We start from the raw sequence: 265,801 nt of genomic DNA on the forward strand, positions 1-265,801 counted from the left end.
GGGATCTCATACAATTCTAAACAACCTAGAACATTCCACAATCAGCCCCCATATGAGCTCACCAAGAAGATGTATGTGGGTGTAACCTTGATCTAATAAAAAGCAGAAGTTAGGTTTGTGTATTTTGTCAGTTCTGGAAGGTACAGCTTTCTGTAGTTCTGTCCATTTTTTTTTTAACCCCTTAAGCCCTAAGGGTGGTTTGCATGTTCATGACCGGGCCAATTTTTACAATTCTTACCACTGTCGCTTTATGAGGTAATAACTCTGAAACGCTTCCATGGATCCCGGTGATTCTGACACTGTTTTCTCGTGACATATTGTACTTCATGTTAGTGGTAAAATTTCATTCAAATAACTTGCGTTTATTTGTGAAAAAAACGGAAATTTGTCGAAAATTTTGAAAATTTCGCAATTTTCCAACTTTGAATTTTTATGCCCTTAAATCACAGAGATACGGCACACAAAAAACTTGATAAATAACATTTCCCACATGTTTACTTTACATCAGCACAATTTTGGAACCAAAATTTTTTTTTGTTAGGAAGTTATAAGGGTTAAAAATTGACCAGCGATTTCTCATCTTTGCAACACCATTTTATTTTTACGGACCACATCATTTTTGAAGCCACTTTGAGGGGTCTATATGATAGAAAATACCCAAAAGTGACACCATTCTACAAACTGCACCCCTTAAGGTGCTCAAAACCACATTCAAGAAGTTTATTAACCCTTTAGGTGCGTCACAGGAATTTTTTGAATATTTAAAAAAAAATGAACATTTAACTTTTTTTCACAAAATAATACTTCAGGTTCAATTTTTTTTATTTTACCAAGGGTAACAGGAGAAATTGGACTGCAAAATGTATTGTGCAATTTGGCCTGAGTACGCTGATACCTGATATGTGGGGGGGAACCACTGTTTCGGCGCATGGCTGAGCTCAGAAGGGAAGGAGCGATGTTTGACTTTTTCAATGCAAAATTGGCTGGAATTCAGATCGGACGCCATGTCACGTTTGGAGAGCCCCTGATGTACCTAAACAGTGGAAACCCCCCACAAGTGACCCCATTTTGGAAACTAAACCCCCCCCAAGGAACTTATCTAGATATGTGGTGAGAGCTTTGAACCCACAAGGGCTTAACAGAAGCTTATAACGTACAGCGGTACAATTAAAAAATCATATTTTTTTCAACAAAAATGATCTTTTCACCCCCAATTTTTATTTTCCCAAAGGTAACAGGACCCTAAAAGTTATTGTGCAATTTGTCCTGAGTACGCTGTTATCCCATATGTGGGGGTAAACCACTATTTGGGCGTATGGCAGAGCTCGGAAGGGAAGCAGCGCCATTTTACGTTTTTGGCTGGAATTGAGATCGGACACCATGTCGCGATTGGAAAGCCCCTGATGTACCAAAACAGTGGAAACCCCCCACAAATGACACCATTTTGGAAACTAGACCCCCCCAAGGAACTTATCTAGATGTGTGGTGAGCACTTTGACCCCTCCAGTGCTTCACAGAAGTTTATAACGCCTGGGCGTGAAAATAAAAAAATATTTTTTCCACAAACATGATCTTTTAGTCCCCAATATTTTATTTTCCCAAGGGTAACAGGAGAAATTGGACCCCAAAAGTTTTTGTCCAATTTGTCCTGAGTACGCTGACACTCCATATGTGGGAGAAAACTACTGTATGGGCACACGTCGGGGCTCGGAAGGGAAGTAGTGACGTTTTGGAATGCAGACTGATGGAATGGTCTGTGGGTGTCATGTTGCCTTTGGAGAGCCCCTAATGTTATGATGAGTCACCGAAGGAGGAAAGAACAAAATACCAGCTAAGTCCAGAAAAACCAGAGAGGTTGGCAGCTATCAGATTGCAGACCCCTGGACCTATCCACAACAACTAGCAGTAGCCGTGGGGGGTTCCTACGGTGCCCTAGACCCCTCGATCACAGCCGGAGAACTACATAGCCTAAAGACAGAAAGGGGAAAAACTAAACTGCCCCAGAGCAGACCCCAAAGCAATAGGCAGCCCCCAACATATAATGACGGTGAAGCAAGATGAAAACACTAACACAGATAGAAAGATAGGTTGAGCAAATGATGGGGCCCAAGCTAACTACATAGGACAGGATAGGAAAGCTGCTGTCTGCCATCCGCAAAAACCCTATCAAAATGAGCCAACCGACTGATGGGAAAAACAGGCCCTGAAGTCGCTAGGCTTCAAAAGACTATATCAGCACTCGGGTATATTCTGAAGACAGAGCAAAAGATCAACAGATCAGAGACAAAAATGGAATTCAGCTCACCCCCGGCCGGGGATGGCAGAACTCCCAAAAAACAAGGCAAAACAAAAACAAAACTGAAGAGTACAAAGCAGAGCAGAAAAACTTAGCTTTGAGATGCAGGAATCAGACTGGTCTCCAAGAATCCAGCAGGAAAATCACCAGCCAGGAAGAAGGGCGTCGGCAGCCTTATATCCAGTCCTCAATTCCGGCCACCCAGTCATCATCTAGCTGCCCAGGTGTTTGGTAATCAGCCTCACTACCTTCCTTCACCAGAGGAGGGAGTTTATCAGACCTCAATGGTGAAGGGAAAAATGAACTCACAACACCCTAATGTACCTAAACAGTGGAAACCCCCACAAATAACCCCATTTTGGAAACTAGACCCCCTAAGGAACTTATCTAGATGTGTGGTGAGCACTTTGAACCCCCAAGGGCTTCACAGAAGTTTATAATGTCCGGGCATGAAAATAAAAAAATCGTATTTTTTCCACAAACATGATCAATTAGTCCCCAATTTTTTTATTTTCCCAAGGGTAACAGGAGAAAATGGACCCCAAAAGTTGTTGTCCAATTTGTCCTGAGTACGCTGATACCCCATATGTGGGAGAAAACTACTGTATGGGCACACGTCGGGTCTCGGAAGGGAAGTAGTGACGTTTTGGAATGCAGACTTTGATGGAATGGTCTGCGGGTGTCGTGCGTTTGGAGAGCCCCTGATGTACCTAAACTATTGAAACTCCCCACAAGTGTCCCCATTTTGGAAACTAGACCCCCCACGGAACTTATCTAGATGTGTGGTGAGCACTTTGAACCCCCAAGTGCTTCACAGAAGTTTATAACGCCCAGGCGTGAAAATAAAAAAATAATTTTTTCCACAAAAATGATATTTTTGCCTCCAATTTTTTATTTTCCTAAGGGTAACAGGAGAAATTGGACCCCAAAAGTTGTTTTGCAATTTGTCCTGAGTAGGCTGATACCCCATATGTGGGGGTAAAACACTGTTTGGGCACATGGCAGAGCTTGGAAGGGAAGGACCACCATTTGACTTTTTCAACTCAGAATTGGCTGGAAATGAGATCAGACGCCATGTTGCATTTGGAGAGCACCTGATGTGCCCAAACAGTGGAAGCCCCCAATTCTAACTCCAACCCAACCCCAACACACCCCTAACCCTAATCTCAGCCCTAGCCCTAGCCCTAACCCTAGCCCTGGCCCTAACCCTAATGGGAAAATGAAAATAAATACATTTTCTTTTAATTTTATTATTTTTCCCTAAGGGGGTGATAACGGGGGGTTTGATTTACTATTTATGGCGGGTTTTTATGTCTGGCGGCTGTCACATGCTAAAAGACGCTTTTTATTGTAAAAATAGTTTTTGCATCACCACATATTGAGAGCTATAATTTTTCCGTATTTTGACCCACCGAGTCATGTGAGGTCTTATTTTTTGCGGGACGAGTTGACATTTTTATTGGTACCATTTTCGGGCACGTGACATTTTTTGATCGCTTTTTATTCCGATTTTTGGGACGCAGAATGAACAAAATCCAGCGTTTCATGAATTTCTTTTGGGGGGGTGCGTTTACACCGTTCCGCGTGCGATAAAATTGATAAAGCGGTTTTATTCTTCGGTTCAGTACAGTTACAGTGATACCTCATTCAGGTCGTTTTTTTGTTTTGTCGGTTTTATGCAATGAAAACTATTTTATATAAAAAATAATTATTTTTGCATCGCTTTATTCTGCGAGCTATAACTTTTTTATTTTTTCGCTCATGATGCTGTATGGCAGCTCGTTTTTTGCGGGACAAGATGACGTTTCCAGCGGTACCATGGATATTTGTATGCGTCTTTTTGATTGCGTGTTATTGCACTTTTTGCTCGGCGGTATGATAATAAATCATTATTTTTTTGCTTCGTTTTTTATTTTATAAGGGGTTCGCTAAAGGGGTTAACTAATGGGACAGTTTTATAGGGCAGGTCGTTACGGACGCGGCGATACCAAATATGTGTACTTTTATTGTTTTGTTTTTTTATTTCCAAAAAATGAATTTATTGGGGGGATATTTTTTTATTTTTTTCTAATTTATTTGGCGATTTTTTTTTTTTTACTTTATTACATTGTCCCAGGTGGGACATCACTGTCCTGTGACAGATTGCTGATCTGTCACATCACAGATCACTGTGACAGATCAGCAGGCTTCCTCGTTCCTGCGCTTTGCAGGCACTGAGGAAGCCGGCTCCCTGCAGGCCCCCGAAGGTCCCCGTCGCCATCTTGGATTCGGGGGCCTGCAGGGAAGGAGCCCCCCGCAGCAGTGCTGCACATTGCGCTGCTGTGGGAGGCTCAGGGAAGCACGGAGGGAGCCCCCTCCCTGCCGATGCTTCACTTTAACCCCCGGTACACCGCGATCGTGTTTGATCGCGGTGTGCAAGGGTTTAACGTGTCGGGGGCGGTCCGTGACCGCCCCTGACACATTGTGCCGGGTGTCAGCTGTGATAATCAGCTGACACCCGGCCGCGATCAGCGGCGCTCACCACGTGGGCGCCGCTGATCACTATGACGTACTATCCCATCCCTGGGAATTAAGTCCCAGGGCACATGGACGGGATAGTACGTCATATGGGATTAACGGGTTAAGGAGTACCTCCCTCCGCTAAGCTCTGAGCCATTTCTGTGACATCACGTTTAGTACTTCTCTTTCGTTATTCCTTTTCACTTTATGTAATTGTATATACAGTATTGTTTTATTCCCGTCTTTATATTTTTATAAACCCTGCCTACCTTTTCAGATTAAATGTATAAAATGTAAACCGTGTTTCCCCGAATATAAGACAGTGTCTTACATTCTTTTGACCCCCAAAAGTCCCACTATGTCTTACTTTCGGGGTATGTCTTATATTAGAAAAAAATCCCACAGCCTGCCATTGTGCAGTATCCCACAGCCTGCCATTGTACAGTATCCCACAGCCTGCCATTATTGTACAGTATCCCACAGCCTGCCATTGTACAGTATCCCACAGCCTGCCATTACGGTATGGTACAGTATCCCACAGCCATTGCTTACCGGATGGCGATTCCTCTGCGGTGCGGGACTGGGCAGGGCAGGCTTCTTCTTCCTCGTGCAGGGGGACACTGGCCAATGAGCGGTGACGTCAGGGCGGCGGCCGGCGGGCGGGCTCACAGAAGCCGCTGGGCCAATCAGAGAGGCCCTGACTTCTGCCCGGGGGACACAGGGGGACACAGGCACCGGTACCGGTATGTTAAACCTAATGCATTATACCGGTACCGCACAACGTCTTACTTTCGGGGCACCGCTGATCCGCTATGTCTTATAAACGGGGGATGTCTTACATTAGGCATCCCCCATTATTCCCCTAGTACGTCTTACATTCGGGGGTGTCTTATATTCGGGGAAAGACGGTAGCTCTGTTCCTCTTGTTCTGTGGATGACACCACTGCAGCTATACACTACAGATGTCCAATCGGCTTGTATAAGCGATTGGTGGTGGTAGCTAGTAGTGGTTCCTTTTTTGTTATTGTTGAGTTCGCAGTACCGGGGTATATACAGTGGGGGAAATAAGTATTTGATCCCTTGCTGATTTTGTAAGTTTGCCCACTGACAAAGACATGAACAGTCTATAATTTTCAGGGTAGGTTAACTTTAACATTGAGAGATGTAATATCAAAAATTAACATCCAGACAATCACATTGTATAAATTTATTTGCTTTTTGCAGTATTTGATCCCCTAGCAACCATTAAGAGTGCTGACTCTTACAGACCTGTTAGACAATCCTAATCAACTCATTACCTTCATTAAAGATAGCTGTCTTACATAGTCACCTCTATAAAAAAGACTCCTGGCAACAGACTCAATCAGTTAGACTCTAACCTCTACAACATGGGCAAGACCAATGAGCCGTCTAAGGATGTCAAGGCAAAAAAAATCATAGACCTGCACAAAGCTGGAATGGGTGAGAAGGAGAAAACTGTTGGTTCAATAGTAAGAAAATGGAAGAAATACAAAACGACTGTCAATCGACATCATTCTGGGGCACCATGCTAAATCTCATCTCGTGGAGTGTCCTTGAACATGAGGAAGGTGAGAGATCAGCCTAAAACTACTCAGAAGGAACTTAATGATCTCAAGGCAGCTGGGACCACAGTCACCAAGAAAACCATTAACACATTATGCTGTAAAGGTTTAAAATCCTGCAGTGCTCACAAGGTCCCCCTGCTCAAGAAGGGACATGTGCAGGCCCATCTGAAGTTTGACAATGAAAACCTGGATGATTCTGTGAGTGATTGGGAGAAGGTGCTGTGATCAGATGAGACAAAAATTGAGCTCTTTGGCATTAACTGCAATCGCTGTGTTTGGAGGAAGAAAAATGCTGCCTGTGACCCAAATAACACTGTCACGTATGGAGGTGGAAACAATGTTTTTGGCGGTGTTTCTCTGCTAAGGGCATAGGATTACTTCACCGCATCAATGGGAGAATGGATAGAGCCATGTACAGTAAAATCCTGAGTGACAACCTCCTTCCCTCCACCATGACATTAAAAATGGTTAGTGACAATGACCCAAAACATACAGCAAAGGCAACAAAGGAGTGGCTCAAAAAGAATCACATTAAGGTCATGGAGTGGCCTAGCCAGTCTCCAGACCTTAATCCCATAGAAACCTTATGGAAGGAGTTGAAACTCCGAGTTGCCAAGCGATAGCCTCAAAATGTTATATACCATACGCTCACTGTGAGTTCCTCAATAACTGGAAGCGGCCTTGTCCATCACTCATCAGTCAAGTTTGTAATTGACCTGACGATTGGAGGCAGCGGAGATGTGTCCCCAGACAAATAGGTGGGATCTGTGGGTTCCCCCCTCCCCCTGGTGTCTCCGTGACCATATATAACTATAACCCTATAAAGCTGTACAATACAGGAATAAATACATATTGAAGTGCAATGCACTGTAAGAAACAATCAAAGGGTTGAAGTCTCCGTTGAGAAATTTAAAAATGAAAAAAAAATTGAGGGGAAAAAAATACCAGAATCTCACCTCCAAAAATAAGAAGCCTCATAAAGTACCGTCGATGGACAAATAAAGTTATGGGTCTCTGAAAATTAAACCTTTCTGTAACACAAAAAAAATGTAAACTTGACCGCTATAATTGCACTGATCTGCAAAATAAAATTTATCAGGTCATTTTTACTGTACAAGGCTCTATCAGATGTATGTGACAATCGTTCTGATGTCAGATTGCAATGTACATCTATCCTGAGCGTGACCGTCTCATAGAAATGTGTGAAGCTATCACGCTCGGGTCAGATGTGCGGCCAGTCCGTGCATTGCGATCTAACATCGGACCGATTATCACGAACATCTGAAAGAGCCCTAACGGCGAAACTCAAGTAACAATGGTGGAATGGCATTTTTTGCTATTATTTCACCTATCAAAGATTTTTTTTTTCTCCCCATTTCTCAGTAGAAAACATAGAAAATGTGAATGGTGTCATTAAAAAGCCTTCAAATGGCTATGGTGGTGCAAAAAATAATATACTGCTCAAAAAAAATAAAGGGAGCACTTAAACAACAGAATATAACTCCAAGTAAATCAAACTTCTGTGAAATCAAACTGCACTTAGGAAGCAACACTGACAATTAATTTCACATGCTGTTGTGCAAATGGAATAGACAACAGATGGAAATTATTGGCAGTTATCAAGACACCCTCAATAAAGGAGTGGTTCTGCAGGTGGGGACCACAGACCACATCTCAGTACCAATGCTTTCTGGCTGATGTTTTGGTCACTTTTGAATGGTGGTTGTGCTGTGTTAGGCTGTGAGCACAACCCCCATCTGTGGACATCGGGCATCCTCATGGAGTTGGTTTCTAACCGTTTGTGCAGACACATGCACATTTGTGGCCTACTGGAGGTCATTTTGCAGGGCTCTGGCAGCGCTCCGCCTATTCCTCCTTGGACAAAGGCTGAGGTAGCGGTCCTGCTGCTGGGTTGTTGCCCTACTACGGCCCCCTCCACGTCTCCTGGTGTACTGGTCTGTCTCCAGCCTCTGGACACTACGCTGACAGACACAGCAAACTTTGCCACAGTTCGCATTGATGTGCCATCCTGAATGAGCTGCGCTACCTGAGCCACTTGTGTGGGTTGTAGAGTCCGTCTCATGCTACCACGAGTGTGAAAGCACAACCATCATTAAAATGTGACCAAAACATCAGCCAGAAAGCATTGGTACTGAGATGTGGTCTGTGGTCCCCACCTGCAAAAACACTTCTTTCTTGAGGGTGTCTTGATAATTGCCATCTGTTGTCTATTCCATTTGCACACCAGCACGTGAAATTGACTGTCAATCAGTGTTGCTTACTAAGTGGACAGTTTGATTTACTTGGAGTTATATTGTTAGGCGTCGGTCTCCCATTCCTCTCCGGCCGCAGTGGAGCCTGCTCAGCAGACTCGTCGATCCCGGCGCTCTGCTCAGACTAGCACTGTGAGTTTGGTTGCTGCTGCTACCTCTGGTCCAGCTATAGCAATGCATGCTGGTCAGCAGCGAGCTACTCCAGGGACTAAGTCCTCCTTTCGATCCACTGAGCATGCCAGTGGGACGATCTCTCATTGGAGCTTGGAGGTCACATGCTCAGGTCCTTCTCCAGCTCGGATTGGACCATCAAGCCATGCGCTAGTATAGACTCATTATGTTATTGGTATGTGTGATGATGGATGCATGAATATGGTGAATGACTCATTGTATTACTCCCCTCCTTTGATATGCATGTGTTAGGGTACCTGAGTCAGCGCAATGGGTGGCTATCTCTCTGCCACTGTGCTTATAGCATTGTCACACACTAGCGTCCGGTGGTGTCATCCTGTACAAGGCACTGCCATTTCGCGCCAAGTCAGCACCCGCCAGTGCAGCGCCATGCGCAAGTTGTACGCGGTTTAGCCCAACCTTGTGCAATTAGTGGCGCATGCCAGTGAGGCGTCGTGAACACTTGCGCGTCTCGCTCTCAGCGCAATTGTGCCGAGCGCTGCTGGTCTAGAGGGACGCTTTCCCTTGTCTCTGGGGCAGGGTCTTGTGACTGTATAGCAGTGCTCCCCTAGTCGAGTCCTGTGAGGTTAACATGCTCCGGCTTTACTTACAGCGGCTCTGTGAAGAAATAGAGTTCGCTCCTATACACACCGGGCCAGCCGGTGCTCAGATAGAACTCCTCCATTACCTAGCAGCAGTATACCCTCTCTGCAAGGTGTACCCCAGGCTGCAAGCGCACCTCATTATCATTCTATTATTTGGTGCGTTCCGCCAGCCTAACATATATTCTGTTGTTTAAGTGTTCCCTTTATTTTTTTGAGCAGTGTGTGTGTGTATATATATGTATATATATATATATATATACAGTATATAAATAAAAAAAAATGGAGGCAGCACAACATATGAAATTATAGAAAGAAGTGTTATTTAATAGCCCATGGTCTTGAGTGCAGACCTTTCTCAAGCTTGAGAAAGGTCTGCACTCAAGACCGAAACATCGCCATATGGGCTATTAAATAACACTTCTTTCTAAAATTTCATATGGTGTGCTGCCTCCATTTTTTTTTATTTCTATTTACAAGGACTGGTACGTGCCTGGGAGGCTTTGCATCCTATTTTTGCCTGTGCTGTTGTTTCTTATATTTTATATATCTACAGTTGTGGCCAAAAGTATTGACACCCCTGCAATTTTTCTTCCTGAAAATGATTGCAAACACAAATTCTTTGGTATTATTATCTTCATTTAATTTGTCTTAAATGAAAAAACACAAAAAGAATTGTCCTAAATCCAAATTGGATATAATTCCACACCAAACATAAAAAAGAGGGTGGACAAAAGTATTGGCACTGTTCGAAAAATCATGTGATGCTTCTCTAATTTGTGTAATTAACAGCACCTGTAACTTACCTGTAGCACCTAACAGGTTTTGGCAATAGCTAAATCACACTTGCAGCCAGTTGACATGGATTAAAGCTGACTCAACCTCTGTCCTGTGTCCTTGTGTGTACCACATTGAGCATGGAGAAAAGAAAGAAGACCAAAGAACTGTCTGAGGACTTGAGAAACCAAATTGTGAGGAAGCATGAGCAATCTCAAGGCTACAAGTCCATCTCCAAAGACCTGAATGTTCCTGTGTCTACCGTGCGCAGTGTCATCAAGAAGTTTAATGCCCATGGCACTGTGGCTAACCTCCCTAGATGTGGACGGAAAAGAAAAATTGACAACACAAGATTGTGCTGATGTTGGATAAAGAACCTTGACTAACATCCAAACAAGTTCAAGCTGCCCTGCAGTCCGAGGGTACAACAGTGTCAACCCGTACTATCCGTCGGCGTCTGAATGAAAAGGGACTGTATGGTAGGAGACCCAGGAATACCCCACTTCTTACCCCGAGACATAAAAAAGCCAGGCTGGAGTTTGCCAAAACTTACCTAAAAAAGCCTAAAACGTTTTGAAAGAATGTTCTCTGGTCAGATGAGATAAAAGTAGAGCTTTTTGGGCAAAGGCATCAACAAAGTTTACAGGAGAAAAAGAGTCATTCAAAGAAAAGACCACGGTCCCTACAGTCAAACATGGCGGAGGTTCCCTGATGTTTTGGGGTTGCTTTGCTGCCTCTGGCACTGGACTGCTTGACTGTGTGCATGGCATTATGAAGTCAGAAGACTACCAACAAATTTTGCAGCATAATGTAGGGCCCAGTGTGAGAAATCTGGGTCTCCCTCAGAGGTCATGGGTCTTCCAGCAGGACAATGACCCAAAACACACTTCAAAAATCACTAGGAAATGGTTTGAGAGAAAGCACTGGAGACTTGTAAGGTGGCCAGTAATGAGTCCAGACCTGAATCCCATAGAACACCTGTGGAGAGATCTAAAAATGGCAGTTTGGAGAAGGCACCCTTCAAATATCAGGGACCTGGAGCAGTTTGCCAAAGAAGAATGGTCTAAAATTCCAGCAGAGCATTGTAAGAAACTCATTGATGGTTACCGGAAGCGGTTGGTCGCAGTTATTTTGGCTAAAGGTTGTGCAATCAAGTATTAGGCTGAGGGTGCCAATACTTTTGTCTGGCCCATTTTTGGAGTTTTCTGTGAAATGATCAATGTTTTGCTTTTTGCTTCATTCTCTTTTGTGATTTTTCATTTAAGACAAATTAAATGAAGATAATAATACCAAAGAATTTGTGTTTGCAATCATTTTCAGGAAGAAACTGAGTATTATCTGACAGAATTGCAGGGGTGTCAATACTTTTGGCCACAACTATCTATCTATATATATATATATGTGTATATATATATATATATGTGTGTGTATATATATGTATGTAGCTTTTGGAAGATCGGACTGGGATTGAAGGCAAAAAAAAGTAGAAAAAGATTAGTTATGGTTAATAATTTGCAAAATCCAGGTATGTCACTTGTTCTTCATAGTTGACACCTTAAAAACAAAACGAAAATCTTACCTATTGCTGATTACTACCCAAAAAGGTAAATAATACCTAAAGTCATGGCATTAAAAAAAAGTGTAAAAATAAGCCCTACATTAGGATAGATTTTGTGAAAATAAAAAAAATACTGTTAAAAAAAAACCATGGCTGCGTCCTTCCAGGTTATAGAGAAGCTGCTTCCGCATCTGATGGATCTAGTTTTCTTCCCTGCGCAGGTCAGTGTATAACCATACCCCCCCCAAGCCATAATATGACACCGTCGTCTCGCCAGCCTTCTGCACACGGCTCTACAGTCATTATACGGTATGTAGCTAGTGGTGCTAAAATGTTATTTTCTTGTGGATTCTTTTATCTTTCTTAGCTGATAATTGTATACATTTGTAGTTATAGTTTATAACTTTATATCTGTACATATTTATTGCCTGTCGGGCTCAGGTGCTATCCAATTGTCTTCAGTGTGCTCAAATAATATGTTCGAGTCCTCGCGGCTGCTTGTCCCGTGGCTGTTCGACATCCACAACACATGCAGGGATTCTCTAACGAACATTTATTAAACCCCATTAAATAAATTAAAAAAAATAATTCCATTGCTGCATTCCACATAGTCAACTATCACTGCTGCCCTCCACCAGTCGGGCCTTTATGGCAGAGTGGTCCGACGGAAGCCTCTCCTCAGTGCAAGACATATGAAAGCCCGCATAGAGTTTGCTAAAAAAACACATGAAGGACTCCCAGACTATGAGAAATAAGATTATCTGGTCTGATGAGACAAAGATAGTCCTTTTTCGTGATATTTGAAGGCGGTATGTGTGGAGAAAACCAGGCACTGCTCATCACCTGCCCAATACAATCCCAAAAGTGAAACATGGTGGTGGCAGCATCATGCTATGGGGGTGTTTTTCAGCTGCAGGGACAGGATGACTGGTTGCCATTGAAGGAAACCTGAATGCAGCCAAGTACAGAGATATCCTGGATGAAAACCCCTTCCAGAGTATTCTGGACAACCGAAATTTCCAAAGGTTCACCAAGACAATGACCCTAAGCACACAGTTAAAATAGCAAAGGACTGGCTTCGGAACAACTCTGTGACCATTCTTGAGTGGCCCAGCCAGAGCCTTAACCTAAACCCAATAGAGCATCTCTGGAGAGACCTGAAAATGGCTGTCCACCAACGTTCACGATCCAACCTGACGGAACTGGAGAGGATCTGCAAGAAAGAATGGCAGAGGATCCCCAAATCCAGGTGTGAAAAACTTGTTGCATTATTCCCAAGAAGACTCATGGCTGTACTAGCTAGCTGTACTTTAGAATAACCCCTCCCCCCCGACACTTTCCCTGGTTAGCCAATTTGTTAAAAAAAACCATGCAGGTCCAACGTCCTGGGAATCCAATGAAGTCCAGAAATGGAAGCTTGAAAGCATAATTTTTCACAGGTGATACTTTGAAAAACCCAAGTGGTGGTTTTCTAGTAGCGTGTGTTCACACTGAGTGCTTTTAAATGAGTTTTTGGAGAGTTCTGGAGTGAAACTCCAAATTTGTGAGAAGTTTTTGGAGAGTTTACATAAGAGCAATGAAAAATGGCTGCCATGAAAGTTTCAGAAGGAAGCATTGATACATGAGTAAGGCAAACTGGCCTTTCACGGGTGTGGAAAAAGCTGTCTGACAATCCCTGAGCAGTAATTACAGCAGCATTAGTTGTCAGACAGTTTTCTGAGAGCACATTGTCACCAAATTGTAGAGGGATGTAGATGAATCCAGGATGTTCAGAGCTGTCTGTGCAGTTGGTTGTGTTTGGCTTCGTCTCTAGGTCACTGGTTGGCACCCTGGTACATTTACATTGTATCACACCTAATCCTGATTCTCGCTCGACCACTTTTTTTTTTCCTCCATCTCCTCCAATAACTGTTAGTAAGTCTTCTCGGCAGTCCTGAGGATGTCACTCAGGGGCCAACCCTGTTTTATAAGCCTTATAAATACCAGCGATAAATCATTAACCCGCCACTTTCACTGAGGTGACACATTGACTCTGGTACAGCTTCCTTATTTGTGACTTTACTGAACTATACAAGGAACTGAAGGAATTGCCAGAATTTTCCTGACCCTATGGTCGCAGCTAGATATTTTCTGACCCTACGGCCACTGCTGGATATTTCCTGACCCTACGGCCACCGCTGGATATTTCCTTACCCTACGGCCACAGCTGGATATTTCCTTGCAAGATGGATCACATTGAAGCTGGGAATTTGGACTACAATTCACATCCATTTGGAACAGGTAGGAAACATTATTTGTCTGAGGATATAACTTTTTTCAGTCTGTAGTATTTTCTAGATCAGTGGTCTCCAACCTGTAGCTCTCTAGTAATGATGAGAGAACATGCTGGGACAAGGAGTTATCAGACATTACTCAGATAAGAAAAATGAAAAATCTTTATTAACACATCTTAAAACAATATCAGACTTTTATAAACACATAATAGAGGTAGATATACAAGGAATAATCCCAGTGTAGCGCACAGTAAACATCCCTATATATAAAGTGACAGCAGGCCAAAGCACCATATGTTACAAGTATGAAGCTTAGTCTAAGCACCAAAACGTATTGTGCAACTTATCCAGAGACAATGTCTCTATATACCTAAAAAGGACCGGGTGTTATATATAGCATGATGCTAAGATTTATATAAACAATTGCTGGCTCAAAAGAATATATCGATCAGTTCTGGGATCATACCAAATATCCTTATTGCTCATGCCACTTACCCATAAGGGAATATAAATGCAGGGAGGATACCGCGCTCAACCCCGACGCGCGTTTCGCCTCGGCTTTCTCAAGGGGAAGTGAGTATGAAAACCCAAAGTCATCTAAAAAAATCAGGAAAAATGCTGCAAAGAATGGTTTAAAAAATAGAAGGGTTAATAGTATATTTTTAGCAATTAACCAAATGCAAAGTGAATGACTGGAAGAGAAATTCAAATCACATCAATATTCACTGTGACCGTCTTTTCCCTTCAGAATAGCATCAATTCTTCTAGGTACACTTGCACAAAGTCTTGGATTTTGTAGGTTTATAGTCAGGTTCATGAGTAACCAATTATACCAAACGTGATAATGATCATCTTTTTCGCATGTTGTTAGCAGAAACAGCAGTGTAGTAGGCTTAAAACTGGGTAAGGAACAGTTATATTCTGCTATAAAGGTGAGGTTGTAGAAGACGATCTCAGGTCATACACCAGGGTATCACTGAGCGCAGCAATAAGACACAAGATAGTTGTACTGTATCAGCAAGGTCTCTCTAAGGCAAAGCTTTCAAAGCACTGGAGTTTCCAGCACCTTTTGTTGCCATATACTTAGGGGAATGCAGTACACTAAGCTGTATAAAGTCTCTGTAAAAATCTACACAGTCTATACAAATAGATTTGTCACATACAAGAGGCCTAATGTGTTCACTTCCTCAAAAGAGAGCAATCTGACAAAAAATTGTTTGAACGGACTTACCTGGTGACATGGATTCTGTAAGATGGAGGTCAGGGTGAGCAGTATGGACTGGAGGTGATGATGCAGCAGCAGTGAACTTGCCGGATAGCACATGGATTAGCAAAGACGAAGACAGCGAGGTATGCCGGACTGCAAATGGACAAGCAAACTAATGGCTGCCTGATATGACTTTAAAAAAGCTTTGGGTGATGACATCAAAGATACTTGTTGGGTTACCAGAGGGAGCTGGCCATAGGAGAAAGGAGCAAAGCCTGGCACTGGAGCCAGGACAGGTGAGCAACAGTTTGTATATTAGGCAATGCCTCGTAACTCCTTTCCTTCCCCCAAAAAATCTATTTTACCATTAACCCTGGATTCTAACATATGAAATGGTTATCATTAGTCCACTCAGTCCAGAAAATCTAAAGGGTCTCGAGCCGGACAGCCCAGGTTGGGTACCATTTTGGCTTGTGGACCAAAACAATCCTGGGCTTGCTGTGTAATATCCCTCAAATGTAGACAATATTTATGCAGATAGAGAATGGGGTACAAATTAGAACAAAGAAGGACATGAGATTCACAGTGGATGGATCCACTGATCAAAATTTGATGGGTCTCTTTTAACTGGGTCAGTAGACTTTGAAAGTCCAAATCATTCTTTATAATTCTTAATAATCCTTTTTGAAAGCCTTCCACAATCTTAAAAAGAGCATTTTACAAGAACAAATCCTCAGTTTAACATCCAGTCTGACAGATCTTCAACATAGAGCATGATATGTAGGCACACTGGGGTCAGCTCTGCCCTGCACATGAGGCTAGATACAATCCACTTTCTGGCAAAAGAACATTTTCAGGAAATGTAACAATTTTCATCGGTGTTCATGGGTTTTGCTGTAATATTTTTAGATTTTTTTATTATTAAAGATTTATTTTTGCGTTCAATCTTCAGGAGCACAGAACTCCCTAGCCTCCTGACTTCGTGCCTGGTGGGAGCGGTATGCTCCTGAAGATTAACAGTTCTGGCATGGCTGAGCAGCCGTCACAAGTTGTGTGTTCTGTAGTGGTCCTTACAGTGGCAGCTTTACCTCTGTAGCATCAGAGAAGAATAGTTACACTGAAGCTGGCTGGATGTAGAAATCTGTCCAGATCTGTCTATAGCAAAGAGCTTGTAAGCATTGCGCTCCTTGCCTGGAAAACCAGCCACCAATGATAGGAGAGGTGGACGATAATCTATGAGCAGTAAACAAAAGGATTAAAAATTCTTCTTTTCTTGATTTTCAATAAGAGGTAAATTGCAACGTTGCGAGTCTTTATAAGAACTTTGGAATGCTACTCATTGACCCACATTTCTAAAAAAAAAAATTAGAAATGGGCTTTAAAATAAAAGTAAACTTAAAAACCCACAGAACTGATTTGTCATCCGTTTTTTTTTCATTTTTGATGACTTTTTTTATTTTTATTCCGCTACTCACAGTTATGGGGTTAATTCTACAAGGGATAAAACATTATCCACAAATGTATGTATGTAATCGGCAGATGTGATGTGGAAGACAGATGAGTCGCCAGAGTCATCACTACGTTACCGGGGTCCTGAACAGCAAACATGGGATGAAACCTTTCCGCCAACAAGGGAGAATGTTCTAGAAGACAAGTGGGTGGATCTGTGGCTGGAGGATGAAAACAAGCCCATAAAAGACCTTTACTGCTCTATGCAGAAGAAGAGAGAAATAAGGTAACTTTTCTACTTGTGTTTTTATTAACATCATTGAGCCAATCATTTTGAATAATAATAATAAAAATATCTTCCGTTTTGTGTCTACAGTTCCTATTCATGCCTATGAGTCTTCATGGTAACTGACCCCAAACTCTTCATGGCCTGAATTTACACTCTCTATTGATGTTCTATATCTAATTTAGCAAAAAGTAAGATGAAAGGTGGAAGGAGGTAACACGTGACTTAACCATTAAAATGTACGACTTGTTCGTTTGTAACCATGGAGACACATAAATCTGCCTAGGAACTGCAGACTTCATTGGTAGGAGATTCATAATTAAGATTACTTCTAGTGTTGCTTTATTTTTATGCATTGGAGCATTAAAGGTAAGCCGTCAACAAAAATGAAAAATTGTTTAAAATCCAGTTTTTGTGTTTAATATATTTTTAAATATTTTTGGAAATTATTTATTTTTTTATTTTACATATCACAATCTGTGTTAAAAATAAAACATTAGAAAGCTTATAATTTCCTCAGTTGCCACTTAGGTTTTTTTTTTTTTTTTTTTTTTAGACTCAACTTTCTGTTGTTTCAGGAAACAACACATGTACATAGCTATAATGTTAAGATGTTGATCCTAGCTTTTGTATTGAAATGTCTAATGAGAATGGGAAAAGGCCATTATGAAGGAAGAGGGAGTAGGGTCAGATTTGACATCGCCTTTTGTGATTGGTGGATCCTGTGTGTAGAGGTGTTACTCGTCATTGTAATCCTGTCTCTGCTGATAAGGAGCCTGCTGAAAACTCTTACTGAAACAACAGGATGTAAAAGTCTAAAACAGCGACACCCGCAACCTCCGATGATCAGCTGTTCCCGGCAATCAGTAGAAAGAATAGTCCATCAGTGTTAAAGTCCCTGACACCCCCTTTATGGTTGGCTGCGGTGTTTAAGCACTAGCCCAATTGCAAGCTCACTAACCAGTGCACCTAAGGCTAAATTCACACATTCATTTGTCATGGTCCAATTTTTTTCCTTGCATATTTGATTTATACAGGAAGAAACAGGAAAGAAAAATTGTGAAGAAGGCAGGATGGGAGTCCTGGAGAGAAGAACACAGAAGATCCAGCAGAAAGTTCAAGAGTGTAACATCGGGTGGTCTACAGTACCTGGTTCTCTGGAAAGGCACCCTGCAAACTATAGGCGGTATGTGGATAATAAGAGGGTATAGCTAATCCAAATATTGCATCTGATGATGACTATAATAGCACTAACATCCTCCATTCATATTACCTGATCCACCCTCATTAATTACACCCTCTCTGCACAGTGACCTCTGTACAGGGCTCGGAGCATACACACAACACTCTTCTATAGTATGCAATGGACATCTCAGGACAATGGACTACTGTGGTCCTGGTCTCTGGGTCTCTGTTGTAAAGCTTATCTCTTAATGCTTAGACAAGGTAGACCGCCTTACATCTACCATGTATGATGATGAAAGCTGCTGTCCTCCTAGGTGACAGAAGGTCCTGGGTGTGACTGCTGCTTACATCACCGTATAGACTGCAAGTATATAAATTTATAAAAATAATGTCTTCATGAAAATATATTTCTCTGTCTTCTACAGGTCAATTTGGAACAGGGATCCAATCATACTTCAGCTTTCTAAGGTTCTTGGTGCTCATGAACTTTGTGACTTTCCTCCTGGTGGCCGGATTCATTGTGATTCCTAACATCATCTTTAATGAATCGGGTTTAGAACAGACTGTTATCTCTAACGGAAGCGGTGAGTTTCTGTAAAGTCTGTGAATGCACTGACATGATACTGTGAAGTCCTGGTTACATGCTATGTTATGAAGTAGAGGTTAGGCTGGGCAGTGTTATCCGTAACCACCAGAGTTCAACGTTCACTGTGGTTTATTGGTCATTGTGGTTTTATCAAATGTTAGATGTGATTTGTTGCTATTTGCAAAAGGCATTGGTGTAACATCTAGGGTAACATGGGTGGAAACTGCTAGCGTCCCACAACTCGGGGGGCTCATCTCCACTCAGACATAAGGTGCAGTCAGTAATAACTATAGATAAAAGAAGTGCCATCTCTGGATTTTCCTGACTGTGTACGGGGTCTTACAGGGGTCATCGGGCTGTCCGGGGGTCTGGCGGGGCTGTCCCGGGGTCTGCCACGGCTGTGCGGGGGATCTACGGGGCTGTGCGGGGGTCATCAGGCTGTCCAGAGGTCTGGCGGGGTTGTCCCGGTGTCTGCCGGGGCTGTGCGGGGGTCATCGAGCTGTCCGGGGGTCTGGTGGGGCTGTCCTGGGGTCTGCCGGGGCTGTGCGGGGAATCTGCGGGGCTGTGCGGGGGCGGGGTCTGCAGGGCTGCAGGCATTGTCCGATGGGATTATGGCTGCTGCACTGACAATGAGTGACACATTAGCCAATGATGGGACAGTAGTAGTCCCATTATCCGGCTAATGTGTTGAATGTAAAACAAAAACATACAGAACATACAACTTATAACATACAGAACATACATATAACATACAACACATAACATAGAGTACATACTTACCAATCACCTAATTCACCAAAGCCCTCATCTCCTTTAATAAAAATAAAATAATAAACCAACCTATACTTACCTTTCTGCCGTAGTCCAATTAATAAAGAGTGTCCCACGGCGATTTCTCCTATAGAACAGTGAGATCAGGTGATGTCACTGCTCTACAGGGGCTCCAGCGATGAAATGACAGGTGGAGGTAATCCTCCACTGTGTATCCCATCGCCACCGGGAAAGACGTCCCGTAACCCTAACCCTAATTCTTACGCAGCATTGCTGTAAAGTGAGACCCTGAACTCAGGTAACCTCAGTGATGCACTGCAGGAGGCATTATCTCCTGTCAGTTCATCACTGGGAGGCCCTATAGAGCAGTGGCATCACCTGATGTCACTGTTCTGTAGGGGAGAACGTCGTGGTATTAATTGGACTGCGTCGGACAGGGAGTATACGGTTGGTTTATTTTTTTACTTTTTATTATAGGAGACCGAGGGCGTCGCTTGGATCTGGGAGTGCAATAAAAATATGAAAACTGTGTTGTGTTTTATTTCATTAAAATACTTTATTCTTATGTGTGTGTGTTTTTTTAACCCTTTCAAAAGATTAATAATGGATAGGTGTCTTATTGACGACTCTCCATTATTAACTGGGCTTAATGTCACCTAACAATAGCAAGATGACATTAACCCCTTATTACCCCATATCCCACCGCTACACGGGAGTGGGAAGAAAGGGGCTAAGTGCCAGAATGGGCGCATCTTAAATATGTGCCATTCCTGGGGCGGCTGCAGGCTGGTATTTGTAGCTGGGGAGGGGACCAATATCCATTGCCCCTTCCTAGGCTATGAACATAAGGTCGCAGCTGTCTGCATAGCCTTTCCCCCTATTTTAGTAGCCAGTAAAGGCTATGCAGACAGCTGTGGGCTGATACTCATAGCCTGGGAAGAGGCCATGGGTATTACCCCCTTCCCAGGCTACAAATATTGACCCCCGGCCGTCTGCTTTCCCCCTCTAGCACAGAAAATTGCGCGGGAGCCCACGCCATTTTTTTTTTTATAATGAAACATATTGTTTATTAATAAACATGGATATGGATACACCTATGGAAATATCTATAGATATATCTATGGATACATCTATGGATATATGTATAGATATATCTATGGATATATCTATGGAAATATCTATAGATATATCTATGGAAATATCTATGGATATGTCTATGGATATACAGTATGTATAGATATATGTATATATATATCTATGGATATATCTCTGGAACTATCTATAGATATATCTATTGAAATATCTATGGATATGTCTATGGAAATATCTATGGATATAGCTATGGAAATATCTGTATACAGTATATCAATGGAAATATCCATAGATATATCTATGGATATATCTATGAAAATATCTATGGATATATCTATGGAAATAGCTATAGATCTATCTATGGAAATATCTATAGTTATATCTATGGAAATAGCTATGGATATATCTATGAAAATATCTATGGATATATCTATGGAAAAATCTATGGATATATCTATGGAAATATCTATGGATATACTGTATCTATGGATAGATAGATAGATATATCTTTCTATCCCATATCTATCTATCTACAGTATCTATCTACGGTATCTATCCAATATCTATCTATTATCTATCTATTATCGTCTATCTGTGTGTGTAATGGAGTGTGCGTTGGACAAATGTAAAAGAGGAGGTTGGACAGAAATGACATCACAAATCTTTTTTTTTTTGTTAAATAACGTATCTCTTTATTTAGCTTACAAAAACGCATACAAATCTGCAGACAAAACCGCACTGAAAAAAATGCATCAAATCCGCGGCAAAAAACGCACCTGCGGTTTCTGCCAAGAGATACGGATCTTGTGCGGAAAAATCCACTGGAGAATCTGCACTGTGTGCACAAACCCTAAATGCATTAATCAGTTTAATTTAGTGCAGACAATCCAAATAAATAAACGCCTCCCCCCCAGTGATCATTAGTTTACAACAGAGCTGCTGTGCACATTTAACCTCTTACAATCCGTGTTACTGACGAAGGTCAATATGACAGAAATTTGTACTGGTCCAGGACTGCACAAGGAAGGGGTGATGGCTGGTGTGCACCAATGCGGGAGCCTTATCTGACCTGGACCTTGCGGGCAACACCGCCTATACTTCCCTGATTGCAACTTTTATAGTTTTATATGCATTAATATTATTTCGCTTGCTGCAGGTACATAGTATTGTAGTTGCATAAAGGCTTGTACGTAACTGCTGGCACCAAATCAGGGCCGACACAAGGATCATTGTATCCAGGAACTAAACCATTTATTCTAGGCAAATACGATATTATGCAAATCTGTTTCCAATAAAGTCACAATAAGCCACAATATATGTAGCGGAAAAACAAAACTACTGTGTTATTTCTTGAGGTTTGAGGAAACCCTATGCAAAAACTGATAAGTTTTACATGAGTTTCCTTTAACAGCAAATCTGTCACAACATTTATCAATACAAACTGCACACATGATTAAAAAAAAAAATAGACCTGGTGAGAATGGTGTACTTCCTTTGGAAATTCTATCTCAGAATGACTTTAAAAATCATTTTATAATCCAGCCATAGAGTGAAAGAGCTCATGAGTCCAAGTGTATTCAATATCCTCCTACCTAGCCTGACTGACAGCTGCAGCTTGTACTTAGCGGTGTGAGATCTCAGCAGCAGGGAGGAGGGACGCTGAATAACCAGTTATGTCACGCGCTGCTCGTGCCCCAGCACAATGAAGTCTGCTGCAGACTTCTGTGCCAGCTATAGAGGAGGACTCCACATGTTGTGGGAGTGGGGTAAGATGTGAATAATTGTTTGTTTGATTTGAAAATGTGCTGGAAAAGGAAGGAAGGGACCCAGGATGGGGGCATTATACCAGGAAGGGGCCCAGGAAGGGGGCATTATACCAGGAAGGGGCCCAGGATGGGGGACATTATACCAGGAAGGGGCCCAGGATGGGGGACATTATACCAGGAAGGGGCCCAGGATGGGGGACATTATACCAGGAAGGGGCACAGGATGAGCAACATAATACCAGGAAGGGGCACAGGATGGGGGACATTATACCAGGAAGGGGGCCAAGATGGGGGACATTGTTATGGTATCTGGCCCAGGATGGGAGACAATATTACTGGAATGGAGCAAGAAGAGGGATATTATTACTAGGAGAGACAAGGATGGGGAACATTATTACTGGAGGGGGCCAGGATGGGGGACATTATTTACTGGAAGGAGCCAACATGCAGATGGTAGCCCAGGACCAAATTTTGTACCGGGGCCCATCGGACTCTTGTTACATCACTGTCTAAGTGATCTACAGTATTTAGTAATGCAGTGCAGTATGTATAGTGAAATCTAGATGCAGGCTCCTGTGCACATTATATTCATGTCTGATGTATTTACAAGCAAGTTTTTCTTTTTTCTTTTTAGATATTTGCTTTTACAAGTACAATCCAAATCCACAAGGACTAGAGAGATTTTACATCTTCATCATGGACACCCTAATGGGAACGGTGAGAGTAAAAACAGATGATATTTAAAGTGCTTCATGTGACATGGTGTCTATTTTTTTCTATGTCAATTTTTAACCCCTTCCTGACACAGTCAATTTTTATTTTTGCTTTTTCTTCCTCTTCTTCGAAGAGAGACAAATTGTATTTTTGAATGACACTATACATTTTACCCTACAATGTACTGAAGAACAGGAAAAACATTCCAAGCGCAGTGAAATTGCGAGAAAAAAAATGCAATTTCAACGTAGATTTTTGGGAGTGGCTTCTATTTTCAAAACACCGTTCACTATGTGGTAAATGTAACCTGGAATCATGATTCTCCAGGTCAGTGTGATTACGGTAATACCAGACATATTTAGAGTTTTTATTTTAGAATTTTAGTGAAATTTGTAAAAAGATTTTTTTTTTCTGTCGCCATTTTCTGAGACCCATTTTTTATTATTTTTACAATGAATGAGGTATTTGAAAACTTTTTTTTTTGGGTGGGGTGAGACAAGCTGACGTTTTATTGATATTGTCTTGGCTTACGTGCAATGTTTTGATAAGTTTATATTGTACATTCTGGCATTTTGAATTTTTTTTTTCACCAAAGTATTTATCATACAGCTTAAATTACTTTAGATTTTGATAGAGCCGACTTTCACAGATGCGTCGATGCTAAATCTGTTTATATTTTTAGCAGCCAATAAACAACAAAAAAGGGTAAAATGGGGAAGGTTTGTTCATGGATCTTTGTAAGCTCGGATATTCCAAGTCACTTTACGTGGGTTGACTTTGTAGATCTTCAAGTATTTCACGTGGGTTGACTGGGTAGATCTTCAAGTATTTCATGTGGGTTGACTGGGTAGATCTTCAAGTATTTCATGTGGGTTGACTGGGTAGATTTTTAAGTATTTCATGGGGGTTGACTTTGAAGATCTTCAAGTATTTCATGTGAGTTGACTGGGTAGGTCTTCAAGTATTTCACCTGTGTTGACTGGGTAGATCTTCAAGTATTTCCCTTTCCAAGTACCAAGTTGTGTTATGGAAGTGTTTTTTGATCTTCTTCTGGACTTTAGAGGGCAAGATGGCTGTAAGACTTTCCCATGTGCTGAAGAACTTTTCCCACTAGATGGGTCCTCCACTGAATCCATTTGAAAGCAAATAGAAAGTTTTCCTAGAAAAAATGTATAAGGTGGTCAATGGGGGGGTGGAGTATCCAAGTCTAGAGGAACCCTTATTTTGCAGCCACTGAGACTAAACCCCCCATACACTCGCAGTATTTCGGCCAGCAGCTGTCTCTCCCAACTCCTCCATACAAAGGGATGCTAACTCTGCTGTGCGCTCCTCCAGGGACGGCTTATCTCAGTGAGAACCAAAGGATAGTCAGTCCAAAATGTGGACGTGCCAGATCCTTATCTTCTCACTAAGCAATTTATCCAGGGTCACTATTTGCAATACTCTGTCAGCCAAACCCTCGATATCGGCGGGTTTGGTAGACATTAGTCTGAGTATACAGGGTTAAGTGCCAAAGTGTTCTAGAGCCTTTGTGGCATTTGTATTTCCTAGGGCCACTCATCTGAATAGGCCCAATAGCATATCAAAGGGCACAAAGGTGGGTAAGTTGTTTCAAGACTAAAGCCCCAATTCGTCAAAGCTTTTTCACCAGAAAACCGGTGTAAAAAACTTTGAAAAGTCGCAATTTTTTACACAACTTTTAACTCTTGGCATTTACAGGTCATTTTCGCCCAGTTTCAACAAAGTGAGTGAAGCGTGGAGACCCCCACTCATCAAATTTGTAACGAGTGCGGCACACTGACCAAGCTTTTGTGGAGTGGTGTCAGAGGAACCACCTTAGAATTAATTCCGGGAAGACCAAGGAATTGGTGGTGGACTTTCGCAAGGGAAAAAATCCACCAGTAGTGGTGAACATTCAGGGAAATTACATTGAGATAGTCGATACCTATAAGTACCTTGGTGTGATCCTCAATAATAAGCTTGACTGGGCCCATCACTTGGATGCAGTGTACAGGAAGGGCCACAGTAGGCTTTATCTGCTCAGAAGGCTGAGAGCCTTCGGAGTTAGGGGGGCACTCCATGCATCCTTCTTCAACTCTGTTGTGGCGTCAGTCATCTTCTTTGGTGTGGCGTGCTGGGGTAGTGGCATATCAACCAGGGACAGGAATAGGCTGGACAAACTGATTAGAAGGGCCAGCTCTGTCCTGGGATGCCCCCTTGATCCAGTTCAGGAAGTAGGCGACAGGAGGATACTGGCCAAGGTGAGCTACATGGTGCAGAATGATTCCCATCCCATGCATGAGACAGTGACAAAGATGTGCGGTACTGTCAGTGACCGGCTACTTCATCCTAAATGTGAGAGGGAGCGCTATCGAAAGTCCTTCCTTCCTGCTGCAGTTAGGCTGTATAACCAGCACTGTCCAAAACGGTGAACTGATAGATCCAAAGTTGTGATAATCCGATTATATCTTTTTTTTTTTTTTTTTCGTATATGTACCTACCTACTGTCAATGTAATGCCTTTATGCATCTGTATCTGTACTTGTTCCTGCCTTGCTGCTGTAATACTCTGAATTTCCCCATGGTGGGACGATTAAAGGATTATCTTATTACTTTATCATATATAGGCTTATACCGAAATGCAGTTGTTCTTCTCCACTGCTAAAAGTCCAAACTATATAATAAATGGAAAAAAAACATTCAGTCTGTTGTAATAGTTTCTTTTATGTTTATATTTTAATCTTTTACATTAACCTCAGAATATAGTCATAGAATCAATATTCATCATAGTCACCATAGTGAATAAAGGACTCCGACTTCTGTACATCCAGTCCTATTGCTCCAGGCAACAGCCACCAAGTGGAAGCAGGGACGCTGTCTGACGGACCGGACTCTGCTCCTGCGGCAATGTTTTGGGGCACGTTCCCTTCCTCAGGCGTCTTTGCCTTTCTTTTTGTGTCTTTTTGAGCATTATCTCAGCGTTTCTGCTTGAAAAATCCCTAGTGGTGTCTTCATTGTTGAATGGAGTTAAAAAAAAAATGTGGAAAAACCCAAGTAAAAGATAAAAAAAAAGTCAAGACTAGAGTTGAGTGAATTTTTCAAAATTCGGTTCCATTTACGATCGGCGGCGAATATTGTATTTGCCATTTTCGCCAAACGTCATTGGAGTCAATGGGAGTAGAAATGGCCAAATATTTTAGGAACGATCATCAAACATAAAATATGAAAGAGTTTTCTTCTTGAAAAACTTTATGGGCTCACCTACCTGGACATGACATTGCGTGCACCTACCATAAGGATAGGACAGGGTCTAGTTTTAGGTCTGCTGTTGGACAATTAACAAAGGACTCTTCTTTATGGATGGTGGAAGATCTCCCTAAGGAAAGAGCAAGAGATTGGGTAAAGAGAGTTAAGCAAGCGTCATACGACCGTAGATTCTGTCATCCGAGAGAATCGGGTCAATTATGCTAATCATACTCTGATCAGAGTGCGGTCAGAATGTTTTCAGCGTGTAATCGGCGTGTGATCAGAGTGTAATCAGCGTGAATATCAGATCAAATTGAGAAATTTTTTTTCCTCGCACAGGCTGTGCACAAGGAAAAAATGGACACGTGCACAGCCCCATAGAATAACGCTGGTCCAATTGTGACCCAATATTTTGTTGAATCGCGCTCGGACCAATAATACGGTCGTCTGCACCCGTGCTTAAGGTGAGTACATCTGATCGGGTAGTATGGATCCTGTTACCTGACAGTAAAATAATGCATATTGATGGAAGTTAAAAAAAACTAATAATTTGTGTCTTTTTGGAGTTTCCACACTAGTCACTCTCCTTTATTTTCCTTTCCTCCAGGGTTTTATGGAGTTCACGTACATGTTTTATGGATACTACAAGAACACATCTGTAAATCTGGTTGCTTTTTCCTATAACATTCCTCTGGCTTATCTCGTAACGACTCTGATTTACTTTCTTCTCAGTCTGTTGTGGATTGTGATCAGGTAAGAAAAGAAAAGGCGGCACAAAGAACACATTGTCAGGAACACCGCACTGAACTTGCTCACTGAGCCAGTGCGCGTGTCCTGAGTACAAAAACTATGCACAAAAATACCTGTGGAGCGGGGCAGCAGTGGTGATGATGCATGCTCCAGGCTCACAGGACCTGAAGCATGTGACTGCTGAGGGCGTGGTCTAAACTCCAGAGAGCTAGGAGCTGAGGAAAACTCCTAAAAGGGTAACTACTTGACAATGTTACCAAAGGGCATAGACAGAGACAGAAACCAGATCAAGCCGGGGTCAAAGCACGAGATAGCAATACAGTACCAAAGGGTTAGACAGAATGGATAGTCAGGACGTAGCAATAGATCAGAAAACCAGAACGGGCAATAGACGGTACAATAGGGACAAACTGTAACGGAGTAACGATAGCCAAGCCAGGAGGTCAGAACCAGAGACGACAATAGTATCAAAACGAGAGACGGAGTACAGTGTGAGGGGACAGACCGGATCATACACGGGAAGCAAACAAGCAATGCAGTATACACGCACACCAGGGGGTCAGACACACAGCCAGAATAACAGTATAGCTGACAGAGAACCCTGGTAAAGAGTGGCCCCCAGGCTTGTCTAGGTATCTGGCGTGGAAAGCACGCACCAGACGATCGGCATGCACCAAACTGGCCGGAACCCATGACCGATCCTCCAGAGAGTACCCCTTCCAGTGTATCAGATACTGGAGTCTCCGGCGCACCCACTGGGAGCCAACAATGCGCCCTACTTCATACTCCAGCTGCCCCTATACCAGCAATGGCGGAGTATTGGATGAGGAATCCTCTGTCACTGTCCCCACAGGCACAAGGACCTGTGGAAGACATCAGAAATTTTAAAGGAGGCGGGCAGCTGCAGTCGGTAGGCTACTGGGTTAACAACCTCCACAACTTTGTATGGGCCAATAAACTTGGGGCCCAGCTTTATAGATGGTATCTTAAGCTTGATATTGCGGGTGGATAGCCACACCTTCTCCCCTCCGGCAAATGCTCAACCTGGCCCCCTCCTCCTGTCAGCAAACCGCTTATAGCTTTCCTGGGTCTTGGAAATATTCCTCTGAACCTCCCTCCAAAGAATTCTAAGACGTTGTGTTGCACCCTCAGCTCCAGGACAACCTGAATCCATGCGGGAAAACTGTCCAAAATGTGGGTTAAACCCATAGTTGATCAGAAAGGGAGACTTCCCAGTAGATTGACTCACACGACTGTTGAATGCAAACTCTGCCATGGGCAATACCTCACACCAGTCCTCCTGCCTGGAAGAGGCCAAGCATCTCAGAATCTGCTCCAAAGATTGGTTCGTGCGCTCTGTCTGTCCATTAGACTGTGGGTGATAGGCAGAGGAGAAGGACAATGAAATCCCCAGCTTTTTGCAAAAAGCCCTCCAGAACCTGGCCACAAACTGTACCCTTCTGTCTGACACCACATTCATAGGCACTCCATGCAACCGAATTATATGCTGAATAAATAAACGGGCCAGGGTTTCAGCAGATGGTAACGCGGAGAGAGGTACAAAGTGGGCTTGTTTTGAAAACCTATCCACCACCACCCATATCACCGAGTTGCCCCTGGAAGGAGGAAGATTTGTGATAAAATCCATGGACAAATGTGTCCATGGTCTATCCGGAATTGGCAAAGGCATCAACTCCCCGGCCGGCCGGAACTGAGAACTTTTAGAACGAGCGCACACCCCACATACAGTCACAAACTTTTTAATATCTGTTACCATAGAGGGCCACCAGAAACCCCTCACAATTCCCCCCCCCCGGGTAGCTGCAATCCCAGGATGAGTACTCAACATAGAATCGTGAAATTCCTGCATAAGTCCGAGATGGAAACGTTCCGGTACAAACAATTTACCCAGGAGTTTACCACCTGGAGCCCGAGCCTGGGCCTCCAAAATCTCTCTCTGTAACTCAGATGAGATTCCGGCCACCACTACTCCTGGCTGAAGAATGGAGGAGGGAGGTTCTGGAGGCGACACCGAATCAAAGCTTTAGGATAAGGCATCAGCCTTGATGTTTTTAGATCCTGGGCGGAATGTGATGGTAAACTGAAATCGAGAAAAGAAAGCGCCCACCGAGCCTGTCTGGGGGTCAATCTCTTGGCAGACTCGATATAGGCCAAATTTTTGTGATCAGTGATGACTGTAATGGGATGAACGGCCCCCTCCTGTAAATGCCTCCATTGTTCAAAAGCCAACTTTACTGCCAACAACTCCCTATTACCGACATCGTAATTTCTCTCGGCAGAGGAAAATTTTTTAGAGAAGAAGGCGCAAGGCCTCAGATTAGTAAGGGTAGAAGGGCCCTGAGACAAAACTGCCCCCACCCCTTTTTCCGAGGCGCAAATCTCCACGACAAAAGGTCTTGACGGGTCGGGTTGTACCAATACAGGGGCTGAAGAAAAGCATTTTTTTAATGTCATGAAAGAATTTTTTGCAGCTACAGACCAATTCTTTACATCAGCTCCCTTGAGAGTGAGGTCCGTTAGAGGCTTTACCACCTGCGAGAAGCCCTTAATAAATTTCCTATAGAAGTTAGCAAGGCCCAAAAATCGCTGCAACCCTTTCAAGTCATGAGGCTGCATCCAATCCGTAACAGCCTGGACCTTCTTAGGATCCATGCGGAACCCCTCCCCTGACACAATCAAACCTAGAAAGGATAATTCTTGCATGAAGAATGAGCATTTTTCCAACTTGGCATACAAATGATTCTCCCTCAGTCTCATGAGAACCATCCGCAAATGGTGCAATTGAGATTGACTGTCCACCGAGTACACCAAAATGTCATCCAAATAGATAACCACAAAATGACCAATTAAATAAGAGAAAATTACATTAATAAAATTCTGAAAAACAGCAGGAGCATTGGTGAGACCAAAGGGCATAACCAAGTTTTCAAACAGCCCTTCAGTCGTCAGGAATGCTGTTTTCCATTCATCCCCTTCCCGGACTCTTAGAAGGTTATATGCCACACGTAAATCCAGTTTGGAGAACCACTTGGCCCCGGTGAGTTGGTTACATAGATCAGGAATTAGGGCGAGAGGGTATGTATTTTTCACAGTAATTTTGTTTAATTCCCGAAAGTCGAGGCACGGCCGCAAACCACCATCTTTTTTCTTAACAAAAAAGAAGCCCGCCGCCACAGGTGAAACAGAAGGCCTAATATGCCCTTTGCGGAGACTCTCGGTAATGTACTCCTTCATGGCTAGATGTTCGGGCCCGGACAAATTGAACAGGCGAGCCTTGGGTAACTTGGCTCCAGGGACTAGATTAATGGCACAATCAAAGGGTCTATGTGGTGGTAGCGCCTCAGCCTCACTTTCGGAAAATACGTCTTCAAAATCTTTCAAGTACTCCGGAATACCTTCCAGACCGACAGGCACTGACACAGATTTTACAGGGGTGACAAGAGTTGTCAAGTTACAACATAGACCGTTAGCCATACAACCCCACTGAATGTTCTCCCCCGTAACCCAGTCAATAGTAGGATTGAAGCCAAGGCATACTCAGTACCAGTCCAGCCGGCAGATTATTTAGAACAAAACACCTTAATTTTTCCACGTGAGTGGAACCCACTTTCAGAGGAAATGTATCAGTCATGAAACAAATTCACTCCCGGGTGATAGGAGAAGAATCAATTGCCACAATTTTAACAGGATCTTTTAAGCTGACTGTCCCTGTCTTATGAAAAGTCACAACTTTGGCATCGATCAGATTAATAGAAGAACCACAGTCAACAAAGGCGGTAGTCACAACCGGACCGCCTGTAAGATCTAGTTCCACTGGAAGCAGAATTTTGGTAAGCGAGGAAAAAGGTACCTGGGAGTCTGGGCAACCTTCCCGATTGTTAACCAGACTCAGTCGTTTTCCTGACGGCTTCACTGAAGAAGGGCAAGAAGGACAGTTCCTTCTCCAATGTCCAGAGGATCCACAGTAAAAGCACAGTTGGTTGTTTCTACGGCGTCTCCTCTCTTTTTCCTTCAATGGCGTGGCACCAACCTCCATGGGCTCGGGACTAGATGCAGAGTTTCTCAGGTTGGAGAATAAAGGGGTCTCCTGCAGCATGACCCCTCTCGCCCGCAGCCTACGGTCCATGCGGACAGCCTAGATCATAGCGTCCTCCAAAGAATCCGGTGGAGGATGAAGGGCCAGGGCATCTTTCAAACATTCGGACAGGCCTCTACAGAACAAACACCGGAGGGCAGCATCATCCCAGGAGACCTCTGAACTCAGAGCAGAACCACTCAGCTGAGTGTTTACCTTGGCACACATTCATCACCATACCCTCGGCTAGACTCACACGATCGGGTTCATCGTAGATGCACCTGAGTGCCTCGAAAAATGCATTCACTGACATTCTCTCAGGGGAGGTAGGGGGAAGGGAAAAAGCCCAAGCCTGAGGGGAGCCCCTTAACAAAGACATAATGACCCCAACCCTCTGACTCTCATCCCCAGAGGAGCGTGTCCTTAACGAAAAGAAGAGTTTGCACCCCTCCATAAAAACCTTAAATGTTTTTTTATCCCCAGAGAAAAAGTCAGGCAATTTAACAGGTGATTCAGGGGAGATTAAGAAAACATCTGTGGTACCCTCACCCCGGGCCCCAGAAGGAAAAGAACCCTGCATGGCATCAACAACCTCCCTCTGAACCTGTTGCTGTGACTGAGCCAGGGTTCACTGCTCCACAGACAGGTTTTGCATCATTTGAGTGAGGCTATTCACTTGCTCAGAGAGAGCATGCAGCGGATCCATGATTCAAGGAAAAAGAAGTGCAAACCTCGTTAAAATGTTTAGGGTCAGCTATAATGTCAGGAACACCGCACTGCACTTGCTTACTGAGCCAGTGCGCGTGTCCTGAGCACAAAAACTATGCACAAAAATACCTGTGGAGCGGGGCAGCAGTGGTGACGATGCATGCTCCAGGCTCACAGGACCTGAAGCATGTGACTGCTGAGGGCGTGGTCTAAACTCCAGAGAGCTAGGAGCTGAGGAAAACTTCCAAACGGGTAACTACTGGACAATGTTACCAAAGGGCTTAGACAGAGACAGAAACCAGATCAAGTCAGGGTCAAAGCACGAGATAGCAATACAGTACCAAAGGGTTAGACAGAATGGATAGTCAGGACGTAGCAATAGATCAGAAAACCAGAACGGGCAATAGACGGTACAATAGGGACAAACTGTAACAGAGTAACGATAGCCAAGCCAGGAGGTCAGAACCAGAGACGACAATAGTACCAAAACGAGAGACGGAGTACAGAGTAGGGGACAGACCGGGTCATACATGGGAAGCAAACAAGCAATGCAGTATACACCCACACCAGGGGGTCAGACACACAGCCAGAATAACAGTATAGCTGACAGAGAACCCTGGTAAAGAGTGAGTATAAATACCCCTCCCAGACCCAGAAAGAGGCCACGTACACTTAACCCTGTTAGTGCAGGGCAAGAACCCTGTCCAAACCATGACACACATTTAATTTCCACCCACTCAAGTATATGGGGTTAATCTGCCATACCAGACACAACCCATATACAAGGCACTGTGAGAAAAAAACAAGCCCCATCCTGTAATCCTGGACAACCTGTTTAATTACATATTTATAAGACACAAATTGTTTTATTACGCTCAATTGACAAAGGACAGGCTACCATTTACTGACTAAAGTCTACTGGTCGGTTTCTGGACCATTAGTGGCAGATTTTTACTGAATCACTGTATCCAGCGTATTGTGCTTGGTGGTGTATGGCTACCATGAAGCTCCCAGCGGGGGTGCAGTGTTTGTGCTGATGATATTATCAGAGGAGGTCTGGACTTTTGCAGTTATTGAGTCAGTAGAGCAGTGGTGACTTTTCTGCCCTCTGCTTCTCACCACTCAGCCCCCCCGCTCTGTAATATTACGGGGTTGCTGCAGTTCCTTCCACTTCTCAACAATTTCACTCACAGTTGATGGGGAAGATTTAGTAGAAAGAAATTTCATGAATGGACTTGTTACCCAGGTGGCTCCTATTACAGGACTGTAATGGTATCAGTGAGCTCTGCACCCCCAGCCATGGGAACACAAGGCCCACTTATTCCCTTTTAAATTAATTAAATTAATATAAAGAGTGCAAACTGACTCAGACTGATGTGGAATAAAATCTTGTGGCCGTGAGGCTTTATTAAGGTTTAAAACAGAATAAAATAATTAAATAAATACCATTTTATTTCAAATTCCTCCAAAATTACCATAACCACCATACTTTCCAAAATAAAGTCCTTTAATCCACCCTACTTTAATCCACAAGTCCTTTATTAAAACCGAAGACCAAAATCATCCCAATAAAATTGGGATATTTTTGCCCCAAAAGGCTGAGCATCAAAGATGAGAAGCCCCCCACAGCCGAGAAAGACAAGATTCCACAGCAGTCTAAAGACCAAGATTAAAAATATCCAGGCCAATATCTCCCAAAAGGACACCGTCCAGCCTATACAAACCCGGAAGATAACCCCCAAGATCGACATGGCGATAAGACATATCGCCTGTTGAATGTAAAAATCTTTCCAAACACCTGTTGACCCTTTTTCTGATGCTATCCATGAACTTTAACCTATCAGAAGCCCAAATAAGGCGAGGAGCGATCTCGGACAAGATCAACCAAGACCCAGGGAACATGGACTTGATCAAATGCAGGTCCCGCTTAAAATACGCTAAAAGGTCTAAGGTTGGGACCTTGCCAATATCGTTCCCGCCATCGTGCAATAAGATAACATCAGGAGGAGGGAAGACCCTTGAAAGTTGACTAAGGCATCGGCACACATGGGGCAAACGCATGCCTCTCATCCCAAGCCAATAGATTGCTACTTGCGAGGTGTCAAATGATAGATTCTCACCATAAGAGCGGACCAAAGCTCTCTATCGGGCCCAAAAGATGAATGAGTGGCCAACAATCCATATGATAATAGGACCTATAAAAGAATAAAACAGTTAAACCAACAGAGCAGGATGTATGTACAATTTAGCTCTATTAGAATTCCAACGCCCCAGTCGCTGAATTTGCATATCCCCTAAACCTGCTCTTGCTGCCTCAGTGGCAGCCCCAATTCGAAATGAATGTGGCAAAAAATACAAATGCCCTAAGTTCAGAAGACCCAGGCATTTTTAAGTACTGCAGAAAATTGAAAACAAGTAACAGGTTCCCCATTTTGATGAATAAACAAGGGGCCTGCCACGTGCGGCCGTATGGAACACCACTGATGAAGATTAGCTACCGGGCACACGGGAGAGCCCGGAATTTCCCGAAGCTTTATACTTACACCATATCCAAGTTGATCCGTCTTAGAACGGAGAACCAGCAAAGTCACTGCAGAAGACAAAAATGAGAGATCCTCCGCTTGCAAGCCAGAGGCCCTATTATGACTATAACAGATCAATTCCCCAATACGAAAATCCCCAAAGAATGCAGTGACAAAACAAGAATGAAACAGACAAACTTCAAATGGGGTAAAACAAACATCCTTTAATGAAAACCAAAGCTTAAGCGATAAGTCCAAAGAAATCGGCCGGCGCGCATCCGCCGTAAAATGCAGCTTTTTCACACCTTTTAGGAACTGCCTAACAGGAAAAAGGCTCATCAATGAAGTTCCTCCGTAAAGCTGAAGAAAAAAGGAAACTCCAAAGAGCAGCTTAGACAAACTCGAATGGCGTAAGCTTCGATTGGCTAACATCACAAAAAGATAGCACACAATCAGTTCTATTATTGAGGACATTAAAATCCCTAGAAACACAAAAAGTCCACCACTCCTGCCAAGCAGCTGCATAAGCAGCCCAAGTTGAAGGAGCTAACGAATTCCTGACATAACTTAGGGCTAATCTAGAATCAGAGACCACACCTCGGAAGGGACCACCATCCCGTTGCGGTTTACCGTAGGGTAAGCCTCCTGAAAACGATTCCATTGTTGGTGAGAGAGGAAAACCGCAGGATTGTCATGCAAATCAGTGGTCAAGGCTGATCTCAGCCATAAATTAAGACGTAAACATTTAAGAACAATATGTCGGAGAAGCTTGTTAGCTATATCCAATTTGGACTAAAGAGTGTTAATGACCATGACCGTCCCAGGGGAAGAAAAACGAAACAAAACCTGATGATTGGAAAAGCAAGAACCCCAAAGCTCCACCCAAATTAGGATTATCAGCAAATCCAAAACCACAGTGTTAGAACTCAAATGTACCGCTGCAAAGAAAAGAGGCCCCGAGGAAGCACACCATTCGTTCCCATACAGAATCCCAAAACCCCTTGAAGGAAGAACATGCCAAAATAAGTCTAAATCTTCCGCTGCCGAAAAAGGGGATTGGATACAGCAAATCCCATTAAAATCTTTTAAAAAATCTGACAAAACCAACAGGTCAGACTTTAAAGGAGCAGTAATCCGAATATGGTATCTCGGAGAAGACGCCCCTTTTGTAGCCTCATACATACGCTGAAGAAAAGGGCGGCCCATAGGCATTATACGAAGCGCGAAATTCAGGCTCCCCAATAAAGATTGGAAATTCCTCAAAGTCGCTTTATCCTTCCCCAGTATAGCAAAAACCTGACCCTTCAGCTTACAAATTTTCACGTCAGATAAGCTGAATTCCATTTTGGTAGTATCGATGGTAATGCCCAGATACTCAAGGCGGCGATGAGGCCGCACAGTTTTATCGGGTGGGACTCCAAATTGGCCCATAAGCTCCACAAAATGATTCAAAAGAGAATGACACTCAGAAGTGCCATCCCTACCAACAAACAAAAAGTCATCGAGGTAGTGAAGCACTCCGCCAACAGGGCAAATAGAGCTCACTGTCCACGCTAAAAAGGTCGAAAAAGCCTCAAAATAAAAACAAGATAACGAAAAGCCCATGGGCAAACAACGATCAAAATAAAAATGCCCATCAAAATAAAAACCGAGAGAATTAAAACCAGAAGGCCGTTGTCATGATCCAGGTTACCTTTTTTTTTCCCTCTCTCTAGCTTTGTCTTGAGAGATAGTTTTGCCCCCAGTGGCCAGTATGGTCATTGCACTGGTGTGTTTAGAGATAGTTTTGCCCCCGGTGGTGGTTAGTGTAATTGCACGGGAATCACTAACAGGTGTGTTTACTCAATAAAGGTGTGTCAGTTGTGCTCACTCACGTTGGTGATATTGTTGGTCTTTTCCAACCATCCTGGGTGAAGGAGGGAGCTGAGGGGAGTCCAGGGCGGCTCAGTCAGAGTCCTGGAGTGTCAGCTATGGTGTCAGCGAGAAGTTCGTGTAAAGCATGGTGGAGTGGCAGCTATGGTGTCAGTGAAGAATTCTTGCAAAGCTTGGTGGAGTGGCAGCTATGGTGTAGAGCTGCACTCAGTTGCTGGACTCTTTTCCTGGAAGCTGCACTCAGGTGCTGGACTCCGTTGCTGGACAGCTGCACTCAGGTGCTGGACTCTGTTGCTGTAAAGCTGCACCCAGGTGTTGGACATGGTGGGAGGAAGATGCACTCAGGTGTCGGATTCTGTTGCCGGGAGCAAGTGCATCAGAGCAAAGCTAAGTGTTTCCCTGTTTGTCACTTTTCCTCATGTTGGTGTTAGTACAGCGGTGGGGCCAGTGCCTGCATCACCCAGCTCGCTAGTAAGGAATAGGTGTAGGGTTTGCTAGGGTGACAGGTATCCTTATTGGCGACAGGTGAGGAGCCTGTATAGGGAACGTTAGGAGTGTGAGTGACACTGACTCAGGGAAGTGCAGGTCTCCACGTCCCCCGTTCCCTATCGCAGGGCCCACCATTGTAAATGTTTCCCTATCCCCTGTATCTTGTTGTATTAGTTACCGGCCTGTGGGTCGTGTCACTCTGGACAATTACACGTGCCGCGTACTGTTGTATTAGTTACTGGCCTGCTGGCTGTGTCACACAGGACGGGGCACATGACAGCCGTATTGGCAGTAAACGAAAAGCCGACTTAATGTCGGACTTAGCCAGCAAGCAGTTAGCGCCTTAATGTTGTAAAAAAGGAGCTATAATGAACCGATGAGGTAGAAGGATCAACCTCATCATTGAGAGAAACCCCTTTTGGAAATGACAAGTGATGAATGATGCAAAATGCACCAGGTTCCTTTTTAGGAACAACCCCTAAAGGGGATATTCTAAAATCCGGAAAGGGGGACTCAGAAAACTGCCCAGAAATATGGCCAAGCTGCAATTCTTTAGCAATGTGCAACGCTACTGCCGACATATGAGAAAACACGATGACAAATTTCTTACTAACGAACAACCGTGGCCCCGAAAACTAGGAACCTTAAAACCAAAACTAAAACCTTCAATGAGAAGGAGCGCCGTCTGTCTGTCTGGGAACCTGGCGAGCCACAGTAACATTTTTGCCAGATTCACTGGTGTCGTAGCTTTTAAGAAACTGCTCACGTCCCTGGACGGTTAACTGGCCCTGTTGCTGCTGTTTTTTTAAACATTTGAACGCAGCATGATTGCCCCCACAGAAAGAGCAATCATGGCGAAACCTGCAAGAATTCAACCACTTACAGGTAGATTTGTTAAATGCAAAACAAACTCCCTTACGAAGAGTCTGTTCAGCAGATGGTTTGGAAGATGTAGTACGCTGGGGTATCATCAGGTTAAGCCATAACCCGACGTCTTTCACACCCCAGTGTAATAGTGTAATGAAGGATGAACCGCCAGCTTCTTCCGGAACGATTCATCATATTGCAACCATGCGACACCGCCAAAATTGTGGTACGCCTCCATGATGATATCCAAATGCTGAAACAAACCACTACACAAAGAAGGAGACCGTTCTCCTTAAACCGAGGCGTAGATCACGAACGCCTGTAACCAAGAATGGAAAGACCGATAAGCCTTGCGCTTATCCGAATCTTGCTCAGATTTGTCATCCTTCTTGTCCCCTTTGTCCCTATTAACTGGCAATAGGGAAAAAATATCTATATATTCCCTATTCCAGATTTTCTCTTTCACGGATGTGGATAGATGGAAACCCAGAGGGGACAATTCACATGTTAACGCTCCTTTATAAATAGACTCAGAAACATTAGACTGAGCAATTGGTAATGAAGGAGAAATCCCTGAGCCAACCCCACCCTGCCTCCCAGCGAACACATTAGCCAAAGCTTGACTAACTAAAGATTGAACTAATTCCAAAGAAAGACCTTGAGTGGCAGAAAAATTAGAAACTGCAGAGTTCTCACGACTAGTCTGAAGGCCCTTTTACATTTAGCGATGCACCAGTGATCCCAACCACGATACGACCCGGTCAGGATCGCTGGTGCATTGCTAAATGATCGCTAGTGAGCTGCCACATTGGCAGATCTCACAGCAATGCAGCAGCGATACAGCGGACGATACATACCTTTCAGACGCGGCGATGAAGACGTCCTCCCGCCTGCATCCACACGTCGCTCGTCGGCGCCACAGGAAGCCCAGCAGGAAACACCAGACGAGAAATGGAGCTGGCCGAGATCGCGCTATCAGCGATGGACAGCGGGGGAGCCGGTCGGAGGTAAGTATCACACATAGCGATATCGCTAACGATATCGCTATAACGTCACAAAATCGGTGACGTTATAGCGATATTGCTAGCGATATCGCTATGTGTAAAAGGGTAGTGAGGCAAACGAGGACAGGCACCAGCATAGAGACCGACAGCAGGAGACGCCGACCTCACAGGAGCAACAGCCGGGGCACCAATGTCGTCACGACGATGAGGGAAGTCTTCATCAGAGGTATCAGAGTTCGACATCCAGGCTCTATGAGCGATGTCCATCCTTGAATCCGGCAGAAGTTGGTGTCCAGAGGAGGATCCAGGTAGCTGCAAGTTCATGGGAGAAGAAGCAGAGGCCGAGACAGAAATAGCAGGCCTCTGGGTGTCACAGGCTAAACCATCCAAGCCTGCAGATGGCGCTCCCACAGCAGAGGACAGAGGCCTATGAGTGTCCATAACAGGAACCGCAGCGAGACAGCAGGTGAGCTGGACACAACAGTCCTGGGGCCTCTGGGCTGGTCTCATGAGTTCCGACAAGACTCCCGTGGAGATGACCGGTGACGTGACGGTAAGACATCACGCTTATGCGGCCACTTACCCCGCGAGGAAGAAGCAGGGGAAGGAGACCTCCGGCGTCTAGAAGGGGGCTGGCGTCTCTTCCCTGGAGCTGGGGACGGTGAATAGCGTTCCCTGGGGGGCTTCTTCTTGCTCAGACTGCGCCCTGCAGCTTCAGGTAAATCACCGGTTACCGGCGGCTCCGGTGCTTGAAAAGGCATAACGGGGGCAGCAGGGCCCTGTGGTAAGGCCAAATAGGTCCGCAGCCAAACCTCACCCCCTGACTTACCGGCTCTGAGGAGAATGTCAGCCACCAGATGGTCCATTGTGTGATGGTCAGAGCTGATAATGAGCTCTGACAGGAATAGCTGGCTATAAATAGCCCGCACCTTGCCGCCAGAAATTCACCAGCCAATCAAAAAACACACCTGGACTTACACATGTGATTGGCTGGACATAAACCAATTGTTAAACATACCTGACAGAAGTTGGCTAGCAACAACAAAAAACATCCTATGCCTTTCAGCTGTAATAGATAAACCCATTAAAACAATAGGGGCCCATGTTACCATGCCCTCCCCCGTTAAACACTTAGGGGAGGTTTCATTCTGTCATGGTAGTAAAGGCACATGACATGGCGGGGGCCCGCAGGTTATACAGTGGGGTCAATGGGGCTGGATGTCATGCATCGGGGATACAAGGGGCCTGATGTTATACACTGGAGAATGCAAGGGGCTTGATGTTATACATTGGGGAGCATAGGGCTGGATATTAGGAGGGTGAGGGCGAGGGGCCAGATGTTATATACCTGGGGGGGTGAGGGGCCGGATGTGATACATTGGGGGAGGGACAGGTGCCGGATGTTATACACTTGGGGGCGAGGGGCAGGATGTTATACACGGGGGGGACGGGCGCGAGAGGCCAGATGTTATACAGCAGGGTGTGATGGGGCTGAATGTTATACACTGAGGAGGCAAGGAACCGAATGTTATACACTGGGGGGAGGGCAAGCAGCTGAATGTTATATGCAAGGAGCCATATGTTACACATCAAAGGTTTGGTGGGAGGGGGGGACGAAGGGCTGGTTGTTATACTCCTGGGGGGCCAAGCGGGGCCGGATGAGATAACTTGAGGGGGGCGAGAGGCTGGATGTTATACACTGGGGGAGTGACAGGCCGGTTGTTATACACCTTTGGGGTGAGGAGCCGAATGTGGTTCATTGGGGGAGTCAGGTGTCAGATGTTATACAATGAGGGGGCTTGGGGCCAGCTGTTATACACCTGGAGGGTGAGGGTCCGGATGTGATACATTAGGGATGGCAGGTGCCGCATGTTATACACTGGGAGGGTGAGGGGCTGGATGTGATACATTTGGGGTTGGCAGATGCCAGATGTTATACACTGGGGGGGCAGGTGCTGGATGTTATACACTAGAGGGGTGAGGGGCCGGAAGTTATACACTTGAGGTGTGAGGGGCCAGATGTGATACATTGGGGGAGGAAGGTGCTGAATGTTATACACTAGGGGGGAGAGGGGCTGGATATTATACACCTGGGGGCTGAGGGGCTGGATGTAATACACCAGGGGGCTGAGGGGCCGGATGTGATACATTGGGCGAGGCAGGTGCCAGATGTTATGCACTTGGGGACGAGGGGCCGGATGTTATACCGTGGAGGCATTGTGGCTGAATGTAAATCCTGAATTCCATGATTATGGGGTGTATAACAGAACTTTTCTCTTTGGTTCCAGAGATGTTCTACTTAACCCTTTGTGACTTCTGTAAGTCCATTATTTCATATCCTACATGATCACATGGATTTTGTGTGAATCTGTGTAATCATCATTTTTCCTGTGGCAGGATTTCTTCTGGGAATACAGTGTAACCTACAAAAGCACAATATGATGACACAAATTGCACACAAGCCGGTAATAAGGACCCATCGGGATCCCAAGTGCCATCTAGAAGGGTCCATACAGGAGGCAATGCCTGGAGCAAGTGCCCTTACGCTAATACTAAATATTATGTTTAATGTTCTTCTTTCTTCAGATCAGTGCAAGGTTTCAAGCAGAGTTTGGTAACAGAAGATTCATCCATGACTAATTACACACATAAGGTGCTGGCTGGTTGGGATTTCTGCCTTAAAGATGAGAAGATTATAAAGCTGAAGCAGAGAAGTATTCGATACGAGTTAAAGGTCAGCGCATCTTACTGCCGCCCCTGTGACTGATCTGTGCTGCATTTAAAAAAAAAGTTCTTTATTAACAGAAAAACTACATTAATAATCCTTCATTTTCACACTGTCTACTGCTGTAACTTTAAACTCATACATCCTGCCTTTTCAGGAAGAGTTTTCAGCAGTCTCCTTATCAGCAGAGACAGGATTGCAATGACAGGTAACATCTCTATTCACAGCTGATTGCCCAGGATCCACCAATCACAATAGATGATGTCACAGCTCAACTCCTCCTCCCTTGACAATGACCTTTGCACATGCTCATTAGATGCTTTAATACAAAAGCTAGGTTGAGAATCTGTTCATGGCTGCTAATGTACGTGTGTTGTTTCCTGAAATAACAGGAACTTGGAGTCTAAAAAAGCCCCGTTGGCCAGTGTAAGAATTGCAAAATTTCTATTTTTTTATTTTTAATACAGTTAACATTGCCAAAAATAAAAAAAAATACAATTTACACAAAAAAATCCTGATTAAAACAATAGGTCATTTTCTGATAACACATTTTCTTTAAAGGAGTAAAATAGGAAGAGTTGACGTCTGCCTCTGGATTTTATGTCGACGGTTGCTTCCATCCAATGGAAAGCATTTTATCAATGAGGTGACATAATATGTCCTCAGGTACACTGAATGCCCGGACTGACCGTGGGGGTCTGCCGATGTGAACTTACAGGTACATAGACACATATAAGGCTGTATGTTTGGGTCAGAAGACCCGCAGTCAGTCCAGGCACTGTGGCCTGTATATGTGTTGTGAAATAGGCTCATATGATCCTAAAAGGTGATATAGGTACGATTGTGGGGCTTCAATTGCTGAGAGTAAGTTTTATGTCTTTTAACATTTCTTTGATTCTTTTTCATTTTTTTTTGTCCCACTAGTGGAATTGACCACTGGCATAATATACCATAATAAAGCTGTCCTAACAGGAGTACAAAGATGACTTTAATAAGCCCCATCTTCTAGGGAAACCCATCGGCATCCTGCAATGGCATCACAGAGTACCGAATTAGAGAGTAAATGTCCATTGTATGACTTTAACTACATAGCAGCAGTGCTGAAAATATATCACAGATGACGCTTGGTGACTAAAGTTCACCTACGCTCAGTTATTCACATTTGTCAGGTTGTATAAAACTTTTGAGAGCCTCAGCCTCAATAAGATAGTCCAATTCTATTTTTATTATGAGGACATATGGAAGTCATAAGGGGTCTTCAGCTTTGGAAACGCCCTCCATGAGCCAGACTTTTGCCGGAACGGTTTGTCAGTGAATTGTCGGCCATGTAATTCTTCTTTACCTCTACAGCAGATGTTGATCAAAGCACCCCGGGGGTTGGATCATAGAAGCGCCTTTAAAAGCTAGACATTAATATATTTTCTGGGGTGTAATGAAAACAAAGCTTCTATATCATAACTTATACCATCGTGTCTTTAATTTGTGATACGCAGCCATGTGGTGCTTCTTTCTTCATTGACTATGGTTATGGTTATCCAGATTGATCTTGAAGAAGCGGAAATGAAACGTCTCCATGCCCAACGTACCATAAGACAAAGAATCAGGATTTACGCTCTCCGAGTTTTCATCAATTTCATTGTGATTGCCCTCATATGTGGTGCTTTCTATTGCATCTACCGCTCTACACAAGAATCTCAGAAACTTCTTGAATTGGTGAGAACTGACATATCATACTCGCTTCGCACTTATTGATGACCAGTATATATCCCATATAGAGGAACCAGTGTAACAATAGCGGACTCAGGCCATTGCCTTCCTATATTGTTAACCACTACAAAAACCGAAAAAGTATGCCGCCTGGTATGCTATTTTTTAATCCCCGTGGGAAGAGATAAGTCGCTGTATGGCAAATGTTTGGTGCATATGCACCTAGGCTTGAAATGAAAAGCGAACAACTGACCGTAACCTCATAGGCTCCCTATTCAGAGGAGGTGTCCCCTACGCCCCTGCAGCTGGTCTCTAGAGGACTTCTATGCATGCAACAATGGTAGCTACACCACTGTCACTCTAGTATTTATACAAATTTAGGTTTTCCTTTGTGACCCATTGACATCACTGCCCCAAATTTTCTCAGCTGGAGATTCAAACTAAGGATATGTTCACATGGAGATTTTTAACTTGGATTTTTCAGGTAAAAAAATCCCCTTTAAAAAAAAAATATATATATACATATATATATATATAAATCTCAGTGGACTGACAGGAACCCTTCTCTAAAGGAACTTAAGCCCAAATTCATAATTTGCTTTTTTGTCAAACACTTTTCTTTTTTTTTGTCTTGAGATGTTTTTTTCTTTTATTAAATTATTCAAAATGGTGCATGTGGTTAATGAATTTTCCACAAAATCAAAAATGCTCTTTAATTTTCTCTACTATATTTTTTTTTTGGTGATTATTTAGATATTCCTCTCAGGGTGAGTGCACACAGTGCGGATTGAGCTGTGGATTTTTCCGCGTGGATTTGCAGGTAAAACGACCTGCGGTTTACCTGTGTTAGGCGTCGGGTTCCTGCAGCGGTTCAACAGGAATCCAGAGCCTCACATTCTGCGGTCTCCCATTTTCTTTTGCCCGCAGAGGACATTGCTCAGCAGTCTTGGCTTCCCAGACGCTCTGCCCAGACCTGCTCTGTGGGGTTGGCTATTACTGCCACCTTTGGGTCAGCAATGGCAATGCAGGCTGCTCAGCAGCAAATCATTACAGAGGCTAAGTCCCTCCGTAGCTCTACTGAGCATGCTCACGAGACGATCTCCCATTGGAGATCGGGAGCCACATGTCCAGGTCCTTCTCCAGATCTGATTGGTCCATCTCAGGGATCTGGAAGCTTCCGGAGGGTCCTGGCTATAAAAGGCTCGCATGGCCGCTCGGCCATGCGCTAGTATAGTCTCTACTGTGTGAATGATGATGGATGCCTGAACCTGAGAATGAATGACTCATTAAGATCCCCTCCCTCTGATATTACGAGTGTGCATAGGGACTTAGCTTTAGATTCAGCGCCAGCCTGTGGCAAGCTATAGCCACAATAAGCATCTACACAGTACTAGCGTCTGACAGTGCGCCCCCTCTTGGGCATTGTCGACTAGCGGCAGTGTCTGTCGCTGTGCTGCAGTCTGCAGCTCCACTTGGCGTCCACAGTTGCGACGCCGCACGCACGGCAGGTCTAGACGGACGCTGACCCTCTGCCTAGGGCCCAGCTCCTGTGACCATATAACGTGCGTGCACTCCTCTGAGACCTGTGATGCTAACAGGCTCAGCCCTTTTGTGTTTTGCACTTAAGGCATCTCAGTGAGTAAAACCGAGATCGCTCAGCGCACCTGGGTGACATTCAACCCGCATGCGTTATACCGCCATATTGTACGTCCGCCATCAGCTAGCAGCAGTGTTAACACCTTCTGCACGGTGGACCCTGGGTGGCGAACGCACGTTACGTTATTTTATATTTAGTGCATTCCGCCGTCCCTAGCAACCTGCGGATTTGCCTGCGGTTTTCCCCTGCAATTTGACACCTGGACAATGGAACAGGTGTCACAGCTGCGGAATCCGCAGAATTGACATGCTTTGGATTTAAAACCGCAGCAAATCCGCGTGGAAAAATCCGCTGCACATGCACTGTGGTTTTGAAATCCCATTGGCTAACATGGTACGGTACATTGCTTGCGGAACTGCTGCGGATTCGCAGGGCCAAATCCGCTGCGGATTCGCAGCAGAATACGCAACGTGTGCACATACCCTAAAAGAAAAATCACAAAATTTGAGAACATTTTCAGGCATAAATAAAGTCTCCGAATTCCATGCCCAAAAAACTCTTGAGTTTTTGGTGAGTAGTTGAGGTTGCAGATTTTTTGCACCATTTCTGCACCCAATAAGTAAAATATTGAATTTTTTTAAATTAGGCAGCGTAAAAAACTCACCAATAACTCTTCCTGGGAACGTAACGTTAAGGTGTTTGGATAGCAGAGAACCTCTTTGATAAGGCCTCTTTCACACTTCAGTTTTTTGAATCAGTTCCAATCCGCCAAAAAGGGAGACAAGCGGATCCGATGTGAACGGATGGCACAGGATCCGTGAGAGAGAGAGAATTTTTTTTTGTCCGGCACCCAGAAAGAATTTCGGGTTAAATGGGTGTCTGGAGGATCTGCCAGAGAAAAAAACGTTACAAGCTCCGTTTTGAAATCTTTGAGGATGGTGACAGCAACTTTTGGCGGATCCTCAAAAAAAAATGGATGCAACGGACAGCAATCCGTCACAATCCGCCATTAATGCAAGTCAATGGGGAAAAAAACGGATCCTCAAAAAAAAAATTGAGGATCCGTTTTTTTTCAAAACCTGGCGGATTGTGACTGATTGTAAAAAACTGAAGTGTGAAAGGGGCCTAAGGAATATGTAGAAATGGTGGAGTAATGCGGACCTTGTATATTTTATAGAACACAGTGAAGGGTAACTTCATCCTGGAGCTGCTGACTGGCTATCTGCCTTCGATGGTCATCACCGCTGCCAACTTCCTTCTGCCATTGTTTTTCAATATCAGCATTAAGTGGGAGAAGTACATCCTCAGTGTGGAGATCAGACTGACGCTATTCAGGTCTGTACAGGACAGATGTCAAAGTCATAATCATCCATTGCTGTGATCAGTGGAGGAAAATCTTTACCAAGAATCATACTATCGTGTGGATAAATCGTAAAGTGGTTCAAGGGGTTGTCCCATTTCAGCTACCTTTTTACCCATAGTCATGTACTAAAAACAAAACAAGATGAGCTTTCCTTGTCCTTCCTCAGTCCAGCGCTGCCTCTTTCTGCTTGGTCTTTGTGATGATGTCACATAGACAGTGCTGCAGCCAATCACTGTGCAACCCCATTCGTTTCTGATCAGTTCCATTTCCAAATGGGGTTAAGGATTAAACAGCAGGGGGTAGCCAAAGATGCAGAATGTTTTGCCCCACTTCAGGTAGAGCAGAGGGGTGAGGCTCCTGCTGCAGCTGATTGTCTTTCCAAAGTCAGATTGTCTTACCAGACAGGACAGCATGGAGGAACATGAGAGATCTCATCTCGGAAAATGTTTTAATATATTTCTCAGTTTTAATTCTAATGTAAGAATCAGAGGAGAGGAGACAAAGGGTTTGTTCAGGTCACAAAAGACAGCTTCATATTACCTTTAATATTACTAGTAATAAATAGTAATTGTATTAAAGGGAATCTGTCACAAGGTTTTTGCTTGCAGCATTTTGTAGGGGAAGAGATCCTGATTTCAGCAATGTATCATCTACTGAGCTGCTTGCTGTACTTCTGATAAAATCACTGTTTTCTCTGCTGCAGATCTAGCAGTTTTCTGAATGCTGAGCTCTGTATAACCCTACTCACACCACTGATTGGCTACTTTCTGTGTTCACAGGCAAAAGGCTACCAATCCGTGTTGGTGGCGGAGTTGGACTACATGGCAACAGGTTTACTAGTCCTCTAGTGATAATTTCCTGCAGATAAAACAGTGATTTGATTAAAACTACAGCAAGCAGCCCAGTAAGTGATATAGCATTGAAATTCGGGGGTCAGTCTCTACATCATCCTGCTCACAGATAAGGGGGCAAAAACCTGGTGATGGATTTCCTTTAATTGGTAATAAATATTTATTATTGATCTAAATGTTGATATTTGAGAGTGGTCCTTCAGAGTGGGGAGCAGTTATAAAGAGCATCCATCACGTTGGGGTCCTATACTGTTTTCCCAGACAACCCATTAATCTAAATGAAGAGAATTTTGGAGAGGTTTCCTCTAAAAAAAAAAAAAAAAAAATCAGCAAAAAAAAAAAACCTTAGTGTGAACACACCCTTATAAATTGCACATGCACGGTCGGCAGCTCGCACCAGAATTCTCCTTGACTGTCCTTCTTTCCAGGTGTGTGTTTCTGCGGCTCGCCAGTCTGGGAATGTTACTATACTCTCTATGGAACAACATCACTTGTGGAGACACAGAAAATAAAACTCATTGTGACCTGTGCGGATACAACTATGTGGACAACAAAGTAAGTTATAAGGACAACTCACAAATTGTAAGGAATGGTTTTTTAGAGGAAACCACATAAGGAAATACTTTTTTAGGAGCTTTTGATGCAGTTCCCGCGTAAAACTAGCGTTTTGCAAGCGTAATTAATTAGCTTGCATAATGCTAGCGTTTTCCAAGTGATCTGTAGCATCGCTTGAAAAACTGATTGACAGGTTGGTCACACTCGTCAAACACAGTGTTTGACGAGTGTGACCAACTTTTTACTATTGAGGCTGCATGTGTGGCATCAATAGTAAAAGATATAATGTTAAAAATAATAAAAAAATAATAAAAAATAATGATATTCTCACCTTCCGGCGGCCCCCGCAGCCTTCCCAAGCCTTGCGATGCTCCCGACAAGTCCCGTTCCCAGCAATGACCTGAATATTCAGCAAAACCTGAATAATTTCCTATTACCAGCTAAGTGAATTAGATTCCTGTAGTCTCATGCACACGTTGGTCATTTTTCCTTGCAGATTTGCTGCATATTTCATTCATACTAATGTATGCGGAAAAATGTGCAACAAAAAAGCATGTAAAAAACACTGTAATAATGCAGCAAAAAAAATGCAGCGTGTATTTTACACAATAATTTCCTGCAAATACATCAGGATTTGAAGCAAAATTTTCTACGGCAATCCTGAACTTGCGTACATACCCCTAAGATTTCAAGGAGGATTTGAAGAGTTTCCACTGCTCCAAAAACTCTTCAAAAACTCTGTGTGCACATAGCCTAAGGAAGTTTTTCGAGCAATTTTTTAAGAGGATTTTGGAGCAGATCTGTTCCTAAAATCTCTGTGTAAACATAGTCATAGAAGAGAATAGAGCAGAATGTCCATTTAGTACTTTTTCCCCATGTGAATGTTTGGCGGTACCTGCCAATTGACATCACATTGCAAGGGAATCAACACTTTAAAAGCTACGTCATTCTTTGTTCTCCTGCATTTGTAGTGCTGGGAGACCCGGGTCGGTCAGGAGATGTATAAACTGTTGATCTTCGATTTCCTCACTGTCTTGGTGATGATACTACTAGTGGACTTCCCTCGGAGGTAAGAATAACCAAAACATAATTATTTATTATACGTGATGGTCTGCTCAGTTCCTGCCCTTCTTTAAATTCTTTTCCCAAATTCCATAATACTAATGTTCCATATTTTGCAAGTTTTCCCCAAAACATCATTACTATATTATCCAGAAAATGCAATGTTTTATCCTTCTACTTGGGTCTGAATCAGATGAGTTGTTTGGTGAGGTCTGTACATAACAGGTCTACCATAGCGGTGGCCTCGTAGGTCATTGTCCTTTTATTTCCCTAATTGATACAGTAATATTTCAGTAGAGATAGCAATGCAACATTTGTAAGAAAAGTATAGGAGATTGCTAAGTATTTATCCAAATTAAAAGACATAAACTGCACTCAATATCTTAGCTAACTGCAGCCATCATACGACCCTTGGAGATCCAAGGATTCATTTTATCTTAAAGGCCTTCAGCTCGATCTCAAGCCATGACGACTTGATGGATGAACGATCTGTAGAAAGGTTGATCATATGCAAGCCTAGATAGGTTCACCAGGGTCTTCCCACCGTTATCTTGATAGTATCAAGCCATCAGGTTGCTGGTCTTTACAGGGGTGGGATTCAAATTTTTAACCACAGGGTCTGTGTTTGTGTGTAGGAAAACCACACCCATTTTTTAAGCCACACCCATTTACACACACCTTTTTCTCAAACGTATCCAAGTAGGGGCGCAGTCAAACAGTTGAAAAAAAAATTGGAATGAGATCAGAACAGTACACATTCTGGTCAGTGGCTCTCCTGAGGACGCGGGCAATCTAACGGCGCACACTGATGATGTAACCGGTGAGTAGAGTTGAGCGAAACGGGTCGAACAATTTCAAAAGTCGCCGACTTTTGGCAAAGTCGGGTTTCATGAAACGAAACCCGACCCTAGGATGAGGTCGGCCACGAGGTCGGCGACTTACGCGCCAAAGTCGCGTTTCAAAAGTTTGTTTAGCGCTCTTTTTCAGCCAATCAGGATCCACGGACACTGTGGGCAACGTGATGACATAGGCAGGGGTCACCACCATCTTTCAGAAGGGCATGCAAGTGATTGGCTTGCTTTGGTGGGCGTCACAGGGGTTATAAAAGGGCGTGCACGCCGACCGCCATCTTACTTCTGCCGATCTTAGCATAGGGAGAGGTTGCTGATTCTGTAGGGAGAGCGTTAGGCAGGGAAGAAGACAAAATAACTGCTTCTGCTGCTAGCGATTTTGCCTGTGCAACACACCAGTCACTGTGTGTGCAGTGCAAGGGGAGGCTATATTGTGGTGGATCAGCGGTGTTGGTTGTTAGGCTGCCTTCTAAGGCTTCCTGACAGCTGCATTGCTGTTTCCCCACTGCTCTGCAAACTGCTTTTTTAAAAGCAATCCCAATTTTTTTTTTGTCCTGCTAAGGTACAGAGCGTGCATTTATTCACACCATACAGCGGTGTACGCTCCTCACACAGTACCGTGTAACGGCTGTTATCACAGCCACAGTGAAGCTATCTGTGTGTCACTGTGGAAGGATAAGTGGAGGACTTGTTCCGTTCTTACAGACCTACACTCTAGGGAGATTCCTATTCTGCCCAATTCTACAATTCACTTTTTTCACACCTGTGCCATCGAGCCTGTGACATAGCGCTCTGATATTCAGTGGGCCTCACACAATCCAAAAGTGTCCAGTGTCCACAAGTGTCTGCAGAAATTCAAAATCTCCCTTATCCTGTAGTCACTTTTTTCACACCTGTGCCATCGAGCCTGTGACATAGCGCTGTGATATTCAGTGGGCCTCACACAATCCAGAAGTGTCCAGTGTCCACAAGTGTCTGCAGAAATTCAAAATCTCCCTTATCCTGTAGTCACTTTTTTCACACCTGTGCCATCGAGCCTGTGACATAGCGCTGTGATATTCAGTGGGCCTCACACAATCCAAAAGTGTCCAGTGTCCACAAGTGTCTGCAGAAATTCAAAATCTCCCTTATCCTGTAGTCACTTTTTTCACACCTGTGCCATCGAGCCTGTGACATAGCGCTGTGATATTCAGTGGGCCTCACACAATCCAAAAGTGTCCAGTGTCCACAAGTGTCTGCAGAAATTCAAAATCTCCCTTATCCTGTAGTCACTTTTTTCACACCTGTGCCATCGAGCCTGTGACATAGCACTGTGATATTCAGTGGGCCTCACACAATCCAAAAGTGTCCAGTGTCCACAAGTGTCTGCAGAAATTCAAAATCTCCCTTATCCTGTAGTCACTTTTTTCACACCTGTGCCATCGAGCCTGTGACATAGCGCTCTGATATTCAGTGGGCCTGACACAATCCAAAAGTGTCCAGTGTCTGCAGAAATTCAAAATCTCCCTTATCCTGTAGTCACTTTTTTCACACCTGTGCCATCGAGCCTGTGACATAGCGCTGTGATATTCAGTGGGCCTCACACAATCCAAGTGTCCAGTGTCCACAAGTGTCTGCAGAAAATCTAAATCTCCCCTGTCCTATAGACACCTTGTACCTTGTTTTACATTACTATATAGTTTGTTGGATTTTGTCTACATTTCTACCAAAAATGAGGAAGGCTGGTGGAAGAGGCCGTGGAATTGGGCGGGGGTTGGCAGCTGGTAATGATGGTGTTGGTGGTGGATCTGATGGTAGTGGCAAAAGCAAAATAGGACCGAATGCAGGAGGTGTTGAGCCTGCGTCATCGTCTGGCTCCATAAGGCTTCGAAGGCTTAGTTTTCTAGGAGTTGGCAAACCGCTTTTAGCGCCAGAGCATCAGGAAAAAGTTTTGTCTTACATTGCTGACTCAGCCTCCAGCTCTATCGCCTCCTCTTCTGAAGTTGTAAAAAGTAAAAGCACTGAGTCGTCATTGGAGGCTCATGTTCATGAACCACACCTTTCCTTGTGTCCTTCACCCCAACCAAGATTGAAGGATGACGCAGGCCATACTACTGATTACTCCATGGAGCTGTTTTCACATACCATGCCTGGATTATCAAGTGAAATGGTGAATTACCCAGGCCAAGATGAATCTGACATGGAGTGCACTGATGCACAGCCGCTGATAGATGATTCTGCTGGTACATTCACTCAGAGCACTACATTGTCCTCGCAGTGTACAGAGCCAGGTTCTGACCCTGATGAGACTCAGGTGCCCCTTCCCGCACACTATACCACCATACACGGTGACACAGAGGAAGGTGCACATGACATTGAAGAGGAGGTGATGGATGACCCAGTTGTTGACCCAGATTGGCATCCATTGGGGGAAGAGGGTGCTGCTTCCAATAGCTCAGATGAGGAGCATCCACAGCAGACATCGACATCGCAACAGCTGTTATCTGGCAGGCCCGGAGCACTCCAAAGACAGGTTCCAAAAATCAAAAGAGTTGCTGGACAGCTTGTCCAGAGGGTCAAAACATCACAGCGTGCTAGGCCGCAAAATGTCTGCCAAAGTAGGAAGAGTGCAGTGTGGCACTTTTTTGAACAAAATCCTCATGATCAGGCCAAGGTTATCTGTAAGAAGTGCGCAAAGACCTTTAGCCGAGGGAAAAATCTGAAAAATTTGAATACCAGTTGCATGCTTAGACATTTAACCAGCATGCACTTGCAAGCGTGGACACAACACCAAACCTCAAGTGCCACATGTGCAACTGATCACAAAGAAGGTAGTCAGCAACGCTACATTGTTTCCCCCACTGTAAGCCCACCGGTTAGCACAGCAGCAAATGTTGAGGTGTCGTTGCAAGGCCACAGCAGTCAGGGAATCCCACTGTTATATCAACGAAATACTGAATCTAGGCCATCAGAAAGAACACCAACTCCATCACCATCATCAACCCTCTCTCAGTCCGCCCTGTCCACCGCTACTTCCACCATATGCAGCTCTCAAGTCCAGCTCACCCTCCCAGACACTATGAGTAGGTCAAGAAAGTACTCAGTCTCTCATCCGCGTACACTGGGTTTGAACGCCCACATTGCCAAACTAATCTCGTTTGAGATGATGCCCTATCGGTTGGTGGAAAGCGCAGCTTTCCGCGAACTCATGGCCTATGCAGTACCACGCTATGACCTACCCAGTCGCCACTTCTTCTCTCGCAAAGCCATCCCAGCCCTCCACCATCATGTGAAAGACCGCATTGTCCATGCACTCAAGCAGTCAGTGAGTGGAAAGGTGCACCTCACAACTGATGCATGGTCCAGTCGGCATGGCCAGGGCCGTTACGTGTCCATCACTGCGCACTGGGTTAATGTGGTGGATGCAGGGTCCACAGGGGACAGCGGTGGTGGGACAGTGCTGCCTAGCCCACGGTATAGGAAACAGTTGGCTGTAGGCGTTCCACCCTCCTCCTCCTCCTCTTCCTCCAGAAGCGAAAGCTCGTCCACAGAGCGCTGTCGTACGAGCACTCCATCTGCAGCTGCCACTGTTGCACACGAGGTTTCCCCCTATCGAGCAACTAGTGGAAAGCGTCAGCAGGCTGTGTTGCAGATGATGTGTTTGGGCGACAGACACACCGCCGAGGTGCTGGCCGAGTACTTGAAGCGACAAACTGAGTCATGGCTGGGCAGTGTACATCTTGAGGCAGGCAAGGTAGTTAGTGATAACGGCCGTAATTTTGTGCTAGCCATAGCCCTTTCAAAACTCAGCCACATACCTTGCTTGGCTCACACCTTGAACCTGGTGGTGCAGTGCTTCCTCAAAAATTATCCGGAGTTAACAGCCCTGCTCCATAAGGTGCGAAGACTGTGCGCGCACATCCGCCGGTCGCCTGTACACTCCGTTCGTATGCAGAAGCTGCAGCGATTGCTCCACCTTCCCAACCACCGCCTCATTATCGACATTGCAACAAGGTGGAACTCCACCCTGCACATGGTGGAGCGGCTGTGCGAGCAGAGGCAGGCCATAATGCATTTGTGGGAGGATACACGGCCAGGCACTTTGAGAGCAGACATGGAGTTGACAGGTGTGCAGTGGTCGAAGCTGAAAGACCTCTGTAAAGTCCTTCAGTGTTTTGAGGAATGCACACGGCTGGTAAGCGCAGATGACGCCATCCTAAGCATGAGCATCCCACTTATGCGTCTGCTCATGCAAACTTTGACGCACCTTAAGGAGCAGGCGTCTGCAGCCAATGTTGATGAGGAGGAAGAGGAGGAAGGAATCCTTGATGACATTCAGCCATTGTCTGCTCAGGGACCTCTCCTGGACGAGTTGGAGGAAGAAGAGGAGGAGGAGGATGATGATGGGGATGATTACTTAGGGGAGGAGGATGCATCTCGTGGGGCAAGTGAAAATGTTGGCGTGGCAAGGTCTGGTACAGGGTTTGTGCGTGACTGGAGGGATGTGGATTTGCCAGAAAGTGCTCCTCCAACCAGCACTCGCAGTGCATCATTGACACCGGGAACATTGGCCCACATGTCAGATTATGCCATGCGGATCCTAAAAAGAGACCCCCGCATTGCCAAAATGATGAACGATGACGACTACTGGTTGGCCAGCATCCTGGATCCATGCTATAAAGGCAAATTACAAAACATCATGCCACAGGAGAACCTTGACCTAATATTGGCTAATAAACAAGCAACTCTGGTAAATCGGTTGCTTGAGGCATTCCCAGCACACAGCAGCGGTGATGGTTCTCACACGAGCCGTACGGGCCGGGGGCATCTTGGCAGAGGTGTTCATGGTGCACACAGCAGAAGTGGCGTTGGAGACAGGGGTTTCATGACAATGTTGTGGACTGATTTTTCAAGTACCGCTCACACAACTGGTAATACAGCATCGATGGAAAGTGACAGGAGACAGCAATTGTCAACTATGGTTACAAACTACTTTTCCTCCCATATCGATGTTCTCCCACACAGGTCATTCCCCTTTGACTATTGGGCCGCTAAACTGGACACCTGGCCTGAATTGGCACAATATGCCTTACAGGAGCTCGCTTGCCCAGCTGCAAGTGTGCTATCGGAAAGAGTCTTCAGTGCAGCTGGATCAATCCTGACAGAAAAAAGGACCCGTCTGTCAACCCAAAATGTGGATGATCTAACCTTCATTAAAATGAACCATGCATGGGTTTCCAAGGATTTTGTCCCACCTTCCCCTGATGACACATAGGGTGACAGAAAAATGGCTTGCTTTGGTCCACCTCTTCCTGGGACTTGACCTATTTCGCCTTTTGCATCAGCTGAATGTCCAACATCAACATATGCCACTTTCTAAAACTCCCTAACTGTGCAGCCTTCCCCCCCCCCCCCATGGCCAGGGTCACCACCTAGCGCACGACACCGTGCGAGTGCCGTTGCCCTGGACAGGTGGGTAGGCCGACTCTTGGGCGCGGGCACTGGGTCCCTCATAGTGCAATCAAGTGTCTCTGACGGTGGTGGTGCACACCCGCCGTCAGACACACCGCCGTACTATGAGGGGCCCAGTGCCAGTACCGACGCCCACGAGTGGGCCCCCCTTGCTTGGGCAGGGCCCCAGCATTTGCAATCTTTACCTCTCCCTGCTCCTCCGCTGTGTAGTCTGGGCCGTCAAATCCATACTGTGCCTGACACCGTCTGAGCCTGCCTCCTGATGTATAGACATATCTTTTGAATGTGTACGCTATCCATACATGTTATCCGGGGATACAGTACCCTTTCTCACCTTTGTGCAATCACGTGCAAGCCATACTGGGCCTAACACCGTCTGAGCCTGCCTCTTGATGTATAGACATATCTTTTGAATGTGTACGCTATCCATACATGTTATCCGGGGATACGGTACCCTTTCTCACCTTTGTGCAATCACTTGCAAGCCATACTGGGCCTAACACCGTCTGAGCCTGCCTCCTGATGTATAGACATATCTTTTGAATGTGTACGCTATCCATACATGTTATCCGGGGATACGGTACCCTTTCTCACCTTTGTGCAATCACGTGCAAGCCATACTGGGCCTAACACCGTCTGAGCCTGCCTCCTGATGTATAGACATATCTTTTGAATGTGTACGCTATCCATACATGTTATCCGGGGATACGGTACCCTTTCTCACCTTTGTGCAATCACGTGTAATCCATACTGGGCGTGAGAACGGCTGGCGAGCTGTTAAGCAAGCTACAGCACCTGTGGTTTGCACACGTAAGTTTTTCATTTTTTCAGGAATGTCGCTTAGGCCTAATTCCGGAACTGCGGTTGACCTGCACTTACTGGGAAATCATCGTTCGCGAGTAATAATTGTAATCAGTGATCCCCATCACTAACGTTGTTCAGCGGGTTATCTGCACCTGTAAGCGACAAACGCTGGCCTTTTCAGTGTAGCGCACATGCAGGCACGGACATGTAAGGGCATGATACACCAGTTATTGGCCAATCTCATGTGCCAGAGCCTCACGTGTCCCTCTAGTAAGCCGGACTCGGACCGCGGGGCATGATGGAGTCTCGTTCGTTAACGGAATTAAGCTTGCAATGTGTGCATCTGTTCTGTAGCTGGCATGGTTGAGGTTGCCCGTGTTGAGTCAAATTACGCCGTAGGCTCCACTCCTGGTGGTGCCCTTCTGGACATTCCTTTAAGGTTCAGCTTTGCAACCATACTGCCCACGTAAAACAAACACTTTGCCTTCATGAACGCTATTTGGAGGGTCATGACTCGTGGGAATAACGCCGCCCAATCAGTTAACCTGCTAGAGAGATCCTTCGTTGCTCCCAAGCATGACATCACACTCCCTAGGAGGAAGGTAATGCCACTGTGGCGACCGTACTCCTGGGGGCGACACAAGTGCACTGATGCCCAGCCACTGCTCGATGAATCTGCTGGTACATTGACCCAGACCACTACATTCCCCTCGCACGCTACACGGCCTGAATCTGACCCTGATGAAACTCAGGTTACCCTTCCCATATACAGTTCCATCTTACACGGTGACAAAGAGGAAGCTGCAGATGAAAGTGCAGGTTCGGCCCACCCGCCATCAGACACACCACCGTACTATCAGGGGCCCTGTGCCAGTGCCGTCGCCAACGAGTGGGCCCCCCCTGCTTGCTCAGGATCACAGCACTTGCAAGGTTGAAATACTGTGCAGTGAGATGGAAGATGGGGACGACGAGGAGTCCAGACTAGTACAGGGATTCCCTAGCGAGGAGACTTATTTCATTGTTTTCAATGTTGGGACAGCAATTTTTGGGGAGCACTATACTCTGGAGAATGATAGATGGGGCCCACCATACACTGGAACATTCCAAAGGTGGACATCAGACACTGGAGCAGCATTTACAGGGCCCATTATACACTAGAGCATTAGAAATGGGGCCCATTATGTTTGGAGCATTATTTGGGCCCATAAGACTGTGGAGCTTCATCCATGGGGACCAACATATACTGTAGCATTATGTGGAGCGCATCATATACTGTTTCAAACATTATATGGGACCAATGATTCTGTATGGAGAAATAGATGGGCCTCATCATGAGATGTAAAAAGTGTAGTATTTTTCATTGTACTATACCGCTATTTCTCTGCCGTATCGGAGCATGATGAGTTGTGGTATGTGTTAAAGGGGCGCTCTTTCGCCCAGGGCACATGAAAACCTGGAGCCAGCCCTACCCCCCCACAACTTTAGCCAAATAACCCCCATTTTTCAGTGCGTAACTTGTATTATGAAGTTAATTAAGGTTGACCAGCTTAAGTAAGAAGAATTGATGCTTTTGGCATTCAAATGAGCACTGTAGGTGTGTTTCCTGTCCTCCTCTCACTGACGACTTTTATTCCCCATTGACTTACATTGGGTTTCGTGTTTCGGGACGACCCCGACTTTTCCCTATAATCGGTCGATCTTGCTCGACCCGACTTTTGGAAAAGTCGGGTTTCACAAAACGAAACTCGACCATAAAAAACCAAAAGTCGCTCAACTCTACCGGTGAGGTCTGTAACCATCCAGCTCTGCCAGACTAGAAGGCGTGGTTATGCTAGTTTAAGGGACATCACTGTCACATCCAGGCTTGTGTGTGGGCCGCGGGAGGAGTAGTCAGTACTGATGCGGCCAGCATGAGAGGAGACTGAGAGAAGTTAGTGGCAGTACACAGGGGCAGACACTGACAGACACTGACATTTCTGCTAGAAATGTGTCTGGGCCCCCCTAATTTTATGGCGTCAAAGCTACATGTGTATATATACAGTGTGTGTGTGTGTATATATATATATATATATATATATATAGCCACACACACATACATGTATATATATTTCATAGTCTCCTTTATTATGTATATTGGTGTCCCTTACACAGTGCCCTCTATTGTTATGTACAGCACCGTCTGTTGATGGAGCATGGGAAAGCTTCCTTTCTAATGGAGGAGCTGATGGACTGGTAGTTTGGTCACCGGCTCCTCGATCAGTAGTTATTTTATATCTAAAACGAGAGGGGACTATGTTATAAGAGGGCGCTGTGAATAACAAAATTAACAAGAATATACTATGTAAAAGACAGCACTATACATATCAGCAGAGGAAGCTATATAATAAGGGATGGCACCATATTTAACTAGAGAGGATGGTACATAATAAGGGGTTATACATAATAAAAGAGGAAACTATGTAACTAAGGATGGTGTTATACAGAATTAGTGAGTACACTATATACTAAGGGACTGTGTTAGACATAATAAGCGATAATGTCTTCCTCCACCTCCCCCTGTTCCTAAGGCCATCATAAGTCCCCCTTCCTCCCATCCCAATCCCACACACCCCTCATTGTCCTACTCCCCTCATATCCCATGATTGTCCTCTCCCCACCCCATCATTGGCATTTTCACCACCTCCATCATTTTCTTCTCCCCCAACACTATCTTTGCTTTCTCCACACCACTCCCATCATTGCCCATTCCACCACCCCCATTATTGCTCGTTCCACTACCACCATCATTGCATTCTCCCCCACCACCCCATCATTTCTTTTTCCCCCACCATTGCCCTCTCCATCACCCCCATCATTGCCTTCTTCATCACCCCATCACTGCCTTCTCCCCATCACTCCCATCATTGCCTTCTTCCCATCACTGCCTTCTCCCCATCACTCCCATCATTTCCTTCTCCTCATCACCCCCATCATGGCCTTCTCCCCATCACCCCATCATGGCCTTCTCCCCATCACCCCCATTATTGCCTTCTCCATCACCGCCTTCTCCCCATCACTCCCATCATTGCCTTCTCATCACTCCCATCATTGCCTTCTCCTCATCACTCCCATCATTGCCTTCTCCCCATCACTCCCATCATTGCCTTCTCACCATCACTCTCATCATGGCCTTCTCACCATCACTCCCATCATGGCCTTCTCCCCATCACCCCCGTCATGGCCTTCTCCCCATCACCCCCGTCATGGCCTTCTCCCCATCACCCCCATCATGGCCTTCTCCCCATCATTGCCTTCTCCCCATCACCCCCATCATTGCCTTCTTCACATCACCCCGATCATTGCCTTCTCCATCACCCCATCATGGCCTTCTCCATCACCCCATCACTGCCTTCTCAATCACCCCATCACTGACGTCTCACAATCACTCCCATCATGGCCTTCTCCCCATCACCCCATCATGGTCTTCTTCCCATCAACCCATAATGGTCTTCTCCCCATCATGGCCTCTCCCCCATCACTCCATCATGGCCTCTCCCCATTATGGCCTTCTCTCCCCATCACCCCCATCATGGCCTTCTCTCCTTATCACAGCCTTCTCCCCATGTCCCCTTCATATCATTGCCTTCTCCTCCAGAGCCAGGCTCCACCTACACACACACACACACACACACACAGCAGCACCTCTCACCTTTTCTCACACACACACACACACACACACACACACACACACACACACACACACACACACACAGCACCTCTCACCTGTCACACACACACAGCAGCACCTCTCACCTGTCACACACACACACAGCAGCACCTCTCACCTGTCACACACACACACACACACACACACAGCAGCACCTCTCACCTGTCACACACACAGCAGCACCTGTCTCACACACACACACACACACACAGCAGCACCTCTCACAAACAGCAGCACCTGTCACACACACACAGCACCTCTCACCTGTCCGGAGCAACGCCCACGCTTTCTCGCTCTGGCACAGCAGCAGCCGCTGAATGATGACGTCATTCAGCGGCGCTCCCCTCCGTGTCAGGGACATGAAGCGCGGGCGGCGGGCAGGACGGATCCTTGCAGCTCCACTGCTATTTTCTCTTGCAGGCAGAAGAGCTACTTGGATCGCTCTCTGCCCACCGCACATGAGGGCAATCTGGCCAGGGGCCCCCAGGGCCTCTGGCCCAGAGAAACCGGCCAGATTGCCCTCATCATTACCTGCCCTGCAGGGCCCCCATGGCAGTACCGGATTGCGCCTCTGAATCTCCCCGGTTTGGGGAACCAGATGCTTTTTTAACAAGCGGTTCCATCGAACCGGGGAGAACCGGACGAATCCCACCCCTGGGTCTTTCTCTTCACCTTGTTCCTTCTATTCTTAATACCATGGTGTCCTTCTCCAGTGATTACTCTCTTTGTATGATGTTTCCAAAGTAGTCAAGTCGTAGCTTGGTGATCCTTGCTTCGGGTGACAAGTCTGGCTTGATTTGACCAAGAATATTTAGATTGAAAAGGTTTTCTCCAGAATCTGGCTAACCATGGATACAAGGGTTTTAGCAAGGTTCCAGAACTTTGTGGCTCTACAACACCAAGCTAGAAGAAACTGTCTCCACCATTTTATTTTCCAGGGGAAATAGATTCCAAACTTGAGTTGCTTGGAATTTATTTCCTCTGGACAATACATGGTGGCACATGTTGGACATCTCCGAACCTCAACACTTTTTTAGATTTTGGATTTGAGATTTTATCTCATTGATCAGTGATTCGACCAAAGCTAAATAATTGATGTGGCACCACACCTATCTGGATTTTTACCAATGGTGCAAAGGCTTATCCTTACGGGGGCTGTACCTGGAACTGCAGCACAATCGCATTCACTCCTTCAGTTGTCTAATAGCGATAGACTATCCTAAAGAATACTTTACTTGCCAACTCTCCCAGAATATCCATAAAGCTCCTGGAAAAAGAAACCACCCAGATTCTGGAAGGGTTTGCAAATTTCTCTGCAATGGCGAATCTGCTTCTGAACAATTTGTGGGGAAAAAAATGAGAATGGACTGAAATATAGTGTTTGGTTAGACCATGTTTTGGAATGCGTCTCGTGCTAAGTACAAGCTGTTATTCTGGAGTCACTTTTCTGAAAGTCGACTAGATTGTCCTAAAGAAAAGGAACTAAATGTTTGGTCCTCAGAAAAATAAAAGAACCATCAAAGATTGACTGAAATCATATTTTGAGAACAGTTAGAGTACCTTGCGTATTCAGCCCCCTGGAACTTTTCAACCCTTTCCCACATATCATACTTCAAACATAAAGATACCAAATGTAAATTTTTGGTGAAGAATCAACAACAAGTGGAACACAGTTGTGAAGTTGAACAAAAATTTATTGGTAATTTTAAATTTTAGTGGAAAGTCAAAAACTGAAAAGTGGGGCGTGCAATATTATTCGGCCCCTTTACTTTCAGTGCAGCAAACTCACTCCAGAAGTTCATTGTGGATATCTGAATGATCCAATGTTGTCCTAAATGACTAATGATGATAAATATAATCCACCTGTGTGTAATCAAGTCTCCGTATAAATGCACTTGCTCTGTGATAGTCTCAGGGTTCTGTTTGAAGCACAGAGAGCATCATGAAGACCAAGGAACACAACAGGAAGGTCCGTGATACTGTTGTGGAGAAGTTTAAAGCTGGATTTGGATACAAAATGATTTCCAAAACTTTAAACATACCAAGGAGCACAGTGCAAGCGATCATATTGAAATGGAAGGAGTATCATACCACTGCAAATCTACCAAGACCCGGCGTCCGTCTAAACTCTCATATCAAACAAGGAGAAACCTGATCAGAGATGCAGCCAAGAGGCCCATATTCAGTCTGGATGAACTACAGAGATCTACAGCTGAGGTGGGACAGTCTGTCCATAGGACAACAATCAGTTGTACACTGCACAAATCTGGCCTTTATGGAAGAGTGGCAAGAAGAAAGCCATTTCTCAAAGATATCCATAAAGAGTGTTGTATAAAGTTTGCAACAAGCCACCTGGGAGACACACCAAACATGTGGAAGAAGGTGCTCTGGTCAGATGAAACCAAAATCAAACTTTTTGGCAACAATGCCAAACGATATGTTTGGCATAAAGGCAACACAGCTCATCACCCTGAACACACCATCCCCACTGTCAAACATGGTGGTGGCAGCATCATGGTTTGGGCCTGCTTTTCTTCAACAGGGACAGAGAAGATGGTTAAAATTGATGGGAAGATGGATGGAGCCAAATACAGGACCATTCTTGAAGAAAACCTGTTGGAGTCTGCAAAAGACCTGAGACTGGGATGGAGATTTTTTCTCAAACAAGACAATGATCCCAAACATAAAGCAAAATCTACAATGGAATGGTTCACAAATAAATGTATCCAGGTCTTAGAATGGCCAAGTCAAAGTCCAGACCTGAATCCAATCGAGAATCTGTGGAAAGAGCTGAAAACTGCTGTTCACAAACGATCTCCATCAACACTCACTGAGCTCAAGCTGTTTGCCAAGGAAGAATGGGCAAAAATTTTCAATCTCTCGATGTACAAAACTGATGGAGACATACCCCAAGTGATTTCAGCTATAATCGCAGCAAAAGGTGGCGCAACAAAGTATTAAGTTAAAGGGGACGAATAATATTGCACGCCACACTTTTCAGTTTTTGAATTTCCACAAAAATTTAAAATAACCAATAAATTTTGTTCAAATTCACAATTGTGTCCCACTTGTTGATGATTCTTCATCAAAAATTTACATTTGGTATCTTTATGTTTGAAGCATAAAATGTGGGAAAAGGTTGAAAAGTTCCAGGGGGCCGAATACTTTCGCAAGGCACTGTAGGTCTCCACGTGCACGTTGAGATTCTTCTGCAGCAAAAATATGGAATGTTGGCAGGAAAAAATGTTGCCCAAAATACGTTGTCTTCTCACCTGCTGTTGTTTCAGGATGATTGTTGACTGTTGCTCGTGTAAGCCTGTCCAGTTGTGGGGCCAGCAGGAATTTGTGGTCCCACAGTTTGTGCTGGACATTATCTATGGGCAGACAGTTTGCTGGATCGGGACTTTCTTCTGCCCTTTCCTTCCTCTGCTCAACACAATAAAATATTTCATCATATTCTACATGAAAAAGGTAAGAGAAATATTCTATTACTGGTATTACTGGAAGGAGGCAATAAAAAGTAGGCCAGGAAGCACTGGTGATACCTACAATATACCGTATGTCTTTACAGTTAACGCTATTCAGCAACTGCAAACCGGCCGAACGCACATTTCGTGCATCCAGTGCAAACTTCTTTTTCCTGCTGCTGCTGCTCCTTGGTCTTGCCATTTCTTGGGTGCCAGTCTTATATAGCATGTTTGGGTAAGTACAAGAAAAATAGACATGTACTTCTTTGAAGTTACAGGAGTCGATCCTGACATTCCGCTTTTTCTGTGTCCCTATGATAGGGTATGTTTCCACGTTCAGGAAACGTCAGCACTTTGGATGCAGCACATGCCCGCTCCATCCAATGCGCTGCCGGCTTTGTATGCACGGTGATTCCGCATGTGTTCATTAAACACATGCGGAATCACTGCATCCTATACAATAAACTGTTATTTATCTTGCGGAGACTAAGCGTCTCCGCAAGATAAATAGACATGCTGCGGTCTAGAAAGATGCACCGCATGTCCGGTTATGCAGGTCTGCCACCTGCATCTTTGAACGCATAGAGGAGATAGGATTTCTTAAAATCCCATCCACTATGCTGTAACATCTGGTAGCTGCGGATTGGACGCTGAGGATGTATGCAGCGTCCAATCCATAGCAAATATTGAACGTGGAAACATACACTTATTGTTCTGCGCTCTGACACCGTTATTACGGACATATTGTGAAGATCTAAACAATCATACAAAATGCACTCCCTGGATGTTACCAAATGGGAAAATTTCATCTTTCATGGTTTGTGATGAAAATATTTTTCTGTCGTTGTTTATTTAGCTTCCCAAATAAAAACAGGGGAAGGTTAAAGTGACCAGAGGATAATTAGGAGAGCAACTATTGGAGGGGCACAATGACCATATAGATTTAAATGGAGAGATAGTTAAGGGGCTAAAAATGTGGTCTAAAGGGGAAATTTAATAACTTTTGTCAAACTTTTGTTTTCTCCCAGAGATGGCACCACTCTTGTCCAATATCATCCACAATTCAAACCTACTGGCATTGAAAGTCAGCAAACATGAGCACAGCATAAGATTTTCTTAAATTATGAAATCCCCACAGTCAGGGCCGGCGTCAGTACCCGGGCAAGTGCCGGGGCCCTGGCGAGACAGGGGGGCCCAATCACACTGTCTGGGAAGGCGACCTTGAATCAGTGGCGGCGGCGGCAGCAGACGCGCTTCTATTGGACGCATTAGATTCTCATTCAGGCCAACGATTGTGCGCCTTCAGCAAATCAGAGTCCAGAGAGTCAGAAGTGTCTTCCTCTGATTGGTGGAGAGCTCCCCTCCCCTGTCGTTTCTCACGTGTGCCGCAGGGAGGAAGTAACGAGGTGGAGACAAGGAGGAGGCGGGCGGAGGACAGAAGCTTAGTTTGTGCGCATCTCTGAGGTAATGGAGCCTGGAGGGACTGTCCGGGGACACCAACACATCCCGGCACTCGCTGAGGCTCCTTGCTCCAAGTGGCGGCTCCTGCTCCTGCAGCTGGCACCGGACACCGACACATGATCCTGGCGCTCGCTGAGATGAGGCTCCTCGCTCCAAGTGGCGGCTCCTGCTCCTGCTGCGGCAGCTGGCACTGCAGTTACTTAGTAACACTTCTCAACCCCCAAAAAAGGTGATTTCTGGCTTTAGGGAGTGATAAAACAATGAAAGAATGATTAGGGGGGACCGGGGGGGGAGACTGATCACTTCCAATTCATCAGGAGCGCGCTGATAAATGACAAACCTCCAGGGGGAGGGTATGGTATGGAACTTATGGAGGCCACTAGTATCCATCTGTACCAAGTTCTGTATCTGTGAAACTTAAGTTTGGCAGAATTGAATGGTAGTTATTATGCCATGTTCCTACGTTCAAAAAACTGCTTTGTTCTGCTACATTTTTCAAAAGAAATCTGCTTTGATTACTGTATATTTCACTTATGTTTTGTGGCATTTTACCTATTTTTGCCTAAGTTTTCACTTTTTATGCACTTTTATACCAGATATGAAATATGTTATTTTTTGTAGTGCAAAACCACAAGGATTCTGCACTTAAAAAGCACTCACACTCCCATCTATGTTTTTTTTTTTAATTAAATGTGTGTTTAGTGCAGGAAATTACTGGCTAATGAATATTCTGTATTAGGCCGGTGTCACACTAGCGATAAAATCGGACGAATGCAATGCGATAAAAAATCGCATTGCATTCGTCCCAATGTTATTCTATGGTGCTGCTCCCATCATGCGTTTTTTTATCGGATCCGTTCCTCGGACCGAGACAATCGCAGCATGCTGCGATTGTCACCGATTTTCAGATCAGATTCGACAATGCAAGTCTATGGATGCGATTAAAAATCGCATTGAAAACGGACCACACGTGTGACTTGCGATTAAATCGCAAGACTTCTCCAGGTCAACAGGAAAGAGCATCAGGCATTGGCATTGGATGTCAATTTGATGCTTAGATGCGAATAAAATCGGTTCATCGCCAGAAAATCGGATGACAGACGGATCCCTGGACAAGAAACCTTTGTGCGATTTCATACCGTTAAAATCAGACCGATTTTTTATTCGTTTTGTGTGACTCCAGCCTTATAGTGCGGCCATAAAGGGCTGGAGAAATTAGATAACAGATATGATGGAATTTTTGTACCACTTTCAGTGGAAATATTGAACATGATTCCTATAAAAAATGAATCGCTTAGGCATTCAGAAGACAAATGAAAAACAGGCGAACCACAGGAGTTTTTGTTAAGTATAAAATTACAAAAAGTTTTATTAAATGTCAAAAAAGACCACAATAACCACACATAAGAATAAAACACACATGTGCTCAGTTAGACACCACCAAGGGACATTGGGCCTCCATATCAAATAACTTATATACATGTCATCCTGATACATATATAACCTGGTATCATATTCCCCCACATAAAGTATATAAATTACTACACCCTGTAACAAATCCCAAAAAGGCACCACAACTATAATCGGGCCACTCATTAAGTAACGGGGGATAAGATAACCCTCTCTTTTTCTCCAATGGTGCACAACCCATGCAATGCTAAAACACAATTTGCTCAGACTCAATAAAGAAAGTAAAGGAGGGGGGAGGAAAAAATTCCTCCTTACCAAGGGTAGTATCAGAGCCCAGTCCCTAATGCACCCCAATAAATATTGAACATGGTTCCTATAAAAAATGAATCGTATAGGCATTCAGAAGACAAATTAGCTAAAAGTCCAGAATTTGATGCAACTGTCCGAATTTTGGGGACAAAACAATGGCTGTCTATCAGTCCTAGGTAAGAAAGGGACGGAGAACGGAGTTTGTGTAAGTTGTTTGGAATCACCAAAGTTTTGGCGATGATCAGTATAGACTTGGGGGGCAGTCCAAGATGGGGCTGACACTAATTCTAGCCAAATTTGGCTTTGCTGCATTGCAGTAGATGTAATGCCAGTGGTATAACTAGAGTCTGATGGGCCCAGCTCCAATATTTGGATTGGGGCCCTCATCTGCAAGTTGTACAAATATATGGGCCATTGCAGCACCCTAGACCCTATAATGACATGATTGTTCACCTCCCATACAATAATGTCCCCTGTCCTGGCTGTTTCCTGTAATAATCTCCCTAATCTACCTACCTGTCCACGGTTCACCATCCGTGGGCCAAATCCTTCTGTAATGTCCCCCATCCTGAACCTCTCCTTTTGTATAATGACTCCATCCTGTGTACCTTAATTGTAGAAATTAGAATGACCACCACCCTGGGCCCCTTCTATGATGTTCCCCATCCTGCAACCCTACTTTGTATAATGCTCCCCATCCTGGGCTCCTTTCCTGTAAAATGCTCCCCATCCTTTGCTCCTTTCTTGTATAATGCTCCCCATCCTGGGCTCCTTTCTTGTATAATGCTCCCCATCCTGGGCTCCTTTCTTGTATAATGCTCCCCATCCTGGGCTCCTTTCTTGTATAATGCTCCCCATCCTGGGCTCCTTTCCTGTAAAATGCTCCCCATCCTTTGCTCCTTTCTTGTATAATGCTCCCCATCCTGGGCTCCTTTCTTGTATAATGCTCCCCATCCTGGGCTCCTTTCTTGTATAATGCTCCCCATCCTGGGCTCCTTTCTTGTATAATGCTCCCCATCCTGGGCTCCTTTCTTGTATAATGCTCCCCATCCTGGGCTCCTTTCTTGTATAATGCTCCCCATCCTGGGCTCCTTTCTTGTACAATGCTCCCCATCCCGGGCTCCTTTCTTGTACAATGCTCCCCATCCCGGGCTCCTTTCTTGTACAATGATCCCCATCCCGGGCTCCTTTCTTGTACAATGCTCCCCATCCCGGGCTCCTTTCTTGTACAATGCTCCCCATCCCGGGCTCCTTTCTTGTACAATGCTCCCCATCCCGGGCTCCTTTCTTGTACAATGCTCCCCATCCCGGGCTCCTTTCTTGTACAATGCTCCCCATCCCGGGCTCCTTTCTTGTACAATGCTCCCCATCCCGGGCTCCTTTCTTGTACAATGCTCCCCATCCCGGGCTCCTTTCTTGTACAATGCTCCCCATCCCGGGCTCCTTTCTTGTACAATGCTCCCCATCCCGGGCTCCTTTCTTGTACAATGCTCCCCATCCCGGGCTCCTTTCTTGTACAATGCTCCCCATCCCGGGCTCCTTTCTTGTACAATGCTCCCCATCCCGGGCTCCTTTCTTGTACAATGCTCCCCATCCCGGGCTCCTTTCTTGTACAATGCTCCCCATCCCGGGCTCCTTTCTTGTACAACGCTCCCCATCCCGGGCTCCTTTCTTGTACAACGCTCCCCATCCCGGGCTCCTTTCTTGTACAACGCTCCCCATCCCGGGCTCCTTTCTTGTACAACGCTCCCCATCCCGGGCTCCTTTCTTGTACAACGCTCCCCATCCCGGGCTCCTTTCTTGTACAACGCTCCCCATCCCGGGCTCCTTTCTTGTACAACGCTCCCCATCCCGGGCTCCTTTCTTGTACAACGCTCCCCATCCCGGGCTCCTTTCTTGTACAATGCTCCCCATCCCGGGCTCCTTTCTTGTACAATGCTCCCCATCCCGGGCTCCTTTCTTGTACAATGCTCCCCATCCCGGGCTCCTTTCTTGTACAATGCTCCCCATCCCGGGCTCCTTTCTTGTACAATGCTCCCCATCCCGGGCTCCTTTCTTGTACAATGCTCCCCATCCCGGGCTCCTTTCTTGTACAATGCTCCCCATCCCGGGCTCCTTTCTTGTACAATGCTCCCCATCCCGGGCTCCTTTCTTGTACAATGCTCCCCATCCCGGGCTCCTTTCTTGTACAATGCTCCCCATCCCGGGCTCCTTTCTTGTACAATGCTCCCCATCCCGGGCTCCTTTCTTGTACAATGCTCCCCATCCCGGGCTCCTTTCTTGTACAATGCTCCCCATCCCGGGCTCCTTTCTTGTACAATGCTCCCCATCCCGGGCTCCTTTCTTGTACAATGCTCCCCATCCCGGGCTCCTTTCTTGTACAATGCTCCCCATCCCGGGCTCCTTTCTTGTACAATGCTCCCCATCCCGGGCTCCTTTCTTGTACAATGCTCCCCATCCCGGGCTCCTTTCTTGTACAATGCTCCCCATCCCGGGCTCCTTTCTTGTACAATGCTCCCCATCCCGGGCTCCTTTCTTGTACAATGCTCCCCATCCCGGGCTCCTTTCTTGTACAATGCTCCCCATCCCGGGCTCCTTTCTTGTACAATGCTCCCCATCCCGGGCTCCTTTCTTGTACAATGCTCCCCATCCCGGGCTCCTTTCTTGTACAATGCTCCCCATCCCGGGCTACTTTCTTGTACAATGCTCCCCATCCCGGGCTACTTTCTTGTACAATGCTCCCCATCCCGGGCTCCTTTCTTGTACAATGCTCCCCATCCCGGGCTCCTTTCTTGTACAATGCTCCCCATCCCGGGCTCCTTTCTTGTACAATGCTCCCCATCCCGGGCTCCTTTCTTGTACAATGCTCCCCATCCCGGGCTCCTTTCTTGTACAATGCTCCCCATCCCGGGCTCCTTTCTTGTACAATGCTCCCCATCCCGGGCTCCTTTCTTGTACAATGCTCCCCATCCCGGGCTCCTTTCTTGTACAATGCTCCCCATCCCGGGCTCCTTTCTTGTATAATGCTCCCCATCCCGGGCTCCTTTCTTGTATAATGCTCCCCATCCCGGGCTCCTTTCTTGTATAATGCTCCCCATCCCGGGCTCCTTTCTTGTATAATGCTCCCCATCCCGGGCTCCTTTCTTGTATAATGCTCCCCATCCCGGGCTCCTTTCTTGTATAATGCTCCCCATCCCGGGCTCCTTTCTTGTATAATGCTCCCCATCCTGGGCTCCTTTCTTGTATAATGCTCCCCATCCTGGGCTCCTTTCTTGTATAATGCTCCCCATCCTGGGCTCCTTTCTTGTATAATGCTCCCCATCCTGGGCTCCTTTCTTGTATAATGCTCCCCATCCTGGGCTCCTTTCTTGTATAATGCTCCCCATCCTGGGCTCCTTTCTTGTATAATGCTCCCCATCCTGGGCTCCTTTCTTGTATAATGCTCCCCATCCTGGGCTCCTTTCTTGTATAATGCTCCCCATCCTGGGCTCCTTTCTTGTATAATGCTCCCCATCCTGGGCTCCTTTCTTGTATAATGCTCCCCATCCTGGGCTCCTTTCTTGTATAATGCTCCCCATCCTGGGCTCCTTTCTTGTATAATGCTCCCCATCCTGGGCTCCTTTCTTGTATAATGCTCCCCATCCTGGGCTCCTTTCTTGTATAATGCTCCCCATCCTGGGCTCCTTTCTTGTATAATGCTCCCCATCCTGGGCTCCTTTCTTGTATAATGCTCCCCATCCTGGGCTCCTTTCTTGTATAATGCTCCCCATCCTGGGCTCCTTTCTTGTACAATGCTCCCCATCCTGGGCTCCTTTCTTGTACAATGCTCCCCATCCTGGGCTCCTTTCTTGTACAATGCTCCCCATCCTGGGCTCCTTTCTTGTACAATGCTCCCCATCCTGGGCTCCTTTCTTGTACAATGCTCCCCATCCTGGGCTCCTTTCTTGTACAATGCTCCCCATCCTGAGCTCCATCTTGGTATAATGTTCTCCATCCTAGTACTATACCTATATACTTTGTACTGTATTGTACTATACAATTGGTATATTGGCATTGTACTATACCTATATTTCTCTGCTGCATCTGTGCATCATGAATCGTAGTATGTGTTAAAGGGGGGGTTGGGGGCCACTGAGACTTTTTCGCCCGGGGCCCTCAAAAACCTGGAGCCGGCCCTGCCCACAGTCCCCCACACAGTATGATACCTCCACAGTGCCCCCACACAGTATGATACCTCCACACAATATGATACCCCCATAGTGCCCCCACACAGTATAATACCTCCACAGTGCCCCCATACAGTATACCTCCACAGTGCCCTCACACAGTATGATACCTCCACAGTGCCCCTGCACAGTATGATACCTCCACACAGTATGATACCCCGATAGTGCCCTCACACAGTATACCTCCACAGTGCCCCCACATAGTATACCTCCACAGTGCCCCCACACAGTATGAAACCTCCACAGTGCCTTCACACAGTATGATACCCCCACAGTGCCCTCACACAGTATGATACCTTCACAGCGCACCTACACAGTATACCTCGACAGTGCTCCCACACAGTATAATATCTCCACAGTGCCCCCACACAGTATAAAACCACCACAGTGCCCCCACAGAGCCCTCACACAGTATGATACCTCCACAGTACCCCCACACAGTGTGAAACCTTGACAGTGCCCCAACACAGGATGAAACCTTCACAGTGCCCTCACACAGTATGATACCCCCACAGTGCCCTCACACAGTATGATACCTGCACAGTGCTCCCCACACAGTATGAAATCTCCACAGTGCCCTCACAGTATGAAACTTCCACTGTGCCCCCACACAGTATGATACCTCCACAGAGCCCTCACACAATATGATACCGCCAGTGTCCCCCACACAGTATAATGCCCCCACACAGTATGATGCCCCTACACAGTATGATACCTCCACACAATATGATACCCCCATAGTGCCCCCACACAGTATAATACCTCCACAGTGCCCCCATACAGTATACCTCCACAGTGCCCTCACACAGTATGATACCTTTACAGTGCCCATATACAGTTTGAAACCTCCACAGTGCCCTCATACAGTATACTACCTCCACAGTGCCCCCACAAAGTATAATACCTCCACAGTGCCCCCACACAGTATACCTCCACAGAGCCCTCATCAGTGCCCCCACACAGTATGAAACCTCCACTCTGCCCTCACACGGTATGATACCCCCACAGTGCCCTCACAGTATGATGCCCTCACACAGTATGATACCTCCACAGTGCCCTCACACAGTATGATACCTCCACAGTGCCCTCACACAGTATGATACCCCCACAGTGCCTTCACACAGTATGATACCTCCACAGCATGATACCTCCACAGTGCCCCCAAACAGTGTGATACCTCCACAGTGCCCCCACACAGTGTGATACCTCCACAGTGCCCCCACACAGTGTGATACCTCCACAGTGCCCTCACACAGTATGATACCTGCACAGTGCTCCCCACACAGTATGAAATCTCCACAGTGCCCTCACAGTATGAAACTTCCACTGTGCCCCCACACAGTATGATACCTCCACAGAGCCCTCACACAATATGATACCGCCAGTGTCCCCCACACAGTATAATGCCCCCACACAGTATGATGCCCCTACACAGTATGATGCCCCTACACAGTATGATACCTCCACACAATATGATGCCCCCACACAGTGTGATACCTCCACAGTGCCCCCACACAGTGTGATACCTCCACAGTGCCCCCACACAGTGTGATACCTCCACAGTGCCCCCACACAGTGTGATACCTCCACAGTGCCCTCACACAGTATGATACCTGCACAGTGCTCCCCACACAGTATGAAATCTCCACAGTGCCCTCACAGTATGAAACTTCCACTGTGCCCCCACACAGTATGATACCTCCACAGAGCCCTCACACAATATGATACCGCCAGTGTCCCCCACACAGTATAATGCCCCCACACAGTATGATGCCCCTACACAGTATGATACCTCCACACAATATGATACCCCCATAGTGCCCCCACACAGTATAATACCTCCACAGTGCCCCCATACAGTATACCTCCACAGTGCCCTCACACAGTATGATACCTTTACAGTGCCCATATACAGTTTGAAACCTCCACAGTGCCCTCATACAGTATACTACCTCCACAGTGCCCCCACAAAGTATAATACCTCCACAGTGCCCCCACACAGTATACCTCCACAGAGCCCTCATCAGTGCCCCCACACAGTATGAAACCTCCACTCTGCCCTCACACGGTATGATACCCCCACAGTGCCCTCACAGTATGATGCCCTCACACAGTATGATACCTCCACAGTGCCCTCACACAGTATGATACCCCCACAGTGCCTTCACACAGTATGATACCTCCACAGCATGATACCTCCACAGTGCCCCCACACAGTGTGATACCTCCACAGTGCCCCCACACAGTGTGATACCTCCACAGTGCCCCCACACAGTGTGATACCTCCACAGTGCCCCCACACAGTGTGATACCTCCACAGTGCCCCCACACAGTGTGATACCTCCACAGTGCCCCCACACAGTGTGATACCTCCACAGTGCCCCCACACAGTGTGATACCTCCACAGTGCCCCCACACAGTGTGATACCTCCACAGTGCCCCCACACAGTGTGATACCTCCACAGTGCCCCCACACAGTGTGATACCTCCACAGTGCCCCCACACAGTGTGATACCTCCACAGTGCCCCCACACAGTGTGATACCTCCACAGTGCCCCCACACAGTGTGATACCTCCACAGTGCCCCCACACAGTGTGATACCTCCACAGTGCCCCCACACAGTGTGATACCTCCACAGTGCCCCCACACAGTGTGATACCTCCACAGTGCCCCCACACAGTGTGATACCTCCAGAGTGCCCCCACACAGTGTGATACCTCCAGAGTGCCCCCACACAGTGTGATACCTCCACAGTGCCCCCACACAGTGTGATACCTCCACAGTGCCCCCACACAGTGTGATACCTCCACAGTGCCCCCACACAGTGTGATACCTCCACAGTGCCCCCACACAGTGTGATACCTCCACAGTGCCCCCACACAGTGTGAAACCTCCACAGTGCCCCCACACAGTGTGATACCTCCACAGTGCCCCCACACAGTGTGATACCTCCACAGTGCCCCCACACAGTGTGATACCTCCACAGTGCCCCCACACAGTGTGATACCTCCACAGTGCCCCCACACAGTGTGATACCTCCACAGTGCCCCCACACAGTGTGATACCTCCACAGTGCCCCCACACAGTGTGATACCTCCACAGTGCCCTCACACAGTGTGATACCTCCACAGTGCCCCCACACAATATACCTCCACAGTGCCCCCACAGAGTATGAAACCTACACAGTGCCTCCACAGTATGAAACCTCCACAGTGCCCCCACACAGTATACCTCCACTTAGCACTCACACAATATGATACCCCCACAGTGTACCCCACACAGTATACCTTCATAGTGCCCCCACACAATATACTTCCACAGTGCCCCCACAGTGTGATACCTCCATAGTGCCCCCACACAGTATGATACCTCCACAGTGCCCACACACAGTATACCTCCACAGTGCCCCCACACAGTGTGATACCCCCACAGTGTGATACCTCCACAGTGCCTCCACATAGTATGATACCTCCACAGTGCCTCCACACAGTATGATACCTCCACAGTGCCCACACACAGTATACCTCCACAGTGCCCCCACACAGTGTGATACCTCCACAGTGCCCCCACAGTGTGATACCTCTGCAGTGCCTCCACTCAGTATGATACCTCTGCAGTGCCCCCACACAGTATACCTCCACAGTGCCCCCACACAGTGTGATACCTCCACAGTGCCCCCACACAGTGTGAAACCTCCACAGTGCCCCCACACAGTGTGAAACCTCCACAGTGCCCCCACACAGTGTGAAACCTCCACAGTGCCCCCACACAGTGTGAAACCTCCACAGTGCCCCCACACAGTGTGAAACCTCCACAGTGCCCCCACACAGTGTGAAACCTCCACAGTGCCCCCACACAGTGTGAAACCTCCACAGTGCCCCCACACAGTGTGAAACCTCCACAGTGCCCCCACACAGTGTGAAACCTCCACAGTGCCCCCACACAGTGTGAAACCTCCACAGTGCCCCCACACAGTGTGAAACCTCCACAGTGCCCCCACACAGTGTGAAACCTCCACAGTGCCCCCACACAGTGTGAAACCTCCACAGTGCCCCCACACAGTGTGAAACCTCCACAGTGCCCCCACACAGTGTGAAACCTCCACAGTGCCCCCACACAGTGTGAAACCTCCACAGTGCCCCCACACAGTGTGAAACCTCCACAGTGCCCCCACACAGTGTGAAACCTCCACAGTGCCCCCACACAGTGTGAAACCTCCACAGTGCCCCCACACAGTGTGAAACCTCCACAGTGCCCCCACACAGTGTGAAACCTCCACAGTGCCCCCACACAGTGTGAAACCTCCACAGTGCCCCCACACAGTGTGAAACCTCCACAGTGCCCCCACACAGTGTGAAACCTCCACAGTGCCCCCACACAGTGTGAAACCTCCACAGTGCCCCCACACAGTGTGAAACCTCCACAGTGCCCCCACACAGTGTGAAACCTCCACAGTGCCCCCACACAGTGTGAAACCTCCACAGTGCCCCCACACAGTGTGAAACCTCCACAGTGCCCCCACACAGTGTGAAACCTCCACAGTGCCCCCACACAGTGTGAAACCTCCACAGTGCCCCCACACAGTGTGAAACCTCCACAGTGCCCCCACACAGTGTGAAACCTCCACAGTGCCCCCACACAGTGTGAAACCTCCACAGTGCCCCCACAGTGTGAAACCTCCACACATTATGATACCTCCACAGTGCCCCCACACAGTATGAAACGTCCACAGTGCCCCCACACAGTATGAAACGTCCACAGTGCCCCCACACAGTATGAAACCTCCACAGTGCCCCCACACAGTATGAAACCTCCACAGTGCCCCCACACAGTGTGATACGTCCACAGTGCCCCCACACAGTGTGATACCTCCACAGTGCCCCCACAGTGTGAAACCTCCACACATTATGATACCTCCACAGTGCCCCCACACAGTATGAAACGTCCAGAGTGCCCCCACACAGTATGAAACGTCCACAGTGCCCCCACACAGTATGAAACCTCCACAGTGCCCCCACACAGTATGAAACGTCCACAGTGCCCCCACACAGTGTGATACGTCCACAGTGCCCCCACACAGTATGATACCTCCACAGTGCCCCCACAGTATACCTCCACAGTGCCCCCACACAGTATGATACCTCCAGTGCCCCCACACAGTATACCTCCACAGAGCACTCACACAGTATGATATCCCCAGTGTCCCCCACACAGTATACCTTCATAGTGCCCCAACATTATGATAACTCCACAGTGCCGCACACAGTATGATACCCCACATGCTCCCACATACAGTAGTATGTCACCTCCACATTGCCCTCCACACAGTATGATACCTCCACAGTGCCCCCACACACTGTATGATACCTCTACTGTGCCCCCACACACTGTATGATACCTCTACTGTGCCCCCACACAGTATGATACCTCTGTTCCACCATCATATTCAGCTGTTTATGAATAGTTGAAAGTGAGACATGTCGCCTACCTCTTAGGACAACGCCACAAACCAGGGACTGTTTTGCTGGATCCAGGCTGGTTGGGAGGCATGACAATAGACAAGAGCGGTGCTATTTCTAGAAATAAAAGCAGACTTTTTCTTCTAATTCTGGACAATCTTTAGATCAGTCTTGCGAGTTATTAACCACAACAGTGAAATGAAAATATTATAATAAAACATTTCCTCTATTTATATCTAAATATTCAGGGAAATCCTTCCAGGTCAGCCACTACTTAACAAATATTTTTGGAAAAGCGATATTCACATTAATCTTCACCCGTTATGTAAAATGCCGGCATTATTACCTTTTCTTTTCCAGTATGACTCCATCAAAAGTCTGTGGTCCCTTTAGAAACCAGGTGCTCATCTGGGACACAATCTCGGCATCAGTGCAAACACTGCCAGAAGTGGCAAAGGAGTTCTTCCAGTTTATTGGCTCGCAGGCATTTGTGATACCATTGTTCTTCCTTTCGTGGTGAGATGAATAAAGTATTTGACGATTTTTACATTGGACATTCAAGCCGATAACAGATGTTACTGGTGTAACCTCTACCTAACAGAATTCAATTTTTTATGCCCTACAGCATTGTCTTGTTCTACCTCATGGCACTCGGGAGTTCATATGGGAAATTAGTGTACAGGCTCAAAGAACAACTGCAAATGGTGAGATGAGAGACACAACATATATGTTTATAGAGACTGCTGTATATACATCACATAGGATACACTGAGACAGCTGTATATACATCACATACGAGACACTGAGACTGGTATATGTGTATCATATAGGATACACTGAGACTGCTGTATACATAACAAAGAAGACACTGGGACTGCTGTCTATACATCACATAGGAGACACATAGGATAGACAGACTGCTGTTTAGGATACACTGAGACTGTTCAATATACATCACATAGGATACACTGAGACTGCTGAGTATACATCATATAGTATACAACGAGACTGCTGTGCACATCACATAAGAGACACTGGGACTGCTGTATAAACATCACATAGAATACCCTGGGACTGCTGCATATACATCACATACAAGACACTGAGACTGTTGTATACACATTACTTAGCGGTACACTGAGACTGCTGTGTACATCATATAGGCTACACTATTAATGCTATATAAACATCACATAGGAGACACTGAGACTGCAGTATATACATCAAATAGGATAGACAGGCTTCTGTATAAATATCACATGGGATACACAGGCTGCTGTATGCATAACATACAAGACACTGCGACCGCTGTTTTCATAATCGGAACAGGAGTGCAGAGTGCACTAACTCTGCCCACAAACAACGTAATAGTGAACATTTTATGCTTGCAGTATAGGGAGGAATTAAGGCCGGTTTCACATTTGCGCTTTATGGCGCTGCGACGGCCTGCGCACGGCCGCCCCTAAGCCCCGCCCCCTGCCGGCTCCCTGCCCGCCCCATCCGGTCATCGCCGCCTACTAGCGCACATGGACGCTTGCGATCTGCGCACCCCATCTTTAGCATAGGGTGCGCAGATCGTGCGCTGGCCGTACGCTAGCAGGATTTTGCCGTGCGCTTCGCACTTTTGAAGGTGCACCCGTGTGCGCCGAATGCAGCATGTTGCATTTCGGCGCGCACGACGCACCTTCAAAAGTGCGCAGCGCACGGCAAAATCCTGCTGGCGTACGGCCAGCGCACGATCTGCGCACCCTATGCTAAAGACAGGGTGCGCAGATCACAAGCGTCCATATGCGCTAGTAGGCGGCGATGGCAGGATGGGGCGGGCAGGGAGCCGGAAGGGGGCGGGGCTTAGCAGCGGCCGTGCGCAGGCCGTCGCAGCGCCATAAAGCGCAAATGTGAAACCGGCCTAAAGGGGCGGCAAAACATTCTGGATGCCCAATCACTGCGAGCCCCAGGAATCTGGCCAGGGCCTGAGGAAATGACATTTTCAGATGGAGATTCACCACCCCAGCTATAAGTGATAGTTGTCCAATTGTTGGCGCTATTTGTAGTGTATTGTTAAAAATAATTTAGTCCCATGAAAATCTTTTCTGACCTTTTGGAAGACATATTATTAAAGAAAATGAAGTTGAAAAAACATAAATAAAACCATAAGTAAACCCCTGAAAGTCTTATGTCTAGCTCGGCCCCTGATATGGGCACGTTATATTTAACATAAAACATTAACCCCTTCATGACATGGCAATTTTCCAATTTTTTTTTCCCTCCTCTTCGAACAAGAGCCATAACATTTTTATTTTTCTGCCAATAGGGCCATGTCAGGGCTTGTGGGCTTGTTTTTTGCAGGACGAATTGTACTTTTGAACAACACCATTTTTACCATATAGTGTACTGGAAAACGGGAAAAAAAAATTCTAATTGCGTTGAAAGTTTTAAAAAAGTGCAATCCCACAATAGTTAAAAATAATAAATTGCTTGTGTCACCATTTTTCAAAACCCATAGCATTTTCGTTTTCGGGATCTGGGGCTGGGTGTGGGCTTATATTTTGCGAACTGAGCTGATGTTTTTATTTTTACCATTTTGCAGTAGGCATGATCTTTTGATCGCCTCTTATTGCATTTTATTGCAATGTTGCATTGGTCAAACATAGTTTTAGCATTCTGATTGTTTTCTCGTTATGCCGCTTACCGATCGTATTAATTTACTTTATATTTTGATAGATTGGACATTTCTGAATGCATCGATACCAAATATGTGATTTTTTTTCTATTGTTTTACTTTTAATAAGGTAAAAGGGGAGAGATTTGAACTTTTGTTTTTTCAGATTTTAAAATACTTTTATTTTTCACTTTATACTGTTTCTGTTCGTTCCCTAATGAGACTTGAAGCTGCAATCATCCAATCGATTGTGATATACATTGCACTGTATCAGCACTTCTATGTATAGCAGAAAACACGATCGCATATGAACGCCGGCTACAGGCCAGCGTTCACATGAGAATCGTAATAACCGCTCATCAGCGATCCGCGATCACGGCGTGCTGATGTCAGAGATTGACAGCAGCATTTAACAGGTTAACGGCAGTGGGTGGACCTCTGCTACACATGATGAGTGTTAAGGAGCCTGCATCAAAGGCAGGGACACGACTTTTGACTAAAATGTACGTCAAAGGCCTTGAAGGGTTTCTGATTTTAACATGTTAGTGGTTACCTTTACGTAATAAAGTTGCACTAAGTTTTAGGCAGCAATCTTTATTTCTTCCTTCGTTCATTTCACTCCCCAGTATGCAGTTTACCGCTTGATCCAAGTTTCAGATTTTTCACTTGTGGGAGCGTCTCTCTCAGTAATACAGGCTGGATGTGAGCTCTGTGTGTATCCTGGATACTACTGTGCTTTCATGTCTAGAACGGCTCCAGAACTGAAGTAATAACTAGAGTTGAGCGACTTTGGTCGGATCGGGTTTCGTGAAACCCGAATGAAACAAAATAAGTTTCAGATGAAACTCGTCCGACTAGAGCAAAACAAAGTCGGAGTTTCGTCCGAAACCCGACCCCAATGCAAGTTAATGGGAAATAAAAATCGGACGAAACTCAGACTTTGTTTTGCTCTAGTCGGACGAGTTTCATCTGAAACTTATTTTGTTTCATTCGGGTTTCACGAAACCCGATCCGGCCAAAGTCGCTCAACTCTAGTAATAACCTTTCCACTTTGTCTATAGCCTGTTTTCTGCCCCTTTGAGATATTTTCTCTCCATCCATGGCATATCTGTGTACTACACCCTCCCTCCTGCTATCTTTTATCTCATTCAGGTATCTAATTTTTACTCTTTTTCAAGGACAGAACATATCCCCCTTATAGTCTATGGAGCTAGTCACACATCTGTTTCTTTACTGACAGAATGTCCCCCCCCCCCCCCCCAAAAAAAAAAAAAAAAAAAAAAAAAACTAAAAAAAAAAAAAAGAGACATGAATTAAACTCACCATTGCAAATCAATGGGTCAGTGAAAAATTCAGCTTCTACCCTGATGGCATCTTAGTGCTGTCCATTTCTTACTGACTGCTAGTTAAGATAAGTTTCAGAAAGCTCCATCAAATATGAAACACAAATATGGATGAGAAATTCTCGAGGTTTAATGTATGAAAAAAGTACAATTTTTCAGACACTCGTGCGAACATCGCCTTAGGCTATGTGCACACGTTGCGGATTCTGCTGTGGATCCACAGCTTGTCAGGCTCTGCGGGTCCACAGCAGTTTCTGCTGCGTTGCATAGTACCATTGTTTTCAATGGTAATCTGAAAAACGCTGTGCAATTTGCTGCGGGTTCAAATCCGCAGCATGTCATTTCTTTGTGCAGATTCCGCTGCGGTTTCACACCTTCTCCATTGTAGAGGTGTGAAACCACAGGGCTAAACCGCAGGCTAACCGCAGGTCTTTTGACCTGAGATTTTACCTGCGGATTTTTAGAAATCCGCGCGGAAAAATCCGCAGGAACAAAATCTACGTGTGCACATAGCCTTACGCTGAGCTCGGGGGAGGGGGAGCAGACAGCTGAAGATTTCTGCTAGATAAAGGACTTACAGCAGCAAAATGGCAGAAAAAAAAATAATGAAGACTATTTAGAAAGTCGCTTAGCTTTGCATTTCTGTAGAACATGAACAATAAAAATAATTCTGTCTAAAGGTGCAAATCAGCCCAGGTAATAAGGGGTTAATACACCTTCCCCACTTTTACAAAAATAATCTCATTATTGGCTTTCTTTTTTTTTCTTCTAGGAAAGAAGCAGAACGATATTTCTGAATCAGACGTACCAGTAAACACCCATTTAGGATCTTCAGTGAGGACATTTTACAACTTCCTGTAATTAGAAATGGATGTAATTTTCCTGCAAGCCTTCACATATAGAACAGAAATTAGAAGCTATATGTTTGACATTAGAATAACCACAATGTTATTTCCCACAGCGAATGAGAATGTAAGAGGGGTGATGGTCCCGCCTCTAAGGAACCAACCTTGGATCTTGTACAGTAAGCAACAACCACCGATCACAATGACAACTGAATTATCTATTCTCAGTGCCATTGCAAATAGTAATCTTCTACATGTTGATGCTGTGGTCTATGCCTATACACACAAAATCTCTAGACTTAAAGAGGGGGGCTGTGCTGTTCTAATTTCCTAAATAGGTGACACTTTCATGGACATGAATGAGGCAGTAATGCGCAGGACGGGGACGTGTCAGCCCCATAGACATGGAAATCTCGGAACCAATCCAGCATTCATTCTGTGAGGGTCCTCAGCATGTGGCCCCCAACATTATTATTTGTATGACTTGTGAGACTCTGAATCTTTACTTAATCTTGAGAATGAGATAATCCTTTCTAGTGTTACATTTTTTGTGACATCAAAGTGTGTTTGTAATTTCGATTGACTGATTCATACATTCATCGCTCATTTTTTGTAAAAATTTTTAAAATAAAAAAATAAAAGGAGTCGTAAAGTTTATTAAACAAAGCAAAGAAATCTTACTACTAGGGTTGGTGCGAATAGATTTGCAGGATCCATCAGTCACGTTGGTAATCTGTAGCCACTGGAAATGAGCTGGAGAACTGCCTTGTACCTGATGCCATCCGCAACTCCACAGTTGTTGTTTTTTTTTGTTTGTTTGGTTTTTACTAGCTTCACTAAATGCTAAAACTGACCTGCAATTATGATTCTTCAGGTCATTTCAAGTTCATAGACACCAACATATCTATAAGTGGTGAAAAAAAAATCCAAAGTTTGGTAAAAAAAAAAAAAAAAAAGGCATCATTTTCTGAGACCTGTAGCATCTCCATTTTTTGTGATCTTGGGCTAAGTGATGGTTATTTTTTTATTGCAATGTAGCGGCGACCAAAAAAATGTCATTCTGACGTTTTGAATTTTTTTTTCTTGTTACGTCGTTTAGCGATCGGGGTAATTCTTTTTTTATATTGATACCAAATATGTCTATGTTTCATTTTTTTATTGTTTTATTTTGAATAGGATGAAAAGGGGGGGTGATCTGAACTTTCATATTTTTTTTAATATTTAAAAAAAAAATTTTTCCTTACTTTTTGCATGCTTCAATAGTCTCCATGGGAAACTAGAAGCTGCAGTTGTCCGATCGGCTCTGCTACATACAGGCAATGATCAGATCGCCTGTGTGTAGCAGAATTGCTCACTTGCTATGAGCGCCGACCACTGGGCGGTGCTCATAGCAATTCGGCTATGACAACCATAGAGGTCTGCTGGAGACCTCTGGTTGTCATGCCGACCCATTGGTGATCCGCAATCATGTGATGGGGTCACCGAAGGGCGGGAGTTACGACACGCTTCCAGTAAGCGCGAGTTAAATGCCGCTGTCAGAAATTAACACCGGCATTTAACTAGTTACTGTAACTGCCGCGGGTGGATCTCAATTAGACCTGCGGCTGTTGCTGACACACGTCAGCTGTATGGATCAGCTGACGTGCTCGGAAAGGTGCTCAGCCCGCACCAAACAGGGGGAGTCCGATATTGGCATACTATTACGCAAGAAGTCGGAAAGGGCTTAAGAGAAGAGCCGCGGATGGCATCAGGTAAAAGATGCTTCCCAGAGTTTCTGTCCAATGGCTACAGACTACTGATGAGTCTGATGGAACGGGACCTGCAACTCTATTTGCACCATTTCTACCTACTAATTTACATCCAGTGCATCTACAGATGAATGCATATATGGAAATCTACTATTTAATGCGATAAGGTTCTCTTTTGGCCAACAGTTACCTCTCCTGACTTCCCATGCCCATGAAAGCTCAGACAGGTATTTGTGTTTTTGGTGGGGAGAATGAAGTGGCTTATCTACATTGAGGATGAAAGGATCAGGAGTAGTGACAAATGAACATGGTGGGATAAGGTGTTATTCAAGCATGCTTGGGTGCTAACCGAGTGTCTTCCGCATGCTTGAAAATATATTCCAGTCCCCGCGACTGCAGCTTCACGGTTGTTCAATCCCTGCATGTGTTGCCGCTGTCGAACAGCCACGAGACATGCAGCCGTGGGGACTCGAACATACTATTTGAGCACGCCGAAGACACTCGGGTAGCACATGAGCATGCTCAGATAACACCTTATCCCAGCACGCTCGCTCATCGCTAATAAGAAACTTTTTATGAACCATCACCCTGGGGCTGAAAAGTGACTATATACAGTTAGGGTCAAAAATATTTGGGCAGAGACACAAGTTTTGGCATTTTAACTGTTTACCAACACACATTCAAGATATAATCACTAGCTGAAGAGCCCGGCGTTGCCCGGGCATAGTAACTAACTGTGGTTAGTTATAACAAATTATAATGATTATCCTCCATCCCATAGTCCAGTGCCCATATACCCATCATACATATCTGCCATCCCATAGTCCCATGCCCATATACCCTTCATACATATCCTCCATCCCATAGTCCAGTGCCCATATCCATCACACATCCTCCATCCTATAGTTCCGTGCCCATATACCCATCATACATATTCTCCATCCCATAGTCCTGTGCCATGGGGACTATGATGTCATAATAGGTTGCAACCATTCTGACATCATCGTCACCATGGCAACCTATTATGACATCATCGTTGCCGTGGCAACCATTATGACATCATCGCCATGGCAACATTTATGACTTCATAGTCACCATGGCAACCTATTATGACATGATCGTCACCATGTCATCCATTATGACATACCGTCACCATGGCAACCTATTATGACATCATCGCCATGGCAACCATTATGACATCATCGTCGATACACACACACAGAATACACACACATTTACTCATTTATATATACTCTACATACTAGCTGAAGAGCCCGGCACTGCCCGGGCATAGTGACTAACTTCAGTTAGTTATAACAAATTATAATGATATCTATATATATATATATATATATATATATATAGTGTATAGCCCCGCCCACTCTGCATAGCCACATTCACTATAATATCCCACATCATCCCGTCAGCCAGAGCCACCGGACTACTACCACTAATATCCCACATCACCCTGTCACAGCCGCCAGACTACTACCCCAAATATCCCACATCATCCCATCAGCCAGAGCCACCGGACAACTACCACTAATATCCCACATCATCCCGTCACAGCCACCGGACTACTACCTCTAATATCCCACATCATCCCGTCAGCCAGAGCTACTGGACTACTACCCCTAATATCCCACATCATCCCGTCAGCCAGAGCCACCGGACTACTACCCCTAATATTCCACGTCATCCCATCAGCCAGAGCCACTGGACTACTATCCCTAATATCCCACGTCATCCCGTCAGCCAGAGCCACCGGACTACTACCCCTAATATCCCACATCAGCCTGGGGTCAGAACCAGAGCACTGAGTGGAACAGTCCTAACTTACATACTGGGGATCCCTTTAAGAGAGGCCTGGGTTGAGAATCAGAGCGCTGAGGGATTTACCCTAACTTCCATACCGGAGATCCCTTTAAGAGAGGCCTGGAGTCAGTACCAAAGCACAGAGTGGATTTGCCCTCACTTCCATACCGGGGATCCCTTTAAGAGGGGCCTTGGGTCAGAACCAGAGCGCTGAGTAGATTTGCCCTGACTTGCATACCAATGATCCCTTTAATAGAACCCTAGGGTCAGAATCAGAGCGCTGAGGGATTTGCCCTAACTTCTATACAGGAGATCCCTTTAAGAGAGCCTGGGGTCAGTACCAGAGCATTTGAAGGCAATTGCCCTGACTTCCATACTGGGGATCCCTTTAAGAGGGGCCTGGGGTCGGAACCAAAGCGCTGGATGGATTTGTCCAGACTTCCATACCGGAGATCCCTTTAAGAAAGGCCTCGGGTCAGTATCAAAGCACAGAGTAGATTTGCCCTAAATTCCATACCAATGATCCTTTTAAGAGACCCTGGGGTCAGAACCACAGAGCGGAGTGGAATGGTCCTAACTTCCATACCGTGGATCACTCAAAGCGCTGGATGGATTTGCTCTGACTTCCATACCAATGCTCCCTTTAAGAGGGAAGATGTGGCTATGAGATGGAGGATGTGTGATGGGTATACAGGCAAGGGAGGGGGGATTCATTTCTGTCATGTACTCACTGCTCCTTTCTGGGGGCAGACTGGCTGGGAGCTTATGTTCCTGGGGATGCCAGATTTCTCCCACCATGTCAGTGTCTGCTGAGGTGTTGTCAAGTCGTAAAACTTGCTCATAGCAACCAATCACAGCTCAGCCTCTTTTAACCAGCTCTGGTGAAATGAGAGATGCTTAGTGATTGGTTGCAAGGAAAACTGTTGCTCATAGCAACCAATCACAGCTCAGCTTCTTTTGAACAGCTCTGGTGAAATGAAAGATGCTTCGTGATTGGTTGGTGATACACACACACATACATACATTCAGTTTTATATATATATATATGTATATATATATAGATTATGGGTTTAAAGTGTAGACTCTCGGCTTTAATTTGAGGGTTTTCACATCCTAATTGAAGTAAGGGTTTAGGCATTACATCTCTTTAATATGTAGCCACCAATTTTTCAAGAGACCAAAGGTAATTGGATCTCAAAAGCTCTTTAGTGGGCTGCATGGGTTATTCCCTCATTATTCCAGCAAGTAAAAGGTCTGAAGCTGATTCCAGGTGTGGCATTTGAACTTGGAAGCTGCTGCTGTGAACCCACAACATGCAGTCAAAGGCGTTCTTAATGGAAGAGAATCAAATCCATATTAGGTTGAAAAAAATAAGAAATCCATCAGGGAAATAGCAGAAATGTCAGCAGTGGCCAAATCAACAGTTTAGTACATTCTGCAAAAAAAGCACACTTGGGAATTCAAAAAGGCCTGTATATACATGGAAGACACAGAAGTGAGGAAAATAAAGGCCACCAGGTAAGCTGACCATACTTGAGAAATGTGTAGTCACTTTTCAATCCTAGGTTCTGTTACTGTCCACAGCACAGATGCTATGTAGACAACGCTGCAATCAGTGAGCTCAGGGGCTCTGAGCGACTTGTGCTGTCAACTCTGGCCGAACCTCTGAGCTCAATTATTGCAGCCCTGACACCATGAGCAATAGCAGAGACCCAGTGCTGGACTGGGGAAGCGTGAGAAAAGCTCAGTTTGTTTATTAAAAATAACTGCATATGGGGAACCAAGATGCCAACTTCTGATGGGTTACATCTGGGAGCTGGGTGGTTTGTGATGTTAAGCAGACGGCTGCTGCAAAGTGTGACCAGAAGCCGCTTCCCCTGGTGTAACATCTGGGTCGCCCTCCCAGGGCTGTGGGGTACTCGGTACCGGGCCGGTCTCTCAGATGGGGAATGTCACAGCAGCGGTGACCCGGTCCGTGGCCCTGGACGCCCAAGTAAAAGGGAGATTGAATGGTGAAATGTAGTTGAAATGAATAGTTTGTGACGCCACCTGTGGTGTTCGGCAAGGGAGGTGTTAAGCCGATGCTTCATGCAGATCCTCTGGGACTGATGGTATGGCGCAGCACAGATGTTATAGCTCCCCACAGGTGGAGCTGTAGTCCCAGGGCAGTGTAGAGGCCAAGGGAAGGCGTAGGTGAGGCAATGTCGAGCACCAAGGTGTAGCAGTGCCGGGTGTGTTGGCGCAGGAATAAGTGGAGGACTCCAGGGCTTGTAGTTCCAAAGCTTTACTCACAGTCTGTTGTACAAACAGGTGCCTGCTTCCGGGCCGTGTCCTCCAGGTTAGGGACCCAGTCAACCTCCAGGCCAGATGGAATACTCCTTTCCAGCACTCCACCAACATGTGCCTTTCTGAACGTCTCCTCTTATAGCGCCTTTAAATGAAGTACTCCTAGTACTGAGTTACACTGGAGTTCCTCCTGTCCGATGTTCTTATGAACTATACTTGTACGGCAGACAGCTGTAGCCTGCTTCGGGGACTCTTTGCTACTAAGTCCCGGCTCACTATCCAGTTGCTGTTGCGCCCCCAAGTCTCGTGTGGGAATAAAGTGGTCATTACTTCTATTCCTCCGGTGTCTGCTGCAGGACCATTAGTATCCATACAACCTCGGGGACCGAGCCCTGGCCTTGCGCTTAGAACTTCTAGGAAAGGTTCTCCTCTAACCCACGTCCTCTGTTCTCTTTACTCCTCACGTTCCAAACTAATCCTTTCCTCCTATGGAGAATCAGGCTTTCAGTCTATGTTGCTCTCTCTCTTCCTTTCCCGTGACAGCAGACCCAGGTCACTGGGATCTGCTGCAGCACTTCCATCATCTATCCCTCTCTCCGGGGATCTTCTTCTCTCCAGCTCTCTAATCAACGGACCTCTAATTCTAAACTCTTCCCGCTCTTTGTAATGTAAACTAACTCCACCCACCTCCCAGCACGTTTCGTGTTCCAAGCAGGGAGCCGCCGAAGGTGCTTTGCTACACTACTTTGTGGTGTGGGGTGTAGGTGTTTTAGTGTGGTTGGGAGTCTCCACCTTACCTGGATGGTGGGGCACCACACCTCAGGAGGAGGTGCAGTACCTCTGTGGCGACTGAGCCTCTGTGGAGCTACACATCCTCTATATATAGTATAGTGTGGCAGGAAGAGACATATGTACTTATTTCTGTGCATATCTCTGATGGTTGCCATCATTCTATGAAAATCTTTGTGATCACGTCACGTTTTCCTCCTACTAACCTTTAATCAATGGCAAAATTCTGCTGTGCTTTTCCTTCCGTTGGACACATAACAGAACCCAGACGGAGCCCAGGTAGTCAATGTGGCCCCTCTGTATTGGTCATCTATAACAACGTTCTCTCCCCGTTCAGGGACTGTATGTATTCAGGGACATAAAAAGAAAAATGGCAAACAGCACTTGCAGGATCAGGGGGATGCACGCTCACCGTCCAGAGACCCAACAGGACCACATGAATACCAATAGAATGAAGAGGAGCAGCATCCAATCCAGGTGAGAAATATATAAATTTTTTCAGCCATGGTAAAATGCAACGTTTCAACCACCAAGTGGTCTTTTTCAAGCATGAAAAAGACCACTTGGTGGTTGAAACGTTGCATTTTACCATGGCTGAATAAATTTATATATTTCTCACCTGGATTGGATGCTGCTCCTCTTCATTCTATTGGTATGTATGTATTCAGGGATCTGCATTCTTTTAGGCAATATTTTTCCTGGGGTCTTTGTAAAGTGTTGGGGCATCACTATGCAAGTAATGATGGTGTGAGATCAGTGGCCCAGAGTCATTTAACTCTTTCAATAACATCCTTCAGTGGCCACTTTGATGCCCATTTTGATGCATCATTTTTCTAGCTGCTCTTTAGTGTATTCACATTAAGGCCCCTCACTGTATTGTCATTGTATTCTATTAGTGTGATTTTCACTATTAAACCTGTAAAAAAATAAAAAAAAATAAAATAGCTGAATACAAAAACTTCAGCCCTGAATAAGAAACTGAATGAATAAGAAACCACCCGCAGCAGAGTGCGAGGTTCTGTATACTAAGTGTCCTGCAATTTCTGCTATCGCTTCAACTCCAAAGGGCAACACTTACAATAAATGGAAGTGTTCCAGTCACGGCCACAGCATGTTGCTGTGCAATTCTACACAGCTTGCAGTACCACTCAAGGCCACAGCATGTTGCTGTGCAATTCTACACAGCATGCAGTACCAGTCACGGCCACAGCACGTTCCTGTGCAATTCTAGACAGCTTGCAGTAACACTCACGGCCACAGCACTTTGCTGTGCAATTCTACAAAGCTCTTGCAGTACCACGCACGGCCACAGCATGTTGCTGTGCAATTCTACACAGCTTACAGTAATGGTCATGGCCACAGCATGGCGCTGTGCAATACTTCAAAGCTTGCAGTACCACTGACAGCCACAGCACATTGCTGTGCAATTCTACACAGCTTGCAGCACCACTCACGGCCACAACACGGCGCTGTGCAATTCTACACAGCTGGCAGTACCAGTCACGGCCACAGCACGTTGCTGTGCAATTCTACACAGCTTGCAGGACCACTCACGGCCACAGCACGTTCCTGTGCAATTCTACACAGCTTGCAGTAGCACTCACGGCCACAGCTCGTTGCTGTGCAAATCTACACAGCTTGCAGTACCATTCACGGCCACAACACGGCGCTGTGCAATTCTACACAGCTTGCAGCAATGGTCATGGCCACAGCATGGCACTGTGCAAAGCTTGCAGTACCATTCACGGCCACAGGAAGGCGCTGTGGAATTCTACTCAGCTTGCAGTACCATTCACGGCCACAGCACGTTGCTGTGCAATGCTACACAGCTTGCAGTACCACACACGGCCACAGTAAGGCGCTGTGCAATGCTACACAGCTTGCAGTACCATTCACGGCCACAGGACGGTGCTGTGCAATTCTACAGAGCTTGCAGTACCACTCATGGCCACAACACGGCGCTGTGCAATTCTACACAGCTTGCAGAACCACTCACGGCCACAGCACGTCGCTGTGCAATTCTACACAGCTTGCAGTACCACTCACGGCCACAGCACGTTGCTGTGCAATGCTACACAGCTTGCAGTACCACTCATGGCCACAGTAAGGCACTGTGCAATGCTACACAGCTTGCAGTACCATTCACGGTCACAGCATTGTGCTGTCAGTGCTACACAGCTTGCAGTACCACTCATGGCCACAGCATGTTGCTGTGCAATTCTACACAGCTTGCAGTAATGGTCATGGCCACAGCATGGCGCTGTGCAATTCTACAAAGCTTGCAGTACCACTCACGGCCACAACACGGCGCTGTGCAATTCTACACAGCTTGCAGTACCATGCATAGCCACAGCACGGCGATGTGCAGTGCTACACAGCTTGCAGTACCACTCACGGCCACAACACGGCGCTGTGCAATTCTACACAGCTTGCAGTACCATGCATAGCCACAGCACGGCGATGTGCAGTGCTACACAGCTTGCAGTACCACTCACGGCCACAACACGGCGCTGTGCAATGCTACACAGCTTGCAGTACCACTCATGGCCACAACACGGCGCTGTGCAATTCTCCACAGCTTGCAGTACCACTCACGGCCACTGCACGTTGCTGTGCAATTCTACACAGCTTGCAGTACCAGTCACGGCCACAGCACGGCGCTGTGCAATGCTACACAGCTTGCAGTACCTGTCACGGTCACAGCACGTTGCTGTGCAATGCTACACAGCTTGCAGTACCTGTCACGGTCACAGCACGTTGCTGTGCAATTCTACACAGCTTGCAGTACCTGTCACGGTCACAGCACGCTACTGTGCAATTCTACACAACTTGCAATTCCTGTCACGGTCACAGCACGTTGCTGTGGAATTCTACACAGCTTGCAGTACCTGTCACGGTCACAGCACGCTGCTGTGCAATTCTACACAGTTTGCAGTAATGGTCATGGCCACAGCATGGCGCTGTGCAATGCTTCACAGCTTGCAGTACCATTCACGGCCACAGGACGGCGCTGTGCAATTCTACAAAGCTTGCAGTACCACTCACGGTGACAACACGGTGCTGTGGAATTCTACACAGCTTGCAGTACCACTCACGGCCACAGGACGGCGCTATGCAATTCTACACAGCTTGCAGTACCATTCACAGCCACAGCACGGCGATGTGCAATTCTACACAGCTTGCAGTACCACCTACGGCCACAGCACGTCGCTGTGCAATTCTACACAGCTTGCAGTACTGATCACGGCCACAGCACGGCGCTGTGCAATTCTACACAGCTTGCAGTACCACTCACGGCCACAGCACAGCGCTGTGCAATGCTACACAGCTTGTAGTACCTGTCACGGTCACAGCACGTTGCTGTGGAAGTCTACACAGCTTGCAGTACTGATCACGGCCACAGCACGGCGCTGTGCAATTCTACACAGCTTGCAGTACCACTCACGGCCACAGCACGGCGCTGTGCAATGTTACACAGCTTGCAGTACCTGTCACGGTCACAGCACGTTGCTGTGCAATTCTTCAAAGCTTGCAGTACCACTCACGGCCACAACACGGCGCTGTGGAATTCTACAGAGCTTGCAGTACCACTCACGGCCACAGGACGGCGCTGTGCAATTCTACACAGCTTGCAGTACCATTCATGGCCACAGCACGGCACTGCGCAATTCTACACAGCTTGCAGAACCATTCACAGCCACAGCACGGCGATGTGCAATTTGGCACAGCTTGCAGTACCACTCACGGCCACAGCACGTCGCTGTGCAATTCTACACAGCTTGCAGTACCTGTCACGGTCACAGCACTGCGCTGTGCAATGCTACACAGCTTGCAGTACCTGTCACGGTCACAGCACGTTGCTGTGCAATTCTACACAGCTTGCAGTACCTGTCACGGTCACAGCACGGCGCTGTGCAATTCTACACAACTTGCAGTACCTGTCACGGTCACAGCACGCTGCTGTGCAATTCTACACAGCTTGCAGTAATGGTCATGGCCACAGCATGGCGCTGTGCAATGCTTCACAGCTTGCAGTACCATTCACGGCCACAGGACGGTGCTGTGCAATTCTACAAAGCTTGCAGTACCACTCACGGCGACAACACGGCGCTGTGGAATTCTACACAGCTTGCAGTACCACTCACGGCCACAGGACGGCGCTATGCAATTCTACACAGCTTGCAGTACCATTCACAGCCACAGCACGGCGATGTGCAATTCTACACAGCTTGCAGTACCACTCACGGCCACAGCACGTCGCTGTGCAATTCTACACAGCTTGCAGGACTGATCACGGCGACAGCACGGCGCTGTGCAATTCTACACAGCTTGCAGTACCACTCACTGCCACAGCACGGCGCTGTGCAATGCTACACAGCTTGTAGTACCTGTCACGGTCACAGGATGTTGCTGTGGAATTCTACACAGCTTGCAGTACTGATCACGGCCACAGCACAGCGCTGTGCAATTCTACACAGCTTGCAGTACCACTCACGGCCACAGCACGTCGCTGTGCAATTCTACACAGCTTGCAGTACTGATCACGGCCACAGCACGGCGCTGTGCAATTCTACACAGCTTGCAGTACCTGTCACGGTCACAGCACGTTGCTGTGCAATTCTTCAAAGCTTGCAGTACCACTCACGGCCACAACACGGCGCTGTGGAATTCTACAGAGCTTGCAGTACCACTCACGTCCACAGGACGGCGCTGTGCAATTCTACACTGCTTGCAGTACCATTCATGGCCACAGCACGGCACTGCGCAATTCTACACAGCTTGCAGTACCATTCATAGCCACAGCACGGCGATGTGCAATTTGGCACAGCTTGCAGTACCACTCACGGCCACAGCACGTCGCTGTGCAATCCTACACAGCTTGCAGTACCACTCACGGCCACAGCACGGCGCTGTGCAATGCTACACAGCTTGCAGTACCTGTCACGGCCACAGCACGTCGCTGTGCAATCCTACACAGCTTGCAGTACCACTCACGGCCACAGCACGGCGCTGTGGAATTCTACACAGCTTGCAGTACTGATCACGGCCACAGCACGTTGCTGTGCAATTCTACACAGCTTGCAGTACCACTCACGGCCACAGCACGGCGCTGTGCAATGTTACACAGCTTGCAGTAGCTGTCACGGTCACAGCACGTTGCTGTGCAATTCTTCAAAGCTTGCAGTACCACTCACGGCCACAACACGGCGCTGTGGAATTCTACACAGCTTGCAGTACCATTCATGGCCACAGCACGGCACTGCGCAATTCTACACAGCTTGCAGTACCATTCACAGCCACAGCACGGCGATGTGCAATTTGGCACAGCTTGCAGTACCAGTCACGGCCACAGCACGTCGCTGTGCATTTCTACACAGTATGCAGTACTGATCATGGCCACAGCCCAGCGCTGTGCAATTCTACACAGCTTGCAGTACCATTCACAGCCACAGCACGGCGATATGCAATTTGGCACAGCTTGCAGTACCACTCACGGCCACAGCACGTCGCTGTGCAATTCTACACAGCTTGCAGTACTGATCACGGCCACAGCACGGCGCTGTGCAATTCTACGTAGCTTGCAATACCATTCACGGCCACAGCACGGCGCTGTGCAATTCTACACAGCTTGCAGTACCACTCACGGCCACAGCACGTCGCTGTGCATTTCTACACAGCATGCAGTACCATTCACGGCCACAGCATGGCGCTGTGCAATTGTACAGTTTGCAGTACCACTCATGGCCACAGCACGGCGTTGTGCAATGCTACACAGCTTGCAGTACCAATCACGGCCACAGCACGCTGCTGTGCAATTCTTCACAGCTTGCAGTACAATTCTTCACAGCTTGCAGTACCATTCACGGCCACAGCAATGGCGGTGTGCAATGCTTCACAGCTTGCAGTACCGGTTACGGCCTGTGTACCAGTCACGGCAACCGCACGACGCTGTGCCATTCTACACACCTTGCAGAACCAGTCACAGCCACAGCACGGCGCTGTGTAATTATACTGCACCGATGCTAGGAGTCAGAACCGCCCACTTAGCGCCCTGCTCTACTTCCCAGTACCCTCCATATGGCTCAGTCGCCATATCAGCGTGACGCCCAGTTCATGCTTTAGGTACCACGCTAAGGATTGTATTTATCGCCAAGCGCCCTCACAGACCATGACTTCAGACATCACTTCCCAAAACAAATATGGCCAACACAGGAAAACCGCTAAGAGTATTTCAACCACGTGACACACTGCCTCCACGTGACTTTCTTAATCGGCCAATGAAGAAGAGGCGCGTTGTTATGATGTAGCCTGCTGGTGAGCCTATCGTCGCTAAATCGCGCTGGTAAGCAAGCGACGAATCTGTAAACAAGAGTTGGATTTACTGCAGGAGCAGAACAGAGAGAAGCGTGAGAGTACGGAGGCCGGGACGAACACGTCCGTCACTGTGTGAGGAAGGAGGACAGAGGCGAGGCTTACAGGTCGGCACCCACGTGACTTCAGGATGAATATTCTGCCGAAAAAGAGCTGGCACGTGCGCAATAAGGACAACGTTGCGCGGGTGCGGAGGGATGAAGGCCAAGCCGCGGAGGAGGAGCGACAGCGCAGGAAGAGGGCGGAGCTAGCAGAGCAGGAGGTGCGCAAGAGTCAGACTAACTGGGTTTATCTAGTTTTCCTAATTGTCAGTATTGGCGCTGTTCACACGGCTAGGACCTGAGTGTTTTGTATTGCTAAATTTGGTGTCTTATCTAATATTAGACCTGCCCCAGAACAGTAGGATGGTTGAGCTCCATGCTGGCGGCTCTGAGGGCTGCGGGTCTGACTCTGTTGGGACCCCCGTTCTAGTGCTGGGTGCAGGCCTCTGCAGTCACACATGTAACACCCATCCAGCCTCTTGTGTCTTGCAGCGGTGGTCGGTGTCCATGGCAATAAGATGTCAATGTTTTAATATGTTGAGAAAAACTGAAAATTGTAATGCTTGTATTTCCACCCTCTATCCGACAGCCCCTAATTATGGGAGTAGGGATTAACCCTTTACGCCCGTTCCTCAGCTGTGAAATGTTTCACGCATGGTATTGGGGCCCCATTGCTGTGGGCTCAGTATCAGTGCGTCTTTCTTGACCACAGATGAACCCAGGTACTGAGCGCTGCCGCCATCATGCTCCACTGTGAGGATTCAGGGGTAATGGAAGTAGTATGGCGGCTTCCGGTGCACCGCCACTGCTGCTCTGTGCTCAGAAACCTGCATAGAATTAAGCTTTCCAGAATATTCGTCCCCTGATATTATACCATGAACATAATAACAGACGAAGATGATAAGGTGGAAGAGTCGCAATGTCCCATCATTTGTCTCCATCCTTTTTCCATTTTAGGCTCGTACTGATTTTCTTCGTAAAAAGTCCCGCCTGTCCTTACCAGAGGCGTCATCCACCGAGAGGTCAGCAGTGGTGGAGCTGAGCGAGGAGTCCGGCCACATCAATTTCTTTCAAGATGTGTTGGAGGGAAAGGGAACCACCCGCGGAAACAAGGAGTATGAGGAGGAGAAGCGTAAAGAGAAGGTAATGCATTCTGCTCCATTAGACAATGCTCATCATGGAAATTAACCCCTACATGGTCATTATTGATTGTCCTAGGAACGTCAAGAAAAAGCTTTGGGAATTCTGACCTATTTGGGACAAAGTGCGGCTGAAGCCCAGACGTCTCGTCCCTGGTACCAAGAGGTTCCTGCCCGTCAGAAGGAAAAAGAGGAACCAGCAAAGGATGAAAAGCTGAAGGGGATTCTGGACCCAATGAATGAAATGGAGAAATACCTTCGTAAGAAAACGGGAGAGAAAAAGAGGCACAAGGAGCAAAGAAATGAGAAGGGGTGAGTGTGGAGCCATAGTGCACCTTGTACGTGTACCCACTAAATAGCCAAGGAGTTACTGCTCCTCTCAGGTTAGTGATGAAGTCCTGTTACCTTTTTATTTTTCCTTCCCCAATTCACGTGTATAGAATAAGTAGTGACCAGAATTGGGTTTTATATTTCGCACTGATGACAGCTGAGAAGTCAGAATGTAAGCAGCTTTTCCCATTGTGTATGCCTAATGGGTTAATCCGCTGCCAAAGGTATAGCTAGAAATTTTTTTATGCAATTTCCTAAAAGGGGTCGTTCACTTTTACCTCCAGTGGTGTCTGTACTGCTCCCTGTGATCGCGTGACATTGGCAGCAGTGATCACGTGACATAATCAGCACTGGCTTCATTCTTCTCTTATGCATGTAATTGACATCTGGAGGGAGTTGTGGCTGCTCTCTCATTTCCTCCAGATACTTATATTTAGTCTGAAAGAGAAGAGTGAAGCCAACTATGACTGGCCTCAGAGATTGCATGACAATGTCATATGAGCCCTGGGAGAGCCAGTGCTGACACTGCTGGACAAACCCTTTAAAATAATAAAAAAAAGCTAGAAACCTTTTGTCAAGGAAGGTCCATTTCTTAAGAGTAATAAAGAAAGAACCATTCTGTGCAGGGAGAGTATTTGGTGGAGACCCCGGGTTATGTGCGAACCCTGGGACTATGTTCCCTGTGGATGTATTCAGCTTGGAACAAATATAGATAAATACCTGGCAGAAAAAAATGAAAATACGAATGTAGCAAAAGATGTTCTGAATAAGATGCACCCTTCTACCTACCAGTAACCCAACAACTAAGGAATAATCAGGAGTAATGCACCATTATCGCTCAGATGTCTAACGTCGCGTCTTCCTCCATGTAGGGCATCCAAGCCATCAATGGAGCAGCTGAGACAGGAGCGGCTGAAGAGAGAAGCTGCAGAGAGGGCACGTGCTGCCGCTCTGATGTCTGGTAAAAAGGAGCAGTCTGCTCCAGAACAGGAGATGGATGACAGAAAGAGACGATACAACTCTCAATTCAACCCTCAGTTGGCGCGAAAACCCAAAGTGCGGGAAGAACAATGGTAATATGTGAACAGAGGCCCAGCGATATAGAAACCAGGTTCTGTGTCAATCCTGCTGCTAATTAGGAGGGTCTGGATTAGCAGCTGGATCAACCACATGGATGAAATTTATATACTTGTGGTGAGATTAGCAGCTGGATCAACCACATGGATGAAATTTATATACTTGTGGTGACAAGGGATGTGTCCGGCTACTCTCAATCCACTTCTGTGTGTATTCAGCGCATGATTGGAAGTACGCAAATAGTATACAGGTGGTCACACTGGGGAATCATGTTGTGTGACAGTGTACGGTGTGCAGTTATGGGACACTTTTTCCCCGCCAAGCCTGGACAACCCCTTTTAATAATCAGCTGATAATTTGATACCCATAAATGAGAATTTACACATCCAAACATGGTCAGTTGGTTTACTTTTAGCCAGTAGTCGCCTTGTTTAAAAGGGACTTAGTCTGACCAGTCATTCTGTGCTGACAAAGTACAGGCGCTTGGTTCATAATGGCAGGGCCAAACATTTAAAGAGGTATTTCTATTCCAATATGTAGTAGGTGTAATATTAGCAAATACCTTCAAACAGAAATGTAGTATAGTACTTCTGATTTGCTATGTCAACTGCCCGGTCACGGTTTGCACTAGTTTAGGTAGCCATGGTTATGACCACTCTTATAGTGACAGCTGCCAGTGGACATAACCATGGAAATCTAAGCACTGCAATGCCCTGGACATGGGGTAAGCGACATGGTGAATCAGAAGAACACTATATGACATTTCCAATATTATTGCACCTACATATTGGGATAGGATCTTGGAGTACTTCTTTAACTGCACCTTCCCACCTGCTTGGTTTCCATCTTTCTCCTCCCTTCTCTGGCTGGCTCTATGAATATAGAGCTGTCAAAAGAAGAAGGGGGTGGAGATAGATGGTGCCCTTAAAATGTTTGCCCACGCCATGATGCACTGAGCACGTGTGCTTTGTTTGAACAGTTATGTGCTGACAAGAATCCCTGTAACATGTCTGCCAGGTTTGGTGGGGGTGGGGGGGGGACTTCTGCTCTGAAGATAGATAAGGGACCTGCACCAGGTCGGACATGTACAGCCTGTCCTTTTGCATATGCTGTAATTCTGGTGAGACAATGTTTTATAATAAATGAAGTTAAGTTTAAAACAGGACATTCATACAGCATATACATTGGCCAAACTATTAAAGTGTCTTTTCAAATCAATTTAGTCCAGGTCTTTTATGGTGGGAATCTTGGCGTATTAGAGGACCTTTCACCAAATGTGTCATGTTCAGCTAGACACTGAAGTAACAGCAAGCTGCAAAGCAGACCACTGTAATTTTTTGCCTCGAGAAATTAGCAATCAAATATTTGGCACCTAATGAGTTAAATAACGCTAAGTGCAATATTGTTCACTGTGGGCACGTACTTCTACCTCAAGGACACTGACCAATCATGAGCAGGAAGCAACAGAGGTGTAGAAGGACCAGCAATGAAGTCATTGTGGGTCACATAACCAGAGGCCACAGCTCATGCCAGACAGTGTGCAGCCTAAATAATAAGCACTGAAGAGATATTACACAGCACAGAGGTTCTGGAATATTAACTGTGCAGAGATCTTCTACCTTAGAAGCATTGCTCACACAAACCCCTGAATCGGAGACTGGAGAAGGGGTGAGATTTTTTTTTTTTTTTTTTTTTTTTTGTATCCTTTTCTAACAAAAGCAAATTTGCCGTTAGGTTGGGTTCAAAGATCTTGGGGTTAGTTCTCATCCATTCAACAGGCTGGACCCATTTTTGGTGCAAGTGTCAGCTTCTAAAATCTAGTTTTCTTGTAAAAAATAAAAATAAGGTGTCCTACCTCTTCATACCCATTAAACTGTTTAATGTATATTATGTAGTGCCTAAATGCACTGTTTGGTTTAGTATGATGGATTGTGCAGTTTTTTTTTTTTTTATCTTTTGGACACATGTTCCTTTGCATATAGCAGAGAAAGAACTTGAGCCACATTAACATTCTTGCATGAGAAGACATCATATAAAACTATTTATTCATAAATATTTTCCAAAATGAAAATAGGTTACGAAAAATATTTTAAACCAGCTTTCCATACCATTAATTCCATCGGTACAGATACGTGTATCGAGGATGGGAGGGGAGGGGAGGGTAAGTGGCAAAAGGGAGGGTGGAAAATAAAAAATAAAACACTTTAAATTTTGATGCACTTGTTATCAAAAACAAAGATCCAGTATCTGCCAAAAAAAAAAAAAAGGGACAAAATGATAGAAAAAGTTTTCTTGTTATTTAAAGAGAAAAAACAAAACGGATGGCAGCCAGTAGAAACCCGTCTGGGTCGAGAGACAAGAACTTCCCCCCTGCAGCAATAACCAGGAGGGGAAGAATAGCTTTTCCTTCCTCTTTTCAAAAGACTTATGCAATTTGTTCATTTAGTTTTTTTTTTTACATTTCAACCAAATACATTAAAAAAATTTTTTACTCTACTTCTTGTCCTTTAATTCTTCTGAAAAGTCAAGAGGGTGTTTGAGATGTTGGGTGTTGATCACGTTCTTCTCCTGTCTCCACCACCACGCACAATCTAATCCCATTTAATAGATTTTTCTTTTTGTAACTGCATGCATTAAAGTGTTTGTCCGAATTTCCCCTCCTCCCAACTCTTCTTGGGAATGAGACTTGAAGTCTTCTGCCCCTCCCCTCTTATTTCCCCGGTCACGGTTTGCCCATGTGAAACTGGAAGGTTGAGTGTGTTTGAGAGGTCACTGTAAGTCACGGTCTTCCAGGTAACGGTATTCAAACGTGAACCCTTCCTTCTTCCTCTGGCCCCATTTTTCATAGTCAAAGTAAATATACGTCCCCTGTAGGGAAGACAAAAAAAAAAAAAAAAAAAACACAAATCATTAGAGCAGTGATGTAGATAATTTCCACAGTAGGCCTTAGTCAGCATTTCTCAACTTTAGGCTGGGATCACACTACCGTGTGTGATGCGAGAAACTCGCACGAGTCTCTCGCATCAACACCCAGCACTGCCGCTGGCACTCAGGACCAGAGCTGCTGCTGCATGTATTTCTATGCAGCCGCAGCTCCGGTCCCGAGTGCCAGATGTTGATGCGAGAGACTCATGCGAGTTTCTCGCATCACAGACTTTAGTGTGATCCCAGCTTTAGTCTGAAAATATCCCAAAATGGGTCATGGTTTTACCCCTACATAGAGCATAAACTAAAAAAGGCACCAATGAGGGGGACACGTCCCCTGTTAAACTACTTCGATGCTATGGTCATCTCTGATCCCAGCCACTGCAACGGATCCTGACAGTCGGTTACAGCTGAACCTGCATGATCAGCAACAGTCACACTGGACATTTTGCAGCGAGCTGACCCTACTCCAGATAGAAGTCACTTAGTGTTCTCCAGTTTGAAAAATTATTCACGGCTTAGGGAATAACTTTTCGATCACCATGGCTCCTAGCAATCCCAAAAACTGGGTGCAAATTTCTCGCATAACAGACAGTAGTTTGGCGAGCGCTTGACAGTGCATGAAATGGACGTCAACTCTGGTTATCGTAGCGGTCAGAAAGTTACCCTCTTATTCATAGGATAGCAAGATGCCTTTCAAAATAACCCTTTAAGGGGTTAAGTTTTGTTTTCTTTTCCCCCTCCTCCCATGGGGCAGGAAAATCTAGCACTTAGGCTGTGTTCACACACAGCGTTTTTTTTAGCGGTTTTTACCGCGGTTTTCACTATAAAACCGCTAAAAATAAGCTGCAGTCATTTCTATGCATTTTGCACTTTGTGTGCACATTGATGCGTTTTTTACCACGAAAAAACTGCATCGCGGTAAAAATCGCAGCATGCACATTAATTTTGCGGTTTTTTTCCCCGCGGTTTAGGCTTCTCCCATGCTTTTAGAAACCGCTGCGGTAAAAAACGCATCAAAACCGCGCAAAAAACGCACAAAAACCGCCGCGGAAAAATAGGTGCGGTTTCTGGGAAGGGATTCAGGTTTTTGTGCAGAAATTTTCTGCAACGTGTGCACATACCCTTACTCAAACTGCAGCCTTTTTCCTCATTCTGAAAGGCTCATTCTTGTGAAGGAAAGCCTTCTGCAGAACAAGCGTTGTCATGAATGGTCATGTGAACGTACGACAGGGTATATGTGCAGTGAATTCTGGAGGGGCCACTGAAACTAGCACCATAAGGTCAACCTGGACAATCCTGGTCACATGCAGCACAAAAATCGGTGGGGAGAAGGCACAGGCCCATACTGCGCAATGCCAACACCAACTATAGTCCTGTGCTGGACTGTCAAGTACGATAATGTCACAAACCTGCTCAAATTCATCAGTTATCGTCTTGGGCTCCTCGTGTCTTTGGAACCACATCATGTATTTGGTGTGAAACCTCCACGACTGCTTTTTCAAAGCTTTAGCAGCTAAATACTGTGCTTTAGTGCCCTGGAAAAGAGGAAACATGGACTTGAGAATCTGCTGGATTTGTTGTACATGATCATATCTAAAATGGAGCCTACTGGTTGGCAAATCAGACAAAATGTGTAAATGAAAAAAAAAAAACAAACAAACAGAGGACTTTATTTTATGGCCTTTACTTTTTTCTTGTTCTTGGACTTTAGCATATAGGGAGCTAATGAACAAAAATTTTCAGTAAGCCATTCTAGCGCATTAATGCTTTTCACCATCCGGCCAGTGTTCAGACATCACATCCAAGCAACTTTGCATCAAAGCACAACATTGTGTCATTTATGTTTGTAACTTAAAATGTCTCTTTTCCTTTCTTACTTTGACCTCTAGCGATCGATTAAAATCTTTTCTAAAGCTCACGGTGCCGAAGACTTTTTACACCCACACACTGCTCTGCACACACAACTCTTTTGCCTTCAGAGCAGTTTTTAGCACTGATGGGTAAAAATGTGGGTAAAGGTACTGTCACACTTAGCGATGTACCAGCGATCCCGACCAGCGATATGACGCAGTCAGGATCGCTGGTACATCGCTAAGTGGTCGCTAGTGAGCTGCCACACAGGCAGATCTCACTAGTGACATCGCTGGGGTCAGGGATCGCTACTTACCTGTCACACTAGGCGATCCTGCGTCCTCCCGCCCGTGTCCACGCGTCGCTCGTCTCTCCACAGGAAGCAGACGACGAGAAGTGGTCCTGAACGTTCTCGCGTGATCAGCGATAAGCAGCGGGGGAGCGGGTCGTAGGTAAGTATCAGACAGCGATATCACTAGCAATATCACTTAGTATGACAGTACCTTAACCCTTTAAAATCTGGTCCAAACTGAACCCAAGAATTACAAAAAACGTTACAAAATTCTTAAGTGTCCAGAAATCATACAAAAGGTGCAAGGGGTGAACAGATCAGAAAGCGCTTATCAAAATAAGGGGTAAAAATAAATAAATAGCTTATATTCGGTAGGGGTCTGCCATCTGGCAGTCCCACCTATCAGCAGTCAACACATCTAGCAACAGAATAGAAGACACAGACAGCGCACTGATCATTTGACGTTTTAGCCCATGAAGTGAAAGTTGGGTAACACAGGCAAAGAATACCAGATGGATCATACCTCCAAATAGTAAAAGATAAAGAAGAGTGTCTCTGTGGAAAGTCGCTGGTAGAATTCTACTGTGTCCGAATGAGGCGGGGGCATCTGGTGGTGATACTGCGGCGTCGGGCACGGATTCCGGGGGAGGTATTGCCTTTTAAAGATTAGCAGACACAAAGTTCTAATACAATACTAAACAAATTGCCGCAGCTATAAGTAGAGATGTAAATACAGTCATTAATGCACATTTAATATTTATGGCATGGTCACAAAAATTCTTAAGCCAGTTACAAAATCCAGTATATGCTTTTTCAAAAAAAAAGGCAACTTTTTTTCCCACATAAAACTTTACGTCGCACCGTATCCTTTCTGAATCCGAGGGGTGAGGCATATGATGCCACGCTGCATCTTCCATTGCTTGCTGGTAAAGCTGATCTGTTGTAAGGGGAACAGGACCCAACGGGCACACACCCAGCGAAAGAGGGATGTTTACTTCTGAAAGCTGAGTTGAGGGCTGAGTTGCGGGAGGCTGTGTTGTGGTTGTAGTGAGAAGAATTTCTAGGAGGGTTTGGGGGGAGGGGAAAAAAAAAAAAAAAAAGTAAATGCATACACAAAATACTTAATAAAAACAAATACCTTTTTATTGGTTGTTATTTTGGATTGTATATATGTACATAAAATTAAATTATTAGCAGTAACTATCAGAAATTAACCTTTAGCTCGATCACCCATAAGAATAGTAGGCACTGGATCTTCCAAGTTCGTTCCAATAGCTGCACGTTCCGCCATGGATTTAAGTGTACTTAAAGGCTCAGGTGCCTAAAGGAAGGGAAAAAAATATATATTTTATTAAAATAAATATATCCACCGTCACAAAATGAACGAGGGTTTCACAAGTGTGAGTATACGTATGTTTATGGGTCACAGCTCAATGACAGTTAATGATATATAGTGTCATGGCAAACTGGGTTCGCAGGGACTAGTCTCTCGCAGCTAGCATGCTCCATCCGGCAACTGGAGTGTGTGCGCCAGCAGTGAGAAGACAGTGACTATTCTGTGGTGCAGCACAGCGATATGACTGGAAGGACAATGTAAAAGTCATTTCCTCTTTCATGCGAGTGCTTATTTTATCAAGGGTATGTTTAAAGGGAATGTCAGAATAATCCACCTTCCGGTGAGGCTTAGGAAGTACTTTGACACTCCCAGAGCACTTAAAGTTTTCCAACCATAAGCTACAAGTTTGTACCTACTATGTGACTGCAGATTTGTGAATCCTTACACTGCAAGGATTCTCCGGTGTCAAGTGCATAAATCGCAAGTATGTGATTTGCATACACGCGGTCATGTGCTGACTAGACTTGCTCAACGCAAGTGAACTGAGTGAGGCCAGACATGTCTAGTCAGAATATATCCGGAAGTATGCAAACAACATCAGCAGGACCTCAGATTTGAGGAGTCACAAGGCTGCAGTAAAATAGGGATGTTTTATTATTTGCATACAAATTGAGAACATTGATATTTTAGTCAAGGAGTAAAAGATTAGACAGCAAGGCTATGTGCCCACGTTAGTGTTTTTAATCGCTCAGAAAACCGGACTCCTCCCCAAAAACCGTGTTTTTTGCGCGATTTTTGTATAAAAACCATGTGTTTTTTTTCCCCGCGTGGTTTCTGGGAACATTGGAAATGGCTAAAAACGCAGAGCAATGAGGCAATTAATGAGCATGCTGCATTTTTAGCCGCTAAGCGTTTTCTGAGCGTTTGAAAACGCACGCATAGGCACAAAAAACAAAAATGCATGAAATTTAATGGGAAGCTTCTTTTAAGCGTTTCTGCAGCGTCTGATCCCACTCAAACGTTGCAGAAACGCTTACAAAAACGCAACATGCGCACACAGCCTAAAAGGTGTGAACATCTTTCATAGAGCAACATCACCATATAAACACGTTTTTCAGGAGTGCGAATTGTGCTACAAATTACCTCTAAGGATGTATTTAACGCTAATTAGTAGAAACATGTTCCCTTTAGTTTTGTTGGCTTGCCAGATGGTTTTACCTTGATTTCTGGTGTGGAGCTGAACTGAGGAGGCCCGTTTAGTAGTGGCTGGCTGGGTTTGGGGTCACTGAAGCTCGGTGTTGGCGAACTAGGAGGATTTACATTTAAGGGCAATAGTAAGCTGGGCCCAGTGCTGGTACTACTACTGCTGGCTGTCTGCGATACACTGTTTGTCTCTTTTCTAAAAGCAAAAGACAAACAAAAAAAAACAAACACAAACTTGAAAACAAAACAGTGACATCATTATCAGACACAGCGACTCATTTCCCATTCTGTGGTGTATCAATTTCTGCTCCACAGACCTCTGGAAGAGGAGATGAGCCAACTCTGACTTTATGACAGTCCGTTAAAACAATTAAGGCACTGTTCACACCATATCCATTGGGAAGATTCCTCAAGTGTTAACTTCTGATGCATACCGCTCAACAAGCATTCGCAATTCCTCCACCTGAAAACCTATGGATTCATTCAGCATTTGCACATACAAAAAAAAAAAAAAAAAAAAAAAGTAAAAAGTTCAGTGAACCAGGACTATATTCACACGTCCCGTGGATAAATACTAAAATCTGCATCAAAACACAGGCCAGTATTATACTAACATGCAGCAATTGCATAAAGGAGCCTTAATACTCAGCAGATCACTAGGACTGTGATTCCAGAGTGATTGTTCCAAGAGACCTGCTCAGTCCTCAGGATCTGAAGTCTAAAGCCGGGGCTTTTACAGGTCTTAAAAATCATGCAAGCATCACAAGCACATATACATACACACCAGAAATATAAGGGTCACAAGAACTTTTTGATACTCACGCAGTGCTGGTCGGTGGGTTGTGAATCACAGACTGGCTGGATTGTGACTGACTGCTATTACTTAGTGCAGTATCCGCTGAATTTTCTGCTACAACTGAGCTATAACCTGGAGGAAAAGAAATGGCAAACTTTGTAAGTGGCAAAACTATTTACTTCCACTTGTTAAGCCTGAAGGTTACATTTTTCCTCCTACACATGGACAGCCAGATACTGAACCAGGAACACTGACAATTTACAAGTCGCCTCTGTTCATTAGGCAGACTAGCTCAACCTGTGATTGATGGGCGGGACCCCTTAATCACAGGTCAGGCTGAGCTACATGGAGGCAGACCCTACACTGCACAGCTTCATGATTTACTTCCCATAGGGATAATCTCACACTGATACAACAGATTTTATCAGAACCACAGCAATCAGCCCAGTAAAGCTGGCCATATATGTTAGGCTTGCATCATCTGAACCAACTGATCACTACTACCAGTGTAAGGAGCGGCAAGTTTAGAAAACATTCTGAATTTTCAACAAAAATTTGCATCACATGTTGCAGATTTTTCTGGATTTGTAGAAAAAACCATTAATTCCTATTCAACAATCCATAATACTAGATACATATTTTAATTTTTTTGTTGTGTTAATACAGATTGTGGAGTAGGAGGAATGAGTTTTTTCCGATTTTCTGCACTTTCACATATACATAACGGCAGATCTACACCGCATACATGTGGGGGGACTAAGCCTTACTTGTTGCTCCATTTTGCTTGCTTGCGTTTTGCTGGGTGCTGGGGGGCCTCGGCTGGGATGTATTTGTACTAGATGGTGGAGGAGCCACTGCCTGCGCGTAAGGTGTCGGTGTACCAGCCGTGTGTCCGCTGGACGGGTTGTTTTTGCTGTTGGTGCTGCTGTTGCAGCTCGTACTGCTGCTGTTTGATACCGCTCCATTGCTGTTTGTACCCGGCCCGTTCCCCAGAGATGACGTGCTGGAGCTGCTTCCTATTTGGTAACTTGGCGTCACGGCAGGAGACTGCGGATGATGGTTATTATGGAGACTTTTAGAACCGTTCTTCGCTGGTGACTAAAAAAAAAATGTAAAAACCCTGCTACACTTTAAAAGGAAATACACATATACTCCATAATGCTAGGAGGATGCCAAAACTCCCTGCATGAACTGAAATGCAGTTCTGCAAAAGAAAAACAAGAGAATATAGACTTGGTGGCACAATATACCTTACAGATTAAAAAGGGTCCTGGAAGTAACCTACAAATGGAAATTATACAAAATGCAGCAATCGTGCAAAGATGTGAGAATCACTTCAGCAGAGTTCTGCCAGCAAACATGGCACATGTAGTTTATGAAGTGCTGTATGTAGACCCCTACCACACCGTAGACTCTTACTAGGGCATGTTCAGACAGTGTGGATATTCTGCAGATATCCGGATGGAAAGTCTACAGCAGCAGCAAAATGGACAGGATTATTGCAATCTATATATTTACTGGTTGCTTTGATTTTCAGTCTGGAAATTGACCTGTTTTACACAGCATGCACATTAGATATCACTATAGAAGCCTTCATAGGATATCAGGAATTGCCAGCAGAGGTGAGCATTATCTTTTCTTACATAAAATCTGCAAAACTGCGTGTGTGTCCTCATGCGGAAATATTAAAAAAGGTACCTCAACCCAGGACATGTACAGATATGTTATAAATGGCAAAGGTTAAACTTATGAGACATTTGTGTGGTGAGAAAAGCATTATTGAGATTTATTTTTTTATGCCACCAGTTTAACCAAATACAGGTGATAGTACAATAAATTGTACTAAAAGTAAAAAAAAAAAATGAAACCGCTCGTGGAAGTGCACAGCTATACGCTATGGTGATAGGCGGACTCTTCTATTTTTTAGAATAGCAATCTAAGTGTTGTTGGAGGAAAATATTAAATGAATGAATGTATTGATAATGTAAATAACGTCCTAAAAAGAATCGGAGGCAGTCAGGTACGTTTCCTTAACTGCTGTCCTATTGAAATGAAAGCTATGGAAAGAGAACAACAGTAAGGACCCCTGCACATTTTGCAAATATTTGCTCCTTTTTCTGGTTGAAAACGTCATAGGGTAAACATTCCCACAAAAAAGGTTTATTTTTTTAAGTCTTGATGTACCAGTAAAAGGTTAAAAAGCACAAAAAGGGTGGTGCTAAACCCCAATTTACACACTTGAAATGGAGAGGCCAAATCCAAAGGTCTGTGCATGGACCATGGTGCATGCACCGTCATCCGTCTCCTTACACTTACACCTGACAGCCGCTTAGGAGGCAGTCATGTTCGGGCCAGGAGACCCATGGCCAGTCTGTGCATCAGGGACGGTACTTCACCCAAGACAGTCAATAGAGATGGGAGATGAAATGAAGCGAGAAATGTGAGGCTTCCACTCACCTGGCTGACCTCGCTGTCTGTCGACCGGCCTCGGATTTTCTTGTCATCTTCAGAGTTTTCCTGCAAAAATGTACATGTTATAATAAAATGTCATAAAACAGAACGATTGGTGGTTGGTGAAGGAACTTACTGTGGTGCAATTGGCAGGACTGGGTGGAATAGGAGAACTTGATGTCGTGGAGGTGGGAGTGCTGCTAGATTGGTTGAAGATCTCATCCTCCATATGACTGTGGGTTGGTGGGGAAGTAGCTGCCAGCGCCTGTGCTGGAAGTGGAGAAAAACAAGTCACGTGAGAATGCGGCATGACCCATGTGTTCCTACAGGACGAAAACCTGCCTGGAGACTCCGGCTGCTCTGCACATGGCAATATGCTCAGGGATAAACGAGGATGCATGGTGTCCACCAACGAGCACAGCTGTGGAGAGCCAATTACAATCCTGCTCATCTACATTCAGTCAGTAATCAATTAGATTTTTTTTGTAAGTTTTCTACAAAAGACCTAAAGTGCTTTATGACCACTTTGAATTCATGCTGCTTTTTGTCTTTAAAAAAATTGCAGCAAAGCTTTAGGCCATGTACCCAGGCATGAAAATACTGCGCGCTTATCCTGCGGGTGTCCGCACTGGCTCTGATTATTGCGAAGTTTCATTTTTTATTATGCAGCTTTTTTACATACATTTTATCATATGCATTTTTTCAGGCTTCCCATAGAATCGTAGGAGACTGCACTAAAAAAAACGAAGTAAATCTCATCCACACTCAGTGCTAAAATATCTAAGCAGAAAATGACTCGTGGTGCAAATTTCAAATCTGCAACTGATTTTTTTTTTTTTCTATCTAAAATTTCCTACCAGTGTGAACAGAAGCCAAACGGCGTATCAGGTGAATTTGTGCCTCTGTTTAAAAGGAGCAGCTAAACTAGACAAGAGTACAAGTCCATCATCTACTCATGCCACTTACGAATGTCTTCTAAGTCAAGGTCGTCGTACAGGAACTCGTTCTCTTCAAAGTCTGGATCTTGCGAAGAGTCCACGTAGTATTCTACATCATCTTTAATCTTCCTGATGGCGTCCACATTGATCGAATCGTTGTCTAACATTCGCAGAATGGTTTCCAGCATTCGGATGTGGTACCGATGTTTCTCTATGTGCTTTTTCAGTCCCTCGATCCTGTCCTGCTTCTGCTGCCAGTCACAGACGATGCCGCAGAACAAGAAAAAAAAAAGTGCACACAACGGATGTAAATACCCTTCCTCTACTTTTCATGGTAGCGAGAATATTAGAGATATGTTATACATTTACCTTTAGTGTATGTATATATATATATATATATATATATATATACATACACACACACATAAATATATATACACATATATATATACATACATACACACACACACACACACTTATTGTTATGAAATATGAATAATAATAATCCCATGGAGATGATGTTCATTTCTGATCTGTGCTGCAGACTAAAATGTCCCATTACAGCTCTAGGACAGTCATCGAGAAGGCACGGGCACGGGTGGGCATCCGTGTACAGTCCGTATAATGTCAGTGATTAACATTGGAATTTATTTTTCAGTCTGTGAAAATCGCTGATGAAACAATGATGGTAAGGGCTGACACACTGATGAAAATCCGATCCACAACATCCATGTTTTTACATAGGAGAAAATCAAGCACGTCTGAATGAAGCCTAAGGCCACATCCACACGGTCAGTATTTTGCACTAGTATTTGTAAGCCAAAACCAGAGTGGATGATAAATACAGAGGTGGTGACGTGTTTCTATTACACTTTTCCTCTGATTGTTCGTCTCCTGGCTTTGCCTTACAAATACTGATGTAAAATACTGACCAAATACTGAACGTGTAAACAGAGTCACAGTACAAGAGGCTGCCGATAAGTTTTTGTGTTTTTCAGCTTATGGCAACAGTGTCCCTACGCACGCAGGAAAACAAAATGGCGGAGTCTAATGCGATATTCACAGCAAATGAGAGCAGAGGAGTGATAAAATTCTTGTTTCTTTAAGGAAAGTCCACGAAGGATATTCATGGTGATACGTCGCAGACATTGGGGGGGAATCAATGACCTTTATATTCTACAGCTTAGAACTCGGTTGCCAAATTTAAAATGGACCACTTCAGCAAGCACGTCCTGGACGACCGAGAGTGGTTGTTGCTCCGAAAATCGTCGATGCTGTACACAAACTCATACTGGAGATTCGGCAAATTTCAGCTAAAGCAAAGCCAAAAGGCGCGGCAAACTGTCCAAAGGAATCTTGTTCCTGCAAGACAACGCCTTCGCTCACACTGCACAAGCGACCAAGACTAAACTGGCGGAGCTAGGCTTCCAGCTGGTTGACAACCCACCTTATTCACCAGATCTAGCTCCCTCAGACTATCATCCGTTTCCAAACCTGACGAAATACCTCTAGGATACCAAATTTCACAACATTTCTGATGCCATGGCTGTTACGGATGCCAGGTTTGAGGCATAACCGAAATCCTTCTTTTTGCAAGGCTTACAGGACTTGAAATACTGATGTACGAAGTGTGCTGACATCAGTGGAGAGTATGTGGAATAAATGTTATAGGCCGGTTTCACATTTACGCTTTATAGCGCAGTGACGGCCTGCGCACGGCCGCCGCTAAGCCCCCCCCCAGCCCGCCCCTTCCGGTCATCGCCGCCTACTAGCGCACATGGACGTTTGCGATCTGCGCACCCTATCTTTAGCATAGGGTGCGCAGATCGTGCGCTAGCAGGATTTTGCCGTGCGCTGCGCACTTTTGAAGGTGCGCCCATGTGCACCGAACGCAGCATGTTACATTTCGGGGCGCACCTTCAAAAGTGCGCAGCGCACGGCAAAATCCTGCTAGCGCACGATCTGCGCACCCTATGCTAAAGATAGGGTGCGCAGATCGCAAGCGTCCATGTGCGCTAGTAGGCGGCGATGACCGGATGGGGCGGGGCTTAGCGGCGGCCGTGCGCAGGCCGTCGCTGCGCTATAAAGCGCAAATGTGAAACCGGCCTTAGCTTCACATCTCGTTTCTTTCTGGGTAAAGCCAAAGACTTATCAGCAGCCCCTCGTATCTGTAAAGAAACACGTTTTTTTGTTCCATGACGTGAACTCACATCTTTGTCCCCTTTCTTTTTCCGCGTTTGTACCGACAAAGACTCCACCTCGCTTTCGAACTGATCCACGCCCATGTTCAAGGTGTCTATCGTATTCTGTGAAGGACAGAAAAATAAAACGCAGCTTCAGACTATAACCACTCCCTTGTTATATATATGATTTTTTACATAATATATATTCTGTATGCAGGATATATACCCAAACTATGGGCCTGAATCATTATTTGTGTTTTTGATTTTTTTAACCCCTTAATGACCCCTGCTTTTTTCGGTTTTGCATTTTCATTTTTCGCTCCCTTCTTCCCAGAGCCATAACTTTTTTATTTTCCGTCAATATGGCCATGTGAGGGCTTATTTTTTGCGGGACGAGTTGTACTTTTCAACAACACCATTGGTTTTAGCATGTCGTGTACTCGAAAACGGGGAAAAAATTCCAAGTGCGGTGAAATTGCAAAAAAAGTGCAATGCCACACTTGGCTTTTTTTGCTAGGTCCACTAAAAGCTAAAACTGGCCTGCCATTATAATTCTCCAGGTCATTACGAGTTCATAGACACCAAACATGTCTAGGTTCATTTTTATCTAAGTGGTAAAAAAAATTGCGCCATTTTCCCATACCCGTAGCATTTCCATTTTTCGGGATCTCAGGTTGGGCAGATACAATCCTTTGAGCACCCATTATTGCATTTTAATGCAATGTCGCGGCGAAAAAAAAAAAGGAATTCTGACGTTTTGATTTTTTTCAGCATTTGATAGCGGCATTTAACTAGTTAATAAGCGCGGGTGGATCGCGATTCCACCTGCACCTATTGCGGGCACATGTCAGCTGTTCAAGACAGCCGACATGTTCTGGCTTTGAGGCGGTCTCACCGCCGGAGCCCTCAAAGCGGGGGATCTGACCTTGGACGTACTATTGCATCCCAAGGTCAGAAAGGGGTTAAAGTCACCTTTCATTTACTTTTTCTTGGTCCCAAATTCTTCAAAATGGCACATGTGGTTCATGAATTGTGCGCAATATAAAACTGCTTACTATTTCTGGCTTGGATCTTTTTTGCTACTATTCAGAGCAAAGAATTGCATGTTCTGCTAAAATAAAGCAGAACTTGAGAAAACAGGATTTTTAGTTGCTTACCGTAAAATCTGTTTCTCTGAGCCTTCATTGGGGGACAAAGAAACCATGGGTGTATGCTGCTGCCACTAGGAGGCTGACACTATGCAGAAAAAAAGTTAGCTCCTCCTCCGCAGTGTACACCCCACCGACAGGAAGTAGGATGTTCAGTTAGTGAGAAAGCAGTAGGAGAAGCAATCTATAAACGAGATAAAAACCACAGAAAACACATATCCATACTGTAACAATATTATACAGGAAACCGTGCTGTTTAACTTGGGAGGGTGCTGTGTCCCCCAATGAAGGCTCAGAGAAACAGATTTTACGGTAAGTAACTAAAAATCATGTTTTCTCTATCGCTTCATTGGGGGACACAGAAACCATGGGAGGTCCCAAAGCAGTCCCCAAGGGGAGGGAACAACCAACAACTCCAATCGGGACGAGGAAGTCACCCTTGTCACCTGCAAGGTCACCTGCGAGGTCTTTTCACCCCGACCGGCACTTGCCGAAGCTAGGCATAGGCTCTGAAAAACCTCATGGACCTGTGGAGGACATATGATCGCACTGCAGAGGTGCCAGAAGAAGGCCCAAAGAGTACCGCCAGGAGGACACACACTGCCCGGCCAGTGTGCGTCGTACTGAAAGGAACCAGTCGTTCCTGAGCCGGCAACCTTACTAATGTCGATCAGATTCCGCGAGCGGAGGCTGACCTGGAGGCCAGAGGACTTAAATACTTCAAGCCGGAGCTTGATAAGAACCGTTGCTGTGGCCAGGTAGCCTGATGAGAGAGCGCCACGAAGAAAAAGTTCGAGGCGGAAGAAAGAAAGGGAATTTAGAGTGATGTAGAGTGGACCTTTGATCCACAGGAAGTGTACCACAGCTGCTATAGAGTCTGTGAGGCCCTAGGAGTGGTGGAGAACCTGAAAGGGAAGGCTACCAACTGAATAGGAAAATGAACCTGTCCGTTGCAAAAGCAGATATCGGCAAAGTCCTGAAGAAATCAGGACCTGGATAAGAGCTCCATGGAAAAATCATGTGATTCACAGGAGGCAAATGCTGAACTAAGAATAATTTTTTCCTGAGAACAAGGATGGACTCAATCCTAGATCCCGAAAAGGCATGCTGAGGAAAAAGCGCTAAAGAACGACGAGGTTCAGCCTGAGGAAGGACAGCGCTTGTCCTTCCGGTGACCTCCAATAATTTAGCGTACTGGAGCCACACGGCAGGAACGGGAAGCTGGTGAGGGACTTCTTTGGAAAGAATTTCGCTCGTGAAACAGAAAACCAAATGAACCCCTAGATGGGAACGATGAGGCGAAAATTCAGGTTTCCTGCAAGAGAAAATTTTGGACAGTGAGGACGATCAAATTTTTCGACCGGTACCCAGCAAGAATGCTCTGATGAGCAAGCTAGACCACGTGGCTATACAACCTTGTAGCCCGGGTGGAGATTAAGGCAGGACACGATATAGCGGCGGATGGTTTCAAGGTTGACCTTGCCAACTACTGTGTGAATTTGCCGTTGGAATCTCTGAGGGATGCACTTCTGGGAGCGGAAGGACCGTAGAAGTGGGAGACTTGGAACCGGAGGGTTCGTAGTCGCAGAAGTAGTCTAATTTACGAAGGGCTCGGGAGGAAAGTGATATACTAAGGCGCCCTCTTGTTTGGAAACGGCTGAAGGCCGTTCTGTGAGAAAATGACAAGACCTGAGAACAGGCCACTGAGAACCTGCGAAAGAGCCGAACACTGAAAACGTACTGAATGGAACCAGGAGATAATCGATCTCATCGCCGCGATGTAGGCTCAGGATGGCTATGAAAGGACAACTGATTTGCTCGACTAAGGAGGTAGAACGTAGACTACTGGATGACTTTGAGATCAAAAGGAAGATAAACCCAGCATACCGGGATGAAGGTGGATATGGAAATAAATAGCGTAGCTGGACTTAGAAAAGTGATTAGTCGAGCAAGGAAAGTCCATGCAAAACATGGATTATGTAAGGAAAGTTGGGTCTAGGTAAATCAAATAGACACCAGAAGACAACTAGGCTGACGAAAGGCAGGTCAATCTGTATGACGATGTAAACGACCGAATCCATCCTGGACCCTCTGGAGCAGGGAGGAGATTACGGTGTGTAGACCCGCTAGCCTAAGTCTAAGACAACAGGATAACAGTGAAAAGATACAATACTAGCCGAAGGAAGAAACGCGTTATCACCACACTCATCCTTGGATCCAAGACTGGAGCAGCTTTCTACTCCGGTCGATGCTTGCGCAGAGTTAGATCCCACTCCTGTCTGAGGTGGGATACTTTTCCCGGTCACGGTCAGAAGTCACATGTCTGAGCTGCTGGAGGCTTTACTCGGCGTCTGTAAGAAAGAATAGGTAAGTTACGACAGATAAGGAGCTTAGGTATTGTGGTAGCTCGAAGGCCGTTAGGGCAGGCTAGAAGTTATAACCTACAGTTTGCCAAACATTAAAGATAGGCGGAAAACACCGACAGTAAAGATAGCTTCTGGACAGTACAGTAAACTGATCAGAAGATGGCAAAAAAACTCCTGTGGAGCAACTCACACTTAGGGTACAGAGCATGCCGCATTAAAACCGCGACCATCCGTACCTGACACGAGAGAGTCTGACCCACCTGAAGGTGGAGTATCCAGTTATGTTGCTACCAAGATCCGCTCTGTGGGACAGAGATCCGTTCTGTTTGGACATGGTAGTGCTTACGTTTAACTGTTAACAAGCCACAGATGTTATTGACAATGAAATATTTAGCTGAGAGGTGTCTTTGACTCACCTGAAAGTGGCTTCTAACCGCAGCTGTAGCCCGCCATGAGCAATAAATGCCGGGACCTCACCTCGAGTGGCGATTAGGCGGGAGCTTAGGCAAAGGCTAGAGTGTCTAACTCACCTGAATACGGTACAGAACACCAGTACCACTGAAGAAGTCAACCCCAGACACATCTCCACAGTAATACGGCCGTTTGAACTACTGTACCTGGTAGGTGATGCGTTTGCAGACTGGATAGCGGATATAGCCCAGCTGCAATCTGCTCTAAGTATCCTGTGAACAAATCAGCGTGTAGAAAACCCGGAGAAGAGTATAGGAGACCGCCATTTCTGAGCCGCGGAGCGGTCTAGGCCTGGATACCTGATGACATTAGGCAGAATAACGGCTTGTGTGTTGCGGTCTAGGTCTGAATACCTGACGGCATTAGGCCAAATAACTGCTTCTGTGCTGCGGTCTAGGTCTGGGTACCTGACGGCATTAGGCAGAATAACGGCTTCTGTTCTGCGGTCTAGGTCTGGGTACTTGACGGCATTAGGCAGAATAATGGCTTCTGTGTTGCGGTCTAGGTCTGAATACCTGACAGCATTAGGCAGAATAATGGCTTCTGTGTTGCGGTCTAGGTCTGGGTACCTGACGGCATTAGGCAGAATAATGGCTTCTGTGTTGCAGTCTAGGTCTGGGTACCTGACGGCATTAGGCAGAATAACGGCTTCTGCAATGCAGCCTAGGTCTGGGTACCTGACGGCATTAGGCAGAATAATGGCTTCTGTGTTGCGGTCTAGGTCTGAATACCTGACAGCATTAGGCAGAATAATGGCTTCTGTGTTTGCGGTCTAGGTCTGAATACCTGACAGCATTAGACAGAATAACGGCTTCTGTGTTTGCGGTCTAGGTCTGAATACCTGACAGCATTAGACAGAATAACGGCTTCTGTGTTGCGGTCTAGGTCTGGATACCTGGCGACGTCAGATAGAATAATGGCTTCATGTGTAGTAAGCTGTGCCACGAAGTCTGTAGTACAGTAGATTCTGACCAGTCAATTCTTCTGATCGTAGAACAGTAGGCCTTGGATCAGAAAGAGACTAAACACTACTCTCTGTTGTGCGCCATGGTTCCAACTTCTGGACCAGCGAGTTGTGGTCAGGTTCTTTATCCGCTGAGCCACAGCAGACAATTGCCAAGTAACACGGACTTCTATCTAGCTAGAAATCCGGCCCAACCTTGGAGACGTGAAGAGATAGAAGCAGCTCCTCATTCTGCTTATAACAGTATTAATCCAGCGTCCGGAGGGGACTGCAGAAAAATGAAGGGCGAGAGTCTGTGAGCAGTAGATATGGGAGCAGTTGCTATGCCAGGACCCCAACATCTTTATGTGAAGCAAAGGTTGAGACCTGCTCTGCTGAAAATCAAGGCACCTATCTGTAATGGCCGAAAACACAACAATCGTGTGAAAAATCAATTCTCCGCCAGACATACTGATGCACTAGAGACTGCGCGGCAGAAGATTACAATTACGCCAGTAAAATACACGACTCTAGAGTACTATTACGTCAGTGACTGTACGGCTCCAGAGACTGTACGACTGGGTCAACTGGGGGCTCCTGGACGATGGGAGAGGACCACAGTGGAGGAAGAGGAATTACACATGAGCACAATCCCTCTAAGCGCTGCCAGAAGGTTAGGGGACAGGAGAGCCGAGGAGGGAGTCAGTCTGCAGTGCAGCTACTTACGGCAGATGTCCTGTAGGAGACATCATGGCTGTAGAGAGAGACAGGCAGGTCCCATAGATGGATGTGGCTCCTCTGTACCCCAGCCGGAAAATGGTGTCTGTTAGAAGACGCAGGGCAGAACGTGCGCACTGTGAGGATGGCCAGAACACCGGGAAGCCCGCTCTCAGCTAAACGCGGGGCCCGGAGGAGCAATATGGCGGCGGCTCCAGCCCACAGAGGAGGCTGAGGGTAGTGGGTGGAGCCTGACGCCACACAGGAAGAGGAGACACAGGCGGGAAAAAAGCCCGCCCAGAGCCGAGAGGAAGGGGGGCGGAGTCAGCGCTGTAACTAGGCCCAAGATGAAGCCGGGACCTAGATTACATCCAGCGGCGCGGGAGGCGGGCCCGCGAGGGTCATAAAATAGCGCCAAACGGGTCCCCACAGTGGTGCCAGGGTGCTAAAAGTGGCGCAAACAAAGCGCCATGACGCCGCTTAGACAGGCTGCAAGGGGGCACAAAGAATAGGAAGCCTCTGTGTGCCAAAACCCCTCTCTTCCGCAAAGGATCTGCAAGGCAGTGCAAAGGCCCCAGGAACCAGCCGGAAGGTATGAACTGCGCTAGCCGCCCAAACCACCCTCTCTTTGAATAAAGGGTTTTTTTTTTTTTCCCTCTCTTTCTTCTTTTACCTTTCCTGTTTTCTTCTCCTCTTCAGCACCTGGGGGGAAAGAGGGAAAGTACCTCCTCAATCACGAAAATCGGACGTCTGGAATCCATGTTGCAGGACGTCCGTGTCTCCTTGACCGACAGGCTCTGGTGGGCGAGTGGGTAGGAGACGTAGGCAGGACCAGGTATTCTTTCTCTTGCGGATCCCCTAAACACGAGTCTGTGTTAGGAATTTTGGGGTCCTGCCGTCCAGACATATGAGGATACAGGGTGGCAGTACACGCCGTACTCATAGTCTCTGTGAGGGAGTACAGTAGTGACCATTCACACTGTATCCCTCCGTAAACCTGAAAAGAAATGACGCACATTAGGTAGATAAGGGTCTAGTGAAAGACCCGTGTCCACCTCCTACTGACACTAAGCTAAACTGAACATCCTACTTCCTGTCGGTGGGGTGTACACTGCGGAGGAGCTAACTTTTTTCTGCATAGTGTCAGCCTCCTAGTGGCAGCAGCATACACCCATGGTTTCTGTGTCCCCCAATGAAGCGATAGAGAAAAAAAAATTTCAGGTGTACAGTAAAATCACTCCAAAAAGGGGACTGGAGTATATTTGTGTAAAAATGTAATTACTTTTTAAAAAGGCCGCAATTAACTCATCAACTGAAGACATCTGAAAACCCCTAACCCTGCCCAAATAGCAAACAGTAGGATGAGAAAATAATTCTCATTAAAGGGGTACTCCCATCTCCAGGATCCTATCCCAATATGTAGTAGGTGTAATAATAATAATATTAGCAAATATCTCTAATTAGAAATGTAGTGTAGTCCTTCTGATTCACTACGTCGCTTACCCCATGTTCAGGGCATTGCAGTAGCTTAGGTATCCATGGTCCTGACCACTCATACCGACAGTTGCTATTGGTCATAACCATGGATACCTAAGCTACTCCAATGCCCTAGGGGCACATGGGGTAAACGACATAGCTATTCAGAAGAACTACCCTACATTTTTAACTGGAGGTATTTGCTAATATTATTATTACACCTACTACATATTGGGATAGAATCTTGGAGCAATGCATATGATCAATATCAGGAATAGTGGTAATGAAAAAAAAATCATGTCAAAAATTCACACTTGCATAAACATTTTACCAGTCTCTTCTTTTCACTCGTTCACGATCGGAGGCATTTTCGGTTTTGCGTCTTCGTTTTTTTTTGCTAACTTTCTTCTCAGAGCCATAACTTTTTATTTTTCGGTACAAATGGCATTGTGAGGGCTTATTTTTTGTGGGATGAGTTGTACTTTTGAACGACACCATTGGTTTTAACATATCATGTACTGGAAAACGGGAAGAAAATTCCAAGTGCGGTGAAATTGCAAAAAAAAAGTGCAATCCCACAGTTGTTTGTTTGGCTTTTTTACTAGGTTCACTAAATGCTAAAACCGATCTGCCATTATGATTCTTCAGGTAATTACGAGTTCATAGACACCAAACATGCCTAGGTTCTATTTCATTTAAGTGGTGAAGAAAAAAAATCCAAACTTTGTTTAAAAAACAAACAAGAAAAAAAACGACATTTTCCGATGCCTGTAGCGTCTTCATTTTTCGTGATCTCGGGTTGGGTGAGGGCTTTTTTTTTTGCGTGCAGAGTTGACGTTTTTAAGGATACCATTTTGGTGCAGATGTGATCTTTTGACCGCCAGTTATTGCATTTTTATTCAATGTTGTGGAGACCAAAAAAACGTAATTCTGACGTTTTGACTTTTTTTCCTCGCTACACCGTTTAGCAATCAGGTTAATCCATTTTTTATTAATAGATCGGGCGATTCTGAATGTGGCGATACCAAATATGTGTTTGATTTTTTTTTTTTTTTTACTTTTGGCATGCTTCAATAGTCTTCATAGGAGACTTTAAGCTGCCATAACAGGATCGTCTCAATTACATACCGGCGATGAGCAGATCGCCTCTATGTAGCAGAATTACTCACTTAGGCCTGTTTCACATTTCTGTTTTTTGACGTCAGTCAAAATCCGCCACTTTTAGAAAAAAACGGATCCGCCCCTTTTTTGGCGGATCCGATTTTTCCCCCCATAGACTTACATTAGCGGCGGATTTTGACTGACGGTCGTCCGTCTCACCTGTTTTTTTGACGGATCCGTCAGAATTTTAGCTGCTCCCAGGCGGAGGAGACGGACTCTTTTCAGAGCGACGGTCCGCTATTTTGTATTGCGCATGCCCGGCAGATTAGCTCTGGCAGGGATTTTAACCCTGAATAGCTCTCGCTCTCCTTCCAGGCCGCGGTTGCTTTAAATTTCACCCTCTTGCCGGCTGCAGCGGATCCGTATACATAACGGATTTCCGGCACGATTGCCGGAAGAGAACGTTAAATGCCGCTATCAGCGTTTTTGACAGCGGCATTTATCAGGTTAATAGTGTGAGTGGATCGCGATTCCACCCGCGGGTGTTCTAGGCACATGTCAGCTGTTCAAAACAGCTGACATGTGCTGGGAAAGATGTGGGCTCGCCGCCAGAGCTCACATCAAAAGGAGGGAGTCCGACATGGGCGTACTATTATGCCCAATGTTGGAAAAGGGTTAAAGAACCAAGAAAACAAGTTTTAGATTGCTGGTTGAATCCAGGATACATTAAAGTATGAACTGTTTGAAAGATTGCAAAATGTATCATCTCGCAATAATATGATTTGCTTGAACTATTCACAAGGAAAGGGGTTCAAGTTCATGCAAATTTATTGGGCCATATTGCCCTAATGATTTTTTTTTCTTTATGATGGCAACCAAGCCACGGCGCATCGGACCCATTTGGAATATGGCGCTGTACGACAACTCTATATACAGAAGCTTTGGGTGGCGCCATAGTTGGTCCATCACCCTGCAGAATCTTACCGTTAACCATTGTCCAACCTCCTCTTTCTCCTTCTGAGCTGGGTCAACCTTCTGTGCAAGGCCAAGACCTTCTTTAGAGTATGCCTTCGTCTTTGTTTCCCGTTCTACCACTTTGAACCTCTCCATTTGCTATAAATAAGAAGAGCGCCCATATCAGCCACGTAACAAAGTAATGAGGAATTTCAGAGCCTTTCAGGTTTTACTGTATCAGAAAAAAAAACACTGACAACCCAATATGTGTATTACTCATAAAGGAATAGCTCTGATGCACCCCATCTTAGAACTCTACACTCTACATTGTGCTTCAGTATTGTTATTTTATGGAAATAGAACACCTTTTGAAAAGCGCTAAGATTACAATGAAAAACTGGACCGACATGGGGCGGCGGACCGACATGCATGCCCTTAAATGAATTTGGCGCATAATACAACTGAGGCGCTTCTCTCATAAATGTTACTCCAATCAGAAGCAGTCAATACAATTTCTGTTGTAATTAGCGCCACTTTTAAAGTGCAAATTATGATACATTTGACAAGGGGGCTTCGCTATGCCCTAACCTATTAATCTTTTATTTTTTTTTATTTTTATATAGCGCCAACATATTCCGCAGCGCTTTACAGTTTGCACACATTATCATCACTGTCCCCGATGGGGCTCACAATCTAAATTCCCTATCAGTATGTCTTTTAGAATGTGGGAGGAAACCGGAGTACCCGGAGGAAACCCACGCAAACACAGGGAGAACATACAAACTCCTTGCAGATGTTGTCCTTGGTGGGATTGGAACCCAGGACCCCAGCGCTGCAAGGCTGTAATGCTAACCACTGAGCCACCATGCCGCCCACCTATTCCGTTTGATTTGATAGAAGTGGCTGTGTGAAAAAAAAAAAAAGCCAAAAGTTGTAACGTTTTTGTGGACGTTCAAGTTGTCAAATAATTTTGTGAATTTTTAAAGGGTAAAACTCCTTGATGAATGGGGGCCCATGTGAATATTTATTTGCAGCAAAGCTTTGAGCGCCACTCTAGTGTTTTTCGTTCTATTTTACCTCTGGAGTGGTGCTTCAAACCTTACATGCCACTGTCCTTCCCTTCTATCGCCGCTGCTCACGTTAGTCTCCTGCAGTTTGTGACCTGCTGGCAGATCGTGTGTTTCACAGAGCGTGCTGGGTCACAACGCATAACGAATCTACGACAGCCTCATTCTGCCATGTCAGCAGACCCCCTACATTTCACTATGGTGCAACATATGTTAAAATACATCAAGAGTAATGTATGACACAAGGCATCGGATATGTACACAGCTTGAGTCACATCACGGCATTTTTTTTTACCGTTTCTATTAATTTTCGATTTTCAATAAGCTGCCTCTTGTCTTTGATCTCGTTGGACGCCACCCAGGTCTTTATTTGGTCTCGCAATCTCTGCAATAAAGGATTGAAACATAAGCACAGTTTCATATTTTGGAAAGGAAATTTACAGTATGTAAGCAGCCATCTGACCAATACAGGGAACCTCACAGCTTTCAACTGGAATTACAAAAACAAAACATTTGATGGTCATTAACACAACACATGGTACATCTCTACTGCTGAACAGGAAACATGTGCAGCTCACTCCAAAATCTGCAGTCTGCTCAGTCGACTAAAACCAACCTGTAGCTTCTTAATCTCTTTCTTCAAGTCGGCTTCATACTTTTCTTTCTGATTGGCATTTGCAGCATTGTGTAACTACAGGAAAAAGGGTACAAAATTAAAATTCAATTTCCAAAGAGTTGACAAACCTGGCGTAAAAATTACTAGGAGCTGCACAAAACTCATGTGACATTTTAAGTCGTTTTACCCCTGAATGCTGGCAAAAACTGTTGAATGACTCGAGGCCTGGGTGACTGATGCATTATTGCCAAATTTCTACTAGCAAAATTTATTCCACCTTTTTCCACGGTGGCGTCGGTATGGGAAAAGTCTGAACTGTGACTCCCCTGCTGCGAGGCAGACACAGCACAGTTGTCATCGGCACTGGTCCATCCCAGACCGGTAGAATGTTGAGGCTCACCCCCGCCCACCATGAATCTGCCATGTCCAGTTTGGAGATGAAGACAGGATATCAATTCGGAGACAATGGCAGCATGACAGAGTGCATTAGGTATAGTCTGTACATTAGAAATGTATTATCTCATTTAATACAAGAGGTGGAGGGTCGATTTTAGCTAAGAGATTACATGTTTTGGCCGCTATAAAATGCTGCCGCTGCCTTTCAGGGCTTATCTACAGCATTCTATAATGCTGTAGATAGGCCCCCGGTCCGACCTGAAAGATAAGAGAAATAAATTAATTTCATTATACTCACCGCCCTCCTCCTTGCGTCCATCGCTCCCCTGGCATTGCGCTGCTGCACAGGCGTACTTCTCTGCCCTGTTGAGGGCAGCGCAAAATACTGCATCTGCGCAGGCGCCTAGAAAAGTCAGAGAGGCCCAGCGCCTGCGCACTGCAGTACTTTGCTCTGTCCTCAACAGGGCAGATAAGTACGCCTGCGTAGGAGCGTGATGCCAGAGAGCGATGAAGCAACAGGAGGGCGGCATCACAAGAAGATGGGAGGCGCCGGACCCTGACCTATGACACCCATAGGTGCGCCCCCCCACCCCCCACGGGTGAGTATAATAAAACTTATTTTTCTTATCTTTCAGGTCGGACCAGGGGCTTATCTACAGTATTATAGAATGCGGTAGATAAGCCCTGAAAGGTGGTGGCTGCATCTTATAGTGGCCCAAACAGGTGGCAGGTGCACTTTAATGGTTTGTTCACTTTTGGGAACCTATTTTTTTCCTTCAATAAATACTTTTTGCAATTGTTTTTAATTAAAAATGTTGCACGGTTTTGCTTCTATCACCTCTGTGTTGTACTGTTTATTACTGGCTGCAGAATGAGTTAACTAAGAATCCATTAATAAGCTTATGACTGTCTGATAGATCATTTTTACTGTAGGGGCCCAAAGACTAATTTGTGTCAATGTGGTTCAATGTATTTTTATTATGTTACTTTTAATATGTATCCAGCTATATATTTTTTTTTTTTTTAAGTTTCAAATGGAGATGTTTCATCTTAATATTGCCAGGATGCTGGCATACACACGTCATTGTGCCACGACTGACAAGCATCTGTGGCCTATATTTTTTATGGTGGGACTGGAAAGTGTTTATTATATAACAGTTACTGCAAAATGATCAGGAGATCTCCCATTCCTGGTCGTTAACACAGAAGTCAGTCAGAGCGGCTCTGCCATTGGTGATGCGGTGGGGCCTCAACTGCTATGTACGACCAAATACCAGGGGAGTATATATACTGTGGAAATGGGTAAAAATGAAACTCCGGTAAGAAAACTATTTCCACTTGCAGTTACGTGATTTAGTTCAGTGCTTTTCTGTTAAACAGCACCCTAATTACAGTCACAATAAAGGGAACAGGTCACCAGGATTTCCCCATATAAAGTATGGCTAACACCTTTAAACCCTCTTACAGCATACTAGTATATGTGTCCCCAATCCACTTTGCAGGGAGCAAAATAGCTTTTTCTCGTTCGCCTTATTGGGGGACACAGAGACCATGGGTGTATGCTGCTGCCACTAGGAGGCTGACACTATGCACAAAAAAAGGTTAGCCCCTCCTCCGCCGTATACACCCCACCGACCGGCAGGAAGTTCCCCAGTTTAGCTTAGTGTCAGTAGGAGGTGGACACGGGTCTTTGATTAGACCCATATCTACCTCGATGTGCGTCGTTTCTTTTCAGGTTTTTCCGGAGGGATACAGTGTGAATAGTCACATCTGTAGTCCCACAAAGAGACTATGAGTACGGCGTGTACTGCCACCCCGTATCCTCATAAGTCTACAGCAGGACCAAGACCCCTAACATGGATGTGGCGTTCCAGATGGTCCTCGCTCCCCGTCTCCCACCCACTCGCCTACCAGAGCCGGTCGGTCGGTTGAGGCGCAGGATACTCTCCTTGAAACAGTACGCTGGATGAAACGGATCAGGAGGGTAAGTATGAGACCTGAGTCCCATTCTCCCCTGCGGATTCCACGCCAGGCCATTCCATGGATTTTTCGGCAGCGGTCGCTGTGACAGTGCTGCGACGCCTCCGCGTCGTCTCCAGGCGGCCGCTGCAGCTATTTGGGCCCTGGCTGGTTATCGGACAGCTCTTTCCCCCCCCTCTGCCGGGCCCTAGCTGTCCTCAGTAGCGGCCACCGCGGCGGTTCTGCGACGCCTCCGCGCCGCCCTGTGCTGACAGGCGGCCGCCTCTTCTAATCCAGGCCCCGGCTTCATCTGGGGCCTTGTCCGGCGTCGCGGCCACGCCCCCCGCCTCCATCCTCGGGCGGGCTTCCCTCCCGCCCGCTCTAAGCCCGCCCACGGCCTTCTCCCCTCAGGTTGAGCGTCCCGGAGGCGGCGCCGTCCCTCCCACCTACCATCTTAGCGGGCGGCACCATTTTTATCATCGGCGCCTAGCCCCGCCTACCTCCCTCCTCTGCATCTGCAGGAAAGCGCGCGCTTCCTGCTCGGCTCCTCTCTGGCTGCCGCCATTTTCACAGCCTGTCAGCCGGACGCTGTTCCCTCAGCCGTGCCCCTGCAAGCCGGACGAACCGTGCATCTCCATTTATTGGAAGCTGCGATAGGACACCGGACCGTGAGTAGCTCTGCATACTGCAGACTGACACCCTCCTCTGCCTCCTGTCCCCCAACCTTCCGGCAAGGCTTCAGTGACTGTCCGTCAGTATGTCTAATTCTAAGTCTGACCGCGCTCGTCCCCCTGCCTCCTCTGGCACCTTAGTCAAGTACTTTGCGTGCTCTTCTTGCAATCGCAAACTTCCCTCAGGTCAGTCCACTCCCCTCTGCCTGGACTGTAGCAATCCAATCCAGCCCGACGCCGCTCAGGAGCCATCCATAGCCCCAGTGGTGAGTGAGCCCCCCATGCCGGGTTGGGCCTCCTCTCTATCACAGTCAGTGGCAGACCTCACCAAGGTGTCTCAGTCCCTAGTAGCCGTTCTGGACAAGTTGCCCTTGGGAGCTTCGGCGGGGACCAGCACGTCTCAGGACGTCCCATCTGAGCCAGCCAGCGGCAGTCGCAAGAGGCCCAGGCAGGACCTCCAGGCGGAGTCCTCCCCTCGTCCTACCTCACCCCATAGTCCCCAGCAGTCTCCCTCTCGGGCCTCCTCTCCCGAGTCAGGCGAAGCGCTTTCGGAATCGGAAGGGGTCTTAGAGCTGGATTCGGACCAGGATGCGAACATGAAGGTTACGGTGCAAAACCTCATTGCTGCGATTCACCATACCTTTGACATCGCTGACGCCCCTGCGAAATCCTCAGATCAGGAGGTTTCGTTCAGACGGGCGGAAACACCATCCAGGGTGTTTCCCTTCCATTCTGAGTTTGGAAAGATTTTTACAAGGGAGAGAGTAGATCCGACCAGACGCTTTCAAAGAGGAAAGCGTCTCGGCGTACTGTACCCGTTTGCTAAAGAGCTCACGGACAACTGGGCCGCTTCTCCCTCGGTGGACCCTCCCGTGTCCAGACTTTCTAATAATACGGTCCTTCCGCTGTCAGGTGTGGCGTCTCTAAAAGATTCTAATGATAGGATCATAGAATCTCTAGCAAAATCTGCCTTCGAAGCGGCATCGTCAGCGGTATGTCCAGTCTTTGCTTCTTCTTGGGCAGCAAAGGCCATATCCACTTGGGCAGACGACCTTCGGCAGGGCATTCTGGATAAGGCACGACCAGAGCATTTGGCCGATCTCGCCAATCAGATTTCCCATGCGGGGGATTATCTGCTTTCTGCCTCCCTGGATGCCGCATCTTGCGCAGTTCAGGCGTCAAGTAACATCGTGGCAATCCGACGTACAATTTGGCTCAAGGCCTGGCAGGCAGACTTGTCCTCTAAAAAGTCTCTGACCAATCTACCTTTTCAGGGAGTGCGTCTCTTCGGATCACAATTGGATCAGATTATTAAGGACGCTACCGGAGGTACGAGTTCTCTTCTCCCCTCCAAGCCTCGCAGACCTCCTCCAAGGCGTCAGTTTCGTTCCTTTCGGACTTTCCGCCGTTTCAATACGGCGGAAAACCCTTCCAACCAGCAAAGGCCACAGGCACGTCAGGAAAGAAAGAAGGTTTCCTTCAGGCCCACTCCGTCCTGGCGGTCCCACTCTTCCCAGGGAAGACCGCCCAGATCTAGATCTGGACGGTCTACATCCACATGACTACCATCGGTCTCTCGGGGGTCCCTTCCAATTGGGAGGTCGACTTCTTTTCTTCAGCGACGTCTGGCTCGCCTCAGTAGAGGACGCTTGGGTCAGAGAGGTTGTATCAACAGGATACAAAATAGAGTTCATTTCTCTTCCACGGGATCGCTTCTTCCAATCCCGTCCGCCGAGGGATCCGGCCTTGGTCCCGGGGTTCTGTTCGGCCATCGCCTCTCTTCTCAGTTCCGGGGTGATTGTGCCCGTTCCCGAATCGGAACGCTTCACAGGGTTTTATTCAAACCTGTTTGTGGTGCCGAAAAAGGACGGGGCAGTTCGGCCCATTTTGGATCTCAAGTTACTCAACAAGAGAGTTCGCCTTCGCCACTTCCGGATGGAGTCTGTACGCTCGGTAATTGCTTCCATGGAGGAGCAGGAATTCATGGGTTCCATAGACATCCAAGATGCCTATCTGCATGTGCCCATATTTCCCGGACATCAGAAGTTCCTGCGGTTTGCGATTCACCACGAACATTACCAGTTCGTCGCGCTTCCTTTCGGGCTCGCCACCGCTCCCAGAGTCTTCACGAAGATTATGGCGGCGTTGATGGCCTTGTTGAGGATCAGAGGTCTCGTTCTTTTTCCGTACCTCGACGATATCCTGATCAAGGCTCCCTCCTTTCAACAGGCCCGCCTAAGTGTGGCGATCGTTCTAGACACCCTGTCCAGTTTTGGGTGGATCGTCAACCGGAAAAAGTCCTGTCTGGTCCCTACTCAACGCCTTGTGTTTCTGGGCCTTCTGTTCGACACTCGTCGGTCAAGGGTATTTCTCCCACAAGACAAGATCCTTTCCCTGCAGCAGGGCGTGCAATCATTACAGATCACACGATTTCCATCCCTCAGGACAGCCATGAGGGTCCTGGGGAAGATGGTGGCGGCGATAGAGGCAGTTCCCTTTGCCCAATTTCACACCAGGCCACTCCAGCAGGCCATTTTGTCCAGGTGGAACAGGTCGGCTCTGTCTCTGGATCGTCCGGTTCGTCTTTCATGCCGGATCAAGCGGTCTCTCAACTGGTGGTTGACGTCTCCCCTCATTCTCTTGGGGCGGTCTTTTCTTCCCGTTCACTGGCAGATTGTCACTACGGACGCCAGCCTCATCGGCTGGGGTGCAGTGTTCCGCAATCACACTGTTCAGGGTCGATGGTCGACTCAGGAATCAGCTCTGCAGATCAATGTCCTAGAGATACGAGCGATCCATCTAGCTCTCGTCCACTGGGAAAGGGCCTCAAGGGCCTGCCTGTCAGGATTCAGACAGACAATGCCACAGCGGTGGCGTATATCAACCGCCAAGGGGGGACACGGAGTGTCTCAGCTCTGGCGGAAGTGTCCAGAATTCTTCAATGGGCAGAGACCTTTGTTCCAATGATTTCCGCGGTTCACATTCCCGGCGTGGACAACTGGGCCGCCGATTTCCTCAGCCGCGAGGGTCTCGCGGCAGGGGAATGGTCCCTACATCCGGAGGTGTTTCATCTGCTCTGCCGTCGGTGGGGAACTCCGGATGTAGACCTCATGGCATCTCGCCTCAACAGGAAAGTCCCACAATTCGTGTCCAGGTCTCGGGACCCTCTGGCAGTGGGCGCCGACGCTCTGGCCGTCCCTTGGTCACAGTTCGAGCTCCCCTACCTGCTCCCTCCTCTGCCTCTTCTTCCCAAGTTGTTGAAGAAAATCAAAGCAGAGGGGATTCCAGTCATCCTCATCGCCCCGAATTGGCCCAGAAGGTCTTGGTTCGCGGACATTGTCAACCTTCTCGCGGACGCTCCCTGGAAGCTTCCCGACAGGGCAGATCTGTTGTCTCAAGGCCCGATTTGCCACCCCAATTCTCGGTCGCTCAATTTAACGGCGTGGCTGTTGAGACCGAGGTTTTGAGACGGGCAGGATTCTCTGATCGGGTGATTCATACCATGATCCGCGCCAGAAAACCTTCTTCTTCGAAGATCTATTACCGTACTTGGAAAGCCTATTTCTCCTGGTGTGAGACCAATGACATCGCGCCCTTGGTTTTTTCGCTCCCTTCTATTCTGGCGTTTCTGCAGGCAGGGCTGGAGGCGGGGCTTGCTCTCAGTTCCTTGAAGGGTCAAGTTTCGGCACTGTCCATTTTATTTCAGAAAACGCTGGCCTCCCGGCCCCAGGTCAAAACCTTCCTCCAGGGTGTGGCTCACACGGTTCCTCCGTACCGAGCGCCCGTGGATCCTTGGGATCTTAATTTGGTTCTTCAGGTTCTGCAGGGTCCTCCTTTTGAACCTCTCAGGGACGTTTCCCTTTCCCTCCTTTCTTGGAAAGTGGCCTTTCTGGTGGCCATTACCTCCATCCGGCGCGTGTCGGAATTGGCAGCACTTTCTTGCCGCTCTCCTTTTTTGGTCCTTCATCAGGACAAGGTAGTTCTGCGGCCTCCGCCCTCTTTTCTTCCGAAGGTGGTATCTTCGTTTCACCTCAATGAGGACATTGTTCTGCCATCCTTCTGCCCGAGCCCAGCTCACCCTCGGGAGCGGTCCTTGAACAAGCTGGACCTAGTCAGGGCATTGAGAGTCTATCTAGCCCGGACGACTTCCTTGCGGAAGTCAGACTCTCTGTTCATCATTCCTGACGGGGCGAGGAAAGGTCACCCAGCCTCAAAGGCCATTATTGCGCGCTGGATCAGATCGGCAATTTTGGAGGCATACCGGGTCAAGCATCGAGTGGCCCCTCCAGGGGTCAGAGCGCACTCTACCCGGGCGGTGGGTGCCTCCTGGGCGGTGCGCCACAGAGCTTCCGCGCTGCAGCTTTGCAAGGCTGCAACGTGGTCATCGGTTCACACCTTTGTGAAATTCTACAGGGTCCACACCTACGCTTCGGCGGACGCCAGCCTAGGTAGAAGGATTCTGCAGGCTGCGGTGGCGAGTCCTCTGGCCTGATGGAAGTTTGTTTCCCACCCCAGGGACTGCTTTGGGACGTCCCATGGTCTCTGTGTCCCCCAATAAGGCGAACGAGAAAACAGGATTTTTTGGGTTGCTTACCGTAAAATCTGTTTCTCGGAGCCTTCATTGGGGGACACAGCACCCTCCCATGTTCTACAACTCCTGTTCTTATGTTTGTCGGTTTGTTACAGTTGAGTTGTTTGTTCTGTTCTCAATCTATTCTGGTACTTCTCCTACTGCTTTCTGACTAACTGAGGAACTTCCTGCCGGTCGGTGGAGTGTATACGGCGGAGGAGGGCCTAACCTTTTTTTGTGCATAGTGTCAGCCTCCTAGTGGCAGCAGCATACACCCATGGTCTCTGTGTCCCCCAATGAAGGCTCCGAGAAACAGATTTTACGGTAAGCAACCCAAAAAATCCTGTTTTTGTGCCTTGCAGAGGGGATAGGAGACATGCAGACAACATTCTAGTATGCTGTATATAACAGAGGGCTTAAAGATGCTGGTCGTACCTTATATTAGGAAAACCTAGTGACCACTTCCCTTTAAACATAACTGTCAGCTCTCCAATACATTACTATTTGTTATCCCGATCAGCAGCAGAAACGCTGTAAGGTGTTACTATATGGAGATTAGGAAGCATAAAACAAATACCTTTTGCCAAATGTCTTCAAACTGCTCCACCCCTTCTGACACTTTTTTCAAACATCGATCAATCTCGCCTAAAAATAAAAAATAAGTGTGATATAGGAGGAAGGTTTTCCCCTTCCATAGATTATATTTTTGATGAAAACCATTTTCGTGACTTCAAAGTCCGAAATTATATATCGCCGACAATCACACCATGGAAATTCACATTTCTTACAGTTGGATTTGCTATGGAATTTGCTGCAGATTTTACCTTTTACAACAGTTGAAATCCTCTGCATTTCTGTGGCAAATCTGCATATAAAATGTAGGAAATGCAGTTTTTATGGCAGATTTGTCAGTGCTGTAAGGGAGTATACATTGTCATGTGTAGTCACCCTAACTTTTTCCAAGATGGGCCATAGTTGCACAGGAAGTGCCTATAGAGGGAAAGGGGTTCCGATTCCATCTTTCGGTGGTATTTTGGTCCAGATCCCTATTGCAGGGGCCATAGTACATCAAAACCACAATTCCCCTGCTTGTCCTATCCCACAGCACAGGATAGCCCGGGAAGGTGTGGCTTTCCACTTACCACCGCACTCCCTATGCAACTTAGGTGGATATCTTGGAAAGCAGGAGGAAAGGAATAGCAAGCTGAGCAGAGGAGGCGCATGGAGGGCTCCAGGTAGGGGGGCTATACAGGACAAATTAAGTGTCACTTCTCTTTTCCAGGAAAAAATGTCACTTAAAGAACTTTTAAGGATAAGCCATCAATTTCAACCCTTTTAAATCTAGACAGCGGTGCATACAACCTGGTGCATACGACGTGGTGCATATGGCGGGGTACATACAGCCTGGTGTATACAACATAGTGCAAGTGCATGGTGCTGGACAGCCCTGGTCTAAGGCTAGTTTCACACAAGCGTTAGGAGGCGCAGCGCAGCCGTTAAGCTCCGCCCCGGCCGCGCCTCCTCCGGTCAGCACCTCCTATGGGCGCATGACGCTGCCTGCGACCAGCAAACCCTATATTTAGCGTTGGGTACGCTGGCCATGTACGCTAGTATGGTTTTGCCGGCGCATGCACCTTTTAGCGCTGCGCCGACCACACAAAAATGCAACATGGTGCGTTTGGCACACGTCAGAACAGAGCAAAAAGGGCACATGCGCCAGCAAAACCATACCAACGCACGGCCAGCGTACCCAACGCTAAATATAGGGTACGCTGGTCGCATGCAGTGTCATGCGCCCATACGAGGAGCTGACCGGAGGAGGCGCGCAGTGGGCGGAGCTAGTGTGATACCAGCCTAACAATGTATAAAGAGATCAGCCATGAATCTTCTGCTAATCCACCATCCATGAAACCAAGTGACTTACCCTGTAGTTTTCTCTTATCCGCCATGTTTCCTTCACTAGAGATGGGTTTTCTTCATACTTTATAAAGGCAGGATGCTGCAAAATAGAAGATAAGTCTGGCTTAAAAGACGGCATCCAAGAAATAAAAAATTAATGAAAAAAAAAATTGATCAGCAAACTTTTGAGTTATCTTTTGCACAGTCTTTGCAATGCTAATATTAATTATTATTATTTACAGCATTTGCTTCTATTCATTTTGCAAATCGCTGACAAGTGACCAAATCTGAACGCCGCCTCATACTTGGCTACTGGGCTTTTACCTTTCCACTTGCTCAGCAGAAGCCGAGTGACTTGATCACACAGACCTGAGAGATACCCGATGATGGCCTAACAAAAAGAGAGAGACAAGGATCCTACTTAGCTTTTCCTTTCATAATAAGTGGATAGTGTTCATTGTGCAGGGTCTGGGGAGTAGAAGCACCTGCGGAGACATACCTACCTACTTAGCAGGCAGATCCTACACTTGAGGCTGCAAGCAAGAGAAAATAGCCATCAGCTGCGGTCATTTCTTCTTACTAGGTTTCTGGAAAAGTACTGGTTAATTGGTAATAATTAATGATGAGTGAACGTGCTGGGATAAGGTGCTATCAGAGCATGCTCGAATGCTAATAGAGTATCTTCGGCGTGCTCGAATACTATGTTTGAGTCCCCGTGGCTGCATGTCTCGTGGCTATTCGAGAGCCGCAACACATACAGGTATTGTCTAGCAAACAGATAATCTCGGCATGTGTTGTGGCTGTCGAACTTCCGCGAGACATGCAGCCGCTGGGACTTGAACATATTATTCTATCACCCTGAAGATACTCGGTTAGCACTTGAGCATGCTCAGATAACACCTTATCCCAGCATGTTCGCTCATCACTACTAATGATGCTACTGCCACAGACGAGATGTAGGTACACCTATCGTGAGCTAGCTGAAAGTCGTGCAGAAGAAATTTAAAAAAGGGGGGAAAAAAAATATCTAAAGAATACTTTATCTTACAGAAGAGTTACAGATATTAACTGAAGGTTTACATAGAGTAAGTGAAACACTATAATAATCTGAGAAAAGGACAGTTTATGATGCGGTTTTAGATAGGAACTAAGAACCATGGATCGCAATACGGCGGGGACTGCATATAGGAAGCAGCTAATGGAAGTGAGGAGACACAGCGGTCGGAGAAGGGTCCATGTTTAATCTTCCTTTCTTGAGACCAGAGAAGTCATTTTAATAAGGGTATGTGCTCACAACGGCCTAGAGTCATCAAAGTCTTTATGCCAATAATCTGGCATGAAAAGCTCTGAAAAGTCGTAAATTGTTTGCGTTGCGCAGATAGAGACTTTTGACGTTTTTGTGCCACAATTCTTACTACAGACTAACTGGAGTACGATTTGTGATAAGGCGCCTTGCCTGATTCATTAATATTTCAACCTGCCCCCTCATCAAGAAGAATACCGGACTTGCTGAACTGGGGCTGATGGTTTTTCTCCTGAAGGGTCTCATTTGGTTGTTTTTGAGGCCGCTGTGCTGCCCACGTCAATTATCTTCGTAACTAATTTAACGCTGTTTCACTGCTTTCAAAGCTCAAAAAGACTGAACTTTTGCACAATGAGTTGTTTTTGCACTGCAGTGCACATCTACGTTATTTTTTATACATCTTGCATTTTCCACCAGTTTTTCCCTCTGCACGATCTATCTGTAATTTATAATCCACTGTTTGCTGGGGTGGGAGGAGAGGAGCTGCAGTGATTTCTCCCACAGACAGTATAGGGCGAGGAATGCCTGCTCTTCGATCACTTTTTAGCTCACAGACACAAGCATCAGGAACACGGAGGACGTTTTACAGCTGTCCTGATATGAATCAAACCCTAATGTGAGGTAAAGCACTTGCTACATCAGGGTCAATCCTTGTAGGTGGACACAAAATCATACTGCACCATGCTATCAAAACTAGAAAAGGTGGACTATGATCAAAGAGGCCAGGTGGAGCACAAAGTGATTCAGTCTCATTATCGTGAAAAGTTTTGGCAAAAATATGCAGCCTTGCATTTTTGGCAAATAAAACTAATCGTTATTTAACACATACTATAGACAAATTGCACATATAATCCACACTAAAAAACGGACAAAAAAAAAAAAGCAAAAAACTTAGCGACACTTGCTTTTTGTATTCAGCTTCTTAACTGCAATGAGATCAGGCTTTGCCTGCTGAAATAAAATCTGCAAGAACACATCGTGTAAACATAGCCTAAGGGTATGTGCACACAATGTCTTTTTCCTAGCAGATTCCACCTGGAACTTGCCTGAAAGAGCGCTTAAAAAAAAAATGCAACAGATAATGAACATAAAGCACAGCAATGTGAAAATGACTTGCTGTTCACGTTTAGTCTTTTGTAACTTTTTGGTAGAAAAGGTGAACGAAAAACAGCAATTTAGGCATTACTTTTCGCTATTTTTTTCCTCATGAGCAATTAGTGATAGTTTTATGGTATGGGTTGTTAAGGACAACACAATTAAACATGGATTTTTGTGATAACTCACCATAAAATCCCTTTCTCAGAGACGCTCATTGGGGGACACAGGACTGTGGGTGTATGCTACTGCTGCCAGGAGGCTGACACTAAGTAAATGAAAAAAAAAAGGTTAGCTCCTCCTCTGCCATATACACCCTCACCCCGATTGCAGGCTAAAAACAGTTTGGTGCAAAAGCAGTAGGAGATCAACAAGAAGACAAAATTACCCTTAATACAGGTAACAACATGTCTAGAAAACCCACCTAATATCAAAAATAAACATTAGTAAACAAACAAGAGCCAATTGGCTACCAGGGTGGGTGCTGTGTCCCCCAATGAGCGTCTCAGAGAAAGGGATTTTACGGTGAGTTATCACAAAAATCCATGTTTCTCTATCGCTTCATTGGGGGACACAGTAACCATGGGGTGTACGCTGCTGCCACTAGGAGGCTGACAATATGCAAATAAGAAAGTTAGCTCCTCCTCCACAGTATACACCCCACCGACTGGCGCTCAATTACTCAGTTTAGCTTAGTGTCAGTAGGAGGTGGACACGGGTCTTTCATTAGACCCTTATCTACCTCAGTGTGCGTCGTTTCTTTGCAGGTTCCGGAGGGATACAGAGTGAATAGTCACATCTGTATTCCCACAAAGAGACTATGAGTACGGCATGTACTGCCACCCCGTATCCTCATATGTTTACCGGACAGGAATACGTATGTGTGTTCGCCTTCTGTCTCTCACCCACTCGCCTACCAGAGCCTGTCAGTGGATGGAGACACTGTCTGCAACTGGAAATGGGGTAAGTCAGGACTGCAGGAGGTAAGTATCAGCAGGCTAAACCCCTCTCTCCTTCCCATGATAGTATTCCCCCTGGGCGATGGGGAACGGGCAAGCTTCCTTAGGCGGCATTACCTGTATTTAGCGTTCTCAGCGCCACGGAACTGCGGTTCTCTTTAGGCCTCCGTGCCACCCCGTGCCCTCCGGCGGCCGCCGTTTCTAATTTAGGCCCCGGCTTCAGTTCGGGCCTAGTTCTGAGGCGAGGCCACGCCCCCATTTTCAGTTGGGCTTTTTTCTTCTGTGGAACAGTCCCGCCCGCCGCTTCACTGAGGGCTAGAGGCGTCGCATGGGCCCGCCCACTCCCAGTCGTCCTATAGGAGTGGAGTTTTCTTATGCCCCTGACAGAGTGGTTAGCTCCGCCCCCTCTCTTGTGAGCCGATTTCCGCCCACAGCTTTCAGGAGCGCTTTTTTTTTTTTTTTTACCTCACAGCTTTTAGCTGTCAGCTGCTCGTCTTCGCTTCAGCGTGCTGTGTACACAGGTTCCGTGAGTAGCTCTGCGCTGCAGACTGACACCCTCCTCAGCTCTCCGTCCCCTAACCGTCTGGCACTGTTAGTGGGTTAGCTCATAATGTCGAATTCTAAACCAATTCGCTCTGCCTCTTCCTCTGTGGTAGTCAGTCATTTTGCATGTTCTTCTTGCAAACGCAAGTTTCCATCAGGTCAGTCCTCTCCCCTGTCAGGACTGCAGCAAGCCCACTGAACCCACCGCCCAGGAGCCCCCGGTTGTCCCGAGTGACGTTGAGGCCCCTATCCCAGGGTGGGTTTCCTCTCTGTCTCAATCTGTGGTGGAGCGCACCAAGGTGTCCTAGACCTTGGTGTCCATACTGGACAAGTTGCCACTACAGGCTTCTGCAGGACCCAGCAGGTCACAGGATGCTCCGGTCGAGCCTGTTAATATTAGCCAAAAAAGAGCCAGACGGGAGCACCGGTCCGGTTCCTCTTCCCGTTCCGCATCGCCCCATAGTCCGTCCAAACAACTTCCCTTATCAAGATCTTCCTCCCCTGAGCCAGGCGAGACTTTTTCGGATGGACCCTCCGAGGATGTTTTGGAGCTGGACTCGGGATATGATTCAGAACCTCATTGCAGCGATTAACCAGTCCTTCAATATCAAAGATTCTCCTGCGGAACCCGCGGACCAGGAGGTTTCTTTCAGACGGTCGAAACCACCTTCCAAGGTCTTCGCTCATCATTCGGAGTTCCAGAAAATTCTTGCCAGAGGGAGAGAAAATCCGACCAGGCGTTTTCAAAGAGGAAAACGCCTTGGGGTGTTATATCCTTTTTCGCCAGAACTCATTGCAGACTGGTCAGCTTCACCGGCCGTGGACCCTCCGGTTTCAAGACTATCTAACAGCACGGTCCTTCCGATTTCTGGGGGAGCATCTCTAGGAGACACTAATGACAGTCATAGAATCTTTTGCTAAGTCAGCCTTTGAAGCGGCGTCTTCTGTTCTAAGCCCGGTCTTCTCTTCTACGGCCATAGCGAAATGGGCTAAGGACCTCCGCCAAGGCATTTTAGCCGGAGACCAGCTAGAGCAGCTGGCAGATCTCGCCGACCAAATTTCGCATACAGGCGAATATTTGGTCTCGGCCTCCCTGGATGCCGCATCCTGCGCAGCTCAGGCATCAAGCAACTTGGTGGCTATTAGACGCACAGTTTGACTTAAGGCTTGGTAAGCGGACTTATCGTCAAAAAAGTCCCTCATCAGTTTACAGTTTCAGGGATCGCGTCTTTTCGGCGATAGGCTGGACCAGATCATTAAGGATGCCACTGGGGGCACAAGCTCCCTTCTTCCCCAGTCAAAATCTCGCCGTCCTCCCCCGAAACGTCAGTATCGACCCTTTCGGTCTTTTCGTCGCTTCACGACAGTAGATAAGTCTTCCCACCAGCAGAGGCCTCAACCGTGCCAAGATAGAAAAAGAGTCTCCTTTAGGTCCACTCCTTCCTGGCGATCTCATTCTTCCCAGGGTAGATCTACCAGAGCTAGACCTGGAAGATCTTCCTCCGCATAACTGGAAACAACACCGGAGGATACCCCCAGGTGGGCGGCCGTCTTCTTGCCTTCAGGGACGTCTGGCTTGCCTCGGTGGAAGACGCTTGGGTCAGGGAAGTTGTATCTTCAGGATACAAGATAGAATTTGTTTCTCGTCCTCGGTATCGATTCTTCGAATCCCGACCCCCAAAAGACCCCGCCTTGGTGCCGGGTTTCTTTACAGCCATCGCCTCTCTTTTTAAGTCAGGAGTCATTGTTCCAGTACCAGAAAAAGAGCGATTCACAGGTTTATATTCGAACCTGTTTGTAGTGCCGAAAAAAGGAGGCACGGTTCGGCCCATACTGGACTTAATACTACTGAACAAAAGGGTCCGTCTGCGACATTTCAGGATGGAGTCCCTTCGTTCAGTAATCGCTTCCAAGGAGGCACAAGAATTCCTGTGCTCCATAGACATTGAAGACGCCTATCTACATGTCCCAATCTTCCTGGGTCATCAAAAGTTCCTGCGTTTCGCTATACATCTAGATCACTTTCAGTTTGTCGCCCTGCCGTTCGGGCTCGCCACCGCTCCCAGGGTTTTTACAAAGATCATGGCAGCGTTGATGGCCATTTTGAGGATCAGAGGTCTTGTGCTCTTCCCGTACCTCGACGACATCCCCATCAAAGCTCCATCCTTGCCCCAGGCTCTCGAAAGTCTGACCATTGTCTGCGACACTCTTGCTCGATTCGGGTGGATCAACACAAAAAAGTCCTGCCTAGTTCCAACACAACGCCTTGTGTTTCTAGGCATACTTTTCGACACTTGTCAGGCAAAGGTCTTCCTTCCAGACGACAAGAGAGCAACTCTTCGGCGGGATGTTAGTTTGCTTCAGGGCCCCAGAATCATTTCCCTCCTATCGGCCATGAGAGTTCTAGGGAGGATGGTTGCAACGTCGGAGGCGATTCCCTTTGCCCAATTCCACTCAAGACCGCTTCAGCGGGCCATTCTGTCGCAGTGGAACAAGTCTGTCTCCTCACTGGATCATCCAATCCGACTCTCATTTCGGGTCAAGCTATCCCTCAATTGGTGGCTAACATCTCCTCTTATTGCCCAGGGCCGATCGTTCCTTCCGGTACATTGGCAAGTGGTGACGACAGACGCCAGTCTCCTGGGCTGGGGCGCAGTGTTTCGCCATCTCACAGTACAGGGCCGTTGGTCGAGGCAGAAAGCGTCTCTTCCGATCAACGTCCTAGAGATACGGGCTATTTTCCTGTCCCTGATTCATTGGGACAAGCTGCTCAGAGGTCTGCCAATCCGGATTCAGACGGACAATGCCACAGCGGTGGCATATATCAAAAACCAGGGAGGGACTCTGAGTTCCTCGGCACTGGCCGAGGTATCCAAGATACTTCATTGGGCAGAAATGTCAGTTCCAGCGATATCCGCCGTACACATTCCGGGTGTGGAAAACGAGGGCGCTGATTTTCTCAACCGCAAAGGCCTCGCGGCACGGGAATGGTCCTTGCATCAGGAAGTCTTCCATCAGATTTGCCTTCGTTGGGGTACTCCGGACGTGGATCTAATGGCGTCCCGCCTGAACAAGAAAGTTCCATGGTTCGTATCCAGGGCCCGCGATTCCCTCGCGGTGGGCGTCGATGCTCTGACCATTCCTTGGTCACAGTTCGCGCTCCCCTATCTGTTCCCTCCTCTTCCTCTTATTCCCAAGCTGTTGAAGATCAAGGCAGAAGGGGTACCAGTCATCCTCATCGCGCCGGATTGGCCCAGGTCTTGGTTCGCGGACATCGTCAACCTTCTCGCGGACGCTCCTTGGACACTTCCAGACAGACCAGATCTGCTGTCTCAGGGTCCGATTTACCACCCCAATTATCGGTCGCTCAATTTGACGGCGTGGCTATTGAGACCGCGGTACTGAAAAAGTCAGGGTTTTCAGATCAGGTAATTCACACAACGATCCGGGCTAGGAAGCCTTCGTCTTCCAAAATATACTATAGAACATGGAAGGCATATATTGGTGTGAGTCCAATCGCGTTTCGCCAATGTCTTTCTCGCTTCCTTCTATTCTAGCATTCCTCCAGGTAGGCCTGGACGGGGGTCTGGCCCTTAGTTCTCTAAAGGGGCAAATTTCGGCACTTTCAATTCTTTTCCAGTAAACGCTATCCTCTTGGCCGCAGGTAAAGACCTTTTTACAAGGGACGGCCCATGCAGTTCCTCCGTATCGGGCTGCAGTGGATCCCTGGGATCTCAATTTAGTCCTAGAGGCTCTACAAGGTTCCCCCTTTGAGCCTCTCAAGGAGGTTTCTCTCGCTCTTGGAAAGTGGCCTTTCTAGTGGCCATTACTTCCATCCGACGTGTTTTGGAGTTGGCAGCTCTTTCTTGTCAACCTCCTTTTTTAGTGATTCACCAAGATAAAGTTGTTCTACGGCCTCCACCGTCCTTTCTTCCCAAGGTGGTATCTGCTTTTCCACTTGAATGAAGACATCGTTCTACCTTCTTTCTGCCCGGCTCCAGTTCATCCCCGGGAACGCTCCTTGAACAGACTAGACCTGGTCAGGGCGACGAAGGTCTACTTGGCTAGAACCGATGCGTTCTAGAAGACAGACTCACTTCTCGTCATCCCAGATGGGGCTCGAAAAGGCTTGTCGGCCTCCAAGGCGACTATTGCGCGCTGGATCAGATCGGCTATCTTAGAGGCTTACCGGATAAAGAACAGAGTGCCCCCTTCTGGGATTGAGGCTCACTCCACTCGGGCAGTGGGCGCATCCTGGGCGGTGCACCACAGGGCTTCTGCAATGCAGCTCTGTAAAGCTGCAAACTGGTCCCCTGTTCACACTTTTGTAAAATTTTACAAGGTCCACACGTACGCTTCCGCAGATGTCAGCCTAGAAAGAAGGATCTTGCAGGCGGCGAGTCCGCTGACCTGATGGAAGTTTTGCTTCCCACCCCAGGGACCGCTTTGGGACGTCCCATGGTTCCTGTGTCCCCCAATGAAGCAATAGAGAATACAGGATTTTTGGTTGCTTACCGTAAAATCTGTTTCTTGTAGCCTTCATTGGGGGACACAGCGCCCTCACATGTTTTTAACTTCTGTACTTTGTTCTATGTAATACAGTTCTAGTTGAATTGTTGGTTTACTCGATATTCTATTGCTTCTCCTACTGCTTTCTCACTGAGTAATTGAGCGCCAGTCGGTGGGGTGTATACTGCGGAGGAGGAGCTAACTTTATTTGTAGTGTCAGCCTCCTAGTGGCAGCAGCGTACACCCCAGGGTTCCTCTGTGTCCCCCAATGAAGGCTCCGAGAAACAGATTTTACGGTAAGCAACCAAAACTCCTGTTTTCTCCTTCGCCTCACTGGGGGACACAGATCTGTGGGACGTCTTAAAGCAGTCCCTGGGCGCGACGTCGACTCATCGATCCAAGCTACATGCACCTCCTGTCTAAAGGTGCGCCACCGCTGCTTTGAGAATCCTTCTACCCAGGCTCACGTCCGCTGAAGCCTGAGTATGGATATTGTAGTGCTTGCTGAATGTGTGCAGGCTGGACCAGGTTGCCGCCTTGCAAACCTGTTCCGCCGATGCCTGGTGCCGAAGAGCCCAAGAGGCGCCTACCGCCCGAGTAGAGAGTGCTCTAATCCCTGCTGGAACTGCTGCGCCTCTGATGCAGTAAGACTCCTGAACAGTCAAACGAATCCACCTGGCTATGGTCGATCTTGAGGCAGCGAGTCCCTTCCTGCGACCCTCGGGGAGCACGAACAGCGTGTCTGACTGACGAAAGGGTGCTGTCCGTGACACGTACATCCTGAGAGCTCTCACCAGGTCCAACGTATGAAGAGCCATTTCCACACGGTGTACCGGTGCGGGACAAAAAGAGGGCAAAACAATATCCTCATTAATGTGAAACGAGGAAACGACCTTCGGCAGAAAAGGAAGAGCTGGTCTGAGAACCACCTCATCCCTGTGGAAAATCAGAAACGGGGCTTGACAGGATAGAGCTGCCAGCTCTGAAACCCGCCTAATTGAGCTTATAGCTACGTGGAACACTACCTTCCAGGAATGGTATGACAAAGACATCCTGTAGCAGTTCAAATGAAGCTTCCTGCAGAATGCTTAGGACCAGGTTAAGGTCCCAGGCGTCCAGGGGTGCCCTATAGGGAGGTACCAAGTGGGTGGCTCCCTGGATGAAGGTCTCTACATGCAGATTGGTAGCAATCCTGCGCTGAAACAGCACAGATAAGGCCGATATATGTCTCCTGAGGGAACTTGGGGCTAAACCTGAGTCTAGGCCAGACTGGAGAAAAGCCAAGATGTTGGGAATAGAGAATCTCAGTGGAGAACAACCGTGATCCTGACACCATGTGAAGAAAACCTTCCAGGTGTGGTGGTAAATACGTGCCGAGGCGGGCTTCCGGGCGCTAACCATTGTAGCAACCACACTGCGGCCCAACCCAGCTTGGATCAGAGTCCAAGATTCAACGGGCAAGCCGTCAAACACAGGGCCCCTGAGTTCGGGTGGTAGATCAGGCCCTGGGAAAGTAGGTCTGGGAGCTCTGGCAGCCGCTAGGGAACGTTGGCGAGTAGTTGCACCAGGTCTGCGTACCACGCCCAACGAGGCTAATCTGGGGCCAGCAGAATCACTGGAACCCCTTCTGCCTTGATCTTCTTGATGACCCTCGGAAGTAGTGGCAGCGGGGGAAATAGGTATGGGAGACGAAACTGGTTCCATGGCAGAGCCAACGCATCCACGGCGATTGCCTGCGGGTCCCGAGACCGAGCGACAAATTCGGGCACCTTGGCGTTCACCCTGGAGGTCATCAGGTCCACATCCTGCATTCCCCAACGTTGGCAGATTTGCTGGAAGGCCTCAGGGTGTAGTGACCATTCCCCGGACGCAAGACCCTGCCGGCTGAGGAAGTCTGCCGCCCAGTTCTCTACCCCCGGGATGTGGACTGCCGATATCACGGAGTGGATTCTCTCGGCCCAGTGAAGGACGTGCCCTACCTCGTGCATGGCTGCCCTACTGCGGGTGCCCCCCTGATGATTTATGTAAGCCACGGCCGTGGCGCTGAATCCGGACAGGGCGGTCTGCTAGAAGATGATGAAAACATTGCAGAGCCAGCCGGATCGCTCGCATCTCTAACAAGTTGAACGGGAGGTGCACCTCCTGCGGCGACCACCGTCCCAGGTGGTGTGATGGCAAAAAAACGCTCCCCAGCCGAGGAGGCTGGCGTCGGCTATGACCACCAGCAAATGGTCTGGGGGAACTGATTGTCCACCACCCAAGTGCCTGTCTGATCTGCGCAGACAACTGGCACCGGCGATCGAGAGTGAATGGGTTCTTGTCCCAGGATGACAAGAGGGCGTGCTGCAGGGGGCGAAGATGGAGCTGGGCATACGGAATCGCTTCCATTGCTGCCACCATTCTTCCTAGGATCCTCATGCAGAAACGGATGGTATGAGGGACTGGTATCCGGACTCCCTGCCGGAGAGCTACCTACAGCCTTGTCCTGAGGGAGAATTACCAACCCTCGGGAAGTGTCGAAGATCATCCCTAAAAAGGAAATCCTCTGAGTTGGAACAGGGGATGATTTCTTCAGGTTGACCAACCACCCTAAGCGGGAAAGAGTATCTAGCATGATGTTGACACTCTCCTCGCATGCCCGAAATGAAGGGCCCTTGACAAAAAAAGGTCGTCTAAGTAAGGTAAGAGGACTATGCCCCGGGAGTGCAGGATGGCCATGACGACCGCCATGACCTTTGTGAATACTCTGGGGGTGGTGGCTAGCCCGAAGGGCAGTGCTGCGAACTGGAAATGTAGGCCGTTGATGGCGAAGCGTAGAAATCTTTGATGCGGAGGGAAAATGGGGATGTGTAGGTAGGCGTCTTGGATGTCGATAGAGGTCAAATAATCTCCCCGCCCCATGGCAGATATGACTAAACTGAGAGACTCCATCCGGAAATGTCTGATCCTGACAAATCTGTTCAGGAGCTTCAGGTCCAGAATGGGCCTGACAGCTCCGTCTTTTTTGGGGACCGTGAACAGGTTGGAGTAGAACCCCTGAAATTTCTCGTTCTCCAGTACGGGAACAATTCGATGGCCTTGCCCAGGCAACTACTTTGGGAGGACGGGAAAGAAAAAACCGTATTGGGGTGTACTTGACAAATTCTACCTTGTACCCCGAGGACACCAGCTCTCTTACCCATGTGTCGTGTGTGACGGTGAGCCAGATGTGGCGAAACCAAAGTAGGCGACCGCCTACCTTGCTGGTGTCGCCTCGAAATTTCCTCGAGTCATTTGGCTGAAGATCTCTGGGACCTAAGTTCCCTTGACCTGGGCTGGTGGGTACGCATTCTCCCCAACCGGTTAGCTCTATATGAGACTTGCCGATCCCTGTCCTGGCTGGGACGACCTGAAGCAGCGGGATTGGTCGCTGCAGCCCACCTGGGGTTGCAAAAGCACAGGAAACGTGCCTGAAGCTGGTGACCAAATGGCTGTTTGACCCTTTGCTGAGGGAGAAAACTGCTCTTCCCCTCTGTGGAGTCAGAGATGAGCTGATCTACAGTAACTTCTCACCGAATAGGCAGCCGCTCTGATAAGGCAAAGAAGTCAAGATTTCTTGGAGGCCGAGTCTGCTTGCCATGTCCTCAACCATAGAGCCCTCCTAACGGAGATTGCATTGCGGCAGCGAGTGCCACGCAGTTGGACGCATCCAAAAATGCATTTATTAAGTAGTCTCCAGCCAAAGTAATCTGATTTGCGATCTCTGATACCTCTTCTGGTAGGTCCATACCCTGCAAGGCTCTGTTCAATGATTCTGACCAAGAAACCATGGCCTTAGCTACCCAAGTTGCCGCGAACGAGGGAGAGAGTGCTGAACCTGATGCTTCAAACACTGAGCGAGCCAAGCTCTCTATGAGATAGTCAGTGGAATCTTTGATAGAGGAACCACTAGGTATGGATAACAGGGATTTAGAGGCCAAGCGTGACACGGGTGGATATACCGTTGGGGATTCCGCCCATTTTTTACGGAGATCAGGGAGTGAACGGGTATCTCGCCTCGAGCGCCTTCTGGCCTGAGAAACGCTTGTCTGGCCTATCCCTGTTCGTTGCACTATGTCCGCAAAATCTGGGTGAGAGCTAAATACTCTGAGGCCGCTTGACTCGCTTAAATGACACCTTGTACCCTGGAGTATCTAAATCAAGCGGCTCGTCCGAGTCGTAATCTGAGCTTTGCTAGTTATCGACTACTGGGGAAGGTGAGCGAGAGGCAGAGCTCATGGATGCCGAGGCACCGGATAGACCGGGAGACGCTGTGTGAGTTTGTTTCCCCTGCGTCTGCCTTGAGTGAGAGCGGCCCCTGCAGGCCGGAGGCTCCTGTGAGGTGGAGGACCCCTCTAAGACAGGCGAGCCACTGTCCCTGCCCCTATCTGGGGCCCGAAGGGACTCGATTGCTCTAGTAAGTGACGCCATAGACTGCAACAGAGATAGAGACCATTCCGGGGGACTTGGTACACTGGGCTCGGTCGAAGGGGAGGGCTCCTGGGCGCGTTCGGAATCGCAGGCTTCGCATAATCGCTTCCTCTGCGCCTGCGGAAAAGCGGACAGAAAGGAGATGCATGCAGCGTATAGAAACGTGGACATGCTGTATCTGCCAGGCTATAGCGCTGCAGACTGCAGGAGCTTAGTATGCACGCCCCGCTTTCGCCTAGAGTGGCCTCTGGAAAAAAAAGGACCGGGCCTATAGGCAATCGGGAGTTTGGGGGTAGCACCTACCCCAGTCCTGTGTCCTCTCACCGTCCTGGAGCGCTGCTCCCAATTCAAAGTGCGCGCCTCAGCTGCGGGCGGACCGCCACGGGGGGGCAGGTTCACCATCCACAGAGGCCTAGGCCAGGGACTCGTATCTAGGATCCAGCATTGCCACACGCCCGGAAGCGCTCGACGACGCCCTACTTGCAGCGGAGGCTGCACTGCTCTGGCCCCAGGGAAATGGTGCAATGGATCAGAACGCTGCTACAGGAGCTCTCCCAGGCCACCCTCCTCCGTGATCCCTCATGACGCTTCAGCTCAGGTTAGAGGGGAGGGGGGCTGCATAAAAAGGACAGTGCAGGCATCCTAGCTCCATCTTCCCTATAGGGTATGAGGAGAGGGACCGTCCGCCACCTTCCATCACCGCAGTCTGGCATTGGTGATGCAGTGGGGGCAGCACGGACTATTCCTAGGTCTCTGTACAGCCTAGAGTTTCAATACCTTAGGGTGGTCAGGGCCGAGTCCGGAATCATGTCCCATGTTGCGGGAGAGGATACGTGGAGGCAACACTCGCACGCACTCGCCCGTTGTTGGTTTGGGGAGATCGGACCCTTTCAATAGGGTCCGTCGCCCCTGTCTCATTCATCTTCATGGCAAAAAAAAGTCTGGGAAAAAAAAAAAACCAGACGTGTGCCTCCAATGGACACTAAGCGTGAACTGGTTTTCGCCTGGAATCGGGGCGAGGGTGTATACGGCAGAGGAGCTAACCTTTTTTTCATTTACTTAGTGTCAGCCTCCTGGCGGCAGTAGCATACACCCACAGTCATGTGTCCCGCAATGAGGCAAAGGAGAAATACATGTCTAATGGCTCATACTTAATTGCGAGAAAAACGGACGAGTGCAATACGATAAAAAAATCAGATTGCATTCAGACCAATGTTATTCAATGGGTTACATCTCATCTGCGATTTTTTTTTTCAGGTGAAATCAGACTGAGAAAAAAAAAAAAAAAAAAAAAAAAAAAAAAAAAATCGCAGCATGCTGCGTATCTCGGAAGAGATTCGCCAATGGATGCAAGGGGGAAAAATAAATAAATAAATAAATAAATAAAAAAATAAAAAAAATAATAAAAAAAAAAAAAATCGCACAGCACTCAAGACAATGCAAGTGCTGTCCAATTTTTACACACTGGTGTGCTTTGTAAATCTGTCAATTCATGTGTGGTGTACAGTAAAATTACACTGACAGGTTAGAATAGAGATTATATATATTATATATACACATACACACAAGTACAGACCAAATGTTTGCACACCTTCTCATTCAAAGAGTTTTCTTTATTTTCAAGACTATGAAGATTGTAGATCACTCTGAAGGCATCAAAACTTTGAATTAACACATGTGGCATTATATAATTAACAAAAAAGTGTGAAACAACTGAAAATATGTCTTATATTCTAGATTCTTCAAAGTAGCCACCTTTTGCTTTGATTACTGTTTTGCACACTCTTGGCATTCTCTTGATGAGCTTCTAGAGGTAGTCACCGGAAATGGTCTTCCAACAGTCTTGAAGGAGTTCCCAAAGATGCTTAGCACTTGTTGGCCCTTTTGCCTTCACTCTGCGATCCAGCTCACGCCAAACCATTTCGATTGGGTTTAGGTCTGGTGACTGTGGAGGCCAAGTCATCTGGCGTAGCACCCCATCACTCTCCCTCTTGGTCAAATAGCCCTTACACAGCCTGGAGGTGTGTTTGGGGTCATTGTCCTGTTGAAAAATAAATGATGGTCCAACTAAACGCAAACCGGATGGAATAGCATGCCTCTGCAAGATGCTGTGGTAGCCATGCTAGTTCATTATGCCTTCAATTTTGAATACATCCCCAACAGTCACCAGCAAAGACCCCCACACCATCACACCTCCTCCTCCATGCTTCACGGTGGGAACCAGGCATGTAGAGTCCATCCGTTCACCTTTTCTGCCTCGCACAAAGACACGGTTGGTTAGAACCAAAGATCTCAAATTTGGACTCATCAGACCAAAGCACAGATTTCCATTGGTCTAATGTCCATTCCTTGTGTTCTTTAGCCCAAACAAGTCTCTTCTGCTTGTTGCCTGTCCTTAGCAGTGGTTTCCTAGCAGCTATTTTACCATGAAGGCCTGCTGCACAGTCTCCTCTTAACAGTTGTTGTAGAGATGTGTCTGCTGCTAGAACTCTGTGTGGCATTGACCTGGTCTCTAATCTGAGCTGCTGTTAACCTGCGATTTCTGAAGCTGGTGACTCGGATGAACTTATCCTCCGCAGCAGAGGTGACTCTTGGTCTTCCTTTCCTGGGCTGGTCCTCATGTGAGCCAGTTTCTTTGTAGAGTTTGATGGTTTTTGTCACTAAACTTGGGGACCCTTTCAAAGTTTTCCCAATATTTTGGACAGACTGACCTTCATCTCTTACTCGTTTTTTTTCTTGCCATAATACAAATTCTAACACAGTCTATTCAGTAGGATTATCAGCTGTGTATCCACCAGACTTCTGCACAACACAACTAACGGTCCCAACCCCATTTATAAGGCAAGAAATCCCACTTGTTAAACCTGACAGGGCACACCTGTGAAGTGAAAACCATTTCCGGTGACTACCTCTTGAAGCTCATCAAGAGAATGCCAAGAGTGTGCAACGCAGTAATCACAGCAAAAGGTGGCTAATTTGAAGAACCTAGAATATAAGACACACAGTATTTACAGTATTTTCAGTTGTTTAACACTTTTGTTAATTATGTAATTCCACATGTGTTAAGTCATAGTTTTGATGCCTTCAGAGTGAATCTACAATTTTCATCGTCATGAAAATAAAGAAAACTCTTTGAATGAGAAGGTGTGTCCAAACTTTGTCTGTACTGTATGTATATATATATATATATATATATATATATATATATATATATATATATATATATATATATATATATATATATATATATACATATACACACACACACACACACACACACATACACAGTGCCTTGCGAAAGTATTTGGCCCTCGGAACTTTTCAACCTTTTCTCACATATCATGCTTCAAACATAAAGATACCAAAATGTAAATTTTTGGTGAAGAATCAACAAGTGGGACACAATTGTGAAGTTGAACAAAATTTATTGGTTATTTTAAATTTTTGTGGAAATTCAGAAACTGAAAAGTGGGGCGTGCAATATTATTTGGCCCCTTTACTTTCAGTGCTGCAAACTCACCCCAGATGTTCATTGTGGATCTCTGAATGATCCAATGTTATCCTAAATAACTAATGATGATAAATGATGATAATGATGATAAATATGTATTCTATGTGGTGTGTGTGTATACACACACACGTATATATAAAATACGTGACACACACATGTATCTATATTGCATAGAGAGATAGAAGAAAAGCCGGTAATACATCTGTCGGGTTCTGTAAAATCATTGCAGGAGCCGACAGGATAGAAGAGATGGATTACATACAGTAAATACAAATGGAATAGGTAGATATATAGATGACAGTGACAAATACAATTAGTACAGTGTGTGTGCAAATTACTGGACATGCATTTCATTAATAAAGGTTATTTTTCCGAAAAAATGGCGTGGGCTCCCGCGCAATTTTTGTAATCAGCAGAGGGCAAGCCGACGGCTGGGGGCCAATGTTTATAGCCTGGGAAGGGGGCAATACCCATGGAGTTTTCCAGGCTATTAATGTCAGCTTACATCTGTATACCTAGCCTTTACTGGCTATTAAAATGGCGGACCTGCCAAAAAATGACGTGGGGTACCCCTACAATCACTGACATTATATAAATATATATACAGCTCAGGCAAAAATTAAGAGACCGCTGCAAAATTTTCAGTTTGTCTGATTTTTCTATTTATATATTTTTGAGTAAAATTTAAATTGCTCTTTTATTCTATAGAAGTACTGACAACAGATCATCGAATTTCCAAGCACTAAATTTTGTATTTATTTTCAGAAAATGAGAAATGGTCAAAATAACAAAAACAGGAAGAGCAGAAACCATGGGTGTATGCTGCTGCCACTAGGAGGCTAACACTATGCACATAAAAAAAGATAGCTCCTTCTCTGCAGTATACACACCAACGACTGGCACTACGTTAATTAGTTATTGAGAAAGCAGTAAGAGAAGCAACAAGTTCGAAAGAACAAACAGAAAACTCAGAAGAAAGAGCCAGAGTTGTAAAACATGGGAGGGTGCGGTGTCCCCCAATGAAGGCTCCAAGAAACAGATTTTACGGTAAGCAACCAAAAATCCTGTTTTCTCTATCTCTTCATTGGGGGACACAGGTACCATGGGACGTCTCAAAGCAGTCTCTGGGGAAGGAAACAGCAGAAAACTCCATTCAGATCAGAGAACTCACCACTGCCGCCTGCAAGATCATTCCGCCTAGGCTGGCATTTGGACCTTGTAAAATTTGGCAAATGTGTGAATTGAAGACCAGGTTGCCGCTTTGCAAATTGTAGGACTGATGCCCCATGGTGTACCTCCCAGGAGGCAATCACTGTCCTGTTAGAGTGAGCCTTAATCCCAGGGGGAGGCACTCTGCTCTTAAACCGGTAAGCCTCCAAAATTGCAATGCTGATCCAGTAAGCAATCTTGGCCTTGGAGACAGGTAGGTCTCTTCGCGCACCATCTGGATTGACAAATAGGAGGACCGACTTCCTAAAGGGGGCAGTCCCAGACAGATAGATCCTCACATCTTTGACCAGGTCTAGCCTGTTCAGTGAACGCCCCAGAGAATGAGCCGGAGCAGGACAAAAGGAAGGGAGGACAATATCCTCATTCAAGTGAAAGGTGGACACCACCTTGGGAAGGAAATAAGGCAGAGGCCGCAACACCACCTTATTCTGGTGAAGAACCAAGAGGGGGGGGGAGGGGGAAGACAGGAAAGAGCCGAGCCTAATGGAGGTGATGGCCACAAGAAACGCCACATTCCAGGACAGAACGGACAGGGAGACCTCTCGGAGAGGTTCCAGGGGAGAACCCCTCAGGGCCTCCAGAGCAAGATTGAGGTCTCAGGGTCCACGGGAGTCCGGTACAGGGGATCCGCATGCACCACTCCTTGAAGGAAAGTTATGACTTGAGAATGGGAGTCTAACGACTTCTGAAAGAGAATGGAGAGGGCTGATACTTGACCCTTTAGAGAACTATGGGCAAGGCCAGCATCAAGTCCCACCTAGAGAAAAGCCAAAATGGAAGGAAGAGACAAGGTCATTGGCGGAATGTCATTAGATTCACACCAGTGGAAACAGGCTTTCCAGATCTGAGAACAGACCCTGAAAGACAACTGCTTCCTAGCCTGGAACATGGTGCGCATCACCCAATCAGAAAAAACAGACACTCTCAGAACCGCGGTTTCAACAGCCACGCCGTCAAATTGAACTCTAGTGGCAGTTCGGCCCTGATCTGGCCAGTCTGGGAGCCTCCAGGGGGTGTCCGCGAGAAGATTAACGATGTCTTCGAACCAGGACCTTCTGGGCCAATCCGATGCGATCAGAATGACCGGCACCCCCTCCGCTTTGATATTATGCAACAACCTGGGAAGAAGGGGAAGGGGAGGAAACAGGTAGGAAAGCACGAATTGCGACCAGGCAATGGCCAGAGCATCAGCGCCCACGGTGAGAAGGTCGCAGGACCAGGAGATGAACAGTGGAACCTTCCTGTTCAGCCAGGACGCCATGAGGTCTACATCCGGAAATCCCCATCGAAGGCAAATCTGACGGAAGACCTCCTGATGCAGGGACCACTCTCGGCTGAGAAAATTGGGCGCCCAGTTGTCCACGCTGGGAATATGCACTGTGGATATTACCGGAACTGTCGCCTATGCCCAGAGGAGGATCTTGGATACCTTGGCCATCGCCAGGGGACTCCGGGTCCCTCCCTGGTAATTGACATATGCCACTGCTGTGGCATTGTTCGTTTGAATTCTGACTGGCAGACCCGAGAAGCCTTTTCCAGTGACTGAGGGACAGAAGAATGGCCCTTATCTCGAGGATGTTGATCGGTAGAGAGAACTCCTGCGCCGACCAACGCCCTTGGACCATGAGATGGCGAAAAACCGCCCCCCAGCCGAGAAGGCTGGCATCCGTCTTCACCACCTGCCGATGGGAAGAAAGGACTGGACCTGAGGATGAGGGGGATGACAGCCACCAGTTGAGAGACCGCTTGACTCGGGGAGAGAGACGAAGCGGACGATCCAGCGACAGGACAGACCTGTCCCACTGCAAAAGGATGGCCTGCTGAAGTGGTCTCGAGTGGAATTGCACAAAAGGGATTGCTTCCGATGCTGCCACCAATCTGCCCAGGACCTTCATTGCTGAATGGAAGGAAGGAAGCTGAAGGCCTTGCAAAGAGTGAACTCCCTGCTGGAGGATTGCTCTCTTCTCTTAGGGGAGAAAAACCTTCGCCTGACGGGTGTCGAACAGCATGCCTAAGAACATAAGGCACAGAGTCGGAACAAGGCAGGACTTTGTTCTGTTGACTAGCCACCCGAACCGGGACAGGGAGTCGAGGACGATGGTCAGACCTTTCCTGGGCCTGAGAGAGAGAGATGGAGCCTTAATGAGGATGTTGTCGAGGTTCGGGGTAAGCACTAGGCCCCTGATCCTCAAAATGGCCATCAATGCCGCCGTGATCTTTGTGAAAACCTTGGGAGCGGTCGCGAGTCCTAACGGCAGGGCGACAAACTTGAAATGGTTCTGCTGTACGGCGTAACGCATAAACCTCTATGAGCTGGGAAAATCGGAACATGGAGGTAGGAGTCTTAGATGTCTATGGAGCACAGGAATTCCTGCGCCTCCATTTAAGCAATTACTGAGCGGAGGGACTCCATCCTGTAATGTCGCAGGCGGAACCTTCTGTTCAGTAACTTCAGATCCAGAATGGGCAGAACCGCGCCGCCCTTCTTCGGCACTACAAACAGGTTTGAATAGAAACCTGTGAAGCGTTCTCGTTTTGGGACGGGAGCAATAACCCCCGTACTGATAAGGGAGGCGATGGACGCAAAGAAACCCAGAACCAGAACATGATCTCTTGGAAGACGGGATTTGAAGAACCGATCTCGGGGCCGCAAAGCGAACTCTATTTTGTATCTTGAGGATACCACCTCCCTGACCTATGCGTCCTCCACCGAGGCGAGCCAAACGTCCCTGAAAAACAGGAGACGACCGCCTGGCCTAGGAGATATGCTCTAGACACGAGTCATGCCGAGGAAGATCTCCCAGGTCTGGGCCTGGTGGACCTGCCGTGGGAGCTTTGAGAATGTCAGGGAGGAGTGGGCTTGAAGGAAGCCTTCTTTCTGAACTGTCGAGTATGCAGCCTGTGCTGGACAGAAGAATCCTCTGCCGCCGCGAAACGGTCGAAAGGAACGGAACTGCCGCTTCAAGGAAGGCCGGCGAGGTTTGGACTGGGGAATGAGGGAACTCGTGCCCCCCGTGGCCTCTTTAATAATTTGGTCCAACATGGAGCCAAACAGGCTGGCCCCCTGGAAGGGGAGGCTGGTAAGCTACTTCTTTGACAAGTCCGTCTGCCACGCTTTGAGCCAAATATTCTGCCGGATGGGCACCATATTGCTGGACTCCTGAGCTGTGCAGGATGCAGCATCCAGGGAGGCAAATACCAAATATTTCCCTGCATAGGAAATCTGGTCCACAAGGTTGGCTAGCTCCCCGGACGAGCTCACGCAAGGATGCCCTTATGAAGCTGTTTGGCCCATCTAGCTATGGCCTTTGAGAGAGTAGAGGCAAAGGCCGGACCTAACGTAGAAGCAGCCGCTTCAAAGGCGGACTTTGCCAGCGATTCTATAATCCTATCCTTGGAATCCTTGAGGGATGCTGCATTAGAAAGCGGGAAGACCTTGTTGGAGGACAGTCTCTAGACTGGCGGGACCACAGCCAGGGAAGAAGTCCAGTTAGCAGTGAGCTCAGGGAAGAAGGGATGCCGAGGCGCTTCCCTCTTTGAAAACGTCTGGTAGGGTTCTCCCTTTTCCTGGCGAGTACTTCCACAAATTCACTGTGTGGGGTGAAGACCTTGAAAGGTGGTTTTGACTGTCTAAACCAGGGGTCTCAAACTCGGCAGAGTAAATGGGCGGCACATAAAAAAAAAAAAAAAAAATTGAGCTGGCGGGCCGCATTCCTTTCAAACTTAATACGCCTCGTGCACACACCCGGCTTTGCTCCGTACGCCTCGTGCACACACCCGGCTCTGCTCCGTACGCCTCGTGCACACACCCGGCTCTGCTCCGTACGCCTCGTGCACACACACAGCTCTGCACACCCATGGCTCTGCTACATCCACCCTGTAAACCCCTCCTGACCCCACACATTAGCTTACCTTCATCCAGCACCATGACAACCAGCACAGACAGCAACGTCCTGCATACACTGAGGCCCCTGATCATGTGACCCCTGACTCCTACCCCTCCTGTGACCTCATCCCAGGTCCTACGCAGTGTGAGCACACAGAACAGCCATAGCGCGCTCCTGAATGTGCGCCCTTCCCCCTGCCTCAGGGAGTGAAACGTTGTGCACCGTGGGCCGTCAGGGGCCGCATGCGGCCCGCGTGTTTGAGGCCTGATCTGCGGGTTCTGTAGAGGTATCCATGATGCCTAAGATCTGGTTGACCGTGACAATAAGGCTCTGGACCACATTCCGAGGAGGATCTGGAAGAGGGTTCTCGCCGTGAAAGACCAGAGGGTGAGATGGAGAGGGAAGAGGACCTAGAACGGTGCTCCTGTCTGGGCCTCTAGCGGCCTGTGTTGGAAGGGCCGGAAAGACAATCCTGTCACCCACTGGCAACTGCGGGAGCCGGAAGGGGCAATCTGTCTAGCTCGGACACCAGGGTATGCGACACCCTGGTGAGGTCCTTCACAGACTGTGACAGAGAGGAAGCCCACCATGGGATAGGGGTCTCGGTCTTGCCTGGGGTAGAAAAGGACTCCTGGGCAGTGGGTACAGTGGTGTTGCAGCAGCCCTGACAGAGGGGAGTGGACTGACCTGAAGGGAGTTTGCATTTGAATGAAGAGCACTCAAAGTGTCTGACCAGAGTAGAGGAAGAAGGAGGACGAGAACGCTCTCCTTTGTGATTAGGCAGGATGAGCAGACCCACTAACTGATGCCAGAAGGTTAGAGAACAGTAAGAGATGCAGAGGAGAGTGTCAGTCTGCAGAGCAGAGCTACTCCCAATCAGCGTAGCTGTCCTATAGACTGCTTCCAGGCAGTAGAGGCTGCCGTAGAAACAGGTCTTGCAGGGAAAAGTCACCGTCCGGATCCACAAGCCAGAAAATGGCGACCGCAAGAAGGATGCAGGGGATACTGTTGTGAGTTCATTCTCTGGTTCACCAGTTGTGAATTCTCCTTCCAGACTCCCTTTGGTGGTAACAGGAGGTAGTGAGGCTGATTTGATCGGTGGAGATCTGCCACCTGAGAATGAGGATGACGATTGGACCTCAGGATTCTCAGATTGGATTTAAGACAGCCGACGCCCTATTCAGTTGCTGGTGATTCCTTCTGGCTTGTCAGCTCTTGGTTTTCGAGAGAAACGTTTTGCACACACATTTGCTGTGGGCAGTATACAACCTAAGTTTCTTTTGGCAATTACTCTGATCTGCTCCTTATCCACGTTTTCCACGAAGGCTTTTGTGGATTCAGGAGCAGCGTTGAATCTGATGGATTTGGACTTTGCTAAACGTTGTGGTTTTTCCATGACGCCTCTGTGGACGCCTATTCCTTTGAGGGGTATTGATGCTACTCCTTTGGCGGAGAATAAACCTCAGTTTTGGACCCAGGTGACAATGCGAGTTGCCCCAGACCACCAAGAAAATTGTAAATTTTTGGTGCTGCATAATTTGCATGATACTATTGTTCTGGGTTTTCTTTGGTTGCAAACTCATAATCCAGTTTTGGATTGGAAATCTGGGTCTGTGGTGAGTTGGGGTTGTCAGTGTGTTCTTAGGGACGCTCTTGTTTTCTCCACCTCTCCTCAGTCTCATGATATTCCTTACTATCTAGCCAATTTTTCTGATGTATTTAGTGAGAGCAAGTCTGCGTCTTTGCCTCCTCATAGGAGTTATGACTGTGCAATTGAGTTGATGCCTGGGTGTAAATTTCCCAAGGATCGGCTTTTCAACTTATCAGTACCCGAACATGATGCTATGCGATCCTATATTAAGGAGTCATTGGAGAAGGGTCATATTAGACCATCCTCATCACCTTTAGGTGCTGGTTTTTTTTTTTGTGGCCAAGAAAGATGGTTCATTAAGACCGTGTATTGATTATCGTTCCCTTAACAAGATGACGGTTAATATCAGTACCCGTTACCTCTTATGTCTGATTTATTCTCCAGAGTTAAGAGTGCCTGCTGGTTTACTAAGCTTGACCTCAGGGGGGCGTATAATCTTATTCGCATCAACCACGGGGATGAATGGAAGATGGCGTTTAATACTCCGGAGGGACATTTTGAGTACCTGGAGATGCCTTTTGGGGCTCACTAATGCCCCTTCTGTCTTCCAGTCATTTATGAATGATATTTTCCATGACTTTGTGGATAAGTTTTTGATCATCTATCTGGATGATATTTTGATCTTTTCTAGTGATTGGGATTCTCATGTGGAACACGTCCGGACTGTGTTCCGGATTTTGAGGGAGAATTCTCTGTTTGTTAAGGGATTGAAATGCCTCTTTGGTGTACAGAGGATTTCATTTTTGGGATTTATCTCATCTCCGTCGACTATTCAAATGGACCCGGCAAAGGTACAGGCCATTTATGATTGGGTTCAGCCTACTTCTTTGAAGGCCCTCCAGAAGTTTTTGGGTTTTGCTAATTTCTATCATAAATTTATAGGTAGTTTTTCTGGTATTGTCAAACCACTGACTGATCTGACCAAGAAGGGCGCTGATGTGCTGAATTGGTCTCCTGAGGCTATCTCAGCATTTCAGGAGCTTAAGCAGAGATTTACTTCAGCTCCAGTTTTACGGCGACCTGATGTCTCACTTCCATTTCAGGTGTTGGTAGATGCTTCTGAGATTGGTGCAGGAGCTGTTTTGTCCCAAAAAGACCCTGTGACTTCTATGATGAATCCCTGTGCCTTCTTTTCTCGAAAGTTCTCCCCATCTGAACGCAACTATGACGTGGGGAATTGGGAATTGTTGGCCACGAAGTGGGCATTTGAGGAGTGGAGACATTGATTGGAGGGAGCTAGACATCAAGTTGTGGGCCTCACCGATCACAAAAATTTGATTTATCTGGAGTCGGCAAAACGCTTGAATCCTAGACAGGCTAGATGGGCCTTGTTTTTCACGCGTTTTAATTTTGTGGTCTCTTTTCTTCCGGGCACTAAGAATGTTAAGGCAGATGCTCTTTCTAGGAGTTTCTTTGCTGATTCTCTTAATGTGACCGAGCCTACTACCATCTTAGGTGAGGGGGTAGTTCTTTCTGCCATTTCGCCCGATTTGAGATGCGCCCTGGAGGAATTCCAGGAGGACAAACCTGAGCGTTGCCCTAGGGGAAAATTGTATGTTCCTGACCAGTGGAGAAAGAGTGATGTCTGAAATTCATTGCTCCGCATTGGCTGGTCATCCAGGTATTTCTGGTACCAGAGATTTGGTGAGTCGGTCCTTTTGGTGGCCTGCCTTATCTCGTGACGTCAGGAATTTTGTACAGTCCTGTGGAACTTGTTCTCGGTCTAAACCCTGTTCTCGTTCTAGTGAGTTGCTGATGCCCTTGCCGGTGCCCAAGAGGCCATGGACCCATATGTCAATGGATTTTATTTCTACCAAAGCACCTCCTCAGGGTGGGATCACCGCCTGGAGAACTTTTCTCCCAAATGCGGTATGTTGGCCTGATAGCACGTCAAGTTTGTAGTGCTTGCAAAATGTATTCAGGCTGGCCCAGGTTGCCGCTCTACAAATCTGCTCGACTGAGGCGCCTGCGCGCTCGGCCCAGGAGGCTGAACCTGCCCTAGTAGAGTGGGCCCTTAAGGTATCTGGTGGGTTGGCGCCTTACGACTGGTAGGCGTCTGAAATTACTGATGTGATCCATCTTGCGATGGACGCCTTAGAGGCTTTTCTCCCCCTATTTTTACCCCCGAAGAGGATGAACAAGTTTGAGTCAATACGCCAGTCATTGGTGGCCTCTAGATAGCTTATAACTGCCCGTCTTACGTCTAGGGAGTGGAGACGCTGTTCTCTCTCATTGCGGGGATTGCTGAAGAAGGATGGTAGCACTATCTCCTGATTTATATTCTGGTAAGAGGCTACCTTGGGGATAAAAGCCGGATCTAATCTTAAGGTTATATGATCGTCTCTGATCTGGAGATATGGATCCTTGGTGGACAGGGCCTGGATCTCCCCTATTCTTTTGGCCGTGGTGATGGCTACGAGGAAAGCCGTCATTCGAGAGAGAGTCAAAATGGACATTCTATCACTGGGCATGTAGGGGTCCCTACCAGGGCTGTGGAGTCGGAGTCGGAGTCGTGGAGTCGGAGTCGGTGCTCATTTTGGTGGAGTCGGAGTCGGTATAAAATGGACCGACTCCGACTCCTAAAATATATAATAAATTGGGTACAGTAATTCAATGCAGGATGTGCTGAATATTTTTTCATAGGAGTTTGGGAAAGTTATGAAATGTCCTATAAATGGCTGTTATATTCCTGATCTAAGGCTACATTCACACACAGCGTTTTTCCTGTGTTTTTTGAGGATACGTTTTTCAGCTGCAAAAGCTGATCATCTTTTTAAAAAACTGCATCACCTGAAAGGTTTTTGAGCTCATAGATAATGTTTTCAATAGCAAAAGCAGATTAGAAATCTGCTCTATCTATCCATTTATCCATATCTGTCTATCCATATCGTATCTGTACCAAAAAGAATGAAAACCGGGTAGTACACCAATATATATTCTGTTCTATCTAAATATCTTGATTATTGGATCATAAAAATGATTAAATGTCTGAGATTCACATTGTACTACAATAAATTTTTCACTTAAATATAAGCAATATGTGTGGGAGTCGGAGTCGTGGAGTCGGAGTTGGAGTCGGTGTAAGGGAAATTGAGGAGTCGGAGTCGCAGGTTTGGCTTACCGACTCCACAGCCCTGGTCCCTACATAAAGATCTGAGTACCAGGCCGAGGTCCCAGGGCGGGGTGAGCTGCCTAATTGTGGGGCGAAGACGCTGCGTGGCCTTTATGAATCTTACCGCCCAAGGATGGGAGGCTAAAGGGTAGTTGAAGACAGGGTGGATTGATTTAAATCACGCCGATTTAAATCATGATTTAAATCACGATTTAAATCAAAAGATTTTTTTCTATTTAAATCGGATCGATTTAAATCATGATTTTAATCATGATTTAAATCACTGATTTAAATCAAAAGGTTTTTTTTTTAATATAAATCACGATTAAAATGAGAAGTGAGAGCAGTGTGCATGTGCGCCCATAGTTACACGGATGAAACTAGGGGCAACGATCTAACGCCAGGGTGAGGGGGGGGACCCCAAAGTAAGTAAAAATCTTTTTTGTTTTACTATATGGCAATAGGTAGGTGTTTAAAAGCAGCATGTCTTAATTGTATAAACTATTAATAGCCTCCACATTTTGTTCATACTGCCCCTTTAATTCCACACTTCTAGCTTGGTTTCAGTTTTGGTTTAGTTTCTTTTTCCCTGCATTCAGTTGACATGCCCAAACTTGTTGGATAGTCAGCAGTACTTGGCTCAGGCTGTAGTAACATCAGCAGTGCTTGGCTCAGGCTGTAGTAACAATCAAACTTCATAAGTGATCTGTGTGAGCCATGGCAGCAGGTCGTAAGAGAGACCCTATTTGGGTTCATTTTGTTGAGATGCCAGCAGCAGATCTTGGAAAGAAAGGTGCAAGAGCAAAGTGCAAATACTGTCAAAAGGATATCCAAGGACTTGTTTGCCGTTTGAAATCACATTATGAAAACTGCAACCAGAAGGGAAATGAAGATGTTGATAGTGATACAACTAATGTCAATGAACCCCCACAGCTTCTTATGCACCAGGAGCCTAGTACTAGTGGTAAGTCTGGCAATTAATTTACAACCTATTTTTTTAACAGACATTTTACTGGGATGGTTAAAGTCTATGAAAAGAAAAATGATTTAAATCAAAAAAATCTGATTTAAATCAAAAAAATCTGATTTTTTTAAAAAAATCAAGATTTTTATCCACCCTGGTTGAAGAAGGCGCTCAAAGCCGAGATCTGGACCTTTAACGTGCTGGGTTAAAGCCCCTTATTATATCCCAACTGCAGAAAGTCTAGGACACTAGGGAGGTCAGGGGTACCTGCCGAGAGGTCGGACCTGCCACCTTCCAGGCAGAATTTCTTCCATATTTTTCTGTAGATTGCGGATGTTACTGGTTTCCTGCTGGCCAGTAGAGTGGATATGACCTGCTCAGATAAGCCCTTTGCTCTCAGGATGTCCCTTTCAGGATCCATGCAGAGAGGCGTAGCCTTGCTGGGTCTGGATGGCGTATCGGCCCCTGGTGGATAACATCTCCCTTCAGGGGTAGCTCGACTGGGTTTCCTACTGCCATGGCTCCTAGCAGCGGAAACCAGCTTCTCTTTGGCCAGTATGGCACTATTAATATCACCGACGCACGGTCCTCGCAGATCTTCCTGAGTACCGCCGGTATCAGCGCCAGTGGCGGGAATGCATACAAGAGGGGTTCCGTCCAGGCCTGGCTCAGGGCATCTACTCCGTCCGGGTGATCTGCTGGGTTCAAGGAGTAGAATCTGGCGACCTTTGAGTTCTTCCGGTTTGCAAACAGGTCTATACTGGGGGTTCCCCAACACTGACAAAGCTGATGGAAGATTTCTTCGTTTAGCTCCAACTCTGTCGGGCTGACCCGCTGTCTGCTTAGATAGTCTGCTACTACGTTCTGAGAACCCTCTAGGTGGATTGCTGTTATGGAGAGGACCACCTCTTCTGCCCAGGCGAATATTCGACCTGCGAGTGCCTGGAGTGGTCGATGTCTCGGACCTCCCTGGTGTTTCAGGAATGAGACTGCCGTTGTGTTGTCGGACAATATCCGGACATGTCGATTTCTCACTACCGACCGGTTCTGACGCAGGGCTTCCCAGACCGCATAGAGCTCCCTGAAGTTGGAGGATCTGCTTCTGATGCTGACCGGCCATCTTCCATGAAAAATTTTCCCTTCTATGTGGGCTCCCCATCCCCACGTACTGGCGTCTGTGGTGATTACCACGTACGGCGAGGTTGTCCATAGCACGCCCACCTGTAAGTTCTGGGGCTGTATCCACCACCGCAGGGATCTTCTTACCGTGTCTGGTAAGGATATGGGCCCGTCGAGAGAATCCTGACGCCTGTTCCATCCTGCGAGGATTTCCTTTTGCAGGGGCCTCGAATGGGACTGGGCCCATCTGACGCATGGAATGCAAGCCGTCATCAGACCCAGAACTTCCATTGCACCTCTTATGGAGGAGCGGTGTCTCAGTAGTCCCTTGACTGTCTTGAATTGTCTGCTGCTTTTTTCTCGGTAGCCAGGATATTCTGTCTCTTGAATCCAGAAGGACTCCCAGGAAGATCTTCCTGCTGCCTGGTTTTAGGTCTGACTTCTGGTCGTTGATCAGCCAGCCGAGATACTCCAGTGTTCTGATCGTTCGGCTTCTGTCCTGGATGAGCCTTTCTTCTGATCCTGCGACTAGGAGAAAGTCGTCTAGATACGGTATTATAATGACTCCCTGCTTTCTCAGGTAGGCTACCACCTCCGCTACCAGCTTTGTAAATATTCGGGGGGCCGAAGCCAGCCCAAACGGAAGGCACTGGAACTGGAAGTGGCAGGTCCGGGATGGTAGACTGATTGCGAATCTTAATAGGATTTGAGATGCGGGATGGATGGGGACCTGATAGTATGCACTCTTCAGGTCCAGAGTACACATGACAGCATCCCTGTCTATAAGTTGAATCGCTGAGCGTATTGATTCCATTTGAAACCTTTTGTATACCACCCAGGCATTTAGGGGTTTTAAGTTTAGAATTGTTCTGGCCTCGCCAGATGGTTTTGTAATGGAGAATAGGGAAGAGTAATGACCTTTTCCCCTCTCCTGCTGCGGAACTGGCACTATGACCTCTGACCGGAGCAGGTCCTGTAGGTCTGCCCACATGGTAGAGTCTTCCGGGACTATGGTGGGGGCGATGTATCTGTCGGGGGGAGGGGAATAACATTCTATGCTGTACCCTTCTGTGATGGTTCTGAGGACCCACCGGTTCTGGGTTACCTGGCGCCACCTTGCTGCGAATCGTCGCAGTCTTCCCCCGACACCTATGGCGTCATTGCCTTCTAGACCTGGAGGATGACGCGAAAAGAGGGGCCTTGCTTCTCCCCCCTTGGCTCTGAGTGTTTCTAAAGGAGCCCCTGTTGGATCTACCCTGGCTCCTAAAATCGGTCTGTCTTCTGAAAAAGGACCCTCTACGAAAGGACTGGGGACGCTTGGGTTTTTCTTCTGGAAACCCCTTGTTTTTGTCAGACACCTGCTCTAGGATGCTATCTACAGCTGGCCCGAACACCCTTGAGCCTGAAAAGGGGATGGAGCAAAGCTTTGCCTTTGAAGCGTTATCCCCAGACCAAGACTTCAGCCAAACCGCTCGCCTAGCTGCGTTGGAAAGGGAGCTGTTTCTGGCTGCGAATCTTACTGATTCGGCCGATGTATCTGAAAGGAACGCAGTGGCTGATTTCATCAGAGGGAGGGAAGCTAGGATCTCAGATCTAGGGGTCTTGTTGGATAAATGCTCTTCCAATTGCCCCACCCATAGGAACATGGACCTGGCCACTGAGGTGGCTGCTATGTTAACCTTAGTAAGGGCAGCTGCCGATTCCCATGTTCTCTTTAACAGAATATCCGCCTTCCGGTCCATCGGGTCTCTGAGACTTGATGAGTCCTCGAAGGGGATGGCGGTTTTTTTTTGGACACCCTAGCTACAGGAACATCGATTTTTGGAATTTCCTCCCACAATCTTGTTTCCTCTGGGTCAAAGGGCAGTCGGCTCTTAAAGTCCCGAGACAGTACAAGTCGCCGTTCTGCCTCTTTCCATTCTTCTAGGACCATTGTCTTAATGTGTTCGCTTACGGGGAACACAGTTTGTTTCTGAGCGACCAGTCCCCCAAACATCAGGTCCTGTCGGGACTGCGGTTTTGGAACAACCTCTATCTGCATGGTGTTCCTTACCGCCTGCACCAAGTCCTCGGTGTCCTCTAACTTAAACAGGTATTTCCTGCCTTGGTCCCTCCTGTCAGTCGGGATCTCCCCCTCCTCGGGATCCGAGTCCCGGGGGTCTGACCCTTCAGGCGACCTTGTCTCCGAGGCTAGCTCCATCTCCCACCTTGGCCGCTTCCGGCTTGGCCCCGGACTAGGGGACTGCTGCCGTGAGAGACTGGATCTGGAGGCCTGTACTTCCTCCCGAATCAAGGATCGCATCTCGGCCAGGAGGGATGGCTGCTCGTCTCTTACGACATTTGAAGTGCAGGGTCCGCAGAGAGTCTTGGTATAGTTGTCTGGCAGCTTTACCCTGCAAACCGGGCATCTGACAGACTTAGATGTGGCCTTTACCGAGTCCTTAACCTCTGTCGGGGGGGCTGGGGTACCCTTCTCCTGTACGATACAGAACAGGGATAGTCGGGTCAGATGTCCTGGGCTGCGGTGAAGGCAGTGTGGGGGTTGGATTGCGCCAGGCGCACTTACCCCTGTCGGCTGGCGCCTCTGGGTCCATACCAGTGAAGCAGCTGTTGCCTGCGGTGAGCTGCTAGCGTGCGGTGAACTCCTGGTCTGCGGTGAGCTGCTGATGCGGCGAGCTGCTGGCGTGCCCAGGCTGCTGGCGCGCTGTTTTCAAATCGGCGCGTGACGTCATCGCCGCGCGCCGGCCACTTCCGCTTCCTGTTCTGAAGCACCACCCACCGAGCGTCTTGCAATGGCAGCGCCCATTGCGGGGACCCGGCTCCAGCTGCCCCGGCATCTCTCTCGCTGGCGCCCACACCGCCGGCGTGTGGGGCAAGCGCTTCCAGCCGCAACCGCCGCGCGGTCTGTATGTCGCGCCGGCATCGCTCGCTGCCTGTGGGGACCCGGGCGACTGCCGCGCGGCCTGGAGCCGAGAGCCTCCCACCGGGAGGAGCGGCTTCCTCCAGGAGCGACGTCCTGCTCCTGGCTTTGGGGCAGAGGGACTCCCCACTGGGAAGTGTCGGCACTGGGCATCCTGACAGGGGGAAGGATTGGACCGGCCGCCCGATCCCCCTGCGCCCTCAGGTAATCTTCCTGCTCCTCTCGTATGTCCCTCCGTGCAGGGACAGGAAAAACACTGAGGGAAAGGGGTGGGACGGGGCCTTTTAACCTCTCGTGTGCTTTCCCTGTAAGGAGGAGGACGACGTCCTCCATGGTGCTGTCAGGTGGACGTCCTGGAAATATTGGATTCTCGCTTGGTTAGACGGACACTCCAGTATTTGGTCAAATGGAAGGGTTATGGTCAGGAGGATAATTCTTGGGTCTCTGCCTCCGATATTCATACCAATAGATTGATTCGTGCTTTTCACCGGGCCCATCCTGAACGGCCTGGATGAGGGTTCGGTGACCAAACCTCAAGGGGGGGGTACTGTTGTGAGTTCATTCTCTGGTTCACTAGTTGTGAGTTCTCCTTCCAGACTCCCTCTGGTGGTAACAGGAGGTAGTGAGGCTGATTTGATCGGTGGAGACCTGTCAACTGAGAATGATGATGACGATTGGACCTCAGGAGTCTCAGATTGGATTTAAGACAGCCGACGCCCTATTCATTTGCTGGTGATTCCTTCTGGCTTGTCAGCTCTTGGTTTTCAGCTCTGTTCCAGTCATCTAAAGCTAAGTTTTTCTGCTAATGTTCACACTTGATTTTGTTGGTCTATTCAGTTTTTTGTGTGGTCAGCCAGCCCCGGCTGGGGGCTGTGCTGAATTTCCACTCTTATTTATCAGTATTTTGCCAATTTGCTTTTTGTTCCTTACTAGTTTGGTCTCTTTTGGCTCTGTCTGAGAATATTTCAGAGTGCTGATAATAGTGGGAGAAGTCTAGTGACTTCATGGTTAATTTTGCTATCAGAAGTGTTGGACATTATTTTTGTAGGGTTTTTTGCAGGTTGCAGACAGTGTCTTTCCTTTCCTTTTTCTAGTTAGTTTGGGCCCCATCGTTTGCTGAGCCTATTTTCCTGCCTGTGTTTGTGCCTTCATCTTGTTTCACCGTCAATACTTGTGTGGGGGCTATCCATTCCTTTGGGGTCTGCTCTGGGGCAGTTAGTTTTCCCCTTTTCATGCTTCAGGCTTATTTAGTCCTCCGGCTGTGACGAAGCGTCTAGGAACATCGTAGGTACGCTCCACGGCTGCTGCTAGTTGTGTGGAAGGATCAGGGATCTGTTATGAATGAGTCACCGTAGTAGGCAAAAACAGAAATACTAGCTAAGTCCAGAAAACCAGAGAAGTTGGCAGCTATCGGATTGCAGACCCCTGAACCTAACAACAACAACTAGCAGTAGCCGTGGGGGGTTCCTACGGTGCCCTAGACCCCTCGATCACAGCCGAAGAACTACAAAGCCTAAAGACAGAAAGGGAAATCTAAACTGCCCCAGAGCAGACCCCAAAGCAATAGGCATCCCCCAACATATAATGACGGTGAAGCAAGATGAAAAAACACTCACACAGATAGAAAGGTAGGCTGAGCAAATGATGGGGCCCAAGCTAACTAAATAGGACAGAATAGAAAAGCTGCTGTCTGCAATCCGCCAAATCCCTCTCAAAAACAAGAGCCAACAGACTGATAGGGAAAAAAGCCCTGAAGACGCTAGGCTTCAAAACATGGATTTTTGTGAGTACTCACCGTAAAATCCTTTTCTCCAAGACGCTCATTGGGGGACACAGAGACTGTGGGTGTGTGCTACTGCCGTCTGGAGGCTGACACTAGGCATACAAAAAACAAGTTAGCTCCTCCTCCACCGCATACACCCTCGCCCCTATAGCGGGCGGAAACCAGTTTAGTGCAAAAGCAGTAGGAGGACATACAAAAATTAGCCTTAATGCAATAAATCATATGTCTGAAAAAAGGATCACCCTGTCTTAAACAAGAAAATATGTTAAATAATAAGTATGAGCCAACCGGCTATCAGGGTGGGTGCTGTGTCCCCCAATGAGCGTCTCGGAGAAAAGGATTTTACGGTGAGTACTCACAAAAATCCATGTTTCTCCTTCGTCTCATTGGGGGACACAGAGACTGTGGGACGTCCTAAAGCAGTCCCTAGGTGGGATAACACTCACCGATCCAAGCCGCATGCTTTCCTGTTTAAAGGTGTGCCACTGCTGCTTGGAGAATTTTTCTGCCCAGGCTCGCATCTGACGAAGCCTAAGTATGCACACTGTAATGTTTACAAAAAGTGCGCAGGCTGGCCCAGGTTGCTGCCTTGCATACCTGTTCTGCCGAAGCGCCCACGAGGCGCCCGCTGCCCGAGTAGAATGCGCCCTTACTCCAGCTGGAACTGGCGTGCCTCTAATACGGTAAGCCTCCTGAATGGTTAGGCGAATCCATCTGGCTATGGTTGACCGTGAGGCTGCGAGGCCCTTCCTGCGCCCTTCGGGGATCACAAACAACGAATCCGTCTGGCGGAAAGGTGCTGTCCTCAACACGTATCTCCTGAGAGCTCTTACCAGATCCAATGTGTGGAGCGCCTTTTCCACCCTGTGAACTGGCGCTGGACAGAAAGAAGGCAGCACAATGTCCTCATTAATATGGAACGAGGACACCACCTTTGGTAAAAAAGGTGGCGGAGGCCTAAGGACTACCTTGTCCTTAAAAAAGGTCAGGAAAGGGGCTCTACAAGATAACGCTCCCAACTCCGATACTCGCCTAATGGATGTTATGGCTACCAGGAACACAACCTTTCTGGATAGATATGCCAATGAAACATCCTGTAGTGGCTCAAACGGAGCCTCCTGTAGTACCGACAGGACCAGATTAAGATCCCAGGCCTCCAATGGTGCTCTGAAGGGAGGTACTAAATGAACGACCCCCTGCAGGAACGTTCTGACCTGCAAATTGGTAGCGATCTTTCGCTGAAACAGGACCGACAGGGCCGATATCTGTCTTCTAAGGGAACTTGGCGCCAAACCTGCGTCTAGGCCAGACTGAAGGAAAGCCAGTATGTTGGGCACAGAGAAGGACAATGGCGGAACCCCGTGTTCCCGACACCACTGGAAGAAAACCTTCCAAGTGTTATAATAGATCCTTGCCGAGGCTGGCTTTCGGGCCCTTACCATTGTCGCGACTACCTCGCGCCCAAACCCCGCCTGGGTCAGCACCCAAGATTCAATGGCCACGCCGTCAAACGCAGGGTCCCTAAGTTCGGGTGGCAGATCGGTCCCTGGGACAGTAAATCTGGTCGTTCCGGTAGCCGCCATGGTACGTCTGCGATGAGCTGTACCAGATCCGCGTACCATGCCCGTCGGGGCCAATCCGGGGCCAGCAGAATTGCCGGAACCCCCTCTGTCTTGATCTTCCTGATAACCCTGGGGAGAAGTGGCAGCGGCGGGAACAAGTATGGGAGCCGAAATTGGTTCCAGGGTATCACCAATGCGTCCGCTGCGATTGCTTGCGGATCCTGAGACCGGGCGACAAACACGCCCACTTTGGCGTTCTTCCTGGAGGCCATCAAGTCCACGTCTGGTGTTCCCCAGCGCTGGCAAATCTGCTGGAACACCTCGGGATGTAGTGACCACTCCCCGGCCGTGATGTCCTGGCGGCTTAGGAAATCCGCTGCCCAATTCTCGACGCCTGGAATGTGAACCGCTGAGATCATCAAGTGGGTCCTCTCGGCCCAGCGGAGCACATGTCCCACCTCGCGCATGGTTGCCCTGCTGCGTGTGCCCCCCTGGTGATTCACGTACGCCACTGCCGTGGCGTTGTCCGACTGAATCCGAATCGGGTGTCCTGCTAGCACGTGTTGGAACTGCTGCAAGGACAACCGTATTGCTCGAATCTCCAACAGATTGATAGGGAGACGAGCTTCCTGAGGCGACCACTGCCCCTGTGCCGTGTGGTGGCAGAAGATTGCTCCCCAACCGGAGAGACTCGCATCGGTCGTGATCACTAACCAATGATCCGGAGGAAAGAGCTTTCCCTGCAGAAGCGACCGATCGCGTGTCCACCATCGAAGGGTCTGTCGGACCTGAGAGGACAACCTGCACGGGTGATCGAGTGAGAACGGGCTCCTGTCCCAAGCCGCTAACAGGGCATGCTGCAGGGGGCGGAGATGAAACTGAGCAAACGGGATTGCTTCCATCGCTGCCACCATCCTGCCCAGGACCCCCATCCCGAATCGGATAGTATGGAGGCCTGGCTGTTGAAGTCTTTGAGCTCCCTGTCGGAGTGCCCGAGCCTTGTCCTGAGGGAGAATTACCAATCCCTGGGAGGTATCGAATATCATCCCTAGGAAAACAATCCTCTGGGCCGGCGTGAGGAATGATTTCTTCCTGTTGATCATCCATCCTAGACGAGACAAGGTATCCAGTGTGATGGTGACACTCTCCTCGCACGCTGGACGGGACGGGCCCTTTACCAGAAGGTCGTCCAGGTATGGCAACACCACAATGCCCCGGGAGTGAAGAGTGGCCATGGCGACCGCCATCACCTTCGTGAATATTCTGGGGGCCGTGGCCAAACCGAAAGGCAGCGCCACAAACTGGAAGTGCCGTCCCTCGACCTCAAACCGTAGGAATCTCTGATGCGGGGGAAAAATAGGGATGTGTAAATATGCATCCTGAACATCGATTGAGGCCAGGTATTCTCCCTTCTCCATGGAGGATATAACCGACCGGAGGGACTCCATGCGAAAATGCTTGACCCTGATGAACCTGTTTAGTAGCTTTAGGTCCAGAACCGGCCTTACCGCTCCATCCTTTTTGGGCACTGCGAACAGGTTGGAATAAAACCCTTGGGTTCTTTCGCTCCTTGGCACCGGAACGATGACCCCTTTGTGCTGCAGCACTTCGATGGCACCCCGTAATGCCTCTGCCCGAGACCTTGACTTGGGAAGCCGGGAGGGAAAAAATCGTGTTGGCAGACTTTTTATAAACTCTATCTTGTACCCGGAAGATATCAGCTCCGTCACCCATGCGTCGCGTGCCACCGCAGCCCATATGTGACAGAACCGTTGCAGACGACCGCCAATCCTGCTGTCCTCGGGTACCGCACTTCTCGAGTCATTTTGTAGAGGGCCTCTGGGACCTGGCCCCCCTTGATCTGGGCGGACGCCCTCGCATCCTACCCAGCGGGTTGGTCCTGTAGGTGACCTGACGCTCTTTGTCATGGTTATAGCGCGCAGGAGCGGGGGTACTGGCCGTTGCCGTCCACGCGGGTGCGCGAAATGCCCGAAAACGCGCCTGAGGCTGACGAAATGGCGTCCTTGTCTTCTGTTGTGGGAGAAAACTACTTTTACCCCTGTTGCGTCCGAAATGAGTCTATCCAATTCTTCCCCAAATAGTCGGTTACCCTGAAAGGGCAGGGAAGTCAAGGATTTTTTAGACACCGAATCAGCCCGCCACAGCCTTAACCACAAGGCTCTCCTAATGGCGATTGCGTTTGCTGCTGCAAGTGCTGCGCTATTAGCTGCATCCAAGGATGCATTAATTAGATAGTCACCCGCCATTGCGATCTGACTTGTTATCTCAGCCACCTCTGCTGGCAACTCCCTATCCTGCAGGATCTCATTTAAAGAGTCCGACCAGGACATCATGGCTTTGGCTACCCATGTTGCCGCAAAGGAAGGGAAGAGTGCTGATCCTGATGCTTCGTATACCGAGCGCGCTAATCCCTCTATGAGCCGATCCGTGGGGTCCTTGATGGCCGAACCACTAGGCACTGATAACAGGGATCTCGAGGCCAGGCGGGATACCGGGGGATCCACCGCCGGAGACTCAGCCCATTTTTTACAGAGCTCTGGCGCAAATGGATATCTTGATCCTAGCGTCTTCTGTCCTGAAAAACGCTTGTCTGGCCGTTCCCGGTGCCGCTGCACTATATCCTCGAACTCAGGATGAGTGCTGAACACTCTCCGCGGCTTCCGGGCCTTTTTAAAAGACACCTTATGCCCTGTGGTTAGGGTGACCTCATCATCAATACCCAGAGTCTGGTTGACAGCCTCAATGAGACTGTCCACCGTCTCCCGGCACCCTGGGGTGTCCAGGTCCAAGGATTCTTCCACATCCTCTACTGAGCTCTGCTCGCTCCCTGAAAGGGGTGACGGCGAGCGTGATGCCACACTCGCAGATGCTGAAGCACCGGAGGGGCCTGGCGACACAGTATGGGTTCCCTTCCTATGTGCCTGCCTAGAGACAGTGCGGCCCCTGCAGGCCGGCGGCTCATGTGAGGAGGCAGAACCCTCCCAACCAGGCGAGCCGTCATCTCTACCCCTATCCGGGGCCTGAAGGGTCTCAATTGCCTTTGTTAATGATACCATAGACCGAGAGAGGGATACCGCCCACTCTGGGGGTTCCGGACCCCTGGGCTCTGGTGCGGGGGAGGGCTCCTCGGAGCGTTCGGTGACACAGGTTTCACATAATTTACTGGTCTGCGCTCGTGGGAATCTAACCCCACAGGAAACGCATGCGGCATAGAAGGATGCGTGCGCTTTTCCAGACATACTGCTGGAAAAAGGCCAGAAAAATAAATAGATAAATAGATTCTCATATACATATATATACATATATATATACACATATATATATATATATATTTTTTTTTTTTCCCCTTTTTCAAGGAGGGCGAATGCGGAGGAGAGGGGAGCCCTATATGCCCTAGCGTGGCCTTCAGGCCGGGGTCACACTTACCCCTCTGTAGTCCTTTTCCCGGCTCCTGCCGTGGGAGGCCCCTCCAGCTGCGTTGGTGGCGGTCTCCGGGGACTGCCGCGCTTTGCGGTAAGCTCCTGCGGCCTACCCCGGACTGCCGTCGGGGACTCCATTTTATCCGGCGCCCGCCCTGCCAGGAAGGGGGCGGCGCCGGAAGTGACGCCGACGGACGCCGCACTGAGGGCGGGACTTCCGCCCGCGGATCAGGCCGGAGCCGCGGCCTAAATTACGATACCCCCCGCCCCGGATCCTGTAACGCCGATACCGGGGACGGGGGGCGCCGAAGAGACGCCGCCTAAGACGCGGCCGGAGCGCTGCCGCCCACTTCCGCCCGCGGCCTAGGCCGAAGCCGCGGGCTAAATTAATGGCGCTACCCACCTGGGGTCCAAACGCCGGGCCCCAGCGACGTCCTCTCCTCCACCTCCTGTGCAGCCACTGCCCGCTCTGCCCCAGGTATTGGGGGGGGGGGGGTGGTCCACCTGACTCTGCGCCCAGGGCCCTCCGCACCTGCTAGTCTCCTTCTTGGACGGTGCAGGCACCCTAACTCCGTCTGCCCTGTAGGGGCGAGGAGAGGGACCGTCCGCCGCCGTGCAGCACCGCCGTCAAGCGTTGGTGGAGCAGTGGGGGCGCACAGACTAGTCTTGTGCCCGTGTGCAAGCCCATGGTTTCCATACCTAGGGGTGGACAGGGCTAAGTCTGGCATAGTGTCCCACGTCGCGGGAGAGGAGACGTGGAGGGACTCTCGCACGTAGTCGCCCGTTGCTGGTTTGGGGAAATCGGATCCTTTCTATAGGATGCGTTGCCCCTTCTCGTCTTCAAAAAATAACAAACACGAAAAATATATGTCTGGGGAAAAGTCCCAGAGGTGTCCCTCGGTGCGGGAAAGGATACGCGGAGCGATGCTCAACGCGTGCTCGCCCGTTGATGGTTTGGGGAGATCAAACCCTTTCTATAGGATCCGTCGCCCCTATCTCCTCTTCATAGTGAGAACCGAAAAAGAAACCTAGTCTGGAGAAACCAGACTGCGTGTGCCTCCAAAGACACTAAGCAAAAAACTGGTTTCCGCCCGCTATAGGGGCGAGGGTGTATGCGGTGGAGGAGGAGCTAACTTGTTTTTTGTATGCCTAGTGTCAGCCTCCAGACGGCAGTAGCACACACCCACAGTCTCTGTGTCCCCCAATGAGACGAAGGAGAAAAGACTATATCAGTACTCAGGTATTATCTGAAGACAGAGCAAAAAGGAATTCAGCTCACCCAGCAGGGAAAGGCAGAAATCCAGAAAAACAAGGCAAAACAAAACCAAAACACAAATGCAAAAAGTAGAGCAGAAAACTTAGCTTTTGAGGAGCAGGAATCAGACTGGTCTCCAAGAATCCCTCAGAGTAATCACCCGCAAGGCAGAAGGGCGTCGGCTGCCTTATATCCAATCAGCAATTCCAGTCACCCAGTCATCATCATTCTGCTCAGGTGCTTTGTAATCAGCCTCACTACCTTCCTTCACCAGAAGAGGGAGTTCATCAGACCTCAATGGTGAAGGGGAAAATGAACCCACAACAGTACCTCCCCCTTGAGGAGGGGTCACCGAACCCTCATCCACGCCACCAGGGCGATCAGGGTGAGCCCGATGAAAGGCACGCACCAATCTTTTGGCATGAATATCAGAGGCAGAGACCCAGGAATTATCCTCCTGACCATAACCCTTCCACTTAACCAAATACTGGAGTCTCCGTCTAGCCAGACGGGAATCCAGTATCTTCTCTACCTCATATTCCATGTTACCTTCAACTAATACAGGGTCCGGAGGTGCCACCCCAGGAACAACTGGTTCAACAAACCTCTTCAAAAAGGACTTATGAAACACATTATGAATTTTAAATGTGACAGGAAGAGCCAAACGAAGAGACCGGATTAATAATCTCCAAAATCTGGTAAGGTCCAATAAATCTAGGCTTAAACTTAGGAGAAGCCACCTTCATAGCGATATTTTTTGATGATACTTAAACTGGGGACCAATGGTCCTATGTCAGTTGGAAAACCGCTGGGCCTTTTCCTGGGAGAGAGATAACTTATCCACCACTTGGTCCCAGATCTGGTGCATTCTCTCCACCACAGTGTCAACACCTGGGCAGGCAGAAGGCTCCACCTGCCCTGAAGAAAATCGAGGATGAAACCCAAAGTTACAAAAAAAAGGTGACATCAAAGTGGCAGAGCTAGCTCTATTATTTAAAGCAAATTCGGCCAAGGGCAAAAATGAAACCCAATCATCCTGATCGGCGGAAATAAAACATCTCAAATACGACTCCAAGGTCTGGTTTGTTCTCTCCGTCTGCCCATTGGTCTGAGGGTGAAAAGCAGAGGAGAAGGACAACTGAATTCCCAGCTTGGAACAGAAATTCCTCCAAAATCTAGACACAAACTGAACTCCTCTGTCAGATACAATGTTCTCAGGAATCCCGTGCAAGCGAACCACCTGTTGCAAAAACAGGGGCACCAACTCAGAGGAAGATGGCAACTTAGGGAGTGGTACAAGATGAACCATCTTAGAGAACCTATCACAAATCACCCAAATAACAGTCATTCTCTGAGAGACAGGCATATCAGAGATGAAATCCATTGTAATATGGGTCCATGGCCTCCTGGGGACCGGCAAAGGAATCAACAACCCACTAGAGTGAGAACAAGGTTTAGACCGGGAGCAAGTCCCACAGGACTGCACAAAATTCCTGACATCACGAGACACGGCGGGCCACCAAAAAGACCGACTCACCAGATCTCTAGTACCAAAAATACCTGGATGACCAGCTAATGCAGAGCAATGAACTTCAGACATCACTCTCTTCTTCCACTGGTCAGGAACATACAACTTTCCACTGGGACAACGCTCAGGTTTGTCCTGCTGGAACTCTTCCAGAGCACGTCTCAAATCGGGCGAGATGGCAGAAAGAACTACCCCTTCGCCTAAGATGGTAGCAGACTTGGTCACCACAGGAGAATCAGCAAAGAAGCTCCTAGAGAGGGCGTCTGCCTTGACATTCTTAGTGCCAGGAAGAAAAGAGACCACAAAATCAAAACGTGTAAAAAACAAGGCCCACCTAGCCTGTCTAGGTTTCAAGCGTTTGGCCGACTCCAGGTAAATCTAATTCTTGTGGTCAGTGAGGACCACGACTTGGTGTTTAGCTCCCTCCAAGCAATGTCTCCACTCCTCAAATGCCTATTTCATGGCTAACAGTTCCCGATTCCCCACATCATAGTTACGTTCAGATGGAGAGAACTTTCGGGAAAAGAAAGCACAGGGATTCATTTTAGATGTTACAGGATCCTTTTGGGACAAAACAGCTCTTGCACCAATCTCAGAAGCGTCCACCTCTACCTGGAACGGGAGTGAGACATCAGGTTGCAGCAAAACCGGGGCAGAAGTGAATCTTCGCTTCAGCTCCTGAAAGGAAGAAACAGCCTCCGGAGACCAATTCAACACATCAGCACCCTTTTTAGTCAGATCGGTCAATGGTTTGGCAATACTAGAAAATTTTGCTATAAATTTCCGATAAAAATTAGCAAAACCCAAAAACTTCTGGAGGGCCTTCAAAGAAGTGGGCTGAACCCAATCATAAATGGCCTGTACCTTGGCCGGGTCCATTTCAGTAGTTGACGGAGACAAAATAAATCCCAAAAATGAAATCCTCTGTACCCCAAAAAGGCATTTCGATCCTTTGAGATACAGGGAATTCTCCCTCAAGATCCAGAACACAGTCCGAACATGTTCCACATGAGAATCCCAATCCTTGGAGAAGATCAAAATATCATCCAGATATATAATCAAAAATTTATACACAAAGTCTCGGAAAATGTCGTTCATGAAGCACTGGAAGACAGAAAGGGCATTAGTGAGCCCAAAAGGCATGACCAGGTACTCAAAATGTCCCTCCGGAGTATTAAACGCCGTCTTCCATTCATCCCCATGCTTAATGCGGATAAGATTATACGCCCCCCTGAGGTCAAGCTTGGTAAACCAGCAAGCACCTTTAACTCTGGAGAATAGATCCGAAATCAGGGGTAACGGAAACTGATATTTAATAGTAATTTTGTTGAGGGCACGATAATCAATACAAGGCCTTAATGAACCATCCTTTTTGGCCACGAAAAAAAAAACCGGCACCTAAGGGTGAAGAGGATGGTCTAATATGACCCTTCTCCAACGCCTCCTTAATATAGGATCGCATAGCCTCGTGCTTGGGTACAGATAAATTGAAGAGCCGACCCTTGGGAAATTTACACCCCGGGCTCAGTTCAATTGCACAGTCATAACTCCTATGAGGAGGCAAAGACACAGACTCATTCTCACTAAATACATCATAAAAGTCCGCCAAATAGTCAGGAAAATCATGCGAATGAGGAGAGGTGGAAAAAATGGAGCCTCACTAAGGGCACACCGACAACCCCAACTCACCACAGACACAGATTTCCAATCCAAAACTGGATTATGACTTTCAACCAGGGAAACCCCAGAACAATGGTATCATGCAAATTATGCAACACCAAAAATCTGCAATTTTCTTGATGGTCTGGGGCGACCTGCATTACCACCTGGGTCCAAAACTGAGGTTAATTTTTCACCAAAGGAGTAGCATCAATCCCCCTCAAAGGGATAGGCGTCCGCAGAGGTGTCATCGGAAATCCACAACGTTTAGCAAAATCCAAGTCCATTAGATTCAGGGCTGCTCCCGAATCCACAAAAGCCTTGGCGGAAAATGTGGACAGGGAGTAATTGCCAGAAGAAACTTAGGTTGAACACCACCCACAGAAAACGTGTGTGCAAAAAAACGTTTCTCTCGTTTAGGACAGACAGAAATAATATGCGAGGCATCTCCACAAAAAAAAAAACACAGCTTATTACGCCTTCTGAATTCCTGACGTTGCTCCCTGGACAAAACTCTATCACATTGCATAGGTTCAGACACTTGTTCAACAGGTGGCAACACCTCTCGTGCAGTCCTGCGTTCACGTAAACGCCGATCAACCTGAATGGCTAATGACATAGAATCGTCAAGACCAGAGGGAACAGGAAATCCCACCATAGTATCTTTTACGGCTTCTGACAAACCCTTCCGAAAGAGAGCTGCCAAGGCATTATCATTCCAGGTAGTAAGGACCGCCCACTTTCGTAATTTTTGACAGTACAATTCTGCAGAATCTCAACCCTGGCTCAATGCCAACAGGGTCTTTTCAGCCTGGTCAATAGCATTAGGTTCATCATAGAACAACCCCAAGGCTTGAAAAAATGCGTTCACATTAGTCAGAATAGGATCATCTGGTTTCAAAGAAAACGCCCAATCCTGGGGATCGCCACGCAGCAAAGAGATGACAATTTTAACCTGCTGCGCGAAGCTCCCTGACGAGTTAGGCTTCAAGGCAAAAAATAATTTATAATTATTTTTGAAATTCAAAAATTTGGACCGATCCCCAAAAAAACACATCAGGAGTAGGGATCTTTGGTTCAGCAGCATGTGAATGAGCAAGGTAGGCGGAAATTCCCCGCACTTCCGCAGCGAGCTGCTCCACACGATCAGATAATTGCTTTATCTCCATTGAGAGAAAAAAAAAATTCCCCCTACAGCCTCAGAGATATAGAGGAAAAAAATATACACACACCTTTTTTTTTCTTTTACAATTCTTTCCTGTTCCTGCTATTGAGTACCTTAGGATCTGCGGTATGGCGGGTGATTGTTATGAATGAGTCACCGTAGGAGGCAAAAACAGAAATACTAGCTAAGTCCAGAAAACCAGAGAAGTTGGCAGCTATCGGATTGCAGTCCCCTGAACCTAACAACAACAACTAGCAGTAGCCGTGGGGGGTTCCTACGGTGCCCTAGACCCCTCGATCACAGCCGGAGAACTACAAAGCCTAAAGACAGAAAGGGAAATCTTAACTGCCCCAGAGCAGACCCCAAAGCAATAGGCAGCCCCCAACATATAATGACGGTGAAGCAAGATGAAAAAACACTCACACAGATAGAAAGATAGGCTGAGCAAATGATGGGGCCCAAGCTAACTAAATAGGACAGACTAGAAAAGCTGCTGTCTGCAATCCGCCAAAACCCTCTCAAAAACAAGAGCCAACAGACTGATAGGGAAAAAAGCCCTGAAGACGCTAGGCTTCAAAAAGACTATATCAGTACTCAGGTATTATCTGAAGACAGAACAAAAAGGAATTCAGCTCACCCAGCAGGGAAAGGCAGAAATCCAGAAAAACAAGGCAAAACAAAACCAAAACACAAATGCAAAAAGTAGAGCAGAAAACTTAGCTTTTGAGGAGCAGGAATCAGACGGGTCTCCAAGAATCCTTCAGAGTAATCACCCGCAAGGCAGAAGGGCGTCGGCTGCCTTATATCCAGTCAGCAATCCCAGTCACCCAGTCATCATCATTCTGCTCAGGTGCTTTGTAATCAGCCTCACTACCTTCCTTCACCAGAAGAGGGAGTTCATCAGACCTCAATGGTGAAGGGGAAAATGAACTCACAACAGGGATCTGCAATCTGCATAGTTACCAACCTCTCTGGTTTTCTGTGACTTAGCTTGTTGCTATGCTTTTTTCTTCTCGGCGACCCATTCATAACAGGATACGTGTGGAAAATCGGGTGCCTCAGAAGAGTGGGCGAATGCTAAGAAGAGCCTGCTCTCTGAGGCCGGAAGAGGGGGCGGAGCTAGCCGCAGGACCTGGGGGGAGAAAGATGGCGACGATCGCAGCCTGAGGAGGCCAGAAGAAGCGGGCGGAGCTAGGCGCCGAGTGCAGGAAGAGGAGGTGAGGGAGTGACGGGCAGGAGAAAAGCCCGCCCAAAGTACTCAGAAGACGGGGGGGGGGATGAGCCCGAATGGAAGCCAGGGACTAGATTAGAACTGGTGACCGCCGCTGAACCAGGGGGGTGGCGGAGGCCCTAAAATCACCCAAAACGGTAACGCAGTGCCCCCAAAGCATAGGGGAATAAGGGGAAAATGGTCACCCCATTGCTCAAAGAACCCCAATGCACTAAAGCCCTAAAATAAAGTGGGGGTTTGGGAAAATACTCATCCTCTTCCTTTGTCTAAATCCTTATCTCCGGATCTTCTTCTTTATGCCTCGTCGCCTCTGGGAGGAACCTAGTAAAAAGGAGGGAAGAGGTACCTCTCCATCCAGGGAATGTCAGATGTCCAGAATTCCTATTGAGGGATGTCCACGCCAACAGGCTCTGGAGGGCGAGTGGGTGGGAGCGGAGGGGGGCGGGCCAGGACCGGATCCGCATTGCCTAAGCACGCTTCTGTGCTAGGGTTTGGGGTCCTGCCGATAAGACGTATGGGGATACGGGGTGGCAGTACACGCCGTACTCATTCTATCCGTGGGATTACAGTTGTTACCGTTCACACTGTATCCTTCCGAGTACCTGAAAAGGTACGACGCACCCTGAGGTAGATGTGGGTCTAATGAAAGACCTGTGTTCACCTCCTACTGACACTAAGCTAAACTGATTAACAGTCCCAGTCGGTGGGGTGTATACTGCAGAGGAGGAGCTAAGTTTTTTTAATGTGCATAGTGTCAGCCTCCTAGTGGCAGCAGTATACACCCATGGTTCCTGTGTCCCCCAGTGAAGCGATAGAGAAAATGCAATGCTTGCAGACCTCAAATAATGTTAAGAAAACAAGTTCACAATCATTTAGAAACAACAATATTAATGTTTTAACTCAGAAAGAGCTCAGAAATCAATATTTTGTGGAATAACCATGATTTTTAATCACAGCTTCATGCGTCTTGGCATGCTTTCACACTGCTTTTGGGTGACCTTATGCCACTCCTGGTACAAAATTTAAGCAGTTTTTCTTTGATGGTTTGTGACTATCCATCTTCCTCTTGATTACATTCCAGAGGTTTTCAATGGGGTTCGGGTCTGAAGATTGGGCTGCCATGACAGCGATTTGATGTGGTGGTCCTTCATCCACACATTGATTGACCTAGCTGTGTGGTATGGCGCATTGTCCTGCTGGAAAAACCAGTCCTCAGAGTTGGGGAACATTGACTGAGCAGAAGGAATTAACTATTTTTCCAGGATAACCTTGTATGCGGCTTGATTCATACGTCCTTCGCAAAGATCAACCTGCCCAATTTCAGCCTTGCTGAAGCATCCCCAGATCATCACCAATCCTCCACCAAATTTCATAGTGGGTGCACGATACTGTGGCTTGTACGCCTCTCCAGGTCTCAGTCTAACCATTAGATGACCGGGTGTTGGGAAAAGCTGAAAATTAGACTTATCAGATTAGATTACCTTACTCCAGTCCTCAATGGTCCAATCCTTATGGTCTTTGACAAACTTCAGCCTGGCTCTCCTTTGCTTCTCACTGATGAAAGGCTTTTTTCAAGCTTTACATGACTTGAGCCCTGCTTCTAGGAGCCTGCTACGATCTCTTGCAGTGCACTTCACCCCAGCTGCCATTCCTGATGACTGTCATCCCGGTCAGTGGAGAGTCGTTTTCGCCCTCTGCCGGTCTGTAGCTTTGTTGTTCCCAATGTCTGCTGCTTGACTTCGTTGTAATGGTCTACCGTCTTAGAAATTTTAAGGATGGAGGCAACATGACGCTCACTGTATCCCTCTGCTAGTAAAGCCAGAGTTGAGCCCTTCTTTTCCTCACTCAAGACTTTTCTTTTCAACTCCTTTGGCATGTTTAAAAGTTATTTTTTCATTCCTGTTACTTTTGGGATATTACTAGCACTTGTTTTGCCATCCAGCTTGTCCTATTGCAAAAAGATTGTAAACATCACAGCAAGGTTTTTTTATCCTTTCCTTCGTTAAATAAGATTTGACTCAGGTGATCACCTATTCAGAAGCACATTAAGTAGAATGAGGTGTACTCTGGTTGGAATTCAACCGACACTGCAATAAAATGGCTGTCAGACATGTAGAGAAGCTGATTTTTATAAAACTGTGCAGTGGTCTCTTAATTTTTGCCAGCTTTTCATATATTGAAAACGATGTTAAATGACAGAACTGCTGCATGCTAAAGCTCATGTTAAAATCGCATTGTAGTCGAATGTAAATCGGATGCTAGGTGTGAAAATCGCACTGTACTCGCATGACAATTGTCCGTTTTCCGGTCCTGGTATCAGAACGTTTTTTTCTCACGTATGGGTATGAGCCCTTACTTTGAGGCATGCCTTCTTTTTTAGATTTTCATTGTGAAAACTGGCCGTTTTTCTATTGGGTTGGGGGTCAGCTTATATATGCTAAATACTTTATTATTTCTTATTTTACAATATTTTGTTATTTTCCGCTCCCTGTGCTCTATGCTTTTTCCTTCTAGTTTACATTTTGATATAGTAAAGCTTGTGTGACCGCCTCCATAAAACTTGAATGCTTTTTTCCTCTCCACACGCTTATCTATCTTATACAAACTCACCCCTCCTCCCATCTGACACCTGTGAGGCCAGGAACAGATGACAGTATGGAAAATAGTTCCTTTTTCATTCAGAAAACCAGACTATTTTTCTTCCATATTGTCATATAAAATCCTTAAGTTTTTTTTTTACACATCCGTACGCCATTTGATTTTCACTTAATTAAAATAATAAGGTAAAATACAGTTGCTTAATAAGGTGTTAGCAGAGCATGCTCGGGTGCTAATGGAGTATCTTTTGGAGTCCTTGAATATATTCAAGTCCCCACGCCTGGATGTCTTGCGGATGTGCGACAGCTGCAACACATGCAGGGATTGCCTAACAAACAGGCAATCCTTGCATGTGTTTACGGCTGTCGAACATCCATGAGACATGCAGCCGTGGGGACTCGAATATACTTTAAGCATGTCGAAGCCACTCGGTTAGCCCCCCCAAGCATGTTCAGAAAACCGAGCAAGTTCCCTCATCACTATAAATAACTGCAATGGATCCATAAAAAAAACAAAAAAAAAAAAAACACAGAATGTGATCTGTTTTTTTACGCACCCATTGACTTACAAAAGAGCGAGTCTGATCCTCGAAACAAATTAGTTCAGGCCGTGATTTTTGGCAGACTATCTGTCCATGTGTAAACAAGCCACATCAACAAAAATTGGTTAGTGCGCTGTCTGTACGCTTGCAATTTTGCATACAGATAGCACAAGGTCTGAACGAGCCCCAATACTGACAGAAGGGAGATGGAGGGCAAGAAGGAGCTAGGAGCAGTGTACTGTGAGAAGTAATAGGACAGCCAGCTATGTGAAGTAGATACACAGACTATACAGCAGAAAAAAAGTAAGAATTTTTAATGCAGAGTATTCAAAAATTTGCTTTCAGGAAACAAAAACAACTAAAAGAAAACAGGTTACTAGGATTGAAGTCACTAAACAAAATATGTTGCTATACAGCTGAGGTTTAGCTTTCCAAACACAATGGCTCTGAAACTGGCAGTTAATGTATTAGGGTGTAAAAGATCTCAATCACCTACAATGAGTCCAAGGCTATAGTCGAGTGCCATCGAGGGGTGGGAGGGGGTAGTGCACAAACGTTGCTCAAATCAAGCAGAAGACGATATGCCCAACCAACTGCATTGGCCATTGGCTACTTGAATTTATTACAACAAAGTTCTCATTTATTAAAACAAAAATGGCAAGCAGAGCAAAAATGATACCACAAACTCACCGTTTGTTGTGATTTCAGGCTCATGGACAACAGTTCTCCCAAGTGCATTGGTACACCACCTGCCTACAGAAAAGAAACAGCATTATTAGATTTAACTTAGAAAGCATCATATAACGTACCGTAGTTAAAAGAGGGTAGTAATCCAAGTAAACTAACCCCAAATCTAGTCTAAAGCAACTTACAGTCTTCCAATTGCAGCCAGCAATGGATATGATGACATTTCTATCCCAATTTCTATGGGTACAACCAGGAACATGTAGCATCATCATATTTTTTCTGGCAATACTGTGAATCGATTTGCAGGACCCAGTCCATGTCCAGTGGCCAGGTCGATAACCTGTGTCCGGACAGCGGCCCTCTGAACCGCCTCTCACCAGACTTAATCCTCGGCTCTTCTATTGATTAGATGGCCTGGTGGGATGTCACACAGCAACACTGGCCAACCAATCAAAAGCAGAGCTGCGGGTGATGGGAGGTAGTTCTCAGGGGTCTTGTCTGGCAGCCAAAGACTATTGATGCACCATACAAGTGCAAGCAGAAAGTCTACACTAAATACATAACTAATGAACAAAACACCTTAGAAAGTAACTAAGCAAAATAGTAACTTATGAGGTGAAAAAAAGTCAGCAGAAAAACTCCTTCAGCTGACAACCCCTTCAAATTGTCACAATGTTGGCGCGTAGAAGTGAGGATGGTGGGGCAAGTTGCACTCCCAACGACTATGATGGGACAGCGCTTTTAATGGTTGACTATGGACAGAAACAAGATGCCTTTTTGTTTCCTTCTGGACCACAAAAAAAAAAAGAAAAAGATAGAATATAGAATATAGCATAGTAAAATATGCTTTTGCATCCTGCAGGATCCAGTAAAAAACATTAAATTAAACAGTATCTTTTTACATGAAAGTTTATGGGTGACCAATGCCATTGTCATAAGTCAGAGCCTTAATTTACCATGCAAGTCTGGAGCTTTTCCCTGCATATACCGGTACGTTAAAATGAAACCTTAAATTGTGATGTAAACATAGCCTTAAAAGGGATTCTCCAGGCTATATAAAACTGTAAGCAAGAGACTGGATATGTAAAAAAATAAAAACTCCCAATTATATCCAGTGCAAGCGGCTCCATTTCCTGCACAGAGACAGCAAGTGGTGATATGATTGTGCCACCAACCGCCGAAGTGCTGCGGTCTGTGAATCAGGTGATTGGATGTTTTATGATTATGTTCTGTTCAAAGTCACCTGACCACTGCAGACAATCACAAGATACAATTTTCAGGTGAAATCATGGTTTCCAATCTCTGCACAGGCCACAGAGCAGTTTGCGCTGCATCTAGGTGGGTGCTGATAGATAAACTAAAACTCTGCCCATATGTAAAAGCTTAGTATGGCCGAGTTTACAAGCACAGATCCTTTAACCTCCATGTGCAATGGGTTGTCATAGCGGGAGTCCTGTGGATTATTTAAATACCAGACAGCAGAGCCAAATGAAAGACCAAAATGACAGAGAAACAACTCCTAATATATATTTCTGTATTTAACACATCACTAAAAATTATTACGATTATAAGATTCTCTCTCAAAATAATTATTTCACCCTCGTCTTTATGGTTTAAATATGCAAATTGAGCATGCATGACTAATAAGTATCCTCACTCTGACATGCCTGGCCTGGCTTGTCACTCTCCACAAGGAGAAAGTTACCCCTTATAAGATAAGATAATCCTTTTATACCCCATGGTCCAGCTTCAATAGTCATTCACCATGAACAGGAGAAGTCCCAGAAGACTGGAGAAGAGCAAATGTTGCTCCTATCTTCAAAAACGGGAAGAAGGTGGACCCAGGCAACTATAGGCCAGTGAGTCTGACTTCTATACCAGGAAAGATCTTTGAACAAATTAAACAACATGTATGTATGTACCTGGATAAGAATGAAGTGATTAAACAGAGTCAGCATGGGTTTGTAACTAATAAGTCATGTCAGACTAACTTAATTTCCTTATATGACGGAATCACTGATTGGGTGGATCAAGGAAATGCTGTAGATATAGTATATCTTGACTTCAGCAAAGCATTTGACAAAGTATCTCATACAATCCTTATTGAAAAAATGACTAAGTATGGAATGGACAAGGCAACTGTTAGGTGGATTCATAACTGGCTTAGTGATATGACCCAAAGAGTGGTCGTAAATGGCTGCACATCCAGTTGGAAGAATGTCTCAAGTGGGGTACCACAGGGCTCTGTCCTGGGCCCTGTATTGTTCAACATCTTTATCAACGATTTAGATGAAGGAATTGAGGGTAAACTGATTAAATTTGCTGATGACACAAAGCTAGGAGGGATAGCTAATACTAGAGAAGAGAGAGGATTCAAAAAGATATAAATAAACTGGAGAAGTGGGCAGCAACTAACAGAATGGTTTTTAACAGGGAAAAATGCAAAGTACTACATCAGGACAATAAAAATGAAAAAAGCATGTACAGAATGGGAGGAATAGGGCTAAGCAACAGCACATGTGAAAAAGACTCGGGTATACTAATAGATCACAGACTGAATATGAGTCAACAGTGTGATGCAGCAGCAAAAAAGGCAAATGCAATTCTAGGATGTATTAACAGAAGCATACAGTCTAGATCATGTGAAGTCATTATTTCCCTCTACTCCTCTTTGGTCAGACCTCATCTGGAATATTGTGTCCAGTTTTGGGCACCACATTTTAAAAAAGACATCAACAAACTGGAGCAAGTTCAGAAAAGAGCAACCAGAATGGTGACCGGTCTACAAACCCTGTCTTATGAGGAAAGATTGCAGGATTTGGGATTGTTTAGTTTGCAAAAGAGAAGATTGAGAGGAGACTTAATAGCTGTCTACAAATATCTAAAGGGCTGTCACATTATAGAAGGATCAACTTTATTCTCATTTGCACAAGGAAAGACTAGAAGCAATGGGATGAAACTGAATGGGAGGAGACACAGATTAGATATTAGAAAAAACTTTTTGACAGAGTGATCAATGAGTGGAACAAGCTGCCACGAGAAGTGGTGAGTTCTCCTTCAATGGAAGTCTTCAAACAGAGACTGGACAGACATCTGACTGGGATGATTTAGCGAATCCTGCTTTGAGCAGGGGGTTGGACCAGATGGCCCAGGAGGTCCCTTCCAACTCTACGATTCTATGATTCTATGTCAGTCCATCTTTCATTCAGCTAAATTGTCAAAGGCTTTCTTTCCTTACTCCCCGAAACTTGCCAAAACCGATACTTGTCGGTGATCATATAAGATGCAATACAGACTTACAGACTGTGCCCTGATCCATTGCTCATTGTGGTACTTCTATTGGACTTGTTTGGCCTCAGCCCATTTCCCTCTCCATGCTCACTCATTTATAGTATACAAAAGTGTGGCAGCAAAATATTGTATAAACCACAAAGAAGGGAACCAATTTAATACATAAAAATATTATTTTTATTAGAAAATAAACATATATTTAAAATGACCACTCGTTCACAATTCCATAAAAGAATACTCCATAAGGGGACAGCAACAGTTCACTTAAAAATAATTTATCATACAGAGGTTTGAATCAGACACAGCGATCCTTATAGGTCCATAAAAATAATCTTATATTATGTGCAAAATACGCATCATCTTTATAAAGACCTAAAAAAAAACTATAATATTTGGTAGAAAATAACTATCACTAAATATACTCTGATAAATGATCAACACCCTTTGAGAAGATATATTAATGGCCAAATGCTTGTTATTTTAATAAATCAACAGAATGCCTATGCAAAAATAGGAAGGTAGAGATAGATAAACAATCCTGCTACCAACTAAGTCGCAGCATTCTAACAAAGACCATGCAAACTATCAAACTGAAGGCATATAATATTTACCCAGCTTGGTGCTAATAACCAGTGCGCCGTTGCTGACCCCTGCGCCCCGACGCACGTTTCGCCCTACTGCTTCTTCAAGGGGCGTGGCTAAAAGAGGTTAGAGACTTTTTTTTTTATATATATCTACTGGACCAATCAATGTCCATGCACAAAACATATGACTTAGAACTCCTTGTGACCCGGAGAGTTTATCGCCATGGATACTGAATGCTTTACCCAGTCACATGACTTAAAATTTCCAGGTCACAAAAGGTTTATCACCATGGATACCAAATGCTCTGCATAAACAGGAGAAAACGCTGGTATTCCAATGGAGCTTTACGACGCATGCGCCTGTCACGTCACTCCGTTATGATAAAAAAATACTTCCCGGACAGAGCTCAGTGAACAGCACCGTGAAGTGCATGCTGCTCACAAATAGCGCGACAAGGAATTAACTGAAGTCCTGACAAGTACCGCATGCGTACCGCTCCCTGGAATTAAATAGACAGCGTAATGAAAGCCGCAAACTGCAAATAGTAAATTAGCAATATCCTGTGCTAAATAAAGTGCAAAAGTGCTAAAAATCCTTCTTGCCTCTTAAAAGGACAATATTTAGAGAAAACGGCATAATCATTATAATATTATACATATATATATATATATATATATATATATATTTCATGAGCAAAATGGTGCAAAGAAAATACGTACTAAATATATAATATCAAAATATACACATACAGTATTGTCAGTGCAAAAAATAATTTTTGTACAGTAATATACAAGTAATTACTTGTATATATATTACCCACCCATGAGGCCCAAACTAGGTTTCCCTCAGCCAACAATGACCCTGCAGGTTCTCTGGTTATTGTTGCAATCCCACGCTGAATTTAATCTGCATTTGTATGGCTTTCTGAAAACAACAAGATTAAGAAACAACAACAAAAAAAACCCCACAAATGGCAGCATCCACCTCCATTTTCTAGCTAATAAAAAAAAAAAAAAAATCAAACCCGAGGGCATACAGAAATATGAAAGTGTTCTGCAAGACAGGCGACCTGTTCAGAATTCTGTCATTGAAAGGAAACAGCTTAATAGGGGCTATTCACACATCAATGCTTTTGGTCAGTTTTTTTTGTCTTTAAAACCAGGAGTGGTGTGAATCTTTTAGGCCTTATTCAGATGTCAGTGTTGCACATACTTGTTGTATCAGAGTTTTTTTCATGGATACACTTACCTATTATAATTTGTGGTACTGTTCACATGTCCATTTTTTTATAGTATCATGGATGACAAGTTCTAAGATAAGTCTGTGGGTCCGTGAAAAACAAGTATAGAAAACGGACGGCATCTGTATGATGTCCGTATTTAACAAAATATAAGAAAAGCTTGTAATTTATTCGTAAAAAACGCTGACACACTGGTGGCAAAAACTGACACACCAAGACACGGATGGAAAAACGGACACACATGACACGGGTGTTAAAGACCGACACGGATACTGATGGTAAAGACAGACACACTGACACGCTGGTTGTAAAAACGGACACACTGAAACACGGATTGGAAAAACAGACACAGATGACACACTGATGATAAAAACGGACACATGGATGATACCCTGAAGGTAAAAAATGACACACAGATGACACTCTGAAAGTACAAACGGACACATGGGAGAAACACAGGTGGTAAAAATGTACACACTGATGATACACTGGTAGTAAAAATGAACACGGGGGTGACACACTGAAGGTAAAATCAGACGCACAGAAGACACACTGACAGTAAAAACTGACACACAAATGACATTCTGGTGGTAAAAACAGATACGGATGTAAAAACAGACACACTGATGACACTGGTTGTAAAAACGAACACCCAGAGACACGGATGGAAAAAAACGGACATGAATGACATACTGATGGTAAAAATGGACACGGAGCTGACACACTGAAAATAAAAAACAACACACTTAAGGAAAAAACATACACCTGATGAGACACTAGTGGTAAAAACATACACACGGATGACACATATTAAAAACAGACACGGATGACACAGGTGTTAAATGGACACACAGATGATGGTAAAACCAGAAACAAGAATGGCACACTGATGGTAAAAACGGACACACTGATGGTAATTGTGGGAATATAGTCTTAAAAAATTCACCAGGACACCTTTATCTGGCAGAGAGTTTGTACCGTCTCCGCTCTTAGGGTATGTGCACACGATCAGTAAACGCTGTGGGTTTGACGCTGTGTATTTATGCAATGTCAAACCTGCAGTGGCCAGATGTGACAGCATAAACGATGGGATTTCAAGAAATCCCATGTCTACTGTGTGTCCACAGATGTATGTGGATCACCTGCGGAGACAGACGGCACACATCACTCCAGACCGCAGCATGTCAATGTCTCCATATGAGAAATTTCACCAATAGAATGTATTGGAAGCAGTGAATACGCACGGTTCCGTAAGCACATGCGGATTCATCTGCATTCAATAGACGGCAGCGCTTTGGATGCAGCGAACATGCACTGCTAGTTCTGGATCGTGGCCACCCGGCCTTGATGTAAAGAATTTCATTTTGTGTGGGTGAAGAAGCTGCTTTCCTCTTGATGTAGAAGAAGCCTCTGTTATAATTGAAGTCCTGGGTATAAGAAGGTGATGAGAGAAATGTGTGTACTAACCCTTGGTGTAATTATACTTACTAGGGTCACTTCCTAGTCATCTTTGTCCAAGCTCTCCCCAATATTGCAGCCCCCATTCTATATCTCTCTTTAGTTGCCCACCTTTGAACTCACCACTCTCTTCTAAGAAAAATCCTACATGAAACAACCGGATCAGTCTCGGCCAATACTAGACAGGACAAATATGAACACACCCAGAGAATAAAGACTATCAGGAAGGTCCAAGTTATTTATCAACTATGTCAAGACACATTCACTATTTCCCCCAGATCCTTCATCCATATTTTAAGAAATAAAAAGGGATCACTTGTCCATTGCTTTACAATAGCAAAGCAAAAAAACACACTGCATGGAGTCAGTTTTTCCTAGAAGCGTTTCAGCAGTTTTTCCCGGGTGAGAAACAAACTATGGCCACGTTCACATGTTCAGTATTTTACATCAGTATTTGTAAGCCTAAACCAGGAGTTGGTGATAAATACAGAAGTTTATACAAGTTTCTATTAGACTCTTCCACTCCATGTTTTGACTTGCAGATACTGATATAAAATACTAATTACTGAATGTGGCCTTCAAGGGAGGAGTGCCATCCGTGAAAATCACATGGCACTTATACGAGAAATATTGATGTGTAAATGAGCCCTGAGTATTAAATAATGATTACTGTGAAATCCAACATGGCTGATAAATTTGGCATAAACACTTTTTGAGGAGTAGATAATGGAAAGTAGACAACGCAACGAGAAAACTGGACATTGCAATCCAAACCAACCAATATTTATCTCCCCAATATTATCATGGGGCCCCCTGCTCATAAAATCAGCTAGTACCACTAAAATGGGGGTCTTAACTATCAGTGGAGGTCATTGGGGGACTAAAAAAAAAAACAAAAAAAACTGTGCACATCTCAGGGAGTTTTTGATGACAGGGTTTTAGGACCGGGAACATCACAGATATGCTTGCAATTAATAAAACGAAAGACATTTAGTTTACAATTTTCTCCCAATTTTAGAAAACTAGTGGCAAAAGAAATCTTATTACGTGCCTCTTTGCATCCAGCTCCAGCACATGTCATCATGTGGAAAAGAAGCAAAATTGTCTATTTCGCCTGCCAGTCATAAGTCTGGTATTAACAAGGGTCCGTGCTAGAAAATACTGACATGGGGTTTAGTACTAGTGTGATGGTACTTTACAATGTGTCACTTTCCAATAATCATGTTGGAGCTGCTCCTCCAGAGGCCAAGTTGTCACACAAAGTATTAGCACTTAATGATACTTTGTGACACATTTACACAGTAAACAACTGTTGCATTAAAGTTACAGAATCGGAGTAAAAATATGAACAATATGTACAAATAAAAATGTTATAGAAGTAACAGCGAGCAAGCAATGCCAATTAAATGGTCGTCAGAACATGACCCTGCTTAAATCAGGTTATGTTGCCAAACACATTTTGGTGATAATTTTCTATATCACTAAAATAATAATAAAAGTTTTTGTTTTTTTTCTTTTTAACACCATCATCACACCACCGTATTTTAGAGTCTGTATTCGGACTGCAATGCCCGACCCATGAGTCTCCTGAACGAATATATACCTCCTGACCATCAGTATATGGCCCAATATGTATCAATGAAGCAGTTAAGTCAGGAGACCCCTGTTCGGACTTGGAAACGCAGCCTGAAATTACTGTAAAATACAAGGGTGCATTCACATGACATTAAAGCAATCACTTCTCAGCAGTCATTATCAAAGACAAGATTATAGTGACAGAATCCATCATAGTTTACAATAGGTGGTCACAGCTCACCTTCTCTCCCTCTCTGCACAATGACCTCTGCACAGGCCGTGGAGCATGCCTAGAAAACTCTGCCATAGACATCAATCAACATCTCCAGTCTAAGTCTACATGGCAACTAAAATCCACATTTCAATGAAGTTAACACAAGGCCAGGCAAGAATATGGCTTCACAATAATAACAAACAGATTATAGAATGAAAAAAATTTACTATGAGAACACAAACACATTAGAAAAAAGTCCCTGACCTGACATCAGCAATGTTCATTAATTCAGCACGGACGCCTGTGTTTGTGGTTTAATGATGACTCCTCTCAAAATGTTTACCTACCCATTCCATCAGAAGACATCATCCGGGTACAGGGAGGGGTGAACTATCAGGTTGTTTTCTAACCTCATCCAAATAAACCCACAGCAGTGTTATTTAGGGACAGACATTGTGAGATAGTTAAAAGGAAGATTATGCAGATATTCCGTGAATCGTTGCAGTTTTGCTCTGTACTTGTCTGTTTTTACAGGTGAGACATGTATGATAAAGGTGTCTCACCCACATGACCATCAGCCGTATCACAAAAAGTGGCAAATTGTAGTTTGTTACGTACTGTGTAAAATGTGCAAGGCCTGTAAAATACAGACCGATCTACCATGGCCTCATCTGGTCAGACTGCCTAATCCAAGCTACCTATTATGGGGGTTGTCTAGGCTGGGGGCTCAAGTCTGCAGTCATTCTATGTTACTGTAGACTTGTGAATCATCACAGAGAGCGCTGTCAGGATTCTCCAGTGCCGAGAGCAAATTGTCATGTTACCATTGCACACTTCCAGCCCCATCCCAACTCACTTGCATTGAGCAAGGACGCGTACGTCTAGTTGGCAGGTGACTGCATGAATGCCAACCGCATACTCGAAGTCATGCGCCCCTCCCACTCCCAGCGCCGCAGACTCCTGACAGCGTGAACACTTGAGGATTCACAAATCTGAGGTCACATAGGGTGACTGGATAACCCCTTTAAGCATGTGTCTACGATGAGTTTTTGATGCTGCGTATGCTACACTTACACCTCCAGCAAAGTGGATGGGAATTATAGAAATCTCCTGCCCACTGTGCTTTTTTTAAGTTTTTACGCAGCGTAAACTGACTTCCAGTGTGTGTTTCAAATCCGCCACATGTCAATTTCTTTTGTGGATACGTTGAGTTTTATGTGCAGAAACACATCAAAAACTCATGTAATCAGTACATCACTATACTAATAAAGTTTTGTCAAAAACAAATACCAGGAAGTATCAAAAACAAAGCAGCTTTGTTTAAAACATGACACACCAACAATAAACGATAAGAACGACAAAAATAAAATAGCACTGCAAAACACAATGAAAAAACACAAGTGACCTAACTTACATAATAGGTGCAGAAATTCTGCCTCATCAAAAGCTCATCGTGGGAACGTAGACTAAGGCAATTAGGTCGGAAACCCGGCTTTCAGGCTCGGTGTTGTACGTTTCCTGAACATATGAAACCAGCCTGATGTATAAATTTGGGGCTAAAAAAAACATTTTTGCAATTGGGTTTCATTAAAAATTGTGTACCGTTTGGCTTTTACAGTCTCTTATTTTCCAGTTTAGACAGGCCGACGTTGCTTCCAGAAAGATTTGTAGTAGTCATTGCTCTCACAAGCACATGTGTTTGCACAGGACTATGTGCTGCAGAGATCGATGATTAAAAAAAAAAAAAATAATAATTTCACCCGACGACAAGCTTCATTCGTTGCTTGATCAGCAGCCAATTTACACTGGCCAATTACCACAAAACCAGCGTTTCTGACAATCGTGGGGTGTAAATGCACACTTAATCTTAATGAGAAGAGATGGAGTGGGAAATCGGGGTGAACTACACCCACTCAGACCTGCATGTTGAAGTTTCCTCTATGTCACACACCAATAGATTCTGAGTGGTAATAATAAATACATGTTAGTCTATATAAACTGTAGACTCCCCTCTAATATTGCAGTTGAGGACCAAATTGCATCTGGCACTGCTCTTGCTTTGGAGTTTACGGTAGGGTCACTAACATTCTGGTGTAGTACAGCACAATTAAAGGACAAGGAACCTCTAAAGGCCTGAAACGCGTAAGCATGGTTTTGTGGACAAGTGATTTTCAACAAATTAATTCTCCAGTCTTCATTCAAATATATTAGTCCACGACCAAATTATTACCCAGACACCTGCAGTACTCCAGCAGCTGGGAAACTACACAAAAGGAGCATGCTGAGAGTTGCGATTCCTCAGCAGCTGGTGCACCGCAGGATGCTCTACTCTGTCTGTGGGTTCCACAGTGCAAGATACTGGTGGCTTTTTTTGGGCCGAATTTGCAAATTTACGACAATAAGAGTATGTGTAATTTAAGAAGCCCTGTTCTAAAATTAGTAGAGCACATCATAAGGATTCCTACTAGTGATACAAGTGACGTACCCAATTACAATACCACTGGCGTATAAAGAGCGATCATATGGCGCCTGCGGATGAGGTAGCAAAGATTAATTAGACTAATTGCACAGGTGGTGATAATGGCCTGGGAGGAGTCAACCTGGTCTTGTGGGAGGAGTCAGAAAGGTATAAAGGGCTGCCCATCAGTGATCTGGTGGCTTTCCGCCCGGACAATAATGTAAGTGGAGCTATCATGGCTATGCAAGAAGAAATAGATCCTGGAAAGAAGGTCTTCCTGCCATACCGAGTGGTCCGGCACATTTGAGGACTGTAAGACTTGGGGATTTTCTTTTTGGATTGGGGTAAAAAAAAAAAAAATACAAACTATGAATAACTAACCAATATGAACTAAAATGCAAAAAGTCCCAGGATCAGGATGGGCAACCTCTGGCTCTCCCAGCTGCTGCAAATCCCCAACATTACCTGACTGCTTGTGTTTCGTGTTGGATGATGGGAGATGTAGTTTCACAGCAGCTCAGAGCGCCAGAGGTCGCTGATCCCTACTTATGAGCCTTGCTTTCCTTCTCATCTCCAGTCTTGCTAATGGGCAAAAAGAAAACAGAACAAAATGTGATGTTAGACTTTTTTTTTTTTTTCCACAACCAATGACCGATGCAGCAAATCCCCTATGTGGACAAATAAATTGGAACATAAGAAAGATGGCTCCTGGGAATGGTGGGAACTTTCCAGCTGTTGCATCAACTTAGTCCTTCTGCTGCTGCACCAGGAGGGCAATTCTCCATGTAGGTATCAAAGCGATATGTAGACACAGGTAGGACTGCAACGGCCACCATGTGTAAGTGGGGGGTTCTTAATATCATATATACGTATGGCAATAGGCTGGATATCACCCAGCATCTGTGTCCTCTCTCTGACCCTATGTGTTGCAATTTCTTAGATCCCACGTTGGGGATGATGGTCCTATGGACTAACATTATCAATAAACCATGGTGGCCTATAGGGCTCAATATCTGATTCATAAGTACAATACGGTGGTCCATAGGGCTTTATCCCTCATAACTATACTACGCCCCCCACAGGGTTCAATATCCGATCAATAACTGTACTACAGTGGCCTATAGGACTAGCAGATTATTAACTACACTACGGTGGCCTTAAGGCTAAACATCTGATTTTTACTATTCAACAGGCCTTACAGAATACGTCGACAGATACAATTGCTGTACCAACAAGTATTTTCCCCCATTATTAAGCAAGCAGAAATACAGACAGCAATCACACACATCCCAGGCATTACCTGCCCGTTAAAGGCCTGAGTGCAGAGGAGGCAGCGATTTCAGACTTTTTGGTATTTTTCACCTTGCGTTGGCCCGTAGGTGGCGATACTTCATACAAGTGACGGATCTACATAGGAAATGGAAGGCCAGCGACAAGGGGAAGCGCGAAGAGAGCGCTCTATCGCCATGTCTGCCATATTGGAGCACGCACAGCTCTAACCCTTTGCCCCCCTCGGCCACAGCTCTGACCCCTGCCCTGTACCCCCCTCGGCCACAGCTCAGGCCTAAGGAGTGAGCAGCAGCCAACACATACACACCACACACAAGCAAAGTGCTGAAGGAGAAGCTCTCACCGCCCCCGGGAGGATGCAGAAAGGTGGGGGCCGCCGCTTCCGGTTTGAGGGTTGTTTGGGGTCTATTTTTTATCCAACGTTACAGGTTTTGAACCAAGGCTATTGTAAAAAAATATAAATAAATAAAAAAAAAATAAAAAACAAAACCCCAAAGCGCTCGTCACCCGAAAGCCGGGCCGAGAACTCGGCTTATTTTCGTCACACAGCCTTCCGGAGCTTATTTATTGCCTCTTTCGCTCTCCGTCCACAGCTCGGTGGGACCCAAAATGGCGGCGACGGGCTCGGCCTCCCCCCTTCTCTCGCTCGTTTGCTCTCTTCCCCTGTCTTTCACTCTCCTCCGCGGTGGAACCCAACGATACGCCCCCTCCACACGTGTTTTGAGATGCTATTAGACAGTACGAGTGCCAGTCAAGGAAATACAGCGCTTTGATTGGACGGCTTTAACGTCAGTTAAAAAGGCCCGCCCTATGCATGGCTTCTATTGGACCAGAGGGAAAGCGAGGGAGGCGGTGACTGTGATTCTGTTGGGCATTGATTTGTCAATCACGATGACGCTAGAATGAAGGGCTAGTTGGGAGGCGGGAGTTGTGAGGGAGAATGTGATTGGATATTGGGAGGAGGGGACGTCAGTGTGTGCCAGGACTGACAGGACGAGCAGCTGGTTTGTACACTCGGCTGTCAATCGCGGCCAGCAGAAAAAGGAAGAGGAGTGTGATTGGCGAGAGCTGCGAGCACCGGGCACACCGAACAAGGTGCAGGCAGGCGGTACGAAAGCAAAGGCGGGAATGCTCAGCGATCAGATCGGCGCGATGATATCTTGTGCGATATTGTTGCAGAAATTAATGTGCAGGACTTCTTCTCCTTGAAGAAGTGAAAACTGTGCTGTCAACTACACCTCCCAGCATGCCCTGTCTCCATTCAGTGGTAGACCAGTTCTGCAGACCAATATCACTGCCATATAGTGGTAGACCAGCTCTGCAGACCAATATCACTGCCATATAGTGGTAGACCAGCTCTGCAGACCAATATTACCGCCATATGGTGGTAGACACCAGCTCTGCAGACCAATATCACCGCCATATAGTGGTAGACCAGCTCTGCAGACCAATATTACCGCCATATGGTGGTAGACACCAGCTCTGCAGACCAATATCACCGCCATATAGTGGTAGACCAGCTCTGCAGACCAATATCTGTGTCATATAGTGGTAGACCAGCTCTGCAGGCCAATATTACTGCCATATAGTGGTAGACCAGCTCTGCAGACCAATATCACTGCCATATAGTGGTAGACCAGCTCTGCAGACCAATATTACCGCCATATGGTGGTAGACACCAGCTCTGCAGACCAATATCACCGCCATATAGTGGTAGACCAGCTCTGCAGACCAATATTACCGCCATATGGTGGTAGACACCAGCTCTGCAGACCAATATCACCGCCATATAGTGGTAGACCAGCTCTGCAGACCAATATCTGTGTCATATAGTGGTAGACCAGCTCTGCAGGCCAATATTACTGCCATACAGTGGTAGACCAGTTCTGCAGACCAATATCTCTGCCATATAGTGGTAGACCAGCTCCGCAGACCAATATCACTGCCATATAGTGGTAGACACCAGCTCTGCAGACCAATATCACTGCCATATAGTGGTAGACCAGCTCTGCAGACCAATATTACCGCCATATAGTGGTAGACCAGCTCTGCAGACCAATATCTCTGTCATATAGTGGTAGACCAGCTCTGCAGACCAATATTACCGCCATATGGTGGTAGACCAGCTCTGCAGACCAATATCACTGCCATATAGTGGTAGACCAGCTCTGCAGACCAATATCACTGCCATAACATTAGATATTTATATATATATATATATATATATATATATATATACATAAGATATTATACAGGGCTTTGCGTGTGGAGTGAGTGTGGCTATGCGAAGTGGGCGGGGCTTGATACATACATACTCATTTATATTTATATAGATAAATACATTTCTTCTATATTTTTCTTTTTTCTTCTATTCCTCTTTAGAAAAGGAGAAGGAGCTTTCAGGTTTCGAAGTCCACAGCCTTCTGAATCTACCTCATCAGAAAAATACCAGCTCAGAGAGACGGATGGACTTCTGCACAGGCTGATACGTCAGTGACAAACAAAAGCAGAAGTGTTCCTAGAAGAAAAAACGTATTTCGGGTAAGAAGGAGGTTTTTTTTTTTCTTTGTACAGTAAGCTTGCTGTTACAGCTTTCTCAACCTGACATTTATTCTGAAAGTTTTTCTGTTTTTGTTGAAAAATCCCATAATAATTTTCAAGATATGAGGGCTTATTTTTTTTACAACCTGTGTGGACATTTTTACTAATACTATTTTGGAGGTAGATACAATGTTTTAATCACCCCTCACTGTATTTTATTTAAATGTGCATATATTTGTGTGTGATTATTATATATATATATATATATATATATATATATATATATATATATATATATATATATATATATATATATATATATTATACATTATACAGCTCTGGCAAAAATTAGGAGACCACTGCACAGTTTTATAAAAATCAGCTTCTCTACATGTCTGACAGCCATTCCATTCCAGTATCAGCTGAATATTCCAACCAGAGTACACCTCATTCTACTTAATGTGCTTCTGATTAGATCAGGGGTGGGAACCTCAGGCCCCTGGGCCATTTATGGCCCTCGATGACCTTTTATCAGGCCCCCGGGCAGATTCTCAGGGAACGCATTCTTGAGCAGGGAGTTGTATATTGATTGCCACCAGCTCAATAATTTATTCTTGTTCTGTTAGCACACACATGCAGTGTTCACTACTGAACACTGAAGGGCATGCATTGAAAGATTACGCTCTGACACCAGTGCCAGAGTCAGGACATACTTTGTGGGCGGAGTTTGTATGAAGGATGGTATAAACATCCAAATGGCCCTTGGCAGAAAAAAGATTCCCCACCCCTGGATTAGGTGATCACCTGAACCAAATCTTATTTAACGAAGGAAAGTATAAAAAAAACCCTGCTGTGATGTTCACAATCCTCTTGCAATAGGACAAGCTGGATGGCAAAACAAGTGCTAGTAATATCCCAAAAGTAAGGCTATGTGCACACACAGTTTTTTGGGTGTGCGGATTTTGTAGAGAAAACCACAAGTAAATCCGCAGGACAAAAGTCCTGCGGCTTATCTGCGGTTTTGCCTGCGGTTTTACACCTCATAATGGATGAGGTGTAAAACTGCAGCGTTTCTGCACCAAACAATTGACATGCTGTGGTTTGTACACCGCAGCAAAACCGCAGCATGTGCACAGCTTTTTTTTATTTCCATAGGAAATAAAGGTACTGTACAACGCAGCAGAATCTGCTGCGGACCCGCAGGTGCAGAAACGCTGCGGAACCACAGCAGAATCCGCACCGTGTGCACATACCCTTATAGGAATGAAAAAATAACTTTTAAGCATGCCAAAGGAGTTGAAAAGAAAAGTCTTGAGTGAGGAAAAGAAGGGCTCAATTCTGGCTTTACTAGCAGAGGGATACAACGAGCGTCATGTTGCCTCAATCCCTAAAATTTCTAAGACAGCAGTCCATTGCATGAAGGTCAAGCAGCAGACATTGGGAACAACAAAGCTACAGACCGGCAGAGGGCGAAAACAACTCACCATTGACCGGGATGATCGTCCTCTTATTCGAATGTCACTCAGCAACCGCAGGATGATATAAAGTGACCTACAAAAGGAATGGGAAATGGCAGCTGGGGTGAAGTGTATGACAAGAACAGTTTGTAATAGGTTCCTAGAGGCAGGGCTCAAGTCATGTAAAGCTAGAAAAAAAGCATTTCATCAATGAGAAACAAAGGAGAGCCAGGCTGTAGTTTGCCAAAGACCATAAGGATAGGTCCATAAAAAACTGGAGTAAGGTAATCTTCCCTGAGTCTAATTTTCAGCTTTTCCCAACATCTGGTTGTCTAATGGTTAGACAGACCTGGAAAGGCGTACAAGCTACAGTGTCTTGCACCCACTGTGAAATTTGGTGTAGGATCGGTGATGATCTGAGGATGCTTCAGCAAGGCTGGATTTGGGCAGGTTAACCCCTTCACGACCTTTGACGCCACGTAGGCGTCATGAAAAGTCGTGACAATACGACCCATGACGCCTATGTGGCGTCATGAATTGATTGCCCCCCTGCGGGTAGGGTGACCGGGGTCACTGAAAGGTCACCCGACCCGCACACAAAGGACCCTTCAGAGTTAACACCTGGGGGTGTGGCTTAGCCCCCACGTGCCTACGATCGCTCTGATTGGCTGTTAAAAGTGAAACTGCCAATCAGAGCGATTGTAATATTTCACCAATGAAAATTGGTGAAATATTACAATCCAGCCATGGCCGATGCTGAAATAGCATCGGACATGGCTGGACACCGAGACCCGACCCCCCCCCCCCACACCGACTGACGGCACCGATTGGCTGCCGCCACTGTCTGACGGCACCGATCGGCAGCCGCCGTCATAATCTGCCCCCCCAGCCCTCCGATCATCCCCTCTCACCCTCCGATCACCCCCTCACCCTCCTTTGTGCCTCCGATCTCCCGCTATCCGTCCCGGTGTCCCGCCATCCAGCGTCATGGGCGGGACACCGGGCGCCGAATCGAATCTGCAATGCTGCAGATTCATTCATTTATTTTGATCACTATAATAAACTTTCATAGTGATCAAAATAAAAAAAAAAGTAAATCACCGCCCCCCTTATCACCCCCATAGGTAGGGACAAATAATAAAAAAAACAAAATATTTTTTTTTTATTTTTCCGTTAGGGCTAGGGTTGGACTAAGGGCTAGGGTTGGACTAAGGGCTAGGGTTGGACTAAGGGCTAGGGTTGGACTTGGGTTGGGATTACGGTTACGCTTGTGGTTAGGGTTAGAGTTGGGATTTCGTTAGGGGTGTGTTGGGATTAGTGTTGTGGTTAGGGTTATGATTAGGGTTGGGATTAGGGTTAGGGGTGTGTTGGGGTTGGAGATAGAATTGAGGGGTTTCCACTGTTTAGGCACATCACGGGGTCTCCAAACGTGACATGGAGCCACCATTTATTCCAGCCAATTTTGCGTTCAAAAAGTCAAACGGTGCTCCCTCCATTTCGAGCCCCGACATGTGCCCAAACAGTGGTGTACTCCCACTTATGGGGTATCAGGGTACTCAGGAAAAATTGCACAACAACTTTGGGGGTCTAATTTCTCCTGTTACCCTTGGGAAAATAAAAACATGGGGGCTAAAATAATTATTTTTGTGGAAAAAAAAAATGATTTTTTATTTTCACGGTTCTGCGCTATAAACTTCTGTGAAGCACTTGGGGGTTCAATGTGCTCACCACACATCTAGATAAGTTCCTTGGGGGGTCTAGTTTCCAAAATGGGGTCATTTGTGGGGGGTTTGCACTGTTTATGTACATCAGGGGCTCTGCAAATGTAACATGACGCCCACAGACCATTCCATCAAGTCTTCATTTCAAAGCGTCACTACTTCCCTTCCGAGCCCCAACGTGTGCCCAAACAGTGGTCCCCCCCCAGTTATGGGGTACCAGCGTACTCAGTACACACTGGACAACAACTTCTGGGGTCCCAAATATCCTGTTACCCTTGTGAAAATAAAAATATAGTGGACTAAAAATCATTTTTTGAGGAAAAAAAATATTTTTTATTTTCAAGGCTCTGCGTTATAAACTTCTGTGAAGCACTTGGGGGTTCAAAGTGCTCACCTCACATCTAGATTAGTTCCTTGAGTGATCTAGTTTCCAAAATGGGGTCATTTGTGGGGGATTTCCACTGTTTAGGTACATCAGGGGCTCTGCAAATGTAACATGACGCCCACAGACCATTCCATCAAGTCTTCATTTCAAAGCGTCACTACTTCCCTTCCGAGCCCCAAAGTGTGCCCAAACAGTGGTCCCCCCCACATATGGGGTACCAGCGTACTCAGGACAAGCTGGACAACAACTTTTGGGGTCCAATTTATCCTGTTACCCTTGTGAAAATAAAAAATAGCAGGCTAAAAATTTATTTTTTGAGGAAAAAAATTTTTTTTATTTTAACGGCTCTGCGTTATAAACTTCTGTGTAGCACCTGGGGGTTCAAAATGCTCACTATGCATCTAGATAAGTTCCTTAGGGGGTCTAGTTTCCAAAATGGGGTCATTTGTGGGGGAGCTCCAAAGTTTACGCACACAGGGGCTCTGGAAACACGACATGGTGTCCGCTAACGATTGGAGCTAATTTTCCATTCAAAAAGTCAAATGACGCTCCTTCCCTTCTGAGCCATGCCGTGCGCTCAAACAGTGGTTTCTCCCCACATATGGGGTACCAGTGTACTCAGGACAAACTGGACAACAACTTTTGGGGTCCAATTTATCCTGTTACCCTTGGGAAAATAAAAAATAGCGGGCTAAAAAATCATTTTTGAGGGAAAAAAAAATATTTTTTTATTTTCATGGCTCTGCATTTATAAACTTCTGAGAAGCACTTGGGGATTCAGAGTGCTCACTACACATCTAGATAAGCTCCTTGGGGGTTCTAGTTTCCAAAATGGGGTCACTTGTGTGAGTTTCTACTGTTTAGGCACACAGGGGCTCTGCAAACGCAACATGACGCCCGCAGAACATTCCATCAAAGTCTGCATTCCAAAATGGCGCTCCTTCCCTTCTGAGCTCTCCCGTGCTCCCAAACAGTGGTTCCCCACCACATATGGGGTATCGGTGTACTCAGGACAAATTGCACAACAACTTTTGTGGTTCAATTTCTCCTGTTAGCCTTGTGAAAATAAAAAATAGCGGGCTAAAAAATCATTTTTGAGCAAAAAAAAATTATTTTTAATTTTCACTGCTCTGCGTTATAAACTTCTGTGAAGCACTTGGGGGTTCAAAGTGCTCACCACACATCTAGATAAGTTCCTTCGAGGGTCTAGTTTCCAAAACGGGGTCACTTGTGGGGGAGCTCCAATGTTTGGGCACACAGGGGCTCTCCAAATGCGACATGGTGTCCGCTAACGATTGGAGCTAATTTTCCAATCAAAAAGTCACATGGCGCTCCTTCCCTTCCGGGCCCTGCCGTGCGCCCAAACAGTGGTTTATGACCACATATGAGGTATCGATGTACTCAGCAGAATTGCCCAACAAATTTTAGGATCCATTTTATCCTGTTGCCCATGTGAAAATGAAAAAACTGAGGCTAAATAACATTTTTGTGAAAAAAAAAAAAAAAAAAAAAGTACTTTTTTTTTTTTTTTTTTACGGATCAATTTGTGAAGCACCTGGGGGTTCAAAGTGCTCACTATGCATCTTGATAAGTTCCTTGGAGGGTCTAGTTTCCAAAATGGGGTCACTTGTGGGGGAGCTCCAATGTTTAGGCACACAGGGGCTCTCCAAACGCGACATGGCAACCGCTAAATATTCAAGCATATTTTCCATTCAAAAAGTAAAATGGCGCTCCTTGCCTTCTGAGCTCTGCCGTGCGCCCAAACAGTGGTTTATGACCACATATGAGGTATCGGTGTACTCAGAAGAAATTGCCCAACAAATTTTAGGATACATTTTATCCTGTTACCCATGTGAAAATGAAAAAACTGATGCTAAAAGAAAATTTTGGTTGGAAAAATTAAAATGTCCATTTTTTCATTCCATGTTGCTTTAGTTCCTGTGAAGCACCTGAAGGGTTAATAATCTTCTTGAATGTAGTTTTGAGTAGCTTGATGGGTGCAGTTTTTAGAATGGTGTCACTTTTGGGTATTTTCTGCTATATAGACCCCTCAAAGTGACTTCAAATGTGAGGTGGTCCCTAAAAAAAAATGGTTTTGTAAATTTTGTTGTAAAAATGAGAAATTGCTGGTCAACTTTTAACCCTTATAACTTCCTAACGAAAAAAAATGTTGTTTCCAAAATTGTGCTGATGTAAAGTAAACATGTGGGAAATGTTATTTATTAACTATTTTGCGTCACATAACTCTCTGGTTTAACAGAATAAAAATTCAAAATTTGGAAATTGCAAAATTTTCAAAATTTTCACCAAATTTCCATTTTTTTCACAAATAAACACAAAAATTATCGACCTAAATTTACCACTAACATGAAGCCCAATATGTCACGAAAAAACAATCTCTGAATCGCTAGGATGCGTTGAAGCGTTCCTGAGTTATTACCTCATAAAGGGACATTGGTCAGAATTGCAAAAAATGGCCAGGTCGTTAAGGTCAAAATAGGCTGGGTCATGAAGGGGTTAATATTTGCGATGGACATATGAATCAAGCCACATACAAGGTTATCCTGGAAAAATAGTTAATTCCTTCTGCTCAGTCAATGTTCACCAACTTTGAGGACTGGTTTTTCCAGCAGGACAATGCGCCATGCCACAAAGCTAGGTCAATCAATGTATGGATGAAGGACCACCACATCAAATCGCTGTCATGGCCAGCCCAATCTTCAGACCCGAACCCCAGTTATTCCACAAACTATTGATTTCTGAACTCTTCCTGAGTTAAAAGATTAGTATTGTTTCTAAATGATTATGAACTTGTTTTCTTAGCATTATTTGAGGTCTGCAAGCACTGCATTTTCTTTGTTATTTTGACCATTTCTCATTTTCTGAAAATAAATAAAAAATTTGTTGCTTGAAAATTCAGAGACGTTGTCAGTAGTTTATAGAATAAAAGAGCAATTTACATTTTACTGAAAAATCAGACAAACAGTGGTTACAGTGCACAAACACCAATGGGGGAGAATGGGGGTTCAAATCCTGGCTTAGCCCTGTTGGAAATAATATACCAGTAGTGGGCCAGACTACTAACGCTATAGTGCCTACCTCAATAAACATGAGTGTCATGAGCAAAGAGACTTATGCCAGCTCGGATACATCAGATGTCGAGGAACCAGGACAATCTGATGATAAATGGGGTACATGGACAAGGCAAGAGAACCTGGATCTGATTAAATGCTACTATAACAGCAGACCAAATGAGAGGGGATATATGAAGCGTATGAGGAAACTCAATGGATACAAGACCTGCATGTCCACTGACTGAGAAACAACTAGTCACCCAACGTTTCAGTGTCATAAAGAGAAAGCTATTATCACAACTTGAGATGGATCAACTGCACTGCAGATCCACCCCATATGAAGACGTGGAAGCACAACATGTGCAACCCCCTGAAGAGCCTGATCCAAACCTGCAACTAGACAGAACTGCAGCTGATCTGAAACAGAAGATTATAGATAAACTAAATACCATCAATACCAGAGATCGACTGACAAGGCTCAGCACAGAAACACCACCAGATTGTATGCTGGAAAATGCCAATAAAGCAATTGCATCAATACCTACCACCTCCATAACGCAAACTAATAAACAGATCTAGGCTAATGCCTCAGCAATCATGGAAATGCTTGGCTATACAACCAGCAAGAACAACAGAAGTATGTGCACCCATTGGAAAAGAAGACTGGGAACAAAGATCAAGGTGACACGAAGGGAAGTCAACCAACTAATAGAAATACAGAAGGGTGTAAAGATCAATAATAAGATCAAGCTGGACAAGTACAATGGTCTGACCCCAACTGAGGCCATAGAGACTGCTAAACAAAGGCTCACAGCACTAAATACTCTAGAGAAGCTGATGCCAAGAAGATAAATGCCCTGTTCTCCAAAGAACCATCCAAAGTTTACTCCCAACTACAGAGTAACAGCACAAAGGCAGCAACTCCACCAATAGCAGAGACTGAACAATACTGGAGGAACATATGGGAGCAGTGCAGTGTGGCTGCAAGATCTGAGAATGAAGCACAGCAACCACCTAGAACAAGAACCAGTCACCATTACAGAAGCAGACATCCAACAGGGGGTCAAGAACATGAAGAGCTGGACAGCACCTGGCCCAGACATGATCCACACCTACTGGCTAAAGAAATTAACAGCGGTACATGAACGCATGGGAAAGCAGATGAACCAACGTCTAGAAGCAGGCCACCACCCAGCTTGGCTAACACAAGGTAGAACAGTTCTGATCATGAATGATCCTCACAAAGGAACAGTTCCATCCAACTACCGCCCAATAACCTGCCCTACAGCAACATGGAAACTCCTGTCAGGCATCATTGCCACCAAGCTGCAGAACCATATGAACTAGTACATGAATCCGGATCCGGCATTGGGACTGACACATGAATCAGGCATTGGGACTGACACCAGAGGCTCTAAGCACCATTCTGCTAGTAGAAAGAGCAGTCGCTCAAGACTCCAAGATCCAGACAGACCAATCTCCCCACAGCCTGGATTGACTACAGGAAAACCTGTCACACACAAAGATCTGTGAATGCTTGGCTCTCTACAATGTCAACAGGAAATTAAGAACCTTCCTCAGGAACTCAGCAACGTGGAACAACATTGGAAGTCAACTCAAGACAACTAGCACAAGTAACCATCAAATGTGGCAATGAAAAAATACAAAAGCAGCACAGATGAAAAAAGAGAAAAGAGGGTGCACGCTCCCAGGTATATACCAAACCTTTGAAATAGCCATCAAAAAAAATGGAAAACAGCACACCTTAGAAGATATGAAGGTGTTTTATTCAGCCCATAGGGCTATGTGCCCATTCTTTGCAACGTTTTGGTCCAAAAAGGGTGCGGACCTTTTTCAAGCAGTACTATACAGCAAATAAGTGCCTTTTTATAGCACACCAATTCTACAGGAATTTTATGATGATAATAATACAATATATGTTTTATAAAACCAGATCTACAACATTGTGATATGTAGTCATGAAGTGCTTGCTTAACCCCTTCACCCCCAAGGGTGGTTTGCACGTTCATGACCGGGCCAATTTTTACAATTCTGACCACTGTACCTTTATGAGGTCATAACTCTGGAACGCTTCCATGGATCCCGGTGATTCTGACATTGTTTTCTCGTGACATATTGTACTTCATGCTAGTGGTAAAATTTCATTCAAATAACATGCGTTTATTTGTGAGAAAAACGGAAATTTGGCGAAAATTTTGAAAATTTCGCATTTTTCCAACTTTTGAATTTTTATGCCCTTAAATCACAGAGATATCGCACCCAAAAAACTTGATAACTAACATTTCCCACATGTTTACTTTACATCAGCACAATTTTGGAACCAAAATTTTTTTTTGTTAGGAAGTTATAAGGGTTAAAAGTTGACCAGCGATTTCTCATTTTTACAACACCATTTTATTTTTACGGACCACATCACATTTGAAGCCACTTTGAGGGGTCTATATGATAGAAAATACCCAAAAGTGACACCTTAAGGTGCTCAAAACCACATTCAAGAAGTTTATTAACCCTTTAGGTGCGTCACAGGAATTTTTTTGCATATTTAAAAAAAAAAATGAACATCTAACTTTTTTTCACAAAAAAAATACTTCAGGTTCAATTCTTTTTATTTTACCAAGGGTAACAGGAGAAATTGGACTGCAAAAGTTATTGTGCAATTTGTACTGAGTACGCTGATACCTGATATGTGGGGGGGGGAACGACTGTTTCGGCGCATGGCAGAGCTCAGAATGGAAGGAGCGCCGTTTGACTTTTTCAATGCAAAATTGGCTGGAATTCAGATCGGACGCCATGTCACGTTTGGAGAGTCCCTGATGTACCTAAACAGTGGAAACCCCCTACAAGTGAACCCATTTTGGAAACTAGACCCCCAAAGGAACTTATCTAGATGTGTGGTGAGAACTTTGAACCCACAAGGGCTTTACAGAAGTTTATAACGTACAGCAGTACAATTAAAAAATCATATTTTTTCCACAAAAATGATCTTTTCACCCCAATTTTTATTTTCCCATGGGTAACAGGACCCTAAAAGTTATTGTGCAATTTGTCCTGAGTACGCTGATACCCCACATGTGGGGGTAAACCACTATTTGGGCGCATGGCAGAGCTCGGAAGGGAAGCAGTGCCATTTGACGTTTTTGGCTGGAATTGAGATCGGACATCATGTCGCGATTGGAAAACCCCTGATGTACCAAAACAGTGGAAACCCCCCACAAATGACACCATTTTGGAAACTAGACCCCCTAAGGAACTTATCTAGATGTGTGGTGAGAACTTTGAACCCCCCAGTGCTTCACAGAAGTTTATAACGCCCGGGCGTGAAAATAAAAAATTCGTATTTTTTCCACAAACATGATCTTTTAGTCACCATTTTTTTTATTTTCCCAAGGGTACCAGGAGAAATTGGACCCCAAAAGTTGTTGTCCAATTTGTCCTGAGTATGCTGATACCCCATATGTGGGAGAAAACTACTGTATGGACACACGTCGGGGCTCGGAAGGGAAGTAGTGACGTTTTGGAATGCAGACTTTGATGGAATGGTCTGCGGGTGTCATGTGCGTTTGGAGAGCCCCTGATGTACCTAAACTATTGAAACTCCCCACAAGTGACCCCATTTTGGACACTAGACCCCCCCACGGAACTTATCTAGATGTGTGGTGAGCACTTTGAACCCCCAAGTGCTTCACAGAATTTTATAACGCTCGGACGTGAAAATAAAAAAATCATTTTTTTTCCACAAAAATGATATTTTTGCCCCCAATTTTTTATTTTCCTAAGGGTAACAGGAGAAATTGGACTCCAAAAATTGTTTTGCAATTTGTCCTGAGTAGGCTGATACCCTACTTGTGGGGGTAAAACACTGTTTGGGCGCATGTCAGAGCTTGGAAGGGAAGGAGCACCATTTGACTTTTTCAACTCAGAATTGGCTGGAATTGAAATCAGACGCCATGTTGCATTTGGAGAGCCCCTGATGTCCCCAAACAGTGGAAACCCCCAATTCTAACTCCAACCCGAACCCCAACACACCCCTAACCCTAATCTCAGCCCTAGCCCTAACCCTAACCCTAACCGTAATGGAAAAATGGAAATAAATACATTTTTTTTATTTTATTATTTTTCCCTAACTAAGGGGGTGATAACGGGGGGTTTGATTTACTATTTATGGAGGTTTTTATGTTTGGTGGCTGTCGCATGCTAAAAGACGCTTTTTATTGTAAAAATAGTTTTTGCATCACCACATATTGAGAGCTATAACACTGGTCAACAGCATTTTTGGTGCCAAAGATATTTCATCGAATTTAGGGTATTTTTGGGGTGCTGATTCTGAATATGTCATCAGTTTTGCCAGATTGGCTCAAGTTTTTGAGATTTTTGGTATCTTATTTATAGCACTTGTTGGTAAATGCGACGCATCATCTCATTAATTTCTTTGGATTAGTACTTGAACTGAGCAGTTCTCAATATAGTTTTGTGTTAATTAGTGTTCTAAAAGTTTGTTCATAGCTTGATTTTTGCACTAACTTTATGTTGTTGTCTGTTTTCCAGTGAAAAGCATGAACTCATCAAGAAGAAGTTGTCTTAACGATCCAGACTCATTCTGTTACATTTGTGGTGAATACACACTGCCAAAACATAGAAGAAACATAACAGACTTCGTAAAAAAAGTGTATTTTGCCTATTTTGGGGTTATGCTTGGGGACCAAGACAAGTTTTGGGCACCACACATAGTGTGCAAAGCATGTATCGAATTATTACGAAAATGGAGCAAAGGACAAAGAAAAAGCTTCAAATTTGGTGTTCCAATGGTGTGGAGAGAGCCAAAAAATCATCATGATGACTGTTATTTATGGTAAACACAGGTACAGGCACATCTTCACAATGAGGGACAGGCCTTCTTGCAGATTCCATGTTACTCCCATTTTCGTTTCTTATGCTTATTGAATCCTTGCACTTGCACTGCACAGAAATAACAGTCATCATGATGATTTTTTGGCTCTCTCCACACCATTGGAACACCAAATTTGAAGCTTTTTCTTTGTCCTTTGCTCCATTTTCGTAATAATTCGATACATGCTTTGCACACTATGTGTGGTGCCCAAAACTTGTCTTGGTCCCCAAGCATAACCCCAAAATAGGCAAAATACACTTTTTTTACGAAGTCTGTTATGTTTCTTCTATGTTTTGGCAGTGTATATTCACCACAAATGTAACAGAATGAGTCTGGATCGTTAAGACAACTTCTTCATGATGAGTTCATGCTTTTCACTGGAAAACAGACAACAACATAAAGTTAGTGCAAAAATCAAGCTATGAACAAACTTTTAGAACACTAATTAACACAAAACTATATTGAGAACTGCTCAGTTCAAGTACTAATCCAAAGAAATTAATGAGATGATGCGTCGCATTTACCAACAAGTGCTATAAATAAGATACCAAAAATCTCAAAAACTTGAGCCAATCTGGCAAAACTGATGACATATTCAGAATCAGCACCCCAAAAATACCCCAAATTCATTAAAATATTTTGGACACCAGAAAAAAAATTTTTTTTCGTTGACCTGTGTAATTTTTCCGTATTTTGATCCACCGAGTCATGTGAGGTCTTATTTTTTGCGGGACGAGTTGACGTTTTTATTGGTACCATTTTCGGGCACGTGACATTTTTTGATCGCTTTTTATTCCGATTTTTGGGACGCAGAATGAACAAAAACCAGCGTTTCATGAATTTCTTTTGGGGGGTGTGCGTTTACACCGTTCCGCTTGCGGTAAAATTGATATAGCGGTTTTATTCTTCGGGTCAGTACAGTTACAGCGATACCTCATTTAGGTCGTTTTTTTATGTTTTGTCGGTTTTATGCAATGAAAACTATTTTATATAAAAAATAATTATTTTTGCATCGCTTTATTCTGCGAGCTATAACTTTTTTTATTTTTTCGCTGATGATGCTGTGTGGTGGCTCGTTTTTTGCAGGACAAGATGACGTTTCCAGCGGTACCATGGATATTTATACGCGTTTTTTTGATCGCGCGTTATTACACTTTTTGTTTGGCGGTATGATAATAAATCATTATTTTTTGCTTTGTTTTTTATTTTTATTTTTTAAGGGGTTCGCTAAAGGGGTTAACTAATGGGACAGTTTTATAGGGCGGGTCGTTACGGACGCGGCGATACCTAATATGTGTACTTTTTTTTTTTTTTTTTTTTTTTTTTTTTTTTTTCAAAAAATGGATTTATTTGGGGGAATATTTTTAATTTTTTTTTTTTTTTGTAATTTATTTGGCGATTTTAATTATTTTAACACTTTATTTTTATTTTTATTTTTTTACTTTATTAAATAGTCCCAGGTGGAACATCACTGTTCTGTGACAGATCGCTGATCTGTCACATCACAGATCACTGTGACAGATCAGCGATCTGTCACAGGCCGTGCACAAGGCTTCCTCATGCCTGCGCTTTGCAGGCACTGAGGAAGCCAGCTTCCTGCAGGCCCCCGAAGGCCCCCGTCGCCATCTTGGATTCAGGGGCCTGCAGGAAAGGAGCCCCCGGCAGCAACGCTGCACATTGCGCTGCCGTGGGGGGCTCAGGGAAGCACGGAGGGAGCCCCCTCCCTGCCGATGCTTCCCTTTAACCCCCGGTACACCGCGATCATGTTTGATCGCGGTGTGCAAGGGGTTAATGTGTCGGGGGCGGTCCGTGACCGCCCCTGACACATTATCACAGCTGACACCCGGCACAATCAGCTGACACCCGGCCGCGATCAGCGGCGCTCACCACGTGGGCGCCGCTGATCGCGGTAGACGTACTATCCCATCCATGGGCATAGGGGCCCGGGTCCCATGGACGGGATAGTACGTCGGATGTCAGGAAGGGGTTAATATAAAGTACATAGTGCTCGACATTCAGTGAAAACATCCACAATTACATAAAAATCATATATAAAAGATAATTACATATCAGCGGCAGCTGGTATTTCATATTTAGATAGATATGACTCACCCCATTGCCATCAAACGCCAAGCCCCAGCGTTCACAAAAACACAGTGCACAGGACCGGAAACTGGCTGCGGTGTATAATTTACTACCGCACATGCGCAATAGCGCATCATGATAAGCAGTGCCATGTCAATAGATGGAAAACATAAACAGACATGCGCAGTAACGCATCCTGTCTGTCGGCACCATCTTAAAATGGGGAAGATTTTGCCCAGTCATATTGCAAAAAAGTGTATATGCACTTATAAAAAAAGGAACATTCCATCTTTTAGTATAATTCCCATATAGGGAGTGAATGCTACGTCACATAAATTTGCTTGAAGCAAAGGGACAAGAACGGTAAAGGGGGAAAAAAAATCCTAAGGAAACACGAACACCTCCCATTAGCTGGGATTGGTAACCCATGACCGATTAGTATGGAGAGTGGTGAACCCTATAAAGGCTCAACACTCAACCCACAAAAGTCCGGACCATCCCTCAAAACACCACAAGTTCAAGCCCAAAAAATGGCACATTCACTATAAAAGTCCACAAAAATTAGGACACACAGAACAACTACAGCATATACTATGCATTTATAGATTTATTTATTATAAAGATTTTTTTTATGATTTTTTAATTATATCATGAAAAATACAAAAGGTCATGGGGGAGTCATATTTTCATAATATACTGCCGCTGAAAAATCTGAAAAATATAAAAAACAGAAAAATAATTAATACCTAAAATATTTCCATACCCTAGAACATAGAAACAGAGAACAGCCGCAGCAATATACATGGATTGTAGCAAAAACATTATAACGTAATATGTAGCTTATAATCAACATTTAAGCCAAAAGGCTTCAAAGTATTTAACCTCTATCCACTGTAGTTCTCTAATCTTGAGAAGTTTAACCCTGTCACCTCCTCTCCTCAATGGAGGAATATGATCAATTATTCTAAATGATAGATCTTTTTCCGTATGTTTAAGATCCAAAAAATGTTTAGATACTGGTAAATCCTGTCTTTTTTTTCTGATTGTATACCTATGTTGATTTAGCCTAATTTTCAACTCGCATGTTGTTTCACCTACATAATATAGATTACAAGGGCACCTCAGTAGATAAATAACAAAATCAGAAGAGCATGTTAAAAAATGATTACCGTATTTTTCGCTTTATAAGACGCTTCAGATTATAAGACGCACCACAAATTTTGAGGAGAAAAATAGGAAAAAACGTTTTTTAATAAAATGGTGGTGCCTCTTACAATCCAGGTGTCTTATTGCTTACCGGGGGTGGTGGCTGCGGTGAAGTGGGGTCCCAGGGTCGCTGCTGGAGGAGGCAGGAGTGGGGTGATACTCCAGGCCGCAGGAAGGGATGAGAGGGTGCTCCGATGTGCTGCTGCCAGGGGGGCTCGCGCTGCTGCCAGAGGGGGTCTGTGCTGCTGCCAGGGGGGGCTCGCTCTGCTACCAGGGGGGGCTCGCTCTGCTACCAGGGGGTGTTTGTGCTGCTGCCGGGGGGGGTTTGTGCTGCTGCCGGGGGGTGCTTGCGCTGCTGCCAGGGGGCTGTACTGCTACCGGGGGGGGGCGTGCACTTCTGCCAGGGGGGCTGTACTTCTGCCAGGGGGGGCTCATGCTGCTACCAGGTGGGCTTGCGCTGCTGCCAGGGGGACTGTACTGCTGCCAGGGGGGGTCTGTGCAGCAGCCCGGGGCTCTGCCTACATTTACCGGGTGTCCGTCGGCGCTGTGGGTGTCTCCGGGTGCCCAGCCGTGTCTCCACGTGCCCAGCGGTGTCTCTGGTTCCAGTCCCGGGGCTCTGGCGACATTTTGCGACAGGCCAGAGCACCTGGGCTCCCTCTCGGTTCCCTCTGTTTTGGGCTCCGGCAATATGGCAGCCGCCGCCGGGGGCGGCGCATGCGCTGATGGTGATCTCGAGAGATGAGATTTCAGCAAGATCAGTCCCGAGATCACCATCAGCGCATGCGCCGGTGGCGGCCGCCATATTGCCAGAGCCAAAAACAGAGTGAACCGAGAGGGAGCCACTGGGCTTTGGCCTGTCGCAAAATGTCGCCAGAGCCCCGGGATTGGAACCGGAGACACCGCTGGGCACGTGGAGACACGGCTGGGCACCCGGAGACACCCACAGCGCCGACGGACAGCCGGACACCCCTGCGGCCTGCATCCGGTAATGTATATCCTCTTCCGCACCCCCATTTTCCCCCCAAATTTGGGGGGGGAAAAAGTGCGTCTTACAAAGTGGAAAATACGGTAATTTTATACGATTTCTCTATACTATGTGGATCTTGAAAGGTGTTGCCTTTCTCCATATAAGAACAATTGACACCGTTTAGGCAAGGGAATGAACCTACTCTTGGTTTCCCTGTCAGTGTGATCTGTACATTTTTCTTGTGCGTGCCTATATCCGAATGAACAATTATGTCTTTAATATTTTTGGCACGTTTATATGAAATTAGTGGAGGGGACTTAAATTCTATAGTTTCTGTGTGACATTTACCCAACATTGGCCAATGTTTTTTTTATTATCCCGACAATTGAGGCACTTTCTTCACAAAACCTGGTTACAAACGGAATTCTACGCTCTATATTTCTACTTCGTTTTTTCTGGAGGAGTAGATCTCTAAGTGATGTATTTTCAACCTTTAACTTACAACCATCCAATAATCTAACAGGATAATTCCTTTGTCTAAATTTAGTAATCATTTTGTCCAATGAAGTATTCATAGTCTCCTGTTCACTTACAATGCGTTTAACGCGTAACAATTAACTAAAAGGAAGAGACTCAATCATCCTTCTCGGATGGTGCCGACAGACACGATGCGTTACTGCGCATGAGCGGTGAGATTGCGCATGTCTGTTTGTTTTCCATCTATTAAGATGGCGCTGCTTTTCATGATGCGCTATTGCGTATGCGCGGTAGTAAATTATACACCGCAGCCAGTTTCCGGTCCTGTGCACTGTGTTTTTGTGAACGCTGGGGCTTGGCGTTTTTTGATGGCAATGGGGTGAGTCATATCTATCTAAATATGAAATACCAGCTGCCGCTGATATGTAATTGTCTTTTATATATGATTTTTATGTAATTGTGGATGTTTTCACTGAATGTCGAGCACTATGCACTTTATATTAAGCAAGCACTTCATGACTACATATCACAATGTTGGAGATCTGGTTTTATAAAACATATATTGTATTATTATCATAAAATACCTGTATAATTGGTGTGCTATAAAAAGGCACTTATTTGCTGTATAGTACTGCTTGAAAAAGGTCCGAAACGTTGCACTGAATGGGCACATAGCCCTATGGGCTGAATAAAACACCTTCATATCTTCTAAGGCGTGCTGTTTTCCATTTTTTTGATGGATACATCAAATGTGGCATATACCAAGGTGATGCACTGTCCCCATGGTTGTTCTACATAGGCTTGAACCCCTTCAGTCAGATAATTAGTCTGGCTATGGATACAAGTTCAAGAGTGGAAGCACCATCAGCCATCTCCTCTACATTGATGACATCAAGCTGTATGCGAAAAACGAACGAGACACCACTTCACTGATCCACTTGACAAGGATCAGCAGCGAAGACATCGGGATGTCCTTTGGACTGGAGAAGTTGGTAATAAATAGAGGCAAGGTAGTCAAGACTGATGGAGTGGAATTACCAGCAGGGCATAGAGCAGATGTACAAACATGCTACAAGTACCTTGGCATCCCACAGGGATATGGTAACCATGATGAGGAGGCAAGGAAAGCCGCAAAATCCAAATACCATCAAAGGGTAAGACAGGTCCTGAAGAGCCGGATCAATGGGAAGAATAAAATCCGCACCATCGATGCATATGCCCTGTCAGTTATCAGATACCCTGCTGGCATAGTGTGCTGGCCCAAGGAAGGGATGGAAGCTGCAGATGTGAAGACACGAAAGCTCCTCACAATGCATGGAGGTCTCCACCCTAAGTCTAGCACCCAAACACTATATACCAACAGAAAGGAGGGTGGTCGAGGCTTGATAAGCATCCAAGCCACCATCAAGGATGAAACAAGGAGTATCCAGGAATACATCAGAAAAAGGGGAACCAAAAGATGAGCTACTGAGAGAGAGCCTAAGGCAGATACAACACCAGATCTGGAAGAAAGAACAGGAACGTGAAGTGCAATGGCAAGACAAGCCGCTGCATGGTATGTACCATCAACAGATAATGGAGGTGACTGACATGGAGAAATCCTACCAATGGCTGGAGAAAGCTGGACTCTGAGACTGCACAGAGGCACTAATCATAGCAGCACAAGAGCAAGCATTAATCACCAGATCCATTAAAGCAGGAATCTACCAGACAAGACTCAAGGTGCAGACTATGTAAAGAAACCTCAGAAACCGTCCAATACATAGTGGCAGGATCCAAAATGCAAGCAGGAACCGCGCATACTGAACGCCACAACCAAGTAGCGGGAGTTGTATACAGGAACATCTGCACAGCATATGGACTTAAGTACACTAGATGGGAGACCCCAGAAAATGTGGTGGAGAATGAAAGGGTTAAAATCCTGTGGGACTTCAAGATCCAGACAGATGAGCAGGTGTTGGCCAGCCAACCAGACATTGTCATAGTAGACAAGGATCACAAGACGGCAATGATAATAGATCAGAAAGAAGGAATATGAGAAGCTTAAGTAATACCAGGGCCTCAAAGGAGAACTGGAGAAGATGTGGAAGGTGAAGGCAACAGTGATTCCATTGGTGATAGGAGCACTTGGAGCGGTGACCCTTAAGTTGGAAGAATGGCTACAACAGATCCCAGGAGCTACATCTGAGCTCTCTGTCCAGAGAAGCGCAATGCTGGGAACAACTAAGATCCTGCGCAGAACATGGATGGATATGACCGCCAATTGGTCAATTTTTACTGCTAGGCAGTCACTTAAGTGTCTGGCAAGCAGACCAAAGTAAGCTATGCGCACTGAGCCATCTACACGTTCAGTTTACATACATAGGCTGCCATCGTTCTCTGCAGTTATATCCCAGTCTACACAGGACAATTCACTGCAGAGAATGATGATCTTTTGTGCTTCATAAAAGATCATTTTATCTGATGAACTGAGCATTTTGCTTGTTCATTGTATGATTGACAGCTTGTTTACACGGCCGGATAATTGTGAAACGGAATGGTATTGGCAATGCTCATTCATGATTATCTTGCAGTGTAAATGCCCCTTTGCCTCTCATCTGTATTGTGAGCTACTTTATGCTGATTTATCACCAGATTTCAGCTCAACTTTGATGTGGTCATAAATCTGAAGAGAAAATTACAAACTCCCCATATTCTGCAACTGGCAATACATTGCAATTCTGTGGCTATTGAAGGAAAATGATGCAAAACTTTTAATGAAACCCAATTGCAAAAAAATGATTGTTTAGGTGAAAAGAACTTCATTTAAAGCGAACCTGTCACCAGGTTTGGCCGATATAAGAAACGGCCAGCGCCTTTCAAGGCTTATCTACAGCATTCTATAATGTTGTAGATAAGCCCCCGATCCGACCTGCAAGAGAAGAAAAATCAGTTTTATTATACTCACCCGGGGAGCTGTCCGGTGCCTCCCATCTTATGATCGCTGTCCTCCAGCTTACTTCATGGTCACCGGCATCGCGCTCCTGCCCAGGCGTACTTATCTGCCCTGTTGAGGGCCGTGCACAGGCGCCTGGAAATGTCAGAGAGGCCCTGCACACTTCAGGGAAGATAAGTACGCCTGACAGGAGCGCGATGCTGGGGAGCCTGTGAACCAAGCAGAAGGGCAGTATTGCAAGAAGATGGGAGGCGCCGGACCGCCCTGCAGCTGACTATAATAAAACATATTTTTCTTACCTTTCAGGTCGGATCGGGGGCTTATCTACAGCATTATAGAACGCTATAGATAAGCCCTGAAGTATACTACTTACCAAAAGTTAAGGGTATTTGGCTTTTGGATGAAATTTTAGGATGATCCTAGAATTTCCCTCTAAGCTTTTCAGGTGAACTTAAAGGGAATCTGTCACCTCATTTTTGGCCTATGAGATGCGGTCACCATTGTCGACTTTTGTTTCAATAAATTGTTTGAGATGAGGAAATCGCCACTGCTGCTTCTGCTTAACCCCTTTGAGACAAAGCCTGTTTTTGACCAGGACAAGTTTTACAATCCTGACCACTGTCACTTTATGAGGTCATAACTCTGAAACGTATCCTGGTGATTTTGAGATTGTTTTCTTGTGACATATTGTACTTCATGATAGTGGTAAAATTTATTCTATAAGACTTGCGCTTGTGAAGGAAAAAAACCCCCAGAAATTTGGCAAAATTGTGATAAGTTTGCAATTTTCAAACTTTTAGTTTTTATGCCCTTAAATTAGCCATATCACACAAAAATAGTTAATAAATAACATCTCCCACATGTCTGCTTTACATTAGCACAATTTTGGAAACATAACTTTCTCTAGTAACCCCCCTCGACAGCCCACCTGGAGGATGTTCCCTTTTCCTAATAGGGACAGGAAATGGCAAAGAGGTTAAATTACCCCTCCCACATCCTCCCCCCTCAGTGTTCTCTCCTGTCCCTACTAGGGATGACTGTATCATCTTCAGTGTCCTGTGCCGGCAGCGGTCACCGGGGGGCAGAGAAGTGACCGTTCAGCAGGGAGGCAGACTTACCTCTCCTCCCCGAGCACTGCTCCCATCTCCACTTGGACTTGTGGACCCCCCCCTCCATTCCACAACTTTGGGCAAGGTCTGGGGGGATTCTTCGACTGGAGGTCTCTCGGAGCTCTCCAGCCTGTCTCCTACGGTGTTGGGCAGCAGGTTGCGCTGGGCGCAAATGCGAGATGACTTCCGGCCTGAAGCTGGCGGCAGGATATGACGTCACGCCGGCCGACTTCACCATGAGGGAGAGGATCTTTTGCGCTGGAACGCATGACGGCATTACAGCGCAGATGGTGTCGGCGCCCCCCCCCCCCCCCCCCCACACACACACACACACACACACACACACACACACACACACACACACACACACACACACACACACACACACACACACACACCTGGACATCGGAAGGAGGAGGTCCTCTAATCAGAGGACAGGTGCTGTGTCCGGTGGCCCACATAAGAGCCCCGGACAAGGAAGACATCTAAGGTAGGACCACTGTGTGGTGAAACAGATGTCAGGTTCCTCTCGCTCTGAATCTGCAGATCCCAGCACTCTCCCGGGCCCAGTAAGTACTCTGACACTGGGTGTCCATTCCCCGTTTGCAGGTTTTGAATCTTACGGTTCCTCCTCCCCTTTCTTGTAGTGGGACAAGGAACCTGCACCAGGAAGCAAGTCTAAGTTCGCTCAGTGTGAACGCACTCCAATATGTTGGGATAGAAACCAGCCGTGTAGACTGGGGTGCACCTTCAAGAGGTATAGTTAATTGATCCTCTAATAGGATAATGGAAAAGTGTTTAAATCTCTCATATAGGGAAAAGCCTTTACTTATGTATAGTCTCACTGTGTCCCCAGGCAGTATTAGCGTCAGCCCAGTGGTGGTTCAGTGGACACCGTGCTGATGAGCCTGACACACTGCCCACTGAACCACCACTGGGCTGACGCTAATACTGCCTGGGGACACAGTGAGACTATACAGAAGTAAAGGCTTTTCCCTATATGAGAGATTTAAACACTTTTCCATTATCCTATTAGAGGACGTTTTCCTCCTGAATACATCTGGCCATATTTAAGTGCCTTATGCCATCCATGAAATTTTTTGATACTCATGGTAGTGGATGCTCATTAGATGCAATTTGGGTCAATTTACCCACTGATCAATTAACTATACCTCTTGAAGGTGCACCCCAGTCTACACGGCTGGTTTCTATCCCAACATATTGGAGTGTGTTCACACTGAGCAGTCGGTACTTGATGAAGCTCCACTCTGGGACTGAAACGTTGTTGATTTTGGACTGCATTAAAATTTTCATAATCAAAAGTTGAGTGCCAAGTTTTCTCTTGATATTACTCACGGGTTGGGATCCTACTTAGGCACCACTCACAGCAGTGCCACGTTATATTTTCTATCCATGGCTTACATCATATGCATAGTCCCATACCTCGACGACCTCTTATTGGTGGATCCTTCAGTACCCATGCTACAAGAACACCTACAAATGACAACCCAAATCTTATTGTCTCTGGGCTGAATAGTGAACCTCAAGAAATCGGACATGGTTCCTGCAATAACAAAGACCTTCCTAGGAGTCCTATAAGACTCACACAACCAGATGTCTTTCCTGCCCAAACAGAAACAAATCTTACTAAAAGCAAAGATAAAGATACTACATAGCAAGGGGATGGTATCATTAAGAAGGGCCATGTCCGTTCTTGGATCACTGACATCCTGTATCCAGATTATAGAAAACTGACGGCACATCTAGAACTAATCTGAACAGGTGCATACCAAAAAACATCCTGTATCCAGATGTTGGCATGGGTGCAAGCGCACACCAGGACACTTCAGACCCATATCCTGGCAACCTGGGACGGATCCCCAGAATCCTTGGACTGGACAGGAAGATCCGGATACCACCTCGTGTAAAATCCTCACTGACATGGTGGCTAAAGAGAGAATTTAAGCAGAGGGGTTCCCTGAACACAAGACCCAGCAGTCACTATAAAAGTAGACGCCAGCGGAAAGGATGGGTAGCCATGGTATCCCAACACGTATTACAGGGGTCCTGCTCGAACGAGATAAGCCAACGGTCCTCAAACTTCAGGGAACTAAAGACTGCAGTAACCTTAGTCCTGGGTGCCCACGTGAAAATATATTCAGACAACATGACAACAGTTGCCCACCTTCGCCATCAGGGAAGTACAATACACGAGGATTTGAAGGCAATATCAACCAGAATATTTTCGTGGGCAGGAGAACATCTTCTCTCCTTGTCCGCTCTGCACATAAAGGGTTGGGTAAACATACAGGCCGACTATCTGAGCAGAACAAGGAGCCATCCTGGGGAATGGAGTCTAGACGCCGAGGTCTTTCAGATATTGACCAGAAGGTGAGGCCATCCAGAGGTTAACCTATTTGCAAACGCTCAGAATGCAAAAGTGGATCAATATTATTCACTAAACCCATCCGATCCCTGCCTAGGGGTAGATGCGTTAGCCCACTCATGGACATTCAGACTGGCTTATGCCTTCCCTCCACTACTAATTCTTCCAAGAGTTCTACAAAAAATAAGGAGGGAAAGGGTCAAGGTAATCTTGGTGGCTCCCTTCTGGCCCAAAAGAAGCTGGTTCCGGACCCTTGCCAACCTAAGGGTAGAAGGACCCCGATAGAACTACCCTCAGGAACCTTCTCTATCAGGGACCAATATTTCATCCGCATCCCGAGAGGTTGCACTTGAAGGCCTGGCTTCTGAATTCTCAATCCTGAAGACTAGAGGATTGTCAGAGAGTCATTAAGACACTGCAGAAAAGCCGAAAAGGCAGTGACCAACTCCATTTACCAAAAAATATGGAAAACCTTTATCGCATGGAGTGCACCAGAAAGAACTTGGCCCAGATTCTGGATTTTCTGCAGGAAGGGCTAGAGAAAGGTATCAGACCTAACACCCTCAAAGTCCAGGTGGCAGCCCTAAACTCATACTTTGACCAAGCATTAGCCAATCACCGATGGATTGGATTAGAAGGTTTATGACAGCAGCATTCCTACAGAGAATCTGACCCCCCTTAGACTAGCATTTCTTCTCTGATGTTGCTATCAGTGTGTCAAGAGTGGGAGAAGAGAGTTGCATTCACAATCCAACACAATGGGCAGCACTTTGAACACATTTTATAAGTGGTCATAAACTTGTACTGTAAGTAACTCAAGAAAGAATAAAGTTACCTTAAAACCAAGCACACCATTGTTTTTCTTGTTTAATTCTCAATAAGTTTGATGTGTCACATGACCCTCTTCTCTTTGGAAAAAAAAAAAAGTTGGATCCAAAATGGCTGACTTCAAAATGGCCTCCATGGTCACCACCCATCTTGAAAAGTTTTCCCCCTCCCATATATTAATGTGCCACAAACAGGAAGTTGATATCACCAACAATTCCCATTTTATTTAGGTGTATCCATATAAATGACCCGCCCTGTACAGGCTCTCTTATCAGTGAACCCTACATAAAAATCTTACAGGACAGTCTTATTCTTCAATTGGATCCGTCATTTCTTCCTAAATTGTCTCAAGAGTTTCACAAGTCTCAAGAGATTAATCTTCCCTCCTTTCGAAAGCCGAGAAATAAAGAGGAAGAGCAATTCGACACCTTGGATGTTCAAAGAACTGTACTCCAGGTGATGGAGAAAATTAGGAAGGACCAAAACCGGTTCATTCACCTTCGAGGTCCAAATAAGGGGAAGAATACTTCCAGATCCACAATCATCAACTGGATCAAGCGAGCAATCTTGGAGGCATATCATGTACAGGGCCTTCCGCCGCCAGAGAAATTTACAGCTCACTCTACGAGAGCAACATCTGTCTCCAGGGCTGAGAAAGCCAGTGCTTCCATCGAGCAGATATGCAGAGCCACTATCTGGTCCTCGGTCCATAATTTTCTAAACATTACAGGCTAGACCTGATGTCAAAAGAGGACTTGGCCTTCGGGAGAAAAGTCCTTGAGCTATAGTCCCTCCCTAAATATGACTCTTGGGTATTGCTCCAGGTGTTCTGTCGTGGGGGGGTTACTAGAGAAAATAGAACTAAACTTACCTGTAATTCGGTTTCTAGTAACCCACCTCGACAGCAGGAGTAATCCCTCCCTTTGCTTAATTTAAGTTCTTTAAACAGAATAAATATAATTTGAAGCATTCCATTTTCTGTGGTCCTTTATAATAACACCTCTTTGTCATTTCCTGTCCCTATTAGGAAAGGGGAACATCCTCCAGGTGTGCTGTCGTGGTAGGTTACTAGAAACCAAATTGCCAAATTACCGGTAAGTCTAATTCTATTTTTTTTTTCTTTGTTAGGAAGTTATAAGGGTTAAAGGTCGACCAGTGATTTCTCATTTTTAGAACAAAATTTGAAAAAAAATTTTTTTTTTTTTGGGACCACCTCACAGTTGAGGTGACTTTGAGGGGTCTGTATGACACAAAATTCCCAAAAGTGACACCATTCTAAAAACTGCACCCCTCAAGGTACTGGTGCTTCACAGGAATTTTTGGAATGTTTAAAAAATGAACATTTAACTTTTTTCACAAAAAATTTACTTCAGATCCAATTTTTTTTTATTTTACTAAGGGTAACAGGAGAAATTGGACCCCAAAAGTTGTTGTACAATTTGTCCCGAGTACGCTGATACCCCATATTTGCACGTAAACCACTGTTTGGGCGCATGGCAGAGCTCGGAAGGGAACGAGCGCCGTTGGACTTTACTGTGCAAAATTGACTGGAATTGAGATCGGACGCCATGTCGCGTTTTGGAGATCCCCTGATGTGCCTAAACAGTGGAAACCCCTGACAAGTGACCCCCTAAGGAACTGTGTGTGGTGAGCACTTTGAACCCCAAAGTGCTTCACAGAAGTTTATAATGTAGAGCCGTAAAAATAAATAAATATTTTTTTTTCACAAAAATATTTTCGCCCCCAGTTTTTTATTTTCCCAAGGGTAACAGGAGAAATTAGACTCCAAAAGTTGTTGTGCAATTTGTCCTGAGTATGCGGATACCCCATATGTGGGGGTAAACCACTGTTTGGGCGCATGGCAGAACTCTGAAGGAAAGGAGCGCCGTTTGACTTTTCAATGCTAAATTGGCTGGAATTGAGATCAGACGCCATGTCGCGTTTGGAGAGCCCCTGATGTGCCTAAACAGTGGAAACCCCCCAATTCTAACTCCAACCTTAACCCCAACACAACCCTAATTCCATCCCTAACCACAGGCTTAACCCCTAACACACCCCTAACCCTAATTCCAACCCTAAGTTTAGCCCCAACCCTAACGGGAAAATGTAAATACATTTTTTTTATTTTATTATTTTTCCCCTAACTAAGGGAGTGATAAAGGGGGGTTTGATTTACTATTTATAGTGGGTTTTTATGTTTGGCAGCTGTCACACACTAAGGCTATGTGCCCACGTAGCGTTTTAAAACGCACAGTGAAAACCAGACTCCTTCCCAGAAATCGCGTGGGTTTTTTTTCCCGCGCGATTTCACCGCGATTTTCTTCGCAATTTTGCCGCAATTTTCTCAAGCACTTTCCAAGCGATTTGAAGCATCGCTTGGAAAGTGATTGACAGGTTGGTCACACTTGTCAAACATAGTGTTTGACAAGTGTAAGCAGCTTTTTACTATTGAGGCTGCCTATGCGGCATCAATAGTAAAAGATAGAATGATAAAAAGATTAAAAAAATTGGGGTATATTTACCTTCCGACGTCATGCGCTGCATTCCCGGGCCTCAGCGTTCCCAGCGATGCCTTGCGAGACCTGTGATGACGTTGGTCTCGCGTTACTATAGCGATCTCGCGAGACCACGTCATCACAGGACCTTGCCGCAAGGCATTACTGGGAACGCTGTGGCCCGGGAATGCAGCGCGGGACGTCGAAAGGTAACTATACCCCGATTTTTTTACAGGGGTATGGTACCCAGGGCCTGGAGGACAGTCTCCTCTCCTGCACACCGTGGGTACCAACCGCACATGAGACGCTTAACTTTCCACATGGTGGGCATAGTCACATGCGGGAAGTAAGCGATTCTCATGCATTCCTACGGGTGCGGAATTGCGGCAATTCTTTGCGATTCCGCACAAAAGAATGATCATGCTGCGATTTTTTTTCCGCGATGCGATTCCGCCGTAGAAAAAAGCGCAGCATTAGCACAGCATGTGCGGAATGCATGGGGGGCGTTCTGAACACGATTTTTAAACGTTTTCACGGCAAAAACGCTTAAAAATCGCATCGTGGGCACACAGCCTAAAAGACGCTTTTTATTGCAAAAAATAGTTTTTGCGTCATCACATTTTGATGCAGATTTTGGCCCACAGAGTCATGTGAGGTCTTGTTTTTTGCGGGGCGAATTGACGTTTTCAGCAGTACCATTTTTGTTTACATCCATCTTTTAGATCGCGTTTTATTGCACTTTTTTCGGCGGTATGATAATTCATTGTTTTTTGCCTCATTTTTTATTTTTTTTTACAGTGTTCACTGAAGGGGTTAACTAGTGGGACAGTTTTAGAGCGGGTTGGTACGGACGCGGCGATACCAAATACGTGTACTTTTTATTTTTGTATTATTTACATAAATGGATTTATTTATATTTTTCCTTTGGGGATTTTTTTTTTTTAAATATTTTTACACATTATATACATATTTTTGTAAATATATCACGTCAGATCACTGATCTATGAACATAAGGATGAGTGACCTCATGGAGATCAACATCCAACACTGCGGAGACACCATCACATGTTTCTCAACGCAGTGATCTAGAGCAATGCCCCCATCCCTTATGGGAAATATGCAAAAGCATGTAAATCAACAGCCGCGGAGACACCATCACTGATCTGACACTTTGCTGATCTGACACTGTGCTATGCAAAGTGACAGGCGGTGAAGGAGGCTTGCCGGCGCCTGCTCTCAGCAGGCGCTCGCAAGCCACCTCCCTGCAGGACCCGGAAGGACCCCGTGGCCATCTTGGAAACCACCAGAACAACGCGATCGCATTGCGTTGTTCCGGTGGGAGAGTGTAGGGAGCCCTCTTCTTGCACGATTCTTCTCTATGCCGCTGTCAGCACTGACGGCGGCATCAGATGGGTTAAATGCCAAATGAAGTCCCATATTTCATGTAAAAGAAGCCAAATTTACTTTACTATACAAAATAAAACTGTTTTTTTTTTTTTTTTTTTTATAGCTCTTTTAAGTGCATGTTTGAAAGAACAAAATAAAAATGTGCCTGGTCAGGAACAGAGGTAGGTAGCCTCATTCTGAACTGGTTGATTGTAATGACAACATACATGGACAGCGCTGTTTGGACTAATAAGAATAAATCAAAATGCAGACTTAATGTTACGAGCCGATTTGCATTCCTGTGGGTTCAGTTCACCATCCCCTTATGGCTCCCTGACAGATAGCGATGTCTTATGCTAATACACAACCCCTCGATCACTGAGCGGAGCATGTCACTCACCATTTCAGCAGACTTGTAGCTTAGTCTATGGTACACTTTGGCTCTTATTGGGGTGAAGTTGATTTTGGGGTGCGTTCAGGTAAAGGTTAACTACTGTACTGATTTGTTGTTGTTCAGTATAAGAGCTCATGCACACGTCTGTGATTTTTTTTTTTAATGCAAGAAAATCTGTCTGAAAATTCACCACTATTTTTTGATCAGTTTGTCTGAATTTGGTCTGAGCTTCATCAGTTTTTCTGAGGGGAAAGTCTGTCGGTATCCAAGTGCTCGGTGTTCTCCCTCCACCCCCAAACAGACTCGTAAACTTGCATTGCCGATTTTGATCTGACTGGTCTCCGATTTTGCAGGGACCTGTAAACGGGTCATAAAACTGTCATGTGTATGAGTGCCATCTGTGAAGAATGTGGATGGCACTCTGGCGTGAAAAACTGACAAGTGAATGAGCTCTAAGTGTAAAATTTCTCAGCCTATTTTAAATGATTTTTACATATTTCTTTGCAGGTTCTAAGAGATCAAACAGCCTCAGAAAAAACCCGAATTTTGGCAAAAATAGCACTTTTTCCTCAAATCTCAGGTCTCCTTATTCATCTCCATATTCCTGCTCTAGTTGTAGTAAATTAAAACCTCATAAAAGAATGAAGCTACCAGTGTCTGTGAAGTCTTCGTTGCCACCTGGGACCATCCTGAAGGAAGTGCGTATTGTCATGCATAACTTTAGAAATTGTCGTCCTGTTTCCCGGAGAGCAACGCACAACTTGTGTTGTAAACTTGGAAAGGAAGTTGTAGTAAGACTCCAAAGGCAAACTATCATGCCGGGCCAGCTGAGACTAGGTTTAGGCTTTAACACAGCCCAGCAACCAGAGCCTCCTTCATGTGAATTATCTCCGCCACCTAGAACAGTGGCTTTAGTTGAAAATGCAAAACGTCCCTGTTTAATAAACCTTCCGTCTTGTAATGAAGAAGGTACACATGAAAAAGTTCTAGTGGAACAGCGTGAGAGTTTCTCAGACTGCAGTGATCCACAATCGAGAGGTCTGATCACCAATTCTGTTGACAGTGAAATGGTGGAAACTCTTACGCAAAGTCCCATAGAGGAGTCAGATTGGCAAAACTTTGATGTTGATCTCTCTATGGAGCATCCACAACCACATGCTCTGGTGTCCCCCGTAGACTCTAGTAGATCACATTCAGAAATGCTATTACAAATTCAGGAGGCAGAGGACCAATCTCCAGCTGGTTCTGTACCTGAAAACACAGCTAGCGTTAATGACGCCGACTCCCTCATACTGCAGTCTGACCTTTTTTCAGCCAAAAAGCATGGACTGACTCGTTATCTCACTGTAAATCTGAGCAAATCTAAAGTGGAGTTGCCCATCAACACAAGCGCTCAAAATCCACACCAGTCCATGGGTAAATGTAGTCTGCGTCCTGGAAAAGCGCACGAGCCGCTAAAAACTAAGGTGTCCACGTTGTTTGCTGCTGTATGTGATCCCATCGAGCAAGAGAGTAAAAGGGGCCCCTCAATACCACAAACTAGGTCATATGAAAGTAAGGCGCGCCCAAGAAAACAAAGATCCGTGCATTTTGAGGATAAGGCTTCATTGGTACAAAAAGAAAGTCCTCTCAAACCACCTGAGGGTCACTTTAATGGTCATGTAATAGCCATCGGTGGAGCTGCAAGTGCTCAAGCTCAAAAACGTCGTTCTGCACCACCCAAGCTATTCACTGAAATGCAGTTGGATCCCAAGTTGTCCTTAAAGCCATATGTAGAACTGGGGTTTAACAATAATCTTAAAAGGAGGCATTCTGTTACAGGAGCACACGAGTGCCTGGCACCCATGCGAGAGGAGGCGGTGAATGCTCTATACACCTCACAGGAATCTGAATTTTTGACTGCAGAGGGCAAGAAGAGAAAAGTGGCTTTTTAATCCCTTCACACCCTCCAAGAGACTCCGGCTTGTGGTTACCAATGGCTCCTCGATCTGTACATTGCGTCCACATCTATTGACGAACCGAACTGAGCATTCTCCCATCTACATCATTCCCTTGTTATGTTAATGATTCCAAAGCATTGTGTAGAGGGTGGAGTAGAAGTTTTAGGGTACCATGGGCTCCGTTTTGGTTATTTTTTTTTTACTAGTAGCTACTATTAGGATTATTTACACACCAGTTTGCCTTAGTCTCCAAAGCAGATGGAAATCTACAATTCTGTGAGATCTGGCTTTACCCCACTTCTAAGATAGATATTTTTTTTTTTTCTTTTTTTATAAAAGTGTTTCCTTCCAGCTCCATTTAATTAGTAATGCATTATGCACCCCACCAGTTACTGTATTTGTTTTACCTTGTGTTATTAATATTTAAAGTACTAAGTTATTATCGCAGAAGTATTTTTTTTTTCTTTTCTTGGATTGAATTTTTTATTTTTTTTTAATATATACCACTAAAAGATTTTGTATGTCATTACTGAACCATTTCTGTACTGTATAAAGCATCATTTGCTGTACAACATGAGCAGAATACACCGAGAACGCCGCTGCTTATTGTCCGGTGCATCGTACGGCCCTGACCGAGGAGAGGAAGGTGTATAGCTACTACAAGAATATGTCCATATGGCACAGCGAATAGTGCGAACTTACCACAGATACAAAAATTTGTCTGGTAAGAGTTGAAATCCACGCTGAAAACATGCAGCAAAAATTGACCTATTGTGGTCGTCACATCTGCAAAACTACTCAATTTATGCTGTGGATTTTCTTTTTGGTATAAAAGTGAGATTTAGTAAAATTGTGTCCACATTATACTATTCGGTTGATGGAAAGTCCGCTGGACATATGCCTCCTGTGCACATAGTGCAGTGCTGCAGTCACTAGCTGTTTCACCGGCGAGACCATGACCGGTTTTTTTTTTTTGCAAGATTGAGTGATTGTGCAGGACAACAGTGGGAAGATCACTGCGCCACCAGGCAGCTGTGGTATAAATCTGCAGCATGATTGTGCCATGTGAACATAGCCTAAAGCTGTCGCTCTCATGTTCTACCTCGATTCTCCATATTCAGACCTCCACCACAGTCTTTTCAAGCTCCAGACTTTATTTTACAAGAATAAAGTTTTACAAACACTTTTTTCACAAAACGTGCTTTTTGTAATCTGTCCCTGGCTGAAATCTTAGGCCAGGATAATGTTTCTAGGGTCTTTCTTGCATTTCTGTTGGAAGCAGTGATGTAGCATCCTATTACATTAGGTAACGGCAGCGCGTAGGACTAACAAAATGTCATCGCAACAACCAGCACTTGCCCACCAGACCATGTTGTATTGGAGGGCAGCAAGGAGCATTCTGGAATAGAAGGTGAGAAGGACTAGTTAAAGAGAACCTATCACTTGCTGAAAATAGCTTTTCTGGTGCAAATGCAGAATTCTTTTTCTTTTGTTCATGCTCTCCATTCATGAGATGTGGTCCTCTCTTCTGTGTCTATAAATAAATAGTCATAATATGCAAGTGGGTGTGGTTCAAAACTCCTCCCACGAGGATCGTCCCAGGTTGCACTAACAAGTCCGATTTTATATAGAGAGGAGAGGAGGCTCAGGAGTGGAGAGGTGCATTAACAAGTGAAAAACGCCAGATGCTGGAGAACAGTGATGTATACACCAGGTAAGAAATTAAAATAGTTTACGGTAAATGATGGGTTCTTTTTAAAGAGAACCATTGTGAAAAAAATGGCTTGTCAGGTTTCTACAAAGTTATGTTTTTTTCTTAGCCAATAAAATATATATTTACAAAAAAAAAAAACAACCTTAGGTTTAGTATTGCCACAATTGTACCAACTTGGAGAATTATTTTTGCCAAGTCATATTTACTGCACAAAAAAAACACAATTTCTCACTTGAAACTTTATTTTTCATTTTTTCCTTTACCAAATAATGTACTGCAAACTGGGAATGATACCGTATTTTGTGGATTATAAAACGCACCCCAAAATTTGAGTAGAAAAGTAGGAAAAGAAACTTTTTTTAATAAAATGGTGATGCCTCCTATAATCCAATCTTATTGCTTACCAGGGGTGGTAGCTGCTGTGAAGCGGGGTCGCTGCTGAATGACACAAGAGCGGCGCTTTGCTGCAGGCTGGGATGAGGGGGTGTTTTGATGTGCGCCGCTGTGGTGTGAGTGGCTTTGCTGTCATTTGGTGAAAGCCTGGAGCCCCCCGCCCATCCATTAATGCGATGCGATGGCCTCTGAGAAAATGGCCGCCAGGGGCAGCGCATGCACATATTGAAATCTCAGCAATGAGATCTCGGGTGCCGAGATCTCAATCTGAGCATGTCGTCCCCAGCTGCCATTTTCCTGGAGACCACCGCATCACAGTAATGGATGTGCAGGGGGCTCCAGGCCTTCATAAAATGCCGGTGAAGCCCCTTGCACCACAGAGCAAAGCAGCCATTTTCACCCGCAGCGACGCACATCGGAATACCCCCTCATCCTGGCCTGCAGAAACGCGCCACTCTTACCTCCTCCAGCAGCGACCCTGGGACCCTTCTCCACCGCGCCTGGTAAGATATATCCGCATTATAAGATGCACCCCCAAATTTGGGGGGGGGAAAAAGTGCGTCTTATACCGTATTCTTCAGATTATATTTCAAAATTACAACTCGTCATATCTAAAACAAGCCCTCATATGGCTGTGTAATGAAAAAAAAAAATATAAACAACATTAGGTCAAATGGGGTCAAATAATCTGTCACATTGGTAGAGTTCTCACAAGTCTACTACTTTGACAAAATATACAGTTTCAGACTCTATGGTTAGCTAAAGAAAACAATTTGAGCTGCACCATAGAAGTCCGTTGCTTCAAATCTGATGTTGGATCCAAGGAGTATCGTTTCTCCTTGTGGAAAGTGACATGTCTGGCATGCTAGTGTGAGGAGACCAAGCAATGCTCCTCTGGGTAATTAATAATGCATATTACCACTTCAGAGAGGAACAGCACTAGAACTCTAGTGTCACCTATTGGAAGGAGCAATCCCAAAAGTCATTATCGACCCTTTAACGAGCCTTGCCACATGACTTAGGATGAAAGCCAAACTATATATATATATATATATATAATGTATATAAATTTTTGTAATGCATTTATACTTTGGGCTTTAAAAGTTGCCTAAAAATGAATGGTCACCACAATTTAAAAAAAATACAATACTCCCGCAGTGAGCGTTCTGAAGCGCTGCACATCTCGGCACAGCAGGCGCCATCTAGTGACATTATTGCACCCACAATGTTGAGACGTCAAGGGAGAAGGAAGATGCGTAAAGTGATGCTCCCTATTTCAATATTACTTTCAATTTTATCAGCCTCCAGGATGCTGATACAGAGTTGGGGGAAGCGGCTCCTGCACTGGCACCAGGCCTCAGCAGCTGCATGGTCTGCCATCATTGGCTGTACGCCAGTGGAGCACAGTGAGAAGCACTATTCTATTTAATGAGCACATTATTTGGTATTCTATTCTGAGGGATGTATTGTGTTTAACACTATAATATATAAGGGGCATGGCAATAACAACTAAAAACTGGAAAGAAGGCACTACAGTGATGAGATGGGCGATACTCTAAACTTACAGGGAATCAAACCGAATGAAATTCTGAAGAAGGAAAAGATGGCATGTATGGGATAAAAGATCCATGACCAATATATGTAGTATTTTAAGAAATAAGTGTTTTATTAGCAGCCAGAACAAACCATAAAAACAGTTAAAATATCCAAAAGTGGATTTAATCTATAAGTGTGACACTCCGTAGATCCAACACTGATAGTGAGGGAGAGGATCCCACCTTCCTTTATTCTTCCTCAAGTTATACTGAACTGCTACGCCGACACCCCAGGACAGAAAATTAACCAACATCCACCGTTAACCCGTATGGACCTAATCAACCAATATTTTTGAGCTACTTACAAATATAAAGCAGCCAGCAGCTGTTTTATGCTTGTAAGCAGCGCATGGCAGGGAGATCATACACTGCTTACAAGCCAAGGACAGCTGCCGGAATACTCACTGCTCTCCAAGCTGGGACTATGTGCGTGGAGGGCAGTGAATATTCATTGCTCTTTACATTTATTGCTCTTTACATTACACAGTGTCAGCCGCAGGCTGCCACGTTTTCATGTGTGCTGCTACTGAAGGGAATGAATATTCACTGCATTTCAAGCATAAAGCAGCTGCTGGCATCAGAACGAGACTATGCGAGGGAGCGCAGGAAGGTAAGTGTAATTTTCTTTTTTTCTATGGTTTTTTTTCTGATGGGGCCATGCATACCAGGATGGGGTTGGATTCCAATCATACCAAGATGCTATTAAAGAGAAATGAATATTCACTGCCCTCCACTCCCATGGGCATGGATTCAGTGAATATTTCTCTTTACGAGTGGGTACAGGAGTTAGCCGCAGAAGCCGGCTCTTGCCTCCTGTGACCGGCTGCTCTGCTGTTGCCACTTCCCCACCTCCCTACCACAGCCAGAGCAGGTACATCCGGACTATAAGATGCACCCCCCATTTTCCTCCACATTTTTGGAGGAAAAAATGCATCTTATAGTCCAAAAATATGGTATGTGCTATCATGATGTGCAGGCCAGACCGGTACATTGACTATACCAGAAAAAAGGTGAACACAAGGCCAAAATAGCATATAAAAATACAATTTTATTAAAGCATCTAGTAAAATCCAATCGACAGGTATATATGGGAAAGATGTAGAAAAACGCACACATGATGGTGGTACATAGGCACATGCAAAGGGACATACACATCCAGATTAATATATACTAACAATATATACAGTAATCACACAATTGTGATTTAACCCAAAGGTGGAAGAAAAAACCACTATAGTATATAATATCAAAGGGGAAATAATGGACACACAAGCGCACAGCTGGGATATATACCACAATCATTTCCCTTAGCCATGTCCATAGAGATCCCACCCTGCTTGCTGCAAGTATATAATATCAAAGGGGAAATAATGGACACACAAGCGCACAACTGGGATATATGCCACAATCATTTCCCTTAGCTATGTCCATAGAGATCCCACCCTGCTTGCTGCAAGTGACCTCCCATGTTATTAATCACTACCCCAAAATAACCAATCAAATGAGGAGTTGAATTACCAGCAAGTCACGGCCGCAGCAGGGACAGTGGTGTAACCCGGATGAGCACGTCAGCCCCGACGCGCGTTTTGATCCTCCATCAGGGGGCATGACTACATTGATGACTGCCTGTCTTTTTATACCGCCTGGTCAAAGCGCGTTTGACCGCGCGACCGGAAGTAGCGGTCCCGGACCGGAAGTGACGCGCTCCGTTATCAAGACACCAACGACGCCAGCCAGCGTCAAGCTGGAGGAGGAGCCGCAAGGAACCACCAACGCATAGAGACGCCGAGCGCTCAGGTTTTGTGTGGTCCATATTTTAATTTTTGATTTTATGTTTTAGTAAAATTATCATCATGATGATGGCCTATGTGTGCTGGTTGTGTATCGGATCAGCGACTTTTCTGACAACGTGTGAGGAACTACGCCCTATGATCAGTGTTGGAAGCGCTGATAAAGAAGTGATTGATATTCATACTACCTTGTTATTGAATACTTCTTTTTATATTGGTATATATGTATATTGGATTCTCTCAATCCTTCTTTTTTGTATATATATATATATATGCAGTATTTATAATTTTTTGTATATTTTCTGCATAATTCTCTATTTATGATGCTTCCAGTTTCACACTTTAGTCACCTTGGTGTACTTTTTAATTGTATTTGTTTATTTCTGTGTGATTAGCTCTCCCAACCTGTACGCGCCTGTTTGTCACTACCCTCCTGCGCCCGCCTGCTTTCGGCGTCTCTATGCGTTGGTGGTTCCTTGCGGCTCCTCCTCCAGCATTACGCCGATGCTGGCTGGCGTCGTTGGTGTCTTGACAACGGAGCGCGTCACTTCCGGTCCGGGACCGCTACTTCCGGTCGCGCGGTCAAACGCGCTTTGATCAGGCGGTATAAAAAGACAGGCAGTCATCAATGTAGTCATGCCCCCTGATGAAGGAGGATGGAAACGCGCGTCGGGGCTGATGTGCTCATCCGGGTTACACCACTGTCCCTGCTGCGGCCGCGACTTGCTGGTAATTCAACTCATTTGATTGGTTATTTTGGGGTAGTGATTAATAACATGGGAGGTCACTTGCAGCAAGCAGGGTGGGATCTCTATGGACATGGCTAAGGGAAATGATTGTGGCATATATCCCAGTTGTGCGCTTTTGTGTCCATTATTTCCCCTTTGATATTATATACTTGCAGCAAGCAGGGTGGGATCTCTATGGACATGGCTAAGGGAAATGATTGTGGTATATATCCCAGCTGTGCGCTTGTGTGTCCATTATTTCCCCTTTGATATTATATACTATAGTGGTTTTTTCTTCCACCTTTGGGTTAAATCACAATTGTGTGATTACTGTATATATTGTTAGTATAGAGTAATCTGGATGTGTACGTCCCTTTGCATGTGCCTATGTACCACCATTATGTGTGCGTTTTTCTACATCTTTCCCATATATACCTGTCGATTGGATTTTACTAGATGCTTTATTAAAATTGTATTTTTATATGCTATTTTGTCCTTGTGTTCACCTTTTTTCTGGTATAGTCTGTGTTTTTGGTGATAGGTAGCTAAATCCGTAATAAATTTATGGTAGATGTAGAAGTAAAATACCATGTACATCTGTTTGACCTACTGGTGTCATCAGACCGGTACATTGTTCCTTCAGTTCCAGGAGATAGTGATGAAGGCCCTAATGTTTGGAAGTCAGGAAGGAGAGGGCTCCAGAACTGAAGGTGATCTTATCGTACCAGGCCAACATTTCCCCCAGGGAAGTCCATCAAACCACAAATAAATGAAGGTCGCAAAAGTGGTGCTGTGTGTGTTACCGAAGTGCGGATACGCAAGGACACCACATGCGACTCCTGACAAACCTGGCCTGTGTGTAAAATGCTTCAAACTGTACCACACATCCATGGACTACTAAATTAACTGTCACGATCCCACCGCTGCCACCAATATGTCACAGACCCACCGCTGACACCGGTATGTCATGGACGGAGGGATGCGACGCACTACCGACACACGGCTATCACAGGCACAAGGGGGGCTTATCTTAGTTATCTCACCGCTGGCACCATGTCATAAAAAACAGCAAGCTAGTCTTGCCCTAACAATTTATTGCAGGGGGTTATTTTAGGTGTCCCACCACTGCCCACAATGCTTCACGAAACTTTTCAGTTCCACTTTGGAACTCGCAGCTTCTCGGCGCCCCCCTTACCCTCAGGTCAGTCAGGGAACTGCACCTGGGATAATTGGTCACCGGCCGGCTGCTTCAATGAGGTCTGGCCACCCGACACGCTGCAGTGAGGGAATTATAAAATGCTCTGGCCACAGCCACCCAATTAGCTTATAAAATCCCTTCCGTCACGCTCAGCAGTACCCAGGGCCCAGATCACACTTTGCCGCCACCAGCTCCAGAGTTTCTCTGATTAAGTTATAAACTTGATAGAGGGGTTCGAAGCCAACCCAATTCAGTAGCAATTATCTTAAAGGCACGTGTTTTGTTTTTAGAGCATGAAGACAGACTAATAAAGTTATAATTTATTCCCCAAAAGGAGGGGGCAGTGATTACACAGATAAAAGATGTTACAAAGTTGAGACATTAGATATGTACAATGCAAATATAAAATAAATGGTATTAACGTAGAAAATCAACACTTACAGATGCTTAATGGTCTTTAGGCTAGCCATGGGGGGAGGAGGCGGGGCCACACGTCGCCCTGCATCTGGGGTCCTTTCAGCACAGACTCTGCAGTTTGAATGAATGATTTCGGGGAGGGAGTACCTTTATAGCTTTGGGTTGGTGACATCACGAAAGGGCGGTCTGGTGATGTTCCTCCCCCTGCTCTAGGAGTTACAATTCTGACTACAAAACTTATAATGACTATATCTCGCAGAGGGTACCTCGTATAAACACACACTGGTATCGTTCTTTTTAGCCTGTCGCAGACAATAGTTAAAGACCAAGCATGCAGTAATGACAGTATGTCACACCATTTAGGAGGAACCCATTTCTCGGATTCCGTTGGGGTTAGAACTTCGCAAGAACCACCATAATGACGCTGAATCGGAGCATGTTGCAGAAATGTCTGTTTCATTTTCCTGTCGCAACCGCGGTGCGAGCAATGGCTTCTTTTAATATTTCCCATACCTGAATTGGCCGCATGGCAAGGACAAAGACATTCTTTCCACTCAGCGTAATTAACATTCCTTAGCAGGAGAGAATATTTGCACAGGAAATGTCTGCTGTCCTATTACAGATGCAGGCAGAGGAGATACACACAGCTGCAGCTGCTAAGGGGGGGGGGTCACATCTGCAGCGTGTGACAAGCAAAAGTCTCATCTGTAGTGTAATGCTCAGGGAACCTTACGTCATCGTACAGTATAATTACAATGACTTACACAACTCATGCATGTCCACCTGATGTACACTACACAAATTGCGTATACCAACCAGATGCATTGTACACTACTCACGTATGCCAACATAATGCACTTTACGCGACTTACATATGACAATGCATTATAAAATTCACATACCAGGAATCACTAGATCAGTTCCAAAAGGGGGTCGCTTGTTTGTTTTCCACTGTTTAGGCACATTAGTGGCTCTCCAAACGCGGCATGACGTCCGCAGACCATGCCATTAAAGTCTGCATTTCCAAAAGTCACTCCTTCCCTTCTAAGCCCTGCCGTGAGCCCAAACAGTAGTTTTCCCCAAAATAAGGGGTATCAGCATACTTAAGAGAAATTGCACAACACATTTTGAGGTCAATTTTTTTCATGTCACCCTTGTGAAAATAAAAAAATTAAGGCTAAAAGAAAAAAAATTGATTTTCTATTTTCATGACTAAATTATAATTTTCTTTGAAGCATCTGGGTGTTCAAGGTTGTTACCACACATTATTATTATTTATTATTATAGCACCATTTATTCCATGGCGCTTTACATGTGATGGGGGTATACATAATAAATACAAGTACAGTAATCTTAAACAATACAAGTCACGACTTGTACAGGAGGAGAGAAGACCCTGCCCTTGAGGACTCACAATCTACAAGGGATGGGTGAGGATACAGTAGGCGAGGGTAGAGCTGGTCGTGCAGCAGTTTGGTGGATCGGTGGTTACTGCAGGTTGTAGGCTTGTCGGAAGAGGTAGGTCTTCAGGTTCTTTTTGAAGGTTTCCATGGTAGGTGAGAGTCTGACATGTGGTAGAGAGTTCCAGAGTGGGGGGATGCGCGGGAGAAATCTTGTATGCGATTGTGGGAAGAGGGGAGTGGAGAAGGAGATCTTGTGAGAATTGGAGGTTGCGTGCAGGTGAGTACCGGGAGACGAGGTCACAGATGTATGGAAGACTCAGGTTGTGATAAATTCCTTAGGGGGGGGTCTAGTTTCCAAAATTGTGTCACTTGTGGATTTCCACTATTTAGGCATATCAGGGTCTCTCCAAACATGACATAATGCCCGCAGACCATTCCATCAAGGTTAGCATTCTAAAACATCACTCCTTCACGGCCGTGCACTCAAACAGTAGTTTTCTTCCACATATGAGGTATCGGTGAACTCAGGAGAAATTGTGCCACAAATTTTTTGTGTCCATTCTCTTCTGTTACCCTTGTGAAAATAAATTTGGGGCGGAAAGAACATTTTTGTTACAAAAATGCGATATTTTTATTTTCACAACTCAACTAACTTTATAATTTTCTGTGAAGCACCTTGGGGTTCTAGCTAAATTCCTTGATGAGGAGTCTAGTTTCCAAAATGAAGTCAGTTGTTGGGGATTTCAATTGTTTAGGTACATCAAACAAACACTACATAATGCCCGAAGACCATTCCATCAAAGTCTGCATTCCAAATTGTCCCTTCTAAGCCCTATTGTGCACCCAAACAGTAGCTTTCCCTCCCATATGGGGATCTGCATACTCAGCAATTGCACAACAATTTTTGGAGTCCATTTTCTCCTGTTACCCTTTGAAAATAAATAACGGGCTAAAACATAATTTTTGTGGAAAAAAATTGAGGTTTTTTTTTATTTTCATGGTTCTGCATTATAAACTTCTGGGAAGCACAGGGGAGTTCAAGGTGCTAAGTACACATCCAGATAAGTTCCTTAAAGGACTTTAGTTTAAAAAAGTGGGGTTACTTGGGGGGTGTTTACACAGTTCAGGCACCTCAGGGACTCTCCAAATCCAACATGGCGCCGATCTCAATTCCAGCCAATTTTGCGTTAAACGGCGCTCCTTCCCTTCCGAGCTCTGCCATGCGCCCAAACTTTGGTTTACCCCCACATATGGCATATTAGCATACTCAAGTTCCTTGGGGGGGTCTAGTTTCCAAAATGGTGTGACTTGTGGAGGTTTCCACTGTTTAGGCACATCAGGGGCTCTCCAAATGTGACATGGCGTCCAATTGGAATTCCAGCCAATTTTGCGTTGAAAAAGTCAAACGGCGCTCCTTCTCTTCTGAGCAATGCCATGCACCAAAACAGTGGTTCCCCCCCACATATCAGGTATCCGCGTACTCAGGACAAATTGCACAATAACTTTTGCAGTCCAATTTCTCCTGTTACCCTTGGTAAAATAAAAAAAATTGGACCTGAAGTAATTTTTTTGTGAAAAAAAGTTACATTTTTTTTAAACATTCAAAAAATTCCTGTGAAGCACCTGAAGGGGTTAATAGGTGCAGTTTTTAGAATGGTGTCACTTTTGGTTATTTTCTATCCAGTGGCGTAACTACAAAGTTATGGGCCCCGGTGCGAACTTTCAAATGGCCCCCCCATGCCAAAATACACGCACATCTCCACTCCGTACACCTTGTACACGCGCATCTCTGCTCCGTACACCTCGTACACGCGCATCTCTGCTCCGTACACCTCATACACACGTATCTCCGCTCTGTACACCTCATACACGCGCATCTCAGCTCCGTACACCTCATACACACGCGGCTCTGCTCTGTACACACGTGGCTCTACTCCGCACACCTCGTACACACGCATCTCTCCGTACACTTCGTACACACCCGGCTCCTCTCCGTACACACGTGGCTCCGCACATCTCGTACACGCACATCTCCACTCCGGACACACACGGCTCCTCTCCGTACACCTCATACACATGCGGCTCCACTTTGTACACACAGTTCCACTCTGTACACCTCATACTCACGGCTCCGCTCCGTACACCTCGTACACACATGGCTCTGCTCCGTACACACTGTAAACCAGGGGTCCCCAACCACCGGTCCGCAGCCCAGGATCGGGCCGTTGCACTTCTGTTGCCAGTCCGCGGAGCCAGGCTCAAATGTTGGACACACGGGCAGCTGGCGGTTGTAGCACTGTTGTGACAGCTGCAACCGCCGGCTTCCAGAAATCATCGATACTCGCCTTCCGTCCCTGCATCCCTGTCCCGGCATGGCAGCTTCTTCCTGTGCTGAGCTGTCTCGTAGTACTGCTCATTAAGCTCATGAATATGGACGCCACTCCTCCCATAGGCGTGGCGTCCATATTCATGACTTTAATGAGCGGTACCACGTGACCGCACCGCACAGGAAGAAGCTGACGCGGGATAGAGATGCAGGGACATGCAGCAATGGTGTCAGGGTAAGTATGATGGGGGAGGAAGGGGGAGCCCAGCGGAGCCATGCACACAAGGATGGGAGGGGAGCCATGTATACAAGGATGGCAGGGGAGGCATGCATACAGGATGGGACAGCGGAGCTGTGCGTACAGGATGCGAGAGTGGGAGCGGAGCCGTGCGTACAGGATGCGAGAGTGGGAGCAGAGCCGTGCGTACAGGATGCGAGAGTGGGAGAGGAACCATGCGTACAGGATGCGAGAGTGGAAGCGGAGCCGTGCGTACAGGATGCGAGAGTGGGAGCGGAGCCGTGCGTACAGGATGGGAGAGTGGGAGCGGAGCCATGTACACAGGATGGGAGGGTAGGAGCCACACAAAGCTGGACAGGACGGGGGAACCACACATACCGGGATAGGAATGAGGGGACAATGCATATCCGGCTTATACTCGAGTCAATAAGCTTACCCAGTTTTCTGTGGCAAAATTAGGTGCCTCGGCTTATACTCTGGTCGGCTTATACTCAGAGTATGTGTATATATATGTGTATGTGTATATATATATATATCAGTACTTTGTTGGGCCATCATACTATACATGGGGGGATTATATGTGTGGGACCATCATACTATACATGGGGGGGATTATATGTGTGGGACCATCTTGTTATACATACTACAACTCCGTCCATAGCCCCGCCCCCATATGATCAAAGCCCCACTTCCTGCCCCACCTCCATCCCCGCCCTGCCATGGAAGAATGGTCTTGCTTGAAGCCAGTCCCTGGTGCAAAAAAGGTTGGGGACCACTGCTGTAAACCCCTCCTGACCCCACACAAAGTTACCCTCATCCAGCACCATGACAACCAGCACAGCAGAGTCATGCATACACTGAGGCCCCTGATCATGTGATCCCCTGACTCCTCCCCTCCTGTGACCTCATCACAGAATTGCAGCCTGGCAGCCAATCAAAGCATGGAGCTGCATAGCCAATGAGCAGCTGCAGCTCCCAGAGACTGCAACTCCCCTGACACACCCACTAGACAGCGCACCTTCGATGTACAAATTTGGAGCGGGCCCCTAAGCACTCAGGTCCCCGTCGCAGCTATGACCGCTGCGACTGCGGTAGTTACGCCCCTGTTTCTCTCATATAGACCCCTCAAAGTGACTTCAAATGTGATGTGGTCCCTAAAAAAATGGTGTTGTAAAAATGAGAAATCGCTGGTCAACTTTTAACCCTTATAACTTCCTAGCAAAAAAAAATTTGGGTTCCAAAATTGTGCTGATGTAAAGTAAACATGTGGGAAATGTAACTTATTTAAGTTTTTTGTGTGCCAGTTGGAAAATTGCGAAATTTTCAAAATTTTCTCCAAATTTCTGTTTTTTTCACAAATAAACCAAAGTTATATGAATTAAATTTTACCACTAACATGAAGTACAGTATGTCACAAGAAAACAATGTCAGAATCCAAGCGTTCCAAAGTTATTACCTCATAAAGGGACAGTGGTCAGAATTGTAAAAATTGGCCCGGACATTAACATGCAAACCAAAGGGGTTAAAGTTACAGTCAAGGTGTTAGTATTAAAGTCAGCAAACAGTACAGGTACATAACATTACAGGTACAGTTTACTTAGCGGCTTAAGGCATTTCATCTTGCCATGTCACATGTCCAATATCCGAAACAAAGTAGGCAGAAAAAGTATCCCTCATTTGGGCAACTTCCATTGTAGTCCTCAGAGGGTGATCTTGGTAATCCTGCAATGTGGTAACAGGTTCCTCAAGTTTTAAGTTGGGTCGCTCTTTTGCCAGGATGTAATTGTGCAGAACAACACACGCTTTCACAACCTCATCAATTGTCTCAATTTTAAGATTGATAGCTGTACCCAAAATGCGCCATTTAGATATCAGCAATACAAAGGCACACTCCACAGTTCTTCTTGCCCTTGTCAGTCGGTAGTTGTAAATCCTTTTGGTGTGATTCAAGTCCCGACTTGAGTACAGTTTTATGAGGTTGGCACACATTTGAAATGCCTCATCCCCAACCACAACAAACGGCATTGGCCTTCAGTGTTCGGAAGAGGTCGTGGCTGTGGAAAATTGAAATCATTACCATACAAACGTTGGCCCATGACTGAGTTTTTGAAAGTCTGGGAGTCATTTCCTCGTCCAAATGAGCGAACGTCCATGGCGACAAATCGACAGTCAGCATCTGTGATCACTATGAGAACAATCAAAAAGTATTTTTTGTAATTGAAATACTTGGATCCGCTTCTAGCTGGTTTTCTAATCCGAATGTGTTTGCCGTCCACAGCCCCCAAACAGTTTAGAAAATTGCAAATGTCCAGAAATTTTGCAGCATTTTCCAGCCAGAGTTCAGTTGTGGGTTGGGGGAGGAATTCTTCATGCATAACGTCACATAAAGCACGGCAGGTGTCTCCAACAATCCCAGAAAGGGTGGACACTCCAATCCCGAATTGAAAATGTAGAGATGATAAGGTCTCTCCGGTATCCATGAATCTGCCTAACAGTAAATGGGAAAAAAAATAAGTACATGGCTTTTCAAACAATAATACTAACGACATGTGTTTGTTTTTTAAAATTACCTCAGGGTCACCAACAGACGTTCATCCGCAGGAATTGCTTGACGTAGCTGTCAGTCCTGCCTGGTGATGTATCCTCGGACACATTGCAGCAAGTCATCGAAGCTCTGTTCCGATATCCTCGTGTAGTCGAAAAACTTTTGCGGGTTTTTACGCAGCTCTGTGTACAATGAGTGGTAGGCTCCACGGCTCTCTCGGACTTCAACGATGGGGTGTTGCCAATAGCAACGACGTCTTTTCCGTCTTTCTCTTCTACTTTCTTCTTCACAAGCCACAGCAAAGGCAACAACCAATTTCAATTGCGAATCAAGATTAATAAGGAAGCTCTCCACGCTAAAATCCATCTTGCAGCTGGATACAGCAGCAAAAGATGAGGATTTCCTCAAAGCAGTGTGTCTATATATAGGAATCCCATGCGACACGCCCATTGGGTGTCTGGTGTCAAGGAAACTATTGGAAATATCGAACGCATGCACAGAAACAACACAAATGCATGCAAAAACGCGTACACACGCAGCTTTTTTTCCCGCCATGCATAAGATGATGTGGGTAAAAACGCTGCATTAACTTGCATTTGCATGGATTTGCACACCGAGACGCTAATGTGAACTTAGCCTAACATACTCTTTGTATACAGTCATGTGACTTGAAAATTAACTCTCCAGCTGTTTTTCATTAGTACCACTTACTTTTCCAGTCTTTGTTAACCCTGTCCCAACTTTGAGATGTGCTGCCGCCATCAATTCCTAGATGTTAATTTAACCCCTTCCTGACATGAGACGTACTATCCCGTCCATGGGACCCGGGCCCCTATGCCCATGGACGGGATAGTACGTCTACCGCGATCAGCGGCGCCCACGTGGTGAGCGCCGCTGATCGCGGCCGGGTGTCAGCTGATTATCACAGCTGACACCCGGCACAATGTGTCAGGGGCGGTCACGGACCGCCCCCGACACGTTAACCCCTTGCACACCGCGATCAAACATGATCGCGGTGTACCGGGGGTTAAAGGGAAGCATCGGCAGGGAGGGGGCTCCCTCCGTGCTTCCCTGAGCCCCCCACGGCAGCGCAATGTGCAGCGCTGCTGCCGGGGGCTCCTTTCCTGCAGGCCCCCGAATCCAAGATGGCGACGGGGGCCTGCAGGAAGCTGGCTTCCTCAGTGCCTGCAAAGCGCAGGCATGAGGAAGCCTTCTGCAGTGCCTGTGACAGATTGCTGATCTGTCACAGTGATCTGTGATGTGACAGATCAGCGATCTGTCACAGGACAGTGATGTCCCACCTGAGACTATTTAATAAAGTAAAAAAAAAATAAAAAAAGTGTTAAAATAAATTAAAAAAAATCGCCAAATAAATTAGAAAAAAAAAAAAATATTCCCCCAAATAAATCCATTTTTTTGAAATAAAAAGAAAAAACAATAAAAGTACACATATTAGGTATCGCCGCGTCCGTAACGGCCCGCCCTATAAAACTGTCCCATTAGTTAACCCCTTTAGCGAACCCCTTAAAAAATAAAAATAAAAAACGAAGCAAAAAATAATGATTTATTATCATACCGCCAAACAAAAAGTGTAATAACGCGCGTCAAAAAGACACATATAAATATCCATGGCACCGCTGAAAACGTCATCTTGTCCCGCAGAAAACGAGCCGCCACACAGCATCATCCGCAAAAAAATAAAAAAGTTATAGCTCGCAGAATAAAGCGATGCAAAAATAATTATTTTTTATATAAAATAGTTTTCATTGCATAAAAGCGCCAAAACATAAAAAACGACTAAATGAGGTATCGCTGTAACCGTACTGACCCGAAGAATAAAACCGCTTTATCAATTTTATCGCACGCGGAACGGTGTAAACGCACCCCCCCAAAAGAAATTCATGAAACGCTGGTTTTTGTTCATTCTGCGTCCCAAAAATCGGAATAAAAAGCGATCAAAAAATGTCACGTGCCTGAAAATGGTACCAATAAAAACGTCAACTCGTCCCGCAAAAAATAAGACCCACATGACTCGGTGGGTCAAAATACGGAAAAATTAGAGCTCTCAATATGTGGTGATGCAAAAACTATTTTTACAATAAAAAGCGTCTTTTAGCGTGTGACAGCCGCCAAACATAAAAACCGCCATAAATAGTAAATCACACCCCCCGTTATCACCCCCTTAGTTAGGGAAAAATAATAAAATAAAACAAAATGTATTTATTTCCATTTTTCCATTAGGGTTAGGGCTAGGGTTAGGGCTAGGGTTAGGGTTAGAGCTGGGTTAGGGGTAGGGCTAGGGTTAGGGTTAGGGCTGAGATTAGGGTTAGGGGTGTGTTGGGGTTCGGGTTGGAGTTAGAATTGGGGGTTTCCACTGTTTGGGGACATCAGGGGCTCTCCAAATGCAACATGGCGTCTGATCTCAATTCCAGACAATTCTGAGTTGAAAAAGTCAAATGGTGCTCCTTCCCTTCCAAGCTCTGCCATGCGCCCAAACAGTGTTTTACCCCCACATGTAGGGTATCAGCCTACTCAGGTCAAATTGCAAAACAATTTTTGGGGTCCAATTTCTCCTGTTACCCTTAGGAAAATAAAAAATTGGGGGCAAAAATATAATTTTTGTGGAAAAAAATGATTTTTTTATTTTCACGCCCGAGCGTTATAAACTTCTGTGAAGCACTTGGGGGTTCAAAGTGCTCACCACACATCTAGATAAGTTCCGTGGGGGCCTAGTGTCAAAAACGGGGTCACTTGTGGGGAGTTTCAATAGTTTAGGTACATCAGGGGCTCTCCAAACGCACATGACACCCGCAGACCATTCCAACAAAGTCTGCATTCCAAAATGTCACTGCTTCCCTTCCGAGCCCCGACGTGTGTCCATACAGTAGTTTTCTCCCACATATGGGGTGTCAGCGTACTCATGACAAATTGGACAACAACTTTTGGGGTCCAATTTCTCCTGTTACCCTTGGGAAAATGAAAAAATTGGGGACTAATTGATCATGTTTGTGGAAAAAATACGATTTTTTTATTTTCATGTCCGGGCATTATAAACTTCTGTGAAGCCCTTGGGGGTTCAAAGTGCTCACCACACATCTAGATAAGTTCCTTGGGGGGTCTCGTTTCCAAAATGGGGTCATTTGTGGGGGTTTCCACTGTTTAGGTACATTAGGGGCTCTCCAAAGGCAACATGACACCCGCAGACCATTCCATCAAAGTCTGCATTCCAAAATGTCACTGCTTCCCTTCCGAGCCCTGACGTGTGTCCATACAGTAGTTTTCTCCCACATATGGGGTGTCAGCGTACTCATGACAAATTGGACAACAACTTTTGGGGTCCAATTTCTCCTGTTACCCTTGGGAAAATGAAAAAATTGGGGACTAATTGATCATGTTTGTGGAAAAAATACGATTTGTTTATTTTCATGCCCGGGAAATATAAACTTCTGTGAAGCCCTTGGGGGTTCAAAGTGCTCACCACACATCTAGATAAGTTCCTTAGGGGGTCTCGTTTCCAAAATGGGGTCATTTGTGGGGGTTTCCACTGTTTAGGTACATTAGGGGCTCTCCAAAGGCAACATGACACCCGCAGAACATTCCCTCAAAGTCTGCATTCCAAAAAGTCACTACTTCCCTTCCGATCCCCGACGTGTGTCCATACAGTAGTTTTCTCCCACATATGGGGTGTCAGCGTACTCAGGACAAATTGGACAACAACTTTTGGGGTTCAATTTTTCCTGTTACCCTTGGGAAAATAAAAAAATTGGCGACTAATTGATCATGTTTGTGGAAAAAATAAGATTTTTTTATTTTCATGCCCTGGCATTATAAACTTCTGTGAAGCCTTTGGGGGTTCAAAGTGCTCACCTCACATCTAGATAAGTTCCGTGGGGGTCTAGTTTTCAAAATGGGGTCATTTGTGGTAGGTTTCCACTGTTTAGGTACATTAGGGGCTCTCCAAAGGCAACATGACACCCGCAGACCATTCCATCAAAGTCTGCATTCCAAAACGTCACTACTTCCATTCCGAGCCCCGACGTGTGCCCATACAGTAGTTTTCTCCCACATATGGGGTATCAGCATACTCAGGACAAATTGGACAACAACTTTTGGGGTCCAATTTCTCCTGGTACCCTTGGGAAAATAAAAAAATGGTGACTAAAAGATCATGTTTGTGGAAAAAATACAAATTTTTTATTTTCACGCCCGGGCGTTATAAACTTCTGTGAAGCACTGGGGGGTTCAAAGTGCTCACCACACATCTAGATAAGTTCCTTGGGGGGTCTAGTTTACAAAATGGGGTCATTTGTGGGGGGTTTCCACTGTTTAGGCACATCAGGGGTTTTCCAATCGCGACATGGTGTCCGATCTCAATTCCAGCCAAAAACGTCAAATGGCGCTGCTTCCCTTCCGAGCTCTGCCATGCGCCCAAATAGTGGTTTACCCCCACATCTGGGGTATCAGCGTACTCAGGACAAATTGCACAATAACTTTTAGGGTCCTGTTACCCTTGGAAAAATAAGAATTGAGGGTGAAAAGATAATTTTCTTGGAAAAAATATGATTTTTTAATTGTACGGCTGTATGTTATAAACTTCTGTGAAGCCCTTGGGGGTTCAAAGTTCTCACCACACATCTAGATAAGTTCCTTAGGGGGTCTAGTTTCCAAAATGGTGTCATTTGTGGGGGGTTCCCACTGTTTTGGTACATCAGGGGTTTTCCAATCGCGACATGATGTCCGATCTCAATTCCAGCCAAAAACGTCAAATGGCGCTGCTTCCCTTCCGAGCTCTGCCATGCGCCCAAATAGTGGTTTACCCCCACATGTGGGGTATCAGCGTACTCAGGACAAATTGCCAATAACTTTTAGGGTCCTGTTACCCTTGGGAAAATAAAAATTAGGGTGAAAAGATCATTTTTGTGGAAAAAATATGATTTTTTAATTGTACCGCTGTACGTTATAAACTTCTGTAAAGCCCTTGTGGGTTCAAAGTTCTCACCACATATCTAGATAAGTTCCTTGGGGGGTCTAGTTTCCAAAATGGGGTCACTTGTAGGGGGTTTCCACTGTTTAGGTACATCAGGGACTCTCCAAACGTGACATGGCGTCCGATCTGAATTCCAGCCAATTTTGCATTGAAAAAGTCAAACGGCGCTCCTTCCATTCTGAGCTCTGCCATGCGCCGAAACAGTCGTTCCCCCCCACATATCAGGTATCAGCGTACTCAGGACAAATTGCACAATAACTTTTGCAGTCCAATTTCTCCTGTTACCCTTGGTAAAATAAAAAAAATTGAACCTGAAGTATTTTTTTTGTGAAAAAAAGTTAGATGTTCATTTTTTTTTTAAATATTCAAAAAAATTCCTGTGACGCACCTAAAGGGTTAATAAACTTCTTGAATGTGGTTTTGAGCACCTTAATGGGTGCGATTTTTAGAATGGTGTCACTTTTGGGTATTTTCTATCATATAGACCCCTCAAAGTGGCTTCAAATGTGAAGTGGTCCTAAAAATAAAATGGTGTTGTAAAAATGAGAAATCGCTGGTCAACTTTTAACCCTTATAACTTCCTAACAAAAAAAAATTTTGGTTCCAAAATTGTGCTGATGTAAAGTAAACATGTGGGAAATGTTAGTTATCAAGTTTTTTGTGTGCTGTATCTCTGTGATTTAAGGGCATAAAAATTCAAAGTTGGAAAATTGCGAAATTTTCAAAATTTTCGCCAAATTTCCATTTTTCTCACAAATAAACGCAAGTTATTTGAATGAAATTTTACCACTAACATGAAGTACAATATGTCATGAGAAAACAATGTCAGAATCACCGGGATCCATGGAAGCGTTCCAGAGTTATTACCTCATAAAGGTACAGTGGTCAGAATTGTAAAAATTGGCCCGGTCATGAACGTGCAAACCACCCTTGGGGGTGAAGGGGTTAAAAAAAAAAAAACACCTTCTGATCTGTGTTCATGTTCTGCTGTGAATAAAAGAATGATGGGAGTTTTAAATCATTGCATTCTTATTTTCATTACATAGCGTCCCAAGTTTTTTTTGGAATTGGTGTCACGTGCAGGATTGTGGCGAGCGCTTGGCAGCTGAGCTCCCTCTATACAGGGCCGATGCTGACTGTTCTACAACTGGTACCTAACTGCTAAGCTATGATTGCTGCTGTTAACCGCTTGAATTCCGCTGTCATCTGTGTTGCGTTTGAAAAAATGCAGCCGCCTTAAGTAGTCTGTATGGTCATGTAGCTCATAGGAAGCTGACTAAAATGATATCTGCGATCTGTTTTTTTTTTATTCTAGTGAAATCCATGTTTTTCTTGCATGTAAGGAAAACCGGATATTACGTACCGGTAATAGGATTTTACAGAGTCCTCGACAGCTCCCTTAGGCCGGAGTCACACTAGAGAGAAATACGGACGAGTGCTATGCGAGAAAAAAATCGCATAGCACTCGTCCTAATGTTAATCTATGGGGCAGTCACATCATCTGATTTTTTTCTCGCCCGTATTATACGAGCGGAGGAAATCGCAGCATGCTGCAATTTGCACCGTATTACGCCCGAGACTCACCAATGCTTGTCTATGGGTGCGAGAAAAAAATGGATTACACACGGACCAGATGTGTGACTTGCGAGAAATACGCACCGTTGTCCTTTACAAAAGCCGGCAATTCAATGCACTATACTGTAAAATCACACTGACATGTTTAATAAAGAATAGAATATATAGATATACACATGTCATTGAGACACATATATATATATATATTTATATTTCATGGAGTTCTACATAGCATAATAGCCGCTAAATCAATTGCCGGCTTATGTAAAATCATTACAGAACCCGACATGATATGACACATGGTTTACATACAGTAAACCAATTCATTTAGTTTTTTATATGTCTTTGACTAATAATTAGATTAGTGTATGTGTGTAAAATTTGGGATATATGTGTTAAATTAACGGGTAAATTTGTTGAAAAAAATTGCGTGGGCTTCCGCAGTATTTTCTCCGCCAGAGAGGGAAAGCCAGTGAGTGAGGGCAGATATTAATAGACTATGCTTTGTAGAACTCTATGAACTATAAATATATATATATGTGTGTCTCAATGACATGTGTATATATATACTGTGTATATATATATATATATATATTACGTGTATATATCTATTATTTCGTTTGTGTTTTAATCTGTCATTGGGGTCCATTATATGTCATTTTGCAAGACGGCGAGAAAATCTCGCCATACAGATGTCACACGGATGCTTAAATGCGAGAAAATCACATTACAATCAGAAGACATATGGATCACTGTTCAGGGAACATTTGTGCGATTCTGGTCCGTGAAAAACAGACCTTTTTTTTATACATTGTGTGTGACTCCAGCCTTACTGAGAGAGGGGATGCGCCCACCAGGACAGGGAACCTACAAGTTAAAAGGGGGCTGTCCCCCTCGCCTCCTCAGTTGTATTTCAGAGTATGAGAGGAACCGCCAACTGGATTAGTACACAAAAATCATATTTACATCACCTCTATATAGTGCGAAAAAACTACCGCACACTTCCCTTCAGAGTTCAGGAATCCAAGTGAATAATTACAAGGGGGAATGTGTGGGTGCTGTCGTGGACTCTGTAAAATCCTATTACCGGTAAGTAATACCCGGTTTTCCTATTGCCACGAAAACACCCTTACTGAGAGACTTTCAGAGACTATCACCTGGAAGGGACAACAGCATTAAGAAATGATCGTCCGAAGTCTAGACTAAAGGTGAATGATAGATCAAGATGGTAGTGTCTATAAAAGGTGGAAGGTGAATACCACGTTGCTGCCTTACAAATTGAATCAATGGAGATGTCCGCCTTTTCAGCCCAGGAGGATGCCATGGCCTGTGCTGAATGGGCTCTCAGGCTATGTGCACACGCTGCGGATTCTGCTGCGGATCCACAGCGTTTCTGGCCCTGCGGGTCCACAGCAGTTTCTGCTGCGTTGTACAGTACCATTGTTTTCAATGGTAAAACCAAAAATGCTGTGCACATGCTGCGGATTTTTCCACGCGGATTTGCTGCGGGTTACAACCCGCAGCATGTCAATTCTTTGTGCGGATTCCGCTGTGGTTTCACACCTTATCCATTGTGAGGTGTGAAACCGCAGGGCTAAACCGCAGGCTAATCCGCAGGACTTTTGACCTGCAGATTTTTACAAATCCGCGGGGAAAAATCCGCAGCTCTCAAAACTACGTGTGCACATAGCCTTACTTCTTTTGGTGGAGTTTCACCTTTGGCTGAATAAGCTAGGCAGAAGGCGTATCATCCACAGGGCGATAGTGTTCTTAGTGATGCCCGACCCCTTCTTCCTGCCTTGAAAGGAAACAAACAAGGCCCTACTCTGCCTCCAAGACTGACTCTTCTCTAAATACTCTAGTACAGCTCTCCTGATGTCTATGATATCTCTGCTCCTCTGCTGTAGCGGGGCTAGCAAAGAAGGATGGTAAGTAAATCTCTAGACTTCTGTGAAACCTAGACATGACTTTTGGTAAATAAGCCGGGTCCTCTCCGTTGCTGTTTGCCCTCGCCGTGGAGCCCCTGGCCACTAAAATAAGGGATGCACAAGAGATGAAAGGATTTGTCTATGGAGTGAAGGAGGAGAAGGTGTCTTTGTATGCCGACGATATTTTGTTATTTTTGGAGGACTCGGGAGAATTTGGATAAGGCGGTGGCATTAATTGAGGAATTTGGGGAATTTTCCGGACTCAAAATCAGTTGGGACAAATCGTGCATTATGCCCATTGATGAGGTAGATAGGGATATGGGGGAGGTGGAAAGGTCAGCAAAATTGAAGTTAGTTTCGAGATTTAAATATTTGGGGATACAAATCTCCCTTCCTTTAACTAGGTTTGAAGAACTTAATCTAAGCCCTTTGTTACAAAAAATTCGTTCCAAAATTTCGGCATGGAATAAATTACATCTTTCGGTAATTGGAAGGGTGAATCTTTTAAAAATGATTGTGATGCCACAGCTGTTATATGTACTGCATAATTCTCCAATTTGGATCTCGCAGCGTAGGTTCCGCAAAATTAAATCGCTATTTGGCGAACTAATATGGGGGGGGAAGCCCACGGTTTAAACAAGAAATTTTGCAGAGGCCAAAGGAGGAAGGAGGTTTGGCGCTTCCTAACCCCTGGGTATATTTTTTATCAGCACAATGCCAGCATATTGGAGGATGGGGGGTGGAGACGGGACAGGGACAATCGCCCAGTGGTTTGAGATATTTGTTTGGAAAATGGCCTCTGGGAGAGAGTTTGGAAGGGGGGCAGTTTTTAAAATTAGTCTCTCGGTTTCCTACTGTTCTCCTAATTCATAAGGTATGGGAAAAAGTTAAACAGATTAGGGGTGTCACGGGCCTTACCAAATACTCTCCTGTGTGGGATAATATAAATTTGCAAGAATTCAAGCAAATGGAAGGATTTGGGCCCTGGAGAGAGGCAGGAATCAGAAGGATGGGTCAGCTAATGGGTCAGGGGAGACTTAAGTCATTTGTGGAGCTACAATCAGAATTCCAGCTATCACATTCAAATTTATATCATTATAAAAGAATTCAGCATGCGTAACGGTCGCAATGTCGGAGAAAACTTATTGAGATCCAGACTGATATCACGCTGGCCTCCATTTTGGAGAACAGCGTGACAAGGGGGGCATTCTCAGAAGTGTATATTTACTATTCACCTTTCTAGTCCAACATCTCATCAAGTCTAGACTGAAATGGGAAGCTGAATTGGGAGAGATAAATGATGATAGATGGGAATCTATTTTAGAATATGTGCCTAAGATCTCTATGAGCGAACCTGGGAGGATGTCTCATCTATACGTAATTCATAGAGCTTACAGAACTCCAGATAGACTGTTCAAGATGGGTTTGAGGTCCGATTCCGAGTGTCCACGATGTTCGCAGGAACGGGCAGACATGTTGCACATGCTGTGGCATTGCCTTAGATTGTCTGCCTACTGGACAGTTGTATTGAATCGGATTGAATTGATATATAGGTGTGTAATCCCCAGAGACCCTTTGGTCTGTATATTAGGTTATGTGGAAGAATTAGTAGCGGTATCTATGGTCAAACTGGCGATTGCTAGACTGTTGTTCATAGCAAGGAAGTTGATTGCTCAGTTCTGGATCAGAGAAGAGCCTCCGACTAGACGAGACTTTCTTACGCAGGCGGAGCATATAATTTCATTGGAAAAAAGTATTTATACTAAGAGAAATAAACTCGATGTATTTCAAAAGATATGGCAGCCATGGGTAGAATGGAGTTAGATTTGTGGGGAGGATGTATTATGATATAGATGCTGTTCATAATAAAAAATTATATATGGATGTGGGAAAGAGTACCGGAATAGAAATGAGGAAGACACTGAGGGGTCTCGGTGGGGGGGGGGGGGGGGGAAGTTTTGTTCATAAAAATATATGATTATATGTGAACAATTGCTTGATGTCATATATGTTGTAATTGTTATGATTAATAAAAATTTATCTGATTAAAAAAAAAAATAAGCCGGGTCCGGTTTCAGAACTATCTTATCCTGATAAACCATCAAAAAAGGAGAATCTACCGATAAAGCATGAATGTCACTGACTCATCTGGCAGAAGTCAAGGCTATTAATAAGGCTATTTTGAAGGTGAAAACTCTAATAGAGACAGTATGTAAGGGTTCGAAGGGGGAACCTGTTAACGCATTTAGCACAAGATTCAAATCCCAAGGAGGTAACCTAGCAATATGCACTGGGTCACTACGTTCACAGGCTATTATAAGTCTAGTGACCCATCTGTCCCCTGCTACATTATAGTTACAGTCATATGTAAAAGTTTTGGCACCCCTATTAATGTTAACCTTTTTTCTTTATAACAATTTTGTTTTTTGCAACAGCTATTTCAGTTTCATATATCTAATAACTGATGGACTCAGTTATATTTCTGGATTCAAATGAGGTTTATTGTACTAACAGAAAATGTGCAATCTGCATTTAAACAAAATTTCACCGGTGCAAGAGTATGGGCACCCTTATCATTTTCTTGATTTGAACACTCCTAACTACTTTTTACTGACTTCCTGAAGCACTAAATTGGTTTTGTAACCTCATTGAGCTTTGAACTTCATAGCCAGGTGTATCAAATCATGAGAAAAGGTATTTAAAGTGACCACTTGCAAGTAGTTCTCCTATTTGATTCTCCTATAAAGAGTGGCATCATGGGCTCCTCAAAACAACTCTCAAATGATCTGAAAACAAAGATTATTCAACATAGCTTTTCAGGGGAAGGATACAAAAAGTTGTCTCAGAGATTTAACCTGTCAGTTTCCACTGTGAGGAACATAGTAAGGAAATGGAAGAACACAGGTACAGTTCTTGTTAAGCCCAGAAGTGGCAGGCCAAGAAAAATATCAGAAAGGCAGAGAAGAAGAATGGTGAGAACAGTCAAGGACAATCCACAGACCACCTCCAAAGACCTGCAGCATCATCTTGCTGCAGATGGTGTCACTGTGCATCGTTCAACAATACAGCGCACTTTGCACAAGGAGAAGCTGTATCGGAGAGTGATGCGAAAGAAGCCGTTTCTGCAAGCACGCCACAAACAGTTGCCTGAGGTCTGCAAAAGCACATTTGGACAAGCCAGTTACATTTTGTAAGAAGGTCCTGTGGACTGATGAAACAAAGATTGAGTTGTTTGGTCATACAAAAAGGCGTTATGCATGCGCTGTATTGTTGACCGATGCACAGTGACACCATCTGCAGCAAGATGATGCTGCAGGTCTTTGGAGGTGGTCTGTGGATTGTCCTTGACTGTTCTCACCATTCTTCTTCTCTGCCTTTCTGATATTTTTCTTGGCCTGCCACTTCTGGGCTTAACAAGAACTGTACCTGTGTTCTTCCATTTCCTTACTATGTTCCTCACAGTGGAAACTGACAGGTTAAATCTCTGAGACAACTTTTTGTATCCTTCCCCTGAAAAGCTATGTTGAATAATCTTTGTTTTCAGATCATTTGAGAGTTGTTTTGAGGAGCCCATGATGCCACTCTTCATAGGAGAATCAAATAGGAGAACTACTTGCAAGTGGCCACTTTAAATACCTTTTCTCATGATTTGATACACCTGGCTATGAAGTTCAAAGCTCAATGAGGTTACAAAACCAATTTAGTGCTTCAGGAAGTCAGTAAAAAGTAGTTAGGAGTGTTCAAATCAAGAAAATGATAAGGGTGCCCATACTTTTGCACCGGTCAAATTTTGTTTAAATGTAGATTGCACATTTTCTGTTAGTACAATAAACCTCATTTGAATCCAGAAATATAACTGAGTCCATCAGTTATTAGATATATAAAACTGAAATAGCTGTTGCAAAAACCAAAATTGTTATAAAGAAAAAAGGTTAACATTAATAGGGGTGCCCAAACTTTTACATATGACCGTATATGGCGCCCCTAGAGCAGATACCTGTATTTTAAGAGTGTTAACAGATAATCCCAGTTCATGGCCTTTCTGCAAGAATTACAGAAATTGGAACACCTGGTTCAATAGAGCTGAGTGAAATAGCAAAAATTTCCTCCAGGTTCTATAATAAATTCTGGTGGTAACCTCCTTTCTCTGCTCTTTAGCAGGATGGTGATTAGGGCTTCCGAAAATCCTCTAAGCCTCAGTAGCTCCCTCTCAAATTCCACGACGTCAAACGGAGACCCTCCACCTGTGGATGACAGAATGGCCCCTGAGAGAGAACCCCCGGACTCGCTGGTTGCACCCAAGGGTCGGTCACGGACACCGCCCTCAGCCAAGAAAACCAAGGCCACATGGGCCAGAAGGGGGGCGATCAAGACTACTCTTGCTTTCTCGTCTCTGATTTTCCTGAGTACCAGTGAATCAGATACATAGGAGGAAATGCGTAGGCCAGACTATAGTCCCACAAAACTCGAAAGGAGTCTAACACCTCTGGCTGATCTGACACCTGTAGAGACACAAACCTCCTCATCTGTCTGTTGCTCCTTGTGGTGAAAAGATCTATGTCTGGAAGGCCCCATAACTGTACGACCTGCCTGAAAATTCGTCGATCTAGGGACAATTCCCCCTCATGTAAGGTGTGTTGACTGAGGTAGTGCCTGAATATTGTGTTCCCCTCTGAAGTGAAATGCCGACAGGGAGAGAAGGTGTTTTTCGGCCAGGGGGAGTATATCGTCTTAAGTGGACATTAGTGACTGATCTCATCCCCCCCTGCCGATTCAGATAGGCCACTACTGTAGTGTTGTCGGTCTGTACTCGTACATGGGTGCCCCTCAGGATTGGTAGGAATTCGAGAAGCGCATACTTCACCACCCTTAATTCTTTTAGGTTTGAGGAACCCTCTGCCTCCCTGGTCGTAGACTTCCCTTGGGCTAGTCTGTCTCCCTTGTGAGCTCCCCAACCAGAGGGGCTGGCATCTGTCGTGACTATTATGTCAGGTTCTATTACCCACTGAACCCCTATGGATAGATGTACTGTAGTGGATTTAGCCACCAGGATAGGTTGTTTACAGTGGCGACTGACAAACACATTTTTCCTTTGAGGTGACCCTGCAACCTCCTCTCCGCCTTCGATCACCTCGTTCTGTAAAACCCTGGTGTGAAATTGGGTACAGCCGGCATACAAGATATCAGACACCCCAACAAGGACATTGTATCCCTCAAGGACAGGACTGGATTGTCTATTGCGTTATCGACTTTGAATGACATTGAGTTTTTTTTGTCTTCTGGAAGAAAGCAACGCTGAGCCACTGAATCCAGGAGAAGGCTGAGGAACCTCGGTCGGGTCGAGGGTAATAGTCATGATTTTTCCAGATTTATTATCCATCCCAGATTCTGTAGAGGGTCATTCCATACATTCACAAGCCAAAAAATGGCTACAGACTGTTCTTTGAAGGCAGGCACAAAAATGAGTGAAAATATATTGTACATTAAACTATTTTCAATAGATTTCAACACAGTTTGATTTTTCAACAATAAAATTAAATACAAAATACAGTGTTATTACTTGGAAACTTACATTACAAAAAAAAGAAAGGCAATTGTCCATCATGAGACTGCCAAATTTTCTGTTCTGGTAAACAGGGGAGAAGCACTGTTTTTATTGTATTAAAACCCCACAGTCCAAGTAACGTTAACAAATTTATTTTAACCTCTCAAGTTAAATGCAACAGTTTTTATAACAGGAAATGTAGATAACTTACGTTACAACACAATATAGTAACTTACGTTACAAAGCTGATGTTAACTTGCGTTACATTACCATAGGTTTACTTCATCTGAAGGTAAGTTACCATCATCTTTGTAACGTAAGTTACTATATTGTGTTGTAACGTAAGCTACCATGGAATGACCCTAGAGATGATATTAGGAGACTCAGTCAGGATCTACACTGGGAGGCTGACCTTCCTACTACAAGAAAATCATCCAGGTATGGAATGATCAAGGTATCCTGTTCCCTCAAATGGGCCATCACCTCCGCTATCACCTTGGTGAATACACGTGGTGCCATGGACAGACCAAACGGCATAGCGGCGAACTGAAAGTGTCTAACCTGATCGCCCAGCCATATCGCCACTCTGAAGTACTGTTGGTGGTCTTGGTATATAGGCAGGTGGAAATAGGCATCTTTCAAGTCCAGGACCATCATGAAGCACCTGGGAAACAGAAGCTTGGTTGCAGATCTTATGGATTCCATTTTAAAAGGTATGAGATCGTAAAAAGGAATTCAGCTTCCTTAAACTAATAATGGTTCTGAAGGAACCATCAGGCTTTGAGACCAAGAACAGAGGAGAATAAAACCCCCTCCCCTCCTGACCCCCAGGAACCTGAACTAGGATCTGCTTATTTATCAACTGCAGAATTTCCAGTTCAAGGGCTCATTGCTGATCAGGGGAACTTAAGGTTGTTAATATGAAGGATTCTGGAGGGATATTCCGGAATTCCAAGCTCTGCCCAGGATGAAACTATTTTGAGGATCCAGGAGTTAGAAGTTATACGGACCGATTTTTAACAAAATATTTTAACCACCGGAAGACTAGGGCTAGCGATACTTGCACTTATATCTGGGTTATGAGGCACCACTGAAGTAGGCACCTTAGACTCCACCGACTCCCAGTCTCTGTTCCTATATTTCCTCTGGAAGGATGACCGCTTCCTAAAGGTGTTCTTAAAAAGGAGATTTTTGTGTACTCACCGTAAAATCTTTCTCTTAGCCTCTAATTGGGGGACACAGAACCATGGGTGTTATGCTGCTGTCCACTAGGAGGCGACACTATGCATAATCTGAAAAAGATTAACTTTGGCTCCTCCTCTGCAGTATACACCCCTGGACGGCGTCAGCCTTCTCCAGTTTTGTGCAAAAGCATTAGGAGGAACATAACAGAAACAACATAACCATGCCTGTAAGAAGGCTACTATGCACGAGCTCAAGCACAATATGAGAATTGTTGTGAGCTCATCTGTTCATTCATCTTTTGTGTCTGAGGATCTCCCTCTTCTGGTGAAGGAAGGTAGTGAGGCTGATTTGGATGAAAGAAACCAAACACCTGATCAGGTGGATTGTGACTGGGTAACAGGAACTTCAGACTGTATATAAGGCAGCCGACGCCCTTCTGAGTGGCTGGTGATTTCTCTCCTGGATTCTTGGAGATCAGTCTGATTCCTGCTTCCCAAAGATAAGTTTTTGCTCTGCTATTGAACTTATTAGTTTTGGTTTTCTTTACCTTGTTTTTTGAGTTCAGCCATCCCCGGCTAGGGGTGTGCTGGATTCTTATTCCTTGATCAGTGTTCTCTTTTACTCTGATTTCAGAATAGTCTGAGTGCTGATATAGGGTTTGAAGTCTAGTGACTTCCGGCTCCTTTTTGCTTATCAGTTGTGTTGGTAATATTTTTAGCAGGGTTTTCAACATGTTAGGGCAAGTTAGGATAGGATATGGGTTGAACTAGATGGACTTAAAGTCTCCCTTCAACCTTAATAACTATGTAACTATGTAACTATGTTTTCTCGGATTGCAGACAGCAGCTTTTCTGTCCTTTCCTTTTTAGTTAGTTGGAGCTTGGGCTCCATCGTTTGCTCAACCTATCTTTCTATCTGTGTTAGTGTTTTCATCTTGCTTCACCGTCATTATATGTTGGGGGCTGCCAATCGCTTTGGGGTCTGCTCTGGGGCAGTCAGTTTTTCCCTTTTCTCTCTTTAGGCTTATTTAGATCTCCAGCTGTGACGAGGTGTCTAGGATCACCGTAGGAACACTCCACGGCTACTGCTAGTTGTGATATAGGATTAGGGGTCTGCAATCCGCTAGTTTCCAACCTCTCTGATTTTCTGGGCTGAGCTTGTGTTTTGTTTTTTCCTCCTCGGTGACTCAATCATAACAGAATCACCAGCCATACCGCAGATTCTATTGTACTCAAAAGCAGGAAGGAATTGTTAAAAAAAAAGAAAAAAGTGTCAGAATTTTTTTTTTTTGTGTGTGTGTATATTTTTTCCTCTTTTTCTCTGAGGCCGTAGGAGGAATATTTTTTTTTCTGATGGAGTTTAAGCAATTGTCTGATCGTGTGGAGCAGCTTGCTGCTGAAGTGCGAGGAATTTCCGCCTATCTTGCTCATTCACACACTGCTGAACCAAAAATCCCCACTCCTGATGTGTTTTTTTGGGATCGGTCTAAATTTTTGAATTTTAAGAATAATTGTAAATTATTTCTTGCTTTGAAGCCTAACTCATCGTGGAACTCTGCGCAGCAGGTTAAAATTGTCATCTCCTTGCTGCGCGGCGATCCCCAGGATTGGGCGTTTTCTTTAGTACCAGATGATCTTATTCTAACAAATGTGGACGCATTTTTTCAGGCCTTGGGGTTGTTGTATGATGAACCTAATGCGATTGATCAAGCTGAAAAGACCCTGTTGGCATTGAGCCAGGGTCAAGATTCTGCAGAACTGTCAAAAATTCCGAAAGTGGGCGGTCCTCACCACTTGGAATGATGGTGCCTTGGCAGCTCTCTTTCGGAAGGGTTTGTCAGAAACCGTAAAAGATACTATGGTGGGATTTCCTGTTCCCACTGGTCTTGACGATTCTATGTCATTAGCCATTCAGGTTGATCGGCGTTTACGTGAACGTAAAATTACACTGGAAATGCTGCCACCTGTTGAACAAATGTCTGAACCTATGCAATGTGATAGAGTTTTGTCTAGGGCGCAACGTCAGGAGTTTAGAAGACGTAATAAGCTGTGTTTTTTCTGTGGAGATGCCGCTCATATTATTTCTGTCTGCCCTAAACGAGAGAAACGTTTTGCACACACATTTGCTGTAGGTGGTGTACAACCTAAGTTTCTTCTGGCAATTACTCTGATCTGCTCCCTGTCCACATTCTCCGCTAAAGTCTTTGTGGATTCAGGTGCGGCCTTGAACCTAATGGATTTGGATTTTGCTAAACGTTGTGGTTTCCCTATGACACCCCTGCGGACGCCTATTCCTTTGAGGGGTATTGATGCTACTCCGTTGGCGAAGAATAAACCTCAGTTTTGGACCCAGCTGGTAATGTGGGTCGCCCCAGACCATCAAGAAAATTGCAGATTTTTGATGTTGCATAATTTGCATGATACCATTGTTCTGGGGTTCCCCTGGTTGCAAATCCATAATCCAGTTTTGGATTGGAAATCTGTGTCTGTGGTGAGTTGGGGTTGTCGGTGTGCTCTTAGTGACACTCCTGTTTTCTCCACCTCTCTCCAGTCGCATGAGGTTCCTGACTATTTGGCTGATTTTTATGATGTGTTTAGTGAGAGTAAGTCTGCGTCTTTGCCTCCTCATAGGAGTTATGACTGTGCAATTGAGCTGAATCCGGGGTGTAAATTTCCCAAGGGTTGACTTTTTAATTTATCTGTACCCGAACATGAGGCTATGCGTTCTTATATTAAGGAGTCGTTGAAGGGTCATATTAGACCATCCTCTTCACCCTTGGGTGCTGGGTTTTTTTTGTGGCCAAGAAGGATGGTTCATTAAGGCCCTGTATTGACTATCGCTCCCTTAGCAAAATTACTGTTAAATATCAGTATCCGTCCGTTACCCCTGATTTCTGACCTATTTTCGAGAGTTGAAGGTGCTTGCTGGTTTACCAAGCTTGACCTCAGGGGGGCGTATAATCTTATTTGCATTAAGCATGGGGATGAATGGAAGACAGCATTTAATACTCCGGAGGGACATTTTGAGTACCTGGTGATGCCTTTTGGGCTCACTAACGCCCCTTCTGTATTCCAGTGCTTCATGAATGATATTTTCCGGGACTTTGTAGATAAGTTTCTGATCATCTATTTGGATATTTTGATCTTTTCCAGGGATTGGGACTCTCATGTGGAACATGTTCAGACTGTGTTCTGGATTTTGAGGGAAAACTCCCTGTAAGTTAAGGGATCGAAATGTCTTTTTGGTGTAGAGGATTTCATTTTTGGGATTTATTTTGTCTCCGTCAACTATTGAAATGGACCCGGCCAAGGTACAGGCCATTTATGATTTGGTTCAGCCCACTTCTTTGAAGGCTCTCCAGAAGTTTTTGGGGTTTGCTTATTTTTATCGTAAGTTTATAGCCAATTTTTCTGTTATTGCCAAACCATTAACCGATTTGACTAAGCAGGGCGCTGATTTGCTGAATTGGTCTCCAGAGGCTGTTTCTTTTCAGGAGCTGAAGCGGAGGTTCACTTCTTCTCCGGTTTTGCGACAACCCGATGTCTCACTTCCATTTCAGGTGGAGGTGGATGCTTCAGAGACTGGTGCAGGAGCTGTTTTGTCCCAAAAGGATCCTGTAACATCTAAAATGAACCCCTGTGCCTTCTTTTCCCGAAAGTTCTCTCCTTCGGAACGCAACTATGATGTGGGGAATCGAGAACTGTTGGCCATGAAGTGGGCATTTGAGGAGTGGAGACATTGGTTGGCGGGAGCTAGACATCAAGTTGTGTTCCTCACTGACCACAAGAATTTGATCTACCTTGAGTCGGCTAAACGCTTGAATCCGAGACAGGCCAGGTGGGCCTTGTTTTTCACGCGTTTTGATTTTGTGGTCTCCTTTCTTCCGGGCAGTAAGAACGTTAAGGCTGATGCCCTCTCTAGGAGTTTTTTGGCTGATTCTCCTATTGTGACCAAGCCTGCTACCATCTTAGGTGAGGGGGTGGTTCTTTCTGCCATCTCGCCCGATTTGAGACGTGCTCTGGAGAAGTTTCAGGAGGATAAGCCTGAGCGTTGTCCCAGTGGTAGGTTGTATGTTCCTGACCAGTGGAGGAGGAAAGTGATGTCTGAGGTTCATTGCTCCGCGTTGGCTGGTCATCCAGGTATTTTTGGTACTAGAGATTTGGTGAGTCGGTCTTTTTGGTGGCCTGACTTGTCTTGTGATGTCAGAAATTTTGTGCAGTCCTGTGGGACTTTCTCCCGGTCTAAGCCTTGTTCTCGTTCTAGTGGGTTGTTGATGCCCTTGCCGGTGCCCAGGAGGCCATGGACCCATATTTCAATGGATTTTATTTCTGATCTGCCTGTCTCTCAGAGGATGACTTATCTGGGTGATTTGTGATAGATTCTCTAAGATGGTCCATCTTGTACCACTCCCTAAGGCCGGTTTCACATTAGCGCATTTTATGCGCACGCACGGCCGGGGGTAGCTCCGCCCCCGAGCCGGCTCTCTGCCCGGCGTGCCCGCCCCTTCCTTGTAGCGCCGCCTCCTAGCGGACAGCGGCGCCTGCGATCGGCGCACCCTATCTTTAGCATAGGGTGCGCCGATCGTGCGCAGGCCGTGCGCTAGTTGCGCTTTGACCTGCGCTGCCCACTTTTGACGGTGCGCCGTGCGCGCCAAAATCAAACTTTTCGGATTTTGGCGCGCACGGCGCACCGTCAAAAGTGCGCAGCGCAGGTAAAGCGCAACTAGCGCACGGCCTGCGCACGATCGGCGCACCCTATGCTAAAGATAGGGTGCGCCGATCGCAGGCGCCGCTGTCCGCTAGGAGGCGGCGCTACAAGGAAGGGGCGGGCACGCCGGGCAGAGAGCCGGCTCGGGGGCGGAGCTACCCCTGGCCGTGCGTGCGCATAAAATGCGCTAATGTGAAACCGGCCTAAGTTGCCATCTTCCTCAGAGTTGGTGCCCTTGTTTTTGCAACAGGTGGTTCGCTTGCACGGGATTCCTGGGAACATTGTATCGGACAGAGGAGTTCAGTTTGTCTCTAGATTCTGGAGGACCTTTTGTTCCAAGTTGGGAATTCAGTTGTCCTTCTCCTCTGCATTTCACCCTCAGACCAATGGGCAGACGGAGAGAACAAACCAGACTTTGGAGGCTTATTTGAGATGTTTTATATCTGCTGATCAGGATGATTGGGTCTCATTTTTACCCTTGGCCGAATTTGCTTTAAATAATAGAGCTAGTTCTGCCACTTTGATGTCACCCTTTTTCTGTAACTTTGGGTTTCATCCTCGATTTTTTTCAGGGCAGGTGGAGTCTTCTGCCTGTCCAGAGGTTGACACTGTGGTGGAAAGAATGCAGCAGATTTGGGACCAAGTGGTGGATAAGTTGTCTCTTTCCCAGGAAAAGGCCCAGCGGTTTTCTAACCGGCATAGGACCATTGGTCCCCGGTTTAAGGTGGGTGATATGGTCTGGTTGTCATCAAAGAATATCTCTATGAAGGTGGCTTCTCCAAAGTTTAAACCTAGATTTATTGGACCTTACAAGATTTTGGAGATTATTAATCCGGTCTCTTTTTGGTTGGCTTTTCCTGTCACATTTAAGATTCATAATGTGTTTCATAAGTCCTTGTTGAAGAGGTTTGTTGTACCAGTAGTTCCTATGGCGGCACCTCCTGACCCTGTGTTGGTTGAAGGTAACATGGAATATGAGGTAGCGAAGATACTGGATTCCTATCTGGCAAGACGGAGACTCCAGTATTTGGTTAAGTGGAAGGGTTATGGTCAGGAGGATAATTCCTGGGTCTCTGCCTCTGATATTCATGCCGAAAGATTGGTGCGTGCTTTTCATCGGGCTCATCCTGATCAGCCTGGTGGCTTGGATGAGGGTTCGGTGACCCCTCCTCAAGGGGGAGGTACTGTTGTGAGCTCATCTGTTCATTTACCTTTTGTGTCCGAGGATCTCCCTCTTCTGGTGAAGGAAGGTAGTGAGGCTGATTTGGATGAAAGAAACCAAACACCTGATCAGGTGGATTGTGACTGGGTAACAGGAACTACAGACTGGATATAAGGCAGCCGACGCCCTTCTGAGTGGCTGGTGATTTCTCTGCTGGATTCTTGGAGACCAGTCTGATTCCTGCTTCCCAAAGATAAGTTTTTGCTCTGCTATTGAACTTATTAGTTTTGGTTTTGTTTACCTTGTTTTTTTTTAGTTCAGCCATCCCCGGCTAGGGGTGTGCTGGATTCTTATTCCTTGATCAGTGTTCTCTTTTGCTCTGCTTTCACAATAGTCTGAGTGCTGATATAGGGTTTGAAGTCTAGTGACTTCAGGGTCCTTTTTGCTTATCAGTTGTGTTGGTAATATTTTTAGCAGGGTTTTCTCGGATTGCAGACAGCAGCTTTTCTGTCCTGTCCTTTTTAGTTAGCTTGGGCACCATCGTTTGCTCAACCTATCTTTCTATCTTTGTTAGTGTTTTCATCTTGCTTCACAGTCATTATATGTTGGGGGCTGCCTATTGCTTTGGGGTCTGCTCTGGGGCAGTCAGTTTTTCCCTTTTCTCTCTTTAGGCTTATTTAGATCTCCGGCTGTGACGAGGTGTCTAGGATCACCGTAGGAACACTCCACGGCTACTGCTAGTTGTGTGATAAGATTAGGGGTCTGCAATCCGCTAGTTTCCAACCTCTCTGCTTTTCTGGGCTAAGCTTGTGTTTTGTTTTTTCCTCCTCGGTGACTCAATCATAACAGAGAACTGAACCATAACAACGGCCCGTAAGGGCAACAGGGTGGGAGCTGTGTCCCCCAATTAGAGGCTATGAGAAAGAGATTTTACGGTGAGTACACAAAAATCTCCTTTACTCTGTCGCCTCATTGGGGGACACAGAACCATGGGACATCCCAAAGCAGTCCCTGGGTGGGAAGCAATGGACGAATATTGTGCTGACAGGTCCCTAAAGTAAGGGCACTGCCGCCTGCAGAACCCATCTACCCAGGCTCGCGTCCGCTGAGGACTGGGTATGAACTCTGTAGTGTTTTGTAAACGTGTATAGGCTAGTCCAAGTGGCTGCCTTGAACACTTGTTGTGCTGAAGCCTGGTGCCGAATGGCCGAGGAGGCCCTTACCACCCGCGTAGAGTGTGCCGTGATACCGGCCAGACAAGGAGAATTGGCAAGACGGTAAGCCTCTTGTATGGTGGACTTGATCCACCTGGCAAGGGTAGCTTTGGAAGCTGGCAGACCTTTGCGAACACCTTCCGGAGGAAGGAAAAGGGAATCAGACTTCCGGAAGGGTGCAGTCCTAGACACATATATACACAATGCCCTGACAAGGTCAAGCGTATGCAGAGCCTTCTCCACTCTATGAGCCGGAACCGGGCAAAGGGAAGGCAATGAAATTTCCTCATTGAGGTGGAAGTTGGACACAACCTTCGGAAGGACGGGACTGTACGGAGAACCACCTTGTCCTGGTGAAAAGCCAGGAAGGGCCATCTGCAGGAGAGTGCTGACAGCTCAGACACCCTGCGTAGCGAGGTGATTGCCACCAGAAAGACCACCTTCTGTGATAGAAGGCGGAGTGGGACTTCCTTAAGAGGTTCAAAAGGTGGTGCCTGCAATGCTGTCAGGACTAGGTTGAGGTCCCACGTTTCCAGTGGATGTCTGTAGGGGGGAACCAATAGGGAAACCCCCTGGAGAAAAAAGTCCTTACTTGTGGCTTGTTGGCAATGAGTCTTTGAAAAAGCACTGAGAGCACTGACACCTGGCTCTTAAGGGAGTCCAGGGATAGCCTGGCGTCCAGGCCCGATTGGAGAAAGCCAAGTACCTTTGGGAGGGAATAGGGAGTGGGATCTGGCGGCGAGATTCGCACCAAGTAAAGAAAGCTCTCCAGGTATGGTAATAGATCTTGGCGGAGGCTGGCTTCCGTGCCCTGATCATTGTTGTAATGACGTCCGGTGAGAGCCCTGCCTGGGTTAGAACCCAGGTCTCAAGGGCCATGCCGTCAAATTGAGAGCCCCTGAGTTCTGTTGGTAGAACGGGCCTTGTGACAAAAGATCGGGATGGTCGGGGAGATGCCAGGGGGCGTCACCTGTAAGTTGCATGATGTCGGCATACCATGTACGTCTGGGCCAGTCCGGTGCGATCAGGATGGTTGGAACTCCCTCGTGTTTGATCTTCCTCACGACTCTGGATATCAGGGGGAGAGGTGGAAAAATGTACAGAAGCTGGAACTGGGTCCAGTCCTGAACCAGGGCATCTGCTCCGAGCGACCGCGGATTGCGTGTCCTGGCCATGAAATTGGAGACCTTGGCATTGAGATGGGATGCCATTAGGTCGACGTCCGGGGTCCCCCAGCGATGGCAGATCTGGCGAAATATTTCGGGATGGAGGGACCACTCCCCCGAGTCCATTCCTTGTCTGCTGAGAAAGTCGGCTTCCCAGTTGTCCACACCCAGAATGTGGACCGCAGAGTACCGACCTCGTGTCTTCCGCCCAGTGGAGGATATGTGCCACCTCTCTCATCGCCTGGGTACTGCTGGTCCCGCCTTGGTAGTTCACATATGCCACCGCATTGGCATTATCCAATTGTACTCTGATATGAGAGGCTGCAATTGACGAAAGGCTCTCAATGCCAGGAAGGTGGCCTGAATTTCCAGGATGTTGATGGGCATGCTCGCTTCCACTGGTGACCACTTGCCCTGTGCTCTGTGATGTAGGTGCACCGCACCCCAACCTGTCAGGCTCGCGTCGGTGGTCCGGACCTTCCATTGACCTGAGAGAAAAGATTTTCCCGTTGCAATTGAGGTTGGCTTGAGCCACCAGTGCAGGGACCTCCTGCTTGCCGATGTTAGCCGGAACTCCCTGTCGAGGGAGAAAGGATTCCTGTCCCAGGACTTGAGGATGGCTAGTTGATGAGGCCTGAGGTGAAACTGGGCAAATGGTACCGTCTCCATTGCTGCTGCCATCCTGCCAAGGACTCTCATGGCAAACCGGAGAGATCGGGGGGATTGAGGAGTATGCGAACTCCTAGACGTAGAGCCAGTGCCTTGTCCTTGGGAAGGAGAACTAGACCCCTGGAGGTGTCGAATAGCATCCACCGGAATGTCAGAGACTGACTCGGGGCAGTCGATGACTTTTGCAAGTTGACTAGCCAGCCTAGGCGACTCAGTGTCGATTGTGATTGAGACGCTGACCTCGCAGTCCTTGAAGCTGGAAGCCTTGATGAGAAGGTCATCCAGGTATGGAACGACTACTATGCCTCTGGAGTGTAGAACGTCCATGGTAGCTGCCATGATCTTGGTAAACGTTCTTGGAGCCATGGTGAGTCCGAACGGGAGAGCCACGAACTGGTAGTGGTCCTGGTTTATTGCGAACCTGAGAAATCTCTGATGGGCGGGAGCAATCGGTATATGCAAGTATGCGTCTTGTATGTCTATGGAGGCGAGATATTCTCCCTTTTCCATGGACGCAATGATTGACTGAATGGACTCCATGTGAAAATGACGAACCCGTACGTACTTGTCGAGTTGTTTTAGGTCCAGAATGGGCCGGACACTGCCTCCTTTCTTGGGGAGATGAACAGATTGGAGTAGAACCCTCGGAAGCGCTCGGCCGCGGGAACCGTGCCAAGTAAAAACGCGCCCTTTCGGTCTCGATCCGCCCCTTCTATGACACTATAGAGTGTCATATTCGTCATCCGGGGGGCGGGGAGGAGGCGGCGGCTTCAGCCGTGGTCTAAATTAGAAGCCTGATGCCAGAAGGGCTCCAGGCCGGCACGGATGTCCAGGAGGGGGTCGGATCTGAACCAGACCCCCCCCAGATTAAGAGGCAGGATAGCGGTGGGGCTAGAAGCCGGAACGTGGCCCTGTGAGGGGTCCCCCTGAGGCGCTATGGAGCTGGTGTTGCCGCAGAGACAGGGGCGCAGGGAGCCCTGTGTCTGCATGTGCCATGCCTGCCTGCACTCTCCCCCAGCCCCAACAGGAGCCCGCAGCGGGCTGGGGTCCCTGGCTTTCAGAGCTGCAGAATGCTGCCTTGTTCAGACCCTACCTGAGGCGTCTCAACCTAATGCCCCCAGAGGGGGATTAGGGAGGGTGCTTTTGTCACCATCAGGGGTCTTCATCCTTGCCTCGACCTCAATCCAGAACCCAAAAGGAATTGGGGAAGGAGGGGGGTCTCTACTTCGAACCAGTACCCGAGGGGGAAGGAGCGACATGGGGAATATCCATCTCAACTTCAACCGGGCTCCCCATAATAGGGGACCGAGGAAGGAGCCAAGCCGGGAGTCTCGCATGAGACCCACTTTTCTTCATCTGTAATCCACTGGAAAAAAAAAATCTTTAGGTGTGCCTCCTATGCGACACTAAGCAAAAACTGCAGAAGGCTAATGCCGTCCAGGTGTGTATGCTGCAGAGGAGGAGCCATAGTTAATCTTTTTGAGATTATGCATAGTGGCGTCTACTAGTGGACAGCAGCATAACACTCATGGTTCTGTGTCCCCCAATGAGGCGACAGAGTAAGTAAACAGTCTAGGAAACCCTTTCTTTCTATCGCATGCTTTTGCCAGGATTTCATCCAGCACAGGACCATACAGGTACTCACCCTGGCATGGAATGGTACACAATTTGTTTTTTGCGTGTGCATCCCCCTTCCAGCTCTAACCAGAGGGCTCGGCGGGCAGCATTACATAACCCGGCAGACCTGGAAGCTAACCGCAAAGAATCTAGAGGCATCTGCCAGATAGGCTGCCCCTCCATGGATCTGTGGTAATGAGTGAGTCTAGCAACTTGTCCCTAGGTACTCCAGACCGAATTTGGTCCTCCAGCTGGTCCAGCCAGACCATCATCGATCTGGTGGTACAGGTGCTCGCAATAGCTGGTTTAAATGTCCCAGTTGACGACTCCCAGGCCTGTTTTAGAAACATTTCTGCCTTTCTATCAGAAGGATCTTTTAGGAGACCTCCATCCTCCAGGGGCAATGTCAACGGTTTAGATGAGGAGGCTACTGCAGCATCAATTTTTGGGACCTTAATCCATCTTGCTAGCAGATCATCCTCAAAAGGGGTATTTACGCTTCAAGATGGCGGGAACCCTCGGTTATCCTGCCTCTCCCACTCCCTCTTCACAAGGTCTTTAACCATGTCATTTATAGGAAAACATTTACAATATCTCTGGCCCAGGTCCGCAAACATTAGATCCTGAGTAGATTTGTGCCTCTTTTTGTCAGCCATCCCCATAGTGGAGCGAACTGACCTAACTAATGCATCCACATTCTCAATAGGGCAACAGGACCTCCCTTCCTCGTCCGAGGAGCATGAAGGTGAAGAAGACTCTTCAAATTCAATCTGCTGCCCTGCTGATAGACTAGATTCTGAATCAGATTGCACAAAGCTAGCCCCCTTTCCATGGGTCTTCTGCTCTTTAAGGGAGCTCCTAATTTCCTCTCTAATAAATGTCCTAAAGTCAGATGTACAAATGGGCGCCTCCTCCTCCAGGGTCTGACATACATGATTGACACAGTCTTTAAAGAAAAAAATCCGTCAGGGGTTCTGTGCATAAGGCGCTCTGTTTGTGCTTAGACTTAACAGATTTCTTTACCTGGGAACACAAACAGAAGGGGGGATTCAGCTTACCAGGTGATCATGTATGCACTCACCATCTGAAGCTTGTCAGCAGGGTACCGACTTAGGAGGTGGAGACACAGCGCATAATTCAGAGGTCCCTGATATCTTTCGACCTCGAACACTCCTGGCATCCGTAGCATCACTCCCTTTAGAGCGACCTCTGCTGCTGCCAACTCTGTGCCGCTCGGTGACTCCCTCTTTAGGCGGTGGGTGCTCCTCGGTGTCTCTTGGTGAAGACATGCTGGCACACTGCTGCAGGAGGCTGCCGGAGTTAAGAAAGCCTGGCCACGTCCCTTTATTTCTCCATGATACACCTCTCCGGTGCCTCCCGGAAGTGAAAGAGGCACTTCTGGTTCACGGACGCACTCCTCACACACATGGAGGCCCGATTCCGGAAACGGATCCCACGCGGTGTCCGGCAGCCGATGCCCGCACCGAAAGCCCAGCGAGCCTCACCTCCACCTGCGCTGCGCCCACACGACCTAGGGTGGCACTACCCGGCCCCTGGGATCCCATCATCCACATCAGTCGAGGAGGGGTCTAGACAGGCAGAACACCCCCGACGCTGCTTCTGACATCCCAGGCTCTGCCGTTCCCACGGAGACCGCACAGAGGCTGCTTGGACCCAGGTACGATTTTTTCCTGCAGGTACCCATCAGGACAGGAAACCAACTGAGGAGGCGAGGGGGACCGCCCCTTTTAACCTGTAGGTTCCCTGTCCTGGTGGGCGGATCCCCTTTCTCAGTAAGGGTGCTATCGTGGCAATAGGAAAAACATGGATTTCTCTGGGATAGGACATTGGATCATAGATATCAATTCATCATTTTATTCAACTCTCCATCACCTACATGCCCGTATAGATAGCTTGGGAGTAGGGGGTTGATCTTACTGGTCAAGTTGTGTGACACGAGGGTGGGGCATTTTGGGCACCCATGGTTCACTTCAAAAGGCGATCAGTGTCAGTGATTTGCTGTGGCAGCTGCTTAATGACCCAATAGATACAACGTTAGTAATCCTTAGCAATCAGATGATCGCTGGTCCAAAACAACTAAACAGTTAGATATTTTGCCCTTCATCATAATGCCTGTTAATTTTTTTTTATTATGCAATGAACGAAA

At 46.0% G+C, this 265,801-nt stretch overlaps 3 protein-coding genes and 1 pseudogene across 19 annotated transcripts; 3 read left to right on the plus strand and 1 right to left on the minus strand.

Annotated features, from left to right (window-relative positions):
* The first annotated feature begins 13,781 nt into the window (after positions 1–13,781).
* On the plus strand, positions 13,782–81,140 carry TMC4 (transmembrane channel like 4). 2 transcript variants are annotated; one of them, XM_073571036.1, is made up of 17 exons: positions 13,782–14,042; positions 16,782–16,977; positions 18,015–18,163; positions 18,588–18,746; positions 23,012–23,094; positions 26,944–27,089; positions 41,231–41,378; positions 42,909–43,082; positions 45,851–46,008; positions 47,316–47,442; positions 48,414–48,511; positions 62,604–62,787; positions 62,888–63,018; positions 76,010–76,165; positions 76,275–76,353; positions 80,424–80,485; positions 80,613–81,140. In XM_073571036.1, exons 1-16 carry the CDS (start codon positions 13,988–13,990, stop codon positions 80,463–80,465), a joined length of 2,085 nt encoding a protein of 694 aa, XP_073427137.1. In that variant the 5' UTR covers positions 13,782–13,987; the 3' UTR covers positions 80,466–80,485; positions 80,613–81,140. The 2 variants fall into 2 exon arrangements, with proteins under 2 accessions (XP_073427137.1, XP_073427136.1); XM_073571035.1 differs by having other exon boundaries at positions 80,424–81,140.
* A 12,228-nt stretch (positions 81,141–93,368) lies between these two features.
* On the plus strand, positions 93,369–97,311 carry LENG1 (leukocyte receptor cluster member 1). 2 transcript variants are annotated; one of them, XM_073571056.1, is made up of 5 exons: positions 93,369–93,449; positions 93,523–93,768; positions 94,505–94,690; positions 94,766–94,998; positions 95,889–97,311. In XM_073571056.1, exons 2-5 carry the CDS (start codon positions 93,637–93,639, stop codon positions 96,091–96,093), a joined length of 756 nt encoding a protein of 251 aa, XP_073427157.1. In that variant the 5' UTR covers positions 93,369–93,449; positions 93,523–93,636; the 3' UTR covers positions 96,094–97,311. The 2 variants fall into 2 exon arrangements, with proteins under 2 accessions (XP_073427157.1, XP_073427156.1); XM_073571055.1 differs by lacking the exon at positions 93,369–93,449 and having other exon boundaries at positions 93,456–93,768.
* An 810-nt stretch (positions 97,312–98,121) lies between these two features.
* Positions 98,122–191,944, minus strand: CNOT3 (CCR4-NOT transcription complex subunit 3). Of its 15 annotated transcripts, XM_073571042.1 has the most exons (24): positions 191,809–191,944; positions 191,581–191,679; positions 190,413–190,529; positions 179,130–179,192; positions 130,929–130,958; positions 130,750–130,816; positions 130,451–130,525; positions 129,351–129,391; positions 129,104–129,171; positions 120,931–121,005; positions 120,610–120,699; positions 119,278–119,406; positions 110,099–110,194; positions 107,917–108,139; positions 107,087–107,220; positions 106,957–107,016; positions 105,267–105,597; positions 104,526–104,631; positions 103,719–103,899; positions 102,380–102,485; positions 102,026–102,224; positions 101,688–101,820; positions 100,431–100,556; positions 98,122–98,961 (listed from the first exon to the last, which is right to left on the minus strand). In XM_073571042.1, exons 8-24 carry the CDS (start codon positions 129,376–129,378, stop codon positions 98,863–98,865), a joined length of 2,184 nt encoding a protein of 727 aa, XP_073427143.1. In that variant the 5' UTR covers positions 129,379–129,391; positions 130,451–130,525; positions 130,750–130,816; positions 130,929–130,958; positions 179,130–179,192; positions 190,413–190,529; positions 191,581–191,679; positions 191,809–191,944; the 3' UTR covers positions 98,122–98,862. The 15 variants fall into 15 exon arrangements, with proteins under 15 accessions (XP_073427143.1, XP_073427142.1, XP_073427139.1 ...); XM_073571041.1 differs by lacking the exon at positions 190,413–190,529; XM_073571038.1 differs by having other exon boundaries at positions 191,581–191,912.
* Positions 190,156–225,028, plus strand: LOC141085576 (histone-lysine N-methyltransferase KMT5C-like; annotated as a pseudogene).
* Positions 225,029–265,801: the final 40,773 nt, after the last annotated feature.

The sequence above is a fragment of the Dendrobates tinctorius genome, unplaced genomic scaffold (assembly GCF_039654945.1).
Source record: "Dendrobates tinctorius isolate UK_male_01 unplaced genomic scaffold, ASM3965494v1 ptg000028l, whole genome shotgun sequence".
NCBI classification, from domain to species: Eukaryota; Metazoa; Chordata; class Amphibia; order Anura; family Dendrobatidae; genus Dendrobates; species Dendrobates tinctorius.

Coding starts and splice junctions, on each gene's coding strand:
- TMC4 (XM_073571035.1), top strand. CDS start 13,988: ATGGATCACATTGAAGCTGGGAATTTGGACTACAATTCACATCCATTT. Junction 18,164..18,587: donor CACCCTGCAAACTATAGGCG/GTATGTGGATAA, acceptor TGTCTTCTACAG/GTCAATTTGGAACAGGGATC. Junction 41,379..42,908: donor GTATTCGATACGAGTTAAAG/GTCAGCGCATCT, acceptor ATGGTTATCCAG/ATTGATCTTGAAGAAGCGGA.
- CNOT3 (XM_073571041.1), bottom strand. CDS start 129,378: ATGCAGAGGATTTCAACTGTTGTAAAAG. Junction 102,486..103,718: donor GCTCCACACCAGAAATCAAG/GTAAAACCATCT, acceptor CCCTTCCTTTAG/GCACCTGAGCCTTTAAGTAC. Junction 102,225..102,379: donor TATGGGTGATCGAGCTAAAG/GTTAATTTCTGA, acceptor AAACCCTCCTAG/AAATTCTTCTCACTACAACC.
- LENG1 (XM_073571056.1), top strand. CDS start 93,637: ATGAATATTCTGCCGAAAAAGAGCTGGCACGTGCGCAATAAGGACAAC. Junction 93,769..94,504: donor CGGAGCTAGCAGAGCAGGAG/GTGCGCAAGAGT, acceptor TTTCCATTTTAG/GCTCGTACTGATTTTCTTCG. Junction 94,691..94,765: donor AGGAGAAGCGTAAAGAGAAG/GTAATGCATTCT, acceptor TGATTGTCCTAG/GAACGTCAAGAAAAAGCTTT.